Source organism: Festucalex cinctus, chromosome 1 (assembly GCF_051991245.1).
Source record: "Festucalex cinctus isolate MCC-2025b chromosome 1, RoL_Fcin_1.0, whole genome shotgun sequence".
NCBI lineage: Eukaryota > Metazoa > Chordata > Actinopteri > Syngnathiformes > Syngnathidae > Festucalex > Festucalex cinctus.
The window spans coordinates 8,145,850-8,393,248 of NC_135411.1; the positions used below are offsets into that span (position 1 = coordinate 8,145,850).

Here is a 247,399-nt window from a genome sequence, read left to right on the forward strand (position 1 = left end):
CAAAAATGCTTGAGCATATTTTTGTTGATGCTCAGTACACAGTAAACAATTTTTTGCAGTAAATAAACGAGGCCTTTAAATAGACATTTTGGCCCCACATTTCGAACTGATCGATGCCCTTGATGGACCCTCGCGCCCCCCTGGGGGGGCCCGCCCCACTATTTGAGAAGCACTTTTTTTTTTTTTTTTTTTTTTTTATATATATAATTGCTGATCACTAATTGGCTCCAAAAATCCTTCTTGTGTGTTTATTCCCACAAAGTTAGCATGAAATCTTTTTCAGGACTCACTGCTAGGCTTGCTTTTGTATTTGAGAGTTTTACCCAGCTAAATGAATGGCTGTGGGTTGGAGTGTTTTTTTTTTTTTTTTTTTGGCCTGGTCACAATCCTTATTACAATCATCAAAACACCTAATGAGGGGGCAAAAAAGGGTGTTCATTATTTCAACAGAAGTCCTTGTTCAAGTTGCTGAAAGCCCAATTGCTTGCTTCTTGTTTTCTTCTAATTCTCGTAACCACCGTACTCCATTATCGTATGAAGCCTCATTTGACATAATGCTTGAGAATCGGACCAGGGGTCCACAGACCAATCAAATCGACACCTTTACACACACAAGTTAATTGCCGCCGCCATTCGCCTTACGTGCTCCTTTCCATCTGTCGTCCAATTACCGCCAACGGCGTCATTAACTTGACATGTCTGTCGCTCACACGCGGAGGTGACGTTTGATTCTCAGCACACCTGCAGCAATTAGAACTGCTCCCATTGTCCCATTTGCATAATTTTATGGAAAATTCCTTTTTCTGATGAGCTTTTTTTTCACTTAATATGCAAAAACAGAGCTGTTGTCGGCTGCTTTGCGAGACATACCTAATAATTGGCTCCGCTGAACTTAATGACATTCCTCGCGGATGCGACGTGAGAGTTATTATTGCTGTACAGTACAATGAAACAATCTGACCTCAATTCCTCATTTTCCTCTTGCCACACGCCACCCCTGGCGTGTCATCATTAGTCAACGCGCTCACCCTGGAGGGGAGGTCACCGCTGTGCACGTCCTAGATGACCTTGATATTGACTCAACTTGAAATGGGATGCATTGCATGACTCTTTTGAACACTCAATTGCATTTTGGAAGGAAACAATTTGATCGGTGTGTGCATGAAATATTTTATTGCCTTTTGGTTCGTGAACTTTTGCTAATTTCGCTGTCATAAAAAGAGCAATGAGGGACAAGAGTGCAGTTCTGTCACTATCATATGTTTTTTTAGAATCGATTAATCTACTGATTATTCAGTCAGTCGACTAATCGAATTCATTTTGCATTCGAATGTTCAGTCAAACCTCGGTTTTCGAACATAATCCGTTCTAGAAGGCTGTTCCAAAAGCGATTTGTTCGAAATCCGAAACAATTTTTCCCATTATAATTAATGTAAATAATTTTAATCCGTTCCAAGTCTAAAAAAAAAAAAAAAAAAACTTTTTCCAAGTTTTTTTTTATTTTTTTATTTTTTTTTACTATTTTACACCATAAACTGCATTGTATACTGTTGACCATAAATAGAAAAGGGTAGAGGGTTGAGAGCCGAATTTTCGACGAGTTCTGAGACATAAAATTCTCAAATTTTCTGGTTGAAAACCGATTTGCTTGAGAACAGAAGCGTTCGAAAGCCGAGGTTTGACTGTATTACAAAAAACATGTTTTCCCTGTTTGCTGTTTAACCAGTGATTGGTTTTTATTTTGTACTTCGTATTCGTATATAGTGATTTTTTTTTTTATTGATTTTTTTAAAGGGGGGATTGATGTTGTTTATGTTACCTGTTCGGTCATTGTTTTCTAAATAGATGTTCACAAATGTCTTATTTATCTTAATTAAAGGGATTATATTTTAAGACCTTCCAAAAGTTAACTATAGGCATATAATGATTAAATCTTACCTTTAACACCATGGTGATGTAATTTTTTATGAAATGTGTTTTGCTGGTTAGTTTTGTAACACGGAAGTAAAACACCCGGTTGAGTAAAAACCCCACCTCTCCCCGTGAGATTGACGCACCCTGGCAAGCAGACTGCAGTCAACTCCTCTGAGTACGCCATGCAACTTGACGCATGCCAGTTCTTCAATAAACATTTGAAACAAAACTGCTCCTTGCCGCAAGTAATTGTGGAGGAGGAAAGAAAAGACGAGAGAGGAAGGAAGGAAAAAAAAAAAAAACCTTGGCTGTTTCGAACCAATGACTTGCTGCTTACAGAGCAAGCACACGGACCACTATTATTTGTTCAGTTAGGTTCAACAGTGCAAAAGTTTTATTTGTAATTTAGACAAGTGTGCCAGAACATTTGTGGGATTTTAAGACAGCCAATTGTCATTGCATGTCGGCATTGCAAATGTGAAGGATAATTGATTGCTTTCAATTCATTTGGACAGAATGTTTACTGATAAAGGCTACTTTTGTCACTATCCCATGGAGGTCTCAGTGAAAGTGGGCGTGCGTTGAGTCCGCAGAGGCGGTGCCGGGGTGGGTCCGCACCTTATGATGTCATAAAGTGAGCACTCGCTCGTTTTCCCAAATACACAGACAAATAAGATTTATTTACAACATAAAACTAAGCACACAGGAAAGAGTACAACACAAAGAATGTGCAACGGCAAGAGAACATTTAATAACAAGAAACACATACATACAACAAATATGCGGAACCTCAAACACGCTTGAGCCAGTCCAAAAGGCCAACAGGGCGCAAAGTACAACAAAAATCTTCAAGAACTGAGAAAGAACAAGAGGGGAACTCAAGGTCAAAGTCGAGGTCGCAAACGAGGTCTAGGGCTCGAGGCTATCTTGGACTGAGGCATGAGCAAGCAAATAGTCCGACAAATGTCATAAGCAGAAGCTGCCTCTTAAATACACAAGACATAATTGAGCCGCCACTTGCCTTTGGCGTGGGTTCGATCCTCTGCCTGGGAGACCCATGTGTACCTTACACGAAGTAAGCTTGTGTGAGTGAGTGATTTAAGAAAAAAAAAAAAAAAGACATAATTACTGATGAGCAGCAGCTGTGCAGAGTCTCATGTGCGCCACTGCAGGTCAGGCTCAAACTGGAATTACAACTGAGAGTAAAGCCTGCATAGAATAGAATATGACACCTAAGACTGGACATCCCATACCCAGAAAAACAATCTAATGCTTGCTGTCAAGTGCACTGATGTATACTTTTTTCTGAGGAAAGCAAGCAACCGCTGAGCAGGCGCATGTCACAACACAGACAGGCTAACTCTTCAGGTCAAGTCTCAGCTGTCTACCTGCGCCTCAAAAGAAAAGTGGAACTTGTGAGGACATAAATGTTCCTATTCTGAACAAAGACTGATAGTTTGACAGAGAAGTAAGTAAGGGGTGATGTTAAGGTTTAGAAACTATCTGTAAATAGAGGAGGCGGCTTATGACATCACCTGCCTTCCACACATACGATGCCGTCATTTCATCACTTCCACCCGCCCCCTTAGATGGATAAAAATGGCTGGATTTTGCTTCATAACTCTTTGCTTCATAGCGTCAGTGTGCCTTTGCTAATTTTAGAGTACACTCCGATACATTTGAATGAGATCATTTAAAGTACAAAAGTGCACTCAATTTACCATTGAACATTTTGATAAAATTTGATGTTTTTTTTTTTTTTTTTTTGTAAGGAAAAACACAAGATGCAAATTGATGTAATCATCATCCGCTAATGTTAATACAAATGGCGAGCGAGTCTAAGCTCTTTTGTCATCTCACTTGGTCGACAGATGTAGGTTTTTTCATTTGACAAAATACAAATTCACACTTTCGAACATCCAGGCATTTCTGATATTTTCGCAATGTAACGCAATGCAAATTCTTCCGTTGCAGGGTGTAAATAAATGGTTTGTTGAATTGCTTTTGCCTGTGACTAACATACAGCCCAGGCAAATTGTTACAATAGACAAACATTTTATCACATCATGAAATCAAAAATAATCCTCACAAATCAAATTACAAGGATCCAAAGTCCATTTTTTTTCAATGAGCACGGAGATTCCTTTCACCAAGTAAACCGCCATTTTGACTTGTGACGTTAGCTCGGAATTGTCAGTTGGAAAGCAGAAGTGCAACATTTCATATGTTAACAGATAAGAACGTTCCATAATAACTAGGGATGTCAAAGTTAAAGCGTTAATAGATTAGTTAATCACAGAAAAATGTCGCATTAATCGCGTATTAATCGCACAATTTTTTTGATGGCACTTGAGCCTTGAACGTAACCGCGGATGGTTACATTGAAGGCTGCGCAGGTCAGTGATTAGGTCAATGCACGGCATTTCCTACGCCTGTTTCTTCCAAAATGAGCGTCGTGACTCCAGTTGGTGTGCTCGGTGGTAAATTTTGCTTTAAAAACACCCCGACGGGACGTTAGATAAAACAGGTCATTTGCGTTTAATTAATAAAAAATTGCTGAAATGCACCCAATTGATATGATGCTGCTTTGAGCAATACACGCATGACAAATGACATTCAGATAATAAAATGCGTTAATGTCAAAATATTACGGTACGCAAGGAATTTAGCTGATTAATCGTGATTAATCAAAATTAAAAAGTGCGATTAATCAGATTAAAAATTTTAATCGTTTGACAGCACTAATCATAACTCAATTTCTTTTGAGATGAGAGGACATATTTTCAAGCTCCTTAGCATGCTTACAAGTTTTTGTTTGGAAAGCTGAGTGATGCATGACTAGGATCAAGTCTGCTGCCAATACGTTGATCTCGTCGCCGCGTCAGATTTGTGATGCTTGTGTTGCTTTGCAGTACGTAAAGCATACTTGTTGTGACGTCATGCTCGGAAATCCACAGTCAATCAGTCTGTATTTTCGATTTTAATGAAGACAGTCTTTGTCGAGATGGCTTGTTTCCATCTTCTTCAGCACCTAGACATCAGGATTGCAGTGACCTTCTCCTACAGGCTTCAGCAAAACAGAGAAAATGTCAACCTGTTTATTATTCTATGTCGTTGGCGGAAAATGTTAGCTGTTGTTGGACATATCCATCAGCGGCCCACATACTTCTAAGCTTCTGTTCATAGTGCCATTCCTTGTGTCCTTTTTTCACCCTTTGCTGTTTGAAATAGTGACTCGAATCGACCATCGGATCCCCAGCCGATCTTTCCTCTGTGCCACAATAGAATAAGTTGAGCGCTTTGTAAATGAAATGCACCATGAAGAGGTGACTGCGGTCTGGGGAAACGTTATATACTGTGAAGCTGCGTGAGTTGCTGCCTGCGGTTTGTTCGTGATCGATGCGTTTAGCTTAATCGGCGATACCAAGGATAATATTGTTGCGTTGTTTACATATTTATCGATGCCGTATCACTGGTACACAAAGGGCCAGAAAGCTTGTTTGTTAGTGAATAAACCCCTCAGTGTTAAATTAACACTGAAGCGTATATTCACTAAGAATGCGCTGCGTCCGGTAATAGCGCGAACTATTGCACCACAACTGCACCCGCAGTCTGTGCCCAGTTACCCACTAAGGATATTGCTCTAATCATATACCGGCGCAAACACGCACACAAAACTGACAGCTTGGAGCAAATGTGCACCTGATTTACCACACATGGTAATGGATTTGCGCCAACAACATGGTTGTTATAGTAACAGTTGTGAGAAAGATGACATTATCAGAAAGCCAGGTTGGACCGAGTGGAATCAATCAATCAATCAACTTTATTTATATAGCACCTTTCATACATTTAAAATGCAACTCAAAGTGCTGGACATCCATAATACAATAAAATAAAAGAAAGAAAAAGCCCCCCCATCCCCATGATCGTACCCACAGACACACCCAAAACCCAACAAACACATGAAAACCACAACATGGCGGGGCACAGAAGTACCCTGTAAGGAAAGGCACCCAGGAGGAGTTCATCCACAGTGAGATGGATGAAGAAGCGTTTATAGAGCCATTAAGCAGAGAGGACGACAACGACGTCATTCATTCATAAAGTACAAATTATTGGTGCGATTGTTTTTAAAAAATATATTTTCAGATGTTGGCGTGGGCATATAGTATGCATTTGGCACGTAAAAATGATCGGAAAATGCCTCCACGCCATTGCCGATCATCCCGGGTTACGTTATGTGTCCTAAAACACCATTGAGAAATGTCTTCCCCCCTCTCTCTCTTTTTTTTTTTTTTTTACCAATATTGTGATCTTTTTTTAAATAGCGCCAACGCCCCCACAATATCGTGATAATATCGTATCGTGATGTTTGGATATCGTTACATCTAGGGGTGTGAATTGCCTAGTACCTGACGATTCGATCCGTATCACGATTCATAGGTCACGATTCGAGTCGATACCGATTAATCCTGATATGAATTTGCGATGAATTTGAATTTGAGTTGCGATTTTTTTTTTTTTACTAAAATTTAGAAAATACCATTCAGTAAACTTGTACATGTACACTGTAAGATTTGTATGAAAATTTATTATTTATTGATCTGAAACTTCAGTTTTATAACTGAGCCACTGTATTTAACAAACGGGTTGTGACCTTTTTCATGTTAGAACAGCATTGAAATAAAATATTATGGCTTAATGTTCCATTAATATAACATTCTTCTATGCTTAAGGTGTGAAAGTTAGACGTTTTGTTGAATATTTTTTCATCAAAAATTGATGTTAAAAAATCGATTCGGCTGCCTATTGAATCGATTCGAGAATTGCGTGCTGTAGTATCGCGATATATTGCCGAATCGATTTTTTTTAACACTCCTAGTTACATCCCTCCTGGCCTGTGATCGAACCCACACACAACACTCTGACAGTGTTAAATTTACTCTGACAGTGTTAAAATAAGACTGCTTATTGCATATTTGATCGAACACTGGAAATTTAACACTGGTTGATTTGCTGTGTACTTGGTCGGCACATTGAGAAACATTCAGACAATTAATAAGCACTTTTCAGCACTTTTTTCTTGTTTTCTCTTCATACCTTTGAACAATTAACGAGTTCTACTCTTGATTACGGCGGCGCGCGACCAATGGAAAGCGAATGACTTCCTGACAACTACTAGGTCACACGGCAGTAAGTACTGCACTTGCTGATTAAATTCACCCAATAATTAAGCAGACATCATTGATTCCCTGCAGAGAAATGGGGAAATGGAGTGCGTGCGTGCGTGCGCGCGCGTGTATGTGTATGTGTGTGGAAATGAGCGCCACTCTTCCTGTTGCCCCTGCAGCGGCGGGCCAGTCAGATACGGGGTCATTTGGGAAATGAGCAGAAGTCGATTCCGCTTCAATCGCCGGCGGTGGTGGGAGTCATTGATGTTCCACGCGTTGTTGACCGCCGTCGTTTTCTTCCTCTTGCGCGCTTGAGCATCCGACATGATCGTGACTTTTAAGCGTGGAATGTCAAACTGTGCGCTAATCACTTGCATATTCATGTTGAGCCTGTGTGGCGCGCTCGGTAATCTTTAATTCTGATTCGCAGCTATTAGGAAGTGCTTAAATATTTAATCACCAGTGAATATTGGAGGTTTTTATACGCATGAAAGTGTATTGAGTCAGAGATAGTTGTGATTTTAGGGTAGAGTTGTAAAGGTGTCAAATAAAATCGGTAATTGTAGAGAATGTCAAACATCCTGTGTGAATTTGTAAATACTTAGTTCCACAGAAATAATTGATCAGGAAATCATTAAATGATCCACTTTAAATGACAAAAAAAAAAAGATGCTGGGAGTAATATCGGTTGTGGTCTAGATGTAATTTCAATAAATTCTGCCTCACTTTCCAGCAGAAGGATTAAAAAAAAAAAAAAAAAAAAAACCTCTTCTGTCCTTGCACAGTCCTCCAACTGTCTAGTTTTATGAACTCTGTTTTTCAGTAGTTAAATGATTTTTGAGGCACTTTATCAGGACGTTGTTTTTCAAAATTTGTTAAGAGTCTGACATTGTTCATACTGGATTTGTCATCGCTAAGAGTGGTAATATTTTCAATTATGGAATAATCGTTTAATCAATATGATTTATGATTATATATATTTAAATCGTGATTAATCGCATGATTGCTGATCATTAATTACACATTTTATCTGTTCTGAACGTACAATAAAATGTACAATAAAATATATATTTGTTTTGAAGGTTTTATACTCTTAACATAAGTGAAAAATTTTTTAAACTAATGGAAGTATGGCTGCATCTTTTGTCAAAGATACAGTAATTTCATCATAATTCATAAAATTGAGGTAAAATTAAAAAGATGTACTACAATATAAAAAACGACGTGAGATATTGATTTGTGTTTTGGTCATTTTTCTGCCACTAGATGGCATAATTGCATTTTTAGGACGACGACAGCTCAGTGCATTTTCCCTTTCATATTAAGAGCTGTCTAATCTTTAAAATGAAGGAACGTGAAATTCTGCACATTTTTTAAAATTGTAAATTACAGCTTGACCTCAGTCTCCACAAATGTAGGCATTATTATTAAATTTATTACTGTACTTCTAAATTTTGACGTGGACGTGTCTGCTGCGTTGCGACTGGAATTCCGCGAGTACAGACTTTTTAAGTAAGGTGGTGGTCATTAATTTTTATTTTTTATTTTATTATCATTCTTATTCTTATTGCTGATGGACATGTAAATTTCCCAGAGGGAGCCATCCCAAAGGGATCAATAAAGTCAAGTCTAAGTCTAGGTATGTGACATTCACAAGCTGAGCTGTGATTGGTTACCTGAGCCCTTGTGATGTCATTTTCAGTCAACAGCAAGTTGCAAAATGTGTTTTTAAAGGTACTGACTGTACATGAAAAATAATGAAAATATCAAATTTATTATAGGCAAAATATTAATGTTTGATGACCAAAAATGGCTCAATAAGTAAAGTATCCTTTTCAGCGTTTTTCCAGACGAGCGCATGTAATAGTAGGCTTTTGCCTCATTGTGCGAGGGAATGCAGCTGACTCGTGGCCAACTGAAGCAGCTCCCCTTGTCGTTCAATTTAAATGTGCAGTTATTCATTTCATTTAACCTTTTATTTAACCAAGTTGGTCCCGTTGAGATTAAAAACGTCAATTAAAAATGGATCAATAAAGTCAAGTCTAAGTCTCATTGCACGTTAAAGAAAATGTGTCGCTAAATGAACTTTAAATTAACTCAAAATTAACACTAATTTTGACACCTCTAATTAAAATACGTATACATAATAAAATAAGTACTTGGTCGCTGCTTTGCAGATTTTGTCTACGTACGTAACCACGATGATAAAGCGAAGGATTTCTATAAATACTGACAACGCCTCACAATGTTCTCCAAAGTTGAAACATTTGCGTTGCCTGCACAGCAATACGCCACTTTCGCCGCTTTCAAACCGGCAGTTGCAAAAACAAAAACGAGTGCTGTGCTCTGCTAGATAAGCCTCAGAAACACTAAGTCCAGTAACTTCTATTTTTCCTCCTTTCAGCCGCATTGTACAACGTTTGAGGCAGCCCGCTTTGAATGTTTGCAGTTGCTTGATTTGCGGCGGGCTGTAGAATGGCCGCTTTGAACAAAACTGCCTTCATGCAATAAGTCGACAACAAAAGGGATGGGGCGCCGAGAGACCGAAATAGTCCATTTCAAAAACAATGAGGCAAGGTGGTTACATATTATGCACAACTCACCTCGAATTAGTGGAAGCGCGTAAGCGTCGCAGAGAACCAAACAACATGAGGAAGGTCGCTACCAGTGTTGCCACAGTTACCTTGAAAAAGTAACTTAGTTACTTTACTGATTACTTGGTTTTAAAAGTAACTAAATTGCGTTACTGATTACTTGATTTTAAAAGTAACTAAGTTAGATTAAAAGTTACTTTTTTAGTTACTTTCAGCAGTTGCCGATAACACCATCTCAACATAAAAATAATGCGGAAGAAACTGAGTTCCAAATACTTTATTCAAAGTGCATTTTTAACATGAAAATAAAGGTTGTTTTTTTTTATGAAAAACAAAATAGGCAGTCTCTCTTGACTTCTTGTAACATAAATACTTTTTATAAAAGAAAAAATAAAAATCTATCCAGGTTGAAAATGAAAATCCCCTTAATTCCTCTATTGTTTGTTCCGCTATTCCAGTGTGTGCACTTGAGTCGACTCGTGCATGCTGAAAACGTGACTTGTCTGACGTCACTCCCGGATTCAATTGAAAATACCGTATTTTTCGGATTATAAATCGCAGTTTTTTTCATAGTTTGGCCGGGGGTGCGACTTATACTCTGGTGCGACATGTGTGAAATTATTAACACATTATAATATCATTTCACATGTTATTTTGACACTAAACCGCAAGAGGGCGCTCTAGGCCTGTGTTGATAATTTCAACATTGCCGATAGAACAGGAAGTGGCGCATCGTCTACCTCCCGAGTTGGGGGAGTTGTTTAAAAGTGACACCGAGGATGAAGATTTCATTGGATTTAGTGATTTAGAGTAAAACTGATAGTTTGGTAAAATTGTTAGCATGTTCTTTATGCTAGAGTTATGTGAATAACTTGTAGTGATGGGAACATAATTCACCCACGGAACGTTGGGACGAAGGGAGAGTTCCGGGTGGGAAGGTTTTGTTATGTGGAAAAGGGGAGTTAGCCTGTTAGCTTCTAGCTGAGTGGGGAGTTGCTGTTAAGACCTCAGAAGCTGACGTCAATAAAACGCCAGCCTTTGGCTCCGTGCTTCAACACTGCGCCTCCGACTCCCGTCACTGCTTGCTACAAACTCTTAATATGTTACGTCGTTGCTGACATTACCAAGCATGTCAGTCACGTAACGTTAGTATACCGTACACTTATTCAGCCTGTTGTTCTCTCTCTTATTTTTATTTTAAATTGCCTTTCAAGATGACGTGTGTTTTTGGTGTTGGATTTTATCAAATAAATTTCCCCAAAAAATGCAACTTATACCCCAGTGCGACTTATACATGTTTTTTCCTTCTTAATTATGCATTTTTTGGCTGGTGCGATTTATAATCCGGAGCGAAGTATAATCCAGAGAATACGGTACTTATTTTAAGTGTGATTTTCATTTCTCCTCTCTTCTAACGACTCGCCGCAGCCGTCGGCGTGCACGCGATGCGAATGGGATGGGCAGCAGGATGGCATTAAACAAATTGGATAAATGTTATTTCTGGTGGAACGTTTAAATGGAACGCATGGCTCGTATAGTGGCAAGTTGCAACCATGCCTGAAATTGGGTAAAATCAAACATTAGCGGAACAAGGACGAGTCTACATTCACATTTTTTTTCCCCCTTCTCATTCAAATAGTTGTCATCGTGCATGCGGGTCTTTGCATTAAAAAAAAATAAAAAATAAATAAATAAATAAATAAATAAAAATCTTATGGGTGTGGATCATGCACAACACTGGTGATCCTGCATGAATGCATTTGTCTTCTTCAATTTGAACCAATTCAAAGGTCACCAAAGGTTGCATAAACTCTAGCGGTTACGTAATATTATTAACCTTAATATTCAAAGCTGAAGAGAATAGAAGTTCAAGTACAAGTAACATCTTCACTATATCTACGTTCAGTAGCAAGTTGCTGACTTAGTGTTGGATGCTGAGCAGATCAAGCAAAAAACATTTAAAAAATATTTTTACATGGAAATATGGAGTAAACATTTTTGCCTGTAGAGAACATACTCGCAAATACGTTCAAACATACTTGTAGGCTAAATGCTACAAACATATTTTCTAGAGCTGTCAAACGATTACATTTTTTAATCAGATTAATCACATCTTAGAATTTTGATTAATCATGATTAATCACTGACTTAAAAAGGCTTTTTTTCCCCAACATATTTTTCCCGCTAAATTTGAAGCACACCTGTTATGTGTTAATTTTTTTTTTACATTTAATTTTATGAGGACATCTTCAAAAATGTATATCCACTGCACACACTCATCCTGCTTTTTTTTTTTTTAAATCAATTAATTATTTGCATAATTTAAAATGGGAAAAATGACCTAAGGCATATGTCAACATTTATTAAATGTTTTACTTTAATGCATGCAGTTATCGTAACCATCCGCTGTCAGCTAAGAAGGATCATCTGCGGTCAAAATTAACTCATTCACTCCCAGCCATTTTCACTGAAGCCACCCCCTTCGCTCCTCGCTGTTTCACTGGATTTTGACTAATTTTGCAAGGCCCTCAGGATATTATGTTCTATTGCTGTCAAAACATGGAACCTACCAAAAGAAAGATTAGAGTCAGAAAAAAAAGGATACCTCTGTTTCCGGTTTTCAGCAATTAGCATTAGAATATAGCTAAGTTTCATTATAATTAACAAATCTGTTTAAAACAGAGGGGAAAAGAGCTTTTTGCAACATGGTTGATCTCTTATACTCTGCTGCCACCTGCTGGCCGTTTTTGTAATACTAACATTGCTTAAAGCATTCTCTTCAGTTCAGAGGCTGCATCAAAGCCTTCTGTGTGCTCTAGCATAAAAAACATAAAAAAAAAAACGTATAAATACGTCTTTGGGAGCAAATGAGTTACTAGTGATTAATCTGTGGTAATACAATGATTAATGCGATAATTTTTTGTGCTTAATTAATAGAGGTGGGAATCTTGGGGCACCTCACGATTCGATTGCGATTACGATTCAGAGGCTACGATTCGATTATAAAACGATTATTGATTTCCCCCCAGGCAGCAGAAAAAAAACAATGTATTTTGGTGCTTTTAATGTTTCGTACATTAGTTACAAAAATAGTACAAAAGTCCTCTCAGGCCTAAATAAACTACTATTTCAGTATCAAGTTAACAGTTCAAAACAGTAAATAAAATACTCAAGTCCTCATTCTGTAACAACAGCTTTTAAGTATATTCAGTCTTCAACAGAATAAAACATAGCATTGAGCAAAAATATATTATTTTTATCCACTCAAAAGTGCACTGAGATATAAATGAAAGACAATGTGAACTACTACTTCAATACAAATGCCTAAAAAAAAAAAAAAGTGCTTTCCTGCTTTTTAAGTTGTGTAAAGATGAACATGTAAACATTAAAGTTTCTCAGAGGTACAAAAAAAAAAACCTCAAGTGCTTTTCTGCTTTTTAACTTGTGTAAACATGAACGTGTAAACATTAAAGGGATCGTTCGGCTTTTTTAACATGAATCTCAATTTGATCCTCACCTCCCGTGTGTGCGATCAGCACTGACTTCTTTCTGACAGCGTTCGGTGACACGCGTTCATGTTTGACGTTGGACGAGAGGAAAATAGTCCAGCAAGCTGGCTGGGGTCTCGGAAATAAAGCCTTTTTCTTCTAAAAACTATTTGTTTTCAAAAGCGTGATACATTTCCACCACAATACTCTTTTCTGAATAAAGTCAGACGCCATTACCGCCAGCCACTACTTTTCTGTTCGTTCGTTCGTATCACTGCGCGGCGCCCTGTAGAACGCTAACCGACGCACTGCAGCCAGCTAGCTGATACTTACGCCTGAAGTTGTTTGCCTTTTCGGAGCAGGTCTGATCTGACGAAGAGGTGGGTTGGTCAGCTCAGCCATGCTTGTTGTTGTTTTGAATGTCGAGGCGTGAGTTGTGGATGTGTACTCTCGGTCCGTCCCATTAAGCGTCCCGAAGACCGCGCGCGCTACTGCGTTTCAGTTCCGCGTACTTTCCGCTCCGGTCCACTTTTAGTTTCGGTTCCCTTGGCATATTTATATAATCGGAATTTGGACTTTTGTGAATCGTTCTCGATTGTTCCACGGCCGAATCGTGAATAATCTAAGAATCGGAAATTTTGCACACCTCTATTAATTAATTCGTTAACGCTTTAACTTTGACAGCACTAATATTTTCCCATAATTCCGTTTTTTTTCACTCCTGCAAATAATACCTTGTGGCATTACGTGAAATTATGCCATTTGTAGCATTTCGCCAACAATTGTGTTTGTAGTATTTGCGAACTAGTTTGTCATCTTCAGTCGACAGAGAGTGTCAAAATGGCCGCCCCCTGTTGCTTCATAACGCTTATTCCACAAATGTAATGTTAATCAGAATGACATGTTTAGTAGAGGTGTAAATTGCCTAGTACCTGGCGATTCGATCCGTATCACGATTCATAGGTCACGATTCGATTCGATACTGATTGATCCCGATATGAATTTACAAGTCGATTTGTTGCGACTTTTTACTCAAATTTAGAAAATACCATTCAGTAAATTTGTACATGCACACTGTAAGATTTGTATGAAAATGAAATTATTTATTGATCTCAAACTTCACTCAGTTAGCCACTGTATTTAACAAACGGGTTGAAACCTTTTTCATGTTTGAACAGCATTGAAACAAAATATTAAGGCTTAATGTTCCATTAATATAACATGCTGAAGGTGTGAAAGTTCGACATTTTGTTGAATATTTTTCCATCAAAAATAGATGTTAAAAAATCGATTCGGCTGCCTATTGAATTGATTCGAGAATTGCGTGCTGTATTATCGTGATATATTGCCGAATCGATTTTTTTTAACACCCCTAATGTTTAGAGTTGTGAGGTCTTATATAACACATTATTGTCAAGAAATATTTAAGGTTGACTTGCACTTTAATCGTCGTTACTGCTGACACTAATTCTGTTGTTCTGTAGCGTTAATTCTGTTGGCTCGCACTCCACGTTAATCACAAAGAACAGCATCTGCCGACTTTGGTTCTCTCTTGCGTTTTCTCGCCCTCTCACCCTCCACTTCCCCGGCGCCTTCTTTTCACCCTGTTTGTTCTCTGCCCAGTCAGGCAACAGGCAGGCTCACCAAATCTCCAAATCACTCACCCTGACTACTGCATTTTTTTTTTTTTTTTGCTTCCTCTTTGGCCAAAATGGATTGCTTCATTGGCTGATATTTTATGGCCTCTTCCTGCTTTTACCAGCGGAGACCCTGCGGCGCGAATTGGAAGGTTCACAAGGTTCACTCCTTTGGGCCTGAATGTTTGCTCGTTGCCATGCTCCATTCTCACTTTCCCTTGTTTCTGCTGTCAGACAGCCACACGGTCTTCTGTGCCAGGGACTCGTCTGGATGCGAACTGTCCGGTGCCAGACATAATTAAAAAAAAAAAAAAAAAGACAAGAGCTCCTTGTTCATGGCTCCATATCGGTCAATTAATGCGTCTGCGTGTATACGTGCTGGCGATTCTCTTTGACTGTTGTGTGAAAGTGTGCCAGAATGAGGGGCAGTGTTGGTGTCAGCAATGTCTGCATTAACTAACAAATCGTCAATGTCCTAATTTTGCCTTGCTTAGAGGCTAGTTTCCAGTCTATTGATTGACGTGACAGTGATCAATAATCTCCCCAGTGTGTGTGTTCTATTCGTGCACGCACTCAATTGTGTTTGTGTGTGTGCGCGCGCGTCTTTGGATCATTAAGGTCCTGAGGGAAAGGCAGTGTTCTGTTTTCATTGGACAGACATCAGGCGGCGGGGCAGCGGTGTCACCGCAACAACTCAGTCTTCGCACTGATAGATAATCAAAATGCAACGAGGAGCAGGCGGGATGGCAGGACATTGCGCTCGCTTCGGTCGTCTCAAGTCTGAAGCTGACAGGCTTCTTAGCGGCTCCAGCGAGAGCCTGACGAGGCGTAATGCATCACTAATTATCCACATCTCTTTTTGTGAAGACATTTAGTCGAGCTCTTATAATGTGTCCTTGCATTTTACGCTTTGGTGTTGATTTCTTAATGTAGTTAGGGTGGACATTCAAAGAGTTTTTTTTTTTTTTAAATCAGTGATTGATCAGTTACACCTCCTTGGAATAAATTAATTCCATCCTTTTGATTCTTGTTATCGGCATGTCAGCATCTGACAGAACAAATGCAGCTAGTTTATAAAGTAAGTATCATGACTAGGGTCATGCAAGGGTTATGTTTACTGTCATGACTAGGGTCATGCAAGGGTTATGCTTACTGGCATGATGAGGGTCATGCAAGGGTTATGCTTACTGTCATGGCTAGGGTCATGCAAGGGTGTCATGACTAGGGTCATGCAAGGATTACGCTTACTGTCATGACTCGGCTCATGCAAGGGTTATGTTTACTGTCATGACTCATGTAAGGGTTATGCTTACTGTCATGACGAGGGTCATGCAAAGGTTATGCTTGGGTCATGCAAGGGTTATGTTTGGGTCATGACCGTGAAGTCAAGTGTCTGTTTTGAACTGATGTAACCAGCATCTCGTTTCAACTGGTAAGACGCTATGTGATGTCAGAAGCTTTGTGATGTCAGGAATCTTTAATCTCTTTATCTGGTCAACAGCCAATCGGATATTTCCATGTCAATCCTGTTACCCACATGTCTAGCCACAACCAATCAGATTGATTTGGTGTCTATTAGGGGTGTGAATTGCCTAGTACCTGACGATTCGATTCGTATCACGATTCACAGGTCACGATTCGATTCGATACCGATTAATCCCGATACGAATTTATAAGTCGATTCTTGCGATTTTTTTCATTCAAATTTAGAAAATACTAATCAGTAAGCTTGTAGAGTGTAAGATTTATATGAAAATGTATTATTTATTTATCTGAAATTTCAGTCTTATAGAGGTTGTAATCTGTTTCATGTTTAAACAGCATTAAAATAAAATATTAAGGCTTAATGTTCCGTTCATATAACATTCTTCCATGCCCAAGGTGTGAAAAAAAAAAAAAAAAATCGATTCTGCTGATTATTGAATCGATTCGAGAATCGCGCGATGTAGTATCGCGATATATCGCCTAATCGATTTTTTTTAACACCCCTAGTGTCTATATAAGCCTGTCTGAGAAGGGTGGGTTTTGTCGGATTATTACCTCTGTTCCTCTATGCAACTCTTGTTGTCTCTCGTCTAGTCAAGTTCGTTCCACGCCTCCCGATATGAATAAATAGTTACATTCTCATTTGTGTCTGCATGTTTGGAATCCAACCTCAGCTATTTGCAATTACATTTATGGCATAGTCATGTTTAGGTTCTCGGTCGAGTTCTACAAGCCCATGTAGAGGTTCTTAAGGCATTCACTGCGAGCCAGTGTTGGGAACGTTACTTAAAAAAAGTAATTAGTTATAATTACTCATTACTTGCTAAAATAAAACAAGTAACTGAGTTAGTAATTTTATTACAGGGAGTCCTTGATTTAAGGCGCACTCGACTTAAGTCGTTTTTCGACTTTACAACGGTTACGCCTGGTTCGCCATTTTGGCCCCATCCGCCATATATCCCGCAGTGTTTTCCTCTCGTCCGTGATTGATCCCTTAGCTAGTGCTAGCTCTTGTGCACTTGTGGGAGTATCTTTGCCTTTTTCGCGCTCTGTTTTCCACGTTACGCCCAATTCACACTGGCTGGCTGCGGAATGGACGCGGTGCGTTTTCTGTACGGCGGCCGTACGGACGCCACAAGGATAGAACGCATTCAAGTCTACGTGTCAATACTATCTGCGGTGTGGTACGTCTGCGGTGCAGAGTGACTACGGAGATGCGGAAGTTTTCCGTAAGCGTTATATTTTTCCCGGATGCCGCATGCGGATTTTCATGAAGCTAAAGGAGTTACAAGAGTTGGACAGGAAGTTGGGCATCTCACATCCATGTAAATCCGGTATATTTCAAAATAAAACAGTTTGCGAACTCGTTTTTCTTGGGAGCGTTTCCAACATTCATGTTATAATAGCGCAGCATGGCTTAAGAAGTGATTGTACGCCACTCTTTTGTGAAGGATTTCTGACCATGCGCATAGAGAACCTTTGACTTGACAAGTCTCACATGCATGTCAGAACAGTAAGCGCATACGTCTGTAAGTCTATATTAGGTGGGCAGATGTGGATAATTGTATTTTGTCAGTAGACAATTCAAATAAAACATGGCAATTATGTGGAGCGATTTCACAGAATAATCAAATTTCTTGTGACATTAAAAAGAAAAAAAAAATATACCCCTATAATTAGTGTCAGTAGCTTTTTTACACTTGTTACCTCTGAGATATGAGACCCAAGAGTTCTTAATTTCTATTGTTGCCGTTGATTTAAAAAAAAAAAAGTATATTATTAGAGCAGGTGCAACTTGTGATATGATGTAATATACATCATATTCAAATGACATACAGTGGTAATGCTGTAATATATGGGGGAGGACATCTGTGATGTATTTCAATATGTATGTAATTTAATAGGGGGGACTTGTAGAAATACCGTAATTTCTGGACTATAGCCCGCACCTGATTATACTCACTCTTACGCTTTTCGGCTCGAGCGCCCCTGGTTGCCGTTAGGAAAAATGCATAAATTAGCCGCATCATTGCATGAGCTGCAGGGTTGAAAGCGCGTGACAAAAGTCGCGGCTTGTAGTCCGGAAATTGCAGTAGTTTTGTAGCATGTCAAGCATACATAACTGAAGAATATGAAGGTTTTTTTTTTTGTTTGTTTGTTTTTTTAAATCACATAACATGCCCATAAACCGTTTCAAATTTGTTTTTCTCAATAGTCTCAAACTTTTTTTTTTTTTTAGTTTTTTTTATTTTATTTTAATTTTTTTTTTTTTTTGAGACCTCATTATTAGTCATTCGGCAGCCTTCCCGAATGTCACGCCGCCACCTGCGTGACAGGCCTTTATTGTCATAGTCATGTTTCCTGTTTTATTTTGAATTTCTGATTCCCTTCGCACCCCAGGTCACTTGCCCTTCCTGCAGTTCACTAATTACCGGTCCCCGCCCATGATCATGTCCACCTGCCACCAATCAACCAAGACAATAAAAGCCACCTGCATTCTCCCCTCCGTTGCCGAAGTGTCACACACAGTCAGTGCATGGAAGTGTCCCACAGTCCTCGAGTCCTTGTTCCCGGTACCTTATTGTCTTGCCTTGTTTTTGTGCCTTGTCTTGTTTTTGTGCCTTGTCCTCCCCAGCGGAGCGCCTTGAGTTACCCCTTTTTGCCTTGAGCCTTTTTCCTCCCTAGCGGAGCGCCTTTTGTTGTCCCCTATACCTTTTGCCTGTTTTTTCCTCCCCAGTGGAGCGTTTTTTTGTTCTCCACCTTTTTGCTTCCCCGTTCTCCTCTCAGCTTGAGAGGAGACGCTGGTTGGCCGGAAATAAACCTGCTGCCTTGGTGGCTTACCTTATCCTGCGTCTGGGTCCTACCTCTCCTCGCCGTGACAGTACACTTCGGCCAGCATGGACCCAGCGGGAGTGTCCAACTTGGAGACCTGGCAGAGGCTTGAAGACATCGCCCGAGTCATTGCAGAGATAAAAGAGTTGATGGCTTTGGACCGTGGCGACTGGGGTGAAGGGTCGGACTGGCCTCAGAACCCCGAACCTCGTCTGCTGCAGCCTCTCGCCCCTGAACCTCGTCTGCTGGAGCCTCTCGCCCCTGAACCTCGTCTGCTGGAGCCTCTCGCTCCTGAACCTCGTCTGCTGGAGCCTCTCGCTCCTGAACCTCGTCTGCTGGAGCCTCTCGCTCCTAAACCTCGTCTGCTGGAGCCTCTCGCTCCTGAACCTTGTCTGCTGGAGCCTCTCGCTCCTGAACCTCGTCTGCTGCAGCCTCTCGCTCCTGAACCTCGTCTGCTGCAGCCTCTCGCTCCTGAACCTCGTCTGCTGCAGCCTCTCGCCCCTGAACCTTGTCTGCTGCAGCCTCTCGCCCCTGAACCTCGTCTGTTGCAGCTTCTCGCCCCTGAACCTCGTCTGCTGCAACCTCTCGCCCCTGAACCTCGTCTGCTGCAACCTCTCGCCCCTGAACCTCGTCTGCTGCAGCCTCTCGCTCCTGAACCTCGTCGGCTGCCGCCTCTCGCCCCGGAGCCTCGCCGGGCGCCGCCCAGGGTCCCGGAGCCTCGCCGGGCGCCGCCCAGGGTCCCGGAGCCTCGCCGGGCGCCGCCCAAAGTCCGGGAGCCTCGCCGGGCGCCGCCCAAAGTCCGGGAGCCTCGCCGGGCGCCGCCCAAAGTCCGGGAGCCTCGCCGGGCGCCGCCCAAAGTCCGGGAGCCTCGCCGGGCGCCGCCCAAAGTCCGGGAGCCTCGCCGGGCGCCGCCCAAAGTCCGGGAGCCTCGCCGGGCGCCGCCCAAAGTCCGGGAGCCTCGCCGGGCGCCGCCCAAAGTCCGGGAGCCTCGCCGGGCGCCGCCCAAAGCTCCGGAACCTCGCCGGGCGCCGCCCAAAGCTCCGGAACCTCGCCGGGCGCCGCCCAAAGCTCCGGAACCTCGCCGGGCGCCGCCCAAAGTTCCGGAACCTCGCCGGGCGCCGCCCAAAGTTCCGGAACCTCGCCGGGCGCCGCCCAAAGTTCCGGAACCTCGCCAGGCATCGCTCAAAGTCCCGGCGGCGCAAGCCCTGCGGCTGCCTTCACCTCTGCTCCTTGTCGGGCGTCGAGGACGCCCTCCTGACTGGCCCCGCTGGGACTCTCTTGTCGGGCGTCGAGGACGCCCTCCTGAACTGCTTTTTGTCTGTACGGATGGGTGGGCCGTGTTCCCACCTCCGTGCCCCCTTCCGCCCGCCCTTGTTTTTGGACTCTTTGGGTCGGATGGCCGTCAGGAGCCGGCCATTGAGGGGGGGGTACTGTCACGCCGCCACCTGCGTGACAGGCCTTTATTGTCATAGTCATGTTTCCTGTTTTATTTTGAATTTCTGATTCCCTTCGCACCCCAGGTCACTTGCCCTTCCTGCAGTTCACTAATTACCGGTCCCCGCCCATGATCATGTCCACCTGCCACCAATCAACCAAGACAATAAAAGCCACCTGCATTCTCCCCTCCGTTGCCGAAGTGTCACACACAGTCAGTGCATGGAAGTGTCCCACAGTCCTCGAGTCCTTGTTCCCGGTACCTTATTGTCTTGCCTTGTTTTTGTGCCTTGTCTTGTTTTTGTGCCTTGTCCTCCCCAGCGGAGCGCCTTGAGTTACCCCTTTTTGCCTTGAGCCTTTTTCCTCCCTAGCGGAGCGCCTTTTGTTGTCCCCTATACCTTTTGCCTGTTTTTTCCTCCCCAGTGGAGCGTTTTTTTGTTCTCCACCTTTTTGCTTCCCCGTTCTCCTCTCAGCTTGAGAGGAGACGCTGGTTGGCCGGAAATAAACCTGCTGCCTTGGTGGCTTACCTTATCCTGCGTCTGGGTCCTACCTCTCCTCGCCGTGACACCGAATCAACATATCATCATTGGTCTCATCATTGCTGGTGTGTGTGCATGTGTTTGTATTCTTTAATTCACCTGAAACCTGTTATAAATCCAAGACCCTTTTCCTGTTTCTTAGAAAAACATGAACTGTTCATATTGTCTTATGTCTGTGCTTTGTTTTTAATTTTTAAGACAACAAAGTCCATAATTTGACAGCATTACCTTCTTTTAGTGTACCGCATTTTCCGCACTATAAGGCGCACCGCATTATAAGGCGCACCTTCATTGAATGACATATTTTCAAACTTTTTCCATATATAAGGCGCTACAGTAGAGGCTGGGGTTACGTTATGCATCCATTAGATGGTGCTGCGCTCAAGGGAATGTCAACAAAACAGTCAGATTGGTCAGTCAAACTTTATTCATAGATTACAAACCAGCTTTCTGGCAACTCCATTCACTCCCAAAATGAAAAAAACAGCTGTTTTATTATTTTCTCTGAGGTAAAGTATTAGTATTAGCTAGCGATCCATGATGGCGGGATCTTCTGTGCATGCGCGTCACCGATCGTGCAGGGTCACCGATAGCGTCTTGACAGCGAGACCTGTTGCGGCTCAATATTGATCCATATATAAGGCGCACTGGATTATAAGGCGCATGGTCAGCTTTTGAAAAAATTGAAGGCTTTTAGGTGCGCCTTATAGTGCGGAAAATACGGTAATAGCAATTTAACATGTTTATAAAGTAACAGCACTAAGATCTTGTCCTCATGATGCTGTGACATTTTGCTCGCCACCCAAACAAAATGAATGGAGCAACACTTCATCCAAATGTTAAAAATAAGACCTACCTAAACAGGTTTTCTTTGGTTGTTTATATATGCAGTGTACATGGAGTAGCACAGTCAATATCTGGTGCTGGTGTGTTGATAATGTACCACGAGAGATGACAATGCAAAGTATGGCAATATTGATATTTTGTCCCACCCCAAGTGCATTGAGTCGATGGAAAGAAAGCATTGTTTGGAGGTCTGCTTCCTATTAGTCACACATTTTAGCTCGAGCAGAGTGCAATTGCGATTCAGAAAGAACCTAATCATGGGGGCGTCGACCCGGCAACCCTTGCCCAGGTGGAGCCGCGCGGGCAGGTGGCTCCCTGGCCGCAATTAGCATTCTCCCCAGCAAAGTGTGCGACTCGATCAATCCCGCGTAACGCCGCCGGGAGTGGGATTAAGCCGGGTTAGCTGAGGCCAGAACATCCAATTCCTTGTTGAGAAAAAAGTGACAGTCTAATTGACACATCCATAACCATCTCCAGATTTATGCCGCACGCTTCTGTGCACGTGACGCACTTGGCTCGCCCGTCCCGAGCATCACACAGATGAGGATTGATTTACTGCTGTTGTGAATACTGGCGTCACTCCTTCCCCCCCATCAGCATTTTTCCATGAAATGAAACTTCATTTAACCTCGCGACTGCCGCGACTCCTCATCCATTTGTTGCAGACGTTCATTTAGCAAATGGAATACATGTTTAGTGTAATTGTGGATAAGCAGCCAAGTCCTGCCTCAGTCCTTATTTTTTAATTAAGGCACTGTAGCTTAGGAAGCCATGCATTGTCCAATAAGCAAAAGTTCATTGCGCAGCTGCATTCATTTCTTAATTATGCCCAGCTGTGTTAATTCAACAACTCTTTCCAATTAGTTCCACTTGAACAAAATCGTACATGCTTTCTTTTAATTTATTATTCACGCCTTAATCAACATTTTTTTTTTTTCATCGTCCTCTATACACTAAGGCCATTATGAAATTTGGTAATTTCGTCTATGGTAATTGGGTGAACCGAAAGCATTTTTGCAGAAGCTCGGCTCAATTTGGACTTTTAGTGCTCTTGCTGAATTAGCGAAAAATCTGTTCAGCTCTGTCTGAATGCATCTTGTCTCTAACAGTCAGTGGTCCCGACTTGTGCATACCTGAGACAGAACTGATCAGACACGACGCGACAAGAATCGGAGCAGGGAGAATCAATAGTGAGAAAATGTACAAGCTGAAGAAAATGTTCTGGGATGAGCAGGTACACGTTGAGGTGGCGTAAATGTCAAGACCCGAGGAAAGAAGAGAAAAAGAGACACTTGCTGACCCCAACCGGTCCCCTGTTGATGGTGTTGCTATAGGAACAGGTGTCAGAGCACAAATGAAGGGCACTGTAGGTGGAAAACGAGGAGCGCGAAAAGCCACTGCAAAGGCCACTAAGCAGGTCGCTAGTCATTAGTCACCATGCCACTGTGAAAGGTAGGACGGCGGCGATAAAGTTGAGGCGGCATATTTCTTGCTCTGCAGCACCACTTTGCTTATAGTTTGCTGGAAATATTTCACGTGGTGATTTTAACAAAGAGCTCACCAAACTTCCAACTTCTCCCTTCTAACTTTCATCCATTTTCTATAACCATTTATCTAAAGCCTATTTCCTTTGACTTCAGGCAAAAGACAGACAAAACGCTGCACAGATGGATAGATGGATAGATACGATAGATACGATAGATGGATAGACTGATAGATAGATGGATAGATAGATGGATAGATAGATAATGAATAGATACGATAGATTGATAGATAGATAGAGACAGATAGATGGATAGACAGACAGATGGATGGATGGATGGACGGATACATGGATAGATACGGTAGATGGATAGATAGATGGATGGATGGATGGACAGACAGATGGATGAACGGATACATGGATAGACAGATACAGTAGATAGACAGATATGGTAGATAGATGGATAGATAGATGCGGTAGATACGGTAAATAGATGTGGTAGATCCGGTATATAGATGCGGTAGATCCGGTAGATAGATGCGGTAGATAGATGCGGTAGATAGATAGATAGATTGGTAGATAGATATGGTAGATCCGGTAGACAGATATGATAGATAGATAGATATGGTAGATACGGTAGATAGATATGGTAGATAGATAGATACGGTACATAGAGTAGATAGATACGGTACATAGATAGAGTAGATAACTAGCAAGCTAGGGTGGCCAGCTTTAATCCGGACAGTCCCATATTGAGCCTTTTTTGTTTTGTCCCACTGTTGCACAGGTCCAGCCTCACTTTTTTAAAAACAGTCCAGTCAACAAGCCTATTGTCTGAGCAATGTGTATGTCAACCACACATTTGTAATAGAGATTCATGTGATAAACCAATTAAAACAAATATGTTTAAATTTTTTATTTACGTACACATTCATGTTTGGGTTATACCGGAACTACTTCCTACTTCAGTGTCTAAGAATTATGGGAAAAGTAGCAAGACCGAATGTGATCTGAACGTTTCTGGCGGCGCTCTTCCCAATGTTATAGTGTGAGGTGAGTTGTGCCAGTGTAGTTACCCCCTGAGAAAAAATTGTCCATTAAGACAAAAAATAAATAAAAAAGAAAGCAAGTACTGTACTCGCGTTAGACATTTGATTCAGTGACTAGGGGGTATGTGGAAACATTTTATAATTTATCTGACACAACAAAATCACAACAGTGGTTGCGGGGGAAGGGGATACATTACAAATTTTCATCAGGACTAAACAGGGTCAGGTTTCAGTTTTAAAATCTGGAACAGTCCGCCAGAAGATGTAGGACAAGCGTCTGCTTTGGCAGTGTTCAACATCCAGACTCAAATAGTTCTTAACTCATTTACTCCCAATAACGTATAAATACGTTTTTTTTAAATGCTCTTAACTGTCCCAAAGACGTATTTATACGTTTTTTTTGTTTTTGTTTTTAATGCTAGAGCATACAGAAGGCTTGGATGCAGCCTCTCAACTGCAAAGAACGGTTGCAGAAATGGTAGTTATTACACAAACGGCCAGCAGGTGGCAGCAGAGCAAAGGAGATCAACCAGGGCCATGTAGAAAAAAAGCTCAATCTCTTCTAATGCTAATTGCTGCAAAACGGAAACAGATAGAAACATACTTTTTTTCCTGATGAAAGAAGAGAGTTTAATCTTTCTTTTGGTAGGTTCCATGCTTTTATAGCAATAGAACACAATATTCTGTGGGCCTTGCAAAATCAGTCAAAATCCAATAAAACAGCCGGGAGCGAACGGGACTGCTTCTGTGAAAATAGCTGGGAGTGAATTAAGTGTGCAAATGACACTTTCTTGCTTGTCCATGATGTTATCGAAAGTCAGGAGTAGAGATGAAAAATTCCCAAATCCAAAATCCCCCTTGCCACCGACAAAGACGGTGACTGAGGACACCCTCGTTGACGTTCCCTCCATTGCGTCACGTTCACGTCTGAGCACTTTTTCCCCCTCTAAGCACGTTTGCCAGTGGCGAGATTTGAACTGTAATTGTCTGAGCTCATCCCCACCATCTGCGAACTGAGTAACAAGCACTTCTGAGTTGGACGCCGAGAATAGAACAGGACCTAAATCTCGTGAATGTAAATGAGGATCTGTTGCCATTATGGCGGCCAAACCATCGAACATATCGGACGCTGCCAAGTTCGCCCGGCAGTCCAACTGGCGGCGTTGTGACCAGCGGCGACAGCCCGCTCGCTGCCATCCTGTCTGTTCACAGGTGGTGGATGCAGCTGCGAAAAGGGTTCCAAACATTTACCGGTGCTGTTAACGCAAGATGGGAGACCCAATTTAGGCTGCCCGGTGGTCATAAACCAACGCGCAACAGAGGTCTAATGGAGAGGGTTCAGACCAGTGACGGAGAGGAAATTTGCTGCAGTACAAAATCTGCACTTTTACTTTTGGATGATCGATGGTCAACGTTTGCCGCTGAGCAGTTCTCAGCGGTCACGGGGCCAGATACGGGAACAACAGCCAAGTCGGTGCCGTAAGAATTTAAAGATGCGTTATATTTGGAGAGAGGTGTCATTAAATTTGGAGTGTGGCATCTGCGTAACTGTTTTGTATCAGACCCCCCCCCCTCCCAGGTTTATGACAGTGCTCAGCCGGCAATACTCATATATTTACGCCTGACGTTTTATTACACCGAAAAAAAATAAACCACGGAAAGTACAGCTGGATTCAGCGGCAGAAAATGAGCTACGCTCGCTATCTGCCGTGTCTCGCTGACATTTTTGGAGATGGTGTCACCTGTGTGTGAGAAATAGTGGCTCTCAAAGCCGTATCCTCCTGTTCCACCGGCTAAATCATTTCACCTGAGCGCCACCATTTTGTCAGCTTGCCTCGGGGTGTTGGGTGCCAGAACGCCCAGCCCAGCAAAGCGTTTGAACCTCGGGAATAGTCAAGCTAATATTTTAGCCTGAAGCGGGAGTTCATGGGAGGTCTGTTGGAAATGTGAACCCCCCCCCGGCCACTTCAGAAGGTACACCTGGTAGAGTTTATGGCTGAGTTATATTGGATCACATCAGATCGCACAAGTGGCAGGTGGAAGCGACCTTCGGAAAGACGATCTAAATCACTCTTAACGTGGGAATAATATTTAACAAGCACCGGCAATTTAACGGCTGTTACGTCTATTAAACTAGTGAGGCAACCTGGACATTTTTTTTTTTTTTTTTTTTTAGCTGACGTGGCTGAACGTTCGCCCGACATCCACCTTTTCATGAATGCCACATCCTCAAATGAGTTCAGCCGCTGAAAAAGTGCAAACACAACTCTTGCTGTGATAAATGAGAAGAGCAGTCGCGATTCTTTCGTCCGCCTGCTGTTCAGAACAGCAGGCGGACGTTGATAGTTTGTTTTTTGTTTGAGAGTTTCGTGTGATGTTCCATCCACAGACAGCCCAGCAGCGCATCGAGAGCAGATTTAAAAGGCCATATAAGAAAACTAACAATAGGGATGCGAAGGGATAAGAAATTAGCAATTCGGATACCATTATTGACACTACCTATTGAACGAGTTCCTTATTGATTCTCTTAAAATGATACATGATATCATATTTATGTTATTATCACTATATGCAGATATATGTGTGCATACGATAAGGACAAAATTATATATCCCAAAAACAATATATATCCTACAACGGCTTATTAGGGCCACAAAAAATTCATAGATTTTTTATTTATTTTTATTTTTATTTATTTTTTTTTAGAGAGGGGAGGTAATATTCTGTGAAACTCCACTTTATAATCTTGCAAATACTTGACTTTTTTCTCGTAAATTTACAAGTTAGAACTCTTAATATTATGCCCGTCTTAAACATATATAGATTTATATATAGCCCAAATACTTAGTCATAACATCCTGATATTTAGTTTTCTATAAAAATACATTAAATTAATTGCAGTATTCTCTGATCTTGTGCCCATTAATTCATAAAACACTATTTTAAAAAAAGACAATTTACTGCATGAACGAAGAATTAAAATACAGTAAATCACAATTATCCAGTGAAGACTACCATTCAGAATATATGGCAGTACAATCAGTTTTTAAGGAATGTTTACTATTGTGTACATTGCCATGTAGTGTAATGCAGTGGTCCCAAACCTTTTTTTTCCACCACGGACTGGTTCATACTTTCACGGACCAGCAACCCAGTTGATGTTAGGATGTTCTGCGGCTGATTAATCAAAAGGCTACAACAACAAACGCATATCCACTATGTCTTTTCATATACCTGTACTAGCAGCACAAACACGATAACAAGGGTAACAATGCTTTAATATGGTGAGGTCACTAATGGTAATGCTTATAAATGATACAAGCAACACGAAAGCTGGGGTATTTTGTAGAAATAACAATAATGTGAACTAAGACCCATTTCTATGTAACTATATGAGCAACACCCTCCTTAAATGTGCCAACATAAAGCACCACAGAATTAAAGTCCATGGGTAACTCACTCAACATAACACAAGATTCAGAGCGGCTCAAGCGGGTCATCATGCGTGGGAATCACCTGTAGCCGTAGGTCCATGTACCTTTTGTTTTCTTCTTGGTCATAGGCTCCCGTTTAGTCTCATCACAGGGCTTCTTCTCCGTTGCAAAGAAACGTTCCTAATATGTCTGTTTTTTTTACTCATTTTGCTAACTTGTCGATGAGCATCAGCGTTACGTGACTGAGATAATTTGAATCATGTCTTTAAACAGAGAGAATCCGGTCACTTTTCAAAATAAAACATTTTAAAGTAACCGTAAGTACAGTATTTTTAAAATTGTTTTTTAATTCTTTCAACTGTACGGCCCGCCGCGGCCCGGTCCAAAGTGGCCCACGGCCCTTTACCAGTCCGCAGCCCAGTGGTTGGGGACCACTGGTGTAATGTACAATATTGTTTGCTGGCCCGTAAACCAGTTTCTATTTTGTCCTGACCCATTAACTTCATTCATTTTTTTCATGCGTATGTTGTCACTGTTATTCTAATGTAATGAATGGATTAAGCGTAGGATGATTGGTCATGCCTGGAGAGTGAAGCAATAGGACATTAGTGTAGCAATAGTGCTAACACAATAGCCCAGACATCAAAATAACATACATACATATAAACTATAGAGGGTTATATCATGCGGTAGGACCATGAAACGTTCAGAACCAATATACGCTTCTTATGTGATGTTGTCACTCATTTGCGACATAAGAGGAATTGATAAGTGAAATGGTCAGGTGATGAAATAAATGATTCCTAGGAATATCGTTTTTCAAAAATAACTTTTTCTATTGCCATTACAAATTCCCCGTCAGGTTGTACAAAACGTCGGTTTTAAATGATCTTTGCCAAACATACCAGTAACTTATTTTATCTTTAAAACTCTCTGAGGCAAAAAATATAAAAAAAAGTTCATGATTTGTTTGGTCTAATACAATAGTCAATCCATTATATACTCACACACATTGTATTTCTTTGTGGACTATTGGTAGATTTTCAGCAATCGGTTTTGCACAATTAACAGAATTCTTAACAATCAGTGACTGTATGACTGTTCCGATCAATAATCACAAGTAGCTGACAGTAGTAATAGTCCTTTATAGATGTCCAATAATGTAAATGATTTCCACCTAGCCACTTTGGCCAATGTAAACATGTGCATGTCATCTGAAGCTTCGTGTAATTAGCTCGAATGATTGTTTCTATGATGGGTCCTCAGGGCTGCTTGTTGCTGTGTGCCTGGAAAAAAAAAAAAAAAAAAAAAAAGCGCCGGTGAAATTCAATGAGTTCACTGAAGGGATTTAAAACAACATCCAAGTGCTGGAGTCGGGGTTTGAAATGCTGCACACGGCGTTCCCATCTGCCAGCACGAGCAGCCATTCAAGCAAAAAAAAAAAAAAAAAGTAAGTGAGGCGGCTTAACTTCTAAATGCAAGTCCAGTTGACTTGCGGAAATGAAGACAGCTTATAGTTGTCATTGCGGAGCCGCCTCAACTTCTCCTAATGAAATGATGAATTTGTCAGCCAGCTGTTAACCTCTACTCACGTGACATGCGTGGAGCATGCTGACATATGGACACCATTTCAAAACGATTGAACATAAAAGGGACAGGCAAGGTAAACGGTTGGGTAAACGGTAAAATTTACGGTTGGGGTGTGCCAAAAAATCGATTCATAAAAGAATTGAGATTCTCACTTTTTAATCAAATCAAATCGATATTAATATCCAAAAATCTTATTTTATTTAACTCATTTACTCCCAGGACATTTTCGCTGTTTTACTGGATTTTGACTGATTTTGCAAGCCCCAGAGCATATTGTGTCCTATTGCTATAAAAACGAGGAACCTACCAAAAGAAAGATTAAAGTCTCTTCTTTCATCAGGAAAAAAAAAAAGTGTATTTCTTGTATTTCTAGCTGTTTACATTTTGCATCAGTTAGCATTAGAACATGGCTAAGTTTCATCATTATTCACAAATCTGTTTAAAATAGTGGGGAAAAAGAGCTTTTTGATCTCTTATACTCTGCTGCCATCTGCCGGCCGTTTTTGTAATAACTACCATTGCTTCAAGCATTCTCTTCAGTTCAGAGGTTGCATCAAAGTCAAAACGTATAATTATATCATTGAGAGCATGGTGATATTTAAAATAGAACGTATTTATACGTTTTTGGGAGTAAATGAGTTAAATTAGAAATGAAGAAGGGGAAAAGGCAGTTGTAGCCCACATGCTGTTTTTGTGGAAAAAGGCACTTACAATACAAAATTAAAGAGATACTTTACTTATTTAGCCATTTTTGGCAGTCAAACATTAATATTTAGCCTATAATAAATTTGATATTTCCATTATTTTTCACGTACAATTAGTACCTTTAAAAACACATTTTGCAACTTGCTGTCGACTGAAAATGACATCACAAGGGCTCAGGTAACCAATCACAGCTCAGTTTTCTAGGTTTGGTCATGTGACATTCACAAGCTGAGCTATGATTGATTACCTGGGCCCTTGTGATGTCATTTTCAGTCGACAGCAAGTTGCAAAATGTGTTTTTAAAGGTACTAATTGTACGTGAAAAATAATGAAAGTATCAAATTAATTATAGACAAAATATTAACTTTTTATTGCTATAATGGGCAAAATAAGTGAAGTATCCCTTTAACTCATCCACTCCCAGCCATTTTCACAGAAGCAGTCCCGTTCGCTCCCGGCTGTTTTACTGGATTTTGACTGATTTTACAAGGCCCACAGAATATTGTGTTCTATTTCTATAAAAGCATGGAACCTACCAAAAGAAAGATTAAAGTCTCTTCTTTCATCAGGAAAAAAAAAGTATGTTTCTATCTGTTTCCGTTTTGCAGCAATTAGAGATTAGAAGAGAGCTAAGTTTCATCAGTTTTCACAATTCTATTCAAAATTGTAAGTAAAATAACTTTTTTTCTCCATGGCCCGAGTTGATTTCCTTTGCTCTGCTGCCACCTGCTGGCCGTTTGTGTAATAACTACCATTTCTGCATCCGTTCTTTGCAGTTGAGAGGCTGCATCAAAGCCTTCTGTATGCTCTAGCATTTAAAAAAACGTATAAATACATCTTTGGGACACTTAGAACATTAAAAAAAACTTATTTACACGTTATTGGGAGCAAATCAGTTAATAAATGTTTAAACAAAAAAAAAGACACATTAATGTCTCTATTTGTCATTTTGTCTTGCAAAGCAGACTGGAGTAAGTCATGACAATGTTTTACATATCGGTAAATTGAAGTAGAAATCATTTGTCAATCAAATAATTTTGAATAGAAAATCGTTTGAATCGAGATTCGATTCTGAATCGAATCGCGGACCCAAAAATCGTAATCGAATCGGATCGCGAGACAGTCAAAAGATTCCCAGCCCTAATTTACGGTCCACCCTCCAGTGGATTTATGAACCTTGGCAATAAAAACTGCGGATAATTTCCGCGGATAACTTGCATATTCAACGCAGACGACGATGTGCAACTGGGCAGAAAATGAGCTCATTCTCCGAACCGGAGTCGTGATTTTGCTTAGCTACGATTCCTTTTTTTTTTTTTTTTTTCTCTTTCGGTGGCCGCCAGCCTCTTTGATGCTGCCAAGTTAGCTGAACGTTCAGTCCTGTCATGGGCAGAAAAGGCGGTTGCCACACCGAGGAGGGGAAATTAGTCTTTTCAACAGCAGCCAAAAGCGAGCATTGTCATAAAGTTAGGCCTTGATCATCGTCGGTCTGATCCATGAAGCCGCAACGATAACAGAAAGTACACAGGCGGGCCAAACAAGCCCTTTTGGTGCGAACGTCCCCACATCACTCCCTTCGTCATCGTTTTCTCTATCGTCTCCCACCTTGCCTGCGATTGGAATCCGTCCTCCTGTCTTCAGTCTGACGCATGTCGACACATTCAAAGCTCACACCTCTGACTCGGTGTGGATGTCTGGCGCAAGTGAGGACCAGATGGTGGTGTTAAACAACCCTGGATGGTGGTTTGTATGTGGGGGGGGGCTTTTGTACTGGCAGTTTCTCTGACTGTGCCAGCACACCAGGATAGCAACATGTTTTTGAATCATTGTGGTGGAGCAAAGTGGTTTTTTTTGTGTTTTTTTTTGTAGCAGGGAGATGAAAAGTCACTTGGAAAGTTACGATACTATACAAAGGCAGAAGCTCAGACTCTAAGGACTTAGCTGTGGGAACTTGGCTAAGGGGAAAGTGGCACTTGCTCACCAAGCCGCCAAATTATATTTTGTCGCAGAATCTTTGCATCTTCTAAATTGCCAATTTTCAGGAAATAAAAACAACAAAACACCATCTTGTGTTACCAAGCAACATAGACTGTAAAATCCAGTGAATAACACTTTTTTTTTTTTTTGGGGGGGGGGTGCAATATTTTACTTGTGCATAGGTAGGAATGTTATTTTTATTTGCCATTTTTAAATTTAGTCTCAGTTTTAGTCCAATTTCAGTCACGCTTCTTAGCTTTTATCACAGTTAGTTAACCTCACTCATCCCATATTTATTTAGTCAATTTTTAGGCGACTAGAAATCTAGCATTTTAGTTGTTATTTTAGTCCAAGAAAACGTAATTGTATTCATCTAGTTTTAGTCAACATTTTAGTCTAGTTTTAGTCAGGACAACCATTTTACCCTTGTCTATATATTTTTTTGTCAGTAGTTTATATTGAACCTTTTCGGATCTAAAACTATTTCACGTAAAATTTCTTCATCTTTTTAATGAAAAACAATTTCACACACAATTACAGTGGCTACTATGACTTCATGCTATGAGCCAGTGAGTTAGCCAGCATTAGTTGTCAACATTAATATCAACATTATACCTGTTGGATTAATGTTAAATTATAACTAGGGGTGTAACGATATGCGCGATATCGTGATATTGTGATATTAAAATTGCCACAATATCGTCGTCGTCATGTTTACGATATTTAACTCTTTGACCGCCATAAACGTTTAAAAACGTTCAGTATAATCCTAGGATTGGCCGCCATAGACGTTAATTGACGTCTACTATGTTTTTTTATGGAAACGGGTGGAGGAAAGCCTTGGGCAGCTGTGCTCCAAGTATCAAGCCGATCGGGTTACTATATGAGTATTCCTGGCCACTAGATGGCTGTGATGAGTCTTTTGGACAAGATCGGGTAGGAGACAACAGTAGAAGAAGAGAGGCTGAGCTAGAGTGTTGAGGGGGAGAGAATGGCTAACTTGGCTAAGGGAGTCAAAAAGGCTACAGATGGCAAGCAGCTCACGCTTGATCCTTATTTTCAAAGCTCAAAAGCATCGACCAGTGCTCAAGAGCACAGTGATGATGGGGTTAAATCATAGTTGAAGCGGTGACGCGGCCGTTTCGACCACGTCCTAAGGCCCCACCGGCTAGCGATGCTAACACCGGAGAAAAGTGGTGCACAACCGAGCACGTCTGCACAGATGACGTTTCATCGGACGATGACGACTACTATGGGTCCGATGCAAGACAGTCTTGGACAGTCTTCCAAAGAACGTGAAGGTAAGCGCTAACATGCTAAGAGATTGCTCGTAAGATTACTTTTCGGGCGATCTGCTAGCAGCGTGTGTAAATGTGCTGATATACACTAAAACATCTATTACCTATACAAACGTGAATGTATATTTTATAGATCGTGCTCACAGCAACGTCCGACCGCTGGTTCTACGACAAAGAAAGGTAAAAAATAAAAAAAACGTTTTCAATGCACCGCAACAATAAAAGGAAAGTCTTTCGATTGTATTGTAATTGTATATGTTTCTTTCAGCTCCCCCTCATAGGGCCCAAAGTGACCCTTCTCACAGTGAGCAGAACAAAGGTAAAAAGAAAAGATTCTCCACAGCACTAATAAAATATTTGATGGTAAACGTCTTCTATAATTTACAGAATGTGCATCAACCAATACACCCAAGAAAAAAAGGTAAACATATGCACACACACACACATTGCATCACACTGCTCTAAAATAATATGATATTGAAATGTATATTTGCAGATCCCAAAGATTCTGGCTGGCTTGAAGTTGATGAATTCGGCTGGCAGCCAACCATCTTCCCCTTTGCTGCAAAACCAGGACCAAGGGATGCTGCAGCAGAGATGAATTCCCACCTGCCAGCTGACATCCTGGAGCTCTTCATCACGGATGAACTTCTCCAGCACATCGTTCATCATACCAACCTCTACGCAAATCAGTCCATGCAGAAGCAGACTGACAAAAACTGTTGCGCACGTGTAAATAGTTTGCAAAGAGTTTTCCAAATTGTTTGTTCGGATTGCTACTGTTGCATGTAAATAAACTGTTATTTTGCAATCAAAAAACATTTTTTATTGTTGGGGTAGTGTTTTATAGAAGTTTAGGTATTTGTAGAATCACTCATGCAAAAAAAAAGTGCCAAATTCACTAGAGTGCATGAAATAACATCGTTTCACAAAAAGCTTGATTTCTCCGTATTTTGGAAGAAAATAGAGGATTTGGGTGAAACGAAGCTGTTTTCTATTGTTGATTACTGAAGATCCGAATAAGGTAGAAACAAACTTTTTTTTTAGATGAAAGATGAAACTTCAATCTTTCATTTGGTAGTATCCGCGTTTCCATAGTCCTAACACAACATTTTCTGTGGAGCTTGAAAGATCGGTAAAATTCTGGAAATCAGCTGGCAGTATGGGGGTTACCTTTTCCGAAAATGGCTGGCAGTCAAAGAGTTAAATGCAACACATCTATTAAAAAAAGTCAAGTTGATTTCCATTTGTGCAGTTCCATCACCATCTCGTGGCTATTTTTATGTGCAATTTAATTTTCATTAGGGATGTTTTGGCCCTTCTATGTTTAAAATCTGCACTAATTGTCAAATGAAGGGGAATGTAATATGCCTGTGAAGCAAGTCAATATGTGGAGGAACTCATTGTGTGCGTGCATTAACAACATCGCATAATAATAATAATAATAATAATAATAACATAATGATAATAAAAATAATAAAACATAATAAGAATACTAACATAACATTGATTTTATGCACAAAAGCATAATATTGTGCTTTTTTTGTATGAACTCATTTTTTTTTTTTTTACAATATTGTGACCATTTTTAAATTTCGCCAACCTCCCCACAATATTGTGATAATTATCGTATCGGGAGCTTCATATTGTGATATCGTATCGTGACATTTGGATATCGTTAAATCCCTAGTTATAACTGTAATTTACTTGTTTCTTTTATTAACCTTTCACTGTGACTCCACCTCCTGTCTGTCCCATGTGTTTGTGCATGTTGCACTTGCTAGCTGCAGATTTGAAGGTGGGTGTGTCACATGACGGTGTCACAGTGCTTGCCCGTCAATGAGATGCAGCGAATTACCTCTTAGAGGTTGGGAGAAATAATCTATTCTGAGCTCCATCTTGATTCAGATGTAAACGATTCTGAATCTTTTAATGCATTTTAATAATCGGGGGGAAAAAAAAGTAGTAGTCTTCCACGCGACAGTCTGTGGACACACACAGTGTGCAAATAAGCGATATGGCTGTGCATCATTATACCATCCACGATAAAAATGCTATTTGAGATGCGACTCGCTGCACTCTGAATCACAATTGAATCTTTCTGAATATTCTGGTATGGATGTAGAACCTACCCGACATTGTCTTGTTCATCAGAGTTGAGACTGAATCAACAATCATTTCCACACAATGACCAAATTGCAGTAATGTGTTTCACTGTGTTAAAAAAAAAAAAAATCTACAAATGGCATTTTATTTCATATCCTGTGATAATGAGTCAAATTTGCAAACATTATGCCGTCAAATGCGTGCGTTGAATTATATACTGAAGCTCCCGCAGTTCCCCATCGATCAATGGCCGGTGTTTGCACGGCTGATTATAAATTCCCGTAACGCATCAGATTGCGCTTTAATGCATTTCCCACGTTTTGAATTATGACTCTGCCATAAAGCGGTGGCGTATTTTACTTTTTTTGTGGCACAGAAATAAATCTTTAGCGTTTCCAAAATAAATCAATAATGCTCACTGAATAATGGGCGCCATCACTTAAGGGCAGCGATAAGACTAGCAAGCATAAAAAGCCCAATTTGATATTGCTCATAGATATATATATATTTTTTCTTTTCCTTTTTTTTTTTTTTTTTTTTTCCTCTCAGAGGCATCATTATTCTGGAGGTCAGAGTAAGCCATCTCATTAATTTCTATAACGGAAACAGTAAATCAGAATTGTAGATATGCAAATGTACCGCAATGTTTTTATGTGGAATCTTGTTAATTTAGAGATGGAAATATGCAAAATAAACAACCCGTAGGGTTTTCCTTGCAATACATCAAAAGTTCATTCTTCAGCGTTTACGCCTGAATATTCAGACCTACGGGCGACTGAGACAGAAAATCAATGTTTTTGGAGTGTTTAAGTTTAATTGGGAGTGATGCACGATGATATATATATAACTGGCTAGTAAAACAAGGTGCCAAAAATTACTTAAAAAAATAAATAAAAATGTTGTTGTTGTTATATCTGTCACATTTCAATCCCTATCAGGCATTCTGAAATGACCTGAAATAACAGATAGCTTGTGAATTAGCACCATGGTAGAAATTTGGCTGGGTTATTCGTTTGACCTCAGCCGACCAATCGCGAGCATGCTTTCTGATGATGTCATTGTATATGCCCTGTAGCACCATTTTTAAAGAAAAGAATACAACAGCTCCACAGTAGGCACACCGGAAATAAATCGGTACCTAATTATTTATTTTAGCAATGTTTTTTTTTTTTTTTTTTTTTTTTTTAAATCTGATTAATTACATCTTAGAATATAGCTTTGTCACGATTAATTGCTTAACTCATTTGCTCCCAATAACGTGTAAATACGTTTTTTGTTTTAAGTGTCCCAAAGACGTATTTATACGTTTTTTTATTTTATTTTATTTTATTTATTTATTTTTTATTTTTTTTTATGCTGGATCATACAGAAGACTTTGATGCAGCGTCTCAACTGCAAAGAACGGTTGCAGAAATTGTAGTTGTTACACAAACGGCCAGCAGGTGGCAGCAGAGCAAAGGAGATCAACGGGGGCCATTACTTTGAGGTTTTTCCTCTGCAATCTTGACTTTGGGGCGGGGCTTAAATCCCCACCCTATTTCCTGACTAGACATTTTTTCCAGCATCCCTGCCCCTGTCTGATTAATTACAAGGTCGCCATAAACAAAAAGGGGCAGTTGTTCACACGCTCTGCTATATCATTGGCCGAGGCGGCATTCACACTCCCGCCGTTCATTTATCACTGCTCCGCCCCGACGCGGACAGACCGCAGCCATCGCCTGTTACGGCAAGGGCAATTCCAATTAACATAATGGACTTGTGGGATGATGTTTTTCTTAGCGCTCTCAATAACGCAGTCATTTGTATTCACATTTGCACTTTTTCCACAATCGCAGTCAGCGGGTTCCCGAGGTTGCCTCGGCAGGACGTAACTCACCAAGGACTTGTTTTGTTCCGAGTCAAAACAACATGCAGTGTATGGTTTTGACATTGAGGAGTCATTGATCCCGACTGGTGTGGGCTGGCGGATAATTCCTTGCGCTGTGCAGCTCGACAGGAATGCTCAGCTCGGCAGAATTATGAGTCAAATCCCACCAGTCAATATTTGTAGTCAGTCACTCTATATAAAAATGGATAATTTATATCATATTCATAAAGTAGGCACAGAAAGGCCTCACATCACCAGTAAGAGCTCATTTGCCATAGATGATTGAAAGGCAAACAAATGTGCCATTTACAAAGTGTGTTCAGGGTCTACGAGTTGAAGTGTAATTTTCTGCTTTGCAATTAGTGAGCTGATGATGTTTGACTGGATTGAAGCTATCGACATTGGCAGCTTTATAAGCATTTATTGCTCGATGATTTATAAATAATAATCACGATTATTTTGGTAATAATTGAAATGACAACTATTCAAACGATTATTTTTTTTTTTGGTACAAAACAAGAAAACATTTAAAAATTTAAAAATATTAAGCCATAAAAGTATTTGAAACACTATAATTTTCTAAGTTCCTTTTGGACCAAACAAGACTTTAACTTTAATTAGTCATTAAAAAGAAAAAGGAAAAAGGTGCCATCCATCCATCCATCCATCCATTTTCTTAACCACTTGCTCCTCACAAGGGTCGCGGGGTGCTGGAGCCTATCCCCTTCGGGCAGTAGGCGGAATACACCCTGAACCGGTTGCCAGCCAATCGCAGGGCACACAGAGACGAACAACCATCCACACACACAAGCACACCTAGGAGAGCCCAATTAACCTGCCATGCATGTCTTTGGAATGTGGGAGGAGACCGGAGTACCCGGAGAAGACCCACGCGGGCACGGGAAGAACATGCAAACACACTCAGGAAAGCCGGAGCCCAGACTCAATAGAAAATGGTGCCAAAATATAAATTTTAACGACTCAAAATTAGTATTAATAATCTCTTATTTTTGTTTACGATAATGTCGATTTTGTAATTGTGGAGTTTAATAATAGAAATTGTATTTGGATTTTGATTAATTGCACAGCCCTATTTGAAGAACCTGTACGTCTGTTGTTGGGCTTTCAAATTGCTGAAAAAAAGTTATTTTTTCTTACTTGAGCCACCTTGCATGCGGTTCTAAAGCCACCAAGGCGCTTAGGTTCTCAATAGAGTTCCTGACGTCACATGACTATTTCTCATGCTCTCCCGAGACAGGAAAGTATTGGCACAGTGTTAATGGGCTACAATGTCGTGGAGGGCTAATACTCATGTTTATCCGTCAACTTTCCACCCAAGAACATTGACAGTCACTTTGATGAAAAGGACATGATATACATGCACGAGGTGAACATATTGGATTGCTGATGAAGTGTAAGGGTTTTTTTTTGCGACGCGTGACATCAACGTTAGGATCTCTGTGGTTTGGTTTGTCGGTATGTTGATTTTACTGTTAGTCCTGGCTGCAGGTCCTGATATACAGTATAGGCCTGAATCTTTTATTGACTTCCAACCAGGTATTCTTCCAAGGTTGTTCAGATAAAATTTGATACAGTTTGTGTGGTCAGCTGTAAATATTAACAGAGGTCTGTAATGGTGCAACTCAGCCTCTCCCAGACCATCCAGATGAGGCGGTTTGGTACTGCTCCATACATAATGGAGCACAGTTGTGGCCAGCCGACGTTGATGAATCCGGTTACACCTGAATGGCACCATGGCGTGAAAGTGCATACATTGAGGGCATAATAAGAGAATTCAAAATGTTTTTGTCAGTGTCAAATTGTATTCAATTTGTAATTGTGAAATAAATGAAAAATGCGTGCGCAGGGTTAGAGGCTCCAAGTTTGATTTGGATCTGATCCAAATGAAGCATTTGGCAAATTTCTGATGAAATTTCACATCCACTTGTTGAGATGCTTTTCCACTGTCATATCCCTCTAGATCAATTTGTTTCGCATACCTTATCTCATTTTGTTTGAATGCAATTTTGACCTCAATTTTAACCATTAAAAACTTGGATTGTAATTACGCTCTCATTGGTTTCATGGATGCCACCTTGGTTAAGTAAGGCTGTGATATAGGTGCTTTGCACTCTATTAAGTGTCCTTTATTTTTTTTCCCCATTAGTAGATTTTAGAGAAAATCTATTGTGGGCTAAAGGTGGAACGACTCACAATTTTCCATAGACAACTTTTCTGTGGTGAAATTTGAGTCAAAGCTGGTTAATCAGTGCTGTTATTGGTATTGTTTTAGCCCAGTACAGTGGTTCCCAAACGCTTGCATAGAGATACATTTCAACTGACAGGCATAGAAAGAAATAAGAACAAAAAATACAACTCAATATTACACTAATTGTAGATGTTGTCGTTATTGGGAATCAAATAAAGTTATTACAAGCACACAGTTAGTGTCTGTGCATCATTAGACACAACATCTTGTTACCAAAAGATGGAGTTTCGTGTCATGCTGGTGCCCTCGAGGTAGGTACCGCTTACTCGGATTTTGCTGTCTGACAATCGCAGCAGACGAGTGAGTTGTAAGTCCTCTCGAAATTGAATGATTGAGAGTCGACTTCGAACGTTGCGCATTGATACGGAGCAACAGAGCCGACTTGTCGGTTCAAGCCCTGTCGTGGGATCGGACTGATGGACAAAACCATGGTTACGAATGACCTAAAATCATTTGTGCTTGTCTAGACAGACAGACAGAGAGAGAGAAAGAGAGAGCCCAGACAGCGAGAGTTGACAGAGCGATGGCCAGACATTTCCAGGTATGGGGCCTAGGCAAGGTCTCTATCGACCTGCCACTGCGGAGGAGCCATTGTTGTTGATAATTAGAGTGGTGACCTTTCACTGGAGCTTGAAGATTTATCTGCTCCATCACCGCAATGTACACTTCTTTGTGTGTCGTTGCAAGTGTGAGCAATGAATGGACATTGTTGGTCACTTTTATCGACAGATAAATCAGATAACTTCAAAGCTCTTAGCCTCTGTCATTGTTTCATTAATCTCTGTTGGTCGGCCATTTTGAACTAATACCTACCTTACATTCAATGTGAATCAGTCAGTCAATCTATCCGTCTGTCTGTTATCCATCCATCCATCCATCCATCCATCCATCCATCCATCCATAAAAGGCTAGCTAAGGTAGCTAGCTAGCTACCTAGCTAAAAAAAAAAGCTAGCTATGTAGCTTAAAAAAAAACGCTATAGTTAGCGAGCTGCCTAGCTTGTTCGATGGCTTCCTAGCTTGTTATATCTAGCTAGCTGTCTACTGGCATGGTCTAACTGGGTTTTTGTTTGCCTTCCAGTTGTACGTGTTGTTAGATTTTGTGGCTCAAATTACATGATTCAATTTTGTTCCTGTCATTAATAATACATTACGGTCTTTAGAAAAGCTTTAAACGTCTACTTGTTTTAGTGTTTTGCCCTAATAAAGAAAAGTTTTTAAAAAAATGTATTAAAATAGTGTCCAAAGCCTCTTTCTTCTTTGTGATAACTAAGCCCTCCATATTTTTTTTTGGTCCTTGTATTGCGGCGGTGACATTTCTATTTAATGGTGACAGAGAGCGAGGGGAGAAAATATGGACTGAAAGACGTGAATGTAGATAGCACACAAGTGAAAGTGACACTCAATTTCATGACACCACAATTGGTATTTGGCCGCCTGACGAAGACACACGGCACAAGATGGCCCAGACGTCCCATCACTTCCAAGGCCATTTCTCGGGTATGTCAATAAAAACAAAGACCTCTGGGAGGTCGGACCTTTTGTTATAGCTCAATAAAAGTACACTAATCAAAGTTTGCCGCTTTGTAATAAATCACTTAGTAAAATTAAATTTACCATAACAATGCGCCAATTTAATCAAGATGGGATCTTATTTATTTACTTTTTTTTTTTTTGTAGTTCTCTTCAATTAAGTTTTTATGTATTTATTTTTTACCCTGATTCATTGACTTTAATGTGTTTTTCCTCGCAGTGGTTTAAAATTAAAGTATGCTTTCTTACAAATAAGTTGAACCATGATGGCTTTGCTGTACATTTTTTTTGCTGCAGTTTTGCATATTTAAACCCACTTAGTGATGCTCAGCAGCACATTTTAATCCAAGTCGATGAATCCATTTCTAAAAGTTTCGCAGATCCAGACTTGGATAATGTTGCTAGGATTAAAACAAAGGACAGTAAAAATGTGCATATCTTGGAGAATATCTTCAGAGAGTTCCTGTAATCTGAAATAGGTATGAGTAAAGCGCACTACAGCCTTTTCCGCTTCTCACCCAAAATGACCCTTGATGACCCAAACAAAAAACAAACAACGGAGATGACTATGAAGGGCTAGGTTTTACTCGTCTCTGAAACTATGAATCATGCTCAGGTATTCCTGTGGCGTTTCCCAGGATATGATCAGGAAATGAGCTTCCAGGTCATACGGCATCGAGATGGATCAAAATTTAATCCAAAGCTTCCCCCTCCTCTCATGTTCCTCTCCTCACCTTTTCCGTGCAACCTTGACATTTTCTCACTTGTCGGCTCGGTGGGAAGTTGCCGTGAGCACGTTTGCACAATTTATTTGTCTCTCAAATCAATTCCGCTTGCGTCAGACGTGAAATAAAATACGTATATACGGTATGAAATCCAGATGGATTTATACATGTGAGGTGTTCATCTTAAAGCCTGCAGATTAACTCATTCACTCCCAGCCATTTTCACAGAAGCAGTCTGTTTTACTGGATTTTGACTGATTTTGCAAGGCCCACAGAATATTGTGTTCTATTGCTTTAAAAGCATGAAACCCATCAAAAGAAAGATCAAAGTCTCTTCTTTCATCAGGAAAAAAAAAGTATGTTTCTATCTGTTTCCATTTTGCAGCAATTAGCATTAGATGAGAGCTAAGTTTCATCAGTTTTCGCAAATCTATTTAAAATTGTAAGTAATTGAGCTTTTTTTTTCTACATGGCCCTGGTTGATCTCCTTTGCTCTGCTGCCACCTGCTGGCCGTTTGTGTAATAACTACCATTTCTGCAACCGTTCTTTGAAGTTGAGAGGCTGCATCAACGCCTTCTGTATGCTCTAGCATAAAAAACAAAAAACAAAAAAAAAAACTATAAATACGTCTTTGGGACACTTAGAGCATAAAAAAAACGTATTTATACGTTATTGGGAGTAAATGAGTTAAGATGCACAGATTCAGGAAGATTAATTGGACCAATGCTTCCAGATCAATTAGGGCTCTCTTGAGCCACAGATGAAGTGGTAAGCAAATGCCTCAGGCAAATAGACTGGACTGGACGTTGACCCATAGCTTCTCCTTCAGTAATTCTGCTTGCCCTTTCCGCATATTTTTTATTTTTATTTTTTTGCTGCCATTACTTGCCTTGTTTTTATATCCTCCACCATACACGCCATTTCCTCTGAATCTCTTTTCCCATCTCTTTTCCTCTCGCATATTCTTCCTCTCTGCCTCCTTTTCACCTTAATTGTACCTCACTGCAGTGTGCACTTTCTTTGCCATTTCATCTTTTACATAATACAACTTTGGTCCGGGCTTTTTCTTCTGTTCATCTTACATGCCATCCCTTCAAGCTCACTTACGTCATTCCGCCTCCCGCACTCTCCTTTTGTTCACCTCGCACAAAGAAATCATTATTGGTGCTCTGTATCTCAAAGGGGGGGGGGGGGGGGGGGGGGGGGGGGGGGGGGGGATTGACTGAATGGTTTCACCGTCATTAAAACATCATCATCTGGCGCTGGCTATCGATACTGTGTGTCCTCTAATTGTGGACAATTGTGAGGTAATTATCAGTGTACCAGTACTTTAGTACTACTTTTCCAATAGAGCAGTGGTTCTTAACCAGGGTTCGATCGAACCCCAGGGTGTTCGGTGAGTCAGTCTCAGGGGTTTGGGGCAGTTCAAGATGCACAGACGACTCAAATGATTTGTGATGATCAGCTCATTGGCTGCAGGTAATCACGCTTGTATAGGGGTGGGCGATATGGTAAAAATGTTATATCAAGATTCTTTAAAATAAATTCACGATCTTGATTTTATCACGATTTTTTGTTTTTTTTAAACATATTTTTAGACTAATCTTCACATTTCTGAACATTTTTGTAATTTTTAAAACATATTGACAATGTATATAAAACCCTAAAAGAAAAAAAAAACAGACATCTTAAGCCAACTAAGCTTTCTGAACAGGTTTCAATTGAAATTAAAATTATTATAGCAGCTGTAGTCATTATTCTTCCAGACTACAGGAGGCAGTAAAGAGTGCTAACGGAGTATGAACAGTGCTAGTTAAAACAACAATAGAAGTTGAACATGTTTTTTACTCAATAAATTACGACAAAAACAGTTTGGGATGAGTTAGCAAAGTAAATAAAACATAGAATTCGAAAGTAGAAAACACTTTACGACAGCGTTTGCTCGTCCGCGACTCCGCATAGTTTACAAATTCTTGTAGGCGCACGTGTGGGCAATGTGGACGTGTCGCGGCGCGGGGAGAGTTGCGTACCTGTCGGCTGTCGGGTAAGGTTCGGGTAAGGTGGTTGGGCTGGCACCTGGGGCCGCGGCCCCAGGCCGGGGGGGAGCGCAAACCGAGCCGGCCGGCCCGGCCGCGGCGTGGACATATATATATGTCGTAGCTCCTGCGAGCGTCCGACTCATCCGGGGTCGCGCGCGCCCTCAGCCTCGTGTTTGTGTGAGTGAGTAAGTGGAGGGAGGAAAAAAAAAAAAAAAGACCACACGGATGCATCGAGCATAAATCAAGCTTGAGCCCGCATAAAGTTGAACTGTATAGAATGTGCCACAGACGATCTTGCCGATCTGTCAGCTTTATGAGATCGTCAACACATTAATGTTCTTAACGATCTAATATCGTCATATCGCCCACCCCTACACTAGTACATTGCTTGGTCGACCTGTGCTGCAAGGAATATGATGCTCTCGATATTCAATTTGCGACTGTTGTGATTGTACGTCATGCGATTTCTTCATTATTTGAATCCTTTTACGGGCAGCCCAAACAAGGTTTCGGCGGAGCTTTGCGGCAGAAAATTGTAGTTGATCTTGGCCAACTTTTTTTTTTCCCAAACCTTACTTCGAACCCTCACTATTTCTTTGATTCCTCGGCATACTCCCATTAAACCTTTTAGATCACTTAATTCATTCACTCACCCACTCTCCTTTCACTTCACTTCTCATGCTGATCAGCATTGGTGGTCTTTATCTCTGGGGAAGTGTGGGAAGGTGACAGGATTGCTCCCCATCATTAAAACCTCATCATCCGACACCGTCTATTCTATCGAGATCGACTTTGCCCTTTCTCTCCTTCCCAAAGGCTTCTCAGGCAATATCCAATTGGCATGACTACTCAGCTCTGATTTTAATAAATGTGATTTTAACACTTGTATAGAAATTGTGAATTCGGTAATAGCCTTGATAAGAAGTCAAATTTAAAAAAAAATTACAGCGATACCACCATAGTTCCGGGTTTCTTGACAGAACTGCTAGATGGAACGGGAAAAGCAAAAGTAGGAAGTCGTGCGCAGCCATTTGTTCCCCAGCACGCCCAAAGGTCAGGTCAATAATTCTCCGTTTCTCCAGATGGCCATTAATCATTCGGTCGTACATCTGTCATCAGAGGGAGCTAATGAGATATACATAGATCATTTTTTTGAAGGACAACCTGGTTGAGAGGGGGAGGCGAAAACACCCTCATTGATCTTGTGATCTTGCGTTGCTCTCAGAGGATCCACGGGGGCCACGGCGTGTGTGTGTTGCTCGACTAAAGTACGTCCTCTGGTTGCTTGATTCAAACCAAATGGTGTCCTGATGTTCTTGTACCAAAAACAATAACAAACAAACAAACAACTGGAGGATGTATCAGAGTGCTTCAGTCGTAAATGAACCTCAGAAATTGTTCTTCAGGCATAAACTGAAGCTGGAGTCCTGTTTGTTTATGATCTAAGCAGAAAATATTTCTGTTACCGCCATTGAATTCGACCTTGCGTCTGGGAGCCGACAGCAGTCAAACACGCTTTTCTGATATAGATCTATTGAGGTGAAGGGATATCAATCAGATGACACAAAGCCGAGTCTTTGGGGCCTTTTACAGAGGCCGTTTGAGACGTAGCTGAAAATAGTTTGTAACATGACAATCGTGTTTTGAGAGCCATAAACATGTGGTCAGAAATGTACTGAAAAGGGAGCTGTTGGAAGTACTGAACCCCACGAGTTTTCTTCTTTAATGTGGGAATGCTGCACTCCCACATATGTTGTGATTTTTATTCTCCACACTTTTTTTTTTTTTTGCCGTGAAACAACTCCCACATAATACTTTCGATTTACACCATTCAAATTTCAACTTCCTTCAAAAATGCATGCCTCCCTATATAGTAGGGGTGTGCCAAAAAATCGATTCATAAAAGGATCAAGATTCTCAGTTATTAATCGAATCAAATCAATATTAATATCCAAAAATCGATTTTATTTAAATTAGAAATGAAGAAGAAGGGGAAAAGGGAGTTGTAGCCCAAATGCTGTTTTTGTTGAAAAAGGCACTTCCAATACAAAATTAATAAATGTTTAAACAAAAAGAAGACACTTTAATGTCTCTATTTGTCATTTTGTCTTGCAAAGCAGACTGGAGTAGATCATGACAATGTTGTGCATATCTGTAAATTGAAGCAGAAATCATTTGTCAATCAAATCATTTTGAATCGAAAATCGTTTGAATCGAAAATCGATTCCAAATCGAATTGTAGACCCAAAAATCGTAATCGAATCGAATCGTGAGACAGTCAAAGATTGCCAGCCCTACTATATAGCATCTGATTCCACATTACTTACAGTATTTACACAATTTTAACGTTAATTAAGTTTTACCCAATAATTTTCAATGGGACTGACAACGAACTTTTTCTAAGTGCTGTACCGCTTTCAACGCCCACTTCCATACATACAATAAATCATCATCATCATACCAGGTGTCTCATACTACTCGGTGGCACAGTTGGTAGTGTGCATTTTCCAGGAGGTTGCATGTTCGAATCCCACCTCAGGCTGCACATTGCAAATATATTCATGACTGTTACGCTAAGTACATTCAATGGTTCAATACCAACTGAATATCAGAGCAGGAAATGGATTATAATTTCACTGTAATGGTTAAATGCATGCTACATTTCAGCATCAGATGACACTTTTCAAAATAAATATGCCATTAGCCATGATATTGAACAAGTCCGGTTAGCTCAATGCTTAGAGCAATTGCCTCGCACCATGGAGAACCTGGGTTCAAACCCCGCTTGGACCACATTTTAGGACATTCAATGGTTTGATACCAACTGACTATCATATAAGGAAATGGATTATAATTTTGACTGAAAAGATTAAATGCCACTTTATATAGAATGCAGTTCAAGTTTTCTTTTTATTCATTTGTCATTTATCTACAACTAAATCATTTTTAATTTTTGCATAATTTATCTTTCAATTTATTTCATAAGCACATGCATTCAAAACTTTTCAGCTAATAGCATTCAGCTTTTCAGCATTCCCACGCAATTTATGCAGAAATTGCACTTTGTCTAGGTGATAAATATTCCCCCCAAAATTCAAGACCACCATTGTGAAACCCAGGGGCAGCAGATACAATGAAGACAGACAGAAGGATTACTTAAAATAATAAAAAATCAAGAAGTCATTTGAGTCAGGCGTGTGCCTTGAGCTCCGTCGAACCCCTGGGATTCGATCGAACCTATGTTAAAAGGATACTTGACTCATTGAGCCATTTTCAGCAGTGAAACGTTAATATTTTGTCCAGAATTAATTTGATTTAATACCTTTAAAAAGTAATTTTTCCACTTGCTGTCGACTGAAGATGACATCACCTGTGCTGATTAAGTAGGTAACGACCAATCATAGCTCACCTGCCTTCTGGGATTGGTCAGTAAACAGATCCACGTCATTTTTCAAGGTATTAATTGTATATGAAAAATAATGAAGTTATCACATTAATTATAGACAAAATATTAACTTTTTACTGCTGAAAAGGGTTCAATGAGTCAAGTATCTCTTTAAGAACCACTGCACGATGGAAATCAAAAACCAAATTGGTCATTGAAAAAACTGAAAAAAGATATGACTTTTGGTCTTCCTCTGAATAAGACACAGACCGGAACATGGTGCAAATTGAGGGCACCTTTAACATATTTGCTCTATTGAGACAATCACTGCAATTAAACACATTCTGTCGCGTCGAGGCTGCTGCACCTGTTGACAGCTATTTTGGGACCTCCTCTTGTGAGCAAAGTGTTCCACCTGTTTCCGGTATGAAGCTGTCTCCAGATTGCCTTCTACAGATTCTTTTCAACCCATATCAAGAATTATTATTATTATTTTTATTTTGGCATGCAGCTTTATGTAATATACAGTAATCATATTCGGGGTGTAGTATACTGAACCAAATTGTTCCGCTTGGTGCGAATATGATTAGTAAAGGAGAAAAGTTTCTTAATTACATCAATTAATTAATTGCAATTACTTAATCTCATAATTACAGTTAAATATTTGTTTGCAGTTCTAAACGGAGATGTTAGAATTAATCGATTAATCAGCAAGTAATCGATTACCCAAGTAATCGACAGCTCTCTCACTCAGCTGTAGTTATTCTCTGATTTCTGTAGTCCTTCATCAATGTAGCCCGATTCTTTGTTTTCAAAACAAGACATTTGGGGAAAATAGTGGGGAAAATGGTTTTGAAATAGAGTTTAATGTAAAATAAATTTTTACCGGATTATTCGATTCATCAGTGGGTAACTCATTTGCTCCCAATAACGTGTAAATACGTTTTTTTTAATGTTCTAAGTGTCCCAAAGACGTATTTATACGTTTTTTCGTTTTTGTTTTTTTATGCTAGAGCATACAGAAGGCTTTGATGCAGCCTCTCAACCGCAAAGAACGGTTGCAGAAATGGTAGTTATTACACAAACGGCCAGCAGGTGGCAGCAGAGCAAAGGAGATCAACCAGGGCCATGTAGAAAAAAAAGCGAAATTACTTACAATTTTAAATAGATTTGTGAAAACTGATGAAACTTAGCTCTCTTCTAATGCTAATTGCTGCAAAACGGAAACAGATAGAAACATACTTTTTTTTAACTAATGAAAGAAGAAACTTTAATCTTACTTTTGATAGGTTCCATGCTTTTATAGCAATAGAACACGATATTCTGTGGGCCTTGCAAAATCAGTCAAAATGCAGTAAACCAGCCCGGAGTGAACGGGATTGCTTCTGTGAAAATGGCTGGGAGTGAATGAGTTAATCAATACAATAATAGATCCTAATAATACAGGGTTAAAAAACATGACCTAATTTATGATCAAATATTCTATAAAGGAAAAATAGCAAAAAATACTTATAAGGAATCATTCTGATTCGTACATTTACTTACGAAATATTTGATCGTGAAATACGGTCATTCTTTTTTTTTTTTTTTTTTTTTATCACCCTGTATTTGTATTTATATAAGGCATACGTACCGGTATTTTAAAAAGTAATATTTTCTGTTACACCACTTGCCATTCATATCTTTGAAATGTCGTGCGTCAGGTCCATCAGTGATTAATTGCCCCTTCAAGATACAAAAAAAATATTGTACCGTGTGTCTATTGCGCCCCGACTTTAAAAACAGCATGCTTATCAATCATGGTGTCAATCAATAAATCAACATCACAGATCAATGGAAGTGGAGTTTAGCAATGACAAAAAGGCCATTCATCAAAATGTCGGAAATGCAAAAAAGGGGGCGTACACCTTTGGACTTTTTTCGAAGCGGGGCGTTGGCTCGGCCCTCGACGAGGGAAACTTCCCACTTTTATCAACTGACTTTGCTTTGACGCCGAATAAAAGTGACAAATTGCCTGCTTGCTTGTGCAAATATGAACGCCATTAAATACGATCACCACTGTCACACAGAGCGCGGTGATTGATGTACGCATCTGCCAAAAATTTTCATATTGCGTCGACTTTTTTTTTTTTTGGTAAACAAGGGCGGCTTGAATTGTAATCGTGAACGGACGGTTCAGGTTGCAGAACTGTTAATAGTGAGTGGCTGTCATTTCTTTTGATGTTGGACGTTAAATGACACTTTTTTTTAAATAGTAATAATTCAAGTTGACATGATATCTACTGGCTATACCCAATAAAGTAATTGTTTAAGCGGGGTTGCCCGTGCACGGGTTTAATCAATATGTAACTTGTCATGCATTTTAATTAACTTCAGCCAAGCCCCCCCCCATCCCCCGCTGTCAGTTTGATTACCAAACTGTCGTCCCCATTGCCAAAATCATTAGCATGATGCCGCTCTTCCTTGTTTTATTTACCCATTTAGATTCAGTGCCGCGTGTCTTGTAATCATATTATACATCAACACATTTGAAAAAAAATGTCCCCGTGTAATTACTGGAGATGAAGCGTCGCCATTTTGCAAAAGCCTTTCTGATATCTCGTCCTCACCACCCCCCCCTCTGTTCTTTTTCCGCTCTTTGTTGTCATTGCCCAGTCTTCTGTTTTTTTGTTTTTTGTTTTTTTTCAGAATCAATCTAATTACATGAGACATAAGAGCTCCTCCTTTGTGCTCCACATGAATCGAATGTTTGAAGTCGGACTTTCAGTGAAGTTGTGTTTAAACAGCACACTGTGGACGCTGCTTGAATTCCGATATCGAATAAGTGACATTCTAAAATGTGTGAAGTTAACTGTTGTAAAATTAAGTTGAGTTGTGTAGAGTAAGTGCATTTACGTTTGAGTCTGCTGGATAATTTTTTATGTATGTGATTGATATTTAACTCATTTGCTCCCAATAATACGTAGTTTTTTTTTTAAGGTGTTAAGTGTCCCAAAGACATATTTATACGTTTTTTTTTTCTTATGCTAGAGCATACAGAAAGTTTTTATGCAGCCTCTTAACTGCAAAGAACGGTTGCAGAAATGGTAGTTATTACACAAACGGCCAGCAGGTGGCAGCAGAGCAAAGGAGATCAACTAGAGAAAAAGCTAAATTACTTACAATTTTAAATAGATTTGTGAAAACTGATGAAACTTAGCTCTCTCCTAATGCTAATTGCTGCAAAACTGAAACAGATAGAAACATACTTTTTTTTTCGTGATGAAAGAATCTTTCTTTTGATGGGTTCCATGCTTTTATAGCAATAGAACACAATATTCTGTGGGCCTTGCAAAATCAGTCAAAATCCAGTAAAACAGCCGGGAGCGAACGGGACTGCTTCTGTGAAAATGACGGCGAGTGAATGAGTTAATAAATTATATTAATATATTAAGACTTTGATTTTGTAATCATGGGGAAGGCAGGAAGTGTTTGGTCGGTGCTGGATTTCACTTTGATTTACCTTTCTTTTCTCTTTATTTCTTTTTTTTTCCTGACCTTTTCTCTGGTCTCCTGACCATTTAAACCTCACGACTCTGGCAAGATTCTGAAGTACCTGGTTAAGGCGAAGGGTAATGGGATATTTATAAGGTTTTAGGTGAATGAATGAGTATAAATTTATACGTATTTGCACGCACGCACGCACGCGCACGCACGCAAACGCACACACGCAAACGCACGCACGCACGCAAACGCACGCACACATACACACAAAAAAAAAAAAAAAAAAAAGAAAAAAGAAAAAAAAAAGAGCAATGATGACAAGACGTTGAATCGGTAAGACTACCGAATGAACAATTCTAAAAAAAATTATATTAATTTAGAGTAGAGCTGCCAGAAGCTTTCCTATGACACAATAAATAATTTTTTTGGTTCTTTAGTCATTATTAGGGCCAAATCAATTTAATTGGTTGATAATAGGTGATATTAGGTGTTTTAAAATGGTCAAAAATCAGCAAAAACATAAAAAAAATAATAAAAATTAACACATGAATGCATTACTATATAAGACAAAGATAATGACATAAATAAATAAATAATGGCCCATTTTTTTCCCTCTCTGTTGTAAAATTGAACAAGCAACACAAAAAAAGCATTAAGGAACAGAAGTTATTTTATTCATAATATATATTTTGTTAATTAACCAGCCGTTTCATTGATTATTGGAATTTTATTCTGCCAAATATGGGAATCGGCATCGTCCTAAAAAAAATCTATATTATTGGTTGGGCCTTTTTTTTATGACGCAATTTACTGGTAACCTTCTGTGGCAGAGCACCAAAAAAATCAAAGCTAGTTTTAAATACAATTTTTTTTTTCATTTTGAAGGCATTTTTTTTTCCACCTAAAGTACTCCAAATTGTACCACTTTTGAAGCGTTTGTCTTTGGAGAGACCACTGCATGTCCACATTGTATGCGCGTTTTATGTGTATTTTAAAAGAATTGTCTACAATAAAGGAGTTTTATCCTTTTTTTTTCTTTCCAGTGTATATATATATATTAATTTTCATTTGCACTGCTACATTGTAAACGCTCCAAAGAAAGGTGCATCTTTTTCAATGGCAACATTTTGTTATAGTGACAAAAAGGAAGCTCAAAGAAATATGAATATATTATTGTCTGTGGTACATCCCGTTTGTGAAAGCAGGCGTACTGGTGCGCACAAAGAGCTTGGAAAAGTACAGCGGAGTCTTTTTGGAGGCCACAAACAGTAATGGACACTGACGTCTATTTATAGTGGAAAGAGCAAAAGGGAGTGAATAGAGAGCTGCACAAAAAGGAGCGCGAGAGCGAGCGCGAGAGAGGCCACCGGCAGTGTTAGTCTAGTGCTTCCCTGCAGCAATCAACAGATAACGTCATGAAAGGCATGTTTGTTGTTTGGGAGTGCATTTCGACGTCTGCACGTTTTTTTTTTTAGAGTCACAGACGAGATTCTCTCAGGGATGTTGAAACGATGTCCTGTGTTGGCCTCTCGTTTGACATGATGTATGAGTTTTTAGTTGTATTTATTTATTTATTTTTTAATATTATTTATTTTATTTTGATTGTTTTTTTTTTTTTTTTTTTTTTTTTTTTTTTAAATCTGCGCGTGCTGTCAAGTTGCCGCGGGAGTGACGTCATGCAGCCGAAAATTTGCCCGTACTGTACTTTTTTTGTACATAACAGCAATGCATATAAATCACCTGCAATCTCTAATAACAATATTGAGGCTCTTACTTGCTAATGCAAGCGCACGTTGATCGCTTCACAAGCAAAGTCGGTTCCCCTTCATCTGACAATTAGCATAGATTTTAAACATAAAAGGCCAAAACATCCATAATGGAAATTAAATTGCACTAATAAAATAGCCACTAGAGGGTGCTAGAACTGCACAAATGGAAATCAACCTGACTTTTTTTAACAGATGGGGTTCCTTTTAAATATTGTGAGCATGATGACGACGATATAGTGGCAGATTTAATATCACGATATCATGATATTGCCCTTACCGTGACATCCCTAATACTCGGGAGACGTACGTGAATCGGCGACGTTGTTTTGAATAAACGTTGTGACTTTATATTTGACTTTAGCCCCACTTGAGACATGAAGCTTGAAGTTGACAGTTGTGGCGATATTAGAAATGTAGCCGTCGCCCAGGCGACTCATTTATTACGCGCGGCAATGACGTGACGTCATCGTTAGGAATCGGGAGGTCTCACTTTCACAAAAAATATTATTTCTACCTGCTCCCGTGTCACTCCTCCGTAGATATGAGATGACGGACTTATAAAAGTACGTGGCCGTGACACGCTGGATCATACGTATTTACTTCCGCAAACAGCGTTGTGAGTGATGTTGCATCTTCTTCTGCGCATGCGGGTCACTTTGGGGACGCATAACGTTCACACAGCAGACAGACGGAGGTCGCAAGAAATAGGTAATGTGAACGCTTACTCCAAAAAAAATCGCATTTCACCAAAAAATAAAAATAAAAAATTCGTAATTGAGCATTCAGACCTGCAAGTGTGAACGTAGCCTAAGCTTTTGAAATTCTTCTTCTCAGCTCTCCGAGCAAGCCGCCACATGATTTATACCTTTTTTCTTTTGACATATCCGAGAATTACGCTCCATTTGAAGGAATCCCCGAAGGTACTAATTCATATTCGCCATATGATTGGGCCATCAATACTGAGGGTAAGTGAAGGTCGCTGCGACAGCTTTATGGTTTAGCGGCTTTTGCCTGCCTTAGTGTCACCGCCTCACAATGCACCGCGATGCTCTATTTTTTATTTTTTTTATTTTTTTTTTTCCATCAGCGTTGCTGAGTTTGTTCCTTTGGGATCGACGGACAGCTCACGTGCTAGCAAATACGATCAAGTGCAGTCAATACTTTCATAATAAAGCACGGCTATGGGAACAGAGGTTTTTTTCTCTCTCTCTCTCTCTCTCTCTCTCTCTCTCTTTTTTTTTTTTTTTTTTAAGAATTAGATTTGAAGAACATCCAAGTCATGATAATGTTTTTATATTTGCACCTGCAGGATTTTCACTGTTTATTTCAAGTGACACAAATCAGATATGGCTGTGTTTACTCGGTACCAAATGTTTCAAGAATTAAAAAGAAATCGATTCTGGTAGCCACCGAAACCGACCAAAAGAAAAATGTTCTCTGGCAACGTGTGTTCCGAGTATTTTTTATTTATTTTTTTGTTATGTAGTAATTAGCAGTAGAACATGAGTTGCTTTCACCAAAAATATTTGTTTCTATTGCTGTCACTATCAAATATATATTTTTTTCCGAATAGATTGTTCTATCAATTATTCAGTCGATTAATCGAATAATCGGATTCATTTTATTTTGCATTGAAGTGTATTACAAAACATTTTTGGCCTGATTACTGTTTACTAATGAATAATTTTTGTTTACTTTGTATTGTTTAGTGATTAAAAAAAAGGGAGATTGATGTAATTTTTTTTTTTTTAATAATTTGGTTTAGTCAGTTTTCCAAAGTAAAAACAGATGTTTGCAAATGTCTTATTTTGATTAGCATTTGGCCAATTTTGAGTAAATAAATAAAAGGCTCCAAATGATTACTCGATTATTAAAATAGTTGTCAATTAATTGGTCATCGATTACCTATCGTTTAGTCGATTAAATTTGACATCTTGGTTTCTGACCAAGCGGAAAAAAACTTTGTTGTTGTTGTTGTTAAAAGTAACATGACATGACATGCAGAATTGTGACTGTGGCACCAAAACATTTTTCTTTTGTGAGACCTCAAATTTACAAATTTACAGATATACAAGTAAGAATATGACTCACTGCATCACTCCGGTTTAACAGTCCGTTTTTTTTTCTTCTTTTACATCTTTCGCCATTCACTCCATCTTTTCTCACAATGGGGTATATGCCACGGAGGAGGCGGGACTTGCGGCTTTCACACTCTAGCGTCGTTTCCGGTTCCTGTTTGTGACGCGCGGGCCACGTCCCAATACTTGCGCTTCAGACTTTGTGCCCCTCGGTTGTGCGTTCCCATCGACGGGCGCGAGTGTGTGGTGTGTCTCTTTGTTCGAATGATTACAAGAAACCAAATAAACAACAATTCTGTGGACTTCTGCTGAAAATCATTTTGGGCTTTGAGTTTGTTTTTATTGGACTATTGATCTTTTTTTTCCCCCAATTCTCCCTTGGAAAATAGATATTTGGTCTCAATGGAACAAGCTTGGTTAAATAAAAGTTAAATAAATGAAAAACAAAAATGATTGCCATGTGGCCTATTCCCAGATCTGTGAGCTTATTATTCAACTTTGTTGTCTACACATGGAGGTCGGCTAGCAGTTCCTTATAAACGTACTCGGCATGCTTCAAACTCCTGTATGGACTAGAGATGTCACAATAAGGGCAATATCGTGATATCGTGATTATTAAAACTGCCACAATATCGTCGTCGTCATGTTCACAATATTTAAAAGGACAACATCTGTTAAAAAAAAAAAAAAAGTCAGGTTGATTTCCATTTGTGCAGTTCTAGCACCCTCTAGTGGCTAGTTTATTAGTGCAATTTAATTTTCATTAGGGATGTTTTGGCCTTCTATGTTTCAAATCTATGTTAATTGTCAATGAAGGGGAACGGAATTTGCTTGTTAAGTGATCAATGTGTGATCAAAGTGTCTCAATATTGTTGTTAGAGATTGTAAGGTGGTTTATATGCATTGCTGTCATGTACAAAAGCACAATATTGTGCTTTTTTTCACTATGAGCTCTCTTTTTTTATAATGTTGTGATCTTTTTTAAATATCGCCAACTCGTGACCTTCATATCGTGATAATATCGTATCGTGATGTTTGGATATCGTTACATCCCTAGTATGGACTCCAGCAAATCACTTTCTACCTCTTGTGTGCTGATTTTAAAGGGAATGAGAAGAGCTGCCTTAACTGGTGGCATATTGAGTTAGCTGTGTTCATGGACATATTGGTGCAAAATGGCCGTATTGAATTGCGACAAGCTCAGTGCTTCTGTGAAAATACTAAGGGTGTCACGATTTCGATTTTTTATCGAAATCGATCGAAATTACGTCACGATTTCGAGCATCGAAATAGAAGAGAGGACACACGATTCGATGCCCCCCCCCGCGCCCGCCGCCACCGCCGCCACCGCCACCTCCCAGGAAAGCAAATGAGACGCAGCCATTCAGCTACTAGCTAACGGCACTTGTTAGCGGACTTCTCCTGCAGTCATGATGGCAAGCGCGGACAGACACAGCAATGGTGCTTCAAGCCGCTCCCGCTTCTCTCGTCACCAGTTTGGAAACATTTTGCGTTCCCGGTGAGTTATGTCGACAACGTTCACGTTGTCGATAAAAAGACCACAGTTGCAAGATATGCTATGTGCGCGTACTGTACTCGGCCACGGTGTTACGCCCGGCTCGTCAAGGGGAAGGGAAGTAACACAATAACAGAAAATATAGAGTAGATAAACACGGGTCGACTTTAACATCTGAGTAGTTTTAATTGAAATTTCAGGCAGGGGTTTGACAAGGGAGTGAAAGTGGAAGGTGAACAAATAATAACCGCATTTGACAGAACTGACAGAACGGAGGAGAAACAACAATAACCAATAGGGGTATAATACACGGATACACAATAGCGTCGCGCTGGCACAGTCGTCCAATCGGAGTGTCGCGCTGGCACAGTCGTCCAATCGGAGTGTCGCGCTGGCACAGTCCTCCAATCAGAGTGTCGCGCTGGCACAGTCCTCCAATCAGAGTGTCGCGCTGGCGCATTCAAACTGAAGTACCATTATACGGGCACCAGCCGACACAAACACACACATACATACTAGGGGAGCGGAGCCGGCGGCGGGCCCGAGCCGCCAGCCGTAACAACGGGAAACACGACAAACATGACGGGACATTTACGCAGGCATCACAAAGATTTAGATGTATCAAATTCAACTAGAAGTGGGAAAACAACGGTCCAACCAACTATTTCATCCTCATTTACAGTGAAACTTCCACACACTTCAGCTCGCGCGAAACGCCAGATCCATAGGTCTATTTATAGCAGCAGACCTGCAGCCTTGGAAAACGCTGGATTCAAACATTTAATTAGTGTACTTGAACCACGCTACAGTATGCCCAGCAACTGTAAATGTTGGGATATAGTTTGTTCAGGCTGTATTTGTTCCATGACTTTGGATACAATATATTTTTTGTTGTTGTTGCACATTGCACATTATTTTAAGAGGAACGCACAGCACACTGTTGTAACCAAAAACAGTCAATAGATGGCAGGCACCCACTGTGACTTTTTGTTTTTGTTTTTTTATTTTTTATTTTACACTTCAGTAAGAACAAGACGGTTAACTTTATATTGTAAATAAATTCTTTGAATTTGATCATTCCTGCCTAATGTCAATTATCATATATTACATAAATTTACACAAAAATAATATGGAAATTGCATCACCTATATGTAGCCGATCTTTTGAAATAAGATTTACTGTACAATGAATAGAACCAATGATCATAGACTAGCCTTAGCCTACAGAAGCATATGCCTCTGTGTTATAAAGTGGGGGAGCGGAAAAAAAAAAAAAAAAAAAAAATCGAAAAAAAAATCGAATCGTGACCCCAAAATCGAAATTTAAATCGAATCGTGGAGTTGGCGAATCGTGACACCCCTAGAAAATACCAAAACACAGTCGAGCCTGCCCCTGCGCAGCTCTCGACCGTGACTCGTGCTAGACTGGGCAAGAAAATAGAGTTAGTGTGTTGTTTTCCCTTTGGTCCTGGTACATAATACATGGTAAAATTACTTTTTCTTTTTTTTTTTTCTTTTTCTTTTCTTTTTTTTTTTTTTTTAAATAAAAGCTGGTTTTATTTCCATAATATCTACGCGATGAGCAATGTGTGTCCTCACAAGCACATTCTCGTATTAGCACAGCTCAAGTCATGCCTGTAATGGCGTTGCTGATGTGTTCCCTGAGATGATTTATGTTTTGTATCTTTTCCCGATGCGCCATAACCTTCAAATGCCCCCAGAGATAAACCCCCAAGCGGGGTGAGATCTGCCAACGTGGGAGGCCATTCCACAGGATTATTTACAACCACAAATTATACTATACTTGACTCATTGAGCCAGTTTCAGCTGTGAAAAGTTAATATCTTGTCCAGAATTCATTTGATAACTTATTCATGTAGAATACCTTGAACAACACATTTCTCCACTTGCTGTCGACTGAAGATGACATCACCTGTGCTGAGGCTCACCTGTTTTCTGGGCTGGGTCAGCCAAACTGAGCCATGATTGGTCGTTACCTGTTTACCTCGGCACAGGTGATGTCATCTTCAGTCGACAGCAAGTGGAAAAATAACTTTTTAAAAGTATTAATTGTTTATGAAATGTAATGAAGTTATCACATTAATTCTAGACAAAATATTATTTTCTTACTGCTGAAAGTCGCTCAAAGTGGCATCAAGATTTTCATGGACAAAAAAAAAAAAGGTCTAATTATGCTTTCACCCTCACATGATTATTTTCCGCACTCTGCATCGTTGTACTCATCCAATGAAGATTAACATTATTCCAACGTTTTGTGCAATTTGCCAATTAACATCTTGATGAGTGACGGACACACATTAAAATGTTTTCAAATGATTTATAGGATATTATCTAAATGGTTTTCACAGGAAAAAAACTTAACTTGTCAATAGGTTAACCATGTTCTTTTGAACAATAATAATGGTATGCTAAGCTAACTACTGTTTAGTAGGGATGTAACAATATCCAAACATCACGATATGAAGCTCACGATACGATAATTATCACGATATTGTGGGGAGGTTGGCGACATTTAACTCTTTGACTGCCAAAAATGTTTCAAAACGATGAGTAAAATCACGATGGATGCCGCCATAAATTTTAAATGACGTCAACTAAGTTTTTTTTTTATCAATGGGAAGTGCAACATCTAAGTGCAGCGCTGCCTGGTCAATGGGTTGTGGAATCAAAAACAGCCACTAACGATGGCCAGCAGATGGCAGCATTGTATCTCTATTCAATGGGCTGCTTGGTGGGTACACACAGTTGTCGGGACAGTTTTAAACTCCCTCTTGATCACAATGGTATTTTTATATTCATATTTATGTATTCTGGATAATTTTATCACTATAAAAATCAGAATGTGTCAAATTTGCTACAAATCGTATTTAAAGTTCAGAATCTACTCATTGTGTTGACCTCTAACTCATTCAAAGCCAGCCCAGTTCAAATGAATCGTTTGACGTCTATAGCCGTCAATGGCAGTCAATGAGTTAAAAAAAGGTCACAATATTGTAAAAAAAAATTAAAAAAAATGAGCTCATTCCAAAAAAAAGCACAATATTGTGCTTTTGCACATAACATCAATGCATATAAACCACCTACAATAACAATATTGAGGCGCTTACTTTGCACGCATACATTGAGTTCCTCCACATATTGACTCCGTTCACAGGCATATTACGTTCCCCTTCATCTGACAATTAGTGTAGATTTAAAACATAGACGGGCCAAAACATGCCTTGTGGAAATTAAACTGCACTAAAAAAAACTAGCCACCAGAGGGTGCTAGAACTGGCACAAATGGAAATCAACCTGACTTTTTTTTTTTATTACAGATTTGTTCCTTTTAAATATTGTGAACATGACAACGACGACGATATTGTGGCAGTTTTAATATCACGATATCACGATATTGCCGGTATCGTTACATCCCTACTGTTTAGTACTTGCTCAACTGCTGCTCCACATTAAAATAATCATCCAATGTGATGCACGGATGTGTTGTCTTAGTATTCCAAAAACATTGCCTGCATTAACTTTTTTTTTTTTTTTTTTTTTTTTTTTTTTTTTTTTTAACTTTGTTTTTGTGAGCTCCAACAGTTGCAGTTCACGGCCCAATGGAACGATCTCTGCCACTTTTCCTAAGTGCAGCCACTGGCATCAAAATGCATTGCCTTAAGAAGAGAAGGGGGAGTCGTATCTGCTGTCGAAAACAATTTGCATAAAAAAAAAAAAAAAGCACCAAAGCTTTCCAACAGGTTCAATTTGAAAAGACATTTTGGCAAAAATATCCTCTCGCTGGTTCATGACCTGCAAAACAAAAGCGTAAATGTGTGCTCTATTGTGAGGTAATAGATGAATATTTCATACCATTTCTCACCTGGGTTTGATATTAATGAACTCTCTGCATAAGCCTACGCCGCTCGCTTGCTAAGCTGACATATCTGCCCACCCACCTGTTATGAATATTTATAAAACATATGCGGACCAAAGGCTAAAGAAGGCACATTTTTTTTAGTTTTTGGCGCGCAGTGGGCTCGCTCGGATTGATTTACATGTGCTCCGACTGTGGTGCGCCGCTGTCCATGGTGCTGAACCAGGCGCACATTCAAGCTGGAAGGGATTCAGACAAGGATAGAGAAAAAGACAAGGATACGAGACGTTATCGTTTTGCTGTGAAAGCCAATTTGGCTGTTCACCTTCCCCCCCAAAAAAACACTCCAAAATTCTACCTCTTTGTTTTGTCAGCAACCTTCTACTGTGAAAATGGAAGCAACTGAAACTACGTTTTGTCTTTATAAAGCTAACTAAAACCAAGTATAATTACAGCGAAAATGTCCCTAGTTTTAATTTTTGTGCATTAAAGGCAGGGTCTGTTGTAGGGGTGGGAGAAAAAAATCGATATCTCAATATATTGTTGCGCAATAAATTATCGATACACTGACGATAGATATCGATATAATGTGTCCAGTTGTGCAAAAGCTCAGAGGCAGTGAGGCACTATGCAGAACTTTGTACATTGTACAAAGTTTTGGCATTGAATAAATGCATAATTTGACATTTTCCTTTTTATGGCCAGTTGTTGGCTTTTTCAGTCACATATTGCTAAAAATATTTTGACAATATATCAAAAATCGTAGATATCGTGTCTCGTGATATTATCGATATCGTGAGCCAAATATTGTCAACGCATCGAATTGTGGTTTACGCGTATCGTCCCACCCCTAGTCTGTCGTTTTCATTCCGGAAAATGCACTTTTTAAATACAGGATGTACACACTTTAACTCTTTCTCAGTCTACACATCTGGGCTTATGTTAATGTTTGGTGGTGATTTTTTCCTAAATCCTCACTCACTCACTCACTCACTCACTCACTCACTCACTCACTCACACAAGCTTACATGTGTGAGTGAGTGAGTGAGTGTAAAGAAAAAAAAATCTGTGCCTGCTGTCGTTGCTGGGGAGTGACGTCACGAAGCCGACAAATTCGAACGGCCCCGTCTGCGACACGCCCCCGCTCTCTGTGATTGGCTGGTGGGGTATTAACACTGTCTGTCCAGAGAAACGTCTCGCTGTTTACAAAACAACACAAAATGGCAAAATACAGGCTGGGGGGGTGTGGGGGTTTAGGAAAAAATCACCACCAAATGTTAACATAAGCCCAGATGTGTAGTCTGACAAGTGTGTACATCCTGTATTTAAAAAGTGCATTTTCCTGAGTGAAAACGACAGACCCTGCCTTTAACTCATGCTCATTGCTCATTGTTCCCAAAAATGTATAAATATGTTCTATTTTAAATCTTTAAAGTGTCCCAAAATCATATTTATATACGTTTTTTTGGTTTTTTTTTTTATGCTAGCACATACGGAAGGCTTTGGTGCAGCCTCTCAACTGCAAAGAGCGGTTGAAGAAATAGTAGTTATTACACAAACGACCAGCAGGTGGTAGCAGAGCAAAGGAGATCAACCAGGGCCATGTTGAAAAAAGCTCAATTACTCACAATTTTCAGCAGATTTGTGAATAATGATGAAACTTAGCTATATTATAATGCTAATTGCTGCAAAACTGAAACAGATAGAAACATACTTTTTTTCCAGATGAAAGAAGAGACTTTAATCTTTCTTTTGGTAGGTTCCATGTTTTTATAGCAATAGAACACAATATTGTGTGGGCCTTGCAAAATCAGTCACAATCCAGTAAAACAGCCGGGAGTGAAGGGGATTGCTTCAGTGAAAATATCGTACATGAGCCTTTCGGGGTTCATTTTAAATGTAATAATTTCAGTATTGCTTTTTGGGCATACAGGATCTCAAGCAACACAGCGCAAAGAAAGCCAGAGCTGGGGTTCAAACCCAAAATGTCCAAATTGTGAAGTACTCATGTTAACTACTAGTGCACTGTGCTGGCCAAATTGCATTCCATCAACCAGCAATGAAAAGTCTTCCATGTGACAGACATTTTTGCCCACAATGCACTTCTGCCATCTTTTACTGCAACATTAAAATGGAACCAATTTAGCTCAGTGGTTGTTTACCGGCATAAGTCACGTCTCCGTCGGTCACATTTCAAGGCTGTCCGACTTGATAACATAAACCCAATTAACCAAAAATGTAAAATATGCTAAATATGCATACGTTTGAATTAAAAAATGATTGGCTGCTTGAAATCTGGAAACACATTTTTCTTGTGCTCATTTGCCATTCTGTTTATTTCAATTTTTTTTTATTTTCTGCCGTTTATTTATTCCAGCCGTTGCTTCCTCATTTGCATCTCTCCAAATTGCTACTTGATATCTTTCCCTCATGTTTGTTTCTTTTGGACAGTCACGACATGAATGTCCTGCATATTAGTATATTTTTCTGTGAAATCTTCAGCTATTCACTGCACAAAAGGAAAAAAAAAAAAAAAAAAGCCTCTGTAGATTCTGTTCTTTTTAAGCAACACCCTAAGACACTGCCCAAGCTTTTTTTTTTTCAATAGGAAAGTAGTACAAATTCAAATATGCTGAACCTTAACTGAGAGACAGAATTTCAAAGTTGGGGAGGAGCTACGAAGTTGAGACTTATAAAAGTTGTTATTGTTAGTGTGCCCCATTTTCGAGGTATTTTGGGAAAATGGAGCAATATTGTAAAGTTTGATAAAAAAAAAAAAAAAATCATCTTTTGTGTCTAGCCCAGTACGAGACAAAATAATTCTGCTTGCTCGTCACGATTATGGGGGCGGATGTGACATCACCACATTGAAAGGCCAGCCCGTCACTCGTACCCGTTCGTTACTATTGATCCTTGGCGAACCGAGGACAGCTTTCAACATGGTGATGTCACGGCTTTGCACCTTGCAGGCAAGCATAGCTGCAAACATGAGCCATATATATTTCTGTTTCTGAGCACGACAGGTACACTTGAACTAAAACTAACAAAATAACTCAAATGGGAATTTAAAAAAAGAAAAAAGAAAAAAGGTTTCCGTTAGTTAAATAAAATGAAAATGCATTTAATTAAACTAAAACTAACTGACTATTATTTTATAAAACTAACTAAAACTAACTGTAGTGAAAATGTGGTGGTGTTGTCAAGCGATTACATTTTTAAAAACCAATCGCACAACTTTCCACAATTAATCGCGATTAATCGCAGTTTCACACAATTGCGATTAATCCACTTTTTTTTTTTAAAGCTTGTAACACATATTTGCCTAAGTAAAATCTTGGAATTGATGTATAATCATCAAATGGAAAGCATCCTCAAAGACAGTTCTAATAGCTTTTCTTTGATCTTTTCACTTCTGTTTTTTAATGGAATGAAAACAAATTGAATTGAATTGAAAAATACTTATGTAAAATACAACTGTTAAAACAATCAAAATGGACTCAGCTTTACAGGCCTACCCCCCCGAGGCCCCATGGGGGGTAGGCCATTTTGCTCTGAGATGGTACGCAAAAGACGTGCAACAAACATGCTATTTGAATTTGGCTTTGTAAATTCCACAAATTACTTGAAATTTCTCCACTTAAGAGTCGAGTAAAACTGAAAGTAAAACTACGTATAGTCTGTGTTTGTCCGTCTTCACGCCAGTGGCTAAGTTTGGCTGCAGGTTATAGGCCGTAACAGGAAGTAAATAAAACCGGGACAACGGAGTTAATTTTTTAAAATGCTTTAAAGAATTTCAATTAATTCTCGAGAGTTAACGCTTTCATTTTGACAGCCCTAAAAAAAGCTAAAACTAAAACTAAGCATTTTCAAAAGAAGTATAAACTAATTGAAACTGTCAAACATGCTGCAAACACTATTTAAAACTAACTGAAATTTATGGATCATAAGATAATCTGACATTAGCACAGGCTTGTTTCTACTTTTGTTTTGCTTTTTTGTCTTTTTTTTTCCCTTTTTTTTTAAGTCTCTTTGAGGAAAATGTTATTCATGTTTAAAATGTTAAATAAAGATTGTTAAAAAAAAAATTGAAATTTAACAAAATTCAAAACGAACTAATAACTAATGAAAAAATCCCACACTATTGTAACCCTGCGTGTGATCTACACTTCTTTTGCATATTTTTAAAAATCAAATAATTTTGATTTTTTTTTTATAAAAACAATGTTGAATTTGTAACACTATTAAACTTGTATTATACATATATATATATATATATATATATATATATATATATATATATATATATATATATATATTAGGGGTGTGAATTGCCTAGTACCTGACGATTCGATTCGTATCACGATTCACAGGTCACGATTCGATTCGATACAGATTAATCCCGATACGAATGGTCACGATTCGATACCGATTAATCCCGATACGAATTTATAAGTCGATTGTTGCGATTTTTTTTCATTCATATTTAGAAAATACTAATCAGTAAGCTTGTAGAGTGTAAGATTTATATGAAAATGTATTATTTATTTATCTGAAATTTCAGTCTTATAGAGGTTGTAATCTGTTTCATGTTTGAACAGCATTAAAATAAAAATATTAAGGCTTAATGTGCCGTTCATATAACATTCTTCCATGCTCAAGGTGTGAATCCTAAAAAAAAAAAAAAAAAAAAAAAAAAAAAAAAAAAAAAAAAAAAAAAAATTCGATTCTGCCGATTATTGAATCGATTCGAGAATCGCGCGATGTAGTATCGCGATATATCGCCGAATCGATTTTTTGTACCACCCCTAATATATATATATATATATATATATATATATATATATATATATATATATATATATATATATGTATATGTATATGTGTATATATATATATATATATATATATATATATATTCACAGTTTAAAGTATTAATCTAGGCAGTTATGAGCATAAGCGTCAATTACTCATACTTGCAATTTGCAATAGTTGTTGGTCCCTAACTAAACAGCCATGAATTGGCATGTTCAACAAAGCAAATGACCCTTCAACTTTACCACGCATCGAAAAAAGAAATAATATTGGCCTTATTAACCTTCATTTGCTTAGGATAGGTCATATTTTCTGCAATTACGTCCACCATTTTCCCATTTTTAATTGACCCCGCCCTCTCTTTCTTTTTCACTCTCTCAACGGAGAGACTGGACATGTCAACAATTTCGACCTGACCGCCGTCTCGCAGAAGAGTGGAAGTGTGAGCATGTCATGAAAGCGGGGGTCTGTTTGGCGGCCGGCTGTATATCCCCCTCCCCTTAAACACGGCCAGGTGGGAGCCATAAAGGGTGTTTATGAGGCTGATAAGTTGACACTGCAGCCTTGTCATGCTCTGATAATAAGGCCGGGGCCCCGGCGAAAGCCTTGTTTCAGCCGGTCGGGAGACAGACATCCTCTCTTCTGGCTGCCGAAAGGGAAGGAGAGGAAAAGGCGGGGGACGTTCCATAAAGCCTTTTTATGAGGCTGTGAATGCGATGCCTCAGTGCAGTCATTACTGTACGGAGGTGGAAGGGGCTGGCAGGAGCCGAGCTTGATTTGCCGGCAGCGCAACATGATTTTAAAACTTAAGACGCTAAACCTGAAAATTCAAACGCTCTTAAAAATTATATGATTTGGAAAGTTTTTTAGGAAACAATGTTGCACAAAACCTCGACAAAGCGGAAAGTGACTGAAGTGGGCCATAAGCAAAAAAAAAAAAAAAAAACACTTCGAATCGACCAACACTGTGATTGTCAAGAATGCAGCAGATGGCTGAGAAGTTGAATAAGGTGTTCCACAGGGTTCAATTTTGGGGCCCCTTCTATTTTCATTGTATTTGCTGCCCCTGAGCTCCATCGTGAGAAAATTAGGTATTTCCATTCACAGCCAATTTGGTTGGTTGGTTGGGTTTATTGATCATGTAAACTTAAACACATCACAAGTATATAATACAACTTAATAAAAGGAAACGAAAAAAATATCAATAGTATCATAATTTCCATGCTCAAAAAAAGGAGTAGAAAGAAATACAAAAACGTATCTAGTCCTGCTCCCTAATACTTCTATCATAATAATATACTAAGTTGTTCTTACTAACATAAAAATTAAACAATAGAAAATAAAACATGTTTATCTTAAGTGCACATATATTGGTATGAATTGTAAGTCCTTAAATTATCCATTACATATATGCAAAGAAGAGACAGAGCGAAAGTAAAGCCTTGCATATACAATACAATAAATGCCAATTTAATCCATTTATCTTTATTTAAAAAAAAAAAAGTGGTTTCTTTTGAAAAATATGGAACTTTTCAAGTCACCCCAAACTTTTGTTAGTCTTTATTTATTTTATTTTATTTTATTTTATTTTATTTTATTTTATTTTTACACTTTTATGTAGGTTAAATCTTAGAAATATATCTTCCTACTAGGAAATATATATATATATATATATATATATATATATATATATATATATATATATATATATATATATATATATATATATATATATATATATATATATATATATATATATATATATATATATATTGGCCAATCATGTTTATTTTGATATTCCCCAATCTTTGTGAAGTAACTGTAATACTGCAAAAGAATTTTTTTGTGGGGAAAAAAAAAAGTTTTTATTTTTAAGCTATTGATGTGTCCACTACAGAGGACATTTTTTACAACTTAAATGCTAGGCTCAAATACAGTTAAAATAATTCAAACAATACTTTAATGGGTTCTTAAGAGTCTTATAGAAAACATGCTAACTACATTTAAAGCCTAAATTTATTCAATTAAAAAGTGTTATGCACTTACTTTTCCTCTTCCCTAAAAAGTGCTTGCACTGAGGGAAGCCCCGCCCCTACACATTTAATATCATTGCAAAGCTCTGAATGTCCTCTATAGAGCACAAAAGGAGTTAATTCAATTGTATGTGCTGGGTGGGAGATATTCAGGTTTAAAAAAGGTCCACTACAGTGGACAAATTTGAAATGCTGGTAGTCAGGAGGATATAAATATCAACATTGCCCGACAAAGCTTTTGTTACTTTGATAGTCTGACTCCAAAAAGTATTATTTCCATCCGACTAATCCATTTTCTGTAGCTTATTAGGGTCGCCAGTGAGCTGATCCCATCTGACTTTAGTAAAGAGGCGGAGTATACACCTGACTGTTCTCTAGAGCATTAAAAAACAAACAAACAAAAAAACAGTTCTCCCTGTGTGGGATGAAACTGGAGCACCCATTGAAAACCTACGCAAGAACGGCGAGGACAAAAAAAATGTGAAGAACTGAATCAACTGAAACCTAAAGAAACTGTCGTGTCATTCATTGTTACAAATGGCGAAGAGCAACATTCATCTTTTCTTTGGGGGGGGTATGATTTTGCTTGGTTTCTTTTTGTTCTTTTCCTACAAAATTGCTTTGGGAGCACACATATTAGAAACGCATACGTCTTGCCACATTCTATTTTTCTTTCCATCTCCATCGTTTTCTTCTCATCTCTTCCCTTCATTGTCCTTTTAACGAGCAGCTTGAGCTTCCCTGCGAGCCAGCGACAGATGCCAGCTATAAATCAGCTAATCAATGGCACCAAAGTCAGCGTCCCCGAACGGCATTGTAGGGAAACGGCGTGAATGAGCCTCATTGATCCATCTTGCACAAACTGTTAATTTCTCCAAGAGGCTTTGAGTGTGACAGGCAAGGGCACGGCTTGACACCGCCCGGCTTAACGTCTGTATTCCAATTTAAAAGTTCCTCAAGCAGCCGCAAACCAGAAGGCATCCCTCCTTTTTTTTTTTTTAAAGTTGTCATTTTAGATCAATAAAACTGAGACTCCTGAGCTCTACCAAGACCAGCTCACGCAGCAGAGCCAGCCGCATTCCAGGCACCAGACCACCAACCCCATTTTGCGTATTGACAGCAGATTCATTGAAGCCACAATACAGCCTTATCATGTCGCCTTGACTGTTACAATAAATGTCCAAACGGAATTAGAGCCAGACAATATTTTGATTCATACGGGAACAGCAATACATGTTATCAATACAGGTGTATAAACAAGAGTTCGCCTTGGCAATGTCAGCAAGTTTTTCTGTGTAATGTGGCAACACTGATTGCTTGTCTACCTGACTTCTTCCAGTGGTTTGACTTCATGAGAGACTGTATTGACCAAACATTACAGAGGCATGTCATACTTAAAGCAGCTATATGTAAGATTTAAAATTTCAAATCTCTACTGCCACCTGTGGCCGAAAACAACCCGCACGCTCGTACACGCTGCGCGCACTCGTACGTGCACGACCTCAATACTGAAGACTGGGCTCTTCATTTGAATGAAACCAATGAAACTATGTTTTCAGAGGTAAGAAGTTTTATAATGTTATACAAAGCTGGCCACTTCACGGAAAGAGACTCTCGATCCCCACTAAACAATTGATGTCCACGGGACGTGCAGATCATATTGCTTTAGTCGGTCGAAGTCCAGTCCTGTGCTGTACTCCAAAACGATGTGAAAATTACGTCAATTAATTGGACCTCATTCCGATGTTAATATGCAGTTACATATTGTAGTCACCCCGCTCGACGGACGTTAACCTGATTCTAGTCATTATTAGTAGGGGTGTGAATTGCCTAGTACCTGACGATTCGATTCGTATCACGATTCACAGGTCACGATTCGATTCGATACCGATTAATCCCGATACGAATTTATAAGTCGATTGTTGCGATTTTTTTTCATTCAAATTTAGAAAATACTAATCAGTAAGCTTGTAGAGTGTAAGATTTATATGAAAATGTATTATTTATTTATCTGAAATTTCAGTCTTATAGAGGTTGTAATCTGTTTCATGTTTGAACAGCATTAAAATAAAATATTAAGGCTTAATGTTCCGTTCATATAACATTCTTCCATGCTCAAGGTGTGAATCCTAACCCGAAGTCAGACGTTTTGTTGAATATTTTTCCATTAAAAATGGAAGTTTAAAAATCGATTCACACACACAAAAAAAAAAAAAAAAAAAAAGGCAATGATGATAAGACGTTGAATCGGTAAGACTACCGAATGAACAATTCTGAGCTCTTAAAAAAATAAATAAAATAAAATTTAAAAAAAAGAAAAAAAGGCAATGATGATAAGACGTTGAATCGGTAAGACTACCGAATGAACAATTCTGAGCTCTTAAAAAAAAAAAAAAAAAAAATCGATTGAATCGATTCGAGAATCGCACGATGTAGTATCGCGATATATCGCCGAACCGATTTTTTTTAACACCCCTAATTATTAGTGTATGTCGTCCCCAGGCTAGCGTCATTGTGCATGAGCCGAAAGGTGGGCTGTCATTTATGGAAATTGACGATTGTGAAAAACATATAGACTACTTAGTGTGATATGGCCGTGAATGTAATCGCCATTCAGTAGTACCGGTCACATTCCGTTAGCATAATGTAGCTACAATAGGCTGTTTTCACGGAGGAAAATAAGGCGACATTTAGCCTGATTCTTCATAAAGTCATTCTGTTCCATTACATTCAACTTTGCCGCCCCTTTCACGCTAAATGTTGCCGTCCACCTCACTTTCACCCCAATAGTTACGACCGAGAAGTGATCGATCTTGAGGTTACTGCTATTTGAAAACAACACATTTTCTTCTCAATGTCAAGATACTCGCTTCTTACCTTTTCGAGTAGAAAGAAAGCCAGCTGTGAATCACTTTTCTAATCCAAGTCCGATCTCAACTCTCTCCACCGCTGAAATGTCAAACCAATGTTCACTCTCGTTCTCGGCGTCGGTAACTATCACGTTTATAATTTATTTTATTTTTTTCGTGGCACTTGACATTGTTTTCATTTTTTTTTTTTTTAAGCAGCCTTCCGCGGAGTAACAGCGGGTGTCTGGGGCAGCGAAAATCTGTACTAGTTCCGTCTTGGCGCGACAGGAAACAACTGCCGATGACGCGAATGACGTCACATCCCGCAGACAGAGGGCGGGAAATTCGAAGGATTCGGACCGGACGCTTCCGAAATAATATTGGCCAGAGGCTTGTCGGAGTACCCATTGTGAACAGCGAAGATGTTGATCTACTAATTAGAATATGTTTCAGTCATAAATGGTCAAATAAAAAGGCTATTGTTAAGATATTTTTTTGGGGAAATCCTACATAGAGTAGCTTTAACTTCCGACATCTGAATAATAATGGTTCGAATATCCCATCAGAAAAGGTTTTCACAGTGTAGCGGTGACATTGTGACATGTTTAAGGCTCGACTACGTCGAAACGCCGTAGATCGTGTACGTCGTAACTCGAGGACTCCCTGTACAAATATAAGATGCCTTGTGGCTCATTTTTTTTTGCCAAGTCATCATAAAGTATTACCTCCATTTGCCCAAGGGTCACTTCTTTTGTGTCACAAGGTTTCCCAGCGCCAGTATTTTGTCAGGGACAAGTGGACAGAAGGCACGCAAGCGCTACAAAAGAAGCTGTTTTAATTAAATCTGGCAGATTTACTCGCCTGGCTGGCTTTAAAGCAGAGATGGCTCAAGGCGACGGGGGCCAAAAGTGGCGGCTGTAAAAATGACTCATGGAAGTCCGGCGTGGAAAAGAGCCCCCCCACCCACCCCGAACCGAGGGTCGGGCGGGGGGGAATTGTCGGCGGCTCCTGTGTAACGAGGACGAATGGATGTGAGGTTTGTCGCCTGGTAGAAGGTCAGGGAGCCGCATGGCAGCGCTGTCAACACCTGTGACGTGCAGGTAGTTATCTTCGGGGAGGAAGAGGGGGATGACAAAGTAGAAGCAACCTGAGCAGTGGTACGGCAAAATGTTTGAGCTGCTTTTTTAGAGGGTGTGTAGTATTTCGAGATGTTGAAGGCAAACTGGGGAAAAAAGAAAACTTTTCAAAGGTGTATTTGTAGACGCTGATGGTTTGACCGTGACTCTCGGTCACATTCGTGTGTCACGAAAAATCATCAGGTGTGCAGCAGGAAATGATCAAATTGAATTTAAATGGTCCGGATAACGTACTACAAAAAAATCGGTCGATCTAGGCTGGGAATTGATTCTAAATTCCTCAATCGATTCGATTTCGATTCACAGTTCAGTTTGATTGGTTTTTATTTTTCTGATTCAATTCAATTCAATCCATCCATCCATCCATCCATCCATCCATTTTCTTGACCGCTTATTCCTCACAAGGGTTGCGGGGGTGCTGGAGCCTATCTCAGCTGGCTTTGGGCAGTAGGCGGGGTACATCTTGGACTGGTTGCCAGGCAATTGCAGAGCACACAGAGATGAACAACCATCCACACTCACAAGCACACAATTCGGAGCACCCAATTAACCTGCCGTGCATGTCTTTGGAATGTGGGAGGAGACCGGAGTACCCGGAGAAGACCCACGCGGGCACGGAGAGAACATGCAAACTCCACCCAGGAAGGCCGGAGCATGGACTCTAACCCGAGTCCTCAGCCACCGTGCCGGCCTTCAATTCAATCCAATATCGATTAAACAAAGTTTTCTTTTCTTTATATGTTAAAAAATAAAATTAAAAACTTCAAAGTGTTAAAAAAATGTCATGGCTAATGACATTTCAACAAAATTATTTATTTTTTAAATTTTGACATGAATATTTATTTTTTATTTTTTTACTGAAAATGAATATCGGCTTGAAATATCAGTTATTGGCCTCCTTGACTAATAATCGGTATTGGTATCAGTGCCAAAAAAACCATATCGGTATATCACTAAAGAAAACAAGGTAAAAAAAAAAAAAGGCCTTTAAAATTAAATTGTCTTAAAAATTGATGGGAAAAACATTAGGGGTGTGCCAAAAAATCGGTTCAAAAAAGAATCGAGATTCTCATTCATTAATCGAATCGAATCGATATTCATATCCAAAAATCGATTTTATTTCAATTAGAAATGAAGAAGAAGGGGAAAAGGCAGTTGTAGCCCATATGCTTTTTTGTGGAAAAAGGCCCTTATAATACAAAATTGATAAATGTTTAAAAAAAAAAAAAAAACACTTTAATGTCTCTATTTGTCATTTTGTCGTGCAAAGCAGACTGGAGTAGATCCTGACAATGTTGTGCAGATCTGTAAATTGAAGCAGAAATCATTTGTCAATCAAATCATTTCGAATCGAAAATCGTTTGAATCGAGAATCGAAAATCGATTCTGAATCGAATCATAGACCCAAAAATCGTACTCGAAATAAATCGTGAGACAGTCAAAGATCCCCAGCCCTAAAAAAAAACATATATATAAATTCAATTCATCAAAGTCGATTATTCAATTTTTTACCTACCTTGGCGCGCTAATATTGTATACTGGGGGCGTGTCAGTAAACAAGCAAAAATAATAGCAGATTGCAGCCATTGGAATAATGTGGAGGTTACCGTTTTCTAACTTAATGAGGGATGAAGAGTCAGCCCAGGTCGACTAAACGCTGTATAACTATTATTGACTCATGTGTTCCGTCAGTGTAAGCAAAGTCATATATGACACAGTTATTAAATCGGAACTGGCCTACTGCTGTGCCAACACAGCCAAAATGAGTGCAAGACTTCATACAAGCAAAATGCTTCCCATTGCAATCATGTACAAACCTTTACAATAAATAGTTTTTATTTACACGCTTAATGAGCTATCAACGATGCAACGTGCTATTTATTGATTAAATGTACTATTAATTGTCCAGCTGTAGCTCATGTTGACTCACCTCATACCTAAATTAATGTGCTGCATGCAGGGAGATACGCTTTATTTGCCTCCGCGTCCATTTTGATGTCATTATAATTCATTAGTCAATGGAGTAACCATTAAGAATGAGCGTGTAGTTAATTGTTGATGAATATTGTCTTGCAGCAGTTGAGGCAAAACAAAGTGAACTAGATATATGACATGCAATAATGATATGATGTTATTCGTTGCATATTTTATGTTATACACCAATTATTAGTCGTCTCTCATCTAAAGTAAACCCAAAAATAATAGCGATTGATTGCCAAAACTCCCCATATTCAAAAATAAAATTAAATCCTTAATTAAACTCTAAACATTTTTTGACTGACCATGTCAAACCATATGATACGGGAAAAATAAAATGACATAAAATCAATAAATAATAATGCATTCAAACTGATCACCAACATTAACTCAGGAGCACAATATTAAAAAAAACAAAAACAAAAAAACTTTAACCTGCAAAACAAAAATATAAAATAATTTGTGCTGATTTTACGCATGCTCAGTGCAAACAAAACCCATACATCACCGAGCGAATGCTCCCTGCGTACACTCTGGCAATAATGAGAACGCCACTGCCCCCTAATGTAGTGGAGGTACAATTGCACTTTATTCTAGGACAGTAAAAAATAAATAAATAAGAATAAAAAAATAAAAACGCATATACCCCGCGGTCATGATGGAGTCTCGCGCGCCCCCCATGGGGGGGGGGGGGGGGGGGGGGGCACAGTATTTGAGAAGCACTGCCATAATACATCATGAAATGTATCCAAATAAACATCCCTGTTGATTATAATTTAGGTCTTTGCAGTGTTAGGAGGCAAAAAAAAAAATGTAAATGAACCATTTATTTTCATTTTTCAGTGTACTAACCTTATGAACGACATCGTATCGTAACAGATGCTGCGATTTTTGTTTTTCTCCGTCTGTGGTATGGGGAGCAACGGCGGGTCATCTTTACTCAGGCTTTTTTTTTTTCCGTGCATCCTTTCCCAGAACACAAATGATGCATTTTAGCCAAAATACATAAACGTACACGCTTTCTTATTCCTCCTTCTCTATCAGTTTGTATGATTTTCCACATTTGAGTATGATGCCGTAATGTGTTTACAAGCCGTGTGTTTCCAAAGTGGAGGATGAAGGGAGATAAACATTTATGAGAAAAAGCAAAGCGCGCTCTGTGTGTTTTGCGGATGATATGCTCGAATTTAATATTTTCCTCTTTCTTTTTTTTTCTTCCCCCCCCCTCTTGAGGTCTAACCGAGCGAAAATAATCTTGACGTGTTTGAAGCATCGAGCGTTCTCTTATTTTTATTTTTTTTTCTGTTGACAGGCGAAACCTGGTAACGACGACGCCGCAAACAACAAGTCTGTGGGCGTGCTCAAGGTGAGTTTCAATTTCAGATAAACATCATTTATGAGCGGGAAAAGCGCTCATTTGAAAAGGATTTTTTTTTTTTTTTTTGCCCGCATTAATTCAGACTACACAGCTGATAGAACTTTTTGCAATAGCTTGCAGCAGCTTGAACTTTTAGCTGCAGGTTGTGTCGCAATGCTGATTTTTTTTTTTTTCTCTCCCATCCCTACTCCTTGAGATAGTGTTACATCTGAGGCAAAAAAAAAAGAAAGAAAGAAAAAGTTTAAGGCCCCTGAGGCTTCAAAGTAAGATAAGGGCTTGGTACTTTTTGGGAAAGGGCACTTTCAGACACTTGGCAATCTTAACGCTCAATGCTGCACTCCCACATTATATATGAAAGAGAAACAGAGTGTCCATACTTGTACGAGTGATTCTCCACCTCAGTCTTTCAGGTGACCTTAAAGAGATACTTATTTAGCCATTTTTGGCAGTCAAACATGAATATTTTGCCTATAGGAAATTTGATATTTTCATTATTTTTCATGTTACAATTAGTTCCGTTAAAAACACATTTTGCAACTTGCTCTCGACTGAAAATGACATCACAAGAGCTCAGGTAACCAATCACAGCTCAGCTTGTGAATGTCACATGACCAAACCTAGAAAACAGGTGCGCTGTGATTGGTCATTTTCAGTCGACAGCAAGTTGCAAAATGTGTTTTTAAAGGTACTATTTGTATGTGACAAATAATGAAAGTATCAAATTAATTATAGACAAAATTGTAACTTTTTTTATTTTGCAGATAATAAATTTGATATTTTCATTATTTTTCACGTATAATTAGTATCTTTTAAAAACACTTTTTGCAACTTGCCGTCGACTGAAAATGACATCACAAGAGCTCAGGTAACCAATCACAGCTCAGCTTGTGAATGTCACATGACCAAACCTAGAAAACAGGTGCGCTGTGATTGGTCATTTTCAGTCGACAGCAAGTTGCAAAATGTGTTTTTAAAGGTACTATTTGTATGTGACAACTAATGAAAGTATCAAATTAATTATAGACAAAATTGTAACTTTTTTTATTTTGCAGATAATAAATTTGATATTTTCATTATTTTTCACGTATAATTAGTATCTTTTAAAAACACTTTTTGCAACTTGCCGTCGACTGGAAATGACATCACAAGGGCTCAGGTAACCAATCACAGCTCAGCTTGTGAATGTCACATGACCAAACCTAGAAAACAGGTGCGCTGTGATTGGTCATTTTCAGTCGACAGCAAGTTGCAAAATGTGTTTTTAAAGGTACTATTTGTATGTGACAAATAATGAAAGTATCAAATTAATTATAGACAAAATTGTAACTTTTTTATTGCTATAATGTGCTAAATAAGTGAAGTATCCATTTAATACTTCATTATCTGTGCAACAAAAATCAATATATAATAATTTATTTTTGTGGGTCACTTCAATTTTTTTTTTTTTTGCCTGAGAATCTTTTTTTTACCTTTCCCCTTTGTGGATTCCATAGCCTGCCAATGTGCGTTGTCCACACTAGAGCTGACAAAATTAATCGATTAATCGACGAGTAATCGATGATCAAATTAATCGACAACAACTTTAATAATCGAGTAATCTTTTGGAGCCATTTTTTCAAATTAAAAATTGTCCACAGTATATGATTATGTGACTGCTTGCGAAGCAAAGAAGGCACATATTATTATCCGAGAAAACGGCCCCGACGTTTATTATAGTGGAATTTTTCAGAAAAAATGTGTCCCGAAGCGTTGAACGTATCGTCACAAATGAGGTATCAAAAGATCCGGCTCGATCTGACTCGGCGGGGAACCATTTTTTTTTCCGAATTCCAAGTTACCATGGCGACGCAACCCCCCCCCCCCCCCCCCCAAAAAAAAAAAAAATAATAATTTTTTTTTTTTTTTAAACGACAAATAGTCCCATAGGAATGAATGGAGAAGGGACGGAAAGAGCCACAAATTAAGCACCTTTTTCCAAGCCAGGCTGTGCGCACATACATCAACCGACCAACATGATTTTTTAGCTCATTTTGTTGTAATTTTTCCAATTTAGCATGCTAATGCTAGCTGAAATGCTTGATGAGTTTAAAAACCAATGTTTGATTTATTTTTTTTCTTTTAATTTTTCTTAGCAAGTCCGCGTCCCATCAATAGTGAGCCATTTTATTTATTTTTTTTAGAACAGACCCCAGTTACTCGTACACACTGGCACCTAAAATAGTAAGTGTCTCATTTTTTTCTTACCTATAGTCTATGTGCTAAGTTAGCATGCTATGTAAAGTTTGGTTCTACGTTATCTTAGCGACTGTTATGATATATGTCGCTAGTAATCTGAAACATGTACAGTATTTATGCTTGTTAATGTGCTTGTGTCTCATAAAGTAACTTGTAGTATGAATTAGTTACATTTAAAATCAAATAATTTACTAAAGTTACCAAAGTTAGCATGACATGTTAAGTTTGGTTCTACGTTAGCTTAGCGACTGCTATGGTTTATGTCACTAGTAATCTGAAACATGTACAGTATTGATGCTTGTTAATGTGCTTGTGTCTCGTAAAGTAACTTGTAATTTAAATTAGTTACTTTTAAAATAAAGCAATTTAGCAAAGTTACTAAAGTGAGCATGCCATGTTAAATTGGATTCTACGTTAGCTTAGCGACTGCTATGATATGAAACGTCCAGTATATATCCTTGTTAATGTGCTTGTGTCTCGTAAAGTAACTTGTAATCTAAATTAGTGACTTAAAATCAAGTAATTTACTAAAGTTACTAAAGTTAGCATGCCATGTTAAATTTGATTCTACGTTAGCTTAGCGACTGCTATGATATGTCAGTATCTGAAACGTCCAGTATATATCCTTGTTAATGTGCTTGTGTCTCATAAAGTAGCAATCTAAGTTAGTTATTTAAATCAAGTAATCTGTTAGTAACATTTCTAAAGTTAGCATGTCATATTAAGTTGGGTTCTGTGTTAGTTTAGCGACCGCTAAGATTTATGTTGGTAGTAATCTGAAACATGCGATATTTTTTCTTGTTAATGCGATTGTGTCTCGTAAAATAAATAGTAATATGTTAGTTACTTTTACAATCAAGTAATGTTACTAAAGTTAGCATGTCGTATTAAGTTGGGTTCTGTGTTAGCTTAGCGACTGCTAAGATTTATGTTGGTAGTAATCTGAAACGTGAAGTATTTATCCTTGTTAATGCGATTGTGTCTCGTAAAATAAATAGTAATATGTTAGTTACTTTTACAATCAAGTAATGTTACTGAAGTTACTAAAGTTAGCATGTCGTATTAAGTTGGGTTCTGTGTTAGCTTAGCGACTGCTAAGATTTATGTTGGTAGTAATCTGAAACATGCGATATTTTTCCTTGTTAATGCGATTGTTTCTCGTAAAATATATAGTAAGATGTTAGTTGCTTTTACAATCAAGTAATGTTACTGAAGTTACTAAGACTTTTTAAAAGCTTTTTCTAGGTATTGGTAGCAACACTGATTGCTTGTCTACCCGACTAACCCTAACCCTAATGGTTCGAATATCCCATCAGAGAAGGTTTTCAGTGTAGCGGTGACATTGTAACATGTAACAGGGCGTGTTTAAAGCATGACTAAATAGTCATGGCAGTAGGCTATATACAGTATATTTAAAATTGGTTGATACAAAGAGCCACAAAAATCTGAGGTTTCACTCCACCACCCAGTCTGAATGTCACCCCTTCAATTAGCATTCACAATGTCACATAGTTAAAGTACTAAGTAGTTCTACTTCCGCGGCGCTACGCTGTCTCAAATTGCCCTTTCCGTCTTTATTATTTTGCAGGATACGGTTTAGGTGAAGCCAAGGATAATGTTTGACATTCTTCTATTCTCCACCTCAAACAGTCGTTTCATATACGGTATCGGCGTGAGCTGCGGAGATTGCCCAGGGGCAGACAAGTTGCCTGCTCGCAGTTGTCAAGAATGAGCAAACCAGGAACAAAGCAAAGATTGCACTCTGATCATTTTTGCCTTGCAGCATCTTTTGTTATTCATCCGATTCTGGTGCGCCGCTTCTCAGGTTTTTTTTTTGGGGGGGGAATGCGGTGTAACAAAGGTGCAAGATACTGAAGACAGACCTATTTTAGGATTTCACTTTTATTTAGCGATTCCAGTGTGGCTTTCTTGTCCCTCGTTGCCTACTTGCTATCACTAGCTTCTTTCCTGTTCATGTTGACTTGGTGTGGATGAACTCCATCAATCACTTGGCTGCCTTCTGTATCTTGATGAACACCGTTGACCAGCCATCACTTGAAGTCCGGGTGTCCCATAAATCTCCGGTATTGCTCCGTCTCGAGACGCTCTTGCCTGTTTGCTTCAGCGAGATCTTTAAGGCCAAGATCGGTTCCGTTTAAATGAAATTGAGTGCGGTTTTGTTTTGGTCAAGTATGAAACCGAGCTATGGAGGGCTGGGTATTGCCGCCAACCTCAGGATACGATGCGTATCACGATACAGGGGTCACGATACGATACGTATCGCGATACATATGTTTCCCAGTACATGATCTTAAAGGCGATATGTATCCCGATATTTTACATTAATTTACTTGCATTTTATAATAACAGTCATATGTATACCTAAAGGATATGATTATTATGCTGGATGACAAAAATGTTAGTAGCTCTTCTGGTTTACCACCAAGCAGCATACCTGGTCTAAATGTGTACGCACTGCAGAGTAAGGAGCAGTTTTCACAGACACACCGGGAAAATTTACTAATAGGTATGAGCCGATATGAGCACAAAAATCAAAGTATTAAAATTACAGCTCTAAAATGTGCTTATTTGAAATATTTGGGGAGATAAAAGCAGCATTTTTTCATCAATCACTGGTGAGCTATTTTTGCATTAATTGAAGGCAATTAACTTCAAAGACGCTGCTGGTTTTTATTTTTAAGGTACAATCCAAGCTGCAAAGGCAAACATTAACTGCCTATTTAGAGTTAACGAGCAATATCGATTCTGACGCCTGCGTATCGATACGTGTATTGTAATGAGGCCCGCAACGATATATTGCCGTATCGATTTTTTGAGCACACCCCTAATGTTCATGAAAAAAACGGGTGAAGAATAAATTAGGAACAAACAATACCTATACAACAAAACTCACGCAGAGATTCACGCTGTTGTTACCTACGGCGCTTCTATGTGCACAACACAAACAACTGCAAATCAGTTCAACGCGGGAAAGTCAATTTCCGTCAGCTTGTATTATTTATCGGTTGTCTGACTGCTCTCCCAACAACCACGTTGATGTTTGCTGGTGCGTATTACCGCCGCCGCTTGTAGCTTAGCTGGGATGTGTTGTCGCCAGGCTGTGCGTGCTGGTCAGCCCGCGAGGGAATTGCGTGCTGATCCTTGTTGGGGCCTCCGCATCTCCAGTTGTTTTTGTGATCTGGCATCTGAGGATGACCTTGTCGACTGACGTGCGCACACGGTCGCATATGAAGCAATCGGCTTGTGTTAGGTCAAATTCGTTCCTTCTGGGTAGGCCATTTTACCAGTAACTTACTATGGCATAAATAGGAGTGTCAGGCCGTTAAAATTTTAAATTGTAATTCATCGCATTAACTCGCGATTAATCGCAAATTTTAGATCTGTTCTAAATGTACAATAAAATCTACAATCATTTTTTTCCCTTAAGTTTTTATACTCTTGCTAACATAAAAGTGGAAAAACATGTTAAACTAATAGAAATATGGCTGCACCTGTTAGTCATTTATCCAGTAATTTCATAAAATTGAGTTAAAAATAAAAGATGTACCTTACTGCAAAAAAAAAAAAAGTGTCTGATATTTATTTGTGTTGAGGTCATTTTTCTGCCACTAGATGGCACAATTGCATTTGTAAGATGTTGGTTTCAACTCAGGGCATTTGTCTTTTTATATTAGGAGCTATCTAATCTTTAACATGAAATAACTTGTGAAACTGCACATTTTTACAATTGTAAAATACAACTTGACAACAGTCTCCACAAATATATGCATTATTATTAAATTTATTACTGCTAAATTTTGACGTGTCTGCTATGTTGTGAATGGAAGTCATTAATTGCCCGTAAAAAAAAAAATGTGGCGTTAACGGAACTTTAAATTAACTCAAAATGAACACACTAATTTTGACACCCCTTGTCATAAAACAAACAAAAGGCTACAGTATTGGCAAATTATTCGCAAAATATTTTTGGTCCAAAATAGAAAAATATAATAATAATAATAATAATAATAATAATAATAATGATTTTATTGTTGCTTTATTATTATTATTATTATTATTATTATTATTATTATTATTAAACCTGTGTCATACAAAGTATTTTATGCTTTGATGAATAATGTCATTAGTGTTCAATTTGTTTTAAGGAGTAAAATGGCTCTCAGATTGCAAACTTAATATAATATGTGCTAGTGATATTTAATATCGGCAAACGTGATCCTGATACTTTGTGCAAATATGCAGTGTGTCTGGTGAATCTAAAACAAAAACAAAAAAAATAAATAAAATTTAAAAAAAATAAAAAAAAATTGTGCATTTCGAATCATAGCTTCATGAAGAATATACGACGGTGTTATTGATTTCCTCTAATTCTCGCACTATAAGTTGCTTTGGACTAGAGTTGATTTGCCTTTGCGTTGATGTTTCTTTCTAATTGTCTTCACTGAGATATTGGAAGCATTACATTTTTTTTTTTTTTGACAAATCCTTCCTTTGAAATAAATGGAAAAATAGTTCAATGAACAATTGTTTACTTCCTTCTGATTTCTATAACTAATTATCCCTCAATTTGTTGTGTGTATGTGACATATATATATATATATATATATATATATATATATATATACAGTATATCAAATTGTTTGCTCTATGAACCTTTTTTTGACCATAGAGTGTGAAAATCTTTCAGTTGAGCCCACACAACGTCAATCAAAGAGGATTAGGAGTGTGCTGCTGCATGTTTGCCTTTCTAATGACTTCTCATAGGAACCCAGCCATCGATTACTGCAAATGCCGATCAATTTGAAGCTCGGCTTCACACTATTTGACGTTTGTCCCAAATCCCGCGGAAAGAATCACTTCTATATGACGCTCCAGTAGGTCAGATTATTTTTTTTTCTTCTCGAGCGTTGTTCCGTCTTCAAAGGTCTGTTGTTGTTCAAATAAGCGTAGAACAGGAGGTTCCGTTCGGTCCAGGCAGCCCAATCAAGAGACATCGATCCGGCGGGGCAAAATGGAGAGATAACCCGAGGCTATTGGTGAACTGTTTGTTCGCATCGGGCCAAATCACAAGACTTTGCTCCCAGTGGCGATCGCTACCGTGTCGGAAGGTCAGAAGGTGTTCCGCTATGAGTCAGCTTTTCTCTCCAAGTTGTTTGGTGATACCACCAATGCAGGGCAAACGCTTTAATTGTTTTGGAGGTTTTAAAAACGTGTACTGTAGACATAACGTGATCATTAGAATGAAGAGTTTGTGATTCTTTCTTCTCTTTAAAGTAGCAGTCGCTAGTCGAAAGGCATTCTATTGGCGTGCAAAGATGCTAACAAAGCCAATCCTTTCAACGTACATGCTAAATTCAAATTTGTCCTCTGTAGTGGACCTTTTTTAAACCTGAATATCTCCAACCCAGTGCATACGATTGAATTAACTCCTTTTGTGCTCCATAGGGGAGATTCAGAGCTTTCCAATGATACCAAATGTGTAGGGGTGGGGCTTTGCTACATTTGATTGCATCTGAAAGAAAATGGCTTCCCTCAGTGCAAGCACTTTTTAGGGAAGAGGAAAAATAAGTGTATAACACTTTTTATTGAACAAATTTAGGCTTTAAATGTTGTTAGCATGTGTTCTATAAGACTCTTAAGAACACATTAAAGTATTGTTTGAATTATTTTAACTGTATTTGAGCCTAGCATTTAATTTTTAAAAATGTCCTCTGTAGTGGACACATCAATAGCTTAAAAATAAAAACTTATTATTAAAAAAACTTAAAACTTAAATTATTTTGCAGTATTCCAGTTACTTCACAAAGATTGGGGAATATCAAAATCTAAAATGATTGGACAATATTTTTTTTTCCTGGTAGTCAGGAGGATATGATGAAAGCCAGGGGTAGCAAATACAACGAAAACAAAAGGGGCCCCAAAATTGAACCCTGCGGAACACCATATGACATGGGGAAGAGTGGGAAATAAAGCGACCAGGACAAACACGGAATTTTATGGCCCACGGTATCATGTCACACAGTATCCAGTGTCATTAGTCTTCATCCAACAAAGATTTCAACTGTGTATGCCACTTTTTACAGAATTTTGAAAAGATGGGTGTAAATTTTGACTGCACATCTTGGTCAAAACCAAGTTTCAACGTCGGGTTTCGTGATTTTTTATTTGTTTTTTTCCAATATTGTTACAATATCATATATCATGATAAACATTAATTTGGGCCCATATCAGTTTTGCTTATGTGTTATACTCAACCAATAATAGTGAAAGGAAGTCCAGTAGTTTCCAAATGAGTACTTCATACTTCTTTAATTCTTTTAAATCCCACATAATGTTGTCATACCACTTCCAGCTTTTCCTGGTTTTTTTTTTTTTTTGGTTTGTCGTCTCAGCAAACGGCTTTAATCGGAATTTGCCGGCCATAATTTGCAACCCTTGTTCCCGTGAGGAGTTTGAATAATGCAGCGCCGTGTCCTGAGCTTCCACTCGAATTTGTCTGCTCAGCAGAGAAAGTGACAAAGACGGCTCAGTCGGGGAGGGACGACGGAAGGGCAGGCAGGGAGGCCCCGCAGAAAAATGAAAGAAAGTTGGTGAGAAGGCAGACAAAGAGATGGAAAGAAACTGCTCCAGACACACTGAAGGAAGAAAAAGATAAATAGAGCGACTGATTGCAACAGAAAGGGCCACACAGTGAAGCATTTCTATTCGGTTTCCGAAGGATATGTAATGTGATTTGCTTGGGTAATGAGACAAGAAGTCATTTGTACTTTTCAGTACGGGGTCACTGCTTGTCTAGGCTTTTTTTTTTTTTTTTTTTTCTGCCGCATTGTACCTACAGTACAACCTCATCCTGATTTACTGGAAGGTTGAAGACATTTATTTTTAGCAGCGTGGAACATGCATAGACAGCACTTGATGAATGGCAACGCTCTTGCGTTGTGGCAGCAGCGACCGTAACAAGAGCTTGTAGAGCCGTGACGGTAATTTTCTTACTGCGCCATTATTGTTCCTTCAAAAATGAACTTGTGCGAAAATGTGATCATTTTCTTGGAAGTAGGAAAGGCGCACCACAGCGCGGCTATTTGGAATAAGAAGAATAAGAAGAATTTAGCTTAACACATGCTGATGACCCTGGTAGCTACCTGTAATTTTTTGTATTTTTATAATTGTTAAACAAAGCGACGAAAGCGTATTGCATTCACTTGAAAAAAAAAAAAAAATCTCCTTTTTTTCTGACTAATTTTTTGGGGAGCTTTGTATTTTTGAGTATTTTTGTTTTCATTTTTCTGTTTTTCTGAATTTTTTTTCTGTTTTACTGACAATATCATAACAAAAATATTCCGAAAAACAGCGAAAAAAATATTCAGAAAAACAAGAGGAATAATTACTCTGAAAAACAGGGGAAAACATTAAAAAAAAAAAAAAAAAAAAAGACAGAAACAAAAATAGTATAAAAAAATAGAAAAAAAAATTCTGAAAAACAGAGCACCAACTTCTGTTTTTCAGAGTTTTTTTTATTTTGTATTTTTTATTTATTTATTTATTTTTGTACTTCTGAAGTCCAAATGACTTGGTTTAGACATGTATATATGACTGGATAGCCGATAACCCATACACGATAGTGCAAGCCGTTGAAGTAACAGGGCGGCCATCTTGTTACTCCCACCTCGCGAGCAGACTGTATAAACTATACGCTATACGTACAGATGAGACATATACAGCTCGTAGGCAGTTAGTATTGGGCCGGAGGCAGGGGATTGGGGGGGGTGGCGTGGGTTGTGCCGGGGTGGTCACTATTTTTTAACAAGGAAAAAAAAACGGCACAAACCCCCTCACCTCTCCTCCGGCCTTATACTAACTGCCTACAAGCTGTATATGTCTTATCTGTACTTATATACCGTATAGTTTATACAGTAGTCTGCTCGCAAGGTGGGAGTAACAAGATGGCCGCCCTGTGACTTCAATGGCTTGCACTAATATTTTTTTATTTTTTTTAATGTTTTCCCCATTTTTTTTTTCTCCTGTTGTTCTGAATATCTTTTCCCCGTTTTTCAGAATATTTTTTATGACACAAAAAAATAATAAAAAAAAAATAAAAAATAATAAAATAAACACAGCTCCCTCCCAAAAATTAGTCAGACAAATAGGAGTTTTTTTTTTTTTTTTTTTTTTTTTTTAAAGTGCATGCAATACACTTCCGTACTGCCTATTCTTTACATGTTTAAAATGAAAAGAAAAAGTAAATGGTACTCATATATTTTCTATTTTACTGCAAAAGAATATCGGCTTGAAATATCTGTTATCGGTCTCCTTGACTACTAATAATCGGTATCATATCAGCTTTGAAAAAACCATATTGGTCTATCACTATAAAAAACTGCAGATGTGCTGCTTTGCCATTGATTTCATTGCAGTGAAGATTAGATTGTCAGTTAGAATCATGCATGCAAGCCTTCCTGGAATTTGCAGTCATCAGGATCGTTCACATTGTTTCATTTTTACATAAATGATTATTGTGTAGGATCATGCTGATGACATTTGATGATAGGCTACGCGGCATATGTACCTCAACGGATTGTTATTTAGCTCGAATGACCTTAGCGCACTCAGCTGCCGTGGTCTGGTAATTAGTTCGGTGCTGCTGCCCTCAGGCGCTTGATCAATTTTTTAACTCTTATCGACATCCCAGATTATTTGGGCCAGTCAAAGGGCCTCATGTGTTTGCCCTCTAATGGTAATAAACCAATACAGCCAACTTCGGAGACTATGCCAGCCTTATTTTGAGGGTATTCAAAGAATAGTCACCGATACTTAAGGCAAAAAAAAAATAAAAAATCAGACAGAAAATCTTTTTTGCTATTAGTTGGCGCTATTTTGTTGCCAGCAAAATGGAATCATCAAGTAGAAATGAACTGTTTCGGGGTCGTGCTATCTCCATCATAAAACTTTTATTAACTCATTCACTCCCAGCCATTTTCACAGAAGCAAAAATTCCCTTCACTCTCAGATGTTTTACTGGATTTTGACTGATTTTGCAAGGCCCGCAGAATATTGTGTTCTATTGCTATAAAAACATGGAACCTACCAACAGAAAGATTAAAGTCTCTTCTCTCATCAGGAAGAAAACTGTACGTTTATATCATTTTCTGTTTTGCAGCAATTAGCATTAGAACATATCTAAGTTTCATCATTCACAAATCTAATTTGAATTGTATTTGATTGGTTGATCTCTTTTGCTCTGCTGCCACCTGCTGGCCGTTTGTGTAATAACTACCATTTCTGCAACCGTTCTTTGCAGTTGAGAGGCTGCATCAAAGCCTTCTGTATGTTCTAGCATAAGAAAAAAACATAAAAACGTATAAATACGTCTTTGGGACACTCAAAACATTTAACTTAAAATAGAAAGTATTTATATGTTTTTTGGGAACAAATGAGTTATGTGTACTGGCAATGTTTTAATGCACATTTTAGCATTCTTAACATTTTCAAAGTACAGTTGTGCTTGAAAGTTACATGTATGTCAACGTATGAGTACAACTGTAAATGCACAAAACCTAAATGTCATTTAACTCATTCGCTCCCAGCCATTTTCACAGAAGCAATTCCCGTTCACTCCCGGCTGTTTTACTGGATTTTGACTGATTTTGCAAGGCCCGCAGAATATTGTGTTCTATTCCTATAAAAGCATGGAACCTATCAAAAGAAAGATTAAAGTCTCTCCTTTCATCAGGAAAAAAAAATAAGTATATTTCTATCCATTTCCGTTTTGCAGCAATTAGCAATATAGCTAAGTTTAATCAAGTTTAAACAATTTTCACAAATCTATTTAAAATTGTGAGTAATTGAGCTTTTTTTTCAACATGACCCTAGTTGTTCTCTTATACTCTGCTGCCCCCTGTTGGCCATTTGTGTAATAACTACCATTTCTGCAACCGTTCTTTGCAGTTGAGAGGCTGCATCAAAGCCATCTGTATGTATCCTCTAGGATTTAAAAACAAAAAACAAAACAAACAAAAGAAATGTATAAATACGTCTTTGGGACACTTAAAACTTAAAAAAAAAATTTTTTTTTATAAGTTATTGGGAGCAAATGAGTTAATGACACAAAAATGCTATAAATTCACATGCACATCTCTGCATCTATGTCAACTACAGCCTCTGAAAATATCAGAATAATTGCCACAGTATTTTGGATTTTATGGGCATCAAGCCTTTTTCTCACCATACCGTGTGCTCATAAGTTAAACTTTCAAGCACAACTGTCGACCCATTGCATGACCATGGGGCGTTTAACCTCTCTTGTTAAAGCTGATGTTGTATTTCATGTGTAGTAATTCCACTGTCACTTGCACTCCGAAATTCATCCATCTAAATGTTGTTAGCAAAGCGATGACATCAATCTCTCCATACTAAGCAGCATCAGAGGAAGTCGACGTTATTGCTCCTCTCACCCTTGCCCTTTTTCTCGTTTGTCCCCCCCCACTCAGAAGAAAACATCAGACGGCCCAATCGTGTTTAATTGCTGTGGGTTTTTATGCGGTCCGCTGACGAGTAATAGCCACTCAGCACTTCTGTCCAAAAGATAGATTCCGGCCCGCGCTCGTTCCGCGAGCTCGTAGCGGCGCGTGCCCACGCTGGCTTTCAGGAAATGCAGGTGAACGAATAAAAAAGAAAATGGCCAGCCGGGTGGAGAAGGCACTGCGGCGAGAGCTTCAATTTCCTGGAGCCGTGCTGGAAAACACACGTGTGACGCCATCACGTCGATGCGCATAGAATCAAGACGATCGGGCAACCGAGACGGGTGGAAACTTGCTGCTGTTCATTCAATCTGCTGTTGCTGTGCAGGTTTGCTTATTTGAAGCAGTAACTGGAATTTTTCACAGCAATACAATAAGCAGGAACAATGGCCTGGATCCATTTTGCTTTATGAAAAACATTCCTCATCCATCCATCCATCCATCCATCAATCCATCCATCCATTCTTCCATCCATCCTCCATCCATCCTTCCATCCATCCTCCATCCATCCATCCATCCATTCTTCCATCCATCCATCCATCCATCCATTCTTCCATCCATCATCCATCCATCCATCCATTCTTCCATCCATCCATCCATCCATCCATCCATTCTTCCATCCATCCGTCCATCCATCCATCCATTCTTCCATCCATCCGTCCATCCATCCATCCATTCATCCATCCATCATCCATCTATCCATCCATCATTCCATCCATCCATCCATCCATCCATCCATCCATCCATCTATCTATCCATCCATTCTTCCATCCATCCATCCATTTTCTTGACCGCTTATTCCTCACAAGGGGGGTGCTGGAGCCTATCTCAGGTACAGTCAAACCCTTTTCATCAGTGGCCATGCACTCTTGACCATGTTTTTTTTTTTCAATAATCAACTCCCCCCACCACACACACACACACACACACACACACACATTTCACACTCCCTACCCCTGAATTTTTAAATAGCATTGCTTAATGGACGGCCGACCACAAATAGCCACAGGCTGTGGTTTAAACACTCCTATTTTATACCATTACCGTATTTTCCGGACTGTAAGTCACATTTTTCTTTTTTTTAATAGGTTGGCTGTCCCTGTAAGTTTTACTCTGGAGCGACTTATACATGAAAAAAAAAAATTATATAAGGTATTAAAAGGCGCAATCTCAGTTATGGTTTGTATATCTGTAGTTAACACATGCATAAATTGTTATTGGCCGCAGGCATGGTAACACGTACTAGGGCCCGACCGAGTAATCGTCCAATTATCGGCCTTCAAACATCGGCCAATTGGGCAAATGGAAGATTATATTTTCCTTAAAATGTTAACAAAGAAAGCCAAAGTTTCCAATGCTGTGGAAGTACCCTGAATGCACCATTTTGCTTGTGTAGCATTAGTAACTAGTAGGGATGTAACGATATCCAAACATCACAATACGATATTCTCACGATATGAAGGTCACGATGCGATAATTGTCACGATATTGTGGTGAGGTTGACGATGCAAAAAAGGTCACAATATTGTTAAAAAAAAAAAAAAAAGAGCTCATACTAAAAAAACAACAACACAATTTTGTGCTTTTGTACATGACAGCAATACACAACCTACGATCTCTAATAATTAATATTGAGGTGGTTCATAAGTTAATAAATTACATTCCCCTTCGTCTGGCCATTAGCCTGGATTTTATTATACATTGAAGGACCAAAACATGCCTTGTGAAAATTAAACTGCACTAAAAAAATAATAATAATAATAATAGCCACCAGAGGGTGCTAGAACTGCACAAATGGAAATCAACCCGACTTCTTTTTTTCACAGATGTACTGCTTTTAATATTGTGACATCACAACAACGATATATTGTGGCAGTTTTAATATCGCGATATCACGATATTGCCGTTATCGTTACATCCCGAGTAACTAGCAAGTGTGTAGCGTATGTTATTCTTGTTATTCTGTTGTCCCAAAGCGTCCTTTAAGTCGTTTAATGACACCGCAGTTGGAGTTAACTGTAAAACTAAATACACAACGTTAAGAAATACATCCACTGTATATTTAAATACAAAATATGCTTCGTTTTTAAAACATCACTAGCCTAGCACTAACAGGAAGTTAGCAAATGCTAATAGGAAATTAGCAACTCACACGTGTAAGCTTGTGAGAGTGAGTGAATTAAAGAAAAAAAAAATCTGTGTGTGCTGTCAAGTTGCAGCGGGAGTGACGTCATGCAGCCGGTAAATTCGGCCAGCCCTGTCTGCGACACGCCACCCCACTCTGCGATTGGCTTGAGGGGTAAACAACTGTATGACCACAGAAATGTCCAGCTGTTGACAAAACAAACACAAAATGTCAAAATACAGGCTTGGGTTGGGAAAAAATCACCGCCACACGTTAACAGAAGCCCAGAGGTGTAGATTTGGAAGGAGTTCAGGTGTATAAATCCTATATTTATATTGTGCATTTTCCTGAGCGAAAACGGACGACCGTGCCTTTAATTAAAGCGAAAGCACCAAGACGCCATCTTTCAGTTGACTTTTTTGGGTTCTCATCATGCCTGCCAGTCCACAGCCAGGGCCGCATTTCCTGTATCCAAACAATGTGTTTGCGGAAATCCTCCCACACAGTCAATTTTTTTTTTTTTTTTTTTTTTTTAGAAAATGTAAGACTAAAGTTTTAAGTGTGCCTGATGGCCATGAAAATACGGTACTTAATTAATGCGACTTATACTCCAGTGCGACTTATATATGTTTTTTTTTCTACCCAATTATGTATTTTTGGCCAAGTGTCCCCTGCACTCCGGAGTGACTTATAGTCCGGGAAATACGGTAGTTTTAATCAATCACACTTGCCTGACTTAAAGAGCAACACCACCCACAGCTCGTTTGAAATGCGCACGTTCGATATCGCCTTCCCTCGCAGCAGTATTCCTCCATCTTCAAACCTCTTGCGACAAACCTTTCAATCTACCGCCGTTTAATGCTTAACTAAAGGCCTGGAATGGCCGCTGTATGTCACCCTACTGGGAATGAAGGTAGCTGGCATACTGAGATTGAACCGATGGCAGCAGAAATGCATGTGAAGAAACTGAGGTTGAATACCTGCTCTCATCGTAATGAGAAGGATTGAGTAACGATGTGAGGGACGTTTTTGTTACTTTAGGCCTTCCCTTGTGAACTGCAATTTACTTATGAACCAGTGTAGCCAACCACAATCATCCATCCATCCATCCATCCATCCATCCATCCATCCATCCAACCATCCATCCAACCATCCATCCATCCATCCATCCATCCATCCATTCTTCCATCCATCCATCCACCCATCCATCCATCCAACCATCCATCCATCCATCCAACCATCCATCCATCCATCCATCCAACCACATCCAACCATCCATCCAACCACAATCCAACCACATCCAACCATCCATCCAACCACATCAACCATCCATCCATCCATCCACCCATCCATCCATCCAACCATCCATCCATCCATCCATCCATCCATCCATCCAACCACATCCAACCACATCCAACCACATCAACCATCCATCCATCCAACATCCACCCATCCATCCATCCATCCATCCATCCAACCATCCATCCATCCATCCATCCATCCATCCATCCATCCACCCATCCATCCATCCAACATCCATCCATCCACCCATCCATCCAACCATATCCAACCATCCATCCAACCATCCATCCAACCATCCATCCAACCATCCATCCATCCATCCATCCATCCATCTATCCATCCATTCTTCCATCCATCCATCCATCCATCCATCCATCCATATTTCATAACCTCTTACACATCACAAGGGTCACAGGGGTGCTGGAGCCTATCCCAACAAACAATATACAACGATCAAATATAATTCTTTTTTTTTTTTTTTTTTTTTTTTTTAGTAAAATAAATGAATTATATTTGATGGTCAGGCGAACATCACGTGACCAAGCCCAGAAAACAGACGAGCTGTGAGATCGGCAATGCGTGCCCGAAGGCACTTTGACATCAGTTTCAGTCAACAGCAGGGGCGGTGCTTCATATAAGTTGTCAGCCTTATGAAATGGCTGAAAACAGGTGATTTCATTGTCTTTATTTATGTTCTATTAAGGCAATATTCATCAGAATAATGTGCTTAGACTGGTAGGGGCACATAGAACATCTTAATCAGGGTCTGATATGAATCCTTTTTTGGGTGATGGCCCGATGAGCCAAGTTGTTGGCCTGGATTTAAAACAATACTTAATTAAATAAACTAGACAAAGTGCAATTTCTGTAGAAATTGCGTGGGAATGCTCAAAATATGAATGCTATTAGCTGAATGCAAAGACTTGAATGCATGTGCTTATGATATAAACTGAAAGATAAATTAAGTAAAACATTACACATTTTTAATTGTGGTTAAATGACAAATGAATAAAAAGATAACGTGAACTGCAATCTGTCTAAAGTTGGATTTAATCATTTCAGAGACATTATAATCCATATCCTGATATAATTTATAACCAGTGTTTTAAGTGAAAAAAAAAAAAGTGCCGGTACTCTCCTAATATATATATATATATATATATATATATATATATATATATATATATATAGTTTAGTTTAGTTTAGTTTATTCATTTTTTCCTTTCGGACACATTACAGTTTACATCAATCACATCACATCATTTGCAACATTGACATCCGAAAGAAGGGCTGACGGGTAGAAGCCGAAGCTTATTCGAGACCCGTCCCCATCGACCCATTACTATAACGCATCAATCATATACATTATTTAGAATAGTCATTAATTTTTATCGTTATCCATCCCATACTATCCCAGACACTGCTCGCTCAGTTCATCTTGAATGTCCGTGTGTCGATTGTGGCTAGTCCCAGTCATTTAGAACTGGTGAGTCGGTCCCCAGACGCCACCAGCAAGCCCACCCCGCCAGGGGAGCAGCCAAGGCAAGCGCAATTCTTCTCATTCACCAGTAGGGTCTTCGCTGACCTCGGATCAGCTTTCACACATGTTGTGCTCTCCAGAAGAGTAGATCGGCTTGCATTCGGCCCATTGCTTTCAAGCAATTTCAGCACTCGATTCTGGTCAGGTAGCACCACTGGTTGCTAGCATGTTGTGGATCTGATGACTCCTGTGCGCTGCCCAGCCTCGCTCACCCAGCAGAGCGGCCCACGCCAGCTGCATTCCAGGAACCAGACCACCAACCCCCATTTTGCGTATTGACAGCAGATTCATTGGAGCCACAATACAGCCTTATCATGTAGCCTTGACTGTTAGAACAAACGGAATTCGAGCCAGACAATATTTAGATTCAAACGGGAACAGCAATACATGTTATCAATGCAGGTGTATAAACAAGAGTTAGCCTTGGCAAAGTCAGCAAGTAATCATATACAACTCCAGCTTTGGGTAATTAGTGATGTTGTTGTTGTGATATTGTGAATTACTGTTGTCTCTCAAGCGCTGCCAATTCCTCAGCTCCTTTCACGATTCGTGTTTTTAGTTGACCAGAGTTATCTTTAGTTTGAATAAAAATTCGGCAGTCTTTTGTCCACGTGCTTTCGATAAGTCCATTCTTTCTCATTTGTCGAGCCTTTTTGGCGATGTCAGCATTTCGTTTGGTGAGGTTTTCGTTGATGTAGACATGTTTCCCACGAAGCTTGTGACGGTCTCTCAGAAGAGCAATCTTTTTCTTTCTGTCAACAAACCTGATCAGAACTGCCGGTGGTCGTGTCCCTCCAGTTGGAAGCGAAAAGCACATCTGAATGTGCGCAGGATCAACAGTTAATCCCAAATCTCTGAGTTGAAGTGTCACTTGCTGTTCCACAGTCTCGTTCCCTGAATATTGGTCAGAATCTTCCGTGCTCGTGCTAGCCGCAGCTCTCAAAGGGCCACGGCGCGGCTTGATCTTGATACCGGTGACTATCACATCGTTGATACGAAGATTTTGTTCCAAATCATCCACTTTTTGTTCCAAGGCAACAATGCGTCGATCTTTTTCCTGTGTCTCTTTCTTCAATTGCTGTATTTCCTGAAGAAGTGGCTCAATGCTCTTCTTCATTTCAAGTAATTCGGCAACCATTCCACTGAGTTTTTTAAGAGAAGATTTTATCTCCTCAATCTCGTCAGCTCTTTTTCCGCCAGGCATTCTGCAACAATGTAGTTAAAAATCCCAATGCAAAAATCAACAAAAATCAACAAGTAGTTAGATTCACGAGCGAGTGCAGGAGCAAGTACAGATGCGTCCTTCCTCAACAGATGCGTCCTTGAATATGAATATATATATATATATATATATATATATATATATATATATATATATATATATATATAATATACAGCTTTGAATATTTCTTTCCCGTTAAATACATATAATCACCATTTAAAGGCTGCATTTTATGTTTACTTGCATTTTTTTTTTAAACATTTGTGTGATGATCTTAAAATGAGGAAACTGCCAAAACTAAAGCAAGTACTTTATGTGACACCCTTGCAAGTGTTGCTCAGATGTTTACTGGAGAGTTTAATTGCTTTCCATCATGTGATAAGGATTTGTTCATTTTATCACGTGAATCCAAAATCTGCAACCATGAAAAAGCAATTACGTGCTTTACTGCTTAACTGTTTGCAGGATCTTGATTTCAACTTGCAAGTGTTTAGACACCCCCCCTCCCGTTTAATGTGTTTAATTCATAATTCATTAGGTTGTATGCAACGCGCAGCAAAAGGGAAGCCAAACGAAAGCGTTGTTTTTTCCATAATTGCCGCTGAAGGTTGCAGAGGGCACGGCGGCAGTCCCCAGCTGGCTCCACTAAGTGGAGGTAACCGAAGTCATTTAGGCACCAGGCGGCCATTTGTCCTGCCTTGATGCTTTCGGTACGGAGCCACCCGACATGGAAAAGAGCCCCGGGTGAAAATCGCTTTCCATTACATGTGACCCCCATCTAGAAATGATGCTCCCTGCTGATACAATCATTCAAGCATTTGTTTGTTTTGCAATATAAGAAGCGGGCGGTGCTTATAGAAATGGCTGCCTAAAAATAGAATACATTTTCCGTTGCCTTCACGCGTCGTTCGGATGACGGATGATCCTCGGGAGGCTCCGCAACTTTGCATCGAAAACAATACAATTTCACGTTTGCCGTGCGTTTCGTATTTCCCTTAGCAACACCGCCATCCGCCGAGTTCTGCGCAGTCAGCGTCTTGATATTGATGATATTATTAAAACGCGATGAATGTAGAAGCACGACGGAGCCGCCGGGACACTTCCCGAAAAGAGATTTGTCTCATTGCGTCACCCGGCAATCAATAGGAGCGAAATAACAAATGATCGCGGATCAGCTTTTCGCGCTCGTCGCTATCTGTCAGCGTGTTTGCGTGCGGCCTGTTGATGAAGCGGTTCCACGTGAAATAACAGCATAACAAAGCAAAAAAAAACTCATCGGTGCACTCTTGACCTTGCTTTTCTTCACGGCGAATATTATTGGGACGGGTTGACGGGGAAGGAGACAAACGAGCACGCCAGAGAATACAAGCGCTTGTTAGGAGGAGACGCTTGCGCGTGTTTAAGTTAATTGCTCCATTATTAAACCAATTTGGCTGTCATGGTTACTCGTTCTGTTTAATGGGATGCGGAGAAACATTACTCACATAACCATCCGTCTTGGGTTTTTAATTCGTTTTAAGTTCACACCGTTGGATATCTTTTTGGAAATTGTAAAAATAGTAAATGCGGCTGGTGTCTTTAGATCTCACTCTGCTTCATCTATCCTTCCTCTCTTTAGTTTTTCCTCTGGTCACTTGAGAGCTCCCCAATGTGTTGGAATTTAGAGGTTTCTGGGGTTGGTGTAAGATTCTGGTTTTGTAACCATTTGAGTAGCACGTGTTTAGTTGGTGCTGGATTTCACTTTGATTTTTTTTTTACTTTGACCTTTCCTCTGGTCTCCTGACCTTCTGAACTTCACGACTCTGGCGAGACGCTGAAGTATCCGGTTAAGGTGAAGGGTAATGTGATTTTTATTAGGTTTCAGGTGAACTAATGAGCACAAATTCACACGCGCGCACACACATGCGCACAATCGCACGTAAAAAAAAAGAAAAGAAAAAAAGAGAGCAATGATTATATGTTAAATCGGTAAGACTGCAGAATGAACAATGCTGAGATTTCTAAAATAAATAAATAATAATAATAATAATAATGATCATCATCATCATCATCATCATCATCATAATAAAACAATGATAGTAATAATAATAATAATAATAATAATAATAATAATAATAGTAAATACTGTAATGCTTGTTTATTTTAAACCTATTTGTCCAAAGAGAAAAAATAAATCTTAAAGCCCCCATGCTTAAAAAAAAACTAAAAAATAAATAAATTAAAAAATTTAAAAAAAAAAAACACCTTTCTGTCAGGCTTCCTTTTGGCTTCATACCTTTACCCAAGTGAGAGATTCTAATCACGGCCTGGTAACAACTACATGGTGTGAATCTCTTCCACCTGAGTGAGAATCATTAGAAAAAACAAAAAAATCTGCGTGTAATCTCTCACACCTTTTTTTTAGAAACCTGATCATCCTCCACGTTATCCTAAAACAGATCCTGGGTGACAGCCTAAGGCAAACTCTGTGCAAAAATCCATCAATGCAGCCCAGTGAACGTGTAAACGCACCGCGTGATGATGGAAAGTTGGGGCGTAACAACACGACGCGTGCTTTCTGTAGCATTTGTGGCCGAGAGTGTATTGTGTCACCGAGATTGTATTTTGTCACAGCGCGAGTGCGGCTGAGAAGAGATTAGAGAGAAACTCTCTTCGGGTTTCTTTGCAAACAGACGGATCAGTGTGGGCTGAATGCAAACAAAATACGTTTTAATATTCATGATGCAAGTGGGATACTTACCGTGGAGTCTTCGGGCCACAATGGAAACAAGGAAAATACTGCAGGAACAATTTAATAGTATCGCAAGTGTGCTCTTATCTTAAAGCATATTTGTCCATTGAAATGAATGGAAACGACTTGACAACTGTCATTGTGGAGAAACAGCAGATGTTAAAGGGACACAAATATTCTCAAATTTACAAAAAAAATTAGCAAAAATACCTTTCCTCATTCAGATTGTAGTGATCGACTATGACAGGGCACGAAATCCAGCTCAAAATGTCATCATTATCACCATTAGGAAGAAACGGGAGACATGTAAGGGACAAAAAGTGCAGCAGCTGTAAATTTGTTGTTTATCCACAGTGACGGATAAGTTGACATTTAAAGTTGTCTAACCATTTAAAACTACCATATTTTCCGCACTATAAGGCGCACCTAAGAGTCTTCAATTTTTTCAAAAAGCTGACCTTGCTGACCCGCTGTCAAGACGCGATCGGTGACCCTGCACGATCGGTGACGCGCATGCACACACGATCCCGCCATCTTGGATCGCTCGCTAACACTACTACTTTACCTCAGAGAAAATAATAAAACAGCTGTTTATTCATTTTGGAGTTGTCAGAAAGCTGGTTTGTAATCTATTAATAAAGTTTGACTGACCTATCTGACTGTTTTGTTGACATTCCCTTGAGCGCAGCACCATCTAATGGATGCATAACGTAACCCCAGCCTTTACTGTAGCGCCTTATATATGGAAAAAGTTTGAAAATATGTCATTCATTGAAGGTGTGCCTTATAGTGCGGAAAATACGGTACTACAGCTTTCAAACTGAAACAAAAGAAATAGGGGTGTCAGGCGATTAAAATTTGTAATCATAATTAATTGCATGACTTCAATAGTTAACTCACAATTAATCACAAATTTTATATCGGTTCTACTTGTAAACGTACAATAAAATGTACAATAAATAAATAACTAAATAAATAAGTAATAATAATAATAATAATAATAATAATTAGGGATGTTCGATACCACTTTTTTTCAGACCGATACCGATACTCAGACCCTCAGTACTCACCGATACCGATACCAACTGCCGATACCAGTAGTACATTTTGCCAAATAAAAAAAATCACTAAAAGATATTTTTAAACAAATATATTTCGTTTAATTTGACAAAAAAAACAGCACAGTCACTCTTCAATAGTCTTAACGCTCAAAATAAAACACAAAAATGCTCTTTTAGTTTAAGATTCACAATTTTGAAGTATTTCCAAACTGGTGAAGTTTTGGTGAAAAACTGCTGCAACCTAGCGCCACTTACAGGCAAGGAGGACTCACTTAACGTCTTCCCCCTCTGCCATCGCTCGCTTGTACTCGTCTGCGTCACGAGTATTCGAGTACTGGAAAAAAGGCTGGTATCGGCCCGATACCGATACCTGGTATCGGTACTCGCCCATCCCTAATAATAATAATAGTTTTCATACTCAACATAAAAGTGGAAAAAATGTTAAACTAATAGAAATGTTGCTGCATCTTTTAGTCATTGATAATCTATAATAATTTCATAAAATTGAGTTAAAAGTAAAAAGATGTACTGTACTATGAAAACCGAGTGTGATGTTGATTTGTGCTGGTAATTTTTCTGCCACTAGATGGCATAATTACATTTGTAAGACATTGGTGACTGCTCAGTGCATTTTCCTTTTCATAGTAAGAGCCATCTAATCTTCAACATGAAGTAACACATTTTTTTATTTTTAAATTGTGTAAATCTCCACAAATATATGCATTGTTAATAAATGTATTACTGCTAAATTTTGATGTGGACATGTCTGCTGTGTTGTTGGGCATTAATTGCATGTTAAAAAATGTAATGGCCTTAAAGGAACTTTAAATTAACTCATAAATAACATGCTAATTTTGACACTCCCTAAAAAAAATAATGATTTGTCCCACTATTTACTATTTTTGAATATTTAATTTGTGGACGGTCCCTAACCTGGGCGGTAAGCGTGAATATCAAACATCGAACGTCCGGCCAGATTTTACTTGCTCTGCCAGCAACATTTTCGTGCTCTCAAAGGAAGGACATGCAATCTGACATGTTGATGATTACATCAATTACAATTGGTACAATATTTGGCATTAGAAGGCGACATTTTTCTTGATCATTACGTCAGAAAACTCGCGTTCAAATGAACGAAGGCGGCCGTTGTTTATGCACCCGATACATCATAGCGGTAACGTGAATGGATAATGGCGCGTCCCAGGGTAGGTTGTTTTTTTTTTAATTTGATACTTAATCGGCTTAGAAAAAAAATGCAGGGAATAAGATGCCATAGAGATTTGTACTTTATTCTTTATAGATGTGTTATCAAATAATGAAAATGAATTTTTAGTGGTGTATTGCTTTAAAGACTCACTATTCGAAGAATTAATTTGACAAAAATAGTCTCAATATTCTGCGAAAAAAAAAACAAAAAAACATCAAATATTGCCTCATGATATTACCTGATTAATTTAAGGCACCTCTGTTGCATTTCAGATGATGTGGGAAGTTTCGACTGAAAAATAAACTTCATCTATTTGTTCAGGACTAAAAGTCAACATTACTCAGCTAATGGATTTGCTCACAATTAAATGTCACTTTTGCATTATTGAATCGAATCCGGTAGCAATTTAGCGTGCCGCACCTCAAATGACATTTTATTACAACACAGTGTTCCGCCAGTAATTGAAATGGCGAAATATGTATTAGCCAAAAATGTCAAGTGAGAGGAATCGCTGGTCTTTCCAAACTTCTCTACAACTCACAGTGCAGCAAATAATAAACAAACAAACAGAAGACAGTTCAGTCAATAGCTTGCTGCAGTTGTCGACCAGTAAATAGCAAACTTTAAATCTTCATCTTTACAAACATTTTGGACAATTCTGTTCCACAATACTTTTGTCCATGAAACACCATCACTTGGTTTTGTAGCATATTATCTTCTCACAACTGTGTGGCTCGGGGGGTTGTTTGTTTGTTTACTCGAAACCAGATGGGTGGAGGCCTTAATTTGTACAAATACATTTTTTGGTACCAACTTTAAAGTGGAGTTTAAAACAAAATGAAAAGTAGTTAAGAAGATGGATGGATGGATGGATGGATGGATATAAGACATGATAAACTTGATACTCAAATATTTTTGCTCACGGTTATCATACCATCAGAATCTTAATTACAGCCCATGCCAATCATGGGCCACCTGTTTTCTGGATTACGACCGTCAAATCAGCCCTTAGCAATGGTGGTGTCATCGTCAGATAGCAAATGGCAAAACAAGACAAAATGGCCGCCCCCTAAGATGGATAAAAACAGGTGGATTTTGCGGCTCAATTCATATTCCACAAACACTATAATTAATATTCATCACATCAATTTTCATCACAATGCCATTTTAAGACTAGTAGTGTGCATACAACTTATTATTGACCATTAAAAAAAATCACTCTTCTTTTTATTATTATTATTATTATTATTATTATTATTATTATTATTAATTCAATCTCTGGTGTAATAACCTTATTTATTGATTGATTGAATTTTTATTTTATATTTTATTATTATTATTATTATTATTATTATTATTATTATTATTATTATTATTATTAATGATAATAATAATAATAATAGTTCAATCTCTGATGTAATAACCTTATTTATTGATTGATTTAATTATTTTTTTATTTTATTATCTGTTCTTATTGCTGCTGGACATGTACATTTCCCAGAGGGAGCCATCCCAAAGGGATCAATAAAGTCAAGTCTAAGTTTAAATCTAAGTCTAAGTCTAAGGTCAATGCTCGCAAGTCAGGGCAAAAGGATCGATGAAGCAAAAGTCCTAAATGGAACCCTTAGTAATTCAAGGTAGCACTGACGATGACATCTTTGTTGCTCAGGTCTCAGATAACAACACATCACAGCTCAGTTTCAGAAAACAGGTGAGCTGTGATTGGTCGTTGCCTGAGCTAGAGTAACTGTGATGTCATCTTCAGTCGACTGCAAGTGGCAAAATGGCCGCCCCCTGAGATGGATTAAAACGGCTGCATAAGTCATGTTACACAAATGTAATACAGTATTAATCAGAATGTCATGTTTAGACTTATGAGGTCACGTATAACATATTACTGTATATCCTCCTGAAAAAAAATGTTGTCCAATCATGTTTATTTTTGATATTCCCCAATCTTTGTGAAGTAACTAATTCTGCAAAAGAAATTTCTGAAAAAAATATATATATATTTTTGAGGTATGATGTGTCCACTACAGAGGACATTTTGCTAGGCTCAAATACAGTTAATATAATTTAAACAATACTTTAATGTGTTTTTAAGAGTCTTGTAGAAAACATGCTAACATTATTTAAAGCCTAAATTTGTTCAATAAAAAGTGTTATACATTTACTTTTCTTCTTCCCTAAAAAGTGCTTGCACTGAGGGAAGCCATTTTCTTTTATGATGCAATCAAAGGTAGCAAAGCTCCACCCCTGCACATTTGGTATCATTGGAAAGCTCTGAATGTCCTCTAAAGAGCACAAAAGGAGTTAATTCAATCGTATGCACTGGGTGGGAGATATTCAGGTTTAAAATGGTCCACTACAGTGGACAAATTTGAATTGCTGGTAGTCAGGTGGATATGCTTAAGGTTAACTTCTACTTTAAGTTCCCTTTTAAGTGCCAACCCTCAATCTAATAAATTCCGTTTATTGCCACGGAAAAATGTGCAACTTTGAAAATTCCAGTAATTTTTCAACCCAAGTCGTTTTTAGTTCCAAAAGCAATCAAGCAAGAGCAATGAAGACGGTCTTATGGATTCCCAGTCTCATTTCCCCGCACCGCACTGTCGACAAACATCTCATTTTCAGCCGCTCAACACAAATCAAGTCTCGAGCTCAAACGCCGGCGCCGGCTTCATTATTTTTATTGCCACATTTCCAAAGTCAATGATGACATTTGAAAGGCATGTCGGTAAATTAAACGCCATCAGCCAGTGCAGGTAATTATTGACTTGCAACATTATTGGGACGTCTCTCAATTTTCATTTTTTTTTTTTTTTTTAATTAAAAGCAAGTATTGCGCAATCATTCCTTGACAATTCAAGCCAAAGTAAGGAACGTGTTTTATTGTTGGTCAGTGTGAAAAATACTTTCTATTTGTCTCCCCCCCCAAATCCACTTACACACCCTGAATTCACAATTCACCAGCGGCTATATGCCAAGCCGACTAAATACCAACAATCTATCATCCCAGATATTTCATACTCCTCCAATTCAATAAGTCAGTATGATATATGTACGGTGTCGGGTGGCTTTCGGACAGAGAAACGTGTGTTGAGGTTACCAAGTGGAAGCTTTTAAAGAGGCATTGTTTTTTTTTTTGCCTTCTTTTTTGGGGACGCAAGATTTTAACTTTTTGATAATGACGTAGGAAGCATTGCATTCATAAAACACATGGAAGGCATGTTCGAGTATAGACGTGAATAGGTACATTACTGTAAAAAAAAAAAAAAAAAATGCATGCAAAATTGCACACACAAAAAACCCGCGAAACAGTGAGGCCATGAAAAGTGAACCACATTATAGCAAGGGAACATTACAGCGGACCACAAATAGTGAAAATCTTGTTTATTGAAGTATTTAAAAAAAAAAAGGAAAAAAAAGAAAAATGTGGGGTTGGCTCCCCTAAAAAAAACTTTTTTTAAATACTTTATTTCTATTAAAAAAAAATAAAAAAATCAGTTTAAAAAAAAAAAGAAAAAGGAAAATGTGGGTTGGCTCCCCTAAAAAAAAGAAACTTTTTTTTTTAAATACTTTATTTCTATTAAAAAAATAATAATAATAATAATAATAAAAAATCAGTTCAAAAAAAAAAAAAGAAAAAGGAAAATGTGGGTTGGCTCCCCTAAAAAAAAAACTTTTTTAAAATACTTTATTTCTAAAAAAAATAAAAAATAATTTTTTTTTTTTAAAAAATCATAAAAATCTTTGAATATTCAACAACTATAAATATTCAATATTCAGGCATCATTGTTATTAATCTAAAGCGTGGAAGCTCAGCTTTGCTTCGTCTTTCTTTTGATCTTAAATTTTCCCAATTATTGCTCCAGGGAGCATGTTTAAAAAAAAAGCCTGCCTCAAATCTGTCCTAGTAAACAAGTAACTTCACACGTGATATACAAAAGCCCGTGTGTTATTAAATTGTCTGAAAATGAATAACTTGTTCTTCATCTCACATCATATTAGCATATGATAAGAAAAACAAACCGATGAAAAACATTTACATTTCCTTGTTGTCTTTCCATTGAACGTTCCCCTTCATTGTAAGGATTCCGTTTGAAACTAACACCGTTCCCTCGCGAATGTGCATTTCCTCTGCGACCAACAAAGCGCGCCATTTTGGCTCTCCAGAGGGTGAGGGGGTCCCTCGAGAGCAAAAGGGGCTCGGCCTTGTGTATCGTGCAAGGGATGCAACGATAACAACAACAGCAGAAAGATGCGACTGCAAAAGCAAACCAGTGTCGATATTTTCCCTTTCATCCCGGCGCAGGAAAAGCACAAATGAACTCTGTTGGCTTTACGCGTGTGCGCATTGTAGAGCCAACCATCTGTGTGTAAATCTGCGGATTGTTTTTGGCAGAAATGCAGACGCACTACAAAAATAATGACAACAAAGAGTTTGTGTTTTCTGTTATCTTAGAGGCAAATTTCAAATGATTCACAAGTGTCTTATTGTTTGTGACTTGTTCCTCAATTAGGATGACACAGGCAAAGACCTATATTCTTCATCCTCTGCGAAGAATGACTAATATTACTGTTGAGTTGAGTCTCAAGTACATCAGTATGATGAAACTTGGTCCTGGGCTGGTTTTTATGTAAAATAATCCTGCTGATACGTAACAGTGTAGTAAGCCATTTTGTAAAGCGCCATTAGGCATTTTTCCACCGCTGGAACTTTTGGAGAACTTTTCAGTTTGCCTTGGTAAAATTCATTTTTCCACCAACAACAATTATCAGGGTAAGTAAATTCCCCAGGGGGCATCTCAGCAGCAGGGTCTTGCCGAGCCAGGCAGGAATTTTGAGGGAGCGGACTGCAATGACCACGGCTGATTGGTCAAATTTGGGGGCGTGGTTTTTACATCGGCTGGACTCAATCAAACTCATTTGAATGAATTACCAAGAACTCGAAGAACACAATTCTAAATTCCCTGCTGAACTTTTACAACCAAGAACTGCCTTTACCCAGAACTCAAAGTTCCTGGTCTTGTTGGTGGAAAAACAGCTGAATGATGCGCTAAACCTTTAACTTATTCACTCCCAGCCATTTTTTTACTGAAGCAACCCCCTTGGCTCCCGGCTGTTTGACTGGATTTTGAGTGATTTTGCAAGCCTCACAAAATATTGTGTTCCATTGCTACAAAAACATGGAACCTACTCAAAGAGAGATTAAAGTCTAGTTGTAAAGTAAAGTATAGTTGTATCTTGTTTTCGTTTTGAAGCACATTAGCATTAGAATATAACTAAGTCTCATCATTATTCACAAATCTGTTTAGAACAGTTGGGAAAATTGCAACATGGCCCTGGTTGATCTCTTATACTCTGCTGCCACCTGCTGGCCATTGCTTCCATCATTCTCTTCAGTTCAGAGGCTGCATCAAAGCCTTCTATATGCTCTAGCATAAAAACGCATAAAAAAAAAAAGTATAAATACATTTTTGGGACCATGGTAATATTTAAAATAGAACGTATTTATATGTTTTTGGGAGCAAATTAGGTTAAAGAGGAAGTAAAAAAAAAAAAAAAAGACAGTAATATGTTCTCTGCAGCCCCAATAGACTAAATATGTAATAATATCTGGTTAATATCGTCTTAGTGGAATATGAGTTATGCAGCAAAATCCCGCCGTTTTTATTCATCTCATGGGGCGGCCATTTTTCCACTTGCTGTCGACTGAAGATGACATCACAGTTGCTGCCTTAGGGCTCAGGCAATTACCAATTAAAGCTCACCCGTTTTCTGAAGCTGAGATGTGATTCAGTCGACAGCAAATGACAAAATGGCCGCCCCCTGAGATGGATAAAATGGCTGGATTTTGCTTCATAACTCATATTCCGCAAAGGTAATATTAATCAGAATGTATTGTTTCGACTAGTGGGGTCACATATAACTTATTATTAGTGTTGTTCAGATACCGATACTGGTATCGGCAGAGGTGCCGATACTGCATTAAAACAGTGGTATCGGTATCGGTGACTACTCACAAGTAACATGCCGATACCATTAATTCCAACGCTAATATAGGATTTTGGATGCAGCATCTTGTGTCTTGCTCGTGCACAACGTTCACTGATATGTGACATGTTCACTACATGCCGATCTAAGATATCCTATTGGCCCTTGAATGCGCTGAACCAATGGCAGGACAGCTTTTTTATGTTGAGAAAAAAAAACAACCTTAAGTATCGGTATGGTATCGGTATCGGCCGATACTGCAAAGCTGGGTATTGGCATCGGTATCGGGAGCCAAAAAACGGTATCGGAACAACACTACTTATTATTGTCCAGAAATGTTTCATGTTGACTTCCACTTTATACAATCTACCAGTGCGGCTCCACAGCTTAGTGATGAAGTCATCTGAAAGTGTCCTTTCTTCTCTCCTAGACAAGTGCGAGGCGACAGGCAAGATTTCGCCAAACTACTCGGACTAAAGGTATACACACACAAGACCCGCGGACACACCCGCGCACATTTGCACGTTTCCGTTTGACAATATCTGCAATGTGCAATTTAATGGTCGGCGGCGTTTAACGGCGCGCTTTATGTGCGCCGGCTTGTTGTGCATTCATCAAACCGAAGCGCATCTCATCAGACAATTAGCGCTCATCTTGGGCTAATTTCCTTGCGCCGATTCATCACCATCAGGGACTTTCTAATTGGGACAGAATCAATTGTCACCTCACTATCACTTGGTAAACACGCGCTCTTGCACACGCACACACGCGCACGAGTCTTGTCGGTTCTGTATTCAGTCTGTAAATGCGGAATGGAGTCACATACCATCTTTAAATATTGGCTTGCTTTATTACCAAAATGTGCTTAAGAACATCATCTGTTTCTATTTAGATGATTTAGTTTTCATTTGAAATCTACACAGAACATCATTAAAAGTCCTAAAGAGCGCGACTAATACATGAATGAAGAGTCAAGAGGCATTTAGTGTCATTACTAGCGATGTAACGATGTGCAACCTTCACGATACGATATTATCACGATATGAAGCTCACGGTACGATAATTATCACGATATTGCGGAGAGGTTGGCGATCTTTAAAAATGGTCACAATGTTGTAAGAAGAAATGAGCTCATACTTAAAAAAAAACTAAAAAAAAAAGATATTGTGCTTATGTACATAACAGAAATGCATAAAAAGCGTCTACAATCTCTAATAACACTTCATATTGAGGCACTAATGCACGCACACATATTTACTCTGTTCACAAACATATTACATTCCCCTTCATCTGACAATTAGTGTAGATTTGAAACATAGAAGGCCAAAACATGCCTGATGAAAATTAAGTTGCACTAAAAGAATATCCACCAGGAGGTGCTAGAACTGCACAAATGGAACTCAACCTGACTTTTTTTTTTTTTAACAGATGTGTTGCTTTTAAATATCGTGAACATGACGACGACGATATTGTGGCAGTTTTAATATCGCGATATCACGATATCGCCATTATCTTTACATCCCTAGTAATTACTCATCATTTTTGTTTGAATGTAGATCTAGCAACACGGATGCACGGCCAACTGTTGCCTAAATACCTGGATTCATATAAAAGGCAGAATTTTTGACAGTGCGCCTAATGGAGAAAACAGTGAGTGTTGAATATAGTGGATAAAATCATGAACACAGAGTCACAGTTTTATTCAGAGAGAAGTGAACACATCTTCAGGTTCCAGACCCAACTGTACTATCGAGAGGCTATATGAAATATTTTTGGTTTCCCAATTTTTTAAACACATTTAAACTTATTGAAACACACCTTTTGAAAACATTGTAAACACATTTGAGCAAAAACCGGAATAGTTTTATCACTATCGAATATTTCTAGAATCGATTAATCTATCTGTTATTCAACCGATTAATCGACTAATTGGATTCATTTGAATTTTCCATTAAAGTGTACAACAAAAGCATTTTTCCCTGATTACTATTTATTAACCGCTGATTTCGTGTTTATTTCACATTCATATGGTGATTACAAGAAAATGGGATTAATGTACTACTGTACATGACCGGTTCGGACATTGTTTTACAACGTAAAACCAGATGTTTGCAAAAGTCTTATTTCGATTAAACATAGAAGATAATCAGTCTTCTTTCATGAAGGACGACAGAAATCAGTGAACAATGACTGATGATGTGCTGAAACAGATCATCTTTAACTCATTTGCTCCCAATAACGTGTAAATACGTTGTTTTTTTTAATGTTTTAAGTGTCCCAAAGACGTATTTATACGTTTTTGTTTTTGTTTTTTTTATGCTAGAGCATACAGAAGGCTTTGATGCAGCCTCTCAACTGCAAAGACCGGTTGCAGAAATGGTAGTTATTACACAAACGGCCAGCAGGTGGCAGCAGAGCAAAGGAGATCAACCAGGGCCATGTAGAAAAAAAGCTCAATTACTTACAATTTTAAATAGATGTGTGAAGATTGATGAAACTTAGCTCTCTTCTAATGCTAATTGCTGCAAAACGGAAACAGATAGAAACATACTTTTTTTCCTGATGAAAGAAGAGACTTTAATCTTTCTTTTGATAGGTTTCATGCTTTTATATCAATTGAACACAATATTCTGTGGGCCTTGCAAAATCAGTCAAAATCTAGTAAAACAGCCGGGAGCGAACGGGATTGCGAAATGTGAAAATGGCGGCGAGTGAATGAGTTAATAATAATAATTTAAAAAAAATGGCTCCAATTATTAAAATAATAGTTTCCGATTAATTTGATAATCAATTACAAAATCATCTTTACTCATATAGCACATTTCATACACAAGACAAATAAATGTGCTTCACAAAAGGAAATACACAGCACCGAAAAGCTGATACAGTATTTAAGCATATTAAAATAAAAGTATTTCACTTAAGCAATGTTGTTGTTTTTTTTCACCTGGATTAAAAATCATCTGGGTTGACTTCACTTCTGAAGGCATTTGTGTGCAGCAAAACGGCTAAATGCAGCTTCACCATGTTTGCTTTGACCTCTTGGCCTCCGCTGCTTGACCTGAGTCTGCAGACCACAGAACCCAACTGGGTTTCTATTCAATCAGCATCTCTTGATTGTATTCAGGAGGGCACCAAACCATTGAGCGATTTATAGACCAGGAGCAGAATTTTGAAATTGATTCTACAGCCGACGGGGAGCCAGTGAAAAGCCTTAAAGCCTGGCGCAATGTATTCGGATCACTTCTGAATGAGCTGCAGCTTTTCGATGCTCTTTTGAGAGAGACTCTGAAAATAATACTAGGGATGTTCGATACCACTTTTTTTCAGACCGATACCGATACTCAGACCCTGAGTACTCACCGATACCGATACCAGTAGTACATTTTGACAAATAAAAAAAATCACTAAAAGATATTTTTAAACAAATATATTTCCTTTAATTTTGACAAAAAAACAGCACAGTCACTCTTCAATAGTCTTAACGCTCAAAATAAAACACAAAAATGCTCTTTTAGTTTAAGATCCACAATTTTGAAGTATTTCCAAACAGGTGAAGTTTTGGTGAAAAACTGCTGCAAGCTAGCGCCACTTACAGGCAAGGAGGACTCACTTAACGTCTTCCCCCTCTGCCATCGCTCGCTTGTACTCGTCTGCGTCACGAGTACTTGAAAAAAAGGCTGGTATCGGCCCGATATCGATACCTGGTATCGGTACTCGCCCATCCCTAAATAATACATAATACAATAAAATGTGTAGGTGCTACAATATGTGCGGTAGTTTCAGATATGTGCCATTAACTCAATTACTGCTAGCTTTTTTCAAAGTAGATTTCCCCATATTGAAAGCAATTTTAGACCATTTTTAACTGAACTTCCAAGACCCGCCGAATTTTTGCATTGAATGACAAATAAAGGCACTAAACCTTTCAAAGGAGCAACGAAAATGAGCGCTCTGCGAAAAGAAACGTGTCAAGCGGAAAAGTGATTTTGACGCTAATATGTTTCGCTTTTGTGACAAAACAAAAGCGAGGCTGAGAGGGCCTTTAATGACTATCGTCATTTCGTTACAGATCGACAACAATGAAACACTGTGAGCGACGGCAGTTCGCCGCATGTCATTCACTCCTTGAAACCGCTTCGTCTTTTCAACAATGGCGGCTCACTTTCCGAGCTTCCCGAAACACATACTCTACTTTTATTATACTGCACGTTAGCGAGCGTAAATATGCACTCGATGAACGCAATTTTGCGTCCCCTTGCGCAAAATGAGGCGCAATAATAAGTTATATGCAGCCCCCTAATCTGAACACGCTATTCTGATCAATATTGTGTTTGTTGAATAGGAAATAAAATTGCAAAATCCACAGTTGCTTCGGCCTCGGGTAACGACCAATCACAGCTCATCTTGCAAACCCGACACGGCCAAACTGAGAAAACAGGTGAGCTGTGATTGGTCATTACATATTTCCTCAGCACACGCGATGTCATCTTCAGTCAAAAGCAAGTGGAAAATTATTATTTATTTATTTTTTTTTAAGTTTAAAAATAAATAAATAAATAAATAAATAAAAAAGCAAGTGGAAAATTTTGTTTTTAAAGGTATTAATTGCACACGAAAAATAATGAAGTTATCAAATTAATTCTGGACAAAATATTACATACTTACTGCTGGAAATAGCTAAATGAGTCAAGTATCCCTTTAACCCCCCCAAAGTGGTATGAAGCATGTATGCTTAAGCAAAAAGGACAGTACAAAATTTAAGAAAAAAAAATAGTAAAATAAGAAAATTATTACTTCAAATAAGCAAAATGATCTGGCAACAGAAAAAGAAAAATTGACTTAAATTTACCTGTAAGATTTAGAAAAATAAGAAAATAATACTATTCCCATATCAACCACAGCAGTCTTGAAAATAGTATTTTTATTAAAAAAAAAAAAAAAAAAAGTTATTTTGACTTTTTCCAAGCCGTAATAAAACTATTTTCTTCAAATACATGCGTATTTTTGTATACCTTTGCATGGGTGTCAAGCAGGGAAGTAATAGGTCACTTTTTTTTATTGTCTTTGTTGCTTTATAAATAAAGCTGAGTTGAGTTGAGCCAGGCCGTGATTGAACCCACAACCTCCAAGTTTGAGGGTAGGCACTCTACCACTAGACCACTTCATTTGGATGGCGGAAAAGGCAAAAAATGAGCTTCGTAAATATCACGAAACCTAACTTGTCTGATTATTTCTATACTTTAATTTGTCCATTTATCTTATTTCTAGATTATGCAACATCTTAAAATAAGAAAATGAATTTTATGAAACCCGAATTCAGCGCCTTTTATGTTGTTTAGTTAAAATGTGGAAAATGCTTGTTTTAAGCCTCACGGTACTTAAAACTGGCTGTTAACACCCAAGGCTGCTTGAGCAAATAAGATGATTAAGTAAAAAGTCTCTAATAATAAGCCCAATGATCATGTCTGACAATATCATTTTAAGTAAAAATAACTCGTCAAAGCAAAATAAGCAAGTTTAGGTAAAATTTTTCTTTCTTTACTTTCTTACGGGTTTATCCATTCTCTCTTCCGAACCGACTGGACAACACTACACATTATTATTATTATTATTATTATTATTATTATTATTATTATTTTCTAGCCACTTGTGCAGTATAAGCCGCTACAACAAATGCACGTGACGATGCATGATGCCTGTGATTGGCTGACAGGTGCCGTGCTTTGTGACATTGCCGTTTTAGCTGAACTAGGACCTGTCGAATGCGGTTTGCTGTGTTAAGCGCCGATTGCGAAACTTGCCAGCAAGCTAAATTCTCTTAGTATTTGTTCATAAATAGTACGAGAATACATCTTGTATTGCTCCCGCTGATACGTTCGCAGCCGACGTATTAAGATCGGAGTTTAGAGTGTAGGTGACATGAAGTTGTGACGAAACCAGGAAGTGCCTCTCTCTCTCTCTCTCTCTCTAGTTGCCTCATTTTTTTTTTTTTCTTGTTGCCTCTCTTACCTTGCACATAACGTCACACCCAGCGACTCATTTCATTGGCTACGAGCAACTTCCTTGTCACTTGTCAACCTACGGGAGCAGCCGTGGTCCAAAAACGGCAAAGACGCCGTTTGCTGCATTTCGTGTAAGAATTGAGAATTTTTTTACGGGACTTTTGAGGTCCCGTACGAGACATAACAATTTAGCCTAAAAATACGGGGCGCCCCGGATAATACGGGACAGTTGTCAACCCTAATGTTGACACCCCTGACACACGTTCAGCTGAAACTTGTCCGAATTTCTCTCCCTTTACCAAATGCGAACAATGAACAGTGATAATAGATTGAAGTCCAAACAAGCCCAGTTTGGAATGAACAATTGCACGGCAGCCGTCTGGGAGTTTGGAGAGACTTGACATGTAACATGACAACGTTGGCTTCAGAAGTGCGCTATTACACTTGTCGTCCTATTCTCGCGCTGCCATTTCACACGGACACAATTCCTCGCCGCGACTCCCGCGGCTGCCGGCTTAGCGTCAGAACAACAATGGGCCCCCTCGCTGCGTCTGAGCGCTTTGTGTGCAGACGAGAACAACATTCCCACCTTGAACTGCCTGAGCGAAGAGTGACAGCAGCGGAAGCCGTTGATGTCAGGTTTCTAATCACGGAGGATTATAGTGCGCGCGCGCCTGTGTCACTCTTGATTATGGCGCAGGCGCCATGAGACAATGCAGCAAGGAGGAAGAATTCTCGGTGCAGACGCGCCATAAAAGGAGGCAGAAATTCAAGAATATTTTCTTTTTGCACAGCTGGTTACTTGATATGTTTGTGGGGAAACTCCTTCAAGGGAAAGTTTTCAGACAAGTCATAATCTAGCATTGAATATTTATTGAGTATCTGAGGGATACTATGGATACTATGTATGTTTGTATGTGTACACACAATCTTAAAAAATACAAATATGGCAGTCAAAATGAAAATAAATATGTGTGAAGGTGAGGTAGAAACCCATTACGGGCTTATCAGGGATATATATATATATATATATATATATATATATATATATATATATATTAGGGGTGTTAAAAAATCGATTCGGCGATATATCGCGATACTACATCGCGCGATTCTCGAATCGATTCAATAAAAAAAATCTTTTTTAATTTTTTATTTTTTTTATTTTTAAGAGCTCAGAATTGTTCATTCGGTAGTCTTACCGATTCAGCGTCTTATCATCATTGCCTTTTTTTTTCTTTTTTTTGTGTGTGTGTGAATCGATTTTTAAACTTCCATTTTTAATGGAAAAATATTCAACAAAACGTCTGACTTCGGGTTAGGATTCACACCTTGAGCATGGAAGAATGTTATATGAACGGAACATTAAGCCTTAATATTTTATTTTAATGCTGTTCAAACATGAAACAGATTACAACCTCTATAAGACTGAAATTGCAGATAAATAAATAATACATTTTCATATAAATCTTACACTCTACAAGCTTACTGCTTAGTATTTTTTCTAAATGTGAATGAAAAAAAAATCGCAACAATCGACTTATAAATTCGTATCGGGATTAATCGGTATCGAATCGAGTCGTGACCTGTGAATCGTGATACGAATCGAATCGTCAGGTACTAGGCAATTCACACCCCTAATATATATATATATATATATATATATATATATATATATATATATATATATATAGCATATAGCTTATAGCTTATAGCATATAGCTTTCAGCTTTCAGCATTCCCACGCAATTTCTCCAGAAATTGCACTTAGTCTAGTTTTATTAAGCTATTTTTGTTCTCTTTGCTCTTTAAATGTCTTCAGTTCTAGTGATTTTGTAATACAGTCATCTGAACACATTTACCAGCATGAGAAGATAAATTTCATTTAGGTAGGTAATTGTATCTCAACAGAAAGTGATCTTTTATTTTAGGAACAAGGTTATTTTTGCAAAACTGTTATGTAAATATTTGGCCTGACTGATTTGATTGTAGTCTTCATTTGATTTTGTATGTGTAAACAGCTTTCGCAGCCCAGGCAGATGACAGATTTGTATCGCACCTTTTCCATTATCAGCCCGCCACTCTTTGAACAACATCTGTGATGACATCATGTCAGGATGTTTAAATGGTGTGTATTGAACTGAGGTAGGATCAGGTTATATATTGGCCCAAAGGGAGCAGAGGGTGAAGAGCCCAGATTGAAATGTGTTATCTCGGCGGCGAGACACGCTTGCGCTGTGATGCTATCACGTTCAGCAATAGGTTGGTGAGGAGGAGATAGACAAAAAAGGGTCCAGTTCATTAGCGGAGAGGTTGTCATGATGACATACTGCCGCGACTATTTCAGCAGGCAGATCCCAAGGGAGCGAACAAGCACAAGCACAAAATCTTATCTGGCTATTGTGGACATCAAATTGCTTCAATCAAGCTTTTGCTTCTGAAAAGTTTGTTATATGATAGTACAGTTATTCACTAAGGTTACTCAAGGTCACAGGTGAGTTGGAGTCTATCCGAGCCAACTTCAGGCGAGAAAGACGTACATGATACTTGTCACCAGCCAATTGCAGAGCATTGTGGAAATCAATTTACTTTAAAAAAATAAAAAAAAGAAAATATATATGGATATATTTGAAGGACTATTGCAACAAATTCAAAATGAGTTTCAAAAGATCAGATGAGATGAAGCCTCATGAAGTACTGAGCAATGTCTTAAGCCGCCGCATACAATCTGCAACAGAAGTCTTGTAGCATAAAGTCCGAACAATTTAAAAGAGTAAATAAATGTATTTCTAATCAATTAGCTGTTAAATTAAATAGCTTCTAATCATGTCAGTGGCTGTAAAATAAAAGAATCAAGGGCCCCATTCACACGAAAGCCCGTTTCAATGTATCCGCACAAGTTTCTTACCGTTTGGGCAGTTCGACCACACGGCGGCTCGATTTTGGAGCTTGAAACCGATCACTTTTGAAACCGGGCTCCAGAGTGGAAAGATTTGCACATATATATATATATATATATTAGTGTTGTTCCGATACCGATACCGGTATCGGCAGAGGTGCTGATACTGCATTAAAACAGTGGTATCGGTATCGGTGACAACTCACAAGTAACATGCCGATAGCATTAACTCCAATGCTAATATAGGATTTTGGATGCAGCATCTGGCATCTTGCTAGTGCACGACATTCACTGCTATTCACTGCTAGCATTGTTTGAAGTGCTTTTATGGATGCTTTTTGTTGGAGGTCGTGGCAGTGTAAAAAAAAAAAAAAAAAAAAAGTAGGCGGAAGGAAGATTCACCTAAAAGGGAGGCAGAAAGATTTCAGTCGAAGCGAAGCCCAGCAACTGGTCAAAGTGTTCTGAGTAAAAGGTTTTGTTTTCGATTATTCAGTCTTTTCTTTGAAATTAGAGTTGGGCATTTCCTGAAAATGTAAAACAGTTAATTAGACGAGATTCACAAAACAAAAGCAACTGAATGAATTGACGCACCGGTTAAGATGAGATCTTGCTAATTAGACCACATTTCCAGCTGTGATATTATTACATGACTACATCAGGGGGGTCACTGACATGCGTAAAGCACCACAGGAGTTGCCCGTTGGCCTGTTCTAAAAATAACTCATTAGTGACGGGGCATTGTGACTTTCTAGGAAGGTTGTAGAAGTCACCATTAGAAAATAGAAATATTTACTGGGATTTATAGGGGGAAAAAATAGTTACATATTGATTAGTGCTGTCAATATCGAATATTTTTAGAATTGATTAATCTATTGATTATTAAATCAACTAATCTGATTTATTTTAATTTTGCGTTAAAGTGTATTACGAAAGCATATTACCCCCTGATTACTATTTATTAACCAGTGATTGGTGTTTATTTTGTACTTCATATTCATATTAAAAAAAAAAGGGGGGGGGGGGGGGGGGGTTGATGTTGTACTACTGTATATTACCAGTTCGGTCATTGTTTTCCAAAGTAAAAACAGATGTATGCAAATGTGTTATTTTGATTCAACACAAAAGATAATCCGTCTTCTTTCATCAAGGACTACAGAAATCAGTAAACAACTACTGTTGATATGCTGAAATCAGAGAATTTGGACAATTTCAAAATAAAAAAATGGCTCCAAACAATTACTAGATTATTAACTCATTCACTCCACGCCATTTTCACAGAAGCAATCCCCTTCACTCCTGGCTGTTTTATTGTATTTTGACTGATTTTGCAAGATCCACAGAATATTGTGTTATATTGCTATAAAAACATGGAAACTACCAAAAGAAAGATATTCACTGCCTTTGACAAGTATACTTGTCAATTGTATTTTTTAGAGCGGTGCTAAATAGGGGCGAATCTGAGCATGCTCCACTGTAAATATCAAACTTGGAAACAACTTTACTGATGCCCAACCACCGGTAGATGACATCATTGCCCCATTTTATAGGAAATAAACACAGTTTCAGAGTCCATGGGAGAAATGGCTGTATTTTGGCAAACCTACATTTTTCTGCTGTCAATTATAAAAGAACGGGACGGGACAAAAAGTAGGGAGTCTATTCTGTTATTTGGTAGATTCGGTTTATATATAATTATTGAATGTAATATCACGTGAGTATTGGAAATGTAAAAAATTTCTATAATGACTGGCAGTGAATGAGTTAAAGTATCCTCTTTCATCAGGAAAAAAAAAAGTATATTTGTTTCCCTTTTGCAGCTATTAGCATTTGAATATAGCTAAGTTTCATCATTATTCATAAATCCGTATGGAATTGTGGGGAAACAGCTTGTTTTCAACATGGCCCTGGTTGATCTCTTATACTCTGCTGCCACCTGCTGTCCGTTTGTGTAATAACTACCATTTCTTCAACCGTTCTTTGCAGTTGAGAGGCTGCATCAAAGCCTTCTGTATGCTCTAGCATAAAAAACAAACAAACAAACAAACATATAAATACGTCTTTGGAACACTTAAGACATTTAAAATAGAACGTATTTATTCGTCTTTGGGAGCAAATGAGTTAAAATAGTTGTCGATTAATTTTAACAGTTCTAATATTGATAGTTATCTATTTCATATCTTGTTAAATCATTACAAGGTCTCATAACATGATCAATGTTCTCACATTGATGAATATCATTAATTATTCATAATAACCAGTAGCTACACAAGTGTGCATAAAACTCTTGGCCCTTTATATTAATCAGTAGCCAAGAGGTATAGCTCGAAGTTTCAAAAAGGTTGGTGACCTCTGCATTACATGATGATGATGATGATGATGTTGATTATATAACATGACTTTTCTGTTAAGTTGCTATGCATGTGAAAGGATCTCAAATTTTTGCTTTGGCATCCTCAACATGCGGCTGTAAATACTTGAAAGGCTCCCACAGACTGGTTTATTTTCTTCCCTTTGTCTGATTTCGGCTGGATTCTTGACAGACTGGTATCATTTCTTGGCCGCGCCGGCTGGCTGCGCATCTTTTCAGAGCGCGAACGGCTAATGTGACTCTTTCATATTTTAATCTTTGTGCGGCAGGCTTTACGCTTACAGCGTGCGGCTTGTCCAGTTTGTGACTTGTCCAGTCTTTTCGTGAAATGCAGAATGTGGACTGAAATCCCCTGTAAAAAGGATTGAGGCATCTTCAACTTTTTGTTGAGGGTCGCATATGCGACCAAAGATGTCGGTTAGATGAGAACAGAATTATTTTTTGCTTTGGATTAAACTATCATTGTCACACAGCATGGAGAGACTGCAAACATTCTGTGGGCTGAAAATCAACAAGCCGTAATGAGGACAAACGTTATAGAAAATGGATATCAGACTTTACATGATCAGGATTTTGGAGCTGACCAATGATCACTAACTTAAAAAAAAGAGATAGATGATCCAATCGGAAGATGGAACAATATATCGAATCTATTTAACTTGTTTGTTTACTGTACAGTGCACCCCCGCTAATCATGAGGGGATTGGGACTGGATATTATTGACGCCCATTGAAATGCATTGGGGGCGGGGGAATAATAATATAACTAGGGATGCACGATATCGGCGGCCGATAATTATCGGCAATTATCGACCCATTTGACGTCAAACAGATAAACCGGATCATAGTAAAATCCGCCGATAATTATCGGCAATTATCAACCAATTTGACGTCATACAGATAAACCAGATAATAGAAAAATCCGCCGATAATTATCGGCAATTATCAACCAATTTGACATCAAACAGATAAACCAGAAAATAGAGAAATCCGCCGATAATTATCGGCAATTATCAACCAATTTGACATCATACAGATAAACCAGATCATAAAGACATTTGCTGATAATTATCGACAATTATCAACCAATTTGACGTCATACAGATAAACCAGATCATAAAGATATTAGCTGATAATTATTGGCAATTATCAACCAATTTGACGTCATACAGATAAAACAGATCACAAAGACATTTGCCGATAATTATCGGCAATTATCAACCAATTTCACGTCAAACAGAAAAACCAGATCATAGAGAAATCCGCCGATAATTATCGGCAATTATCAACCAATTTGACGTCATACAGATCAACCAGATCATAAAGACATTTGCCGATAATTATCGGCAATTATCGACCAATTTGATTTCAGTTGTATTCAAATTAATTTGCAAACAGTTATCGGCTTACTTATCGGTTATCGACATCGGCACTTCCTAAATAATTGCTTTATCGGTATCGGTTGAAAATTATCGTGCATCCCTAAATATAAGCTCAAAATTCTTCCAAAAATGCTGATAAACATTCAATACACTGAGAATGGTGGAGTAATAAATAAATAAACAAAGAATTAAATTAATGAAAAATATATTGGAAACTATTTTTTAAAAAAAATATGTCTGACTGTACATGCTGAGAAACCCTGTAGAGATCTACAGCAGTGTTTCTCAGCTATTTAATTTTTATTCTTTTTTTTTTTCATGTTTAATTATGTTCAATTCTTTTTCAATTTTTGAATGACCACTCTCGTTCCCAGCTCTAAAATGGAAAATGGGTTGGCCTGAGGCTACCTATTGTTAAGGAAAAAATAAATAAATAGAAGGCTAGTGGCTATTCAGCTGCAGCAGACATTTCAAGAAGGAAAAAAAAAAAAATCAATTCTTTCCAACTTGTAACGGCTTGAACTTAGAGGACTTGCACGGTACCTTTGCCCTTTTCTTGTGCTCTCCTCCATAATTTGACCGTCGTCTTCTCACATACCTCCAACTGCTCCTCCATGTTGACTCGGAATGTTTGCGGTTTTCTTCCATGATGTCTTGATATTCTCTTGCATAAGCAAGGCCCGATTATCTGTTTGACGGTTTGCCGTAAGTGTGAGGCGACTTCTAAGCAGATCACAATAGGATTGGTCCTTCTCGGCGAGCAGAGAGGGGAGGGGTGAGCGGTTAAGCACTAACAGAGGAGGAAGGGAGCGAGATGAGACACTGGCAAACATGGATGCCTTTTTGCTCTGTTGTTCGTCCTAAAAATTAAAAAAACGGAGAAAAAACTGGTGTCATCGGGTTAATTTTATCCCCAATTTTTTAGTTTAGTCTCAGTTTTAATCCAGGTTCATTCATGCTTGTTAGTTTTTATCATAGTTAGTCAACCTCATCCCGATTTTATTTAGTCCATTTTTAGTCAACTATAAATCGAGCATTTTAGTCTTTATTTTAGTCCAAGAAAAACAATTTTATTAGTCTAGTTTTAGTCAACAAAAACTGTCAATGTTTTAGTCTAGTTTAGTCAGGACTATCATTTCACCGCTGCATTTTTTTTTTTTTTTTTTTTTTTGGTCAGCAAGCAGATTATGTTGAACATTTTGGATCTAAAACTATTTCACATCAAATTTTCTCTCATCTTTTTGATGAAAACATTGACATAGCACAGACAAGATTTTATAAAATCCTAATTTTTGTCTCGTTTTTGTTCATGGACTAAAATGTCCATAGATTTTAGTCCAGTTTTTATTAAATGAAGTACATTTTAGTCTGTTTTTCCATTAGTCGACGAAAATGCAGACTGATTTAGTCCCTCTTATTGTTTATTAATGAGGGTTTTAGTCTAGTCAAGTCTAGTTTTAGTCCAGTGAAAAATGTGTGTGGAGAAATTATTTTTGTTTAGTTTTCATTGATGAAATTAACAGTACTAGTTAGCCCCAAGGACATGAGTTGTTCAGGGGTCTGTTCGAAAAATACATCACTTTGAGGTCATCTCCTGAATGTAATCCGTTGGAAGGAAACTTGACATAAAATTCTGGTTGAAATCCCAGTTGAGAATTCTCTTACTAAGAGATCTGCAAAACTGTGGAAAATATCACAAATGGCAGGCTTTGAAATTTGGAAGGTCGAAATCTGATCAACTGGCAGAAGAGGAAACTATGGGTCCTATTCCTATTCGCCTTTGCAGCGCGCTAACCAGCAAAAATTGAGGAATCAGCGAGCGCCTAATTCACTAAACGCGCGCAGTTGGGGAAATCCGTCACTAAGTGCTCTGCCGAACAGATTGCGTCACAGTGCGCCGGTGTTATTTGCGTGTATGTAAATGAGGTAATTTGCATACATTTGACGCAAAATATGCCCACCCCAATGCAAATGAGACTCATTGATATGCAGCGTCTAATTCACTAACGCCAGCGCAAATAGCCACACCGCGTTTGTGTGACGCAAATAACGTTTTTGGAAATGTATGTATTAACCTGACGCAACCTCGATCTCCGGGATCATGACAGCAGTGCGTACCATTTGCAGCACAACATCCACGGCAGATCATGTAGAGAGGGAAATATTTCCGTGTTAGTTTAGGACAAAACGTAACCCGGGCTGATCGGCAATGGCGGGGAGGCATTTTCCGATCATTTTTACGTGCCAGATGCATACTGTACGCCCACGCCAACCTCTGAAAATATATTTTTAAAATACGATCGCACCAATAATTTGTACTTTATAAATGAATGACGTCGTTAGAGCAGGGGTGTCCAAACGACGGCCCGGGGGCCATTTGCGGCCCGCCATCCATTTTTTTTGTGGCCCACAACATATGCTAAAAATGGCATTTGACTCAGTTGAAAAAAAAAACACAGGTGCTATTAAAGTTTATTTTAGTTAACTAAAACTAACGAAAAAACTAAAATTCAAAACTACAATTTCGTTAACGAAATAAAATAAAAACAAAGATGCTTTTTGAAAAAACAAAACTAATTGAAACTACATTTTAGATTTACAAAACTAACTAAAAATAAATCTAACTATAATTATAGCAAAAATGTCCTTCGTTTTAGTCTTTGATAATTAATTTAATGCATGAGCCCTTGGGGATGATTTTAAATGTGATTTTTAGTAGATTTATTTTGATATAAACCGGAATAATGACGTTACAACCATGTTGTTGTTTTTTTTTTTTTTAAATATTGTGCACAAGTAATACACATTTAAAAAAATAAATAAAACTAATACTGAAACTAACTAAACTAATACTAAGCATTTATTAAATAGCTAAAACTAATTTAAAAAAAAAACTAACAGAACCACCCTGAAAACTAATTAAAACTAACTAAATAAAAAAAAAAAAAACAACCTCAAAACAAAATAAAAACTAAAATGAAAAATTCCAAAATTATAAAAACCCTATTGCCATATTACAAATAAATCAGTTTATATATGGTACCATTTTTATAAATATGCAAAAGGACAAATAAATGATTTTTTCAATGTTTAGGACTAAACACAATTTCTCTTCATAACATTATGTGGCCCTTGCGTCCTTCTGATTTTCTGTATGTGGCCCTCAAATGAAAAAGTTTGGACACCCCTGGATTAGAGCAATATCCTTAGTGAATAGGTGGGTAACTGCGGGCGCAGTTGTGGTGCAATATTTCGCGCTATTACCTGACGCAGCGCATTCTTAGTGAATATGCCCCTATGCCGGAAACCACATGTTCTTGTACTTGGTATAATGAAGACACGTTTTCTAGCTGTGGCCCAGCTGATGCTATGGCAACATCCTTTCTACTCGTGCATTCGGACTACTAAGTGGTGGAAAGGTTCCCGTTCGTTCAAATAACGCCAACAAATGAAGCGCCGACTATCTGCGGCAATAACGCATTTCAAGCAATATGGATCGTAGATAAGAACATCCGACTCTTTAGCGTCCTGCCAGTTTATCGAAGGTGCTTCGGTGAAATGGACCATTTGAAAATGTAATTGAGTGCTTTTTCAGAATGTGTCCGCTGAATAGCGCCAGGTAGGCGTGTGCTCAAAAAATCGATACAGCAATATATCGTTGCGGGCCTCATTACATTACACGTATCGATACGCAGGCGTCAGAATCGATATTGCTCATTGACTTTAAATGGGCAGTTAACGTTTGCTTACATTGTACCTAAAAAATGAAAACCAGCAGCGTCTTTGACGTTAATTGCCTTCAATTAATGCAAAAAGAGCTCACCAGAGATTGGACACTGTGTCTAGCTTAGAAAAATGAAAGCAGAGGAAGAATATCAACATTTATTTAGTTACTTAACCTGTCACGTGTCTCACTGCACCAATTTTTGTATATTTTGTTTAAAAACGAAATAGAATGTTACATGAAAAAAATGCTGTTTTTATTTCCCCAAATATTTCAAATAAGCACATTTTAGAGCTGTAATTTTAATACTTTGATATTTTTGCTCATATCGGCTCATACCTATTAATAAATGTTCCCGGTGTGTCTGTGAAAGCTGCTCCTTGCTCATGAATGCCGCTTGGTGGTAAACCACAAGAGCTTCTAACAAAAATATTTTTGTCAGTCAGCATAACAAACATATGCTTTAGGTATACATATGACTGTCATGCAAGTAAATCTATGTAATATATCGGGATACGTATCGCTTTGAAGATCAAGTATTGATACATATGTATCGCGATACGCATCGTATCGTGACCCCTGTATCGTGATACGTATCGTATCGTGACCCCTGTATCGTGATACGTATCGTATCGTGACCTCTGTATCGTGACCCCTGTATCGTGATACGTATCGTATCGTGAGGTTGGCGGCAATACCCAGCCCGAGCGCCAGGTAATTAATGGCTTTTGGCACCATTTTGGGGCTCTCTTTGTTAGCTATCTCATACAAAAAAATGGAGCAACGGCGCTACGGTACGTATCTGCCGTTGTCACAGTTGTTGCCGGAAACCTTTGACATCTTCTTTTTTTTTGCGGCACCTCGCAGATTGGTCGTATTCTTTGCTTGGGAACAGAAAGCTCGCTCGGTGCCATCCTTGCCCTGAAATAGCCCCCGAGAAAGACTTCGCCGCTGTTGATGAACAGAGCCCGGTGGCCTTGAAAGACAATTTGCTCCGAGTGGTGGTAATAACGGGCAAGGCGCAGCATGTGGCCGGCAAAGAAAGGCGAGCGAGTGCTAAACGGAGAGAGAGGCCGGCGATGGAGACGGAGCAATCACCTACGCAACACGGCCCCGGTATTGCTTTGGCGTTCAAGTCCGGGGTGGCTGCACATGAACCGGCGGGTTAATATCAAGCCAAATGGAGGTTACGGCTCGGGGTCGACAAGCGAGGGCTAACAGGGCTGCTGTCAGAAAGGGAGAGCGCAAAAAACAATGAATACAACAAATGGAAAATTCACTCCCCGTCTCTACTTTTGAACCCGAGTATCAAAGCGAGTGGAAATCAAAAGACTTTTCACGGATAACCAAAATCCTCTCAGTTAAGAGAAAAATGAAAAGCCATCAAGAGGAATGAAGGCAGCTTGATGAGTATGACGCCTGCAGATAATGAAAAATGAAAAGAAGCGATGGGGTGGGGGGGTGGGGGGGGGGGGGGTGAGACGGGCCGCTGGAGAGCAGAGGTGATTTGAAAAAAAGAGGACGTTTGACAAAATGGTCAATTTAACCGCTTCCTTTTTGCTCTTCAGCCACCTTTGTTCCGAGCAGCACCTGGTACCGCTCCTCGTTGGAGATCAGCCCCCAGTCTGGAAACGGCACTCGATGTCTTATCGGGACCCGATGGCGCCGACAAACGGCGTCCATCTGGGTCTGGCGGCGGGAGAAGCGACAAGAGATTAGCGTGACAGATGGATTATGGGAGACAGATGCTTCGTAAATGTTCTCCTTTTGACTTGAGACGTTGTAAACTGATCGCACAGACAACAAATCTATTTCTGGCAAAGCTCAAAATTTGGATTGCCTTGTCTTGAATTCAGGTTTGTTTCTAGGGGTGTTTAAAAAAAAAAAATCGATTCGGCAATATATCGCGATACTACAGCACGCAATTCTCGAATCGATTCAATAGGCAGCCGAATCGATTTTTTAACATCCATTTTTGATGGAAAAATATTCAACAAAACGTCTAAATTTCACACCTTAACTCATTTACTCCTAATGACGTATAAATACGTTTTTTTAATGTTCTATGTGTCCCAAAGACATATTTATACGTTTTTTGGGGGGGGGGTTTATGCTAGAGCATACAGAAGGCTTTGATTCAACCTCTCAACTGCAAAGAACGGTTGCAGAAATGGTAGTTATTACACAAACGGCCAGCAGGTGGCAGCAGAGCAAAGGAGATCAACCAGGGCCATGTAGAAAAAAAGCTCAATTACTTACAATTTTAAATAGATTTGTGAAAACTGATGAAACTTAGCTCTCTTCTAATGCTAACTGCTGCAAAACGGAAACAGAAACATACTTTTTTTTTTCCTGATGAACGAAGAGACTTTAATCTTTCTTTTGATAGGTTCCATGCTTTTATAGCCATAAAACACAATATTCTGTGGGCCTTGCAAAATCAGTCAAAATCCAGTAAAACAGCCGGGAGCAAACGGGATTGCTTCTGTGAAAATGGCTGGGAGTGAATGAGTTAAATATGTATTTAGATTAGGGGTGTCAGGCGATTAACATTTTTGAATAGGCTTTAATAGTTAACTCACGATTAGTAGCAAAATTTATCTTCTAAACTTACAATTAAATATACGTACGTTTTCTTCCTCTTGTTAACATAAAAGCGGAAAAAAAATGTTAAACTAGTAGAAATATGGCTGCATCTTTTAATCATAGCCATTTTTCTCACACAGAAACATGCTATCGGTGTCATTTTTGGTTGTGGATACAGAGACCACACTAATCCATTATTATACAACTAAAAACTTTTACATTTAATGAATCGATGGAGTTTAACCGCCTTCAAATAATGTCTAAAGCCCATCATGAAATTTTACCAGTTGATATACAAGCCAAATTTATAAAAAGGGAAAGGGAAACTGTCTGAGATGAACTCCGCCTCTTCCTCGGACTGCGGAAGCCGTGCATTATTATGTCACCTCAAGATTCTGTCTGAAGGCGGAAAAGGGAATAGCCACTTTTAATCTTGGATAAGAAGCATCTCCAAAACATGACCAAAGGCCACAGGGGGCTCTTTCGCTCCTCCATTTTTATTTGATAGCACGTCTCGATGCGATTTGTCTTTTGTGCTTTCCCATGATTCCATTTGAAGCGGAACCAAGCAACTGACCCACCGACCAACAGTCGTAGCCCAGCTAAGGCGGTATCGTGGCCGTTGGAAAATGAATTACCGTTAACTAGCCGTGAGTAGCCGCAAACCACATATGTGCCGTACTGTTGTTCAAGTCTGACTGTGCTCAAGACGAGAGCTGTAACCTTCGCTGCTTATTTGGGGAATTCACTTCTCATCTCACAGCCACTTGGAGCATGTGCGTCGTTAGGAAAATTCAAGCTCACCTCAGATGAAAGTCAGTTCCAAGAGAAGATGAAAACAAAGGGAAAAGATCAAATCCATTTTTCATCTTGTCTTTTTCCTATTGTGAGCCGTGTGTGGCTTTACGATTTACTTTGGCTATGACTTTTACAATATTCCAAATTCATTTCTGAAGTTGATCAAAATCAGTCGGCCGCACCTGCCTCTTTAGAGCCATCAAATCCCAATTTCATTTCCACGCGCGGAGGGGAGGGGGGGGGGGGGGTTTATGTCTCAGCCTCCACGTTTTAGCTGTGCGCGCGCCATTGAGAGGCTGCATGCTGACATTTCTAATTAGCATCAAGGCAGGCAGGATGATGATCGCAATGACGAGAGGAAACACTTGATACATGACACTGCTTGTGCTCGGGTTTGCGTCGGCGACGTGCGTTCATCTCAGCGCATGCGTCCAAGAGAATAAACTAAGCCTGCAGGATGGAGAAACCTCTCGGCTTCCAATGAGGGAATCCATCCTTAATCGAGCCTCTTTTGGTTTTCAGACGCACGTCGAAAACGCTTCAAGGCATGAGGCTTTGCATTTTGACCCTTGGACTCGATACGTCCTTTTGATATTGAACGTAGAGCGTTTCCTCTCAGATTTCGTCAACAGTGGCGCTCGACAGCGGTCGACGGGGGCGGGGTCTTGAGGTTTACGCTAACTTTGCGCTTTACGTAAAAGCGCACCGCATTATTGCCGTATGCTTGCGAAAACAAACGGGTCGCAGGAGCAGAGCAGTGACATCAGTTCTACTTTAAAAATGTACTCACGTTTAGGGATGCACGATAATATCGGTGGCCGATAATTATCGGCACTTATCGACCAATTTGACGTCAAACAGATAAAACAGATAATAGAGAAATCTGCCGATAATTATCGGCAATTTGATTTCATACAGATAAACCAGATAATAAAGAAATCCAGCAATAATTATAGACATGCCACGTTGGTCGATCTGTTGTGGTTGTGGCTCATATCAATAAAATTCAGCTTCACGGTGCTTTACATACATTGAAACATTGTGCAAAGTTTATACAATGTTTCAATGTATTTGTTAGACTTATAGTAGGACTCGAAAGCATATTTGTATTCAAGTTAATTTTGCAAACAATTATCAGCTTACTTATCGGTTATCGACATCGGCACTTCTAGATTATTGGTTTATCGGTATCGGTTGAAAATAGCATTATCGTGCATCCCTCTTCATTCACAAATCCGTCAACGTCCTCATCTTCTGTGTCCGAATTGAACAGCTGAGCAATTTCCCTTTCAAACATGCCAGGTTCCCGCTCGTTTATTATCGGAGTCAGTGTCGTTGCAATGCTGTCATGATTGGGTCATGCCAGGGTTAAGTTTGGGTCTTGCAAGGGTCATGTTCAGGTCATGACCGTGAGGTCAAGTGCCTGTTTTGAACTGATGTTTTGAACTGATGTAATCGGCATCTAGTTTCAACTGGTTTTAAGCTACGTGATGTCAAGAATCTAATCTCTTTTTCTGGTCAACAGCCAATCAGATAATTCCATGTCAGTCCTGTTAACCACATGTCTATCCACAGCCAATCCGACGGCAATAACAGATTATTTCCCCCGCATTTTGCGCGTGCTAACAGTTAGCATCTGCTGATTTAGCCACCATGTACAAAGTGCAACATTGGCTATGCATTGGTTCCTCTTTTGGTAGCCTGAAGCATGCTCCATCCTTTTTTTTTTTTTTTTTTTTTTTTTTTTTTTTTTTTTTTTTTTTTTTTTTTTTTTTTTTTTGCCTCGTCAATAGAGGCCACATTTATCTATGTATTTATTTAATCCTGCATTTATTTTAGACACCACCAATCTTTAACTCATTTGCTCCCAATGACGTGTAAATACGTTTTTTTTTAATGTTTTAAGTGTCCCAAAGACATATGTAAAAGTTTTTTTTTTTTTTTTTTTTTTATGCCTCGTCAATAGAGGCCACATTTATCTATGTATTATGTATTTATTTAATCATGCATTTATTTTAGACACCACCAATCTGTAACTCATTTGCTCCCAATGACGTGTAAATGTTTTTTTTAATGTAAGTGTCCCAAAGACGTATTTATACGTTTTTTGTTTGTTTGTTTTATGCTAGAGCATACAGAAGGCTTTGATGCAGCCTCTCAACTCAAATCATCTTGCTCGTTGTTGCTTTAGGCACTTGCTGGCGCATCGGCAAAGAGCGGTTGCAGAAATGGTCGTTATTACACAAACGGCCAGCAGGTGGCAGCAGAGCAAAGGAGATCAACCAGGGCCATGTAGAAAAAAAGCTCAATTCCTTACAATTTTAAATAGATTTGTGAAAACTGATGAAACTTAGCTCTCTTCTAATGCTAATTGCTGCAAAACGGAAACAGATAGAAACATACTTTTTCTTTCCTGATGAAAGAAGACACTTTAATCTTTCTTTTAGTAGGTTCCATGCTTTTATAGAAATAGAACACAATATTCTGTGGGCCTTGCAAAATCAGTCAAAATGTTTCTGGGAAAATGGCTGGGAGTGAATGAGTTAAAAAGCCTTGAAGTTTTACATATAATTTTCCAAAATGTGCAGAGGATATAAAAAGTTTACACCCCCCCATTCAAATGCCAGGTTTTTGGCATCTAAAAAAACAAATAAATAAATACACAGGATAAGTTATTAGAAGTTCGTCTCTGTGTGCCCTGCGATTGGTTGGCAACCAGTCCAGGGTGTCCCCCGCCTACTGCCCAGAGCCAGCTGAGATAGGCGCCAGCAGCCCCCGCGACCCTTGTGAGGAATAAGCGGTCAAGAAAATGGATGGATGGATGGAAGTTATTAGAATTTTTTCCCTACTTTTAATGTGGCCTCCAACCTTTACGACAGATTTATTTATTTATTTATTTATTAATCTCTTTGAGAGAGGAAGTGAACTGAAATAACGTGGTTGCGCAAGTATGCCCGCCCACCTATAATTGTGATGTTTTCAGAATTAACTAATCACATACAAACTCACGTTAAATGTGAGTCGGCGCGCACCTGCTCCCATGCGAGTGCCTCTGATGAACCCCAAATAACATTCCGCCGTTCAAGTCGACTTTTGCTGACATTTTACTAATTGCCAGTGAAATGACAACGCTAACGCTAATTCTTACATCCAATCTTCAAAGGTCTTAAGGTCTGTTTTGCATTTTAGCATAAATGAATCACGAGCAGGGGTAGAAAACTCGTCCCAAAAATATTGCTCTCAGGTTGATGGTATAATATTGAGCCCATGTGGCTGGTCATATTTAATGAATTGAGGGGCTTTAAATGTCATTAAAGTGCCTCTAAGAAGATGAACCTGCAGATACCCCTAAATGACATAATATAAAACAATATATAAAAATCCTATTCATTAAAACAGTATGTAGAGAACATAGCACGAAAGAGTTCTGTTTTTTGCTGATTATCTTTACTGAATATATTAATGAGTAACATCCACGGGGTGCCATTTGTCCTCCTCACTTATTTGAAGCAGCCATTAAGGCCACCTGGTGAACCGCTTGCAACTGCAATGTTGTTACCAGATAAGATAAACTGGCTTTTATTTCTTCTTCTACTACAACGGCGCCTTGAGATGCAAGTTTAATATGTTCTTTGCTCACACCCAAAACACTCATTTGCATTCATCTTTCCCCGTTGAAAAATGTACTTTATGAATATACAGGAGGCTGCAAAAGTAGGACTACAGTTGTATCACGTTGGTGAAATTAGTGACATAAGATGAATGAATTTTTTTCTTTTTTTGTAAACACAATAAATATTGCATTTTATTGTAAATATTGCATAAATATTGTTTTTTTCTCTCTCTCTGTTTTATAACAAACTGTATACCTACTTTTGTACGCCCCCCCCCCCCCCCCCCACACACACCTGTAATAGGAATGCCATAATTACCGTATTTTCCGCACTATAAGGTGCACCGCATTATAAGGCGCACCTTCAATGATTGACATATTTAAAACTTTTTCCATATATATGGCGCTATAGTAGAGGTTGGAGTTGCGTTATGGATCCATTAGATGGTGCTGCGCTAAAGGGAATGTCAACAAAACAGTCAGATAGGTCAGTCAAACTTTATTAAAACTCATTCACTGCCTTCGACAAGTATACTTGTCAATTGTATTTTTTAGAGCGGTGCTAAATGGGGGCGAATCTGAGCATGCTCCACTGTAAATATCAAACTTGGAAACAACTTTACTGATGCCCAACCACCGGTAGATGACATCATAGCCCCATTTTATAGGAAATAAACAATTAATTATAAAAGAACGGGACGGGACAAAAAGTAGGGAGTCTATTCTGTTATTTGGTAGATTCGGTTTATATATAATTATTGAATGTAATATCACGCGAGTATTGGAAATGTAAAAATTTTCTATAATGACTGGCAGTGAATGAGTTAATAGATTACAAAGCAGCTTTCTGACAACTCCATTCACTCCCAAAATGAATAAACGGCTGTTTTATTATTTTCTCTGAGGTAAAGTATGAGTATTAGCTAGCGATCCAAGATGGCTAAGATGGATCTTCTGCACATGCGCGTCACCGATAGCGTCTTGACAGCGAGACCTGTTGCGGCTCAATATTGATCCATATATAAGGCGCACTGAATTATAAGGCGCATGGTCAGCTTTTGAAAAAATTGAAGGCTTTTAGTGCGCCTTATAGTGCGGAAAATATGGTAAATAAATTATGAGCAGTTAAATAGGTTTTGCCACATTCTTTGTCTGAATTCAATACGTATTGTGTTGCTCCTTCTGGTGTCTGGACATGGCTCCTCAGTAAGATGCACTAATATGCTGTTCTTCACAGAGGACAAAGAATATATATACCTGCCTAAATGTTTGTATTCAGATACCATTTTGCTCACAAGTCAAAACTAAAAAATCAGTCAAATGACGGCTTGTACCTCAAACCCGTAAGTTCCTTCACATGCACTGCACTCACTCGGTGTGACAAAGTTAGACAGCGACACGAAATGATGGGTTGCCATCAAGCCCATATTTTGAAGTTCTGACGTCGCAGCCTACCAGGAAGTAAAAACGGAGATTTTGCCGCTGGGTTGACAGCACGTCAACAAAGCAGATCTTTCATTGTTGCAAAAAAAAAAAAAAAAAAAAAAAGCCCTGCCTGCTCATTTCAAGGAGAATGAGGACATGAGCAGCTAATGGCTTGGTGGGAACTTGAATAGTTTAATCATGCAGTTACGTCACAATATTGTTTAAAAAATGAGGTCATACTAAAAAAACACGCACAATATTGTGCTTTTATACATGACAGCAATGCTTATAAACAACCTACAATATCTAATATCACTTATTATTGATTGAGTTCCGCCACATATTGACTCGCTTTACAGGCATATTACGTGCCCCTTCATCTGACCATTAACGTGGATTTAAAACATAGAAGGGCCAAAACATGCCTTGTGAAAATTAAACTGCATTAAAAAAAAAAAAAAACTACCCACCAGAGGATGCTAGAATTGCACAAATGGAAATCAACCCGACCTATTTTTTTGTTTTGTTTTTTTGTTGACATGACGACGACGATATATTGTGGCAGTTTTAATATCACAATATTGCCGTTATTGGTACATCCCTACTGCAAAACACAAATTGAAAAAAAAAACAAATTGCACTCTTTTAATTGCAGTGTGAAAAGGGCTTTTGTCTTCTTCTGCCCTGTGGTGGCTAAGACCGGATAAGAGCATTTTTTTTTCCCCCACTCGTGTGTTTAAAAAGTCTATCGCACTCAAGTTGCAAAGGATGACCAACTAGGGGTGTGCTCAAAAAATCGATACGGCAATATATCGTTGCGGGCCTCATTACAATCCACGTATCGATACACAGGCGTCAGAATCGATATTGCTCATTGACTTTAAGTAGGCAGTTAACGTTTGCCTTTGCAGCTTGCATTGTACCTAAAAAATAAAAACCAGCAGCATCTTTGAAGTTAATTGCCTTCAATTAATGCAAAAAAAGTTCACCAGTGATTGGACACTGTGTCTTGCTAAGAAAAATGAAAGCGGAGGAAGAATATCAACATTTATTTACTTATAAACTTAACATGGCACGTGTCTTAATGTACCAGTTTTCCTATATTTTGTTTAAAAACGAAATAGAATGTGTTACATGAAAAAAAAATGCTTTTTTTATTTCCCCAAATATTTCAAATAAGCACATTTTAGAGCTGTAATTTTAATACGTTGATATTTTTGCTCATATCGGCTCATGCATATTAATGCATTTTCCCAGTGTGTCTGTGAAAGCTGCTCCTTGCTCTGCAGTGTGTGCACATTTAAACCAGGTAAACCACAAGAGCTGCTAACAAAAATATTTTTGTCAGTCTGCATAACAAACATATCCTTTAGGTATACTTATGACTATTATTATAAAATGCAAGAAAATTGTAATGTAATATATCAGGATACGTCTTGCCTTGAAGATCAAGTATTGGGATACATATGTATCGCGACACGTATCGCGACCCCTGTTTCGCGATACGTGTCGTGTCGTGACCCCTGTATCGCGATACGTATCATATCGTGACCCCTGTATCGCGATACGTGTCGTATCGTGACCCCTGTATCGCGATACGTGTCGTATCGTGACCCCTGTATCGCGATACGTAACGTATCGTGAGATTGCCGGCAATACCCAGCTCTAGATAAGACCGGATAAGAGCAGTTTTTTTTTTTCCCCTCGTGTGTTAAAAAGTCTATCGCACTCGAGTTGCAAAGGATGACCAACTCCATATTTCATTTTCACTTCCTGTCGGTGACATCCTCATGACAATCCAATACTTGTGTCCGTAAATACAATATTGGAAATGGCTGATAGTAAAAACAGAAAAAAAAAAGAAAAAAAAAAGCCTTATCTTGTCTGAACATTGAACATTGTCTTGTCTGGAGCGACTCCACTCATTTTCTCGTCCACGTGTATCTTTTTATTCGCTCCTCTTTCACTTCCCGACTCGGCAGAGAGAGGATTACGGCGGCATGGCTCCGAACCACGTCTCTCCTGAAATCCTTCTATCAGCTCTCTCCCCGAGCAACACTTGAGTATTCCTCCCGTGTGGAGAGATCAAAATGTCCGTTATTGCGCGGAGAAATACGCTCCGATCCTCAAAATGTTGATTCTTCCCCTCCCTCCTGTCGAAGGCAATTATTCCGCATCCGATCAAAGGTATTTATATTCCATTTACTGAAGATAACGCTGGGAGGTCCCTTCACACAGACGCACGCAAATGCAGCAAAAGCGACACGGCGCCATCAAGCAATGGAAATAGAACCGGAATAATCCGTCTTTCAAGACCGCTTTAACTCCGAACTCCTTCGTAATGATTGAAATAAACTCTTGTCAAGGCGAACGTACCTTGAAATGTGCTCTTGTTGATATTCCGCTGCACTATTTCTCTCTCTCTGGCTCTTTTTTCCGCTGTTCCCATATTCCCCATGTGATCCATTCATTCCTCCACAGGTGTGAGTGGAGTGCAGCGGAGTGGAGATTTTTTTTTTTTTTTACCCAGCATGCCACGTGCCCTGAAGCGCCACGCGGCCCCGGTGCCAACACCAGGCTGGATTCTGACCTTTGCTCTTTTTATGGCTCTGCAGGTAAAAGGTCTTCTCTCAAAAATCTCGATATATATTAGGGGTGTGTCAAAATTAGCCTGTTAATTTTGACTTAATTTAAAGTTCCTTTAGCGCCACTATTTTTTCGATTAATGACCCTTAATTGGAAAGTCTGTACTAACACATCCACGTCAAAATTTAGCAATACATATATTTGTGGAGAACTGGAGACTGGGCTCAAGTTTTACTTTGCAATTTTTAAAATGTGCAGAATTTCACAAGCTTCATGTTAAAGATTAGATAGCTCTTAATATGAAAAGAAAAAAATGCACTGAGCAATTATGCCATCTAGTGGCAGAAAAATGACCTCAACACAAATCAATATCACACTCGTTTTTTTACAGTACAGTAAAACCTTTTCATTTGAACTCAGTTTTATGAATTATTCTGAAATTATTGTATCAATAACTAGAAGATGCAGACATATTTCTATTAGTTTAACATTTTTTTTCCGCTTTTATGTTAACAAGAGTATAAAAACTTGGAAAAAAAATTATTGTATATTTTAATGTGCATTTACTAGTGATGTAACGATGTCCAAACATCATAATATGATATTAATACAATATGAAGGTCGCGATACGATAATTATCACGACATTGTGCGGAGTTTGGTGATACAAAAAAGGCCAAAACATTAAAAAAACAAAACAAAAAAAAACAATATAATATAATACAGCAATGAAAAATATAAATATTATATATGAAAAAAAAATAATATATTGAGGCACTTGCAAGCACACATTGAGTTCTTACACATATTGACTCAGTTCACAAGGAAATTACGATACCCTTCATCTGACCATTAGTGTGGATTTTAAACATAGAAGGGCCAAAACATGCCTTGTGAAAATTAAACTGCACTAAAACAAAAAATAACCACCAGAGGGTGCTAGAACTGCTCGAAGTGAAATCAACCACACTTATTTTTAATAGCAGATATGCTGCTTTTTAACATCGTGACATGACAACGACGATATATCGTGGCAGTTTTAATATCGCGACGTCACGATATTGCCATGATCGTTACATCCCTGACACTTACAAAAGATTATTTTAAGCGATTAAACTCCATCAATTCATTAAATGTTAAAGTTTTTAGTTGCATAATAATGGATTAGTGTGGTCTCTGCATCCACAACCAAAAATGACACAGATAGCACATTTCTGTATGAGAAAAAAAATGGCTATGATTAAAAGATGCAGCCATATTTCTACTAGTTTAACATTTTTTTTTTCACTTCTATGTTAACAAGAAACTTAAAACGTATATTTTATCGAAAATTTAGAATTTGTGATTAATTTTGAGTTAACTATTGAAGTTGTGATTAATTCTGATTCTAAAGTTTAAATGGCCTGACACCCCTAATATATAGGTGTGACTTATGAGGTGTCAATCATTTGTCATACGCACGGTGGAGCCAAAACTGATTTAACAAAAAAAAAAAAAAAAAAAAAAAAGACTGTTTTAACAAACATGGAAACAAGTGATTTTTTTTTTTGTTCCTTCCTGTGTAGGGTGCTACTGATGCTGCGCCCGCCGGAGACAACAAGCTAGTTCGGACCACCCGAGTGCGGAGACAGACCCCGGACGGGGAAAGCTCCTCAACGTCCTCCACCAACCAGACGATGCAGCAGCAGCCTTTAGTCTTCAACCACGTCTACAACATCAACGTGCCCGCGGAATCGCTCTGCTCCGTCGACCTTGACGCCTCGGCGCCGCCGGAAAATGGTGAGGCTTTCGTATTGATTTTCGGGGGGCGGGATGATTGGCTTTTGTTTACACACAGATGTGAAGGTATTCAAGTTTAAGGCCTGTTTGTGAATTGTACGTCACCAGAAGGGCAGATGGTTATTTGTTTGTCAAGTTTCACTTTCCACAAATGTTCTATTTGTGGCTTAAGTGCCTTTAAAAAATAAAAATAAAAAAAAAGCACCGTAGGCCTTCAATTCCCATTTGGAAAATCCAAATCTGTCAGTAATGGAACTTCATTACTAGGGATGTAACGATAAGGTTTCCATTTGTGCAGTTCTAGCACCCTCTTGTGGCTAGTTTTTTTTTAGTTTTAATTTTCATTAGGGATGTTTTGCACCTTCTATGCTTAAAATCTACATTAATTTTCAGATAAAGGGGAACGTAATATGCCTGTAAAGCAAGTCAATATGAATTCATTGTGTGCGTGTATTTACAACATAACATAATAATAATAATAATATAATAATAATAAAACAATAATAATAATGTTATGTACAAAAGCACAATATTGTGTTTTGTTTTTAGTATGACCTCATTTTTTTACAATATTATAAAAATAAAAAATAAAAATTATTCCTATAAAAATAAAATAAAATACATTCTAGAACAACTTAATTCATGCTGTAATTTCAGATATATGTGATTACAGTTAAAAAAAAGAGAAGGAAAAAAAAAAAAACTCTTTCCTAGGCCCGCGTGCCGAGCTTGGGTCCAGAGCCTCTGCGGAGGGCCCGCTGGACCCCGTTGGACCTGCAGAGTACACTGAACAGACGCTGGATGCAAACAGTCAGGTGTCCTTTTCTACCTTATTGTCTCAAAATGGCTGCAATTAAATCATAGATTTGTCTTTTTAAAAACTGACGCTTCCTTCTTCAGATGACGTTCACTCACCGCATCAGCATCCCGAAAGCGGCGTGCGGTTGCCCGGCGACTGTCAACATCCAGCAGCTGGCCACCAGGGTGGAGATGCTGGAGAGAGAGCTTTCCATGCTGCGAGCGCAATGCGGGTCCGGTTGCTGTCGGGAGAACCCGGCCATGGGTGAGTGAGTCTGGAGAAAAAATTTTTTTTAGTTAGCAGCTCGCATCACGATAAAACAGCAGATAAGTGAGAAATATTTGAAAACAAAAGTTGCAGCAACACGTAGACAAACAGAATATAATGATAATTAAAGGCATATATTCTTTATCCTCTGTGAAAAGAGACTATTAACTGCAGTAGTGATAGACCAATATGGTTTTCTCAAGGCCGATACAGATTCCAATTATTTGTAGTCAAGGAGACCGATAACTGATATTGAAAGCCGATATTCATTTTCAGTAAAAGAGAACATTTTATTATCAAAAAAAAAATTTATTTGTTTTTTTCCATTTTAATCTTAATAAACATACAAAGAATTGACAGCTTTGTTTAAAAATTCTAACAAAATTTGCCAGGAGCTTCCAGTGTCATCAGCATGTGTTACACAAAGTTAAAAACTAAGCATGTCAGTAGTTCCCTAAAGTTTTCTACTGAAGATAGTTTTCCAAAATTTCAACATAATTTCTTACTTTTATTATCATTATTATTATTATTAAAAATATAAAGTGTAGGGGAGTTCCCAATGTGTCAGCAAAACTGTCTGCGAACAAAGCCTGACAAAAAAACCCTATATTTTGCTACGTTCACAAACATTCACCGCTCAGTGATTGGTAAAAGGCTGATGCCAATATTTGTCAAAATGGCAAACATCGGCACCGATAATCGGCCCGGCCAATAATCGGTCTATCCCTAAACTGCAGCTTCCTAAGTCCCTTAGTTGTGAAACTCTTCTTCCTCATGTCTGTTTTATACTGCCCCCTAGTGGCCAAGGCGCTCACACCAGAAGGATCATTGAACCTCGAAAATCACAATGCACAAATTATTTAATTCTTTACATTCTATATTAATTATGTTATCATGTTATGCTTTTTTTTTCTTACAAACATTTTTGTTGTTTCTGTGGGGCTAGAAAATGGCATTTCCATTCATTTCAAGTGTGGAAGAAAAATTTGAGATACGAGTGCTTTGAGTTATGAGCACTTGAAGTGGGGGGAAAAAAATTATTTCCACTTCAAGTTGACGTCGGACATTGGTAACTGGATTAACTCGCACACCTAGTCAAATCTGACGAGCATGTCCATTGGGGAAGCTTTAAAAAAAAAAAAGTCGGATCCTCCTTCTAATTACACGCTACATTTTTATGGAATTCATTTCTCATTCTTGGAGCATGTGCGGGATGAAAGTGAAAGCTATTGTCTAAAGATTGAAGCCCCCAGGAAAATTCCAGCTCACCTTAGATAAAAGGACGATCTCACAAAAGATACAAATCAAGGATAAGATCAAAAACATTTTTCATCTTGTCCTTTTAGCATGCCGTGCCGTGTTGGCTTTTAATATTTACTTTAGTCTTGCTTATTGAACACATAGGTATATTTTATGTATGAAATGAATTGATATTCTTTTCATTTGTAATGAATGATGTTGAGATCGGTTGGGTGCATGAAACCTCACTTTCGAGTTTTTGTGAATTCCTCCATTTTGCCAAAGCTTTGTGCTTCGATCCCAGTGTGCCTTCATTGTTGAAGGAAGCTCCTCCCCTCAAACCAAATGCATTGGAAACTTGGTTTCCGTATATGTCCTTGTTTTTGTACAATTTTGACTTAGATGATTTTTTTTTTTCCCCCACAACCACTTTGTCCCAATTTTCAAAACTCTGCTTGGTTCAAAACAGTCCAAGCAAACTCATCCACCTGCCCGTGTTGACTCACCCACTCATTACCGGGAATCGAGTCCGACACAAAGCATCCACGGTGCTGCTTTGTTAATTAAGTGCTTTCTTAATTGAGCATCACATTGCGCCTTCATCGCAAGCATTTCTCAAGTGGTTTGTGTTTATTTATGGAGCATGACTGTACAAGAAGCTACCTTAGCACTTAAAGAAAGAAAATGATTCAAAAAAGGTTAGCGTTAATGCTTTCCTACTATACATATTTTTCTTGTTTTTAATTTTTCTTTTCATATAAATAGAATCATGAGTATGCCATCATACATATACATATACATATACATATACATATATATATATATATATATATATATATATATATATATATATATATATATATATATATATATACATATCATACACATGTAGTCAAATTTGTATTTTTTTTATATTTTTATTATTATCATTATTAATTCAATCTCTGGTGTAATAACCTTGTTGAATTATTTTTTATTTTATTATCTGTTCTCATTGCTGCTGGACATGTACATTTCCCAGAGGGAGCCATCCCAAAGGGATCAATAAAGTCAAGTCTAAGTCTAAGTCTAAGATAGATTCCTCCCTAAAATTTTTTTAAAAAAAATCCACAAAGTGCTGAACTTTCACTCTGTCATTGGATGAGTGTACTTATTTCCAAAGCACTGTAGCATGACTTGATGTGTAAACGTTTCCCATCCCCAGGCCGCTTCGACTATTTCCCAGGATGCAACGGCCACGGCAGCTTCAGCATGGAGCTGTGCGGCTGCATATGTGAGGAAGGCTGGACCGGCAAAAACTGCTCCGAGCCCCGTTGCCCCGACGACTGCTCCGGCCAGGGCGTGTGCATCGAAGGGGAGTGCGTCTGCGACCGCGACTTCGCCGGGGAAAACTGCTCGGAGCCGCGCTGCCCGGCCGACTGCTCGGGCCGCGGCCTGTGCGTCGACGGCGAGTGCGTGTGCGAGGACTCCTTCGCCGGCGAGGACTGCATGGTCGGCAGGTGCGTGAACGACTGCTCGGACCAGGGGCTGTGCGTCAACGGAACGTGCCAGTGCCGGCCCGGCTACGTCGGGGAGGACTGCTCGCTGGTCTACTGCGCCAACAACTGCAGCAAGAAGGGAATCTGCAAGGACGGATTCTGCGTGTGCCAGGATGGCTTCGCTGGAGATGACTGCAATTCCGGTAAGTTCCACCTGTGTCACACTTGAGATCAGAATCAAGAATCGCTTTATTGTCATTGTATCATTGAGTGCAACGAAATGGAACAGGCACAACCCATCCAAGAGATTTAGAAAAACTGCCTAGGTCACCTTTTACAGCACTCTGTTTTCAAGTCAAGTTTATTTATATAGCCCTTAACTCTTTGAGCGCCAAAAATGTTTAATAACGTTTAGTACAATCACGATGTATGCCGCCATAAACGTTAAGTGACGTCAACTATTTTTTTTTTTTTTTTTTTTTTTTTTTGTGAATATATCAGTGGTCAGTGCAACGTTCAAGTGCAGCGCAGCCGGGTCAATGAGTTGTGAAATCAAAAACACCCACTAACTATGGCCAGCAGATGGCAACAGTAGCTGCTCGGGCCCTAACTAGAGCTGCGAATTACAATGAAACATGACGCAATTTGATGAAATAGAACGTTTTCAAGGCTTACGTGAATGATCAAACCCTTTCTAACATTAAACCTAATTTGACGGAGCGTCACTAAACAAAAAATCTGAGTATCAAAGTCACTGTTGTGGAGGAAATGTATCTTTTCTTTTCAATTTTCACTCAATGTCACTCAAATGACCTATTTTCAAATGGTGATTACTAAAGAACGGAATAAGGTAGAAAAAATGTTTTTTCTATTGAAAGAATGGAATGCAATCATTCATGTGGTACCCATGTTGTTTATGTAGCAAAAGAACACAATATTCTGTTTGCTTCGAAAGATGAGTTCAGATGCTCAAAATCCGCTGGCATTGGGGCTTGTTTTTTAATAACGTGTGGCAGTAAAAAGAGTTCATCACAAAAGAGTCTTAAAGGGCTTTGCATGCCCACATTTGACAAATGTTGATGGCAGCAAGGAAAAACTTGAAAAAAAACCAAACAAAAAAACAACTTCAGCCTGAGATCCTTAGGGGAGCACAGTATGCATTGGGGGGGTGAACTGAAAAAAAAAAATGTTCACATGAGTTAAGTTATACGAAATTATTGACTTGTTTTGGCAAACCTCGTGTTCCAATGAAATATTTTGCAAATATATCGAGTTACATATGCCTAAGGTCATGCTGCACCTCCACAAAAAATGGTTGCGACCAAATCCTGTGCTGTGCGAGCAACTCAAAATGTCACTCGCACCAGTGCTGGTAGTGGAAAAGTTAGTGTAGAGCCCTGTGAGTGGAAGATTGCTGAGTACATATGCACTCAATCATTTCTTACCAGAAAACAGGCAGCCTCAGCAGACTGGCTCTAACCATTCTGCTGCGTTAGATGCTCTCGTTCTTCAGCTTCTTGAGTCATCTTCTGTTAAGATAACATAGCGAGGCTATGTGAACGTGAGTGTGGAGCAGAGCAAAACATTCTTCATTGCAAACAGAAGCAATTCTTCATTGCAGCAAATGTATGATACCATTATTCCTACAGTCTGACACCCCTAAATTTAATTTGTAGGTATTGAACACTGCCGATTGTGTTGCGTAGTTTTGACACCGAGACCGCATAGCAAGCGTTAAGAACGGGAGGGAAGCAGAGTGAGAAGTGTCGTCCTTCGTTGAGAGCAGAAAAGTTGGCGAGTGACTGAACCGAATTGCTGATGAAGTTTGAACTTGTGTTTGACTTGTTAAGTCACATTTCTCCAGAAAACCTCTTCACTTCGCCACTTTTTGAGGTGTTTGACTTTGGAAGTTCAACTGCGGGTCAAGCGGATATGGACATATGTGCGCGGTATGTGTGCGGATAAATAAAACTGATTTAATTGGAGGAAATTAATTCAACCACCTGGCGTAGTATTAATGCGCGGCATCTATCCGAGCCCCACACATCCCGGTGATGCATTTTGCTTTATAGATTACGTAGCGGTCATTATATTCACTGCCATCGTTTTTATTTTTATTTTTTTAGCCTCATTCGAATGCAGGTGGCCGCGCGTGCGACTCGCCGGACAGCACAAGGCGTGGAAGCACGCATTTGTCAAACGTCACGTTCATCCTCGGAGAGAGGCGTCGCATTAGCCGCCGCCGAGCCGGCCGGGGAGTCTGGCGCGTCTTTGTTGGATGCGCCTCCGCGCCAACTATCGGATCCTCCCCTGCCATTTGGGAGCGAGTGATGGATGAGAACAGACATGCAGGGAGCAGATGACAGATAGGCAGTAGTCGCCAGTTTGAGGCCCTCCTCGCCGGCCTATTTATAATCCAAGTCAGGTGGTCGGAATCGCTGATACCTTTGCAATTAGATGTGGAAATAGGTGCCGCGTTTCGCAGCTGAATACCAAACGACTGCGTCCAATTATCAGAGACCTGTAGGTTGACGGGCTGAAGTGCTGCACGCTATGAAAAGCGGAAAATGTTTCCGGTGGCCTCTACCCTCCCATTATGAGGAATAATGACGGCTGTTGACTTAAAATGGGACGCTTCAGGCGTCAGGTAAGAGGAGGTGTATCTTTACGTGCGCATCTATCCGCCCACAAAAGCAGCGATCAACTTGAACCGAGTAGTGCTTTTTTTCATCTTGACAGCAAAGGTATTTCACTATCATTCCAATAAGCACTCAAATTACACTCGGATAGACGGGAGTTGGCTTTTTATTTTTAGCGTAGGCGCTCTCAGTAGAAACTGATGCTTTAGAAAATGATTCTTTTCATGCCAAACATGTCAGTCAGACACATTTTCGAAAGGCGCTCGTCACTTTTCATTCACCGTTTGTCTAAGAAGCTTACAATTGTGATGAAAATGTGTTTGATGTTAATCAGTTGTTATTGAAAAACACAAACATTTCACTCAAGTGTTAGGCTATTTGTAGGAACGATGCACCATGACAAGGTGGCAACAAAATAAATCTCACATTACCAAACAAAATGGAACATTACAACATTTGATTTTATTGTATATTTTTATACTATATTAATTTACAGAATAAAAACACAGTCAGTTTCATTTCTAAGTGTACTTGGAAGCATCTCACGCTAACATTTTGTGATTGCAAATGTAAACAAAATGGCGCCTGCACTGAACTGCAAGCCAGCATTCCATGACAAAAATTCACACAATCACACAGAAAAAAACACAATACAACACCATTGTCCCTGACATGCACGGTGTTACCTACAAAACAGTTTTATCTGCACAACTCAGGAACAACAACAAATTGGTTTAATGTTCAAAGTTAGAAAAAAATGAACTTGCGCACCAGTTTCCAAGCTATTTGGCAATCTATATGAAGTTTGATGGACAAGAACCCCAACTAGGATAGCGATCCAGACAGTGTAATGTTATGAATCATTTTGACAGATTAGACCTTCTTCAGCATCTGTCAAAGAAAGCTCCATGCATGGCCGTGTCCTGATCTTTCTGGCATCCATTAAATAGTTCAACTGAAAATAGGAATGTGCAGTTAATCGAAATTCAAGTACAATTTCAATTATTACACTCCACAATTACAAAATCGACATAATCATAAACAATAATAAAAGATTATTAATACTAATTTTGAGTTGTTTAAATGTATATATGTGCACCTTTTTATTTTAAAATGACCAATTTAATCAATCTTGTTTGGTCCAAAAGGAGCTTACATAATTATAGTGTTTCAAATAATTTTATTTTCCTTAAAATTTATACATTTATAAATATTTTCTTGTTTTGGACCACAAAAAAAAGTTTGAATAATTGTGATTTCAATTACCGAAATAATTGTAATTATTATTTTATCCATGATTGAGCAGCCCTAACTGAAAATGTAGTATTCTGGTAGTTACTTTTTAATACTTTTGTTGTATTTTATATTGTGAGCATTAAAGATAAAAAAAAAAAAAAAAAAACTGATTGGTGCCATGACCCGGATTAAAATCTGGGTTGTAATATGGTCGTATGCAGTTAAGATAATGGATGGATGGATTATTTCGATAAATCGCCATAAAAAAAAAAAAAAATAAAAAAGTGTACTGCGAAGGTTCATTCACTTATTGGATTTGTTGGAATATCTGCTTGTTCTGAATACCACAAAAAAATGTGTGCATTGTAGTAGTGCACGCAAGAAACACTTAGCCTCCAACATCTCTGTGAACGTGTCAATCCAAACATGAACGTCTTTGAACTCCCAAATTCCTCCTGAAAGCAATCAGATTGTGCCGACATTATGGTGGCTGAGCAAATCTAAATCTTCTTATCCAAAGAATATATGTCTTAAGTGACTTTGCAAGTGGGGGTACCATTATCCAATGTTCCCCCGAAGGTGAAGCCTAATGATATACTGACCTTTGTTGTCAGACAGAGATTTAACCATCAAGGTTTTAGTTGCATAGAATCTGTTCTAGTCGCCAATAATAGAATGCTGATTACATCTAATGAGCCTTTAAGACTCACCTTGAGATGACTGCAGAAAGTCTTTAGAAGGATCCTCGCCAAAGTAACGTCTCCGGCATTGAGCTCCTATCAAGCTGGATTATCACTATTTCAATTGAATTGAAAGTTGAGGTCCTATTTCAGAATTCAATAAACGATACTGTGTTGTGTCTTGGTCGAGAGCCAAATCAGTTTCAGACATTTGTTTTGGAAAGTAAGAATGTCCGAACTTACTTAACAAGTGTTGACATTTTCTTGTCAGGCATATTTGATGTCGTTGTGTGTTTCCATTCTATGCCCACTTGAAACAACCCACTTGAGCACAGTAGCCGTTGAATGACAAATTGTCACAGACGACTATAATGCGATTCAAGTCGAGTCAAACTTGCTTAATCAATACCGTCATTGATATGTCTGAAGCAAAGTGCAGCGGTGCCCAACGTTTAGCGCACCACAGAACGGTTTCATGGAATTGAAGTAAATAAAAACAAATTAGACTAATTGCAATTTCTGGAGAAATTGCGTGGGAATGCTGAAAGCTGAAAGCTAAGATTTGAATACATGTGGAATGCTTATGAAGTAAATTGAGACATAAATTATGAAATTATGAGCTCCTGGAAAATGCACTTTACCAACTGTGCCACCGAGCAGACACCTTGATGATAAGTTATATGTACGGAAGTGAGCGTAGAAAGTGTACTTAGGAAAAATTCAATGTATGTCCCATTTAAAATGAATGGGGGAAAAATTCATTTTAAACGTTAAATTGTGCAAATACTGTAAGTAATGTGGAACCAGACGATATATATCCCGGGAGGCATCAAGTTTTGAAGCTAGTTGAAATTTGAACAGTGTAAATTGGAAGTATTATGCGAGAGTTGTTACGCGGCAAAAAAGTGTGGAGAATAAAAATCACAAACATATGTGGGAATGCTGAAGCATTCCCACAATAATTTTTTCAAAATTGAGCTGAATCTAATTGTTCTAATTTACTCAGCGCAAAGTAATTAAAACGCAAAAAAATTGAGACGTCATGATCACATTGTTGTGCATGGAAGTCCAAGTCATTTTTTTAGTCTTGAACCAAAACCTTGACAATGCGTTACGAAGAAAAACAAAACCACATCCATATTGTCTTAATTATCCCCCCAAAAAATTAGATATATATTCGAATAAAGTTATCCCGACATGATAAAATGACATAACATGCTAAATAATATTTTTATGTGACTATAAGTCAGCATTGGTTCAAATCAAGTAAACAAACAAACAAACAAACAAACAAAAATATTCTATAATTTAAAAACACTTAGAAATCCAATCATTTTCAGACGATACCGATCAGCTGAAAATCACATAACCGACCTCAATTTCTGATCACATGATGGGATTGTAACAACTCTAAAGCAAAGCATTATAGTCCAACAATGGCAACATCGGGGCAAGTCAAAACTCTGTTAAACGACTGATTGAAAAACGGGGACTTGTCCACTTTAAGCATTAAACATCACTATAGAGTAGTAAAGTCGGCTACTTTATAATGTGTGTTTGCCATACATACATCACTGTTAAGGTGACCAAACTTTTGGGAGGACATTTGGAAGGGCGTCCGGGGGTTTTATAAATTCATGAAAATATCCGGTTGACATTGCGCGACTAAAGAGGTGGACTGGTACCATGATCTCGAGTGTCCTCTCTTTTTTTTTTTTCTTCTTCTTCTTCTGGATTTGAAAGTATGGTCAACCCTAATCACTGTATTCCAATGACATTAGGCTGAGATTTACAGGGAATATGTCATCAGGCCATTTCCACAAACACTAGCGATTATCTGGCTCATGTGTCTTGACTTGGCTTTTTTTTTTTTTTTTTTTTTTTTACATAACCATATCTGAATTGTGTCACTCACACTTTATTGCAAAACAAGATGTCAAACGAGACATCCAGTGTGGCGCTAAATGACGTTTGATCTAAATGAGCTGCTCTGTGATTCCGTCTTGTCGAACTAAGAGTCTTTTTGATTGAGACGAAAGTTGCTTCGCTTCTGCATATTCAGACTTTGAAGTCATCATAAATGGCCTCTTGTTGAAAGCATAATACGCCGTCTATCATCGTTGAATTGTTTTTGTCTGTCACTGATGACTCCCATTTTACTGGATTGTGACTGCCTTCGTTTAAGTGATGAAATGCAGTGTTCTCGTTTATTGCGGGTTGGTTCATCTTCCGCGGCCTCGCTGTTTCGCGGATTTTTTTATAGGGTGCCTTTTTTCTTTTTTCTTAGAATGTGCTTTTTGGTTTGTTTATTTATTTATTTTTTTGGTCTTTGCGCGGCCGTATCTCTCGAACCCTACGTCCGGCCGGGGACATTTGGGCATCCGTGGATTCGTCTTGACGAGTCCGTTCCATCGGTGTCTTTCCCGTCACTCCACAACACTGCATTCCGGAGATAGAAGATATATACTGTGCTGTATAACAAGTACATTTAAAAAAACAAAAAACAAAACAAAACATACTTTTATGGAAGAAAATGAATTATACATACATACATATATATATATATATATATATATATATATATATATAATTAGCGGGATTTTATTTTTTAACGTGGATTTCCATTATTGTGGGTAGTTTTTGGAATGTAACTCTCGCAATAAACAAGGGAACACTGTATATAAACTAGTGTTGTTCCGATACCGTTTTTAGCCCCCGATACCGATATCCAGCTTTGCAGTATCGGCCGATACCATACCGATACTTGAGTATTTTTTTCCTCCACATGAAAAAGCTGTCCTGCTATTGGTTGAGAGCATTCAAGGGCCAATAGGATATCTTAGATCGGCATGCAGTAAACATATCACATACCAGTGAATGTCGTGCACAAGCAAGACACAAGATGCTGCATCCAAAATCCTATATTAGCGTTGGAATTAATGGTATCGGCTAGGGATAGACCGATTATCTGCCGGGCCGATTATCGGTGCCGATATTTGGCAGTTTCACAAATATCGGTATCGGCCTTTTGACCAATCTGACGGCCAATAAAGCGGGTATTTTGAACACATTATGATAATTTTTCACCTTCTGCAAAAATCTTTTGAAACTTTTTATGAATCCTGTTGAAAACCCCAAATTTGCTACGTTTGCATTAATTTTTTGCACAGTGAAATACAGGAACTTTTCATTCATAGATCTATTTCAATTTCCACTTTATAAATAATGATGCTGACACTGGGAATTCCCTACAAAAAGTAAAAAAAAAAAAAAAATGTTGAAACTCCCTGCATTTTTTTTAAATATATTTTTTAAACAAAGCTGTCAATATCGTTTAAAATTAAAAGAAAAAGTACTTTTTAATTTTTACACTAATATTTTCTCCTCTACAGCAAATAAATATAGGCTTGAAATATCGGTTATCGTTCTCCTTGACTACTAATAATCGGTATCAGTATCGACCTTGAAAAAGCCATATCGGTCTATCACTAGTATCGGCATGTTACTTATGAGTACTCACCGATACCGATACCACTGTTTTAATGCAGTATCGGCACCTCTGCCGATACCGGTATCGGAACAACACTAATATAAACGTCTCACAGTCAGTGACTCAGGAATCCTCCCCTCTCTCCCCCCTCATGAGATTGACTGCTACAAAGTGACCAATATGCTAAACAGCCTGAGGCCATCTGTCAAGGGGTACTTGAAAAGGCCACTAACGTATCCAAAGGCTCCCCGTGGAGGTTTCAGCACGGTGTTGTAAAGTTCAATATCACAGGACGCAGAGATGATGAGCAGATGCTATTTGCTCCTCCAAACTCTCCTTTCTTCTATTTGTCTTAGGTCCCTCATTTCAGACCGCCCCCTCCCTCCTCTCAGTCAGTCTACCTCCCCTCTTATCTCCTGTCTGAGCATCTCCTCATTTCATCTACTCGTACCGACGCCGTCGTGTGTTTGGTCTTTTCCACCGCGCCTTTCACCTGTCTCCCTTCCTTCACCGTCTCTGTTTTTGGCCGAATGAACTGTAAACACTCTTGTTTATGCAGCCGCATTAAAATTCAACAGCACCTCTCGGCGCATGACTTGACTCGACGATTGCCACTTCAACCTGGATGGACCGTGCTCTGCCTTTCGTGTTAACGCTTGCTTGCTTGCGGCTGTTCATTTATTTTTCACAGGATAGAAGAAACACAAATTTAGAAAAAATGCACATAAATATATATATATATATATATATATATATTAGGGGTGTGAATTGCCTAGTACCTGACGATTCGATTCGTATCACAATTCACAGGTCACGATTCGATTCGATGCCGATTAATTCCGATACGAATTTATAAGTCGATTGTTGCGATTTTTTTTCATTCAAATGTAGAAAATACTAATCAGTAAGCTTGTAGAGTGTAAGATTTATATGAAAATGTATTATTTATTTATCTGAAATTTCAGTCTTATAGAGGTTGTAATCCGTTTCATGTTTGAACAGCATTAAAATAAAATATTAAGGCTTAATGTTCCGTTCATATAACATTCTTCCATGCTCAAGGTGTGAATCCTTAAAAAAAATAAAAAAAATAAAAATTAAAAAAATAAAAATAAATAAATAAATAAATAAAAAATCGATTCTGCCGATTATTGAATCGATTCGAGAATCGCGCGATGTAGTATCGCGATATATCGCCGAATCGATTTTTTTAGCACCCCTAATATATATATATATATATATATATATATATATATATATATAAACTAGCTAGCTTTGTCTAAACTCCGAAAATACAGCTTCCTTTAGGATTTTCTGCTGATGTGGCCGCTTTAGAGTGCATCGTAGTTGGCCGTAAGTGCACACACATCACGGAGAGAAGGTGGAATAACAAGATATTTAAAAATTAACAAAGTCCAATGTATAAGTCAGCGTGTGGACAGAGGCTTCGCACTAGTAATGTCACGTCAGAGTGCCTCATTGTTAGCTGCAAGTGCACGCAATTCATGGAGAGAAGTGGAAGCCCAAGATTAAAAAGAAAAAAAAAAAACAATAAAAAAATCCAATGGAAAAGTCAGCGTGTGGACAGAGGTTTCACACTGGTAAGGTTGTGTTAGAGTGCCTCATTGTTAGCTGCAAGTGCTTGCTTATCATGGAGAGAAGGTGGAAGACCAAGATTTAAAAAAAAAAAAAAAGAAGCAATTAAGAAGTCCAATGTAAAAGCCAGTGTGTGGACAGAGGCTTTGCGCTAGTAAGGTCGTGTTAGTGCCTCATTGTTAGCTGCAAGTGCTTGCATATCATGGAGAGAAGGTGGAAGACCAAGATTTTAAAAAAATAAAATAAAAATAAGCAATTAAGAAGTCCAATGTAAAAGCCAGCGTGTGGACAGAGGCTTTGCGCTGGTAAGGCCGCTTTAGAGCGCCTCATTGTTAGCCAAAAGTGTGTGCATATCATAGAGAGAAGGCAGAAGAGCAAGACAAAAACTAAAGAGAAGTTTGATGTAACAGCCAGCGTGTAGACAGGGGCTTTTGCACTGTCATGGCCACTTTTGAGTGCCTCATTGTCACGGCGTGGAAAATCCCTGTGGAAATCCCCTCGATTTTTAAGATGGATTTTTATATACTTTGTGTTATTTCTCTCATTCAAATCATTTGGCAGGGTTGTTAACAACGCTCGTCTTAGTGGTTTGTCAAATTTATTTAGAACTTATTTTCACTTTACAGGGACTTTAAAGAGGAATAAAAAGTAGTGAATGTTTTGAGGCGCGAAGAAAGATCAGAAGACAAATGAAAAGTCCTAATCTTGTGAGAGTAAAATTACATTATTCATAAATTGTGATGTTAAAGTCAGATGGAAGAAAGTCATATTTTAGTCAGTAGACTGTCATTTGTATTACAAGTTTGGCCCTCTCAATCCCAGCCCATTGTCGTTCCAAAATGGTGGTCGTACATCTCGCACGAGCATAAAATGAAAGGTGTAACCATTGTGACGGACCGCGACATGTCAAGCAGTGTCAAAAATTTGGACAAATCATCTCAGTGTGTCTGCCTCTCGCTGCCGCCACGATAACTGACAAGCGAATCACCCGATGAATAGCGCAACAGCGTCCCGACGATCGCTGCCAGTGACGAACACAAAGGAGATAGAGCGGAAGAATGGCGAAAAAGTTCGACGTGAGGCTGTATGAAAAATGTGACTCGCATCCGCACTGACTGTAAAACTGCATCTGTAGCATAAATCAGTCATTGTGTCATGCAGAATAATCAGTTGTTCAATCAAGAGTCGGATGTCACCAGCTGACATGAGCTAGTTTGCTAATTAGGTGTGAGTAAAAGATATTTTAGTCACGATTGATTGATTAGCAGTGAGGAGAGAAACACTGTTGCAAAAATGTATCTGAAGTTGTGCTACAGATGAATTTGTTAACTCATAGAATCACAAAATTCACAGATGATAACGGATCTTACGACATAATATAGGGGTAAATAATACAGGTGGTAGTTTGACACCCCTGGGTTACATGCATAATATTTTAGGAAGAAAAATAAAATGAACTAATACAGAAAAGAACGTCTACGTGTGGGTGTAAAGCGGGTGAATGGGCTCGCACTTACGACAGCTTGTCGCAACCAACTGGAAAGTGAGAGTCTTGGTCGTGGTTACTGTCTGCTTATGAGTGCTTTGCTCAAATTTACATCGAATGCAATAAACATGTTGCAATCTATGCCACTGACTTGATATCTGATGCTAATCTTATTGGACAGAGTTGTTAATGCAATTCGTGCGCAAATGCACTGAATTATGAAACAAGTTTTTTTCAGGGTTTAGCACACGCATTCATTACCTCGAGCTTGCTTCTGGCTACCTTCAATCCTAATATATAAACATGCATCTCAATAAATTAGAATTAGAATACTTTATAGATTTCAGTAGTTCAGGTCAAATGGTGATTCAGAAGTGTGCCGCGTCTAGTTTTTCATTTATTCCTCCTCTTGCTCTTAGAAAGAGGAATGAATGAATGAATGAATGAATGAATGAATGAGAACATGATTTTTAAAATGCTTTGCAAGACCTTACTCGCAGCCATTTTCACTGAAGCAACCCCCCTTCGCTCCTGGCTGTTTTACTGGATTTGAACTGATTTTGCCAGGCCCACAGAATATTGTGTTCTATTGCTATAAAAACACCAAACGAAATATTAGTCTCTTCTTTCATAAGGAAAAAAAATTTCTATCTTTCCGTTCTGCAGCAATTAGCAATAGAATATAGCTAAGTTTCATCATTTTTCACAAATCTGTTTAGAACAGTGGGGAAATCAGTGTGTTGGTCTCTTATACTCTGCTGCCACCTGTTGGCTGTTTTAGTCATAACTACCATTGCTTCAACCGTTCTCTGCAGTACAGAGGCTGCACCAAAGCCTTATTATGTATGCTCTAGCATACAAAAAAAAAAAAAAAAACATAAAAAAAAAAAAGTGTGTCTTTGGGACACTTAAAACGTTTGTATTTTTTATTTGAGAAGTTTATAGATTGAAAGGTAATTGTTAAATAGATTTTTTAAAAGATTTTTACTCTTAAATAAATGATGAACATTTACTACCACCCAAATAAATAAATTAATACAATTTAACAAATTAAACATAAAAAACAAAACAAAAAAGAGAGCAAGAGTATAAAAGTACCACAAAATTGGTGCTGTTGAGTAGGGGTGTGAATTGCCTCGTACCTGACGATTCGATTCGTATCACGATTCACAGGTCACGATTCGATTCGATACCGATTAATCCCGATACGAATTTATAAGTCGATTGTTGCGATTTTTTTTCATTCAAATTTAGAAAATACTAATCAGTAAGCTTGTAGAGTGTAAGATTTATATGAAAATGTATTATTTATTGATCTGAAATTTCAGTCTTATAGAGGTTGTAATCTGTTTCATGTTTGAACAGCATTAAAATAAAATATTAAGGCTTAATGTTCCGTTCATATAACATTCTTCCATGCTCAAGGTGTGAATCCTAAAAAATTCTTCGATTCTGCCCTTTTTGAATCGATTCGAGAATCGCGCGATGTAGTACCGCGATATATCGCCGAATCGATTTTTTTTAACACCCCTACTGTTGAGTACTGGTATTGATTCCCAGGTGAAAGGTAACCAACCCTCATCAGGACCCAAATCATTCAGCAATGTATATGATCAGTCGCAGAATTTTGAACTCTATTTTGAACTCTACAGCTGACTGGGAATCAATGTAGCCTTTCGGACTGGAGGGTACGGCACGCTCTTTGTTCTGGTCAGAACCCGCAGCATTCTGAATGAGCTGCATCTGTTTGATGCTCTTTTGAGAGACTCTAATCAGAAGAACCATTACGATAATCAAGTTTACTGGGGATAAAAGCATGGCAAACAACGAGGCGCTCTAACAAAAAGCCCTGGTCTACATGCAGTCTGTCACATTAGCTCATTCACTCCCAGCCATTTTCACAGAAGCAGTTCCGTTCGCTCCCGGCTGTTTTACTAGATTTTGACTGATTTTTCAAGGCCCACAGAATATTGTGTTCAATTGCTATAAAAGCATGGAACCTATCAAAAGAAAGATTAAAGTCTCTTCTTTCATCAGAAAAAAAAGTATGTTTCTATCTGTTTCCGTTTTGCAGCAATTAGCATTAGAAGAGAGCTAAGTTTCATCAGTTTTCACAAATCTATTTAAAATTGTAAGTAATTTAGCTTTTTTTCTAGATGGCCCTGGTTGATCTCCTTTGTTCTGCTGCCACCTGCTGGCCGTAATAACTACCATTTCTGCAACCGTTCTTTGCAGTTGAGAGGCTGCATCAAAGCCTTCTGTATGCACTAGCATAAAAAAAAAACAACAACAACAAAACGTATAAATACGTCTTTGGGACACTTACAACATTAAAAAAAACGTATTTACACGTTATTGGGAGCAAATGAGTTAGACTTGTGTTTTCCTTGCTCTTTGGCATTCTCTCTTTGATGTGCATGCACTCAAGCCCAACAACGTGGCACTCTAAAGCAGTCAGGAATACCCGAAACCCTGGTCCACATGCTGGTGCTTAGCAACAGAAGCACAATTATGAATACGTGTGCATGTTGCAGGCATTACTCATTTTTTTGTTCGCCAATCACACCATTGTAGTTTCTCCTTTTGTGTCCAGACTGAATTCACTTATTCTCCTTGAACAGTTGCACCCGCCATGAACCTGAAGGTCCGAGGAGTAACGGATAGAGAGCTGGAACTAGAGTGGGAAGGTTCCGTGGTCCTGACGGACTTTCTCATAACCTACACACCAAGCAGCCCGGGAGGTTAGTCTGGAGATGGCCGTGAATGTCAAAGCACACTGGACGCCCTAAAAAAAAAATAATAAAAAAACAATCTGTTGACAATAAGGTTCTAAATAATGAAAAAGATCAACCTTGTGTGCATTTCCCATCTCTCAGGTATCCAACTGGAAATGCGTCTCCCAGGGAATACCACATCCTGCACTATCTCCGACCTGGATGCGGGCATGGAGTACAACATCAATGTGTTTGCCGTCATTAATAACAGCATCAGTGTTCCTGCCAGCATTACTGTCGCAACCTGTAAGTGTGGCGCCATGTTTTATTCATTTTCATCTCGAATGCATCAAGAAAAACAAATACGGTACGCTCCCTAGCGTGGACAGAGTGAGAATGTCACCTGCTCCGCCGTTGCCACCTGCTCCCCATTTCCTCCCGCTCAAACACACTGGAACAAATACAGACAGATGCACACATGCATACATGCACGCAAACATACTGTTTTTGCATCCACACTTGTAGATATTCTCCTGACTACCAAGAAAAAAAATATTGTCCAATCATGTTTATTTTGATATTCCCCAATCTTTGTGAAGTAACTGGAATACTGCAAAAAAATAAATAAAATAAAAAAAAAATAATAATTATTATTTTTTAAGCTATGTTGTGTACTGTCCACTACAGAGGACATTTTTTAAAACTTAAATGCTTGGCTCAAATACAGTTAAAATAATTCAAACAATACTTTAATGTGTTCTTCAGAGTCTTATAGAAAACATGCTAACAACATTTAAAGCCTAAATTTGTTCAATAAAAAGTGTTATAGACTTAATATTCATCTTCCCTAAAAAGTGCTTGCACTGATAGAAGCCCCACCCCTACACATTTGGTATCATTAGAAAGCTCTGAATATCCTCTATAAGAGCACAAAAAGAGTTAATTCAATCCTATGCACTGGGTGGGAGATATTCAGGTTTTAAAAGGTCCACTACAGTGGACAAATTTGAATTGCTGGTAGTCAGGAGGTTACGGGAATCCACCCAGTTTATGAATAAGTAATGGTAAGCATAGCATGTAATCAATATTTTAGTATTTCCAAATTTAAAAAAACCCCAGTATATTTGTATTCATTCATTCATACACTTTCGGGGCAACTGTTAAAGTCAACATACCTCTGTATACATGTATACAGTGTTCCCTCGTTTATCACGGGTGTTAGGTTCCAAAATCTACCTGCAATAATAGAATTATGAAAAAAAAAAAAAAATCAAACTTTGTGGCTTTTGTGCAACAATGCACAATAACAACCTACAAAGAAGGGCCAAAACATGCCTTGGTAAAATATAATAATTGTGATAATTATTGTATCGTTATCTTCGTATCGTGATATCATTACACCCCTACTGAGCAGCACGCCATTTCTTAAGCATATTAAGAATATGCCCACAATTTACAACATTTAGAAAAAAAAAACATTACTAGCTTGAATCTGGAAACCAGAGATTTAAAAAAAAAGAAGACATTTTTACTAAGTACACAAATAAACGAAAATGTCTGCTTATGTGATTGAGCTTCACATCTAGCCCAGTTAAAAAGGATATTTGACATTGACCCCGGGTTTTCACTGGATGCGGTTGCGGTGCGGTTGCAGTACGGTCCGGCGACGCAAGCAATTAGATTCCATTCATTCGAATGGTGCAGTTTACACCGCTTGCGGGTGCGTTGCGTGTCGACTGCGGAAGGCCTGCGGCGTGCCGCAAGCCTTCCGCAAGGATAGCCTATTTTCTATTTTTGCCGGACGCCGCAGCGGTAGGCCTCCGGCAAATGGCAAGCTAGCACAAAACACATCGAGCGGGACAGGAAGACCGAGGCAGTTTCAAAATAAATTTCCGGTTACCTTTCAGAATAAAATACTCGCCAGCTCCTATTTCGCAAGTTTTTCAGCAAAACGTGACGTGGGCGTCGCCGGGCCATGTGCTCATTCACGGTTTAGACACCAGCGAACATGGACGAGGAGAGGTTTATATTGGAGGTGGAAAACCACAAAATAATATATGACACGGCACATCCGCTTTATAAGGACTGTAATGTATTGTGAGTTTGATGTTCGCGATTGCTTGTTGTGCCCGTCTCGCTTGCCGTACTGAGCGGCAGCCGGACCCGGAAGACAGAAATAAAGAGTGGACCCGCACTGACCCGACTCTCGTTATTAATATACTTTACAAGGACAACCAAAAAAAGGATGCTGCATGGAATCTCATATCTTTCTGCTTCTCTGTTGAGCAGACTTTCTGTATGTTTGTCGTTGTGAAATGCCACATGATCGCGCGCGCGCGGTCCCGCGAGACACGTTGGGAAGTGGGCGGCGACGGAGCTGCCGGACCGCAGCTGTGCGGAGCCGGTGTGGATTGACAAAAAAATTGACCCGTCCGGAGCACGCAGTCAAGACGCACCGCACCGCAACCGCACCGCAACCGCATCCAGTGAAAACCCGGGGTGAGAGCCTCCTGTAGTGGCTCACTACTTTGTCTGCATATTCAAAATGTAAATGACTTCAAGCATAGCAAAGATCAAAGGAATAATCGCTTCACGAGCAATTAAAAAGTATTTTTGCAAAGGTTTAACCAATCTGTTACGTGAAATGTCATTTGGAAAACGAGAGGCAAGGAATGGACAAATGAATGCATGAGGGAAAAGTTCAACATGGGACACGTCGAAGCATGCGATGGATGTGATTTATAGGCTGCGCGGGTCACCAAAAGGAAAATAATCCATCTCTCGCTTCCACTCCAGACCTCTCCAATCCAGACGGTTTATTCTTCAAATCCATCACTGAGACATCGGTGGAGGTCCAGTGGCAACCTTCCTACTATTCCTTCGATGGCTGGGAGATCAGCTTCATCCCCAAGGTACGGTACGGTACGGTACGGTACGGTACGACTACTAACAGTCTGTCGAGCTGGCAGTTTGCAACTTTAACTGCAACTGCAACTTTAAAACTACGAGCAAGATTTGAATTTAGCCTCACTTAACGAAGATCACACATTTTTAATTGTTCAACACCTTGAATTGCATTTTAAAAGGATACTTAAATCAATGAACAATATTCAGCAGGTTAAAGTTCATATTTTGTCCAGAATTAATTTGATAACTTCATTATTTTTCATGTACAATTAATACCTTTAAAAAGTACTTTTTTTTTTCTACTTGCTGTCGACTGATGATGACATCACCTGTGCTGAGGAAGTAGATAACGGCCAATTATGGCTCACCTGTTTTCTGGGTTTGGTCAGTAAACTGAGGCATGATTGGTCGTTACCTACTTCCTCAGCACAGGTGATGTCATCATCAGTCGACAGCAAGTAGAAAAATAACTTTTTAAAAGGTATTAATTGTACATGAAAAACATTGAAGTTACCACATTAATTATGGACAAAATATTAACTTTTTACTGCTGAAAATGGCTCAATGAGTCAAGTATCTTTTTAATGTATGAAAGGTGCTATATAAATAACGTTTGATTTGATTTGATTTGCTCCCCCTTGAGTCTCTGACCAAAACCACGACCATCTGTGAATGTGGTTGACATGGACATTTTGCACTCTTTGAGTGCCATTGACTTGAGATTTCGTCAATGGGAATCCTAACAAGGAGTGCCAACGACGGAAATTGTCGTCATTTTTTAAAAAAATTTTATGCAAATGGCAGAAAAGTCTTGGTTAGCTTTGGCTTGATTTTACGGGGCAAAAACATAACTATGGCCATCAGATGGCACCCTTAAGTTTCTTTTGGATGAGATCGCCATGTGTCAAAAAATTGCGGAAACGCATGAACACGGTTGGAGCTTTAGAAATTTGACCATTACAAGCAGCTTGTGATCGATCAGTGCGTTTGTCACGTTCAATCTACTACAAAAAGAGTCGCACAAAAGAGAGAAAAGTAAATGGAGATTATTCAAATTTAGAAGTAAATTATTTCAATTTAGAAGTACAAGTGATGACATATTTTCTTTCCTACCCCTTCATGATGTTTTCATTTATTATTCATCTAATACTCATAAATCCTCTGAACTGCCTAAGCCCCTTCAATCTGTAAAAACAACTCATACAGTATCCTCCCCTTGTTTTGTTTCGGGATCGCGTCCAATTCCTTTTTTTTGGGGGGGGGGGGGGGGGGGAATTGGGATATCTATCAGCCTAAGACTTACAAAAAAAGTATTCTAAAGCCATATAAACCAAACAGGAAGTCCGCCATTTTGATTTACTTTGGTATTAGTAGCCATTTTCTGGGGCCTTTCATATTTTCTACAAAACTTATCAGATCGTCTTCAACTTTGGCGTGTTTCATCTGAAGATATTTAAGATGAAAAGTTATTGACATTTTTTATTTTGTCGCGCGCCTTTGCTGTAGCGATGCATTGTTTGCAAAGAAAAATGCTTTTTTTTGAGAGAGTCTAAACATGGGCGAAAACTCACAAGGTCGAGTGCGTATTTGTTTACAAATAATAATAATAATAATAATAAAATGAAAAATAAAAATTCAATCAATCCATAAATAAGGTTATTACACCAGAGATTGAATTAATAATAATAATAATAATAATAATAATAATAATAATAAAATGAAAGATACAAATTCAATCAATCAATAAATAAGTTTATTACACCAGAGATTGAATTAATAATAATAATAATAATAAGAAGAAGAAGAAGAAGAAGAAGAAGAAGGAGAAGAAGAAAAATGAAATAAAAAAATAAAAATTCAATATATCAATAAATAAGGTTATTACACCGGATATTGAATTAAATAAATTAAAGTACAATAAAGTGCCATATTTGTGAAGATTTAACATATTTGATGAGATTTAAGAAAAATACGCAAAAATGGATGATGACTTTTGCATCCTTGCGGTGTTAGACACCAAAAATATGGCATTGAATTTGGTTTTGCCCAATCCAAAGTCTGTTTTGAATTTGACTGGCGGATGGTGTGAAGCTTATTGGCTATTAAAAGGATGATCCGGTAAACCCTTTTGAGAGCGCCACCCTTTGTTAGACCGTAGTCAGACTGGGTCCAAAGCCAGTAATCAAAAACCTTTCTCCTTCTAAATCTGGCAGTAAACTCAGGTACTCTGGGCACTTTAATCTCTGTCCTCTCACAGTAATTGGTTTTCTCCTTTAAGGTCTCCTGTGGGGGAGATGTGCGCTGGTTTGGCTGGCATCCGGATCCTTTTTTTTGGTATTTCTTTCAAGCCCTTTAAAAAAAAAAAGGTCCCTCCTAATTTGATTTCATTGCTTTTAGCTCTCCCTTCTGCTTTCTCCCCATCCGGCCTTTCATGGTGCTGCCCTCTTTCTCTCTCTTTCCAGTAACATCCAACGCCCCATTCATCCCTCCATCCCATTTTTACTCTCCATTTTCCACCTCCTCGCCGTGATCTCCAAAGCGACCGCCTAGCCCCAAAGGTAACCTCCATCCTCTTTCACCTCGCTTGCTTTCCTCTTTTTTTTTTTCTTTCTTTTTTTTTTTTCCCTGCGAGCGGTCCTCACTCAGCCGTCTTCCTGCACTTTTGCAGCACGCCGGGGGAAATCACATTAGAAGTTTTAAGTCCGCCCCTTGAATTTAATCCAGCAATGGGGGGATTGTGAATTCTGACAATCTCCTAATGGAAATGTGCGTTAAAGCCTTTGCAAACATTTGCCTAATTTGCTGCCTGAACTTCACAATTTTGCAAACTACAGCAGAGCTGACATTTCCAACAGGCTTACGTTGTTGTTTTTCTTACCTTTTCAATAAATCCATAAATCATTTGTGGGTGTTCTTTAAAATAACGAGTTGATTCAGTTTGCAAGAATTGTTTAGTCGTGAAGTTTAGCTAAAGTGAAACCTGCCCAGAAAATACGCAGCAAAAAAAAGAGAGCGCAAAGTTTTGCTGAAGAATCCGAAGTGCTTTTCAAAACAGTTCAAAGATCAGGCTGCATAATGCCATCTTTGCATTATGTAACGTTGTTGTGAACATGAAGTTGTGTGAATTGATGCTTGTGGCTTAAACGCAGCTCAAATTGCATGTTGTGACTCATCTCGTCACCTTTGAAAGAGAGAAAATGGCAAGCGAGCGCCAGATATCTCGCAGCATCTCGCTACCTGTACAGCTTGCGATACATATGCATCATGGGATGTAAAACTTGGAACTTGGAAAGTTCACAGGCTTTTTAGTGTCTCGTGTTCTTTGAAATTGGCTGGTTTCCTTGTCTAAAGTTTTTTTAGTAGTAGGAATCGCTCATTTAAATGTGTATTATTATGATTTTTTTTAATATGTCATATGTTTTATGTGGAAAACATCAGCATAAAATATCATCATAAAAGAAAAGCACACCACATTCACATTGATTGTTTGAGTCCTGTGCTGCTCATCACCTGCTGCTGCACCTTCTTAAAATAATCACCGAAGTCCTCCCCCACACATCTTTCAGGAAACATAAGAAAATCAACCATTTGCATAATGAGGAGACGATATTGCCAATAATAATAATAATAATATATATATATATATATATATGGGATGTTAAAAAAAATCGATTCAGCAATATATCACGATAATACAGCACGCAATTCTCGAATCGATTCAATAGACAGCCGAATCGATTTTTTAACATCCATTTTTGATGGAAAAATATTCAACAAAACGTCTAACTTTCACACCTTAAGCATGGAAGAATGTTATATTAATGGAACATTTCGCCTTAATATTTTATTTCAATGCTGTTCAAACATGAAAAATGTTGTTAAATCTGTTTGTGACATACAGTGGCTCACAGTTATAAGATTATAATACATTTTCATACAAATCTTACAGTGTACATGTATAAGTTTACTGAATGGTATTTTCTAAATTTGAGTAAAAATATCACAACAATCGACTTGTAAATTCGTATCGGGATTAATTGGTATCGAATCGAATCGTGACCTATGAATCGTGATACGGATCGAATCGTCAGGTACTAGGCAATTCACACCCCTAATAAATAAATAAATAAATATATATATATATATATATATATATATATATATATATATATATATATATATATATATATATTAGGGCTGGTAAAAAAAAATCGATTCGGCGATATATCGCGATACTACATCGCGCGATTCTCGAATCGATTCAATAATCGGCAGAATCGTTTTTTTGTTGTTTTTTTTGTTTTTTTGATTTTTTTTAGGATTCACACCTTGAGCATGGAAGAATGTTATATGAACGGAACATTAAGCCTTAATATTTTTATTTTAATGCTGTTCAAACATGAAACAGATTACAACCTCTATAAGACTGAAATTTCAGATAAATAAATAATACATTTTCATATAAATCTTACACTCTACAAGCTTACTGATTAGTATTTTCTAAATATGAATGAAAAAAAATCGCAACAATCGACTTATAAATTCGTATCGGGATTAATCGGTATCGAATCGAATCGTGACCTGTGAATCGTGATACGAATCGAATCGTCAGGTACTAGGCAATTCACACCCCTAATATATATATATATATATATATATATATATATATATGTGTATATTAGTGTTGTTCCGATACCGATACTGGTATCGGCAGAGGCGCCGATACTGCATTAAAACAGTGGTATCGGTATCGGTGACGACTCACAAGTAACATGCCGCGATGCCATTAATTCCAACGCTAATATAGGATTTTGGATGCAGCATCTTGTGTCTTGCTGGTGCACGACATTCACTGGTATGTGACATGTTCACTGCATGCCGATCTAAGATATTCTATTGGCCATTGAATGCTCTGAACCAATGGCAGGACAGCTTTTTCTTGTTGAGGAAAAAAAAAACCTTAAGTATCGGTATGGTATCGGTATCGGCCGATACTGCAAAACTGCCTATCGGTATCGGGAGCCAAAAAAACGGTATCGGAACAACACTAATATATATATATATATATATATATATATATATATATATATATATATATATATATATATATATATATATATATATATATATATATATATATTAGGTGTGTGAATTGCCTAGTACCTGACGATTCGATTCGTATCACGATTCACAGGTCACGATTCGATTCGATACCGATTAATCCCGATACGAATGGTCACGATTCGATACCGATTAATCCCGATACGAATTTATAAGTCGATTGTTGCGATTTTTTTTCATTCATATTTAGAAAATACTAATCAGTAAGCTTGTAGAGTGTAAGATTTATATGAAAATGTATTATTTATTTATCTGAAATTTCAGTCTTATAGAGGTTGTAATCTGTTTCATGTTTGAACAGCATTAAAATAAAAATATTAAGGCTTAATGTGCCGTTCATATAACATTCTTCCATGCTCAAGGTGTGAATCCTAAAAAAAAAAAAAAATCGATTCTGCCGATTATTGAATCGATTCGAGAATCGCGCGATGTAGTATCGCGATATATCGCCGAATCGATTTTTTTTTAACACCCCTAATATATATATATATATATATATATATATATATATATATATATATATATATATATATATGTGTATATAGATAGATAGACAGATAGATAGATAGATGGTGACAATGACCGTATGGAGTAGTCCGCTAGCTTAATGCTAACACAAAATGCAAAACACAATAGACCGTCCATTGTAATTAGTGTTAATGTTGCGGTGCTGTAGCCCCTTTTAGCAACATATATTTGAACACAAAAAGCGCAGCAACACCTGTATACATAAAAATATGACAATACTCACAGCCTTATATTCTTTATCCTCTTTGAAAATGAGTAATTATAACAAACCATAATGTGGCCCGTGAACACATTGCATAGTTTTGCCTGTCTGAACAAAATTATCGAATGCTGCCCTTCCTCTTCTAATAAATCAACCAAACATGCTGCGTCGAGTGTCATTAAAATCACTCATCAGCTGAAGCAAAATCGTGAATCGACGACAACACGCAAAAACAGACACGGACCGTACAATTTTAATTGACCTTTCATCGTCCAAGTGACCTTCTCGTAGGAGGAAATTATGACTAAACAATAAGCAAAATGTAGCAGAAAAATTCATTGTTCTGCGTAATCATTTTCTGGTTCTTATTGAAACATCACAGTTGTTGTTGTCGCTGCCCATCCTGGCAACGGAGCTTGCAGTGATTAATTTAAATAGATTGCATCTGTAATTACACATTTTACATGAGCCTTCATCTTGCGGGCTTTTGGGGAGGAGATGCAGGTGGAACATCTGTCTGAATTTCCTTCCAGCTGGGAGCGCGGTTATAATGGTGTCAGTAGTGATACCCAACAACTGTGTGTCTGCACATATGCTGTGGGGGAAACGATCAGATTTTTACTTAATTGATCTGGAGATTACTGATTTCAAGTGTGACAAATGTATCTTTGTTCATCTATCCGTGCCTGTGACATGCCCACAAAGCTAACATGCACCCATGTAGATCTGTGTATAAATAATACAGTGGAACCTCTACTTACGAACGTCTCTTCATACGAAATTTTCGAGTTACGAAACGCCTCAACGGGAAAATATGGCCTCTTGTTCTGAAAGAAATTTCTAGATACGAAAGGTAAAAATACATAACCCAACGCAACATACTTTCAGCTATGGCTATTAGCTAGCATCTTTCTGGCATCCCAGTGGCTAAGAGGAACCTCTACCATAGATATCTATGAGCGTATACTAGATCGGTGTCTATACAGCGTCCCATCATTCATCCCGCGGCCCATGAGGTGTTCCGATTTTCGTAAATGTATGAACTAACGGCCGACGAATTTGTGCAAAAATTCAAACAATTGGTGATTGATGAAGGCACAGTAAGTTTTTAATTGCGACGAGACGGGCCTTTTTTTGGAAAAAGAGATGCCTCGCCATACCGGAAGTTTCCATGAAGTTTCAGAATTTGTTTAAAAGAATCGCCCAGAAAAAGTGTTCACCAGTCGCGTTTGCTCACTAAGATGATGTTTGCCTTGAACATTTTCGAAGGATTGTTTTAAAAAAAAAAAAAAAGACAAAAAAAAAGCAAACATGCTTGGATCAGTTGTTTACAAAACACCAGGCAAAAAAAAAAAAAAAAAAAAACACTTCTGAGAGAGAGCATGAACCAAAAAGAGGGCAAAAAACGAAGAGGACAGCAGTTAGAAAGGTAAATGAGCATCATTTTTATTCTTTACTCTATTTTTTGTTTTTTACATTACGCACAACTCTCATTTATTGCGCAATAATCTAAATGTAACATGTATTTGTTACATGTTTTGATGCATTTTTATGCTTTATAAAACATTTATGTCTGAATTTTGGGAGGCTCGGAACGGATTAGGGCATTTACATGGTCTCTACTTACAAAATTTTCTACTTAAGAACTTTCTTCCAGAACCAATTAATTTCGTAAGTAGAGGTACCACTGTATCCATTAAAGCCATCATTTGTATTATTTCATTCCCTCACCCAATGAAAATTAATAAGAGAATCAATATGGAATCAGATAAATAAGCAGGTAATGGAATTGGAATTGCTAAATTCTTATCAATTGTCATATTTAGCAGTCTACCTCCTCATCTCACTTCAGCACCAAGATGCCCCCATGGTGCCAATGCAGTGTTATTATATGACTAACCCTCACCAAAAAAAATAAATAAAAAATAAAAATCTGTATGTTGGCTTTGTATGTCGAACAATCCAATGCTGGCGTCCTAATCACATCTTTGTTCTTTGTTTTCTATTTCCCAGGACAATGATGGCGGGATGACCGCCCAGCTGCCCAGCACCATCACATCGTTTGTACAAACCGGTCTGAGACCAGGCGAGGAGTACACAGTGAACCTGGTGGCGCTCAGAGACCAGGGTCGCAGTCAGCCCTTCACCGCTACCGTCACGACACGTACGTACTGAGCAGATCTGCTGAGTGAAGTCGCAGATTGATAATGTGAACAACTCCTTTGAGTGAATCACAATTATCAATCTGGTTTGTGAGGTTATCAAATATGTTGTCATAATACTACTACTACTACTAATAATAATAATATGATATATACATCAATTTAAAATACATACAGTACGAAAGTTGCAGATCAACAGCGCATTACAGAGCTCTACTTTTTCATGGTTTGTAAAAAATAAATCATAGATTGAATGTGAGGCCTGGGGCTGTTGTGCCTCTTCTGACTGTGAGTTGCACACAGTCACTTTAATGATGGACGGATGGATACACGGATGGATGGATGGATGGATGGATGGATGGACGGATGGACGGATGGACCGTTGGATGATGGATGGATGGATGGATGGATGGACGGACGAACTGATGGACAGTTGGATGGATGGATGGATGGATGGATGGATGGACGGACGAACTGATGGACAGTTGGATGGATGGATGGATGGATGACAGACTGTAAGGATGGACAGATGAATGAATGCAAGGATGGCTGGACAGACAGACGGATGGATGGATGGATGATGGATGGATGGATGGATGGATGGACGGATGGATGAACTGTTATATTGAGGGATGATGGATGGACAGACGGATGGATGGACTAACTCACTTTAATGACGGACAGCTGGACGGACAGATGGATGGATGGATGGATGGATACATGGATGGATGGATGGATGGGTGAATGGATGGATAGATACATGGATGGATGGATGGATGGATGGATGGATGATTGTATGGATGGACAGATGAATGGATGCCAGGATGGCCGGATGGACAGATTATTGCATGGATGGATGGATGGACTGATGGACCGATGGATGGATGGATGGATGGATGGATGGACGGACGGACGAACTGATGGACAGTTGGATGGATGGATGGATGGATGGATGGATGACAGACTGTAAGGATGGACAGATGAATAAATGCAAGGATGGCTGGACAGACGGATGGATGGATGGATAGATGGATGGATGGCCAGATGGATGGACAGATGAACTGATATATTGAGGGTTGGATGGATGGACTGACGGCAGGACGGACATGGATTAATGGATGGACAGATGCCCTGTGACAAACTTGCGACCAGTCCAGGATGTCCGTCCGGTCCCTGCCGCTCGCTCAAAGTCACCTGGGATCATCCCTGGCGACCTCATCCAATTGCTTCCTTTTTACAAGCCTCCAATAACTGTGGCCCAAACAAGCTACTTGTAAAACAGTTGATACTTTTTTTTTTAAATAAGTCACAAATCACCACATTCTGCGCCAGCAGAGGTAGTATCATATTAATATTAAATATCCCACACACATACATACACGTCCATACTGATGAGCCGCCTCTGTCTCCATGATGTATCACCTTTCCTCCTCATCCAGCTGGCTCCATGAACGCATCTGTAACAGATTCAATTCAGAAGTTGTTCATCACATTTCAGACTCTCGTGTCTGTAGTCCAAACACCATCAATTTCCTGTCAAGACTTTGTTCAAGTTATGAGCTGTAATTAAGTACAGTTTCATGATTCACCCCGCTTGCTTATTAAATATTTCATGACAGCCCGCCAGAAGACACCTGATTGGTTAAGGTAAGAGGGTTGAGACAAATCTGAAGGCACTTGGTTATTTATGAGAAAGATATATTCTTCCTTGGAGACGGGGGGAAGCGTGATGAGGTGTCCGAGTGGAAAAAAAAACAAAAACAAAAAAAAACAGAGGGAGATGCTTCTCGGCTGTTGTCTTCCTGAGGCTCTTTTTCTAGGACGAGGCCCAAGGGCCCAATTGCGACTACATCAAGGAAAGAAGGTGGACTACAATGTGTCAAACTTGAGTCTGTGCCTTTTTTTCTTCTTTTTTTTTCAAGCTCAAAGAACTACTTTTGAGGGGAGCGTGGTTGCCTTTTTTTTGCACATTGTGGCAAACATGTCATTCACTTGAGTTCCCCCCTGCGGGTCAACACGCAGGAATAAAAATGCCATCGCAGCACGGAATGTTACTCTCAAATTGACACCTTGGAAAAGATTTCCTACATTTTTCCGAAATGTCAAACCAGCCTTTGTAAAGCTTGCGGAAGCCAACCCAAATATTTTCATCACAGTTAATATGCTCGATGCGGCACCATTAGGCTAAACATGATTAATGTTGCGTTAGCTGAATACGAGTTAAGCAGCAAAATCCATCCATTTTTATCCCTCTTGGGTGGGCGGCCATTTTGCCACTTGCTTGTCAACTAAAAATGAGATCAGAGTTGCTCGGAGCTGAAGCAACGACCAATCACGGTTCAGCGTCAGAAAACAGGTGAGCCGTGATTGGTTTACCTGAGCCCCGAGCAACTGTGATGTCATCTTCAGTCGACGGTAAGTGGCAAAATGGCCGCCCCTGAGATGGATATTACACAAACGCAATATTAATCAGAATATCGTGTTTAGACTATTGGGGCTAGATAAAATATATTGGAAAGAATTATTTATTTTTTTTGGATTGACTCCCCTTTATGACCTTTTCACTAATTAACCCAATTACTACAAATTGCACACTAAGTTGTTCGTAAAAATGTCATCAAATGCCAGCTATGTAGTGTTTAATTGGTGACTGCTAGAGTTTGACCTGTTTGACATCTATTAAACACGACACAAAAAGTAGAGAAGACACTCAGTTCAGAGCTCGCGAGGAGAGAGGAGAGGAACTGACTACATATTCACTCCTGCACTCTCTGAAGATTCCTCTCCTCACCCTCTCTAGTTATTTGGTTTTCCACGCCCTTTCCACAACCCGCGTTACATGGGTCTTCCAACCCTATAAATGCAAATGCAAGGCATAGTTGGAACACTGTGTAATTATTTTTCTATGTGTTGTGCATGTGAGTGGAAGATTACTGAGTACACGTGTGGTCAAGTTTGCAATCATTTCTTAACAGAAAACAGGCGGCCTCAGCAGACTGTCTCGAACCATTCTGCTGCGTTAGATGTTGTGGTTCTTTTTGAGTCATCTTCAAATAGCCAGGCTATGTGAATGTGAATGTGAGTGGGAACAGGGCAAAGCATTCTTCATTGCAAGCAGAAGCAGTTCTTCATTGCAGCAAATGTATGATAACTTATTATTCGCAATTATTCCGTCTTTGTTTTGCAGTGATCGACGGCCCCACTCAGCTGGTCGTGCGCGACGTGTCCGACACGGTCGCGTTCCTGGAGTGGACGCCGCCGAAAGCCAAGATCGATCAGATCGTCTTGCGTTACGGCCTCGCGGGCGGCGAGGGCCCGCGCACCACCTTCCGCCTCCAGCCCACGCTCAGCCAGTACACCTTGCAGGTGAGCGCCAGGGATGCTTTTCATCCTTCTGCTGTTGCAGAAGGGTCTGCAACATGTGGCTCTTGAGTCCCTCTCCTGTGGCTACCTCTGGATCTCTAAAAAGAAATTAATATACAGGGAGTCCTTGAGTTACGTTGGAGTTCTGTTCCTACGCTAGCAATGTAACCCAAATTTTGACTTTAGTCACATTTCCCCAAGTCAATATTTACATCCAAATAATTTGTATAAAAAATCTCAAATACATTAAATAAATAAATAAATAAATAAAAATAAGTGCGACTGTCCAACTGAAGCCAAAGTCTTTGCCGATTTTTATCTGTGTCTCCCCTCTCCGTGATCTTTTTATGATTTCTTGCTTCGTTTCCATGGTAATTGCTTTTATTTAGGCGGACCAACATTGATACAAGACGTAGCTTTCTTCTTTGGGGCCATGATGTGGGAAAAAAAAGAGGGCAAAAATGCCAAAGATACTCCCGCAAGTGCACAAGCGCTAGCACTAGCTAAGGGCTAAATAGCGGACAAGGAGCCAAAATGGCGGACCGGGCGTAACTTTTGTAAAGTCGAAACGACTTAGGTCGAGTGCGTCTTAACTTGAAGACTCCCTGTATATACTTTATTTGTTTATAAATTTATTTTTATTTTTCAGATAAAAAAAAATCTTTAAATGAATGAATGATTTTGATTGATTTAGATAAAATAAATAAATAAATAAATAAATAAATATTCAAAAAAGTCCTAAGTCTAAATGTTCAAGATATCAGAAAGAGATGAAAGGTAGATGAAAGTCTTAAAAAATGCTAAAACGTGACCATAAATGTCCAAAAAGGAAGAGAATTAAGGCAGAAAATAAATTTTTTTTAAAAAAAATCAAGAAAAAAGGCTGGAAAAAATTATTTAAAAAATAACCATAAAATGTCTAAAAACAAAAAAAAGGAAGAAAAGTACCACAAAATGTCTTGAAATAATTTTATTTCTAAAATGCATAAAAGAAAACAAGAAAATATCCAGAAATAATAGAAAAAATCCCCAAAATTACCATAAAATAATCACAAAATTGCCAACAATATCAGGTAATTAATAGCAAACAAGGGCAGGAAAAAAAGTAAAAACAATAAAAAAAAAAATAATAATAATAATAAAAATTAAAAAGCCATAAAATGTCCAAAAAAAGAAGGAAGGCAGAAAATTACCAGATATCCATAAATTTGCCAAAAATATCAGAAATGTGACAGAAAGACAGAAAAGTATAAAAATATATAAAACAAAGTCTGAAAAATTACATAAATAAATAAATAAATAAATACATAAATACATAAATAAATAAATACATAAATAAATAAATACATAAATAAATAAACGAAGAAAGGTAGAAGAAAATGAATCTTACGTATTGAATGCTGCATATTTTTTTTTTTATTACCATGTGTCCATAAAATTTCCAAAAATGCCAAACTTTTAAATAAAGGCAGAAAAGTTGAAAAATATGTGAAAAACAAAGTCAAAAAAATTACAAAAAGAAAAAAAAAAAAGACAAAAAATCCAGAAACAGAAAACAAAAGGTAGAAGAAAATGAATGTCACCATATTGGATGTGGCATATTTTCCTGTTATGGTGTAATTAGCTCTTGAGCCCTCAGTACATTTAGACTAACACTAACACACCGTTTCCTACATCGCAATGTTCAAATGTTTTGTGGCTCCAGACTGATTTTTTGTCATTTATTTGGCTTAAAACGACTCTATTGACAGTAAAGTTTGCTGACCCCTGTGCTATATGCAACGGTGGGCAAAGTATTTTGTTTACATTTTTTTCCCGCCTCTGCAAATGGCAGTCCCCTGCTTCCTGCTTGTAAAAATGAAATGTAGCCCTTGATTCCGAATGTTCGCCCGCCCTTGATTTCCAATAACCCCAAGTCTGCCTACTTTGCTGTGAAGGTCCTCCGCCCCGGTTCCCGTTATGAGGTGTCTGTGAGCGGCGTGAGGGACGGCAACACCAGCGGATCCATTTCCATTGAATTTACAACCGGTGAGCGCTGACAGCAAGCAGATGTGGTAATCATGCCGCATGCCGCATCCCGAGCCCGCCTCCGGGAATAGAACTGTCGATGACATATGGCCCCCGACGCGCCGCGCTGTTCAAGGTCATTTGGCGGCAGTCCCGTAAAGTTTGCTCAGCGGATGTTTACGCTGTTTCGCCTAGCATAACGATCGTAGCGTTTGTGGCGGCGATGACACGCGCTGATGATGTCTGCTTGTTCACCCACCCCCCCTTGAGAAACGGTCTCAGTGTCCTCAACGTTGTCAGCTTTATCGTTCTTCTCAGAGATCGACGCCCCCAAGAACCTGCGTCTCCTCTCCAAGACCTCCACCAGCCTGGAGCTGGAATGGGACAACAGTGAGGCGCAGGTGATTTGACTTGATTTTAAATGTGATCGGTTGATTCTGGGCACAGCCACATCCCAGTTATAAGAGGGTGTGCACACTTTTGCAAGCACACTATTTCAGTGGTTTATTTTTATTTTCTTTGAAAAAAAAAAAAAAAAAGGAATCATTTGAGTTCACGTTAATGGTACACCAAGTTTGGAAATCATTTATGTTGGTAACATTTTCTTACATCACAAAAATTTGGACAGAAGTGTGCAGACTTCTATCAACTTTTTATTTTATTTTGTTTCATATTTATGGTATGGAAGTGTATTTTTATTCAAATATTTACTATAATTAAAGAGATACTTGAATCATTGAACAATTTTCAGCAGTGTCCAGAAAGAGTTTGACAACTTTATTTTTCATGTACAATTAATACCTTTAAAAAGTAATTTTTCTATTTGCTGTTGACCGATGATGACATCACCTCTGCTGCAATAGCAATGAGACACTGTAACTTACGAAGAATTAAAACAGAAGAACATTAACATTTTGTAATTTATTATTATAATTATTTATCATTATAATGTTTTTGAACCAAAGATTCTGTATTTTTTTGTTTTTTTTAAGTGTTTAATTGGGGGGGGGGGGGCTGTTTTACTGGATTTTGACTGATTTTGCAAGGCCCACAGGATATTGTGTTTTATGGCTATAAAAGCAAAAGAAAGATTAACGTCTCTTCTTTCATCAGGAAAAAAATGTATGTTTCTATCTGTTTCCGTGTTGCAGAAATTAGCATTAGAAGAGAGCTAAGTTTCGTCAGTTTTCACAAATCTATTTAAAATTGTAAGTAATTGAGCTTTTTTTCTACATGGCCCTGGTTGATCTCCTTTGCACTGCTGCCACCTGCTGGCCGTTTGTGTAATAACCGTTCTTTGCAGTTGAGAGGCTGCATCAAAGCCTTCTGTAGCTCTAGCATTAAAAAATAAACAAAAACGTATAAATACGTCTTTGGGATACTTAGAACATAAAAAAACGTATTTACACGTTATTGGGAGCAAATGAGTTAAAAGGTTCCATCGTATTTGCTACGTGACAATTTAATCACTTTGCATTCGCGTGCTTTTAATTGTGGGATCCGAACCTTCCATCCTAAGCTGCAAATGAACAGCGAAAGTGATCGATGTTTTTAATACACTTAATTTTGTGCACGTGCAGGTGGAAGCCTACCAAGTGGTGTACAGCACGCTGGCAGGTGATCAATACGAGAAAGTCATTGTACCGAGAAACGAGGGCGCAACCACAAAGACCACTCTCACCGGTAAGTGTGGAGAAATTGTCATCAACAAGCCCGAGGGGTCCCTTTGCACAACTGTCGCTTTTTTTTCGCGTCGTCCAAGCTCATCTAGCGTGTACCGAGGGAAATGTTCTACATGCCAGGGTGGTCGCCACTGCTTGGCTGCCTACTACTGATTGTTTTCGTCCAGAAACTTGTTGTCCTGGGGGAGCGTTATTGGAAGCAAGAAAATTGGACTTGTATGCTATTTTGTGCAATCGATGCTTTGATATCTTCTGAAAAAGAATCACTCTCTTGCTCACAACGTTTCGCTGTTTACATTTCCCTTCTCGTTTCAGAGCTGCAGCCTGGCACCGAGTACGGGATCGGCATTTCCGCCATGAGAGGCAGCAACCAGAGCACATCGGCCACTATGAACGCCAGAACGGGTGGGTAGGGCGACTTTATCACGCCGGTATGAAAACGTGCGAAGATCCAATTTCTGATTTCACACAAAAGCATGAGATTTTAATATCATGCACATTTGACTACCTTTACTTTTATAAAGGAACTTGTCACGCTGAAAATGTCAGGATCTCCGCATTTCATTAAGTCATTAAATGTAATTCGCTAAAATGAAGGCCTTTATTGGCATTAACTCTTTGAGCGCCAAAAACGTTTTATGACGTATTCTAAAATCCTAATGAATGTCACCATAAACGTTAATTTACGTTTATTACGTTTTTTTTCCCCCCCTCTGAATGGGCAGTGCAACATCTTGTGCAGTGCTGCCTTGTCACTAAACAAAAAAACATTACTGTCAAATTCACTTTTGTGCAAAAAAAATGTATCTTTTCACAAAAAGCTTGTTTTTCTCTTTATATTTTTGTGTTTTCGCTCATGTCACTCAAATGACCTAATTTCAAATGGTGATTACGAAAGAACGGAATAAGGTAGAAACTAGGGGTGTGAATTGCCGAGTACCTGACAATTTAATTCGTATCACGATTCATAGGTCACGATTCGATTCAATACCGATTAATCCCGATACGAATTTATAAGTCTATTGTTGCGATTTTTTTTTTTTTTTTTACTCAAATTTAGGAAATACTATTCAGTAAACTTGTACACTGTTAAGATTTGTATGAAAATGTATTATTTATTGATCTGAAACTTCAGTCATAACTGTGAGCCACTGTATTTAACAAACAGGTTGTAATCTGTTTCATATTTGAACGGCTTTGAAATAAAATATTAAGGCTTAATGTTCCATTAATTAATATAACATTTTTCCATGATTAAGGTGTGAACCCTAACCCAAAGTAAGACATTTTCTTTAATATTTTTCCATCAAAAATGGACGTTTAAAAATCGATTCGGCCGCCTATTGAATCGATTCGAGAATTGCGTGATGTAATATCGCGATATATTGCCGAATCGATTTTTTTTAACACCCCTAGTAGAAACATACTTTTTTTTTTCTCATGAAAGAATGGAATCCAATCTTTCAAATGGTATCCACCATGTTTATGTAGTCATACCGCACAATATTCTGTTTGCTTTGAAGGATGAGTGAAAATGCTCGAAATCAGCTGGTACCGTTGGGGTTGTTCTTTGGATAACGTTTGGCAGTCAAAGAGTTAAGAAGCATGAAATACAATGTCGAGAGGCATTTAAAAAAAAATAAACTTGTTGTTCGTGCTTTATTTTACATATAACGTTGTGCAAAGGAGTCACAATAACACATTTTAGGAATAATAAATGTGACTAGACTAAGTGCAATTTCTGGAGGAATTGCGTGGGAATGCTAAAAGCTGAATGCTAAGATTTTGAATGCATGTGGAATGCTTATGAAGTAAATTTAGAAATAAATTATGAAATTATGACCTCCTGGTTACTGGACAATGCACCTTACCAACTGTGCCACCAAGCAGTATCAGATACCGGGTAATGATAATATATAGAAGTGGACGTGGAAAGGGATACTGAGAAAAAGTTCGCCTGTCCCACTGAAAATGAATGGGGAAAAGTTGATATTAAATGTTAAATTGTGCAAATACTGTAAGTAATGTGGAATCAGACGATATATATACCGGAGGGCGTGAATTTTTTAAGCTAGTTGAAATTTATGTGGGAGTTGTTACGGGGCAAAAAAGTGTGGAGAATAAAAATCCCAAAAACATATGAGGGAATGCACCAGCATTCCCACATATGTTATTGTGATAAAAAAAAAAAAAAAAAAAAAGTATTCACCCTAATATATAAACAGTATATGCAGTACGACGTGGGCATTAAACTAGTTTTAAGATGTATTAAAAAAACATTAAATTAGATTTGATGATACCTGCAGATACCCTGACATTGAACCTGTTTATTGTGGAGGATACAATGCTAAATATCTGATTTTGCTGTCCATGTTAAAGCCCGCCCAAATTGATTTACTGCACCTTAGTGTGCAAAAACGTGAGTAGAGTGTTTGTATTGATGCAGATATATTAATAGTATAATACTTTGTCAGGACAGAAAGCGCATCATCCAGCAACTTTTCATGTCAAGAGAAGAATGATCGACCCGTAATGTTGCCGCACGCGGCCGCGGCTGCTTTTCATCACATTTGTGTTCCCGCGAATTGGAAAGACGTCACGGTCGGAATGCGCATTAGAGGATGTGAAGGTGCTTTCTATGACATCAGAATGGATTCAGAAGATGGGCGACAGTAGCCTTTATGCTATCCCAGGATAAACAGTCATTTTTCTCGCAGAAAATCGCCTTTTTTTTTTTTTTATTACTGACCTGCACTGAAAGCTAAACAATCATAAATTTAGATGAAGACCTAATTGCAGACGTTTGTTAACTCATTCACTCGCAGCCATTTTCACTGCAGCAAACCCCTTCACTCCCGGCTGTTTTGCTGAATTTTGACTGATTTTGCAAGGCCCACAGAATATTCTTCTATTGCTATAAAACATGGAACCTACCAAAAGAAAGATTATAGTCTCTTCTTTCATCAGGAAAAGAAAAGCGTATATTTCTATCTGTTTGTTTTGCAACAATTAGAATTAGAATATAGCTTAAGTTTCATCATTATTCACAAATCTGTTTAGAACTGTGGGGAAATCGGCTTGTTTGCAACATGGCCCTGGCTCATCTCTTATACTCTGCTGCCACCTACTAGCCGTTTTCGTAATAGCTACCATTGCTTCACTCGTTCTCTGCAGTTCAGAGGCTGCATCGAAGCCTTCTGTATGCTCTACGTCTTTGTGACACTAAAAACATTTAAAATAGAACATATTTCTACGTTTTTTTTGGGAGAAAATTACTTAAAAACAACTGTAAGTTGGTTGCTTTTTACATTCTACAGCAAATGTATGGTGACTTCAAATCATTTTCAAGTCGCATTAGACTAGCTGCGCCAGTATTTATACGTGGTCCGAGCAGGCGTGAAGTTTAGACCGACTTTCTGCCACCAAATTGTCACACTCATGAAAATCATAATGAGCACTGTCTACGAAAATAAAGCCCGTTTGATACTCTTAAAGGCGCAGTCTGCCGGTTTCACTCAGGAAAATGCACTTTTTAACTACAGGATTTAAACAAACAAACTACTTCTCAATTTATAGATCTGGGTTTTTCTTAACGTGTGGGGGTGATTTTGTCCTAAACCCCCACCCCCCCAGCCTGTATTTTGCCATTTTGTGCTTGTTTTGTAAACAGCGGGACGTTTCTGTGGGAAGACAGTGTTTACACCCCTCCAGCCAATCGCAGATCGGGAGGCGTCGTGTCGCAAACGGGGCCGGGCAAACGCGTCGGCTGCGTGACGTCACTCCCGCGGCAATTTGAAAGCGCGCATGGATTTTTTTTTTCTTCACTCACTCATTCACACACGTAAGCTTCTGTGAGTGAGTGAGTGAGTGAGTGAGTGAGTGAAAAAAAAAATAATAATCCATGTGTGCTTCCAAATTGCCGCGGGAGTGACGTCACGCAGCTGACACGTTCGTCCGGCCCCGTTTGCGACACCCCCCCCCCCCGCTTCTGCAATTGGCTGGAGGGGTGTTAAAGACTGTCTTTCCACAGAAACGTCCCCCGGTGGGGGTTTAGGACAAAATCACCACAAAAGATTAACATAAACCTAGATTTGTAGACTGAGAGAAAGTTAAAGTGTGTACATCCTGTATATAAAAAGTGCATTTTCCTGAGTGAAACCGGCATACTGGGCCTTTAAACTGATTTGTTATAAGGTAAACTAATGAGTTCATGTAGGAAGATTTGCGCAATTTTAGTCACATCTTTTCCTCCTGAACATTTTTGTCAAATTCCGAATTATGCCTTTCTTGTCAATGACCACCCTTACATTTCTGTCCATACAGCTCCAGTTCTGCTTATGAGGAGCAGGGTAACAATCACAAACTGTATTTGAAGTATTTTTTTTCTCCACTGTTGCAGGTCTGGACGTGCCGATGGATCTTACTGTGACGGCGTCTACAGACAACACCATCACCCTGGTGTGGGGCATGGTCCAAGGCCCCATTGACTTCTACAAGGTCACCTTTACGTCCTCCTCGGGCGTGACTACTGAGGTGACTATTTCTCAAATGTTATTTAAGGATTTACCGTGTTTAGTGTCATTGGACTTAAGTTTCGTTTGCGTTCCAGCTGACCGTGCCAAGAGATGAAACCACCACCACTTTGACGGACTTGGAGCCCGGCACTGAATACACCATCACAGTGGCAGCCAAGAGGGGGAGACAGCAAAGCAACGTGGCTTCCATAGATGCCTTTACAGGTAGGTTATGGAAAAAATAATAATCACGATTATTCAAACTTTTTTTTTTTTTTTTTTTTGGCACAAAACAAGAAACTGTTTACGCATTAAAAAAAATAAAATACTAAAAAAATAGACACATTATAATTCTATAAGTTCCTTTTGGACCAAATAGAATTTATGATATTTATTTTATTTTATTTCATTTTAATTTATTTTATTTTATTTTATTTTATTTTATTTATGTTGGCAAAAACTTGTGCACTATGCAGTAGGACGATCGTTTATTTATTTTTTTGGTACTAAACATCCATCCATCCATCCATTTTCTTGACCGCTTATTCCTCACAAGGGTGTCAGGGGGGGTGCTGGAGCCTATCTCAGCTGGCTCTGGGCAGTTGGCGGGGTACACCCTGGACTGGTTGCCAGCCAATCGCAGGGCACACGGTGACGAACAACCATCCACACTCACAAGCACACCTAGGGACAATTCGGAGCCCAATTAACCTGCCATGCATGTCTTTGGAATGTGGGAGGAGACCGGAGTACCCGGAGAAGACCCACGCGGGCACGGGGAGAACATGCAAACTCCACCCAGGGAGGCCGGAGCCCGGACTCGAACCCTCAGAGCTTTGAGGCGGACATGCTAACATGCTAACCATTCATCCACCGTACAAAACAAGAATAAAAAAAAAATAAAATAAAATAAAAAAATATTAAGACAAAATTCTTTGAAGCACTATAATTATGCAAGTTCATTTTTAAACAAATTTATTAAATTAGTTATTTTAAAATGTTAAAAAGGTGCAAATGTATAAATTTAACCCCCCCCCCCCCTCTTTTTAAATTTTTTTTACGGTTATACTTTTTTTTTTTTTTTTTTTTTTTTTTTTTTTTTTTTTTATTGTGGCGTTTCATAATTCATCCATCCATCCATTTTCTTGACCGCTTATTCCTCACAAGGGTCGCGGGGGGTGCTGGCGCCTATCTCAGCTGGCTCTGGGCAGTAGGCGGGGGACACCCTGGACTGGTTGCCAGCCAATCACAGGGCAGCGTTTCATAATTGAAATTGTAATTGAATTTCGATTAATTGCACAGCCCCGGGTAGAAGTGACGTTTAGTGTGGTGCCCGTATCTGTAATCGTACTGAATTTTAAAATGTGATAGACTCCGCATATATTGAGCAAAAAGTGACAAGTGTTTACTTCGTGTTCTTATACCCATGTACTCTAAATTAACAACGCAACACACCGAGTATGTGACGATATCGCCACTAAATATTTATGTGTAGGCATGGGAATCGAAAAGGTGAAGTCATTCAATCCCTAGGAATTTAAGTAATTCATCTCCTATCGTATGAAAAATGTAGTTTAATTTAGAGCTTTTGCAACACAGCATCAAGGTAGAAACCCCCTAAAATTTGGCTGCATTTCATACGGAAAGTTGAGCTTGCATTTCAGTTTGCGAGACAATATTTTTATTTATTTTTTTATTTTATTTTTTCATTTTGCGCCTCCTTAAAACGCCGCAAACACTAGCAAAACTGAGAATCAACACCCGCCACATCCCAAAAAGTGCTACTTGCCGCACCAGATAGCTAGCAACGAGCTTCGGCTGGCTACTGCTGTAGCTAAACACGTTGCGGAGTCACTCCGAAGTCAGTAATCATAAGCTACATTAATAAGATACATTACTGACAAGTAGCATTCTCACGAAGGGAAAAGCCTTGCTAATTACTAAGCTAACCTAACATTGACACAGCTAGCATGTTTAAAAGCCATGCTATGGGTAAGCTAACCTAAGATTGACATAGCTAGCATGTTTAAAAGCCATACTAATTGCTAAGCTAACCTAACATTGACACAGCTAGCATGTTTAAAAGCCATACTAATTGCTAAGCTAACCTAACATTGACACAGCTAGCATGTTTAAAAGCCATGCTAATGGCTAAGCTAACCTAAGTTTGACACAGCTAGCATGTTTAAAAGCCATACTAATTGCTAAGATAACCTAACATTGACACAGCTAGCATGTTTAAAAGCCATACTAATTGCTAAGATAACCTATCCTTGACACAGCTAGCATGTTTAAAAGCGATGCTAATTGCTAAGCTAATCCAAGATTGACACAGCTAGCATGTTTAAGATTGGAACTGAGTACTTTTTAAGTTGTTACATTTTCACAGACGTCTGGCTGAAACAGCGTTAAGCCGAGTGTGTCCAACATAGCAAAGCAAAATAGTGTTTGGACTATGAATTTTGTTTTCTAAACAGAACCGTAACCAGCATTTAATTACGGTATGCTAATGCGTCATATGTCAGCCAGCACGACTGGCCTAATGAGGTTAAAAGTATATTAATATAATGTAAAAAAATATATATTTTTATTTTCAGTAATGTTATGTTTGTTTCCGCAACAGAATCCTGACTTTCGATTTGGACTTGTTTTTTTTCAAATTTAGCTTTGCTTGTAGACAAGAAAATACATTTTGCTGCTATACTGCTATGTAAATTTAATAAATAAAAACTGTTGATTGGGTAACAAAGAAAACCAATTACCGTATTTTCCGCACTTATAAGGCGCACCGCATTATAAGGCGCACCTTCAATGAATGACACATTTTAAAACTTTTTCCATATATAAGGCACTACAGTTATGCATCCATTAGATGGTGCTGCGCTAAATGGAATGTCAACAAAACTGTCAGATATGTCAGTCTAACATTATTAATAGATTGCAAACCAGCTTTCTGACAACTCCATTCACTCCCAAAGTGAAAAAACAGCTGTTTTATTGTTTTCTCTGAGGTAAAGTATTAGTGTTAGCTAGCGATCCAAGATGGCGGGATCTTCTGCGCATGCGCGTCACCGATCGTGCAGGATCACCGATAGCGTCTTGCGGCTCAGTATTGATCCACATATAAGGCGCACTGGATTATAAGACGCATGGTCAGCTTTTGAAAAAATTGAAGGCTTTTAGGTGCGCCTTATAGTGCGGAAAATACGGTACTTCATTCGGTATATTGTAATATTTTTATTTTTTAGTAAAATCCTTGCTTCAAAAGTTTGTTTTTTTTCATTAACCACATTTTTTTTTGTTTTCAATTTTATCTATTTCGTTTCATATTTGTTAACTAAAAATAACCTTGGTGTGTACCCCTATTAAATTTGTGTCTCTGAACATGCATTTGGGATTCTTTAAAAACTCTTAACTATTAATATATGTGGGAATGAAAAGATCCCACAGAGTCCAGTGGTGAATTTAATGACCGTGAGGTGAGTCATACTGTACTTAAAAATAAATGCAGGTCCATTACAAGGAGAGTTTAAAGAAGCTATTAGAAGATCTAAAAGATAGCAGCCTGCTAATGAGCAGGATTCACGCGGCCCTTATTTGCAACGGGCTCTTTTCATCTTAGCGTATGCAATTATTCATGTGTTGGTTTCTTCACTCACGCTTCTGCCTTGTTGTTCAGTCCGTCATAATCCTTCTCTCTGCTGGGTCTCTTTGGTCCATCTACACCGGAAGTGATTATTTTCGACTTGGTGTGACTTTCTCAGCATCAAAATGATGCACTCAAGCACTTGTCGCAACCTCTCATCATCCTCATCTTGATCTCTTCATTCTTCAACGACGGCAGTTGCGGTTGTCACCATAATGGCCGCCATCATCACCGCCGTCGTCGTGGTGGTGGTGGTGGTGATCATCATTTCCCGGCGTCCGCTCGAAGCGTTGAGAGATGACAGGATGATCAGCTGGGAGATCAGGAGGATGAAAAAAAAAAAAAAAAAAGTTAATTGGATGTCATCTTTTTCATCCACTTCACTAGTAACATCTAATTATCTGTGCCCGGGGGAGCTCATCTTAAAGGAAAACACGGGATTTTCTTTTGAACTGCACCTTCAAAAGCCCGATTTTTAAGTTTGATCAAGCGTAAATAGCTGTTAACTTTCGGTTTGACTGTTACGCTAAAGATGATATACGCCGACTGGAAGCAGCAACGCCGAAAATCCATCTTTACGTTTTGCTTCATGTTCATTCACTTCATCATTAGCTGTCGAAAGTCATACGTTTTGACAGCAACATCTGCTCCCATCATCGCTTTTTTTTTTCTATTTTCTTTTCGTGATCGATCCTATCACAGCTTCATCTTGATGCCACATAATCCAATTAGCCTCTCGTCTTGGTGTGCGATTAAATCATCACGTCCGCGTGACTCTGCCTGATCAAGATGGCACCCGAGGCTAATTTCGCTGGCCGCTTGCTTCCTTCCATCCATCCGACCGTCCATCCATCACCAGCGCGGCTTCTCCATTTCCATCCATTTCTTTTTCTTTTCTTTTCCTGCGGACCCCGGGGACTCTTCCCGTGACGTTTTAATCCATATTCCTCCAGGGATCAGGCCCGTTTCCCATCTCTACTTGTCCGAGGTGACTTCCGACTCGGCGCTAGTGGCGTGGAGCTCGCCGGCGCCGCCCGCTGACGTCTTCATCCTCAGCTACAGCTCAGCTGACGGCACCGACACGTCGAAGGTGACCCTGGACGGTTCCAAGACGAGGTCGCTGGTGCAGGGGCTGCTTCCCTCCACTCAGTACACCGTCAGCCTAATCACGATACAGGGCGACGCCACCTCCGAGCCGATTACTGCGTCCCTCGCGACAGGTGAGACGCCCCGATTGGATGGGAAAAAAAAGTCTCGGGCAGAGGGGACGCTTTACACGCCTGCTCGCTCTGGGCAAGACTCGCTCACATTCAGACAGCATGGAGACAGATAGAACAAGTTTGACTTCTTTTCATTTCTCTTTTTTTAGGGAATGAAATTTTAAAAATTGAATTGAAAATTAAATATAAAACAAAGTAAATTAATTTATGAAAAGATGAAACAATTTTTTTTATTTTTTTTTATTTTATTTTATTATTCTTATTTATTTTTTTTAAACAATTTTTTTTTTTTCTTTTTAAGTACACTCTCAACATACTGTATGGTCATTGAGTGCCAAGAAAGGCGCCTCTATTTTTTTATTTTTTTTTAATATTATTTTAAAAAAAAGAAAAAAAGAATGGCACCTCTCAATATAATGTAGTGTTATTATTATTGTTATTATATTATATTATATAAATTATATTATATAATTATAATATTTTAATTATATATAATTATATTATAATTAATAATATTGTTTTTTATTTTTATTTTTTTCCGATTGACTCAAATAATCTCACAACAACAAAATTCAGGTAAGAAGCAGCAACATCCAGGAAGTCCAGGTATCTTTGGCTAAAAAGGGAAGCGTGGAGAGTCTCTGTTCCCCAAAAAATAGAGCCATCAGATGCGGCCACAGCGGCTATTCTTTCATGATCGTTAACCGTCTTACATAGTGCAAATGAAACGTGAATAACTGCAGACATTTTAGTCCGAGATTTTTTGTATTCTGCTCCTAAGGCAAACTTCATTAAATAATAAACAACACACACAACCATGCACGTTTCACCCTTTACCAAAGAAAACACAATTAGTAAGATAACCATACCCGAATGGGTGCAACTTTTATAAAGAAGCTGCTGTTTTTCCAGCCAAGTGGAAATTAAATGATTTCAAAGCCAGCAATTATAAATGACTCCTTCTTCTCATGAATACAAGTCTCATTATTCTTTCGATTTGAAGTGCAGCCCGTGCGGCTGCTTTCCTCTCGCCAAAGATGGAAGTGCTGTAATCTCCTCCTCATTACCCCCATCTCTTATATTTTCTTCCGTTGAAACCGTTAATAGCCAAGTAACTGCCATCAGATGAATTGTTTGCTCACGTTGTCTCCACTGTAACCTTTCCCGCAAGTCGCTCGATAGTCTCCGGAGACACGGGTAAACAAATTGTCAGCGTGGGGGGGGAGAAATCTCCTTTGGGTTATTTAGAAGTATTCACTCTCTGTAGTGTTGAACATGTTTCTTTTGGCAGGAGCGGGGGTCGGTCCTTGGATATCTTCTTAGCCAATTGACATGTTTGTTTGTGCGTGGCATATCTGCTCATTTTTTGTCTGAGAATGATCATCAATCAAACTACATTTTTCTAATTATGAACCATAAACCCGTCTCTGTGTGCCCTGTGATTGGCTGGCAACCAGTTCAGGGTGTACCCCGCCTACTGCCCGAAGCCAGTTGGGATAGGCTCCAGCATCCCCTGTGAGCCTTGTGAGGAGCAATCGGTTAGGAAAATGGATGGATGGATGGATGGATGGATGGATGGACTGATGGACTCATGAACCTTAAACCAACTTCTGGGAGGCCATTTCATGTTTTCTTACGATGGAACCCAGCGACAGCAGATACAGTTAAAACTGCAGATGCTCCAGAATTGAACCCTGTGGAACGCCATACGACAGTGGAGGAACGCTGGACCAAGCCAATCCACTCCACTTTATTTATAAAGCACATTATATAAACAGACGTTTCCAAAGTGCTACACATTGAGATCCGTATACTATTATACACATAAAATGTAGTAAACCAAGTATAAAACATAAAAAAGCAGTCAATAAAATACTAAAATAAATACATAAAAAAATACATTAACAATAAATAAAAATATAAAATAAAAAATAAAAATAAAAAAAAGACTCCGAGGACCACACAATTCAGACTGAACTAAAAGCCGAGGAATAAAAATAACAATTTGAGCGTCGAGGCAGATAGGGAGGAACCTATCCCACCCCCTTAATGTAAAGTCTCGTCTTAAGCCTGGTTTATACTTCTGCGTTTGCTCTTGCCTTAATGTGACCGGCGTACATTACATGATCAACACCAGCCATGAAAGACGATCACTGTGTAACTCGTTGCCGGGTGGTGCGCACACGTCTCCAAATCTTGAAATCCGTAGATGGCGGGTCGTGATTGGTCCGTTCGATGGCATACTCAGCTTTTTCTTTTTTTTTGTTTCCCTCCATTTTTTAGCAATTAGACTATAGCTAAGTTTCATCATTATTCACAAATCTAATTAGAATTGTGAGTAATTGAGCTTTTTTTCAACATTGCACTGGTTGATCTCCATTGCTCTGTTACTATCTGCTGGCTGTTTGTGTAATAACTATCATTTCTTCAACCGTTCTTTGCAGTTGAGAGGCTGCATCAAAGCCTTCTGTATGCTCTAGCATAAAAAAAACAAAAACAAAAAAACATATAAATGCGTCTTTGGGACTCAATACATTTAAAATAGAACGTATTTATACGTTTTTTTGGGAGCACATGAGTCAAAAGTCGAAGAGTTCTGAACTAACTGCAGGCGATAGAGCGCAACCAAGGCTAACACGAAAAGTTCTGTCAGCCAAATAGGATGTAAACCACTCAAGAGCACTACCGCTAATGCCCACCTGGTGCTGAAAACGAGCCAAAAGAAAACTGTGGTCCTCCGTAGCGAACTACAAAATCGCCAGATTAATCGCTTATTAAATTACCCGGGAATTGGTTAGTTGGAGCCCTACTCAAAAGCATATTTGCTCTCTTCTCTGTGTGAAAAAAATGAATATTATCAAAATATCAAAATTGTTGCTTTTTATACAACAGCATCTCATCCAATAGACTTCAGTGCTGCTTAACACTGAAGGCGCACAACTCCAAATGTGGACTTTCTTATATACTGTAAAAAAATAAAATTAAAAACAGCATTGCTTAAAAATGTGCAATGTTAATGTGGTTTTCATTGTATATCTAATTCCCGCACCTGAATATCAGTTGTAATTGTGTTACATGAAATATTTAATGTCCCAGGTGGATTCTTATTAGCTGTGTTTTTTCAGCAAACTCTGCATTCTACTGTAGGTATGGACCCACCCAAGCAGATGACGGTGTCCGCCGTGGCCGAGGACATCGTGACCATTTCCTGGATTAAACCGCTGGCTCCATTTGAATATTATAAACTTTCCTACCAGTCAGCCAGAGGTATTCAATTTTCCATATTTTAACATGATTTACTGAAACTCTAATAGCATCATCTTTTGCCAAATGAATCTTAACTCATTCAGTGGCATTGACGGCTATACACGTCGAAGTAGTAAATTTCAATTATTACACTCCACAATTAAAAAAATCAGCATAATCGCAAAGTAAAAAGATTATTGAGTTGTTTAAATTCATACATTTGCACCTTTTTTTAATTTTAAAACAACTAATTTGATCAATTTTGTTTCATCCAAAAGGAACTTGCATAAATATAGTGTTTGAAATAATTTTATTTGTCTTAATATTTTTTCATTTGTTTTTTATGTTTAAAAATTTACTTGTTTTGAACCAAAAATTACAAAAATAATAATAATAAAATATTGCCCTACTGCACAGTGCACTCCAACTTTCACGTTTTTGCCAACATAAATAAATATATATTATTATAAATTCTGTTTGGTCCAAAACTTAATTATAGTGTAGTATAGTAATTTTTTTTTTTTAATATGGTCCTAATATTTTTAAACGCTTAAACATTTTCTTGTTTTGTGCCAAAACATAAATAATAATAAATAATGTGATTTCAACTATTGCCAAAATAATCCTGATTATTATTTTTCCCATAATCGAGCAGTCCTACGTCAAAGATCCATTTTTACTCGGCTGGCAGTGAATGAGTTAATTATAGTCTTAAATTATAGCTATAAATCTTTTGAGCCCCCCCCCGCCCGATACCCCCCCCCCCCCCCCATCACACCCCCCCACCCCCCCACCTCCCCCCCCAATTCGGTGTCATTGACTAGTAGCAGTATTTCAGATTGTACACGCCAAGCTGGAAATGATGACAAATCTGAGTTTTTTGCGCGTTTCCCGCAGGGCGAGTGGACAGCGTCGTGATTGACAGCGACGTGACCAACTACACTTTGTCCAGTCTGTTCCCCGCTACCGAGTATGAGATCAGTCTCAACGCTGTCAGGGGGAGCCAGGAGAGCAAAATGGTCAGCGCCTCCGTTTTCACAGGTACGGGCGAAACAAGTGGCTGATGTCATTATTTGGTGTCCAGCTGTCCTATTTATTTAGGAAACAGAGTTGGGGTGGAACAATCGCAGTTATATTAGTTATAGAATTTTCATTATAGGTAGTTTTTATGTATTTTTATTTTTTTAATTTAGTTCAATTTAATTCGTTTTCAGAGCATGTTTGTTGTTTTTTTATTAGATTTTTTTATGCTTAGTTTTAGTTTGTTTTTTATTAGTTTTAGTATTAACTTTTCGATGACTTTTGGATGGATATGGACGACCAAAACTGAAAGTGAAAATAAAAACGGACATAAAAAAAAAATTAAAAAATTAAATACTCAACTCAACTTTATTTATAAAGTGTTTTAAGAAAAGGCATTGTATTGTATACAAAGTGCTGTGCATAAACATAAATATCGGTTGTGCAGTAAAGAATGAGGTAACAAAACAAGAACAAAGCAAACATTTATTATTATTTATGTATATACATATATATATATATATATATATATATATATATATATATATATATATATATATATATATATATATATATATATATGTAGTTCTTATTATTTCCATTTATATTTATTTTTTGGGTATAATTTTCAAATTCTATATTTTTATATCCATTTTTATTTTCACTTGTAGTCATTCATTCATTTATTTATTTAGTCATTTATTTATTTATTTAGTCATTTATTTATTTTGAATTTTGGCAGTTTTGGTCCTCCATAGCACCATATGTTGTTATACATTCATTCAGAATTCATATTGCACATATTCGTCCAGCCACTTTCTTTCTTTCTTTCTTTTTTTTTCCGACTTAGTATGAAGGGATTCAAATAATAATGTTTTCACTTGACATCATCATACTGTATATATTTTTTTCCGGTAACGAAAATAACCTTGATAACAATTACAATTGTCAACATTAATTGATTAATCAACAAGAAATTGAATATATTAACCGACAACTCTTTTAGTAATTGAGTAATCGTATGGAGCCATTTTTTAATTTGAAATTGTCCAAATCCTTTGACTTCAGCATATCAACGGTAATTGTTCACCGATTTCTGTAGCCCTTTTTGAAAAAAAGGCTGATTTGCTGTTTTTACTTTGGAAAACAACGACTGAACCGGTACCATAGGAAAACATCAATCCCCCTTTTTTTTTTTTAATCACTATATGAATATGAAGTAGGAAATAAGCAACAATCACTGGTTACTAAACAGTAATCAGGGACAAAAAAAAGGCTTTTGTAATGCACTTTAATGCAAAATTAAAATGAAACTGATTAGTCGATTGAATAATTGATAGATTAATCGATTGTAGCAATATTCGATAGTGATAACTAGGGGTGTAAAAAAAATCAATTCGGCAATATATCGCGATATTACATCACGCAATTCTCGAATCGATTCAATAGAAAGCCGACTCGATTATTAAATGTCCATTTTTAATGGAAAAATATTCAAGAAAATGCCTTACTTAGGGTTAGGGTTCACACCTTCTTCATGGAAAAATGTTATATCAATGAATGGAATATTAAGCCTTAATAATTTATTTCAAAGCCATTCAAACATGAAACAGATTACAACCTGTTTGTTAAATACAGTGGCTCACAGTTATGACTGAAGTTTCAGATCAATAAATAATACATTTTCATACAAATCTTAACAGTGTAAATGTACAAGTTTACTGAATAGTATTTTCTATATTTGAGTTAAAAAAAAAAATATCTCAACAATCGACTTATAAATTCGTATCGGGATTAATCGGTATCGAATCGAATCGTGACCTATGAATCGTGATACGAATCGAATCGTCAGGTACTCGGCAATTCACACCCCTAGTGATAACACTATAGTAACAATGCACAACCATCAGACAAAATGAAGGTGTATTCCAGCATCTGGCATTGCGGCGAGAGATGAAAATGTCGACCCCCTGACCCCGTAATTGCGCAATCCATATCTCTCATTCTTTTTATCCTTTCGCCTCACGTCTTCCCCTCTTCAATCTTTACCCCTCCTTTCCCACTTTGCCGCTCTTTCGCTTCATCGCTTTCTTTCGAATCTGCGAGCGGAGGATTCACCTCTGATTATTTTTCCAATTGGAATCAAGCGGCACCGGCGCATGAACGCGCAGAAATATGGAACACGCTTCTTCTCATTCAAAAGAATTCCCCTCACATCAAATTAACACGCTCCCCGCGGTGTGTGCAGAATCTGCGCGTGTGCGTGCGCGTGAGGGCGGAGAAATGTGAAGGGAGCTCAGGAGAGTCGAGCAGAAGGTGTGCATGCATGTCAATGAGACGCCATTCGCCAGGTTCAAGGATTCATTGAAGCGGGGGGGGGAAATAAAGCGAAGAAAATTCTTTCGTTAGCTTTTTCTTGCTTTTGCCCACCTTGTAATCTTTGTCTTGTTTTGCACTCACGCTTCTGTATTAGACTTCGACTTGACTTTATTGATCCCTTTGGGATGGCTCCCTCTGGGAAATTTACATGTCCAGCAGCAATAAGAACAGATAATAAAATAAAAAATAATTCAATCAATCAATAAATAAGGTTATTACACCAGAGATTGAATTAATAATAATAATAATAATAATAATAAAATGAAAAATAAAAATTCAGTCAATCAATAAATAATTTTATTACACCAGAGATTGAATTAATAATAATAATAATAATAATAATAATAATTAAATGAAAAATAAAAATTCAATCAATCAATCAATAAATAAGGTTATTACACCAGAGATTGAATTAATAATAATAATAATAATAATAATAATAATAATAATAATAAAAATAAAATAAAAATAAAAATTCAATCAATCAATAAATAAGGTTATTACACCAGAGATTGAATAATAATAATACTAATAATAATAATAATAATAATAATAAAATGAAACATAAAAATTCACTCAATCAATAGCTAAGGTTATTACACCAGAGATTGAATTAATAATAATAATAATAATAATAATAATAAAAATAAAATAAAAATAAAAATTCAATCAATCAATAAATAAGGTTATTACACCAGAGATTGAATAATAATAATAATAATAATAATAATAATAAAATGAAACATAAAAATTCAATCAATCAATAGCTAAGGTTATTACACCAGAGACTGAATTAATGATAATAATAATAATAATAATAATAATAATAATAATAATAATAATAATAATAATAAAATTAAAATTCAATCAATCAATAAATAAGGTTATTACACCAGAGATGGAATTATTAATAATAATAATAATAATAATAATAATAAAATGAAAAATAAAAATTCAATCAATCAATAGATAAGGTTATTACACCAGAGATTGAATTAATAATAATAATAATAAGAAGAAGAAGAAGAAAAATAAAATAAAAAATAAAAATTCAATCAATCAATAAATAAGGTTATTATGAGCGCCTAACAATCCCAGTGTGCTTGTCAAGCAGAACCACCAGCGGAAAAGGACGTAGTCAAGCTAGTTCGAAGTTGTAAATAACATTCTCCACACAATCCAAGAATGTCATTTCACTTGGAATTTACCGTCGTGGTCCAACATTGGATGGGGAAAAATATGCGATGACTGTTGTTTAATTATCAGAGGAGATGAGAAAAGCAAGCAGCCATATTTCACGTTTGTCACCCAACACTTAATGTAATGGCATTTAGGAAAACTGTTTGGCTTGCGAGTAAATGGGCTCTGTGATGAGATGTTTAAGGACTAACAATGGCCTCATACGCAAAATGTCAGGACCTTTAATAAATGATCTCGCCTCCCAACGCTGGAGTTGGAGTAAAGGCTGTTAAAAAGTCCGGCTAAATTTATCAGCTTCCCAAAAGAGCACGTGGTTGAAATCAGGTGTTGTGAATCGCGTTGCACATGGAAGGGCGAAATGCAGTTTGAGGGTTTTCAGCAACGTTTGGCTGGTTTGAATGAATCAAAGTGCTTCAATGTTGCCAACTTGGATGTAGTTATGGGTTTTATTTAACACCGTATCAGCTTGAAATCATATTCCAATTGCTGTAGTTATTCTCAACTCCTCACTAAGTAATATTAGTGGTTCTCCTAAGACGGGGGTCTGCAACCTGCGGATCTTGAGCCACATGTGGCCCCTTTGTGCTCCAAAAAAAAAATAAAAAATGTTGAAATTTGTACCTTTTTTTTTTTTTTTTTTTTACATATTTTTATTTTTAGATGAAATATTCTTTAAATGAATTAATGATTTAGATTTAAAAAAAAATTAATACCGTATTTTCCGCACTATAAGGTGCACCTAAAAGCCTTCAATTTTTTCAAAAGCTGCCCATGCGCCTTATAATCCAGTGCGCCTTATATATGGATCAATATTGAGCCGCAACAGGTCTCGCTGTCAAGACGCTATCGGTGACCCTGCACGATCGGTGACGCGCATGCGCAGAAGATCCCGCCATCTTGGATCGCTAGCTAATACTAATACTTTACCTCAGAGAAAATAATAAAACAGCTGTTTATTCATTTTGGAGTTGTCAGAAAGCTGGTTTGTAATCTATTAATAAAGTTTGACTGACCTATCTGACTGTTTTGTTGACATTCCCTTTAGCGCAGCACCATCTAATGGATGCATAACGTAACCCCAGCCTCTACTGTCGCGCCTTATATATGGAACAAGTTTTAAAATATGTCATTCATTGAAGGTGCGCCTTATAATGAAGTGCGCCTTATAGTGCAGAAAATACGGTAATTATTATTTTTTTTAAAACGAGTCCATTTTTTTAGGTTGTCAGAAAAAGAGAAGCAAAAGGTAGATGAAAACGATTTAAAAATGACCCAAAACATGTCCAAAAAGGGACCATAAAATGTCCAAAAACAAAAGAAGGTTGAAAATTACCATAAAATTTATTTGCAATTGCCTAAAAACAAATCAGAAAATTCATGTTAAAAAAACAAACAAAAAAGTAAACATTATAAATGAAACAATAAAATGTCGAGAAAGAAAAAAAGAAATCCCCAAAATTACCATAAAATTTCCCAGTCAGAAAATTGATTTAAGAAAACGCAGGAATTAAAATGTTCAAAAAGTAACCATAAAATGTCCAAAACCTAAAGAAGAAATCCTGAAAATTACCATAAAATGTCCACAAAATTCCCATAAAATTGTTTTGGTTCTCAAAAATTCACTTTCAATTTCTAATGTAAAAATTCATAGGCTTGCAGATTTGTCTGCAAAATGATACCAATAATTGTGACGTCACACTTTCAAACCGTTTTAATAGTAATGACAGGTCACCCGCAGGAAGGACTGTTGTGTCCCCTCCATCCGCACTACATAATGGCCACAGGCACTGCACAAATTAGAATGACCTCGCGGTCAAACAGGACAGCTGCTGCGTTCCTGGATTTATCAAAGCTTTTCCTGCGGAAGAAAATTGATTTATTCAGGAGTGCCAAGACAATTGGAGTTACAATGCGATAATGTCAAAAAGAGTTTAAAAGCGTTCATCTTTAAAATGCCAATTAATGACTGATTAGAAATAAAATCAATCTATTGCTATCGCCCTCCCGATTGACTTTGCTTGACTTTGCATGAACGCCTGCTCGAGGAGTTTGCCGTTTTCATTGGTGGTGTTGGTTTGTCAAGAACAGATGCTGGTTCGAGTCAGAGTAGTAGTAAGGTAGTCAGAGTGCAGCTTATATTGCTATAAATGTATTGTTCACTCAAAATAACTAAAAATGTAGCCAGTAATAGCTAATAGCTAGTTGTTAAAAATTGGTACAGTGGAACCTCTACTTACGAACGTCTCTTCATACGAAATTTTCGAGTTACGAAACTCCTCAACGGGAAAATATTGCCTCTTGTTACGAAATAAATTTCTAGATACGAAAAGTAAATATGCATTACCGAACGCAACATACTTTCGGCTATGGCTATTTCCTACCATAGGTACCTACAAGCGTAAATACTAGATCGGTGTTTGTGCATCGTTCTGGCATCCCATTGGCTAAGAGGAACCTCGACCATAGGTATCTATGAGCGTATACGAGATCGGTGTCTATACAGCGTCCTCATCATTCATCCCGCGGCCCATGAGGTGTTCCGATTTTCCGTTTTCCGTAAACGTATGAACTAACGGCCGACGAATTTGCGCAAAAATTCAAACAATTGGTGATTGATGAAGGCACAGTAAGTTTTTAATTGCGACGAGACGGGCCTTTTTTGGAAAAAGATGCCATACCGGAAGTTTCCATGAAGTTTCAGAATTTGTTTAAAAGAATCGCCCAGAAAAAGTGAAAAAGTGCGTTTGCTCACTAAGATGATGTTTGCCCTGGACATTTCCGAAGGATTGTTTAAAAAAATAAATAAATAAAATAAAAAACATCCATGGATCAGTTCTTTACAAAACACCAGGCAAAAAAAAAAAAAAAAAAACTCTTCTGAGAGAGAGGAACATGAACCAAAGAGGGCAAAAAACGATGAGGACAGCAGTTAAAAAGGTAAATGAGCATCATTTTTATTCTTTACTTTATTCTTTGTTTTTTTACATTATGCACAACTCTCATTTATTGTGCAATAATCTAATTGTAACATGTATTTCTTACATGTTTTGATGCATTTTTATGCTTTATAAAACATTTATGTCTGAATTTTGGGAGGCTTGGAACGGATTAGGGCATTTACATGGAAAATGCGTCTCTACTTACAAAATTTTCTACTTAAGAACTTTCTTCCAGAACCAATTAATTTCGTAAGTAGAGGTACCACTGTATTACCTCTCACACGCTCTCATATTGGTCAGTGAAAGTTCAACATGGCACCCCGGTGAAAATTGTTGAAGAGAAAAATCTGCAACATGGTGTGTTTATTTCAAGTTACAGTTAAACCTCGGTTTTCGAACGCTTCTCTTCTCGACCAAATCGGTTTTCGACCAGAAAATTCGAGAATTTTACGTCTCAGAATTCGTCCCAAAAAATCGGCTCTCGAACTGAAAAAAGCCGAGCGTACCTGAACGCGACTCACTCGCCGAGTGTAGGATAGGCGACAAAGCTGTCTATTCCTTAAGTCTGATTATGTTCAACTTGAACTGCGTAACTGAGACGAATCCTAATTTGCATAATTTGTAGTCTGTTCATTGGAAAGCGAGTTCACGTGACACAACTTACCCTCGCGTTCGTGCGTGTGGCCGCTTGAACAGAATCAGTCTTGGCCAGCAGCGATAGCAGCAGGAAGTCTGGCGCTAGTGTGCGCGTCAATGACTGGTGGGTCCTGTTGTCCTTATTTCTTGTCTGTAACCTTCTTGCCGGAAATCAGCTATAGCTTGTGCCTTCTAAAATGTTTGTTACGAATGTTTGGGCGGTGTTTCCTCATCCGCACGTTACCACATAGCACTCGTAAAGTTGATGTTGCGCTGCTAAGCCCGAAACCGGAAGTGTCACCATTTAGTTTCACAATAAGAGCAATAAGAGGAAGTGATTTCCTGAATGTCGCTAGCTTAACTGCGCTAATTTAATTTGCTTTCTTTATTAATGTGAGTGCCTTAACTTACTTTTACACATTTACTTATTGGCCTATTTTTGTCTTTCTTTAGGAAACCACACACTCACACACACACGCATACAGACACAAACAACTTAAACCAAAAGCTGCAAACAATGAACATATGTTTGAAGATTGAAGAAATACTGGAAGTGCATTTTTTTTCCATCATTTTAGATAGGATATCTTCTATTAAAATAAAACAGTGTCTATTTCTACCCTTTTCTATTTATGGTAAACAGTATACAGTGCAGTTTATGGTGTAAAATAGTAAAAAATAAAAATAAAAATAAAAAACTTAGAAAAAGTTTTTTTTAGACTTGGAACGGATTTAAAATTATTTACATTAATTATAATGGGAAAAATTGTTTCGGATTTCGAACTATTCGGTTTTGGAACAGCCTTCTGGAACGGATTATGTTCGAAAAGCGAGGTTTGACTGTATTTGTTTTGGATTTCCTGACAGGTAACCCACAAAAACATTTCCAAACAACACTTACGAACGGCATCTTTCCATCGAGTCAGTCCCGTCGTTGTTTTTGGCTTCTTGAAAATCCTGATCACGGTCGCATTTCCACTTGCGGCTGCATCGGCTGCTACGTAAATAGTGTGACATCACGGCGCGCCGGTGAGACAGCCCGTCTAATTTGCCAATTAATTAGCACGACACGGTACAGTGCGGTGTGCTGACAGGACTTGCAAACAAGAAACACAACATCCAATCGAAAGGCAGGAGTGTGTCGCCGACATACTGAAAGCGGATCACTACCAGCAACGTTCCATCAAAGAGGCTACTGCAAATTTGAAACCCGACCCCAAGTCATAGTTGAAATAGACAGAAAAATAAATAAGTCAACTTTTTGGCCTGGAGAGGATCAGAATGATGCAACTCCCTGTGACTTGTGATATCTCTCAATATTTGTTACACTGTCAAAGACATACAGTACCTTCATTTCCAATTAGCGTTAATTTTGTCAACAATAACTAAACAAAAATCATTTCGTCAACACGTTTTTCACCGGACTAAGACTAGACTATAAACTAGACTAAAACCCTCATTATTAATAAACAATAACTGGGACTAAATCAGTAGGCATTTTCGTCAACTAGTGAAGAAGAGACAAAAATTTCCTTCACTTAAAACTCATGCACTGCCTTTGACTAGTATACTTGTCAATTGTATTTTTTAGAGCGGTGCCGAATGGGGGCGAATCTGATTATGTGCGGCTTATATATGTTTTTTCCTTCTTAATGATGCATTTTTTGGCTGGTGCGACTTATAATCCGGAGCGACGTATAAACCGAAAAATACGGTAACTTCAAAAATTCACACCTCCCGGGGTATATATCGACTGATTCCACATTACTTACAGTTTTTGCACAATTTAACGTTTAATATCAACTTTTCCCCATTCATTTTCAATGGGACAGACATTGAACTTTTTCTAAGTATCACTTTCATTACCAGGTGTCTGATACTGCGAGGTGGCACAGTTGATGAAGTGCATTGCCCAGTAACCAGGAGGTCATAATTTCATAATTTATCTCCCAATTCACTTCATAAACATTCAAACACTGAACATGCATTCAAATCTTAGCATTCAGCTTTCAGCATTCCCACGCAATTTCTCCAGAAATTGCACTTAGTCTAGTTTTACAAAGATATCTCTTCAGTTGTACTAATAGCTAATAGCTAGCCAAATTCCAGTTATCTTGAACCCATGTGACTTATCTTGTTGTTCCGTCCACTTTTCAAACACGCTCAGCGATTCACAAGTGCAATCAGAAGATGGGGCATGGTGATTGGATTATCAAAGACCTTGATAAAAGAGAGCTGCCCGTTTGTTTGTTTGTTTGTTTGTTTGTTTTTTTATCCTCCCCGGTCTCGCTCTATGTATTCCCCATTGCCAATCTAATTGACTGAATAAGCCTCTGCATAATTTGCTTAAACCTTTTGGCAATTAAGCTAATGACTTGGTTGGGGTTTACTCATCTATCCGAGTGATAAGGAGTCACAGTCACCGCAGTATCGCATTTTTTTTTTTATTATTATTTCTATTGATGATAGGACAGTATTAATTATGTTCTACACTGTGGAGCGCTCTGTGTTCTGTGCTTGGCGGCCATGTTTCATGCTGTGCCAGAATAACATGCCTGAGGGGGAAATTGGGGTCGAAACATTGAGGTTAAAGGTTGAATCAAATTTAAATTCAGCGCCGGCATGTCCGCCCGTCTGAGAATGAAATTAGAAAGAGGCTTGAGCACGAGGTGAACGTCTGCTGCGTGCTATTTCACGACTAATAATTTCACTTTGAGTATGATGCGGTCACTGTGGCAAAGTCTCATTATTAACCCGCATTAATGAAAAATGCATGAGAGTCGATAATTACCATTTAGATGCGGATGTAAGAGTATAATAATAACAGAACTGTATTTAATCTCTGCGCTGTAATTGGTAAATATCTTTATTACCGAAAGACATCAGGACATGCTTACGTGATTATTGTTGTTCATTTCTTAAGTCATTCACTGCCATTGACGGCTATAGACGTCAAAAATGCATTTTAACTGGGCTGGCGGTGAGAACGCTGACATGAATATTTTCTAAACAACCTTCATTGTTGCAATTCTAGCTATGGACATGCCATCAGAGTTGACCGCACTCAACATCACTCCACAAGGAGCCCTGCTGAGGTGGAACCCCCCGATGTCCAACGTCGACAACTACGTGCTGACTCTCACACAAGACCAGGGTAAGTCGTTCTCACTTACTATTTTGAATGACTGACAAATCAATGGGAAACGACCTGGTGGTTAGCAAGTCTGCCTGGCAGATCTGTAGTTCAGGTTTCAAATCTTGGCTGTGGTCTTTCTGTGTGGGTTTTTCCATCACATTCCAGAAACATCCATATTAGGTTAATTCAGTGCTTCTCAATTATTTTCTGTCATGCCCCCCCCCCAGAAAGAAGAAAACATCTCCCCCCCCCCCCCTCCTCGACTATAAATAGTATCATTTGTCTATAAAATTGTTATAAGCACACCTCTGCATAACACTGTATCCGTATTAACGTATAAGAGAATAAAAAAAGAAAGAAATATGGACCAACTTACAACAAAGAATAGCTTTATTAACTGTAACAGAAAAGATCTAAAGTGCATCTGAAATTAAAAAAATAAAATTAATTAAAATCCTTAATTAAATTATAAACATTTTTTGACTGACCATGTCAAACCATATGATATGGAAAAATAAAATTACATAAAATCAATGAATAATAATGCATTCAAACTGATCACCAACATTAACCGAGGAGCACAATATTAAAAAAAAAAAACAACTTTAACCCGCAAAACAAAAATATGTCAAATAATTAGTGCTGATTTTTTTTTTTTTGCTTTGTGCAAAGCGCGCATGCTCAGTGCAAACAAAACCCCTACACCACCGAGTGAATGCTCCCTGCGCACACTCTGCCAATGACAGCGCCACTGCCCCCTAATGTAGTGGAGGTGCTATTGCACTTTATTCTAGGACAGTAAAAAAATACAAAAATAAAAAATAAAAAGCATGTTCCCCAAGGTCAAATGCGCCCCTTGATGGAGCCTCGCGCCCCCCTGGGGTGGCCCGCCCCACTATTTGAGAAGCACTGGGTTAATTGAAGGCACTAAATCAGGGGTGTCAAACTCTTGTTAGCTCAGGGGCCACATGGAGGAAAATATATTACCAAGTGGGCCGCATTGGGGGAAAAAAAAAAAAGGTATATAACTTAAAAACTATTGCAGTCATTTATACACAGATTTTCGTGGACCAGCCCTAAATTACGGAGCTCAACTGTCATCATATTGTTCGGGAAAATAACACGAATGCAAATGGAACGCGGAAACACTTTGCCGGTATACGTCCCGGACGTGTTAAATCTGCCTGCTTTGCATATATATATATATATATATATATATATATATATATATATATATATATATATATATATTGTTCCCAGAATGCATTGATAATTAGGGATGTCACGATAAGGGCAATATCGTGATATCGTGATATTAAAACTGCCACAATATTGTCGTCGTCATGTTCACAATATTTAAAAGGAACACATCTGTAAAAAAAAAAAAAAAAGTCAGGTTGATTTCCATTCGTGCAGTTCTAACACCCTCTAGTGGCTAGTTTATTAGTGCAATTTAATTTTCATTAGGGATGGTTTGGCCTTCCATGTTTAAAATCTATGCTAATTGTCAGATGAAGGGGAACCTAATTTGCTTGTGAAGCGATCAATGTGTGCTTGCATTACCAACTAAATGCCTCAATATTGTTAATAGAGATTTAGGTGGTTTATATGCATTGCTGTTATGTACAAAAGCACAATATTGTGCTTTTTTTTTTTAGTATGAATTCTGTTTGTTTTTTTACAATATTGTGATCTTTTATAAATATCCCCAACGCCCCCACAATATCGTGATAATTATCGTATCGTGACCTTCATATCGTGATAATATCGTATTGTGATGTTTGGATATCGTTACATCCCTAATAATCGGCCCAGCCCTAACCACAATCTTTAGCAAGTTGAAAGTGTCAAAGAACAAACTTAACAGAGCTGGTAGTATTATATGTGATTGTTTACAAAACATTTCAACTCCAATTCATTCACCTCATTAAAGAGAACAACTCTCTCTACACTGTTTCGACAGTTACAAGATTGCAATTAGAGAAGCATTTTACAGACTCAGTGCACTTCCCCTGCAAAAGGGGGCGCTGCTGGACGTGAGTTTCAGGTTTACTGTATATTTCCCCATTCAGGCACTAAATATAGATGCAATACAATTTTTATTTATTTTTTTGCCATGCCGCGCGTGTCCTCACCGTCTTGACAGCCTTTATCCGGATAGGTGAAAGATTGCCATATTGCTTGGCCTCTCAGGATCCCTCTCTCGATAATTTGCTCCATGAAGCATCGGAGATGTGCCAAGTTACTGGAGCAAAGCTGGCTTCCAATCACTTGACATTCATAACGTCGTCTCTTCAGCCACTGTCGGCAGTTATTAACCTTTTCGCATTTAGATCATCAGTTTTTCCTGTCCTGCCCACAACCGTCTTATTCCGCTGTAATCGATGATTTAAATGACTTGTCATCTGAAACGCATACTCATGGTGAATTATTAAGTATCGTCTGCTGTTCTTAATAAAACCACAAGTTAAAATTGGATGTCTGAGTAAACAAACCGTAATACGAGCTGTTGTAATAAAGATAACAATATTTGTGGTCGGACGATCAATAATGCATAGCGGACTTTGTGTTTTGTAATACGGTATACCTGATAGAGCTGCCGAAAAGTGAAAAGTCCCTTGTGCTCAAGCATCATTCGCTGGCAGAAAACAAATGTCAAGGGTTGCTTAGTTTTCATTATTTCAGCTTCTTGCCTGTCCAGATAAAACAGCACCGCTCAACTCGCGCTCAATTTTCAAACTAAATCCTGATAGACTGGACTGAAAATTCAGTCTCAAGACAAACAGTCAATAACTTCTCCTTGTATTGGTGTATTGAATAAAAATGAGTAAACCTCGGTATTTCAAAGCGTTCAATATTGTAATGCAGACAGCTTTTATAGTTTGAGCTCGCAAAGTAAGAAATGCCATTAGTCTTTTTTTTTTTTTTTTTAGTGACTGCAGATACGTTTCTGGTGGAGGGCAACAAGCAGGAGCACCAGCTGTCCAACCTGAAGCCCAGCACGTCCTACTCAGTAGCCCTCTATGCCACCAAAGGACCCCTCACCAGCGGCATCGTCATCGCCAACCTCCAAACACGTGAGAATATATCTTTCTTCAGCCTCCTCCGTCTCCATTCGGTCCATTGATGACAAGCAGTATAGTGATGTGTGTGTGTGTATGAGATGTTTTTGATTTTTTTTTTCACTGACTCACTCACAGAAGCTTACGTGTGTGAATGAGTGAGTGAAGAAAAAAAAAAAATCCGTGCGTGCTTTCAAATTGCCGCGGGAGGCGACGTCACGCGGCTGACACGTTCGCCCGGCCCCGTTTGCGACACGCCCCCCCCCTGCTCTGCGATTGGCTGGAGGGTTGTAAACACTGTCTTCCCACAGAAACGTCCCGCTGTTTACAAAACAAACACAAAATGGTGAAATACAGGCTGGGGGGGGTTAGGACAAAATCACCACCAGAAATTAAGACAAGCCCTGATCTGTAAATTGAGAAGTAGTTTGATTGTTTAAATCCTGGATTTAAAAAGTGCCTTTTCCAGAGTGAAACTGGCAGACTGCGCCTTTAATTAGTAATACACATTAAAAAAAAAAAACTAAAACCAATGCAACTAACTAAAACTAAACTAAAACTAAGCATTTATTAAAGAACTAAAACTAATAAAAACAGAACCATCCTGAAAACTACTAAAAACTAACTAAAATGAAAAATTGCAAAACTATAATAACCCGACTGCCATATTACAAATAAATTGGTTTATATACTGTCACATTTTTCTAAATATGCAAAAGCACAAATAAATTATTTGTACAATTTTTAGGACTAAACACAATTTCTCTTCATAACTTTATGTGGCCCTTGCGTCCTTCTGATTTTCTGTATGTGGCCCTCAAATGAAAAAGTTTGGACACCCCTGATGTACACTCTATAAAACAAATTTATTAGTAGCAGATGTCATTCTTAGTATCTGCTGCGGACCACTTAATAATGGATGGAGGGCCGCAAAAGGCCCTCGGGTCATAGTTTGGACACCACTGGCCTAATTCCATCTGAAGATATCCGATGGCTGAGGGAAAAAGTTTGAAATTGTCTCCCTTGAAGCACGTTGCGCAAGTCCAACTTCACGCGTGTAGATGGTGAAACCTCACATTCATGTCGAAACATTTATGTTCCAGTTCAGCAAAGCTTCAACTTTGTAAACTTTTTGGCAGTTTAAAACAGTCAGTAAGCAGAGGAGTTCTTATTCCCAGAGGAGCGTCAACTTTTCCTGTACGCAGAGATGAGATATGCCAGAGTAGTGCTGCACAGACCCCAAAACATAAATGAGGCTGAGAAACGCACTGTGGAACCATCCTGGTGCTTTACTTGCTCACAATGTTTCAGATTTGGGAACTGCAAGTCCTGCTTGATGTGTCACGTTGCCGCCGCACCTTCTGACTTCTCCAGTCTTGACAATAGAAAACGAGGAGTTGAATCGGCCTTACCGTAAACCACGACCGCATGACCTAGTAAACCAATCAAGACGCAAGACGTCATGTTTGAGTCGGCACGTGCGTTTTGATGCGGGCAAACAAACACCGGTGGTGTATTGTGTGGTTATCCAAAAGCAAGAAAAACAAACAATAAAAAGGATAAAATGCTAAATGTATCTTGTTCACAGTTATGGTGAGCTGGGGGTTTTATCTTGGGGGCGAAAGGCAATAAGCGAGTTGTCTGTTGCTTTGTTTGATTTGATTCACTTAAAACTAGTGTTGTCAAACGATTACATTTTTTAATCTGATTAATCACACTTTTTAATTTTGATTAATCACGATTAATCGGCTAAATTACATGCGTATTCACGTAAAAAAAAAATAACGTCAAAATACCGTAATATTTTGACATGAACACATTTTATTATCTGAATGTCATTTGCAAACATTGATTAAATGCATGTACGCAATTGCACGCATGCGTCTATTGCTCAAATTGTAACAGCATCAAATCAATTGGGTGCAACTCTCTTAAAATAAAAATAAATAAATAAATAAATACATACAAAATTGGGTGCAATTCAGCAATTATTAATTAATTAAACACAAATTACTTTTGTTTTATCTAAAGTCCCATCGGGGTGTTTTTTAAAGCGAAATTTACCAGCGAACACACCAACTGGAGTCACCCTGCTCATTTTGGAACAACAGGCGTAGGAAATGCCATGCATTGACCTCATCACTGACCTGCGCAGCCTTCAATGTAACCATCCGCGGTTACGTTCAAGGCTCAAGTGCGGTAAAAAAAAAAAATAGTGCGATTAATATGCGTTAAAACGTGAAACATTTTTCTGTGATTAATTAATCTATTAACGCTTTAACTTTGACAGCCCTACTTAAAACTTAAAAGCCTTCAAAGGTTGGATGATATCCAACTTGCACTTTTGATACTGGAATAAGTTAACAGAATCCTCCAATAAATAGGTACACAACCACCACACCATTTTACAAACTCGGGGCCTATTCACTAAAGGTTTGCGTCACCTTTGCACCGCGCTAACCGGCAAAAATGGAGCAATCTGGGAGCGCCTAATTCACTAAACACGCGCAGATGGGGAAATCCGTCACTAAGTGTTTTGCCAACCAGAATGCACCATGGTGCGCCGGTGTTATTTGCGCGTATGTAAATTAGGTAATTTGCATACATTTCACACAAACTACGCCCACCCCAATGCAAATGAGACTCATTGATATGCAGCGTCTAATTCACTAACGCCAGCGCAAATAGCAACACCGCGTTTGGAAATAACGTTTTTGGAAAGCATGTATTAACCTGCCGCAAACTCGATCTCCGGGATCATGACAGCAGTGCGGGCCATTTGCGGCATAACATGCGCGGCTGATCACGCAGAGAGGAGAAAGAGAGATGGGGAAATATTTCCCTGTTAGCTTAGGACACGTAACGTAACCCGGACTGATCGGCAATGGTGGGGAGGCATTTCACGATCATTTTTACGTGCCAGATGCATACTGTACATCCACGCCAACCACTAAAAATTTATTTTTTTAAAACCATCGCACCAATAATTTGTACTTTATGAATGAATGACGTCGCTGTCGTCCTCTCTGCTCTGTCCAGCTTAACTCATTCACTCGCCGCCATTTTCACGGAAGCAATCCCGTTCGCTCCCGGCTGTTTTACTGGATTTTGACTGATTTTGCAAGGCCCACAGAATATTGTGTTCAATTGCTATAAAGCATGGAACCTACCAAAAGAAAGATTAAAGTCTTTTCTTTCATCAGGAAAAAAAAAAAAAGTATGTTTCTATCTGTTTCCGTTTTGCAGCAATTAGCATTAGAAGAGAGCTACGTTTCATCAGTGTTTACAAATCTATTCAAAATTGTAAGTAATTGAGCTTTTTTTCTACATGGCCCTGGTTGATCTCCTTTGCTCTGCTGCCACCTGCTGGCCGTTTGTGTAATACCATTTCTGCAACTGTTCTATGCAGTTGAGAGGCTGCATGCCTTCTGTATGCTCTAGCATAAAAAAAAAAAAAAATGTATAAATACGTCTTTGGGACACTTAGAACATTAAAAAAACGTATTTATACGTTATTGGGAGTAAATGAGTTAATGGCGCTCTAAACGCTTCCTCTCGGTCCAACCTCGCTTTCTGATGATGTCATCTTTCTCGCAACTGTTACTATGACAACCATGTTCTTGGCGCAAATCCGTTGACATGTGTGGTAAATCAGGTTCAAATGTGCTCCAAGCTGTCAGTTTTGTGGGCGTGTTTGTGCCGGTATATGATTAGAGCAATATCCTTAAGTGAATAGGTGGGTAACTGGGCGCAGACTGCGGGTGCAGTTGTGGTGCAATATTTCGCGCTATTACCGGACGCAGCACATTCTTAGTGAATAATATATACCCTCAATGTTTATTAAATGTGTTGTTGTAGTTTCAAATCTACTGTACAGTGCAGTGCAAATCTAAGAGTGAACACTTGATTGGATGTAAATGGACATCATGGCATCGTGTGTAGCAGCAGAGACAAAAATAAATCAATACGCACATTTACAAGGAATGATGGCGCACTCGTTTGTGATTATGGCTCTTTGTTCGACAGCGTGGCTGGTTGCAAATTCAAGAAAAGAGTGTAACGCGCCGTGCATGTTAGCAGCCTGAAGGCTGCTGCTCTTGCAACAAAGAAAAATAAATTGTACGACTTCTCCACTTAAGTCAGACATTACTGACAGACGTAGTTGGAAAGCCAGAATCCCCACGGAGGACTGTGTAAAGTTCTATTCTAATTGTTGTGAGCAATTTATAGCAGCATGTTTGAAATTGTGCACAAAAAAAAGAGAAGATTCTACTTTTTCTTTTGACAGGTTCCATGCTGATATTTTCATATAACACAATTTTCCTTGGGCCTTGAAAGATAAGTAAAAATACTCGTAATCGCCTAGCAATTGAGGAGCTCTGCTTTAAAAATGGCTGACATATGCATTTGCACTATTTAGAATAGTTTCCAAATGTCTTAATAACACGTCTGTGACATGCTTTTGTCTCAGTATGCAGTAGATCAGGGGCGTCCAAACTACGGCCCGGGGGCCATTTGCGGCCCGCCGTTCATTTTTCAGTGGCCCGCGACATATTGCTAAAAATGGCATTTGACTCAGTTCAAATAAAATAAACAAAACAAAAAATGTTTGGTGATGGTCAAATTAAGAAGGGAGGGTATCGAAAAACAGGTGCCATTAAAGGTTATTTTAGTTAGCTAAAACTAATGAAAAAACTAAAATTCAAAAAACAGTATTGTTACCGAAATAAAATAAAAAAGAAGATGCTTTTTAAAAAACTAACTGAAACTACATTTTATGTTTACAAAACTAACTAAAACTAACTATAATTACAGCAAACATGTCCTTCGTTTAAGTCTTTGGTAATTAATTTAATGCATGAGCCTTTGGGGATGATTTTAAATGTGATTTTTAGTAGATTTATTTTGATATAAACCGGAATAATGACGTTTGAAAGTATGTCACACAGAAGTGACGCCATCAAGCAGCAGCCAAAAGAAAAGCACCAAAAGATGACGTTGCTCCCATGCTGTTTTTTTTTTAATATTGCGCACAATACACATTTAAAAAAAAAATAAAAAATAAAATAAAAAAAATAAAAAACTAATACTGAAACTAACAAACTAAATTAAAACTAAGTATTTTTTTTTAAAGAACTAAACTAATGAAAACTAACGGAACCACCCTGAAAACTAATAAAAACTAACTCAAATGAAAAATTCCCAAACTATAATAACCCTACTGCCATATTACAAATTGAATTGGTTTATATACTGTAGCATTTTTCTAAATATGCAAAAGCACAAATAAATTATTTGTACAATTTTTAGGACTAAACGCAATTTCTGTTCGTAACATTATGTGGCCCTTGCGTCCTTCTGATTTTTTCTGTATGTGGCCCTCAAATGAAAAAGTTTGGACACCCCTTCAGTAGATCAATAATTACACAGATTTATTTATTTATTTTTTTCATACAAGACTGCACAGATTCTGTTTTCCCTTGCGGAAGCGGCACTTCATCACCAAATTGCACTTGTCAATCAGAGTGTAGATCTTTGTATCATATGTGGTGCATGCATCAGAAGCACGAGTAAGCCCCAAACAATACAACGTTACAACTTCAGTGGGCAATCGAGTATGTGCAATTTATCAGATGCTAACCCTATTAGCTAACGCTAATCTGTTCATCCAACAAATCTTCAATGTAGCTCTGCTTATCTTTTTGCTTTCATGTACCGTTTCAGACAGTGTAGTCAGACACCCGGGCTTGCAAATACTTGAAAGTGGTCCTGGATCTTCACCCAGCCTAGTTACCAAAAACTTAGGTGGCGAGACTTGTGTTATATCAATTTGTCCCCTGTCACGTTGCAGCAGGACGGAAATTCTCTCACATTTTCCAAAATAGGCAGATAACAAAAGATTTATTTGGTTGTTAAATTTCACACTCCAGAAAGCCATCTTATTTTTATACAAGCAATTAAAAAGGCAATTTTCCATAAAATGTCCTCTTTAAATGGAAATGATCTTGCCGTAACATTTTGTTGCACAACACGTTATTTCTTCCAAATTAATATCTAATGAAAGGACATCTGCTTATACTTTCATGGCAGAAACATTGTGGATATGAATTGTCAAATATTTTGATAGCTGGCTGCAGCTCCTTACATGGAAAACAAAAACTCTGCTTTTATGATACTATTTAGAAAGGAATAGATTGGAACCCTCTAAAATAGAAAAAACATTGTGATGTCAAAAGATTAAAAAGTAAATGATTCAAAACAAAATTTAAACAATATCTCACTGTATTGCAGACTTGCTTGTTCATTTTCCTTCCGATAATTTATCGCTTTAATTCCTTCCAAGATCATGATTCAGTGGAATTGTATTTTGCAGCTATAAAAAGGAGAATAAAATATGAAAATACGATCTCATCCTGTGAGGTAATACCCCCGTTGTAAAGCGTGAACAAATGATCCCATCTGCTGCCTCTTGTGTCTGTTTGTTCCATAAAGCATTGTTTATACTCTCACTTAATGCTGGCTGGGCTCAATCGCATTCCGAGCCAAACCGGCAGAACATCTGCTCACCTGCTTCAGCGCTCTCGGTTTAAAAAAAAAAAAAAAAAAAAAATCTAAATGAAGAAATAACGGCTCATGGTCAATTCATACTAATTGAAAAGAAATAGCGCCCGCTGGCCTCTCAGCTCTCGCCGGTCATCTCGGCACCGAGTTTCATCAAGACAAACCGGAAGATAAATTTGCTTCGTTTTCTTGCACATGCACTCAGAAGGGAACTTCAGATAAGGAGGTCGGGGCATGGACTTAGAAGAGGAAGCAAATGGAGAAGATAAAGAGTGCAATGGAGAGGGAAAAAAAAGCTCAGGGATGTGGGAATAGGTGGTGAGGAGGGAAATGGAAAAATTAGCTGCAAGGGGGATCAAATGCTGCGGGAATATGGAGAAGATTTGCACATCACCCAGGACTTTTTTTTTCTTTTTTTTCTTAAGAACTTCAAGTGCACCATTGAGTCCGCACGCTCTCTTAATTAAACGCACTCAGCTTTAGGCGTGTTGCGATATATTGATATCGCGATAAGTCGCGATACTTTGTCTCCTGATAGATGATCGATACGTCTACGCAAGTATCGCGATATTTGGAGTTAATAACCAAGCCACGATAACGGCTCCATTCTTCATGACTTATTGACCAATTACTGGGCGGGCCACTAGGGGGAGTGCCTCATAAGAGTGGCGGGAAAATGGACATAAGTCTTCAGGCGAAGAAGACTCATAAGCTTAATTTTTAAAATTATTATATACATATATATATATATATATATATATATATATAATTTATTTTTATTTGTTATTATTATTATTATTATTACTTAAATTTTATATATATTATAGATATTTGTTATATGTATTTATATTATTTATATTTATTTATATTTTGTATTTGTATCATTTATTGATATTTATTTTATTGTGATTTTTTTTATTATTATTATTATTATTATTATTATTTTATGATTAGTTTTAGATAATTAACCCAGTGCTTCTCAAATAGTGGGGCGGGACCCCCCACTAATCTGTGAGTAAATTGAGATAAGGTTATCATTAACTCATTCACTCCCAACCATTTTCACTTAAGTGTTTTCCTGGATTTTGACTGATTTTGGAAGGCCCACGAAATATTATGTTCTATTGCTATAAAAATATGGAACATAGCAAAAGAGAGATTAGAGTCTCTTCTTTTATCAGGGAAAAAAAGTATATTCCTATCTGTTTCCGCTGTGCAGCAATTAGCAATAGAACATAGCTAAGTTTCATCGTTTTTCACAATTCTGCTTAGAACTGTGGGGAAATCAGCTTGTTTTAACATGGCCTGGTTGATCTCTTATACTCTGCTGCCACTCAACTATTTTCTGCAGTAGAGAGACTGCATCAAAGCCTTCTTTGTGCTCTGGTATTAAAAAAAACAAAAACAACAAAAAGACGTATAAATACGTCTTTGGGACACTTAAAACATTTAAAATATGACGTATTTATACGTTTTTGGGAGCTAATGAGTTAATTCAGTATTTACATTACTCCTAAAATTGGCTTTCAGGATGATGAGATATGTGCACTTTATATTGATGTTTTCTGTTTTGTGGTGTTTGTAATATGTGCCTTGGCTCGGTAAAGGTTGGCAAGCATATTTTCTGCATGGAAAATCATCTTCTTTCCATCAAGCACGAAATTGAGGTTATAGCTGGCCACCGCCGCTGCCGGCGGTCATCGCGTGAACCCCAACCCCCCAAACGCAGGTGATGTAAGGTGGTGAAAGTGAGGCGATGTGGCTCAAACCGCGGCACTGTCGCAAGCGCCTGATGTGAGAAGCGGCGTGGGGAGAGCGTGCCGTGTGATGTAACGTGCGGTAAAACTTGGGTGGGCTTGACAAATCAGCAGTTTGCTTTTGAGGATGTGATGCACTTTGAGTTCATGCGGAAAGTGGTCTTGCTGATCGACTCTTCTGTCATCCTGCGGAGTGTCAATAATAGGCCAGAAATTGCTTCAGAGTCTTTTATTCCTTTGTTTATGCCGGGAAATAAATTCACCTTCTGGGCAAATTATTCTTATTGATTTCTTATTTCCATTTTTCTTCAAAATAATCTCCCACTAGTGCTTCCTAAACTTTTTACACCAAGGACTGAAACGCCTAAAAAGAATTTAAAAATAAATAATAGTGCTGTCAAAGTTAAAGCGTTAACTAATTAATTAATCACAAGAAATTAACGCATTAATCATTGCATTACCACAGATTAATCACACTATTAATTTTGACCGCAGATGATCCTTTTTAGCCGACAGCGGTGGTTACTTTAAAGGTAGCTGTTGGAGTTTGAGCAATAAGCATAACTACATGCATTACAGTAAAGCATTTAATAAATGTTTACATATGCCGTAGGTCATTTTTTCCCATTTTAAATTATGAAAATAATTAATTGATTAGAAAAAGCAGGATGAGCGTGTGCAGTGGATATAAATTTTTGAAGATGTCCTCATAAGATTAAATGTAAAAAAAAATTAACACATAACTGGTGAGCTTCAAATTTAGAAGGCAAAATATGTTGGAAAAAAAGCCTTTTTAAGTCAGTGATTAATCGTGATTAAACAAAATTCTAAGATGTGATTGATTGTGTGTTTGACAGCTCTAATAAATAAATAAGAAATAAAAAAAAAAAAAAGTATTTAAATAATGGTTCAATTAAAATGTCTTGCACATAAAACTTAAATGCAATGAGTTCCAGAAAAAAATGTTTAAGACCGAACCGTTCTCGAAGTCTGAAAACAAGGGTAGGCAACTTTATTTCTGTAGCACATTTTATATAATGAGCAACTCAATCAGCTTCACACAAACAAAAGCACATCTAAAAGCATTAAAATGTTAATGTAAAACATTTCTTGACTATATGTGACCTCACTAGTCTAAAAATAGCATTCTGATTAAGATTACATTTTTGGAATATAAATTAAAACCTTAAAAAAAAAAAAAAAAGTTCTGAAGCAAAATCCAGCCATTTTGATCCATCTCAGGGGGGTGGCCATTTTGCCGGTTGCTGTCGACTGAAGATGACATCAATGTTGCTCATGTAACAACCAATCAGCGCTGTAATTGGTTGAACTCGTATTCCACTAATTTACCAGAATACCATCTTAGACTAAGTGGGGCTGCATAGAACATATTGTCAAAAAATAAATTGGGTTAACTTCCTCTTTAAGAAACAAACTGAAGACATTCGCAGAACAAAAAGAATAAAAATAGATTTGTAAAATTAATTTAAAAAAATACATTTACATTTAAGCACATTTTCAAACAAAAGATTTGTATACATTTAAAAGCAAAAGAAAGAAATAAAAAGTAGCATTCTGAAATTACAAAAAAAAAAAAAACAGAAAAACAACAATTAAAGGCCCTAGATCAGGAGTGTCAAACTCATGTTAGCTCAGGGGCCGCATGCAGGAAAATATATTACCAAATGGGCCGCATCAGTAAAATAATGGTAAATAACTTAAAAAATGATTGCCGTCAGTTATATGCAAATTTTCACTTTGTGAGCCAGACCTAAATTATGGAGCTCAACTGTAATTATATTGTGTTAAAAAATAACACAAATGCAAATGGAACGCGGCAACACCGAGTTCTGGATGTGTTAAATCGACCTGTTTTGCATATATATTGTTCCCAGAATGCACTGCGTTTCGCAGTTCATGACGTTATAAGGATGTTAATCCTTGTCATATCTATTTGTGTTACCAGTAACTGAATTCATTTTGTATTTAACATGTTTATGTCTTTCTATGATTGAAAATAATAATAATAATAATTAAACAAACTGTCACTTTAAGTTGTGTGTAAAATAATGACATCAGGACGATTCCCCCGTACAAGTTGCATTGCTCATCTGAGGATTGCTTGTGAACTTACAAATTTATGTTCTGATTGTTGATTAATTAGTCTGACATTACAATTTTTTTATTTTATTTTTTTTTATTTTGCAAAATCATCTCGCGGGCCGGATAAAACACCTTTGCGGGCCTAATCCGGCCCGCGGGCCATATGTTTGACACCCCTGCCCTAAATGAAAAGAATGGGGAAAATGCATAGTTTTTAATCTGCATTTCAAAGCTTTTATACTTTGTGACTGTTGTCACTTCTTTTGGCAGTGCATTCCGTTTCTGTGCAGCACAACATCTAAATGCTGCTTCGCCATGTTTGCTTTAGCAGTTTATGACATCAGAAACAACCACCATATTCTTACATTGACTGTATTCCACTACAAAAAAAAACTCTGCTATTCATCCATCCATCCATTTTCTTAACTACTTTTCCTCACAAGTGTCGGGGGGTGCTGGAGCCTATCCCAGCCGGCTTCGGTGGTAGGCGGGGTACACCCTGACTCAAGTTATTTAAGTTATTCATTCCTTAAAAAAAAAAAGACACCTTTCAGAAACTGGCACATTTCAAATATTGACCTGAATGTTTAACATCGCACTCCAGGGACCAACCTTTCAAAGATAAACCCGTTTCCATAATATGTCCCCCTAGGTTTCATTTTTCAAAGTTGTCGACACTTGTCCAACTCATCAGCAAGTTCAACAGCGAGTGCGTAAGATAAGCGGAAACGCTTTAAGAGTCATAGTAGAAGCAAAGACGGGTTATCCTATTAGATTAAACAAGCAAAGCAGAACTACCACTTTGTCACGCACATGAGATTCGTTTGGTGTGGCCTCATCCTTCAAATCTATTTTCAGACTTAAAATTCCACATGAAACGTATGGAGGACCAAAACTGCCAAAATTAAAAATAAATAAAAAATAACTAAATAAATGAACAAATGACTAAAAGTGAAAATAAAAATGAATATAAAAAATATATAATTTGAAAATTATATCCAAAAAAAATAAATATAAATGGAAATAAATCCGGTTTTATTTTCACTTTTTGTCATTTATTTATTTAGTCACTTATTTATTTATTTAGTCATTTATTTATTTTGAATTTTGGCAGTTTTGGGCCGTACTGCCAAGTCGAAATGTTATTCAAATGAGGGGGCGGTCCTAAGCACGTCTTGGGTTGGACTCCGCCATTCGTTGCAAACTGCCTGTCATTGGTCGAGTGAGCCAATGGAGAGCTCCAGCAATGGACGACGATCATGTCCACTGTCTGCTCTCACTTGTCTAACAACTCAAGTCGCAAGTTGAGGTGACGGTGGACACGATCGTCGTCCATCGCTGGAGCTCTCCATTGGCTTACTCGACCAATGACAGGCAGTTTGCAACGGTGGAGGACCGTGAATAACATTTCGACTTGGCAGTACAGCCCCAAAACTGCCAAAATTAAAAATAAATATATGACCAAATAAATGACTAAATAAATCACTAAATAAATAGATAAACAAATAACTAAATAAATAGATACATAAATGGCTAAATAAATAGCTCAATAAATGGATAAATAAATAAATAAATGACTAAATAAATAAATAAATAAATAAATGACTAAAAATGAAAATAAAAACGGATTTATTTCCATTTATATTTATTTTTTTAGACATAATTTTCGAATTATATTTTTTTTGTATTATATTATAATATAATAATAATAATATTATTATTATTATGTTATTATTATTATTATTATTATTATTATATTTTATTATATATATATTTTTTTTTTATGTTTTCATTTTTATTTTGACTTTTAGTCAATTATTTATTAAGTTATTTATTTATTTTGAATTTTGGCAGTTTTGGTCCTCCATAGAAACGGCTTAAAAAAAATAAAAATACTCGCTAATGGCCCCCTCAGCAGTACTGTGGTGTGTCTTGTATATTTAACAGAAGTCAGTGCTGCTTTTCTACATCACACCTCCTAGTGAAAAGAACCATCATCTAAAAAGTCTTCCAGTGACCTGGAAAAAAAAAAAAAGTTCCTCTTCCCGCCTATGTCTCTTTGAAGCCTTTGGCAAGTAATTATCCGTCAATGACACATTGACGGGTCAGTCAAACGCCGCCCGCCGCGTCTCATTTCCAGGGTATTAATTTACAGCCCGTGAGGCCACATTTGCTCGCCGCAGCTGCTCCGACCGTTTTACTGCCGCCGATATTATCGGCCGGTGCGTCCGGGCCTCATCCTGAATGAGTCACGCGCGTTTTTCTTATTAACAAGGTGTGGATCAGACGGACACTTGACCTTGAGCGCTGGAAATTCCTGGCAAATTTACACATCGATTGTCTTTTGCCTTGAAGAGCTGCGTGGTAATCAATTCGAACTAGAATCATGAACGTCACTGTTTTTTTTTGTTTTTTCCCCCTAAAAACAGGGGTGTCCAAACGTTTTTATTTGAGGGCCACATACAGAAAATCAGAAGGACGCAAGGGCCACATAATGTTATGAAGAGAAATTGTGTTTAGTCCTAAATATTGTACAAATAATTTATTTGTGCTTTTGCATATTTAGAAAAATGCTACAGTATATAAACCAATTTATTTGCAATATGGCAGTAGGGTTATTATAGTTTTGGAATTTTTTATTTTAGTTAGTTTTTATTAGTTTTCAGGGGAGTTCTGTTAGTTTTTATTAGTTTAGTTCTTTAAAAAATGCTTGGTTTTAGTTTAGTTTGTGAGTTTCAGTATTAGTATTAGTTTTTTGTTTTTGTTTTTAAATGTGTATTACTTGTGGGCAATATTTAAAAACCACCATGGGAGCGACATCATCTGAAGGTGCTTTTCTATTGGCTGCTGCTAGATGACGTCACTTCTGTGTGACATACTTTCAAACGTCATTATTCCGGTTCATTTAAAAAATAAATATACTAAAAATCCAAATAATAATAATAAAAATAATTTATATCAAAATAAATCTACTAAAAAAACAAATTTAAAACACATTAAATTAATTACCAAAGACTAAAACGAAGGACATGTTTGCTATAATTATAGTTAGTTTTAGTTAGTTTTGTAAACATAAAATGTAGTTTCAGTTAGTTTTTGTTTTTTTTAAAAAGCATTTTCTTTTTTATTTTATTTCGGTAACAATATTGGTTTTTTTTTTAATTGTAGTTTTATTTTTTTTCATTAATTTTAGTGAACTAAAATAACCTTTAATGGCACCAGTTTTTCGACACCCTCCCTTCTTACTTTGACCATCTCCAAACATTTTTGTTTTGTTTATTTTACTTAACTAAGTCAAATGCCATTTTTTTAGCATATGTCGCGGGCCACTGAAAAATGGACGGCGGGCCGCAAATGGCCCCCGGGCCATAGTTTGGACACCAAGTGAAACGGCTCAAATGTGTTGTCCGTCCTTGTGTTTTGGACAGCCATGGACGCGCCTCTGAACCTGACAGCCAGCGAAGTGAATCACCGCAGCGCTCTCATCTCCTGGCAGGCGCCCGTCTCCGAAATCGACAACTACATGCTCACCTACAAGTCAGCCGACGGCAACCGTAAAGTAAGCATCGCTTGCGCATTTCACAAGTCATTTGATGCCTTCAAATTCACACGGTAAGGAAGATTTGCTGCAAGATGTATTTGTTTATACCAGTGGTGTCCAAACTTTTTCATTTGAGGGCCACATGCAGAAAATCAGAAGGACGCAAGGGCCACATAATGTTATGAAGAGAAATTGTGTTTAGTCTTAAAAATCGTACAAATAATTTATTTGTGCTTTTGCATATTTAGAAAAATGCTACAGTATATAAACCAATTTATTTGTAATATGGCAAATATTATAATTTTGGAATTTTTCATTTTCGTTTTTATTTTGTTTTGTTTTGTTTTTTTAATTTAGTTAGTATTAATTATTTTTCAGGGTGGTTCTGTTGGTTTTTTATTAGTTTTAGTTCTTTAATAAATGCTTAGTTTTAGTTTAGTTAGTTTCAGTATTCGTTTTTTTTTTTTTTTTTTTTTTTAATTTTTGTTACTCGTGCGCAACATTTAAAGAACACCATGGATGCGACGTCATTATTCTGGTTTTTATCAAAATAAATCTACTAAAAGGCTCATGCATTAAATTAATTACCAAAGACGAGACCGAAGGATATTTTTGCTATAATATATATATATATTATTTGAGTTAGTTTTGTAAACATAAAATGTAGTTTCAGTTAGTTTTCTTTTTTTAAAAAGCATCTTCGTTTTTGTTTTATTTCGTTCACGAAATTGTTTTTTGAATTTTGTTTTTTTTCGTTAGTTTTAGTTAACTAAAATAACCTTTAATAGCACCTGTGTTTTTCAACAGTCTCCAGTCTTTGACCATCTCCAAACATTTCTGTTTTTATTTGATTTGAATTGAGTCAAATGCCATTTTTAGCAAATGTCGCGGGCCACTAAAAAATGGACGGCGGGCCGCAAATGGCCCCGGGCCGTAGTTTGGACACCCCTGCTTTATAGGATCTGAAAAAAAAAATACATTTCTGTAGTAAGCCATCAAAAATCACCCACAAAGTATGCAACTGTAATTTACTTCATCTAATCCTTTTCTAATATTGCTGATATTACACAAACATTCATAGTTGGGTCACATCAAAATGTCCTTATTTTTAAAAGGATTTTTTTTTTTTTTGTCACCACATTACCAATGTCTATTTATGATTGTCTTCAATGAAAAAAAAAAAAAACAATTGTGCATAATATGACATTTATTGAAGACTACCAGTAAATCAATTTAAAAAAAGTAGTAGTAATTGTAATGCACTGTTGTGTCATAAGGAGAATAGCATCTGGTGTTGCTGAAGTGATCCCACATCATGCGCAGTGCTTGTCCTGCACTCCGAGACATATTTCGAGACATTCCGTGAGCTATTGGCTCTTCAAAAGACATACATTATTAATGAATGAAGCGGCAGTTGGCAGTATAAAAGGTTCTCTTTCATCTCTAGGGAGTCTTTACAAAGGCCTGAAAATACTTGTGGTTATTACATTGCTCCTCGGGGACAGTTTAAATGGCAGCGAGCATGACACTGTATATCGTATACTACCATGAAGGAGACGGTGTGCATTTTTCCCCCCCACAATTTAAAACAATCCCCCTCTGTTTTAAATTTGATAGGCTTTTGTCAATTTTTGAATTATTATGATGTCCTTATCATTTACGTTACGCCCCCTCCCACCACATTGACAAATGTGCAACAAATATGCCGTTTATCAGAAGCTAAAGGGAGAGGGAGGGAGGGAAGGAGTGAAAGGGGGGGGGGGGGACAAGAGGGAGAGTGAGGGTGACAGGGAGAGAGAGATAGATAGAGAGAGAGAGAGAGAGAGAGAGAGAGAGGGAAGGAGGGAGAGATATGGGGAGAGGAAGAGGACAAGAGAGAGGGTGAGAGAGCGAGAATGAGGGGGAAGACAGGGAGAGAGAAAGAGAGAGGGGGAGGGTGGTTGTCTGGGCAAAAGAGAGAGGGTGAGAGAGAGGACAAAAGGAAGAGTGTGGGTGACAGGGAGAGAGAGAGAGAGAGAGAGAGAGAGAGAGAGAGAGAGAGAGAGAGAGAGAGAGAGAGAGAAAAGAGTGAGAGTGAGGGTAGCGGTGACAGAGAGACACAGGGTGAGAGGTAGGGAGACAGGGAGGATAGGACGGAGAGATACGGGGATAGGGAGAGGACGAGGGAGAGTGAGAGAGCGAGAATGAGGGAAGAGACAGAGAGAGTGTGAAAGAGAGGGAGGGAGGGAGAGGACAAGAGTTAGAGGGAGGGAGAGACAGTGAGAGAATGAGGGGGAGAGGGAGAGAGAGAGGGGGGGGGAGAGAGAGAGAAAAGAGTGAGAGTGAGGGTAACGGTGACAGAGAATCACAAGGTGAGAGGTAGGGAGACAGGGAGGATAGAGGGAGAGATACGGGGATAGGGAGAGGACAAGAGGGAGAGTGAGGGTGAGAGTGAGAGAGCGAGAGCGAGAGTGAGGGTGAGAGTGAGAGAGCGAGAGCGAGAATGAGGGAGGAGACAGAGAGAGTGTGAAAGAGAAAGAGAGGGAGGGAGGGAGAGGACAAGAGTTAGAGGGAGGGAGAGACAGTGAGAGAATGAGGGGGAGAGAGAGAGAGGGGGGGGGTAATGGGAAAAAGAGAGAGGGTGATAGAGGGTGAGAGGGTAAAAGGGAGAAAGAGAGAGAGGTGAAGGGGAGGAGAGAGAAGAGAGAGAGAGTAGGAGGGAGAGGGAAAGAGGGAAAGAGGGGAGAGAAGGGTGAGAGGAGAGAGGGAGAGAGAGAGAGAGGGAGGGAGGAAGGGGGAGGGAGAGGGTGAGCACGAAAGAGAGGGATAGAGACAGAGAGAGAGAGAGAGAGAGAGAGAGAGAGAGAAAAGAGTGAGAGTGAGGGTAGCGGTGATAGAGACACAGGGTGAGAGGTAGGGAGACAGGGAGGATAGGACGGAGATATACGGGGATAGGGAGAGGACGAGGGAGAGTGAGAGAGCGAGAATGAGGGAAGAGACAGAGAGAGTGTGAAAGAGAAAGAGAGGGAGGGAGGGAGAGGACAAGAGTTAGAGGGAGGGAGAGAGTGAGAGAATGAGGGGGAGAGAGAGAGAGAGGGGGGGGGAGAGAGAGAGACAAAAGAGTGAGAGTGAGGGTAACGGTGACAGAGAGACACAGGGTGAGAGGTAGGGAGACAGGGAGGATAGAGGGAGAGATACGGGGATAGGGAGAGGACAAGAGGGAGAGTGAGGGTGAGAGAGCGAGAGCGAGAATGAGGGAGGAGACAGAGAGAGTGTGAAAGAGAAAGAGAGGGAGGGAGGGAGAGGACAAGAGTTAGAGGGAGGGAGAGACAGTGAGAGAATGAGGGGGAGAGAGAGAGAGAGGGGGGGTAATGGGAAAAAGAGAGAGGGCGAGAGGGTGATAGAGGGTGAGAGGGTAAAAGGGAGAAAGAGAGAGAGGTGAAGGGGAGGAGAGAGAAGAGAGAGAGAGTAGGAGGGAGAGGGAAAGAGTGAAAGAGGGGAGAGAAGGGTGAGAGGAGAGAGAGAGAGAGAGAGAGGGAGGGAGGAAGGGGGAGGGAGAGGGTGAGCATGAAAGAGAGGGATAGAGACAGGGAGCGAGAGAGAGAGAGAGAGAGAGAGGGGGGGGGGGGGGTAATGGGAAAAGAGAGAGGGTGATAGAGGGTGAGAGGGTAAAAGGGAGATAGAGAGAGAGAGAGAGAGAGGGGGGGGGGAGAAAGAGAGAGAGAAAGAGATTTTTCTTATCAAACATCTATTGTGCAGCAGTATACAAGTCTAACCCAATCCAGACAGGAAAGCTTCAAGTCGACTCAGCCAAGGCAACCAACAGCACGCGAAGCTGCCCGGCGTCCATGTTTCAGCCGTCGAAAGCCTTGACAGAACATTCGGAACACGCATGGTGGTGAACCACAATCCCAAAGGAGCACAACTTTTCAGTCAAATGGAAGCAAATTCTTTACAAAAAGTCAAGAGCAAATTACTGTTTGTTTGTTTGTTTGTTTGTTTTCATATGTACTGCATCAAGAAGAGCCCATAATGTATGTAGTTATTGGTGTTAATCCAAATTGAACTGTTGCGTGCTTGTGAGGACACCAGCAGACGCAACAGATCAAGAAGATTTCATGGCTGCGTCGGAATCGGAAGGATGTCGGTCGTTTACCGAGCTGTGCCGCCGCGGGCATTCCGGGAAATTGCCAGTTGTTGGCATTTCTGAGCTTGTCAACGAATGTTTACCACGTCGAATCTACAGCGAATGATAACTTCACACCTGCAGGTGTGAAAACGAACATACCGCAGTTCTGCTCGTGTGTTAAAATAGGAACAAATGCAAGCGCGTTTAGCAAACGATGAAATAATGTTCAACAGCATCGTTCCCTTTCTAGTCTAAATGTTGACTCACTTTGAAGTGACACCGTTCAACAACAAGTGAACAAAAACGTCCTCAGCCACATTTTCAAGTTGCCTTTTGCCTCAAGGCTTTACAAAAAATCTGAATTTTGTTTTGGCTCCAAATTCTCTGATACCGCCGCTTCTTTGCCGCAGAGATTTGAAACTATTCTAATTAGACGCGCGAGCTTATCTGATTAACATATCCAGCGCATAATAGCTTGTTAATGTCCTTACGTTTTTATGTGTTGCCCCGGAACGATAAACGCCTCACAAGGACAAGGTGCACACGTCCGCCGGGCGTCTGAACCGGAATGCGAAGTCGAGCGCACCTTACGAAATCACCGCCGTGCGTCCGAAGCCGTGGATCATCCTCGCTTTCGCCGGCAGTAAACGTCTCGTCTTGACCCAAAAAAAAAAAAAAAAACAGCGGAGTGTCCTTGGAGATGGACGAGAGAGACACCATTTGCCAGCTGCTCCCCTGCATAACTCACACGGGCACATTGCCGGGAAATGTGTGCGTTTCCAAAAACCTGTTAAATGTTGGATTTGTGCTTCTTTATATTTCATGTATGTCCAAGCAAATCTCTGTTTTACTGTTCAAGTCACAAAATTTGGCGGGATTAATTGAGCAGGTGTGAGTGGGTTACTAATTGTACTTTTGTCGAAATATCATGTCATAGTCCAAAAAATGAAAAACACAATTTGATCATAATGGTAAATTGTAAATGAAGTGCATTAGAGCTGTCAAAATTAATCGATTAATCGACACATAATCGATTATTGAATTAAACGACAACTATTTTAACTCATTCACTGCCATTGACGGAAAAAGACGTCAAATGATGCATTTTTTTTTTCTGGTCTGGCAATGAATGTGTTAATAATCAAGTAATCATTTAGAGCCATTTTTAATTCAAAATTGTCCAAATTCAGCATATCAACAGTAATTATTCACTGATTTATGTTGTCCTTTATGAAAGAAGACTGATTATCTTTTTTGTTTATTCAAAATAAGACATCCGTTTTTACTTTGGAAAACAATGACCAAACCGATTACATAGTACAACATCAATCCCCTCTTTTTTTTTTTTTAAATCACTATACAAATACGAAGTACGACATAAACACCAATCACTGGTTAATAAACAGTAATCAGGGGAAAAAAATACTTTTCTAATACACTTTAATTCAAAATGAAAATCAATCGGATTAGTCGATTAATCGATTCAATAAGCGATCGATTAATCAACTCTAAAAATATTCAATAGTGGCACCACTTGAGTTAGAATTTTAGAATATAATTTTCTCTACACCATCAATTGTCCAACGTGTTTTGCCAAGCCTCATATTCAATTTTTTTTTTTTAAACATCATTGGTCTACATATCACAAATAAAAACAACAAAAAACACCACGTGTGAATCTAAGCTGTAACAAAAGTATTAACAGCTGACATGTGCATCAATTGCTAATGCTAAATGCTATCTTGGTTGACTGTTGAAATATACCACTAGAAAGCTCAGCTTGCATCATCTGACGGGTGACTACATTTCCCATGATTCTTAGTTACAAAAGCAGGAAGTAGTTCGAGTCCCAGGTCAACGCCTGCTACGTAAGTCTGTCCTGCTACCGATTACATGCGAATGAGAACACAAACGTGAATTTGAAAGTAAATAGGAAGAAATTTAACAGTTAAATTCTCTTTTAATTGGTTTATCGTATTAATTGCTGAGTGATTGACATACACATGGCAAAAATGGGACGCCAGGACAGGACAAATCTGGTCACCCTATACGAGGTTCAATCGCTAGTTAGCTATGCCTGAGCCCCAAAATGTTTTGTTTTGTTTTATTTTAATATTTATATTATATATAATATATTTTAAATGCAATAAATGAAATCCGCCAAGTAGTTAGCTTTATGTTTTACATTTATTATATGTTTTAAGGCTCTAAAACTCCCTACCACACAGTTTATACACTTTTCTCATTGAGGCATTTACATTTTCTCACATTTCTCTCTTGTTTAAACATTCACAATGTTCAAACATTCATAGACTTTATAAAATGGGTACATTACTGTAAAAAAAAACAATCCACGATACAGTGAGACCGTGAAAAGTGAACCGCGTTGTAGCGAGGGAACACTGTACCACAATAAAAGGGGCACTAGCTCGCAAGCTAGCTAGTGGCTAGCTGCTCTCGTCACGCTGTATGAAGTCCCGCAAAAAAACAACCTGGTGGGATATAATTCCACTGGCAGAAGCATTAAGCCTAAATAGTATGATGATATATTTATGTGGCTCAAACGTCTTAAGAGTGTGTCGGCATGAGCATGTTGCAAGCTTTGTTGCTAGCTAGCTATGTCGCATCCATTTTTTAGCGCAGACAACGGCTCGATTTTTTCACTTTCATTTTGGACTATTTTTAGATACTTGGATATTTTTTTTTAACCATTCAAATTTGTCATGGTTATTAGGAACACTACCAGATAGTACCTTTTGTTTTTGTTTTTATGGTTTAGTTTTCTTTCACACTCACTTTGTTTGGCAAAAAAATTGCAGTTCTGCTTCTGAACAGAAATTACTTAAAGGCTTCTCTGCACTTTTCCAGTTGTTCTGTTTTTATAGTATTTAAGATTTTAAAGTAACCTACTTTTACCTCACGACCTATTGTAATCTATCTTATATGTGTTCTCGTCCACTAGGAGTTGATTCTCGACGCCGAGGACACATGGATCCGCCTGGAGGGGTTGCCTGAGACCACCGAGTTCACCGTCAAGCTGCAGGCGGCAAGGGGTCTGGACACCAGCGCTGTCGTCTCCACCACCTTCATTACAGGTGCACGCTGATATAAGCGTAAAGGAAAAATTACGACGACTTCACATTATTGTACATTCATTATTAGGGATGCACGATCATATCGGCGGCCGATAATTATCGGCAATTATCGACCTATTTGACGTCAAACAGATGAACCAGATAATAGAGAAATCCACCCATAATTATTGGCAATTATCAAACAATTTGGTGCCATACAGATAAACCAGATAATAAAGAAATTTGCCGATAATTAGGCAATTATCAACCAATTTGACATCATACAGATAAAGCAGATAATAAAGAAATTTACAGAAAATTATCGGCAATTATCGACCAATTTGACGTCAAACAGATGAACCAGATAATAGAGAAATCCACCCATAATTATCGGCAATTATCAAACAATTTGGTGTCATACAGATGAACCAGATAATAGAGAAATCCACCCATAATTATCGGCAATTATCAAACAATTTGGTGTCATACAGATAAACCAGATCATAAAGAAATTCGGCAAAAGTTATCGGCAATTATCAAACAATTTGACGTCAAACAGATAAACCAGATCATAGAGAAATTCGCCAATAATTATTGGCAATTGTCAAACAATTTGGTGTCATAAAGATAAACCAGATAATAGAGAAATTGGCCGAAAATTACCGGCAATTAGCGACCAATTTGATTTTATACAAATAAACTAGATAATAAAAAATTCTCCAAAAATTATCGGCAATTATCAAACAATTTGACGTCAAACAGATGTACCATATCATGGACAAATTCGCCAATAATTATTGACAATTGTCAAACAATTTGGTGTCATAAAGATAAACTGGCCGAAAATTATCGGCAATTTGATTTCATACAGATAAACTAGATAATAAAGAAATCGGGCAATAATAATAGACATGCCACGTTGGTCCATTTGTTGTGGTTGTGGCTCATATCAATAAAATTCAATTTTGTAAAGTTTACACAATGTTTCAATGTACTTGTACATGTTAGGCTTTATAGTAGGAATTGAGAGTATATTTGTATTCAAGTTAATTTTGCAAACAATTATCGGCTTACTTATCGGTTATCGATATTGGCACTTTCTAAATGATTGGTTTATCGGTATGGGTTGAAAATAGCATTATGGTGCATCCCTATTCATTACGTTTGATCCCGTTTGAGTATAAAACATCTTAAACGCAGCTTCGGGGAGGGCAAGGCTATAAAAAATCATTTTTTTTCCTCTAATTTCCGGGTGCCTTGCATGTATGCAGCAAAGGCTCCAATCCTGTCAAGTATGTCAACGCTCCTCCTCCTCCTCCTCTGCTCCCTCCGCAGGGAGTCGGCTGTTTGCGACGCCTCAGAATTGCGCCCAGCACCTGCTGAACGGCGAGACGCTGAGCGGCGTCTACACCATTTACATCAACAGGGACCCCAGCCAGGGCGTGCAGGTCTACTGTGACATGAGCACGGACGAGGGAGGCTGGATTGTAAGACGCTCGCTTCCGGAACACATTTTGGGTGACCGGGGATGTCCCCATCACGATCACGTGATCGCAAACCGAAGTCCTGATCGCGTCATTTTCAGCTGATCGGTATCGGGAGAAACTGATCATTTTTGGCAATTTTATTATTATTATTATTATTATTATTATTATTATTATTTTAGGGGCTACAAAGCAACAAAATCATCCAGAGGTAGTGTTGTTCCGATACCGTTTTTTTGGCTCCCGATACCGATACCCAGCTTTGCAGTATCGGCCGATACCGATACCATACCGATACTTAAGGTTTTTTTTTCCTCAACATGAAAAATCTGTCCTGCCATTGGTTCAGAGCATTCAAGGGCCAATAGGATATCTTAGATCGGCATGCAGTGAACATGTCACATTTCAGTGAATGTTGTGCACCAGCAAAACGCAAGATGCTGCATCCAAAATCCTATATTAGCGTTGGAATTTATGGTATCGGCATGTTGTAGTCACCGCTACCGATACCACTGTTTTAGTGCAGTATCGGCGCCTCTGCCGATACCAGTATCGGAATCGGAACAACACTATCCAGAGGTAAACACATATTTTTATTTATTATTTTGTGCATTTATAATGGCACCCCCAAAAAAAAAAAAATCATTGGGATGGTTTTGTTCAAATGAATGAAAAAAAAAATGGAAGCACAACCCCCCACTAACCCCCCCCTCCTTAATACATTACCGAGGAATCGGCAGATCCTCAAAATCAGGCGACTCGGACTCAGACTCGGGTGCAAAAAAATGTGATCGGGACATCCCTATCGGTGACACTAGACATCACCGTATTATATGTTTGTTTGTTTGTTTGTTTGTTTGTTTTCATTATCACTGTTTGGTTCAGGTGTTTCAACGACGTCAGAACGGCCTGACGGATTTTTCCAGGAAGTGGAGCGACTATCGGGTCGGCTTTGGAAACCTAGAAGATGAATTCTGGTTGGGTAAGATTCACAGGCTTTATCACGAATGGTCAAAAAGCACATACTGAAATCTCTGTTTGAATGAAAAACTGATTCCCATCTAAGAATTTTACAATTTCCTATATCAGTGGGTCATAAACGTTTTACACCATATACTACCACAAAAAATAAAAATAAAAATACTCCACTTTCTTCCTACCACAATATGACCAATAGGGGTGAACCGATCGATTTACCATTTTTATTTAGTCAATTTTTATATCTATAAAATCTATAAATCTAGCATTTTAGTCTTTATTTTAGTCCAAGAAAACCTAATTTTATACGTCTAGTTTTCGTCGACAAAAACTGTCAACGTTTTAGTCCAGTTTTAGTCAGGGCAAACATTTTACCCCTGAATATTTTATTGTCATCCGATTATATTGAACCTTTTCGGATCTAAAACGATTTCATAACATTTTCTCATTTTTGTAAAACAACTTCCATCCATCCATCCATCCATCCATTTTCTGAACGGCTTACTCCTCACAAGGGTCTCGGGGGGTGTTGGAGCCTATCTCAGTGTATGGCAGTAGGTGTCAAAAATCGAAGATATCGTGTATCGTGATATTATCGATATTGTGAGCCAAATATCGTCACAGTATCGAATCGTGGTTTACCCGTATCGTCCCACCCCTAGTCCCGATTTTATTTTTTATTTTTTATTTATTTTTTTTAATTTATTTTTTTATTATTTATTATTTATTTTTTTGTACATCCTAGCCTTGGCTAGGATGATGGATTCGTTGTCATCTTCTTGGTTTCTCTAGAAAAGAGAAACAAAAGTAGGCTCGGGTCACTAACGACAATTATTTGTGGGCAGGTGATTAATAAAGAAATTTTAGTGATTATTAGAAAAACTTTAGCTAAGTAAATCATGTCAATTTCAATCAATTGAATATTTTATGAGGCAGAAACATGTACTAAGGCAGCATTCTTTTCACTTTATTTGAAATCACACGCACGCATTCTGTAAAGACAAATCAACAAACAACTTTGCTCTTTTGATGCCTCTCACCACTCGTTATGAAACAATAATCATATTCATGACTAAATGTGCAAATGAGTTACCTTTCTGGAAATGCCACATTTTGCGTGTTGTTGTTTTGCTGCAGATGATTAAAGGAGATTATTACATGAATATTTCATTAAGAACTTCAGAGGAAGAAAAAAAAATGTTGTTGTTTTTTTAGCTTCTTGATTAGAGAAATTAAATACAACCACGGGGAGTTTTCTGGTATTGCATTATCACTCCAATACAATGCTCACTTCTCATTTTTTTGGATCATGATAGAAAACGGTTGAGGCAGGCGTCCATCTATTAGTGATAAGCATTCACTAATGTGTCATTTTTACATCAATCCCCAATTTAGAACAGACTGTGATGGCTTTTTTATTCAGCACAACAGGCTTTGAGAAGAAGGTCTTAGTTAACGTTGTATCCCAAAAGGAAATAATGTTGCAATAAATGCTGTCTGCCGCTATGAATCAATCATTTATTTGCCGTTTATCCAGCAAAAAGTGGAGCTATTTACCTGCCGTGGCGGTGTGGTGTGCCGATCGAAATGTGATGTAAAATTGATGCGCAAGAAGAAAACCGAAATAAAGCTGTCTTCTTGTTAGAAAATTGAAGAGAACGTTTTGTTTCCCGGCTGCCCGTATTTTCCGCTTTTTTTGACATTAAGTGTGTCTGCATTAGGACCTAAAAGCCCGTCTGTTGCTTCCAGTGCACTTTAGGACGCAAGAGTAGTTCAAGGTTGCGCGAGCTTTACTTCCTGGGCCCAATATAAAGACGGATTTTCACTGTTTGCTGCCTTTTAGCCCTCCTGTCTCTTAAAAGCAGCCTAATGTCACCTCAGGATGTAGAGCGGCTCTTTGCTCCATTGGAAACAACCTTCCCACCCCCCTCGCCATGAAACCGCTTCAGCCTCCAGGAAAATTGCTCTCTATTAGATTGTACTTTATAAAAAACATACAGTAATGAGATCATTAACTCATTCAAACCCAAAGACGTATAAATACGTTTTTCAATACTTTGTTCTTCACTCCCAAAAACATATTTATACGTTTTTTTTCTGTTTTGTTTTGTTTTGGGGGGTTTTAATGCTAAAGCATAAAGATAGAGCTTCTGACATGAAGAGGTCGTTTAAAGCAATGGTAGTTATTGCAAAAGACGGCCAGCAGGTGGCAGAAGAGTGTAAGAGATCAGCCAGGGCCATTTGCAACAAGCTCTTTTTGCCAGTGTTTTCAACAGGTTTGTGAACAATGATGAAAAATGGAAACGGATATGTTTTTATAGCAATAGAACAGAACATTCTGTGGACCTCGCAAAGTCAGTCAAAATCCAATAAAACAGACAGGAGCAAAAGGGGTTGCTTCTGTGAAAATGGCTGGGAATGAAAGAGTTAAAGGGGAAGACAACCCCAAAATGTTTTTTTTTTTTTTTCCACAATATGTTCTATGCAGCCCCATAAACACAGTTGGGAGAATGCATTGCTCATTAACCAGGAGGTCGCGGTTTCGAATCCCATCTCCGACTGTAAATTGCAAATATATCCAGGGCCATTAGGCTTAGGGATATACGAATGTTAATGCTAAGCTGATGCTAATGCTAAGTTAGCATGTTAAGCTAATGCTAATACTAATGCAAATGTTAAGTTAGCATGCTAAGCTAATGCTATGCTAATGCTAAGTTACCATGCTAAATTAATACTAATGCTAAGTTAGCATGTTAAGCTAATGCTAATACTAATGCGAATGTTAAGTTAGCATGCTAAGCTAATGCTAATACTAATGCGAATGTTAAGTTAGCATGCTAAGCTAATGCTATGCTAAGTTAGCATGTTAAGCTAATGCTAATACTAATGCGAATGTTAAGTGAGCATGCTAAGCTAATGTTATGCTAATGCTAAGTTAGCATGCTAAGTTAATAATAATGCTAAGTTAGCATGTTAAGCTAATGCTAATACTAATGCGAATGTTAAGTTAGCATGCTAAGCTAATGCTATACTAATGCTAAGTTAATGCTAATACTAATGCGAATGTTAAGTTAGCATGCTATGCTAATGATAAGTTAGCATGCTAAGTTAATACTAATGCTGCATTCGAGGATGGTCGGAAGTTGGACTTTTCCGAGTTCAAACCAGGAAGTGTGTACGGGAACGCCCCCTTGAACTCGGAAATTCCACTTGCGAAGTCCGAAGAAAAAAAAAAGGACCCCGACTTCACCAGCGGACTACAATGTGACTCACTCTGAATGGCAAAACACAATTTACTTTATTTGTAAGCTGAATGTGATCTTCAAAGTTGAGGCTGACTTCTTCTCTCAAGAGATCAAACTTCCAAAACATTTAAAGGATTCCTTGCCTGCTATTGGAATTGAATTTCCACTGATATTTTACCAGTTTAACAATTTTCATCATAATTAATCACATGACTTCAATAGTTTACTCACAATTAATCACAAATTTTACACCTGTTCTAAATGCACATTAAAATGTACAATAAAATATTAAGTTTTCATACACTTGTTAACATAAAAGTGGGGAAAAAAATGAAAAGATATATGGCTGCATCTTTTATTTATTGATACACTAATTCCATAATAATTCATAAAATTCAGTTAATATTAAAAAGATGTACTGTACTGTAAAAAAAAAAAAAAAAACCCTGTGATATCGATTTGTGTTGAGGTCATTTTTCTGCCACGAGATGGCATAGTTGCATTTGTAAGACGGTGACAGCTCAGTGCATTTTTCTTTTGGTATTAAGAACTATCTAATCTTTAACTCATTCACTCCCAGGCATTTTCACTGAAGCAACCCCCTTCTCTCCTCCCCGTTTCACTGCATTTTAACAAATTTTGCAAGGCCCACAGAATATTATGTTCTATTGCTATAAAAACATGGAACCTACCAAAAGAAAGATTAGAGTCAGGAAAAAAAGTATACTTCTGTTTCCGTTTTTCAGCAATTAGCATTAGAATCAAGCTAAGTTTCATTATTATTAACAAATCTGTTTAAAACAGAAAAGAGATTTTTGCAACATGGTTGAGCTCTTATCCTCTGCTGCCACCTGCTGGCCGTTTTTGTAATACTACCATTGCTTCAAGCATTCTTTTTCAGTTCAGAGGCTGCATCAAAGCCTTCTGTATGCTCTAGCATAAAACAAAAAACAAAAAAACGTATAAATACGTCTTTGGGAGCAAATGAGTTAATATGAAGTAACTTGTGGAATTGTGCACACCACAAGGTCTCCTCGGTTTGTAAAAGGGTTCCATTCCTACAGTGGTGATGTACCACATGGTTCTGTGTTAGGTCCAATGCGCTTTCATTTGTATCTGCTTCTGATTTTAAGGATGACCGCAGATGTGAGTCCAACAGCAGGTTATGCTGCAGTCATTTATTAGTTTTTGGTGGATAACTGGCTGGAAGAGAAGGTTCTTGTTCTGGTAGGTTCAGAAAACGCAGGGTCCAGGCAGACATGAAACCGGGTCCGAGGCAGGAGTGCAAGGAATAAGCTGCAGAAAGAGTGAACTTGACGTGAACTGATCTTCCTTATGTAACTGCTTTTCGAACAGTTGAGTGATAACTACTTACTGCCCGTGACAGTCTCATTCTTTTCATTTAAAACGGCACAGAGGTCTGTCAGCTTCTTTTGTCCAGCCGCACATGCGCAGCTGAGGCGGCAGGTTAATTTCTTGTCCTTGTTAAGGGTCATTCAAAAGTGTTAATAAAACTGTCATTTTAAAATTCTGTCCCCGAAGTATCTCTATAGTGAAACACAAGGTTGATTTAGAGAAGATTTTTTCAATATTTTACTTTTTATATTGTCTCGTCTGGACTATTGAAATTGTATTTTTTTTTCTCTATTTAATTAGGAAGGTTTTTGTTTTTTTTTGTAAAGTGCCATATAATGCCGGTCGTTCAAAATCTTGAACCTAACTTTCTCAAGTCTTTCATGTTCAAACTCCTCGACGGCCGAGGTCAGATTATTTGAACCGGAATAAAAGGAACAAGGTGATTGTTTAGCACTGCACCGCTATCATTTTTCTCCCTACACTCTTTTTGATGTTTTTAAAAAGCAGTTATTACTTTTCTTTTCAAATATGATTTCGATTTTGACAAAGGTTTACAATGTTATGTTGGTATCATGTTTTTTAACATGCTTATGTGTGCACTGCATTTTAGAAACGTTATTTACCGGTAATTTGTCCTTTTGACAAATCAATCAAATTTTTAAACCCTTGAACTTGCATGAAAACAACCTATGCATTTTTACAGGAACATCACTATGTATTGTTGCTATTCCCGGTTGAAGTTTACTGTCAAGTTAGACCAGTGCTTCTCAAATAGTGCCCCCCCCCCCCCCCCCCCCAGTGCTAGCAATGTGTAGTGCCATAGATGTGCTTACAAATAGCATCAGCGTTGCACTATTTTAACCGTTCAAGCAGAAAAAAAATAAATAAATAGCTTTCCGTCTTTAGACATAAGGACCTTTTTAGCAAAGCTATTTGTTTTGTATCTACCTGGTTAACTGTTCTTCAGTTTTTATTCCTTACTGCACAAAACTTTAAATTAATGTTTCTATAATCACTTTAAACAGCCCAACATTTTCAGACAAAAGAGAGAGAATTGCAATGCCCATTGACCTTCACTATCCTTTGCACAGATTCCCGTGGAGAGTCAGTCATTTTCTGTGCACTAATCAACTCCTCCACATGCGGAACCGTCCTATTTAACAGTATAGAACTGTAGATACTGAGAGTAAACACTCAACTGGCTCAAAGTAAAGAATGCGCAGATTAAGCGCCATTGTTGTGTATTGTAATTTGCAAATGGCCACCAATAAGGCTGGTCCAGTGCCATCCCTCTTCCTTTGTGTCATATTCACGATGTAATAACCCAGAGGAACCGCACTTATTATAATTACATCCCATCTCCATTATTTTCTCTTTAGATTCCTCACCCTTTTTTTTCCCCCCGCATGTGTGCAATGACGATAATAAAAGGCGACAAGGTGATTTTACTGCTAATGTTATAGGAGGAGAACTCGTTGGCGTGTCAAAAATGCATTTTTCAGCGTTTGGAATACAGCAGAGACTCGTGCCATGAAAGTGTTCCAGGAACAAAATGTTTATAGGCTGATAATGAAGTGATGTGATTGCAATGCAAATTAACTCATTCACTCGCCGCCATTTTCACATTTCGCAATCCCGTTCGCTCTTGGCTGTTTTACTGGATTTTGACTGATTTTGCAAGGCCCACAGGATATTGTGTTTTATGGCTATACAAACATGGAACCTATCAAAAGAAAGATTAAAGTCTCTTCTTTCATCAGGAAAAAAAAAGTGTTTCTATCTGTTTCCGTTTTGCAGCAATTAGCATTAGAAGAGAGCTAAGTTTAATCAATTTTCACAAATCTATTTAAAATTGTAAGTAATTTTGCCTTTGTCAACATGGCCCTGGTTGATCTCCTTTGCTCTGCTGCCACCTGCTGGCCGTTTGTGTAATAACTACCATTTCTGCAACCGTTCTTTGCAGTTGAGAGGCTGCATCAAAGCCTTCTGTATGCTCTAGCATAAAAAAAACAAAAAACAAAAAAACAAAAACGTATAAATACGTCTTTGGGACACTTAGAACATTAAAAAAAACATATTTACACATTATTGGGAGCAAATGAGTTAAAAACGACTGAACTTTAGATCCAGCTTGATTACTACAACTTTTTTTTTTTTTTTTTACCCACCACATCTCTCTCCCTGTCACCTTAAGTTCCTTGGGCTTGTACCGTAGATTAGATTCGCTTGCCACCGACGTATAACAGCGGAATTGCTCGTCCTTATCAGCCGAGGCGTTTGGGGGGTGTGTGTGAGATTATATCTGCGAAAAGTCCAGTTGAGAGGCCGCTCGTAGACGGAGGCACCTTCGCTTTTCGGAGTAGAATTGCGGAGGCATTCTGATCTCTCAGGTCAACACGGCGCCTTATCACCCGTCACAGCAAAATCCCATCTGGAGATAGCAAGCTGAACGACATATCTTCAAAAGCTATGCAATGTCTCGCATTTGTCAATCCTTGCCAGTGTTACGCACCCATAAATACACCACACAGGTTAACTGCTGAAAAAAAGATAAAGTACTGTGACACAGTACAGTGTCCTCCAGCTATATCGCGCTTTATCACCAGTGCTCCTGCATGTTGACACGTTGGTTGTCTTTTTGACTCGATTGCTCGTCATCAAAACATCACTTTGTACATGAAAGGGGCACGATGCAAGATTCAGAGTTTTTGCACATTTGCGACCCCTCTGGCGAAACGTGGAATGGACCCCAGGAGCGTGTGCGACTTTTCGGGCACGAGCATACCTCCAACTTAATCGAACAAACGGAAACACGGAGCACAACGCCTTTTTCATAGGCTTAATAATGACGACAGAGGTAAGAAACATGTTAATCTTCAAGTTACTTTGTATGTGAAAGTCATTTTGAGTGACAAAAGCTTACGTAATTAACTCATTTGCTCCCAATAACTTTTAAATACGTTTTTGTTTTAATGTTCTAAGTGTCCCAAAGACGTATTTATATGTTTCTTTGTGTGTGTTTTTTTATGCTAGAGCATACAGAAGGCTTTGATGCAGCCTCTCAACTGCAAAGAACGGTTACAGAAATTGTAGTTATTACACAAACAGCCAGCAGGTGGCAGCAGAGCAAAGGAGATCAACCAGGGCCATGTAGAAAAAAAGCTCAATTACTTACAATTTTAAATAGATTTGTGAAAACTGATGAAACTTAGCTCTCTTCTAATGCTAATTGCTGCAAAACGTAAACAGATAGAAACACTTTTTTTTTCCTGATGAAAGAAGAGACTTTAATCTTTCTTTTGATAGGTTCCATGCTTTTATAGCAATAGAACACAATATTCTGTGGGCCTTGCAAAATCAGTCAAAATCCAGTAAAACAGCCGGGAGCGAACGGGATTGCGAAATGTGAAAATGGCGGCGAGTGAATGAGTTAAAACCTTCCAAACGTAAATACTGTAGTGCGTCCCGTGAATCCGATGACATTGAGGGTAGCAATTAGAGAGGTAAGATTGAACCTAAAAAATCCAGCCTGACCCGACCCAGGCCCGCGGCAATTAAAGCCCGACCCAGCCCGAGCCCGACCAATTAACTTGATTTGCAGGCCCGAGCCCAAAGCAAACCCGAAATTTCAATTTATCCCATAGTATTTTTGGCAGAAATAAAACCACAAGATTTTTAAAGGTTAAAATAATGTACGTATTTTTATGATCATGATAAATGCATTTGCACAACGAAATAACGCTGGAACACAGAATAAGAGGCCAGACAAAGAGACAAATTACGCGGAGAAATACTGCAGCGCCGCCTTCTCTCGTTTTATCCAAATTATTTACAACAAGTATTCCTTTGTTTAGTATCCACACATCGTTTTAGTATACATTTTTATAAACATATATTTATTTTTTTTAAAAAGTCAGCGAGAGAGAAGCCCGGCCCGACCCGACCCAAACGTAATAATTGACATTTTAGGCCCGACCCGACCCAAACGTAATAATTGACATTTTAGGCCCGACCCGACCCGAATTTTGGGCCGGGTCGGGCTCGGGCTAAAGATCTTACCTCTAATAGCAATACGTTGCTAATATGCCCAATTGCGAAGACATTAGTTAGCGCCCGTGTGGTAGTTTTATTCTGCACTGCTAATCATAAATAGACCCTATCGTATTTTCGTTATGAAGTCTTACCTTTTTAGCAAAAAGTCAGCAAGCTGTGGGTCCCGTTTTATCCCCAGGATAGCTCTTAGCCCTCTCCAGGTTTTTTTTTTTTTTTACTTCTCTTTGTCTTCCGTGGAGTCTCCACAAGGGATTGAGACATATCGGGTGCAGGTCTCTTTAAAGCCAGTTTGAATTTGCTGTCCTGTCCATGAAGTTATTTTAACACTCAAATTTGAGTCTAATCTTTCGTTGTGCACCTTTAAAGTGTTGGCTTGAAATTTTTATTCCTCTCCTTTCTAATTTATTGTTTAAAAAAATAAAAAATAAAGATATTCCCAATGAAAGACAGTCTGACATATCGTGACAACCAAGCCCAGCACAGGGATAGTATGGGACACACTATGGGACTGTTTGTCACAATGTTACTTTAATGGGGAAAATGTTTAAACAAGGCTAGACAGCAGAACTATATTTGAAAGTTTAGTAGCATTGACAAAAAATAAAAATACATAATTTAACACATGAACCATGCTCAGTCTACAACATTAAGAACAAATCCAGGGGCAATACATTCCAATAACTGACACTGTTGCTCCTCACTAAAAACTAGCTGGTTTTTGACATTGCTTGCTGTCATGGTTTGGTCGACTACTTCTCCACTCTCCACTTGCTCATTTATTTTTGAGCATCGTCTTGTCAGTGTTCTCTGTAAGTTATAGCTGAGGCTTTGACGGTGCTCTGGATGGATTTACTTCATTTCACTTCTTTGATTGCCTTCATGATATCTATGTCAGGCATATATATACATATATATATATATATATATATATATATATATATATATATATATATATATATATATATATATATATATATATATATATATATTTGGGCTGTCAAAGTTAAAGCGTTAATAGATGAATTAATCACAGAAAAAAGTTAAGTTAATCACATATTAACGCAGATTAATCGCACTATTTTTTTTTTTTTGACCGCACTTGAGCCTTGAACGTAACCGCGGATGGTTACATTGAAGGCTGCGCAGGTCAGTGATGAGGTCAATGCACGGCATTTCCTACGCCTGTTGTTCCAAAATGAGCGGGGTGACTCCAGTTGGTGTGCTCGCTGGTAAATTTCGCTTTAAAAAACACCCCGACGGGACGTTAGATAAAACAAAAGTAATTTGCGTTTAATTAATTGCTGAATTGCACCCAAAAATTTTATCATTTGACAGTACTAATATATATATTAGTGCTGTCAATCGATAAAAAAAATTAATCTGATTAATAACACTTTTAAATTTTGATTAATCACGATTAATCAGCTAAATTACTCACATATTTGCGTAATATAAAATAAATACAAAATACCGTAATATTTTGACATTAACGCATTTTATAATATGAATGTCATTTGCAAACATTGATTAAATGCTTGTACGCAGTTGCATGCATGCGTGTATTGCTCAAAACGTAACAGCATCATAACAATTGGGTGCAATTCAGCGATTATTAATTAATTAAACTCAACTTACTTTTTATTAATCTAAAGTCCCATCGGGGTGTTTTTTAAAGCGAAATTTACCAGCGAACACACCAACTGGAGTCACCCCGCTCATTTTGGAACAACAGGCGTAGGAAATGCCGTGCAGTGACCTCATCACTGACCTGCGCAGCCTTCAATGTAACCATCCGCGGTTACGTTCAAGGCTCAAGTGCGGTCCAAAAAAATAGTGCGATTAATCTGCGTTAATATGCGATTAATTTAATTTAATTTAATTTCTGTGATTAATTAATCTATTAACGCTTTAACTTTGACAGCCCTAATATATATATATATATATATATATATCCATCCAACCATTATCAATAAAGTACATTAAATGTGATGTATGATTTATTTATTTTTTCCATCAAAGGAGTTGGTTGTTGAGAATGTGACGACCAACCTCAATTCTTTGCCATCATCAAAGTCAACAACTGTCTTAGATCTATAGTTTACTATTCAATAAACATCTTAACTATAGCGTCTTTTTCACACTTTTAAGGGTAACAATTGTTTTGATGAAGTCATTGTGTAAAAGCCTGTTGGAAAAATATTGAGATGTCAAATGTATCATTTGACATCAAACACACATGAAGTCCATCAAGTTTAGTTGTCTTACTCCAGGGAAGACCATCTAAGGGATCTTTGATCTCATTACAATACATTTCTAAATCACAATTTGAGAGACCAGCTGCTGGTGAGATTGTGACATCCAAGCAAATCGTGTGACAACCAACCCGCATTAATGACCCACAAGGGCCATCTTAGAATCTAGAAAAATCCACATTTATCACCTTCAACAGACAGCAGTTTTTCAAAAGTCAAAGAATGTCAAAGTGGCCCTTGTACCTTTAGATTTTTCCATATGCGGCCTTCTGGGGAAAAAGTTTAGGACACAATTGTTTTAAAGTATGTTGAAATTGTAAAACTGTAAAAAAAAAAAAAAAAAAATGCCATTGTTACATTGTTGTTGTGCAGGTTTGGACAACATCCAGCGGGTTTCCGCTCAGGGTCGCTACGAGCTGAGGATCGACATGAAGGATGGGCAGGAGTCAGTCTACGCCAACTATGATAAATTCTCCCTCGGAGATGCCAGGAACCTGTACAAGCTCAGGATAGGAGAGTACAACGGCACTGCCGGTACGTGAATCGGATATTTCGTTTTATTTGAGAGTGTTTGCCGACTTCCACAAAACATATTGTTTCCTTTTACCTCAAAGAGGATTCAAGCAGGCATATATTGCGTACAAGGATGTTGAAGAAGTCCCTTTAAAGCAGTGGTGTCCAAACTACGGCCCGGGGGCCATTTGCGGCCCGCCGTCCATTTTTTAGTGGCCCGCGACATATGCTAAAAATGTCATTTGACTCAGTTCAAAGAAAATAAAAACAAAAATGTTTGAAGATGGTCATAGTAAGAAAGGAAGGTGCTGAAAAACACAGGTGCTATTAAAGGTTATTTTAGTGAACTAAAACTAATGAAAAAACTAAAACTGAAATTCAAAAACAATATTTTGAGCGAAATAAAATAAAAGCGAAAATACTTTATAAAAAACGAAAACTAACTGAAAGTACATTTTATGTTTACAAAACTAACTATAATTTTTGTCCTTCGTTTTAGTCTTTGCTAATTAATTTAATGCATGAGCCTTTGGAGATGATTTTAAATGTGATTTTTAGTAGATTTATTTTGATATAAACCGGAATAATGACGTCGCGCCCATGGTGTTTTTTAAATATTGCGCACAAGTAATACACATTTAAAAAAAAAAAAAAACTAATACTGAAACTAACTAAACTAAAACTAAGCATTTATTAATGAACTAAAACTAATACATACTAACAGAACAACCCTGAAAACTAATTAAAATTAACTAACTAAAAAAAAAAAACTCGAATCGAAATAAAAACTAAAATGAAAAATTCCAAAACTAGCCCTACTGCCATATTACAAATAAATTGGTTTATATACTGTAACATTTTTCTAAATATGCAAAAGCACAAATAAAATATTTGTACAATTTTTTTTAGGACTAAACGATTTCTGTTCATAACATTACGTGGCCCTTGCATCATTCTCACTTTCCGTATGTGGCCCTCAAATGAAAAAGTTTGGACACCCCTGATGTAAACCTTGAAATGTGAAATTGTGCTCAACCGTGTCTCCCAAACACGTGAGAAAATGTGTTTTTATGTGTGGGGGGGGGGGAACGAAGATCTTTTACCTGATTCTTCAGCCATCTTTCCTTCCTGCAATCATCACAGCCATAAGCTGCATTTTACCGTTTTGATTATAATCCTGTCAGCCTGTATACTTTCCTTTTACCACCTGTCCCTTTCCTTACCCGCCGTCGGCTCATGTTGTCGTTCCCTGCAACCATGGCAACTAACGATTCTCGCTCTCTGCTTTTGCTGCGAACGTAGGTGACTCTCTGAGCTACCACCAGGGACGGCCCTTCTCCACTAAAGACCGGGACAACGACATCGCTGTCACTAACTGTGCCTTGTCCTACAAAGGCGCTTGGTGGTACAAGAACTGCCATCGAGCCAACCTCAACGGGAAGTACGGCGAGTCCAGACACAGCCAGGTCAGTCCAAATGATACATCAACAAGTAAGGCGAGTTTATTTGCATAGCACGTTTCAGACACAAGGCAGCTCAGTGTGCTTTACACGAGGAAAGGCAACACTTAAAAACATCAACAAACACAGCAGTTAACAACATTCAGAAGCGAAGAAGAGAAAACAAAAGTATGTTTCATTTACTAAAAGAAAATTGACGTTAAAACATTAGACAGCAAACTTTAAAAGCATTAAGAGTTTTTTAAATACTAATTCAAAGAAAAAACGTGATTTAAAAACATTTAAAAGACATCAATCAAAGGTCATGTAGGAAAAAATAATTTAAAGGATTTCAAATCATTTTAGCTTATTCCATTTGTGTGCAGCATAACGGCTAAATGCAGCGTCACCATGTTTACTTCAAACTTTAAATACTAATTAAAAGAAAAATCAGGATTTAAAAACGTTTAAAAGACATCAATCAAAGGTTATGTGGAAAAAAATAATTTAAAGGATTTCAAATCATTTTAGCTTATTCCATTTGTGTGCAGCATAACGGCTAAATGCAGCGTCACCATGTTTACTTCAAACTTTAAATACTAATTAAAAGAAAAATCAGGATTTAAAAACGTTTAAAAGACATCAATCAAAGGTTATGTGGAAAAAAATAATTTAAAGGATTTAAAATCATTTTAGCTTATTCCATTTGTGTGCAGCATAACGGCTAAATGCAGCGTCACCATGTTTACTTCAAACTGAGTTCCACTAGTTGGCCCAAGTTTGCAGATCTCAGAGCCCTGCTGGGTTTGTATTCAATCAGCATTTTTTGAATATATTCAGGACCTAAAACCATTCAGTGATTTATAGACCAGTAGCAGAATTTCGAAATCTATTCTGCAGCTGACTGGGAGCCAGTTTTAAAGCCTTAAAGGAACCAAAAGACTTGTGAAATGGTTAATTTCAACTCTTCCCTGAAAAAATCTGCCAATTTATGTTGAGCAATTATGATTAGAGAAGAGTCCAAAATAACAGTTGTTTTTATAACAGGCTGACAGCATTGAGTCTTTTTCTGTGACTGTCAATGGATTGGGGGGGAGGGTCAATCGGCCGAATTGCCAATCAGTCCTTGAAAGACGAGACGCCAACTTCTCCACTCTGATAATCGATATGCAAAGTGACTCAGAAGTCGCATCCAGCCTGTGATTGAGTTGACTCGTCGCCTGAGTTTGAGTGTCGATCGCTCGCAACATGTCGACCATCATGGCTTGTCTATGGAAGCTGAAAGATTCCACATCTCTCCGCTGTGGACATCCTCGACCAAAGTGCCCTTGAGCAAGTTACCAAGCGCCTGACAGCCCATGCGTGCGCGTGTGTGTTTTCTCCACTTCAGCTGTGCTCCTAATGTCCCCTCGGGGGCTAATTAGATAAGTGAATCGGATTGAATCTCCGCACCGGCCGCTCTGATTGGCCTGCTGTTGGCGCATTAATGAAAGGTCACACTTCCCAAAGAGCGTAACTGCTCCGGCAGTTGTCCGCCCATTATGAGACGTGATATTTATCGATCCAAACTGTTCCGCCGCCGTCCCCCGGGGGCATTGCGCTCTCGGAAATGATTGAATTCATCCCGGAGCGGGCAGGCAGGTGAATTATGTGGGGGGGGAAAAAGGCTACACTTTATCACAGTGGCTGTTTGTGTGCGCGTGTGCGTGAGGTGTGTGTGTGCGCGTGAGTATCGTGTGGTGCTCCTGACAAGCTACTGATGTCTTTGAGCCTCGTGCCGAGGCCGCATCATGCCAAGTGGCAAAGCCTCGTGAGCGTTCCCGCCTGCCTTGTTGGCTTTCCCGCCGTCCTTTTGAGAGGCAAAGAAGCCTCAAAAGACACGCATGGAAGCTGCAAGATAAGATTTATTAAAAGAAAAATACAGTCAAACGCCACCTTTTTGCAAAAAAAAAAAAAAAAAAAAATATCCTTCTCGAAAACTGTGCAACCAAAGCAAAACATATTTGCAAGTAGGTGTACGATTTGGGACTTGAATCGCAGCCCGTTTCCTGTTGTGCTATTATAATATAGCTGCAGGGGCTCTGGCTAAAAGGTCAGCATGTCAAGTTTAGTTGCAAAGTTAAATGACGAAATACATTGGGTTAGGAGTAGGGATGTCACGATAAGGGCAATATCATGATATCGTGATATTAAAACTGCCACAATATCGCCGTCGTCATGTTCACAATATTTAAAAGGAACACATCTGTTATAAAAAGTCAGGTTGATTTCCATTTGTGCAGTTCTAGCACCCTGTAGTGGCTAATTTATTAGTACAGTTTAGTTTTCATTAGGGATATTTTGGCCTTCTATGTTTAAAATCTATGCTAATTGTCAGATGAAGGGGAACCTAATTTGCTTGTGACACAATCAATGTGTGCTTGCATTAGCAAGTAAGTGCCTCAATATTGTTATTAGAGATTGTAGGTGGTTTATATGCATTGCTGTTATGTACAAAAGTACAATATTGTGCTTTTTTTTTTAGTATGAGCTCTCTTTTTTTACAATATTGTGATCTTTTTTTAAATATCGCCAACGCCCCCACAATATCGTGATAATTATCGTATCGTGGCCGCCCTTCATATCGTGATAATATCGTATTGTGATGTTTGGATATCGTTACATCCCTAGTTAGGAGTGTGCAATTAATAGAAATTCAATTACAATTTCAGGTGTACTCCACAATTACAAAATCAGCATAATCATAAACCGAAAGTAAAAGATTACTAATACTAATTGGGATTTTTTTAATTATTATTATTAATTTATATATATATATATATATATATATATATATATATATATAATATTAGGGGTGTTAAAAAAATCGATTCGGCAATATATCGCGATATTACATCGTGCAATTCTCGAATCGATTCAATAGGCGGCCGAATCGATTTTTAAATATCCATTTTTGATGGGAAAATATTCACCAAAACGTCTTAAGGTTCACACCTTAAGCATGGAAGAATGTTATATTAATGGAACATTATGCCTTAATATTTTATTTTAATGCTGTTCAAACATGAAACAGATAACAACCTTTATAAGATTGAAGTTTCAGATAAATAAATGATACATTTTCACACAAATCTTACACTGTACAAATTTACTGATTAGGATTTTCTAAATTAAAAAAAATAAAAAATAAAAAAAATCGCAACAATCGACTTATAAATTCGTATCGGGATTAATCGGTATCGAATCGAATCGTGACGTATGAATCGTGATACGAATCGAATCGTCAGGTACTAGGCAATTCACACCCCTAATATATATATATATATATATATATATATATATATATATATATATATATATATATATATATATATATATATATATATATATATATATATATTTATTTATTTATTTTTTATTTTTTATTTTTTTAAATATGTCATTCATTGAAGGTGCGCCTTATAATGCGGTGCGCCTTTTAGTGCGGAAAATACGGTAATTAAACGCGCCACTGATTCCATACGAGCGCCTCTGGGAGTCCGAATGGGGTGGAAAAGTTTGGTAAAGAATGTTCACATTTTGATCACTCCTCAGCTGAGTTCTCGCCACAAATTTCCTCTGTATGCTGCTGTAAGTGGGATGAAATTAAAATCAAATATAAAGATGAAAAGTTGATCGTGATTGGTCCTTGTATATCGTCTTAAAGGGAATTAAAGTGCCCCCTCGCAGTTCTCCAAGCGCGTCTTTTCTAAAATCACCTGGTCTTGCTCTTGCAGGGAATCAACTGGTACCACTGGAAGGGGCACGAGTTCTCCATCCCCTTCGTGGAGATGAAGATGAGGCCGTTCAACTTCCGCAGCATCAGCAGCAAGAGGAGGCGGTCGGCGCCCGTATAGGTGCCAGTATGAGCGGCCGCATGAGCACCCCCCCCCCAACATGGAGGCGGAGACGGATTGCTATTGGACGACGGGTTTTGATGACACAATTTCGTGTATCATTCGTGCTTTAGTGTTAAAAAATTGAATACTGACTCAATTTTTAAAGGCCAGATTTTTCACATTCCCGTTAAAAAACAATCAATCAAATTTTCGCTTTCAACTTCCAATCAAAAACTTAAAATTTTGATGGCCAATTGAATATGAAAAGAACGAGTGATAGATGGATTGACGAGGCTTGTCTGGCAATAAGGCACTTTCCTTAACTCATTCACACCCAAAAAAAAGTGTAAATACGTTTAATATTTTGTCCTTCACTCCCAAAAATGTATTTTTACATTTTTTTTGTTTTATTTTTTAATCCAAGAGCATTAGGCAGAAGGTTTTGATGCAGCTTCTGACATGAAGAGGTGGCTTAAAGCAATGGTCGTAAAAGACTAGGGATGTTCGATACCACTTTTTTTTCAGACCGATACCGATACTCAGACCCTCACTACTCACGATACCAACTGCCGATACCAGTAGTACATTTTGACAAATAAAAAAAATCACTAAAAGATATTTTTAAACAAATATATTTCCTTTAATTTTGACAAAAAAAAACAGCACAGTCACTCTTCAATAGTCTTAGCGCTCAAAATAAAACACAAAAATGGTGTTTTAGTTTAAGATTCACAATTTTGAAGTATTTCCAAACCGGTGAAGTTTTGGTGAAAAATTGCTGCAAGCTAGCGCCACTTACAGGCAAGGAGGACTCACATAACGTCTTCCCCCTCTGCCATCACTCGCTTGTACTCGTCTGCGTCACGAGTACTCGAGTACTTGGAAAAAAAGGCTGGTATCGGCCCGATACCGATACCTGGCATCGGTACTCGCCCATCCCTATAAAAGACACACAAAAAATGGCCAGCAGGTGTCAGCAGAGTATAAGAGATCAACCAGGGCCATGTTGCAACAAGTTCTTTTTGACAGTGTTTTCACCAGGAATGTGAATGTTGGTGAATATTGCGAATATAGCTAATGCTAATTGCTGAAAAACACAAACAATACAAATATACTAGTACTTTTTCCTGATGAAAGAAGAAACTCTAATCTTTCTTTTTGGTAGGATTATAGCAATAGAAATCGTTATTCAATGGACCTTGCAAAAATCAGTCAAAATCCAGTAAAACAGCCGGCTGGGATGTGAACGAGTTAAGCAAAATCCTTCTTTTTTTGTGTGTGTGTGAAATTACCGCAACAAGTGTTTGGCAATCTGCTTACAGCAGAAAGCATCAAAGCTAAACGTCGTCTGATTTCTGTCGGTCTCCGCCTCGCACCCACGTTAGAGCCGTCTTTCCCTGCTGTCCTCCCTCCCAGGAGATAAAGACACTGTATGTAATTTATTCAACTCCTTGAATGACAATTTTTTTTTCCTCTTTTCTGTAAAAAACAAAAGCCAACAAAAACAACAGCAAGGACGTGCTATTTTAACCATTAACGATAACACTTTTAACAGCAATTATGAAAGGCCGTTACTGTAAGATATATAAATATATTTTTATAACTGATATCGTGGCAAAGGTCCATCGTGTTTAATTTGACGCCTTTACATTATTAGATTTGTGTGAAGTGGACAACACGGGCCTCTTTTACACAGATTCTTTGCTGTATAATCGGCATGGAAACAAAATGGTGGGACAAATTTATACGACTAACGGAGAATCTCGGCGTAAAAGAGGAAGACGGGAACGTTCGAGTTGGGCATTCAGATTCGCAAAGCAGTGCAGCTTCATGACGACCTATTTTATTCGTGTCTGACACCACTACATTATACAATATTTGTGTTCATTAACAATATATTGATTTTTTTTTTCTGTCTTTATTGACTTTACTTAATTTCTTAGGTTGTCGCTTTTTAGTTTAGTTTCAAGCAGAGTACGTGAGTGTTGTATCTTGTTGTAGTGATGGTTTGAATACCAAAGATGCAAACCGTATGACGAGATGCGAAATATAGAAGTCAAAAAACACGAGCATCAAACAATGGCAATTGGACGGGTTTTTGGGTCCACGACTCCGACGGTTGCACGATTTTTAAAACATTTAAAAGGGGCATAACATGCAGTTTATTTATTATTTTACAATTTTAAGAGTCAGTTTTCATCTCCAGGTGGATTCAGACCAGAGAAGTCCCTTAGTCCGTTGGTTTGGTATGGACCAAAAGCGGGCATTATATATATATATATTTTTCGTTTGGTGCGGTTCATATTGACATACAGTTGTACCTCTACTTCCGAAATGAATTGGTTCTGGAAGAAAGTTCTTAAGTAGAAAATTTTGTAAGTAGAGACGCATTTTCTATGTAAATGCCCTAATCCGTTCCAAGCCTCCCAAAATTCAGACATAAATGTTTTATAAAGCATAAAAAATGCATCAAAACATGTAACAAATACATGTTACAATTAGATTATTGCACAATAAATGAGAGTTGTGCGTAATGTAAAAAACAAAGAATAGAGTAAGGAATAAAAATGATGGTCATTCACCTTTTTAACTGCTGTCCTCATAGTTTTTTGCCCTCTTTGGTTCATGTTCTCCTCTCTCAGAAGTGTTTTTTTTTTTTTTTTGCCTGGTGTTTTGTAAAGAAGCGAACCGTAGTTCTCCCCGCAACTCAATGATCCGTCCCCTTTACAAGATACCACGCTAGACCGTGACAAAACTGAGCAAGACTTGAACAGAGAGGAAACAAAATGGCCGAAATCCAGCGTCCTACATTTGAGCCAAACGGAGCTGCCGTGGCCACCGGGAACATCGTAGAAATGTAGCCTGAAGCCCTTTTCACACTGCACTTGCTCAGTGTGCAAGACAGCATCACAAAATTAGCAGTTGCCAGAGTGCCCATATTTGGAAGTGCTGACATAGCAGCCGACCAGGAAGTAAAAACTGAGATTTTGCTGCTGGTTAGACAACACTCTCGACAAGATGAAATCTTCATTGTTGCAAAAGAAAAACCTGACTTTACCCATTTTAACTCATTCAAGCCCAAAAACGTGTAAAGACGTCTTTAATACTTTGTCGTTAACTCCCAAAAACGTGTTTAGACGTTTTAATGTTTTTTTTTTGTTTTGTTTTTTTAATGCAAGAGCATACAGAAGGCTTTGATGCAGCTTCTAACGTGAAGAGGTAGCTTAAAGCAAAAAAACGTCCAGCAGGTAGCAGCAGAGTATAAGAGATCAGCCAGGGCCATGTTGCAACAAGCTCTTTTTGTCAGTGTTTTCACCAGGAATGTCAATTTTGATGAAACTTAAGCTATATTCTAATGCTAATTGCTGCAAACCGAAACAGCTACAAATATATATTTTTTTTCCTGATGAAAGAAAAGACTAATCTTTCTTTTGGTAAGTTTGATGTTTTTAATAACGATAGAACACAATATTCTAAGGGCCTTGCAAAATCTGTCAAAATCCAGTAAAACAGCCGGGAGCGAAGTGGGTTGAAAAAAACAAAAACAAAAACAAAACACTATCACTCCGCCAGCTGCAAACATTGCTCCATTCCATGGTCCCTGTCCCACAGCACACACAATAAATGGGTTTGATAACGGCTGCTAAATACGGCGTGAAAAGGGTTTCACAGTGCAGACGGGCAGACGCGTTTTCAAAACGAGGCCGCTCACAAAAGATTGACTTACCAGAAGTTTAATTTCACATTTGATGTGTTGTGACTATTTTTATCCGAGCAATTAAACAGTCAGTTTTGCATAATATGCCCCCTTTAAATCTGCAACCTGACCTCATACTGTCAACACCAGCGCGTCTTTTCTGGCCTGAAAAAAAATAAATAAATCCTCCAATTTTGATGTTACCGTCGCTGCCAGCGCTGACTGAAGGCAACCTATTTATCTCATATTACTCGCGTAGACGTGACGATATCTCGTCTTTTGATGCGCTCCTCGTTTAGAAGCAGACTACAGTGGTACCTCTACTTACGAAATTAATTGGTTCTGGAAGTAGAAAATTTTGTAAGTAGAGACGCATTTTCCATGTAAATGCCCTAATCCGTTCCAAGCCTCCCAAAATTCAGACATAAATGTTTTATAAAGCATAAAAAATGCATCAAAACATCTAACAAATACATGTTACAATTAGATTATTGCACAATAAATGACAGTTGTGCATAATGTAAAAAACAAAGAAGAGAGTAAAGAATAAAAATGATGGTCATTTACCTTTTTAACTGCTGTCCTCATCGTTTTTTGCCCTCTTTGGTTCATGTTCTCCTCTCTCAGAAGTGTTTTTTTTTTTTTTTTTTTTTTTTTAAAACAATCCTTCGTAAATGTCCAAGGCAAACATCATCTTAGTGAGCAAACGCCCGACTGGTGAACACTTTTTCTGGGCAATTCTTTTAAACAAATTCTGAAACTTCATGGAAACTTCCGGTATGGTGAGGCATCTTTTTTAAAAAAAAAGGTCCGTCTCGTCACAATTAAAAACTTACTGTGCCTTCATCAATCACCAATTGTTTGAATTTTTGCACAAATTCGTCGGCCGTTAGTTAATACATTAATACATAGGACATCGGAACACCTCATGGGCCGCGGGATGAATGATGGGACGCTGTATAGACACCGATCTAGTATACGCTCATAGGTACCTATGGTAGGAAATAGCCATAGCCGAAAGTATGTTGCGTTCGGTAATGTATTTTTACCTTTCGTATCTAGAAATTTCTTTCATAACAAGAGTAAAAAATTTTCCCGTTGAGGCGTTTCGTAACTCGAAAATTTCGTATGAAGAGACGTTCGTAAGTAGAGGTTCCACTGTAATTGCCAAAAAAAAAACTTCCTTCCCAATCGTACTGACGACACTGCATGGCCGCTAAACTCGTAGTCACACGTTTCTTCATTAGGACGCGTTTGCCCATCTGGGTTCAAGTCTAAAGAGTTGTTGATCTAACATCGTTGTTGATGATTTCACCGAGCGACATTTCCCGAGGTTCTGTTACGTGTGCGCCTTTCATGCATCATCTTCCGTAGGGTAGCTAATGTAATCTTGTGTCTTCTTTATTGCATTAACCACTTAGACCGAGTTTGCTTCTTGGGCGTCTTTAGGAACAAAAGGGATCATTGAATGTTTTTCTTTGAAATATGAGGGATGTACAAGTCAAGTAAAGACTGTATTTGATAGCGGAAAAACATCGTTTGAAAATGAAGCAATGTTAAAGTGGAAGTCACCCTGAAACAAATTTTTGACAATGATCTGTTGTGTGACCTCACTAGTCTAAACATGACATTCTGATTAATATTACATATGTGGAATAACAGTTATGAAGCAAAATCCAGCTGTTTTTATCCATCTCAGGGGGCGGCCATTTTGCCACTTGCGGTCGACTGAAGATGACATCACAGTTGCGCAGACCTCAGGCAACGACCAATCACAGCTCGCCTGTTTTCTGAAGCTGTGCTGTGATGATGTCATCTTCAGTCGACCGCAAGTGGCAAAATGGCCGCCCCCTGAGATGGATAAAAATGCTCGGTTTTGCTACTTAACTCATATTCCACTAATGCAATATTAACCAGAATATTGTATTTAGACTATAGTGGGCCTGCATTGAACATATTGTTCTAAAAAAAAAAAAAAAAGGGGTGTTGACTTCCTCTTTCTTACTTCTAAGTTGAAATGACAACACAAACATTAACATAACTATGGAGTTCACCGACAATCTGTTCATAATCTCCACAGTTTGAATTTATTTTGGATAGAATTGATAATGAAAGTGTTATTTACCAATTTGTGCATGTCTAAAATCTTTGATTCAGAAATTTGATTTCAACAAACATTAAAGTCACAAATCAAAACTCCAGAAATTTCGACTGAAGTTTCTAGCTGCTAATAGAAGGCGGTTGGCGATTTTATTAAATGAAACCCGACCAGGCATGGGCCGATTACCGATTTGACGGTTTACTGTCGTTTTAATAAGTCAAGCTTTCATTACCCGCTAATCCTGGTACCTTAAGGGGACTTCTAAGCAGGGAACAACATGTTGGCTGCTAGCAGAGTTCAGGAAATGGCCCGTTCTTTGAAGTTCATTGCCTTTTTTCACCTCGGAAAAAGTGGGAGGGAGCAAGACAAAAACGACATTGTGCAAACATGGATGCCTTTTTGTGATATTGATTAATGTAAAATGTCCTGAAAAAAAATTAAATAAAATGGTGCCAATCGGTACTAGTTAGCCCCAAGGACAACATGAGTAGCTCGCGGGTTTGTTCTAAAAATAGCTCACACTGTGACTGACTAAGAAGAATTAAAACAGAAAAATAATGATAACATTTATTCATTAAAACTTAGCATGGTATATATTCAATATTTTGTTTAAAAATAAGTTTGTAAAAATTGTTTTTTTTTATTGACCTAAATATTAAAAATAATAATAATAATAATAATAATAATTTTTGAGCTGTAATGGTAATACTGTGACACTGCAATATTTTTGCTCACGGTTATCATACTGTCAGAATCTAATCAGCCCATGCCTAAAACACAACATATTTTTTTTCTTTTTTTGCAATGACAAGAGAACCACTTCCTTTCAGGCGACTATAAAAGTGGTTCATAAAAAAAATGTCCTCATGTCTTTGTCATCAAGGCTCATGGTTTATTTTTTACAGGTGAACTTTTGCACTAAATGTGACATTGTACCTAACGCAGTTTTGAAATGTCGCCATGTAAATGTAAGTTTGGCAAAATGTACTGTTGCCTGTCAAAAAAAAAAAAAAAAAAGATGATGTGATACATGCTGAAAACTTGGGATTTGTTGTTGGATACCCTTGGATATTGCTGTCAAAATTTAGCTCTAGTTTGACATAAACGTGTACTATATTGTTCCTTTTTTAATACATTTTCTACATATTAATAAAATATTCAAATAGTCAACTTCATGTTTTGTTTTGTTTTTCTGATAAAATAATGACGTGCAAAAGTTCAGAATTTTTCATTTTTATTTTTCTCTTAAATAACCAAAATGGATTTTGGGAAAAGAGCTCGTGGGATGTTAATAGGTCAGAAAATTGCTGAAAGTGGCCTTGAGGATGTTTGTGAATGGAGCACTTAAAAACATCTTTTAAAAAAAAAAAAAAAAAAGTCAACACAGTCATTTTCAAATGCCGAGTTTGTGTGGTCTTAAAAAAAAAAAGAATAACGATAAATCATTTCATTACTGTGATTTATAGAGGAAAGTCAAAATAAACAACTGAGATAATGTTTGATAATGTGGGATGTGGCTGTCGTCAGGATTAGCCAATCACGTTCAAACTCATGTTAAAAGGCCATTAGCAGGCGCCTGCCACAATTTTACAGTGCCTTTGATTTTTTTTTTTTTCTTACTGTAGAAGCTTTGTGCTGACAGTCGAGTTTTTCTAACTGTTCGTAATTCTTTCCACTGGGTTTAAGGCCTCACCATGATGCTGCCACAACTGTCACTTCATTTAGCTGCGTTTTTGTTAAGCAAATCATTTTCAAATTATGTCGAGCAAAAAAAAAAAAAAAAAAAAAGTTTAACCTTAGTTTCATTAGACCATAACCAAACTTTTTTTTTTTTTCCTTTTCTGTACAGCGTTCTGTTTCCTGTTCACATGACCGAAAGACGCTCATGCATGCGGCGTTTCATTATGATGAAATAAGAGCAAAACTCTGGATTCAGCGCTTTTGAGACTTTCACTCTTTAATCACCGTGTATTGAAAATGATTCGCTAATTGTGCGTGCGAGTGTCAGGTCAGCAGAAACAAGCCGGTTACTAATCGGCTTTGCGTGTCGTTTGAAGTGAACACGCTCGTACTGTAGAAAAGGTCAGAGCAGTCGAGCCAAAAGCAGAAGTGACGGATTCGTACGCGCGCGCGCGCGCTCGCAATGTGGCTTCTTCTTGTTATCGGCCCTCCTAAAAACACGATTCATCATTTTCACTTTCATTAAACGTCCGTCCCAACGTATTACCCGTCGCTACGTTTTACTTTAAGTCTCGTCTTCTTGAAAATCAATCGATCACTCAATCCATCCGTTGGCTAGCACTTAACTTCTTTTGCCATAGATGACAACCCAGCTGCTACATTTGTGGTAACGGTGCTACTAGAAGTGCAGCTAATGCACTAGTAACAGCAACACCTCACACATCTGATGTCATTTGTTTACTTTTAGTCGTAACACCACTGATTCTGAAAATCACAAAAGAGCTGTTATTGTGAATAGAAATACTGTTTTACACATTGATTCCAAGTGGTTTTCAAAGCTTGGTACAAGAGCTCCCTCGAGTGGCACACAAATGAATTAAACATTCAAACTGCATCATGTTAGAGTAACTTGTAACTTTTAAATGCAGTACAGTACTTTTGAACCTCAAAAAGAGGTCTGAACTGGTGGGGACCACCAAAATGTCGCCACAATTTCGAGTCGGTCCCCACAATGGTAGTTAAACCTGGAAAAACACTTGTGTATATGGGCCCCACAATGTAGCAAAGACAAGGCACAAAAACACACAAAATCTTGTCAGATTTTTTTTTTTATTATTATTATTTTTTATGGCACAGTAGCTGCTTTCAAAATGAAGATTTTCAAATGTAAAAGACCTATATGAATACTATCTTTTGAACTTTAGCTAGCTAGCTGCCTTCACAGATACATTTATGGGTATTATCTTTTCATATCAGACTAGCTGGCTACCTGGCTAGCAAGCTGGCTACCTGGCGAGCTAGGTGGATAGCTAGCTAGCAAGCTGGCTACCTGGCTAGCTGGGTGGCTAGCTAGCTAGCAAGCTGGCTACCTGGCTAGCTAGGTGTCTAGCTAGCTAGCTGGCTACCTGGCAAGCTAGGGGTCTGCATAGCTGCCTGACTAGCTAATTGGCTGGCTAGCTAGCTTGGTTAGGCATTTTTGTGAAAGTTTGAAGAAAACTATTAATCACTTTTTATGCGGTACAATGTTAAGTACCCCTCCTCCCTCATATGTGACTCAAGTCCGCCGGCTCCAGTGCATGGATCTGGTAAGTCATTTGTATTCTTATCTTTTTTTTTTTTTCAACATGATACAACTTTTAAAATATTAACAATCAGGTGTATCACTTAAGATCACAATCTACAGTACCTTTGCAGCAAGCAGTGTAATGTATATTTTTTTTAATCCCGCAGATATAGCAGCAGTTCTGTTTGAATATCAGCCGACTGAGGTAAGAACTTCCAGCTCCATGTGATGTTTGCTCTGATTTCTTTGAAAACATCTGGCCATTTGTTAAAGTGCGCTCGGAGGCTAAATACTGTTCATTCATTCATCTCACATGAGACGTATTATGACATTAGTGCTGTATTCCTTCACTTTATTGGCGCTGATGTCACAATGTGAAACCTTTTATGCCATCTGCAGTAAAATATCAGCTCATCTACTGAGAAAAATATGAAGAAAAATATGCAGTCTACCTAAGAGCAACTACAATTCATTCAATTCAAGTTTTTCAAATGTTTCCAATTGTTTTGGCACATTTTATTTTCTATGTATATTTTATTTAATTATGTATTTGATCAATTACAATTGCATTCCTATTGTTTTTTTAAATGACTTAACCTAATTGTATTTTTTGTTGAAGACATATTTTCTCATTTATTTTTATTGAAATCACAGTTTGTTTTAGATTTACTTTGTCATTTTTATTGTATTTTTTTTATGCCTTTGTTTTGCTACATTTGACCTTTGTTTTTGTTTGTTTTTTTGTTTTGTTTTTAATATAATTTTATTGTATTTTTGTATGCCTTTGTTTTGCCACATTTGACCTTTAGACATTTTTTTTTAATAATTGTGATGTTTGGTGCCAGCCTTTAAAAATAACTTAATTTATAGTCTTGGAAACTTTGTAATAATAACTTATATTGTCCCCATTTTTCTAGAAGAAAATGTATTTCATTATTTACTTATATTGTTTTCTGTTAGTTTTATAAAATATACTATAACACCATTTGGTATTTAAACCAACTTTTTATTTTTTATTTTCTTACTTTTATATTGGAGGCTTTTTTTTTTTTTTTGAAGTACCATGTATATTTATTTAACTATTAATTATTTTTGTATATACATGTTTTTAATGGATTATTAGCTTGATTTAAAAACGAAGATTTTTACCTTTTTATTTGTATTTTGCTTTTCTATTTTTTATTTTTTGCAACTGACTACGAAACTGAACTAATTATTTTTATTACTACTGTAATTTTCCTTATTTTTATATTTATATTTATATATTGTCTGTTGTCAGTCATGCACTGTGTATGCAATTTTTAATTGGTTTTGCATTCCAAAAATTGAAAACTAACTGGCAAATAACTTTTTTTTTATTTATTTTTTTTATAATATATAGTAATATAATATAATATATAATATCTACTATACTTGTTTGATTTGTTTAATTTATTTTCTATTTATTTACTTTATTTTTTTACATTGCATTTTTGAAATGCCGGCAATTATCTTTTCCTTTTTGTTGTCATTTTGGGGGGAAAAGAAAACATACTCCAAAGCCTGTAGTTTTAGAGCTCTGTACTTTTTCTATCTCAAGGTAGGTTTTGCGTGTGCACGCGAGTGTGCGAATACGCTTTAGGAGCAGAACAGGAAATGAAGTGTGAATGGGGTTGTTTGCCAGCAGGGCTTTTTAGCTTGTGTTGCTGCATCAGGTAAACTTTTTTTTTCCCCACCAAAAGTCCCGAGGAGCTTTTAGCACATGACAGCCGGCACTGATGTCAAAGTGGATCTTTGGGCGACACTCGCCTGCACGAAACTATTTGGATGGAGAAAATAGGGGAAAAGGCCAGCTGAAAGTCAAAACGCTTCAAGATGGGAGTGCAAGGATGAAAGTGTTGTTTTCTTTCCCACATTTTTTCTCACATTACAACAACAAACATTTATTTTAGCGGGATTTCATTTGAGAGGCAAATTGGTGCTTTATTTTGAAAAGTGGAAAGAAAATGAT

General features: G+C 38.3%; 2 protein-coding genes across 4 annotated transcripts; both read left to right on the forward strand.

The window, feature by feature from the left end:
- The first annotated feature begins 32,914 nt into the window (after positions 1-32,914).
- On the forward strand, positions 32,915-34,309 carry LOC144014343 (uncharacterized). Its single transcript, XM_077514164.1, has 5 exons — positions 32,915-33,482; positions 33,613-33,659; positions 33,748-33,798; positions 33,867-33,900; positions 33,976-34,309. The coding sequence occupies exons 1-5, from the start codon at positions 33,356-33,358 to the stop codon at positions 34,269-34,271; spliced, it is 555 nt and encodes a 184-aa protein (XP_077370290.1). The 5' UTR covers positions 32,915-33,355; the 3' UTR covers positions 34,272-34,309.
- Positions 34,310-74,251: 39,942 nt separating this feature from the next.
- tnr (tenascin R (restrictin, janusin)) lies at positions 74,252-243,335 on the forward strand. Of its 3 annotated transcripts, none has more exons than XM_077514753.1 (30): positions 74,252-74,298; positions 104,699-104,747; positions 131,549-131,682; positions 133,218-133,431; positions 134,146-134,246; positions 134,332-134,494; positions 136,941-137,417; positions 150,963-151,082; positions 151,218-151,361; positions 153,852-153,967; positions 161,827-161,977; positions 165,163-165,341; positions 167,276-167,366; positions 167,646-167,746; positions 168,926-169,028; positions 169,343-169,432; positions 173,427-173,560; positions 173,637-173,766; positions 178,141-178,407; positions 181,555-181,674; positions 182,551-182,694; positions 192,862-192,981; positions 195,897-196,040; positions 209,875-210,005; positions 217,058-217,190; positions 218,505-218,656; positions 219,539-219,635; positions 230,910-231,071; positions 232,353-232,516; positions 236,266-243,335. In XM_077514753.1, the coding sequence occupies exons 3-30, from the start codon at positions 131,599-131,601 to the stop codon at positions 236,383-236,385; spliced, it is 4,152 nt and encodes a 1,383-aa protein (XP_077370879.1). In that variant the 5' UTR covers positions 74,252-74,298; positions 104,699-104,747; positions 131,549-131,598; the 3' UTR covers positions 236,386-243,335. The 3 variants fall into 3 exon arrangements, with proteins under 3 accessions (XP_077370879.1, XP_077370889.1, XP_077370896.1); XM_077514763.1 differs by having other exon boundaries at positions 167,664-167,746; XM_077514770.1 differs by lacking the exon at positions 178,141-178,407.
- Positions 243,336-247,399: the final 4,064 nt, after the last annotated feature.

Coding starts and splice junctions, on each gene's coding strand:
- LOC144014343 (XM_077514164.1), top strand. CDS start 33,356: ATGCTAACACCGGAGAAAAGTGGTGCACAACCGAGCACGTCTGCACAG. Junction 33,660..33,747: donor TGGTTCTACGACAAAGAAAG/GTAAAAAATAAA, acceptor TGTTTCTTTCAG/CTCCCCCTCATAGGGCCCAA. Junction 33,901..33,975: donor AATACACCCAAGAAAAAAAG/GTAAACATATGC, acceptor GTATATTTGCAG/ATCCCAAAGATTCTGGCTGG.
- tnr (XM_077514753.1), top strand. CDS start 131,599: ATGCCACGTGCCCTGAAGCGCCACGCGGCCCCGGTGCCAACACCAGGC. Junction 134,495..136,940: donor TCGGGAGAACCCGGCCATGG/GTGAGTGAGTCT, acceptor TCCCATCCCCAG/GCCGCTTCGACTATTTCCCA. Junction 218,657..219,538: donor CGGACGAGGGAGGCTGGATT/GTAAGACGCTCG, acceptor TGTTTGGTTCAG/GTGTTTCAACGACGTCAGAA.